The sequence below is a fragment of the Acanthochromis polyacanthus genome, chromosome 13 (assembly GCF_021347895.1).
Source record: "Acanthochromis polyacanthus isolate Apoly-LR-REF ecotype Palm Island chromosome 13, KAUST_Apoly_ChrSc, whole genome shotgun sequence".
NCBI classification, from domain to species: domain Eukaryota; kingdom Metazoa; phylum Chordata; class Actinopteri; family Pomacentridae; genus Acanthochromis; species Acanthochromis polyacanthus.
In genome coordinates this window covers 36,618,223-36,861,974 of record NC_067125.1, presented here as the reverse complement: position 1 = coordinate 36,861,974, position 243,752 = coordinate 36,618,223, and the positions used below count along the sequence as shown (strand labels likewise).

Sequence of the window (243,752 nt, the reverse complement as noted above, 5' to 3'; positions counted from 1 at the left end):
AGAAGCACATTTACTGTTATATTAATTTTCTCTGTTTTACGTAGTAGAAGGGTCAATTTAACAATTCAAAATAGCACAGTAATATCACAAAAGTATTTACAGCTGAACATAAAAATGCATTTTGTGTTGTAGAAACAAATTCAAAATGCAGCCTTTTAAGATTCAGGTTTGGTGCAATATGTGTTTCTCAGTGTTTTGATATTAGCTGAAACTCAGGAGAATGCTCACTCAGAGAGTCACTAGCCAAAATGTTTGCGCTTGTTGCTCCTCTGCATTTTAAAAAGTAATAAATATACAGAAAATTGCCTTCAAATGATAACTGTTTACCTTGTCCTCTGACCGCAAACCAGTTGGATACAGCTAGATGGTTTAACTGTAATTAACCATATTACATTAAAGCATTTTATCTGACAGACATAATGCAATTATTACTTAATATGTCACACAAATGAGCTACAAGCAAAGCATATGCTGTGAACTTGAATACAATATTTGATCTGTTACATCTAGTGGTTCAAACATTTACTCAAGAGAGATGTTGACAATGTAGCTAATCTAGCTAAGTGATGCAACACAGAGAAAGATATCTACTACAAAGCTGCAGCAATGGCACGTGTTAAATACACTCCATCCTGGTTGATAAATCATTCATGGTCAATCAGCCATTAAGCACATTAGTTACCAGGTCAGAGGAGCACACTGATCCTGGTTTGGGTGCGTTTGCTTTAATTGTTGGTCTCCCCAGTCTTCAGTCTTGTTCCACTGTGTTCACTTGGCTGTCATTGTCTAGTGCTTCCACATTTTGCTCTGTGCAGCCATATTTATCCGTATCTTTTAAATGTTCCAGACCCTCATTCTCTGATTGATCATCAGAGAATGAGGCTTTCGTAGCTCTTTGAGTCACGGGGTTTGAAAGCTGGGCAGGTCTGGGGATCAGACATATGTGCTGTTGGCAGGGGTTCACACAGACTGCCTCCATATGTCATCGGGATCAAGGAAATTTTGTCTCTGTGCTGCTTCTGAAAAGCTACAACAGAGGAAATGAGGTAGAAAGAGATCCATTTATAGCTTATGCATCTAACAATCAAACAACGGTCAATTATAAATCATGTTCACCCATTTAAAGGACACACTGGATGGATAATTACAAGAAATTATCAGACAGCAAACAGGTCTGGTCTGTGGATACCTGGCTGGTAGCTCCTCTGGCTATTCGTCTTTCTGTCACCGACTCCTGTGTTCCTTTCAAGAAAGTAAATGGTCATCCTGCCCTTCCCCTTCACCTCAATCTCTCCTTGCTTCTTGAAAACAAAGCATTTATTCTTCAGAGCCCTGAGAAATATGAATAGAAGATGTGACTAAAATGAAAATATAGTTTGAATGTCAGTGAGTATGGATGCATGTTTCTGTTGTGCATGAATGCTTGTTCCCTCACTGGTAGACAGCTGGATTCAGATGAATCTTATGGGGGAGGCCATGGCTCTCCATGAGGGATGTGGTGTTGACAGTGTCTCCAAACAGACAGTAGCGAGGCATCTTCTCCCCCTTAACTCTAACTGTATTTGTTTGAAAGCAGCAGAGAGCAATAACAATTTAAAAAAATTATATTTCTGCATGTTTCCGTTTCTCTGAACACAACATACAACTTCATCTCATTCCACCTGTTGTAGTTCAAAAGACAATTCACTTAATATAGTTTGTTGGTTGAACAAAATTTCATGAAATTTTTTATTATTTGTCTTGATGTCAAGTTTGTATTATCCTTTCATTCATAATAAGCTTTTGTTTGTCATCTCCTCCACATAATAGTTTATATTTAAACCTGACCAACATATCCGATTTCACATAACGAAATGCAACGCAAATACAAATCATACCTAAAAGCTTGGAGGTTTCTGCTAACAACTGTATGGCGATTTCATGTTCATAGACATATCAGGAAAGTATCCTGGCCTCCAGCTTCATACCTTCTTATTTTGGATTTATTGCTCTGGTGGGGATAACTATCAAATCTCGGTGGTTAAATGTACTGTAATTTTTTTTCATATTTCCAGAATTTACCCACTATCCATCTACACAGATTTTTGCTAATATTGTTATCAAGACAAATAAAATTAATTTCTTTTACCTGAGCTTCAGCCACATCTTCTCACCAAACTTTTCAACTACCGGCGATTTCAAGCAGGTATCAATAAATCCATACTGTCGAGGATACAAGGGAATCTTGTAATGACGGTATGAAATGTATTTCTGGTGAAACAAGTCACATCATTTACAAAGATGAAAATAAAGCTTTGTAAAAGCAGTGTACCATATCTCTGGTTGTTTTCCCATCAGTCACGTTGCTCTTCGTCTTTTTCCAGATACAAACCCTGACTCATCCTTAGGTCTAAACACATCCAGCTCCTCAGAGGAGAAACTCTGAGGTTTTGCTCTCCTGTCCATCCTGGGGCTGAAATCACCAACCACCTCTGCAGCTTCATTCAGCAGGAGAGTAGCTCAGGTTCTGTCTAATATCTGCATGAGCACTTAAAAAACAGCCCATTATTACAGTAGGATATACAGCAAAAACATGTCAGGATTGATATTTTCTCAAGTTTTGGGAAGCAGAGATCAAAAATTTTAGGTATTAAAACAAATTTTTCAATGAAATTATGATTTCTTAAAAAACTAAACAGAAAAAAAATATGCATGTACAATTAATTTTGAGATTAATTGTACATGCATTCACTGAAGTTTGATGTCTACTGTCATCGTGACACCAGCATCAAAGGTAGACGAGACAAAATCTGTCAAAGGAAACCAAACAGGAGCAGCTCAGACACAGCAGGAGATGAAGTACACAAACAAATACTTTATTTCCCAAAGTTTTCACTCAAATCTAGGTTGTCAAAAATAACTTACAGGATTTGTAGAAATAATTGGAATGTGTACAAATATCGTGATCATCACACATGCTCTTAGGAATGGTTTGGAATGTGACACATAGGACGGATTCAGTCATATTAACCAAAGACAGAAAGGGCATTTTTGGGTCCTTCAGCACAGCATTAGGTCAATAAAAGTACAGAAAAACAGAAGATTGTTGTCTTATCCCACACTGGCTTTGCTTGGCTGCACCAAATAAACTGGAAACTGATAGTTCATCTCTGCAGTTTCTTTACACTACCAATGACTGCTACATCCTCTTCATTAATGCTTACGAAATTTGATAATCAAATATAGCGAATCAGGAATCTTTTAGTACAAAGTGTTATTGACTTCTTTTTAAAAATGTCTTTCTCCTTTCCTTTGGGGAACAACTATATTGTAAATTGTTTACCCATGACTAGAAAACTACACTGAAAATTTAGATTCTACAGGTCTCGGTCGATGGATCAAAACACGATTTATACAGCACCTTTTACACAGATCTGTGCAGTTTGAAGTGTTTTACAAATGACTGGTAAGCCAATAATACAGAACAAGAGTAGACCACAGTAGGGTTAAAAAATTACTTGGCTAAACTTTTGTGCCCTCTGCTGGAAAGAAAAAAAAAGATTGTGCGTTGAGGCAAATATTTGAGTCAGTAAGTTTCATAAACAAAAAAAGGCCCCTTAATGGTAGTTATAAAGAATAACTTCAGCATAATGTGAAACCCTCTTTATCATTAAAATGTTTTGGATTCATTTTCATGAGACACTAAGATGACTAAAAGGACAAAAAAAAACACCATTTTGAAAAAACATCAATTTTGGGTGGATCACGAGAGAAAAACAAGGTCTGGTTCAAAACACACAGCATTTTTGGATGTTCCAGAAAATAAATAAATAGAAGAACAAAGGGCTCATGGGTCATATGGTCACAAATGTGTCAGCGGCTGTTGTAGTGTAACAATGGCCAGAGGTAGGCAGCACTAACAAGAGGAATCTATTGGGCTGATCTTAATGAGTTTCAGGTCCGTAATGAAGTCTGCAGAGCCTTCATGTCCCTCAGCAGCCTCAGATTCCTTTGGCTTCTCTCTCCTGGTTTTACTTTAGCTGCTCCTGCAGAGCGACCTCTAGTGGATGCTGTGGTACAAACTCTCACCTCATTCCTCCTGTTCTGCCTGGAATTTGCTTCCTTTCGTATTTTTTTTATCTAGAGAAAAGACGAGAAAAGAGAAAAGACAGGAGATGCAAAAAAAAAAAAAAAAAAAAAAAAGCTTCAGTTTTTCAATTTGGCTGTGTGTGAGACTATGTTTTTTCTTTGTTTGTGAACCCACCTGTGATTTGTGTTTGTACAGCTTACTGATCTGCTCTCCCTTCCTCTCCATTTTCATCAACAGCCTCTCCTGCTCCCTTTGAAGTTCTTTTCTTTTCTGTTCAGACACACTGTCCTCCAGCTGCCTCATCAACTCATCGTGCTCTCTGCAAAACGCACATACAGAATGCAACTCGACACGTTCTAAGTATGTGACTCCTGATTTGAAAGTACACTCACAAGCTCATGAGTCGCAGCTCCTCCTGCAGGGCTTGTAGCAGATCTGACAGTTCCTCCCCACTAGTGGAGGAGGAAGAAGAGGAGCTGTCTGAACGCCTTCGGCTGCTCGTCTCAGAGCCGTTTGTGTTGTGAGAGAGGACGCGGCTGTTGCACAGGTGCGGCTGGTGTTGCTTCAGGAGAGATAAAACTGACTGGACGTTGGCTCTGACTGAGTGGCTGCAGCCGACTGACTGAAACCAGGCAGGGAGGCAGAGAGTGAGGGAGGTGTTGCACTAAAAACAACATACTATTTTATTCCTGTGCAAAAACCACAAATGCATATATGCTCATAGTACCGTTCCAGCAACAAAAGGTACATCTCTGAGGCTCAGTCTATAGTGTGGCTGTGTGCAGGACAGCTGCTGTTGCGACGATTTCTGGAAAGACAAATTCAACAATAAGAATGGTAAGATCCACAGGACAATGCAAAATTGTGTATAAAGCATGAAGCAGATCTGCAGATAAAGATAAACAGAATTTATTGATTTGATGATTTACTGCACAAAATATTTAACATATTTTTTAAAAGTTGTATGCTTTATAAGAGATAAAAAATATGGACTCTGGATTGAATACACGCGCCTGGAAGAATTTATCTGTCTGTTATAAAGAATAAACTTGTTCTCGTTAACGTTAATACACTGTAGAGAAGCATCGGAAGCCATCTTGCCACAGTAGATAGCTTGACTTTTATTCAAACATTTACTCATAAAGAGGGTTGAAACTTCCTCAGTGACACCATGTGAATGTCTTCACCTTTAAATTCCTCTCTTTGGACGGTCTGTTGGACAGGCACGGTGACACTGACTTCAGCAAAATCCTGTTGGCCTCCAAACCTGTCTGTAGCTGAGGGTTGCAAAAAGAAGCGCAAGTGTGCTTACATGCAAAACAAGCTTCTTTTTTTCTGTTTTGTAGCTTTAACAAATATTATAAGCAGCCATGAGTGAGATAAAGGGAAGACAATCAGGTGTTGCTACCCGGTTAGCCTTCTCCTGGATGAGCTTTCTCTGGTGCTCCTCCTCCTGTAGTTTCATCTCCAGCTCATGAATCTTCATCTGATATATTCAGATAAACACAATCATTACTACTGAGTTAACAATGGTAAGGATCACGTAAATTCAACTTATTTTGCACTTGTTACTGCAGGCTGGACATTAAAACACAGGATAGTCTGAGCTATTATTCTTGCAATTAAGGTCATATCCTAATAATATTTTTGAGATAAAATTGTCAATTTTTTTGATGAATTATTTAAATGTTAGACTTCAGCTTTTAGATTTTCCAGACTCTATGATAACACCCAGGGTTGGGTTGTATACTCAGAATCTCTCTGAAGAACCAGTCGTTTCTTATTATTTGAGCTTATAGTGGACCTTTACAACGAATCGGTGTTTACTTGTGACCCCACATCAGATTATTTAAACAAAGGTCTTTTGTGTAAATACATATTTTTCTATTTTATGTGAAATTGAATTAATGAAACTCATTTTTTGCATATTGGACATATGCAAGTCATTTTGCAGACTGTATATTTTTTACAGTTGAGATTTCCTATATTTTACACAGCATATTTTTTAAACTGCATATTTTTATTACTTTGCCATCAGTCCTGCGTACATTTTAGTTCTTCAATTAATAGCTTCTCATGCCAGAAATGTTTCAGATAAATTTCAGAGGTCTGGACAAGTGGAAGTGTATGTCATAAGGAGAAGTGAAGAAAGTGACAGAAAGCAGTATTTTGTATCCCTCTTGCTTTATCTTATGGGGTTAACACATAAAAAATCATTGCTCATTCATGTTTGACTTGTAGGCTGTGGGTAAGTTTCTCTTCCTCATGACAAAGAGAACAGTATGGCATCTAGGCAGTTAGCTAGTTCATGTTAGTAGGTGTTCTTTCACAGTTTCTCTAAGTAACATACTGGTATGTTGTTATATTCACCTCAGCATTGGTCTGTGTGCGTGTCAGCCTGAGATACTCCTGTTCAAGTCGCTCCAGTTTGTCCAACTGGGCATGCTCAGACACTGTGTCAGGCTGGCGATCAGCTGATTGATCCATTGAAGCCTGAAAAGGCAGAGAGCAGTTAATGCAGTTCTATGAGTCTACTTACTCACACTTCACAGTTTTTTTTGTGGAGGCTGTGACTCTGGATTAACCTGCTGCTTGAGCAGGCTGGTTCTCTCTGTCCTGGCGTTGCGCAACATCCTCTTCATGTGATCCAGCTGTCGTTCCAGCTTCACGCAGCGAGACTCTGCAGCAGCAAGGTGGGTGATCAACACTACAAACAGAGAGAAGGTAAACCATGATGACCAATAGAGAGAGTAAAATAAGATGTAAAAAACTGACATAACAAAAGCACAGATGAAAGAGCTTTTAAATATCATCACATTACATATTACTGATATCCTCACCTCGGTTGCCATTCATCTTTCTTTCTGTGTCCGTCTGATTATTTGTGAATCTCTGGTTAACTTTTTCATTCTGCAGAAAAGTATGTGACACATCTTTTTCCACAGAACGCAGACTGAGCTCTGCATGTCCTTTCTCCAACTCCAACCTTCTGATCTTCTCCTGGAGATTCCTCAGGGCAGATAAGATCGCTGCACGGGCGAACAGATTATGTGGAAAAGATAAAAAGAGGCATATAGTGATATACTGATAGATTTCAAAAATATCTGGGATATAGTTACAGGCATAGTGTGATGAGATATTTTTTGACCTTTGAATGACAGAGGAAGTGAGGAGGATAGGAGCTTAGTGAGGAGGATGTGGAGGAATGAATAGACGTAGGTGCAACGGAGACATTCAAGTGGTGCAGTATCATGTTGCACATGTAGCCATGGAGCTCTGAAACACTACAATACATGAATGGAAACTTTGGATTGGGCAAACAAGAAACACATTAAATGTACCTGCGCTATTGGTCTCTGGGAAGGCTTTGCTGGGTGATGGCGAACGACTAAAGTGATGTGTGCGTGTTGGGGGTGTGTGATGCACAAGTGTGTTGATGAAGGGACGGTGAGCAGGATAATTTTTGTAAGATGGCAGGGACAGGCTCTCAGATACGACTCTGCTGGCTGGTGGTGGTGGTGGTGGTGGACAGGGCTCCTGCAGGGAAACAGGTTTAATTGTTAAACAGCAGCCACAATACTGCAGAAATCTTCTTCAGTAGTGACATCCCTACTATGTTAGTGGAGGAGCCAACTTACTCTGCCAAATAACCAGCAGATTAAACACAAAAACCCTAGATATATGCATCAACTATAATTAAAGTTATTATTATTTGTTTGTTCTAATAATACAAGACATTAATTGAAACTTCAGTATGCTTTCAGTTCTGCAGCATCAGCTGGTCTGAGTTGTAGCAACTGCTGCTAGGTAGCTTTCCGTACAGTTAAGCTAAATCAACAGAAAAGGCAGCAAAGAGCTTTTATTTTTACTTTAAGTTAAATCAAGCAAAATCTACAGCTACCTTGTCCCGCGTATCATCAGCTGAGGCTGTTTTTGACAGCGTCTCCATTGAATTGTAGCCAATCCAGTGCCTCGATTGTGCTGAAGCAGGGAGCAAAATATGCTAATGAAGCTAAAGTTAGTTTAAAATAAACTATAGCAAAGCCCTTTTCTATTTACGACTAGCAGCTTGCTAGCTAAGCGTAGTTTATTCAGCTGCCTGTGCTAACAAGGCTTGCGAAAAGAAAACATCACTGGCAAACCACACAGTCCAAGGTTTCTGAGGGGTATGAAGGATTTATATACCAGCCTACCACGTTAGACACCGCGCTCGCTGATTTTGACGTTACATTTGTGACACAGCAGAACCGGTGCTACAGGATATTTAAACAAGCGCACACAAATAGCTTACCGGAAATGTAGTCTTTTCTTCATGGAGGCTCAGCAATTATAATGTCAAAGCTTGAGAATAGAACTACAATAACTGTGAGTCATCTGTGAAGGGCGGGGAGAGGGTTTGCAAGAGTTGCCGGGAGTTTTATGCCACTTTTGTAGTTGGGAATCCTAAAAGGAGGTGGGTAGCATGTTGTGTGTTATGTTTTTTTTCACGTTGTGGCTGCTAGCGCAACAGTAAACAGTTGTGTAACATATCAAAGACGTAGGTTTGACTTGGCAAGTCCAGTTTGTGTTAGTAATCGCGTTCGTACCTTGCACACGTGTTTGTAGCACAAGTTAAAGCTAACACCATCTTCGCAGTAAATTACCATTCAGTTACATGTTGCTGTTAGCTTAAACTGCTACTTCACTCTTATATTATGAATTAGTTAGCCCTCACGCTGTCTACCATTGGATATTGTGCCGTAAAGTGTATTATTAGTATCGGTGAATCGGTGACATCGTTTTCTTTCAGCAAAACTACAAAACAAACCGGTTGTGATTGTGTTATACTCACTCTTGATTAGTTATTGCAGAATGTTTGTGACCTAATTGTAATATCTTTATTAATCTTTGCTGTTTTTATTGTCAACAATCGATTCATACAAGTAGTTTGTTTACAGAATGATGTTTTTCCTGTAATACTTAGTTTTAAATTTAGATGTTTGGAATAGATGTCAGAGTTATAATTGTGCATGTATTTTCTACAGGGAAAGACTTTTACTGACCATCTAACAGGAATAGTTTCCCATCTCATCATGTCTTCAGAAAACACCTTGTGAGTTTGTTTAAATCTTCACACTTGAAATCTCACAGTGAGCAATATAATATGTGTAACTCTCTACCCCAACACATCCGTGACTGCACTGACCTGGCCACTTTCAAATCACTCCTCAGAACCCACCTATTCAGAATTGCTTTTAACATATAATATTAACTTATTTTTATGATGTGTTTTATGACTTGTTTTATTCTTGTTTTATTTTTAGAATTTAATGTTTGATGATTTTTAATGTAAAGCATCTTTGAGTGTCTTGAAAAGCGCTATACAAATAAAATGTATTATTATTATATCCAGGCTATGTGCGGTTATACACTGGTTCAGAATAATCAAATGTGTGAACTTTATTTATTTGCATTGTGTGCTGTTTCCTTCTAGGGATGATGAGGATACCTTCAAAATCCTGATAGCTACGGATGTTCATCTCGGTTACCTCGAGAAGGATGCTATCCGTTGCAGTGACTCCTACAACACGCTAAATGAAATTTTGAAATGTGCCAAAACAAATCAGGTGCATGCAGGTTTACTTGGCAGATCTGGATTTATTCCGCATCAAGTCAGATACAAGTATATGTTTCTCTGCTTCAACTGCCATCCTTACATCTGTTGGCCTGTTTTAAATATCCTCTGTTTTTGTTTTGCATATCTGTTTGCCTGCAGGTGGATTTCATCCTGCTGGGGGGTGATTTGTTTCATGAGAACAAGCCGTCACGCCGATGCCTCCATCAGTGCATCTCCATGTTGAGACAGTACTGCATGGGAGACTCACCTGTGCGCTTCAACATCCTCAGTGACCAGACCGTCAACTTCAACACAACCCAGTCAGTTCCTCTGTCTTTGCACTCCTGTCCTACCAATACTATTTTTACGTTGAATGATTGTCGTTTCATATGTTTCCACGTGTTGTAGGTTCCCCTGGGTTAACTATCAGGATGAAAACCTGAACGTCTCTATACCTGTGTTCAGCATTCATGGCAACCACGATGACCCAACTGGAGTGAGTTGCTTCCAGGATAAGACAAATTATTATATCAGACACAGCACCTGCCCACTAATATGCAAGTATGTGCATTTCTGTGCGTTTTGTTCCTCTGTGTTTGTTGTAATAGCTTCTCTCTTTCCTCCAAGGCTGAAGGTTTGTGTGCATTGGATCTGCTAAGTGCTTCTGGTCTTGTCAATCACTTCGGTCACTCTCGTTCAGTGGAGAGGATAGAAATTAGTCCCATTCTCCTGCAGAAAGGCAGCACCAAGCTGGCCTTGTATGGTCTTGGTAAGTTTGTGTTTCATTGCAGACTGATAATGTCCATTCTTATGAGAGTAATCTTTGTATTATGCTGAGATGAATAAAATATGAATGCTTTGCTCTAAATTGTGTATGGATGTGTGTGAAGGTTCTATCCCAGATGAGCGTTTGTACAGGATGTTTGTTAACAACCAGGTAACCATGCTTCGCCCCAAAGAAGACCAAGACGAATGGTTCAACCTCTTCACCATCCACCAGAACAGGTGTGGTAGTACATGCATGTCTTGTTGAAAAGTCCAGTCCATTAGGTGAGCTTAGATGTAAATAATAGTTATATAATATGTAAATAAATGCTTTTAAGACCAGCTGTGCAGATTGTAGTTATGTTATTGACAACTAAGGCACATTCTTAGTGCATTTGTACTAGTAATCTTCATCACAGTATCTATTCTAAATTTTGTCCATTTATTAATTACTTGTATCTCTTCTATCTGTATGATCTGTCTAGGAGTAGGCATGGTCCCACAAACTACATTCCTGAGCAATTTCTGGATGATTTTCTTGACCTGGTGGTGTGGGGTCACGAACATGAGTGTTTGATAGCACCGGCCAGAAATGAGCAACAGCTCTTCTATGTGACACAGCCTGGGAGCTCTGTGGCCACCTCCCTGTCCCCTGGAGAGGCCACCAAGAAGTACAAACACACACTGAGACACAGTGGAGGATTGGTTTTACATTCATTTTTGAAGGACAGCAGCATTTAGACTGTTCTGTTTGTGTCTCTAAAGGCACATCGGACTGCTGAAGGTGAAAGGTCGCAAGATGAACCTGCAAAAGATCCCCCTAAAGACAGTGCGACAGTTCTTCATTCAAGATGTGGTGCTGGGTGACTACCAAGATCTCTTCACACCTGATACACCTCATGCCACAAAGAAGGTGGAGGAGTTCTGCTATGCAAAGGTAACGCTCAAAGTCGCCATCAGCTATTCAGCACCAGTCTAATGCTTATTGCTCAGTCATTTTACCCATTTTGCCCCTCATCTGTCCCCTTAAATTTGTCTCTCTTTCTTTTTTCACTATGTAGGTCACAGAGATGTTAGAAGAAGCTGAGAGGGAAAGACTTGGATGTCCGCTCACCCCAGAGAAGCCTCTAATTCGCCTAAGGGTGAGATGGACATACTTTCAAACCATTCATGCACCTTTATGTTGACACTAAAATGAAATTTATCCTCTCCATTAAATTCCCCAGGTGGACTACAGTGGAGGTTTTGAGACATTTAACACCGCCCGTTTCAGTCAGAGGTTTGTGGACCGTGTCGCCAACCCAAAAGACATCATTCACTTTCTCAGACGCCGTGAGCAAAAAGAGGACATCAAAGGTGTGACAGAGCTGTACGCTACTAACTGAACATTGCGTAAAACTAATTAAGTAAAAGATGTATTTCAACTATCCACTTGATGTGTTGGATGCTAAACCATAATATACCATAGTCCTGTTTGGATTGTATTCAGTGTGCTGAATTCTCAAAGGCAAAAATCACTATATTAAAATAACTTATTCCTGTATTGCATGGGTGTCTTCTTAGATGAGTTCAATGTTGACTATAACAAGCTGGTAAAAACCACTGCTGTTGAGGGGCTGAGAGCGGAGGACCTGGTCAAACGGTACTTTGAGGCAGCTGAACAGGTACGTTGTTATTCGAAACACCTGATGTATAGACGAGTAAAATATCAAGCCACTTGTCTGTGCATTTTTGTCCTAAATATTTTTGTGTGTGTCTTTGTAGAAGGTGCAGCTGTCCCTGCTGACTGAGCAGGGCATGGGGAAGGCTATTCAGGAGTTTGTGGATAAAGATGAGAAGGATGCCATCGAGGAGCTCAGCACCTACCAGCTGGAGAAGACGCAACGCCATCTTCAAGCCAGAGGAGTAAACACGGAGCAGGATATAGATACAGAGGTAGCAGAGTTCAGCATGCACTGGAAGTGGAGTTATGTTGATATTTTTTTGTCATTTTAACATCTTTTTTTTTTTTACACTTTTAGATTCGGTTGTTCAGAGACTCCAAGAAGAACACGACAGAGGAAGAGAATGACATCAGAGAAGTACGTAATGAATTTACTGTAGCTTGAAATGCTGTGTGGACAGTATGTTTATCATCTGTGTCTTTCTCAGGCCATGAACAGAGCCAAAGCTCACCGGTTGGAGCGCGGGGACGACGCTTTAGGTGCAGATATACTAGATGAGCTTGCAGAGCCCATGGATTCCGATGAAGGCTCAGCTCCATTTCCTGCCCCGACACGAGGCAGAGGGCGAGGAGGCCGAGGACGAGGTGGAAGGGGGAGAGGTGAGAGTTGTAAATGAATGTTCTAAAGGTTTATCGAAGAATGTAGGTGAGATAGAAGGCAATGACTCAGAGTAAATACACATAGGCAAATACATCACTGAGTGGCAGGTTAAATCAAATATTTATTTATGTATATTTAAGAAGTTTATAAAAGTTTGGATTCATCTTCTCATTCAGTGGTTTTCATTTGATTATTTTGTACGTTGTCGATCAGTACTCAAGATATCAAAACTATAAAAGAAAGAGATAAAGTCTCTCTTAAACGTACTCAACAATAGAAGGTCATACTGTGGGATTCAACACACATAATATTACATTTCTATGAATTTGTCACGTTTTACAGAATCTCCCAGAAGGAGTGTTAACAGCATAAATTACAGTATTAATACGATTCAGTTCCGCTATTTTCAAATATCAGCAGAGGGATGACACAACTTGTAGGCCCACACTTTTAGCCATGTACCTTTCCTGTTTAACCTGAACACTGTGAATGATAAACAATCTACTAGTAACAGCTCTACTCTCAGCTCTGATTCAGTTCCTATGTGCAGCTTCGTCACAGTAAACAAATATTAATTGAGGCTTTTATTGTAATGTACCACAAAAGAAGTGAAGAGTTACAGCCTTTAGTATAATTGTTTTTTCTTAATTGTTTGAGCCAAACTTGACAATGGGCCAAAATATATACTTTGTTGAAAAAAGCAAGACACACCAAATGTGCTGTCTGTGACTTGAGTCTGGATCAACAGACAAAATGGATAGAAATTGAAGTGAACTCAAATATAAGTTAAACAAATATCTACAGGTGTTTACACTTAGCTCAACTCCTTACCCTTCTTTATAAAGGAAAAACTAAAATATCTGAAAGATTCATGACACTAGCAGGACATGGTAAAGATTCTGTCTTAAGTGGCAGAGACTCAGTCTGATTGTTTTCATAGTTTCTCCTACTAACACTGATTAAATGATCCTATTTTTTCATATTAATGTACATGAAATGGTCGATAGATGGTATTTTCTATGCCTATATGATGAGATTTAATTGGTTTGAGGAGTGTTTTGATATTACATGAAGGGCAAACAGGATACCAGTATTTTTGTGCAGTTGTTCAATCATAAGTCCTTGTTTTACTTTTGTCTGTCCGTCCGTCTAGGTGCAGCTGCCTCTGAACCAAAGCCGGCTGGTCGGGGTCGTGCCCAGAAGTCCCAAGCAGCAACCCAAAGCAGAAGCATTATGCAGGGTAGGGGATTGTGAAATTATGTTTAGTGTAACACGTATAACAGGCTACTTTTACTCCACTTCACTCCTTTCTTTCCTCTACTTTACATTTACTTGCAGCATTTCAAGCTTCATCACAGAGATCTCCTTGGAAAGGAGCCACCACATCGCACACGGCAGATGCAGTAAGTTAACACACACAGAAACACCACGGCTCTTTTTCCATCTTTTGCAAACTGTACCTTCCTTTAACTTTGAATCTCATCTTTATCCGTGTACAGATTAGCATTGATGACTCTGATGAAGATACACCTGTAATGAAAACTAGCCGGCCCCCTCCAAAGTAAGTTTGTTTTTGCCAGAGCGTAGTAGTGCGGTGTTTTAGTGAGTGAAACGGATGCAGTGAGAAGAAGATGTACTGTGCATAGTAGGGGTGTAACGGTACGCTAAAATGTAATTTCGGTTCAGTTTCCTACAGTATTCGGTTCGTTTAATTTTTGGTACAAAAAAAGCAGAAAAAGAACGTGAATAAGAACGTAGTCCCGTGGCAATAAAAACTCCAATGCCATGTGTTATTGCTTTGGCCCGGTCAGAGTTGCATGTTAGAGGTTGTTTAAAAGCAGACGTTATCGGTGTTTGCACCAAGCCGGTTTTCTTTCTTGTTGTTGTAACATTTACTGTCGGGTGATGCCGTTTTAAGTGCGTTAACATATTAGACGTGTTTCCTGTAGCATACCCGATCTCCGTGGAACAGTGCCGACACAGGACACACAACTTTGGTTTTATCCACTTGTCTTTGTCCATTGGTAACTGTAAAAGGAAAACCAAAATGTTCCCAAACAGGAGAGCGTAGTGAGCTGGGAGGGTCTTCCAGCTCAGGTTTGATGCCATTTAACACGCCTGCTAGCAATGCCTCCACTTCTTCAAGAAGTGGAAGAAGTGGTGTCCGACACTCTAAAGCGTCCGTGTGAAAACACGTTAAGGACTTTAGTTCCCGACGGAGCGCTCAGATCACTCTAGTCATAAATTTGAAGAGAAAATAATATGAAATATGAACCGAAACGGTGCGCGAGTGGACCGAACCGAACATGCCGTACCGAAAAGATTGAATACAACCACGTGAACCGTTACACCCCTATTGCATAGTGTCTGTACATAGACACAGAGCATTCTTTCCTTCTCTTGTTCCCACTCTAACTTTACGTTTTTAAAACTGCTACTTTTCTTATCTGGATCTTGATCTTGCTTTGCCTCACACAGACCTGCATCGTCATCCTCATCCTTCACAAAGCACAGCTCTCAGAGCCAGAGCCTGTCTTCTAAAGGAGTGGCATTTGATGACAGTGACGATGATGAGGAGGTAAAAAGAGAGAGAACGATGTTTGCATGAATCTAGAGGATGCTGTTTTTTCCATTGGTAAAAAGTGACAAGACCTATAATGTGGGACTAAGCATATTGTTTTTGGAGGAAGTGAAACTGATCTGAGTTTGTGATTAACTTTCAGCTGTCATACAAAGGAACTTAGCTACAATGGATTATCTTTACTTTTTAGTTTTCCCTGACCAATGTTTGAATATTTTTTCTTCATCTTTTGTTTTTTTTCCCCTTTTTTTTAAAGGTTAACCCATTCAAAGGCCCCAGCCGTCGTTCCCGGAGATAGCTACAAGTGCTTCTGTCATGTTAATGTAGTTGATTTTCAACACATCTTCGCTAATGCTTATTAGCAGGTGAGCTTCTGCAGTGCTGTTCAGAAGGACTTTAGAGGCATTTCAGTGTTCTTTGCACTCAGTCTTCCTAGTAGCAACAGTAAATAATGAAGTTGGTCAGCTAGCGTTGCTTAGAATAAAACCCTCCGATCAATCAGCTTTCTTGTGAAAGGGCTAAGCTGAATGCTGCATGTGGGGAAGGTGGGGGAAAGACTTCCGTATATCTCAAGTTTTCACGGGCTCATTTGTTAACCACCACTAAAACCTATTAACCGAAGAAGTGTATCTGTTTCTGTGTTAGGTTTTATTTTTGACCTGTGTAGTTTAGAAAGTAATTCAGGAAATAATAAATGTTTTTTTCATATATAAAATCACCTGTGTTTTTGTTTTTGAGTGATAATCTTTGCGTTCCTCTGCAGCTGTGAATTCACACAAACACTCTTGGGCTGTGCAGTGAAGTAAAGGTGAAAAAATCTGAGAGTTTACGAAGCAAAATGTTAACAAATGAAATATTTTTTACTCACCGCTTTGGTGCTGTGCTCTAGTCTCTTACATTTTCTTACTAAATAACAAATTTGTTGAAATGGTCGCATTGTACACTTTAGTGGCCCAAGGATCAATGGATTTGAAGAGTCATACGTTTTTCCACTCTCCTGCTGCTCGATCGGATTCTGCAGCGTTTCATTTTATAAATGTGAAGTGCATTAGGTGAGTGGTAAAGGCAAGTACATCCCCTTAAGTACTGTGCTTCAGTACAAATATGATGCACGTGTGGTTGAGTGTCTCCCTTTTATGCAACTTTAACTCCATGCAGTTAAAGAGGTAAACATTGGACTTTTTATTCTTTTTCATTTGTCTGACAGCATTACTAGTTGCTTTTTACATGAGAATTTTTCTTCCTTTCTTGTCCTATGAAGACTTTGCATCTCAAAATGTGTGTTTTTGCATGTTTGTGGTAAAGTAAAACATTAGGTGTTCCTTTATAGGTTGAGAAGATCATCCAATGTCTGGAGTTAATTGAAATATTTATGTATCTTCTTGGATTAGCTAGAATTTATTTTTTTTAAAAAGCAGAAAGGAGTGCTGTTATTCTGAGCTCATGAAGTACTGATTTTTTTTTTTAAAGATGTGTGGCTTTAATTGGACAGCAAACATGAATATCTTACAGAATCTGATGCATGGCTGTGGAATAAGCACATAAAGTAGTTTGAATTGGCTTAACTATAAACATCTACAGCAGTTCAATGCAACATGCACATTAATGCAGCAACAATATTAATCTCAAAACATTAAACGTAGCAGTGAAAGTGTTGACCATTGTACTGCACAATGAGTATTTTCAACTTTAATAGTTTATATACATTTTGTTTCTAATACTTACCTACTTTTACTTAACTACTAGTGTAGTAGAGTATTTTCATAGTGTGGTATTACTATTTTTACCTCAGATTTGAATTTTATTTTTATTTTTTAACCAATTCTGGTCACACACAGAAAATGATATCATTCCACCACATGGGGGCGGTGTAATAAAGTCCCAGGGCACACGGTGACAATGGAATAATGTGCCTTAATCAAAATAAAGATCTGGTCAATATGCAACATAATATAAGATATTTGAGATGTCTTTTAAACTTATGCTTTATTTTTTTATCATGAAAGTCAGATAATCTGTTAACTTTCTTGCACACTTCTGTGCCATTTGAAATGTGAGACTGGCATCAGCTTTTGTTCCCAGTTTATATAAGGATTTACATAAACTCTCCCCCTCCGTTGCTCCTGTTGTTGACTTTGGGTCAGAAGGTGTTAACTGGAAGGAGGGTGACCCTGAATGGAATGAGGAGAGATTCAATTTCCAGTATGCTTAGAGAGAATAAAACAATTGTTCCAGTTAGAAGAATGTTTTTATTATATTTACACACTATTTACAGGTTTTCCTGATGACACAGAATCCACATGGGCATATTTACAAGTATATAAAAATCAACAAAACATACCATATATACAGTCACATGTTATCAGCCACCATGGCACTGTTTTTAAATGTGTACCTATTTTATGATTTACATTATAATACAATGTAAACCATTATTTGTCACTTTAGAAATGCCAATTTATCTGCATTTTTATTTTATTTATTTTGAAAGGTTTTGTAGATCAGAGTGTAATAAATAAGAAAATGCTGATTGATATGTTATTTTGTTTTGCTAAAATCGGAAGGATGACTTAAAATGAAGTAATTGCAGGACTGTTTGGCTGATTGCACAGATTTGATCAATTTATTTGCTTTAAATGTAACAAACATACTTTCTCACACATAAAATTTTGGAGAAATTACATTCGTCTCTCTCTCTTTTTAGTGGTAAAGGCAAAAACTCCACCACTATGAATATTTTGGCTGCTCTGTCAGTATTCTGAAGTCACACCCGATTTGCAATTGCACTTTGAACTCATAACGGTGTGTCAGGCATTTTTGTATTTAGTGCATTGTTTTTCAAGTTACTTGAATCACCTGCACATACAGTGAGGTCAAGTATTTCTCACTTTCCACCTAAAGTGCTTGTGTGAATTATTCTGCTACAGCCAGTAAACATACTGTCTGTGCTGCAAAAAAGTTGCATTTAAAATGTTTAGTTAAATTATATCAGCACGATACCGGTACATGTAATAATCTCCCAGACCTGGTGTTGCTTTTATAACATTGTTAATATTAACCTGAGGCGTCACGCTGACTCCTAATGACACCTTTCTTTACATAGCAGTGTACCATATGAATCCTCATAACGCTGCACACCTAAAAATCATAGTACATAGGAGTCAAGTACATGTTTGAGGTCTGGCAGTCTGGCAAAGTCTGAAATCTTCACTTAGCAGTTTTTATAGTAATTGGTGCCTTGTGACAGTGGATCAGAAAAAATGGGTAAAATATTCTGTTGATTCTGGTTTACAAAAAACAAAACAAAACCATGATCCACATCTTGTCCAGAAGTTAAAAACTTTTTTTTTTTGAGCATTTCGCTGTGAAGACCTCAGACTGGCCAATGACAGATAGCTACATAAATAATTATATTTGTCCCCTGAGAATCTGAAATGGCAAAAACAGCACCTGAAATATATTTGGTTACATTGAAGTGTGTGTGTGTGTGTGTGTGTGTGTGTGTGTTTGTTTATGTGCATATGGCTGTATTTGATGATCCAGCTGTTTTTGCTGCTTAGATACATCTTCAACTTCCCTTTTCTCTTGGTCCATTTCTCACTTTCCATCTTCAAGCAGCCCCATCGAAACAAAAAGCTTTCTTCTAGTTTCACAGCCTGTCTGAGGTGGACTGGTCTTGCAGTGCCTGTCCCACGTGCTGTCATCAAGGGTTTTTCTGAAGAGATGAAATGGAAGTTACGCAAGGGTTGATTTGTCTGTATAGTGGTTGTAATTTTCTTGTATATTTTTATAAAATCTAAACTATTTAAAGGAAGACATGTCCAGGGTGTCCCCTGCCTTTGCCCTACGTCAGCTGGAATAGACTCCATCCCCTCCCATGACCCTAATGAGGATTAATTGGTGTACAGATAATGGATGGATGGATGGATATTTAAGGGAAAGTTGGAAAACATAGACTTTATGTTAACAATGCCCTTCTTTCTAAGTAGGACTATAGCCACTGAATGGAAATATTGTGTTGCAATGTGATTTACTCTCAGAATTCACACTATAATTTCCATTTAAGTAGGGGCTTATTGACAGATTTTCCAGAGTTTACAGTCTTCCTCTTTTGTCAGCTAATTCTGTGCTATCCATCATCTTAAAAGACTGTGTGATGTTGATGACAGCAACTGGTAAACCTAGTAAGTGTAGTTTATTAACAAAGAAACATCACAATTTCTATATGCGGTACCTCGACGACTGTACGAATCCAGTTGAGCATCTCTTCCACATAACAGTAGACCCCCGGCCTACTCTCCCGAGCACAGCCGACTCCCCAGCTCACAACTCCTATTAATCTCCACTGAGACGAGGACAAGTGCACCAAAGGACCTCCACTGTCCCCCTGGAGTTCAACAAATTATGAAAAACAGAAATTTTAGTATGCAAATGATTTTTGGATTACATGTTTTTTCCCCCTGCATGGACTATAACGGGAATTAGAGGTGTATTACCTGGCAGGCATCCACTTTCCCCTCCAGGAAACCAGCACAGATCATATTTTGCGTTACAGAGCTACCATAGACTCGGGGGCTGGAACACACACTCCGATCTATCAGAGGGATTTGGGCCTTCTGCAGTGAGGGAGAAACTTTACCTGGTGGCATAACAAGAATACCTCAAAAATGAGAGAAATCTGTCTTTATGTTGTCACGGCAGCAGCTAGTAATGATCAAAGGTAGCATGTGGGTTTCTTACCATCTTCCTCCAGGTATCCCCAGCCTGTGACAGTCATCATGTCTCCGGCAGCAAGGCCAAAAGCTTTCGGGGGGAGACAAACTGGTTTGTGGCCCTCTGGAAGACAAACATTGATGATGATAAGGGTAGATATTATTTTCTTTTTGGCAGTAAAGAGATGGAGTTGAAGTTAAAAGCAGATTACATAAGCTTTTTATTTGGAATATGGACCACTAGAGGGCAGCAGAGTAAAGTTGACTGAACACATGCCTTTACTGACCCTATTAAATAGCCTAGCCGCACTAGACCCATGTTCTGTAGACGCAAGGGTCTAGGCACGCTCGACAGGGAGGGAGGTGGGCTAAAAGGTTGTCTATCAAATCACTCTGCAGCAATTGGGTAGGTATACAACCAATCAACGCAACGAATAGGCTCCTAGAGCGCCGGAAATCAGAGGATGCGGGAGTTCGGTGAAGCCTTATTTATACAGTCAATGGGTGAAGCTCAAGTATATTACAGACATGTTAACAGAAAGATTATTCAGAGTCGGTGCTAATGGATCTCAACGACTGTTGTCGTTTTTGTTGTCGACCCTGGCAGAGAATTAAATTCGTTGCCGTGGGTTGTCTACCGTGGCTAGGCTAGTTGTTTCCGGTTGTTTCTGTCAGAATCGTCGCACCTCTGTCGTCACTTAGTTACACCCGCCTTCTGACTCTACACTTCATGGTGATTGGTCCGGCCAGTTTTAGGAGCATCCAACCTCGAGCCTTATGGAGGGTAACTAGACCCACCCTGGCAGAGAATTAAATTCGTTGCCGTGGGTTGTCTATAGCGCGGCTAGGCTACCTATTAAACCCTTTCAGCTTTAAATTTGAGCTACACAGTCTACAATGTCGGTTAAACAATATACTAATCAGTCAGGTACAGTGTGTTTCAATGAGTGTTAAATCTCACCTCCCACTGTGATTGGGCTGCTCAGTCTCATCATTGCAATGTCGTAGTCGTTTTTTGCTGGATCGTAGTCTCCATTCACTATGATTCTGTCCACATGTGAACCTCCCAGTGTGCTCATGTGTGTCCGTCCTGACACCACTCTCCACCGACTCAGCTCCTTTTTACTGCTGCAGGGCCCCAAAAGAAGAGAGCAAGGGGGAAGTGGGAGCATGAGTTGATGTGGTAAAAGTTCATCACCAAGTAAACTTCATTGGAAATGGTATTCAGGATAAATGTACTCACTCAGTAAAGCAGTGGGCGGCAGTGACTACCCAGCGAGGCGACACCAGTGAGCCTCCACATGTGTGCTGTCCACCCTGCTGCAGACTGACCTGCCAGGGCCAATCTTCAATCAAAGCATCTGAACCCCCGACAATACGTTCCTGAGACCCACCATGTCCACAATCTGGCACAAAAAAGCATTTTCATCATTGTTTCACTGTGTAATTTCAAACTAACTTTTATTTTATATCTTTGCCGATCTTGAATCTTTTATTCAACAGCTTTATTTTGCTCCACAAATCTTGTTTTTGATTTGTTCTAAAGAATGAAGGAAGCTGCTTCATCACAGGCTGCTAAGAAAAGAGTTCTGCTGCTCACTGTGGACATGTTTGGGCCTGCCAGCGTGAAACTCATCACACAACCATGTTATGTTCTACTCAACACCCATGAACCCTAAACGGCCTTGTTACAGCTGTAAACAATGTTAGTGACGATGGTTGCTGTTCTAAAAATGAAACTCACCAGAACAGGACAATGATATCACAGATCCAGATCTGCATACGCTGCTGTTGGAGGTAGAAAAAGAAAGGTAATCATCAAATATTTGGAGCTACTCGTGTAAGTTGTCCAAACAGACAAAACACACAGTCAACTGTTGACTTCACTTTACCCTATTGATGACCTTTGTTTTAATTTGGATAAGAGTAAAGTACCTATTTGTTTTGGTCACTTTCATAAAGACAAAGAGGAAACAGAAACTGGGGATTTTTTGGTCTTTCTGGAATTGAAACTCTGAGAGCTGTCGTGTCAAAGTCATGCAGGAGGGGGAAGACAGCAGAGAGAAAGAGAGTAGAAGTAAAGATTCTCCATGCAGGCATAATTGATTGGAACAGATACAAATATAAATATGAATAGGAGGTTGAGAGAAGTGAATAATATATTGTCTTTTTCATTCAGTGTGGAAATAACTCTGTCAACTACTGCACATTGACAGGAAAAAGTTTGCATAAAAAGTGACACTGCAGGAGTTTCCTAAAAAGCACTTTTTAAATCATTTCTCATCTGTGCTGCAATGGCAAACAATCCGGTCGTGATCCTCACCGGTCGATTGTAGCCTGATGTATTGGTGTGCCTGTAGCTCCAGGCCTGACAGCTGTGAATGGTCCAGTTTTCAGGAACGATACTAAAGCGTCCACTCGGACATTTGTGCTCTGAGGTTGACTGTAAAGACAGACAGAGGGATGATTTTTAAACTTGATTTCGGGTCAGTGTCACATTTTCATTTCTCGTTGGCGTAAAGCTCACTTTGTGTATCCCAGTTGTTTACATGCTGTCTCTGTGTGCTGCGTTGTCCAGTCGTCACTACACACACTCCGCCACCCTGAGACTGGACTGTGCACTTGGAGGACATGCCGACTTGATGTGAGACGCACTGAAAGGAGGAACAGCATAGAGAGGAAGAGGAGTCATTTTTCAAACTTGTATTTTTGTTCTGGTGACAAAGCGAGAAAGAGTCAGGTGTTTGTTTTACCTGGAAATGTAGTGTTGACTGTAAAGCTTGACACACAAGTAATTTCATCTTCCCCCCCAGCACAGTCATCCTTCCCGTCACAGGCTTGGTCTATAGGAATGAACTTGACCGAACGTTTGCAGAAGAAGTATTTGCTGTCAATCAGCACCTTAACTAGAGAGGAAAAAGAGTGGCGCATGAGAAGAGTGGGGCAGAAAATGAGTTGGGCTTGATTGATTTGACATGTGATTGACACTGAATCATACTACTGCTGTGTCCTTGAAGGAAGAAACTACAGCTGAGAACTGTAACTCACTGAAGTATCCTGCAGTGACCAGTATGGCCAGTAACACCACAACTGTCAGGATAGTCAGCAGCACTTTCTTCCAATTGCAAGTCTTGGCTTTCGGAGTCTTTGGAGCCGTCATGGGCTTTCTGTGGCGGCCCGGCCGTGGAACTGCAGGGAACAAATAAGTGGGGAAAAAGAAGACAGAGCAGAATGGAGAAACATGAATAAGGCAGTGACAGGAAAATGAGACAACGGAATGGAAACCGCATAGCAAGAGAGGATAGAAGGATAGAGGAAATTAGTCACAAAGAAAAAACAGGTGTGTACTGAATGTGCTGCAAGTTCTCAGTACTGCCAAGCACCACGGTTTCCAAGTATTTCACTCAATTTACATATTAATCTCCCATCAGTGCAGTAATATATGTTCCCCTGAAACCAACACCAACTGATAGCTTACCTGCTGGCCTGGGATTTAAAGGTCGAGAGCTTTCTTCAGGCGTCTGAACAGTCGTCTGAGGGCAGAATAACAGAGGCAGAAGACAAGGTGAGCAGAGGTGTTGGTACAGCAGGGTGCATTGCATGGCTTCACAGAGGAAATACACAGCGTGTGTCTGGGAGGAGGTGTAGATTTGTGATTGTGTAATTTTGTGTGCGAGCAATACATGCAATTATCTGAGCTTATGGGATCTCTTTGCACGTGGCTTTCGTTGTGTTTGCTTCCAGGTGATTGTTTAAATATGTGTGAGCATAAATAGCAGCTATTTGTCCTGAAAAAATGCAAAATACAGCATCACGACTCAGCTCAAGGCTGGGCAAAGCGAGGGGAGACCACGCATGAGTTGTACCTAAAAATAAAGGTACGAACAAATCATAACCCAAACATGGTGGAAGCCAATTTTGCAAACACACAACAATACAAAATGCGAACCTATTACTGAGTAGATATTAACAGTCAAGGGAGTAGCAGCCACAGGCACCAAACCAGGTCTTGTACATAAATTAAATATCATCTTTCCAACATGATTAATTCCAATCTTGAATGAGCCCCCAATTTGTCACAACTCAAAGGAGGACAAAGAAATGGAAACCACAAATGAATTAAAACTAAAACTAAATCTATTTTACATAACTTAAAAGCAAATCAACCAAAGTGCAAACAAATCATAACAGAAACAAGATTCAAGGTGGAGCCAAACCGGGTGAGCTGAATCACCAAGATGATCCGACTCCACCCAGTAGACTCCTGCAACTCTGCCCAGAGGGTCGTCACAATAAAAAATGTGAGCCATGTGTAAAAAAGGTGTAAAATATAATGCATATCCAGGGGAGGAGCCACACTGGATTACCAACCATGCACACGTGGGACATAGTGTGCCATCCTGAGTTGTCACGTATTACTTTCGTGACTTTTTGCACTCCTCTGTTTTTTGTTTCTAAGAGCCCTGTAACGTTAAATTTCTCCTTTGTGAGATTAATAAAGTCTATCTTATCTTATCTTATCTTATCTTACACCCATGTGCTTCTCTGGATCTACCAGACCTTCCTTATTCTGCAGGCAGTTCCCATAATGTGTTATCTTACACTTCCTAAATCCACCATGAAACTGATGGTGTGCACTGATTGTGACCGTGGTGGTATACAATCCAGAGTGTGGTGGGGCGTAGTGTACTGGGATCCAGAGAGTCTTCCATTCAAATGCAACTGATATTGTAGAGACAGAACACACTAATATTTCAGGGTAGTATGGAGATTGGTGGCCATTCTTCAACTACAGGAGCCGGGCTAAAGCTCCGTGTGTCCTTAAGCAAGATATCAGCTGTATTGCAGTTACATAATAGCATACAGATTGTTCCAGTGTGTATTATGTGTGCAGGGAAAATGACACAATGACTATCAGCAGTTATGTCCCAATAAAGGAGCAGCATCATCCATAGTTGTGGTCATCAGTCATCCTCGTTTTCAGTCCTTTCAAACAAGTAGTTTTTGTAGGGAGGGTTTTTTTCAAAGGGAAAGCTAAACTTAAATAGTGTTCTGTGTGGGAGAAATGTTTTTTTTTCTTTTTTCTTGTCCCATTAATCATCTTGTCCCATTAATCATCTCTGCTCTCAGATTGGGAACTATGGCTGAATGACTCAACCCTCTATGGTGGGCAGCTGGCAAACTGTAGAAGGCTCAACATAGCAGCAGTTGATCACATTTTTCACTGTTTGTTCAAGTAATGTATATTACACAACTCACTGATGAGCACTTGAGCACATACAGCTTGTAAAGCATCCATAAAGGGCTTGAAAATTAAAAAAAAAAAAGAATTAAACCTGTACTATCAGTTTTAGAATTGCACATTTTAGTTTGGATTTCTGCAAAGTACGAATGTTGTGTAAATATGATAAATCTTGTACATCTAACAACACTGGCAGTCCATAAGCATCTAAAATGTAAGAAGGCTGCTTCTGAAATGCCTCTTCTTTCATAATTAAGGCTAACTATGTCATGTGTGAGTAAATGGAGGCTACAAACCTGTTTTAAGGTTGTTGTGCTGGTTACTTAAACCTGCAAGACTGATTATTTTGGTCAGCTGGGGTCAGAGAAAAGTTGTGCTTACAACATTAAAATATTCTTATTTTCAAATCTTCAATATGACAAGCTTGGTAATAACCACTTTCTTATTTGACTACATGTCTCTAACCACTGGGTTGGTATTATTCTAACATTTGCTCTTTTTGTAGCTCAGTATTTGGACTCCACTCACACCTGAGAACCACCCTTTGGGTGGTAACTACTCAAGGTTCACCAGGCTATGGCTAACTTAAACATTTGGTGCTGAGCAAGCGGTACACAATGGATTGGAGCTTTGTCACAAACTGCCTGCAGCTGCCAAAAACTTGCTAAGAAGTTTATTATGTTTTATATTTCATTGAACCTTTATTTTACCAGGTAAAAATGGTTGAGAACCAGTTCTCATTTGCAAACATGACCTCGCAATAAAGCTCAGTAAAGCTGAGTCATTTGCAGATTACGGTCATAACTGTTTGAAGGTTCATCACTATGAGGACTGACACGGACACATTATTCTTGATGCACTGCATGAAATATTTAATTATTGCTACTTTGACGTATGAGTCATGTAACATTAACACATTTTTCCAATTAGTACAGCATTAACCTTTTTTTTAAAAAAAATATTTTGTTTTTGCCTTTTTTTGGCTTTATTGTGACAGTAGCAGTGAAGAGTGACAGGAAACAGGAACAAGAGCAGGGGGGAAGACATGCAGCAAAGGGCCGCAGGCAGGAACCAAACCCAGGCTGCTGCGCTGGAGACCAGCCCCCGTACATGGGTCACCCGCTCAACCCGATGAGCTACACAGGTGCCCAGCATTAACCTTTTTAATGAGTCAGGTACACTGAGTACACTTCTGTTACACTTTCAGGTTTCTCAGGGTTTTCTGAACCAAAGAATCTAAGCCAAACAAATGGGAAAAAAAGCAACCAACAATGCTGAGAGTACAAATGTTTCCCAATGGCTGGACTTCATTTTGCATCTGGTTCTGGCTCAGCTTTGTTAAGCTCAATGGCCACCAGATCCCTTGATTAACCTGTTTGGTCTCTTTTCTCTTCTCCATCCGGCTCTACAGAATTCAGCAAAGAAGACTGACGTGCACAAAAGTCTTACGACTCAACAATGCTGTTTTCAACGTGGCAGACTGGCTTGAATGCTAACCAAACAAAGGTACTGCCTAAGTATGGATTACAAGCCCCCTTTTAATTTTTTAAAAATAAATCTAGCATTTAGCTCATTGAAATAAGAACTTTTGTCCTTTTAACTTGGCGAGTGTTTGGCCTCGGACATGTGTTCTTCTGTGACCCACAAAACTGTGCAACAATAAATTTGCCTTTAGGTAACATGAAGCATTAGATGTATTTAATTCATAATGGCTTAATGATAAGGTATTATGTTCCTCTGTGTTGTGTTTACTGTCTTCTGCAACTACAACACAAACAGTCAGTTAGAAGCAAACGTTGTCCCTCCAGGCTAAAGGAAAAATGAGTCAAAGCTGATGAATGAATATCACAGAGCTGTGAGAAAATATGCGGTGATAGCTTTCAGCACAATAGAAACTTATGGTTTAGGCTTTGTAGTTAACTGCTGTGGTTTCTGTTGGGCTCATGAGTGGGGGTATGTCCATAACTGACAATTAAAATGACTGATTTAATTAATATGTGTAGAAGAATTTAGATTGCTAACACAGATTTCCATTTCACTTGAAATTAATGTCTTCGCGGAACTGATTAAAAGTGAAGTGCAGTTATTCAGTTCAAAAACCTTAGTGCATAATCAACTGTCTTCTGAGCTGTAACACTTTCACTTCTTCTACATTACTTTCAGCACATCACCAGGAGCCGGCTGATAGTGTGCTGTTGTTCAGCAAAGGTCAGTACGGTTCGTCCTGCAGTGTTATAGCTCAAGTATCACATGAATGTGGCTGCTGACTGGCCTATTAGAAGATTTCAGCACATGGTATACAGTTACAGTTACAGTTTGAGAAGAACTTTCATCTGCCTGCTGTTCTTTCTTTGTCTTTTTGTTCATTTTGAGCTACACATGTACATAAAGTGTATGTGTCAAGTGGTAGTTTCTTTGATTAAGAGGACATCTAGTGCAGAATCTCTCATGACAAATGTGGAATTTCCACAACGGCAGCAACACTAAAACAAGCAAAATGAGAACAAGTTTGTTCTCTAATTTTCACTTCTGCTTACTTCCTGTCCTGAAGTAAGAGGTAAATCCCCTCAGTCACATATTCATTTGCCACCAGGCTTTCCCTGCCGTAGTTATGAAAGCGATAAAAGAAACTAAAGCAGGCGAAGCATGAAAATTCACCTCTGACTGCTTTTTGTCTGCAGTCAGACTGTCAGTCAAAGAAATGCAAGAAACCTGCAAAAGTGTAGAGAGAAGGGCAAAGAATGCTGTCGGGCAGGTTTTTGTTGTTTATTTTTTTTGGGAAAGGAGCTCACTATTCCGGTACAAAAAATGTCTTGCTGAGATGCTGTTATATAAGACAGCATTCATGTCACATTCCACTTAAACACAAAAGCTGTATACGTCAAAGAACCACACACCGTGTTCTTTAGCCTACATGCCAATGCGTTAAATCTTTCTCGGATTTCTTCTTACATTGAAACAGGCAGTGTTTCACTTTTGTGCATTAGGCCTTGCAGCATTTTTTGTTTGTAACACGAGAGTTGTACTTACTTTTGCTGGAAAAATGCTGTTTTGTGCATTTAGTTAGTTTATGGCCCTTTAGTTTTCCTTTTATGTAGGTTGTGAGGTGATTCTGAATTTCTCCAAAAGACTGAAAATTCACCCTTATTGCTGAAGTTAAATGTGTGCTGTATGTGAAGTCATGAGTTCTCCCCTCACATAGCATATGAAGTTGGGAATTATCAGAGCTTTTAAAAAGCGAAATGTCAAAAAAAAAAAATTTGAACAGCTATTGGTTTATACAATCTCTGTTGAAAGAAAATGGTTGCGAAAACCAGTGCATCACCACCTGTCAGCACAGAGAGTGGAAGAAGTTAGCAAGGACTAAAGACGGGATGAACAACAAAGCAAGTTGGTCTGACAACCTGGGAAACCAGAAAGATGGCTGTAGAAACTATGTTGCCAAGAGTGGACAAACACATTCCCGGAAATACAAGTTCTGCTTTGTCACACCATGATGACGGCTGTGTGTACCTGGAAACATAATCGTTGCCATTGGTATCATGATTAGTCATTTTGTGAGCCAGAACAATGTTTCAAAACAGACAGGTGGAATTGACATGCCAGAATAAAGTAAAGAGTTTTGACTTGCTTGTACAGTAACAGTTAACTTATTCTTGTTGAGTCATACTGGTCCATACAGTGGACTCCAGCCAGTTAGCCCAGTGTTAGTGGGATGGGAACTATTACAGGTGAGCAAGACATAACTGGGTCAGCCTTAGCAGATAAAGCCTTGACACGGTCAGTCCTTTTGTTCACACAAGGTATTCTCATTGCTGCTTCTCAGCTTTGTTGGATTATGTTGCTTTAAACCGAAACCTTAACAAAAGGGCTTTTGAGGAACTACGTGTGACATGTGGGATGAACCTTAATCAAGAGCAGAGATCTGGACTGCTACTGTGCACACATGTTTAAATATTTAGGGGCACTTACAAGAGCATCCAACGGGGCGTATGCTCCAGTAAGTCTTGTGTTTTTGCATGTTGCACTCACTAACACAAGAATGAACATATCAGGCACTGACTCAGTAATAGTGATAATGAATGAGCAATTTATGGTCATAGGAGGGTCAAAACAATAGAGAAAAACCTGTATCGCTGAAAACATCAAAATAAGCGAGGGACGAAGGTGATTTGAGATTGACTCCAATGTCCAAAGTTGGATAAACAGCAAAGTAATACACAATGAAAGATATGTGGGCAACTGGTGTAAATAACCATAATAATATAGAAAGAAAAAAAACTTTACTACCATGTGAAGATGTACCACCAAACCAAACAAAGCCTAAAGTCTTTGGCCCCAAACTACTAACAGCTTCAAAACAAGCCTCCCATAGTAACATCAGTTCAAACCTCATTAATAATTATTTGCATCTGTGTCTTCAATCATTACTGCTGTGTGATAGAAGCCAGTAAGAGAAATTAGTACGTTTTTGTTTCTTCTTTATCTATATTTCATGTGGAAAAGACAATACATAGCTCATTTATCTTTTTTTTTTTTTTTTTACCACAATTGCTACACCTATTGCCATGGTGCAATAGCCAATACATGTTGACCATTTTTGTGACGTTAATTTAATAACATTGTTGCTGTTACCATGTTGAAGCAATAAATGTTATACCATGTTAACTGCAGTGAGTGATGTCTTTAGTCTATTAATAAATTACAGTTAGAACCACAACAAAACAATGCTGGAATAACACAGACTCAATCCTAAATGTATTCTTGAAAACAGACAACTTATGTTTACATCCAGTGCACATTCCATGTATCTCTGAAGTCCAACAAATACAGTGATAGTTTTCTGTCTCAATAGTAACAATAAATGTGTACTGTAATAATTATCAATATCAATCAATATGGAGAAAAATCGACCTTATTAATGACTATTACTAAAACTATGACTGTACAAAGTTCCTGCGTCTGAAGCTGCTACTTACGGAGCCCCTCTCATGACCCTGCATAAGGAAACGTATTTTTGTTTAGTGTAAGTTTTCATTTCCAACACAGCTGTTGCTATGAGTCACTACACTGCAGAAACTGGTTGTGCAGATGTTAGGAAACAGAATACCTGTAGTAGTACAATGTGTCTTTCTACCAAGTGTGATAAGAAGCTCATTACCAGGATGTATACTCATGATGTTATTCAAATGGCTCATCCCATGCAAATCAGGAATCTGACTGCTGGTTTTCATGACGTTGATTCTACTTCCAGTTCCACTCACCCACATGATGTAGTTTTCTTTCCCAGTAAGGTCTAGATGCGCCTTGTCCGTCACGCTGCCCTCCCTCCCTGGAGGTGGGACTCCCCAAAAAACCTGCTGTCCTCTGTGTGTCCTTCGTCCACTTCCTCTCGCCCTCCTGCTCTACTGGCCAAAACTGCAAAACCTGGTTTGATTCAGTCTCTTTTTCTCTTCCCTGCTCCCTCCTCTTTTCTTTCTACAGCAGTGTAACTGAATCTGGTTTGAAGGGTGCCTGGCTCGCCCCTCTTTGAAACCCCTAAGGCTGTAATAAAAAGAGTGGTGGTGTGTAGCGTTGTGTTTCAACGCCACAGAGATTCAGAGAGAGCTGCTTCTAAATGACCAAACCCTGCTGACAAAGCAAAACTAAAGTATTCCAGGTAACCTGACACTTGAACCCTCCTCTCTTTATAGCTTTACAGTCTGTTTCTACCTGTGTGCCTTCCTCACTTTCTGTCCCTCCTCCCACACGTCCTCCCACACTCAACTTTTACAGTAAACCTTCTGGACATGAAACACAACAAGTCTTCTTTGCTCGATTTTTTTCTCCTTATTGTCTCTTTACCTGTCAAATTTTACCCAAACATACACCCATTCAGCAAAACATCTGCACTGATACAAACACAGCACAACGCAGACACAACGTGAAGGTAGCAGTGGTGATGTGTGCAGTAATACGCCCTGAGGCTGGGGCGTGGACTTTGTTTTGACAGTCAAAGTCAGTTGGTATCAGTCAGAAAACTTTCTGGTATCAAACTATGACACATGCAGTGCCACGTACCATAGTGCCAATAATGACATGGTGAGGTTTAGAAGGTATAAACATGTTCAACTTCCTTTTGTAGCCCATTAGCATGATAACAGCTGCTATTTATCCCTAAATACAAAGTACAGCAGTGAAATCTTACAAGCAATTTACAGCAATTTGATAATAAAGAATTGGAAAATTAAAAAAAAATGACATGATGATGGCACAAATTTGAAAGTCGGGAAGTCCAACAGGAGACACAAATATCGGCAATAAGTTTCACACATAAGTTCATCAGCTGTTCAAACATTTTCCAAAAATATAAAAATGTGGAACTCGTGGGGGCACCAGGAGAAGCAAAGGACCAATGTTATTGAGATTCAGTAAAATTCAATTGAAATCCATCCATATTGTTGAGATAATTCAGTTTGAACCAAAGTGAACAAACTGACAGACCACTGCTGTGTTAAAGGTTAGTTAAAAGCTGAATTATCTGTGTATCTGTCTATTAACTACTTTCTGCTTCTACTTACACTAACGTCACTGCTTCTGGTTGCATTGCGGCCAGAACCTCAACACACATAAATATTTCAAGAATTATAGACAAATACAGCAGAAGATGTCTGTCTATTTGTAGGTGTTAAATTACCCTTTAAAGATGCTCTCAGTGACCAACCTGACTGCCAGGTCAGCGCTTACAAAAATCAAGCCACTGTGAACGTTACAGGACACTGAGCATAGACAACCGAGGAGGAAAAAATGCTTGATTGGGAGTGTGAGAGGAGAACTGACAAGACTGACCGCAGAGAAAGAGCCATTGTTATAAACAGCAGCTGATTGTGTCCCTTGACCCTGATTATTAAAAGCAGTAAACCTCAATGTTCACTTCCAAGCTCTCCACACTGAGAATACTTAGATATATGGTATCAGCAGTTGTCTCATAATACACAATCTGAAAATGGATGGATCTATTAAACAATAAATGTAGGAAGGCTGATAAGGTAGACAGACGGAAAGGTGCATGCTTCGGTAACTGTCTGGGTGGATCAGTTTGATGACTATTCTGCTCACATGTTCTCTTTCAGTCAATACCTGCTGTCAGCTTTGTTGTATACACCACCAGTCAAAAGTTTGGACACACCTTCTCATTCAAAGCTTTTTATTTATTTGTATTATTTTCCACATCGTAAATGAATACTCAAGATCAACACTTTTTTGTTTACAACATAATTCCATATATATTATTTTGCAGTTTGATGTCTTCAGTATGAATCTACAATGTACAAAATAATCAAATAAAAACCATGGAATGAGAAGGTGTGTCCAAATTTTTGACTGGCAGTGTGAGTTGGCACAAAAACCGCCAAGACTGAGGGCAGATTTAGAGGATCTGCCCTGGCATAAAATGTAACCTCTTTCTGTGAAAGCAGTTTCTTTTAGGAACCGGTTAGGTGCAAAAAAAAGTATTCAAATTTGCATTTTATACTGCCATCCAAAGTTCTGTAAGCAAAGTAAATCAGCCATCATTTCCCCTCCTTTCTAATGCATTTCTCACAGAGCACACAATAAATCACATGATTACTGTGCAGTGATGGTGTTTACCCTCTCTGGCAGTCTGGCATGGTTGAACAAAGGTTGACAAGGTGTTTGCACACACAATAAAAGAGAAGATGAGAGCAGTTCAGAGATGTAATAAACCCATTGTACGCCCTTGTTTTATTCTAGGCTTCTCGTGCTCTGCTCGATCAGACTGCTTCATTGTGTTCATAATACCATTAGCTCCTACAACACAAGAGCCAAACACACAATCCGTATCAGTCAGACGAAATTAATTTGTTCATTATTCTTCATCTCTGTGTCAGTGAAACCACTTGCTGCTGCTGAGATCAGTGGTATTTTCATTTAAAAGTGGGTGTGTGTAAAGCTCAATGTTAATAAACGTCTGTTGACTTCTTGAATAGCATAGAGTTCAAACAGGTTACATATTAACAGATGCATTTTGGGCTGTTGCTAGGAGATGAAACTTGTAGTCACAATAAATATACACCACATTTAGAGAACCTGAGCTTAAACCATTATATATAACGTATTTTCAAGCATCTGTATGATTTATTGTCGACGAGCGTGTTGGAAAAATGTTTATTTCAAATTGCAAATAATAAAGCAGCAGATTTTAATAGTGAGCAAACATCTGAGATACCCACGCAGGAATTTTACATAGAAGGATTCATTTTAATTTGACTACAACATCAAATTTAAGCAAAGCAAAATCAACATGAACATGGAAAACATCTGTAGTTCTGAACTACAAATCTGATGTATTGCTTGCTAACGGCTACTAAAGCTGTACTTGGGTGACTTTACTTTAAATAACTGCATGAAACAGAATTTTCAATAAAGTTTTTGTTTTAAATTCTATTCAAGATCTTTAGAGGTTGATCATTTTGGATGAAAAGGCATGAAAAACAAACACCAAACTTAAAAATCTGCTGGATTACACTGATTTTAAATCCGAAACCTCCCTTTCAGGCCTTGTGTATTCTTATCAGTCATACTGATAAGCAGGGTTAACTGCAAAGAGATAGATCAAAGTTTATAAAACTCAAGGTTTATCACTTACACAGCATGCCATTCATGCTTCTGTTCTCCCTCACAATGATTTTGTGGGTGGAGAAAGGTGATACAAACACACAATTACACACAAGCAATCAAGGTGCCATGATGATTTGAAAAAAACAAAAACAAAGCAGAAGCAGTGAAAGAAACAGATCATAATTAACCAAACAGACATCATACCTCACACCAGTCAGCTCTTTCTCACCTGCAGAGTACCGATCACTCCGTCACTCCTTGTCAGTAAAGCATCTTTCAGGTCAGCGATCAAACCGGTGGAGAGACGTATCCCTGGTGGGTGAAACTGTGCATTTCTCTGAGGAGTTTCTCAGCCAACATTTATTGTTTCAGCAGGGAACATCCCACCTCTTTGCCCTCCACTTCCACAGAAAACAACCTCTCTCTCTCTCCCACCTCTCGTTGTCACGCACTAAAGCATATACTCACACAGGCACACACTCCCTCAGTTGACCATTAAAGCCATTACAGGTACCAAACCCTTCCTTTGTCCGCACAGGTGTGTAATTTGTGAAACTGGATATTGTGTTTTAGAAATGTGGAAGGAAGTGCAACTTGAAATCTGATTGGTTAATAATTAACATGCTCACATTTTATCGCCCCTGGACACTGAAGATAAAAGCATGTTGTCCCACTCTTATCTGTTTAACTCACATTGTTTGCCCATTTGTCAGAAGACTGTTTTGTTTTGCAAAAGGGATGAAATGTGAAAAGAGATAGTCAAAATTGTAAAGAAAAGTGCACAAAAGGGCCAGTTTTGTTCAAGTTATGTGCTATAACAGACTGATTTGGGCAATTATAGAAATTATTAATTATTCTATAATTAACAAAAATATTTCAAGTAGGATGAAAGATAAGATAAAACAAAATGAAATTCAAATTTCACCAAGAAAATTGCTGAACATGCACAATTTCTGTCAAAGAATATGCATTCAGGTAATTGTCAGTCTGGTCAGCTATGAGGTATATAACAAGTTGATCTGAGAATTTTCAGAAAATGAATTAGGAAAATGTTTCATGCAATGTGAAAAGACGTGATAAAACAGAAGGTTCAAATTTCATCAAAAATGTTTGTGAAAATCCACATTTTCTGTCAAAAAACATGAAATCTATGAAGAACAAACTGCATCATGGCCTTCAGATATGCCAGAAAGTCTATGATTCAAGTCCTCTGGCAAATCCTTTTGATATCCTTTTGCCATTGTGCAATTTGTCAGTAGTGTTAAATAAAATCATTTGCAGTATAAGGAAGTACTTGTGCTGTCTTCTCAGAAATGTGTATTATGCCACTTCATATGTAACCTAAGTAGGCTGTATGTCTGCAACAATCCGTGAGTCATGGTAACAGATGATATCATAAGAGAAGGAGGGCTTGCAGCCTGATAACCTATTATTGCCTTGATGGGTGCAAAGAGGATCAGTGACACTTCTTGGTGAGATGTGAAGGTCAGATGGCATTTTGTTCTAGGAAATTTGCTAATACAAAAGATTTCTTGATAATATCTTTCCTGTGATTACTGTTACCATTCACCCAACGAATGCAGGGACACACAGGAAAAGACTGAATTTGCAAATCAGGACATGCTGATAGAATTTGTGTGTTTCATATTGGGGCAAAACGGAAGCTAAAAAGGTCTTCTTATGACAAAAATCCAGGGGGAAACAGCTGGCCTGGGTCTGCCTAAAGACTGTAAGTCAGTATGTCAAGATAATGTCTGGCAAGCCACTTAAATCAATTAAACAAATGAACTTCAAAGTTTGAATCGAGCTTAAAATTGTAATTCCTCCTGGTTTCCTGCTAAGCCAAAATGAGATTGCTGTCTGTTGGCATCTCTTTTACATCTCTAATATAAAATCAATAAGCATAGTCTCTTTGTTGCCCAAAATATGCATAAGGGGGTGAACTAGAAAAGTACAAAAACATCCCACACAGTAAAAAATTAATAGACAACATGTGATATTGTTTAAAACACTGATATGAATGAATGCATCACTTTTTATACAATAAAATCTAGCTAACCTGCCATATTTGACTTGTTAATTAAAGGAAGTTTTTATTTCAGTAAATGGGACCAGTACATGATGTAACCATTTAAGATTTATATTTCTAAAGATTTTTTTCTTTGGTTCTGAAATTGTGCAACCTCCTAACTCTATTTACTGAAACAATGTAACCACCACACCTTATTAAACACCTAATCCAGTATGTATTGGCATTGTGTTGTTCAGATGAAAAGGCTTTAGAAAATGTTTTCCAATGTAGAACCTCACTTCGTTCTCATGAAACGAGTAACCAGATCTTTGAATTTAGAAGAGTTTATTATTATACATGCAGTACTGCTCCAGAGAGTGAAAGTGAACATGCTCAAATCCTCTTTATATACCCCCTCTAAGATCCATTTTTGCCAGTTGGAGCCTTCTAAACAAGACTAAGGCCTGGATTATATTCAGAACAGATATGATGTGCTTTAGAAACCAAGTTGGAAATGAGATGTAAGAGTTAATAGTTTACCCAGGAAGACATTTGTAATGCAGGACTGTGTAGTTCCCATGCAAAGAGCCAAAAATAGTTGTGTAGAAAGACAGAAGTTGAAACCCACCAGACTTTCCCACCGCATAACAGCTGGTCTGTCACAGTATGAAGTAAGAGTGAATGTCTTACAGTGACAACTCTAACATGGTGTTTTGCTGATAGGCCACATTAGCTGTATTAGCTTAGCATGCTAACATTTGGTAATTAGCACTAAACACAAAGTACAACTCTGGGTCACAGGAATGTCATTAGTTTTACAGGCCAGTAACCAACATATTGGACAAATTGCAAGTGTGATGAGATGATAGCATTATCAAAAAATCAGGGGGTTACCAGAGTCATTAGGAAGCATTGCCTGCCCTGCTGAAAAAACCAGCATAGACCAGCATGCATTTCATGCTGGTCTATGCTGGTTTATGCTGGTCTATGCTGGTTTGGTGTTGGTTTTATCTGGTGGACCAGCATTGCAATGCTCATCTACCAGCTAAACCAACACCAAATCATGCTGGTCTATGCTGGTTATGCTGGTCTATGCTGGTTTGGTGTTGGTTTTATCTGGTGGACCAGCATTGCAATGTTCATCTACCAGCTAAACCAACACCAAATCATGCTGGTCACCAGCATACCACGGTGGTCACCAACATGAAGACCAACATTTGTTGTGTTTTGAAGCTGGTCACCAGCATGCCATGCTGGTCACCAGCATACCAGCATGCCATGCTGGTGACCAGCTTCAAAACACAACAAATGTTGGTCTTCATGCTGGTGACCAGCATGCTGGTCCATACTGGTTTTTTCAGTAGGGTGTACACCAGGAATGTTAAGATGGGTGATAAGTTGAAGGGAAAACATGACCCTTTGAACCCTACAGTAAGGAGATCTGGTGGTTCTGGTATTCTGTGGGAAGCATTGCTGTGTTCACTTGTGCCATTAGAATAAAGACACATTTCTAATCAGCTTAAAGTTGTTCTAAGTGATCATCCTTATCTGAATGCTAAGTATGAAAATTATGTCAATCATACGTTGCATCCTTCACAGTCAACAGAACTCAGCCCAGCTGAACACCTGTGGGAGGTTTTGGATAAACTGTTGTGGTGGCACCTGGCGTCAAAACATGTCACTTAAACAGTTCATGTTGTTTTGTATGTAAATCCAGTCAGTAGTTGTTGAGATATTTCAGCTTCAACCATAGTGGGCAAGTACTGTTAGTGTGGCCAACAAGGTTCACTGTGACTTGACTGGCTTTCAGGAGACAGAATTCACAGGATATGTTTTTATTTGATAAGACCCCTAAATTTTCCTGCACTCATTTCATTCAAGAGAAAGCCTTTTAATTTGACTCATCCTTCACACTGTTAAGAGAAATTGCTCCTCTAGTAAACACCAGAATTCCATTTTTCAAATGTGCTTTAAAACAGTCAAATCTGTACCTGGGGTTTGAAAATAGGTCAGAAACAGAACTGATAAATATGTTGAATAAGGGCCTTCCCTGAAAAGGAATGCTGCTACATAAAGTGAACTTGAATTAATTCAAAGACCTTTTGCAAACATGAGCAACATGTAACACTCTAAGCATGTACTCATGCTCGTCAGTATAAGCAATGTGGATTCAGCTACACAGTCTGTTAGTACAGGCAAAGCGTGCAAGTCATTATGTACCCATGCAGACATTTTGTGGCTCATATTTTGTGGTTAGACTCGTGATGTCAGAGAGTGAATCACTCACACAGGCTAAATAACAGGAAATGTTCCACCACTAAGAAGCGATAAGATCTTGTAGATGTGGATGTTTTGCACAATTTTTTCTTAAATTGTGGTAAGTTTGTAGCGATTGATACCCTTGGCATGACACTCACGTGTGTATTGGACGCCCTCGCATTTATCTTTTTCCTTTCTGAAATGGCACAACATAACAATATGTCAGGCCACCTGCTGGGTTTGATACAACCTACGCATGTTCAACGAACAGTCAACATGTGAAAGAAATAAACTTTCAAAATGAATCCGAAACTTTTCACTTTTCAGATGAACTTCAGTGAATTTAAGTCTTTTAATTTTCATTCGGTTCTTGAACTGCTGAGTGACTGCAGTACATCCCCCAAGTGACTGTTCGTGGGTAATTCCACATGTTCAGTGATGTAGAATTGTGTGAGTGGGAGAAACTCAATAAAGAACATCTGTCAAACATGTGTAACAGCAGGGTAGTATCATCTTATGTACAAATATTTTATGAAGTTTCTTAAATGTGTGTGTGTGTGTGTGTGCATATGTGTGTGTGTGTGTGTGTGTGTGTGTGTGTGTGTGTGTGTGTGTGTGTGTGTGTGTGTGTGTGAGAGAGAGAGAGAGAGAGTGTGTGTGTGTGTGTGTGTGTGTGTGTGTGTGTGTGTGTGTGTGTGTGTGTGTGAGAGAGAGAGAGAGAGTGTGTGTGTGTGTGTGTGTGTGTGTGTGTGTGCATGTTTTTAACAATAGTTTGAAAACCTTTACTGTTTGTATGTTTTCTGTGAATTTTTGCTGGAAATTTGTGAGTCAGTGTAAAAAGTACCAACGCCTACTTTTTGACTTTCATGTTTTGGTATAGTTTCTCACCAGCTTCAAGTTGGTTTCATCTGATGTTTACACAATTGTTTGTAGTGAGTTTAACGAGGTGTGATATCGCAGTCATCCAGCAGGAGTCCCAATGCACCACCTGAATCAGGTGTTACTACCTAGATGAATGTTAATCATTTCTTAGAGAGAAAAAACAGAGGCGGTGGAGCTCTGATCGAAACCTGAAGGGGAAAAGGGGTTTTATCCTTAGTGAAAGTCACAGTACACAAGTTTCAAGGTGCAGTTTCAAGATAGTTGTCCAAAGGCTTAAAGGCATTAGAGGAGATTTAATTTCCTACGACTTTGAACGTAGCATGCGCATGCGCATGCGCATGCGCATGTACAACGACAAACACGTAAGTCCAAGGCGTACGTAATCTACGTAACTAGGCCTGAGCCGGAAGATTTTTGATCGACAGGAAAGGGAGCAAACCAAACGCCTCGGTCCGAGCGTGTTGATTGGCTGATGTTTTTCAGGTCCTGCCATGTCCACAGATATTTTTTTTATTTTTTTATTTTTTTAGAAACCATACATACAAGTCCACTAAAGGTCAGTATATTCATTTTATGTGAATCAGACAAATTAAACAAACAAAAAAAACATCCTCCATAATGCCTTTAACAAGAGCAGAATGTTATACTTCTATTGGTTGTCTCTGAATGTCTTTCTGGCATCAGTGTGACAGTCACACATATTGGTGAATAACCTTCCATTGCTCACACAGCTTTTGAAGAACAGTTTACTATGCATGACTGTCAGTGTGAGAACGACAGGCCATCAGATCCACTTTGTTCTGACGTTTTCCACTAAAGGGAGGGTTAAGACAGGCAGAGCAGGTAAAGAAGATGGACCGGTTCAAAAGAATGACTGGTATGGGGACGTGGACAGGCAGACGTAGGCAAAGAGAGAAGACGGGAGAGCACTCTGTTTTGGTTCTTCACCGTCCGAGACAAATCATTAAATAAAGACTGATGTGAGATCCACTAACAGACAGGGAGTAGAGGAGAAGAAAGACAAGTGATAACGACTCTCTCATCAGCTATGGGGAATGGTGGTAAGAGTCTTTCAGCTGAGTTGCTTAATTTCATCTTTGTTTACAGAAACTGTGACGCGCACACACTTCCAAAAGCTGCTCAGGGAAATGATTCATCTTTTATTTTCTACGCAAATGCTTTCCTTTCACACCAAAGCTCCTCAAATGTACTCTTCTTCTTTGGATTTGTTGTCGATTTCTTTGTTGTTGGGTTGCTGGTTCTGTTTGTTTCGTGTAGTTTAACTTACCAGCTGTGTCTAAAAGTTTTAAAGCAGTAAAACAGTGCTTCAAATCTGCAGAGACTGTCTCTAGTGTATGTATACATGCTGTCGACTGAAAGATGTTAAGAGTGAGTAAAATTCAGACAGATCACTATTAAAGAGTGCCTTCTCAGCTGCTTTTACAGAGAGAAAAAGCCTCTCTGAAACTCATATATTTCCCTCTTAAAGTCACTCAATACCCATCGTTTCAGCCTCTCTTCAAACACTAATAAATTCACGTTCAGCATCTTCCCTCGAGATTGATTTTGCAATCTAATTTCATCAGAGGGAATATTCATTCATAACAAACAGATATATATTGATCTAATTAGGCCGTGGGAACCGCATCGACTTTTTCATTTGGTAATAATTTATGACAGAAATACAATACTCTATGAATTTCAAATGGAAGGTTGTTTTTCATTTAGAGAGCTTGTATATTGTGCTTTACATGCTTGTCAGATCATTGGAAAATATGTTAATGCCAATGAAGTGATTATCTCCATATTCTGTATTTGCAGGAAGCAGAGTAAACCCAACAGCGGTCGGGATCGCTGTGGGTTTTGGAATCCTGGCCATCCTCTTCACCATTGCCATTGTGCAATTCTGCTGCAAGTACAAGTGCAAAAAGTGTAAAAAATGCTGCAAGAAAAAACGTGAGTATAGCTTCAATAAGTGAGTTAACCCAGATCACAAAATCATACTATTTTTTCCTCCTGTGGTATTGAGCCATGAAGGTTTTAAGATACAGTGCCTTGTGAAAGTATTCGGCCCCCTTGAACTTTTCAACCTTTCGCCACATTTCAGGCTTCAAACATAAAGATATAAAATTTTAATTTTTTGTCAAGAATCAACAACAATTGGGACACAATCGTGAAGTGGAATGAAATTTATTGGATATTTTAAACTTTTTTAACAAATAAAAACCTGAAAAGTGGGGCGTGCAATATTATTTGGCCCCCTTGCATTAATACTTTGTAGCGCCACCTTTTGCTGCAATTACAGCTGCAAGTCACTTGGGGTATGTCTATCAGTTTTGCACATCGAGAGACTGAAATTCTTGCCCATTCTTCCTTGCAAAACAGCTCGAGCTCAGTGAGGTTGGATGGAGAGCGTTTGTGAACAGCAGTTTTCAGCTCTGCCCACAGATTCTCGATTGGATTCAGGTCTGGACTTTGACTTGGCCATTCTAACACCTGGATACGTTTATTTGTGAACCATTCCATTGTAGATTTGGCTTTATGTTTTGGATCATTGTCCTGTTGGAAGATAAATCTCCATCCCAGTCTCAGGTCTTTTGCAGACTCCAACAGGTTTTCTTCCAGAATGCTCCTGTATTTGGCTCCATTCATCTTCCCATCAATTTTAACCATCTTCCCTGTCCCTGCTGAAGAAGAGCAGGCCCAAACCATGAGGCTGCCACCACCATGTTTGACAGTGGGGATGGTGTGTTCAGGGTGATGAGCTGTGTTGCTTTTACGCCAAACATATCGTTTTGCATTGTGGCCAAAAAGTTCGATTTTGGTTTCATCTGACCAGAGCACCTTCTTCCACATGTTTGGTGTGTCTCCCAGGTGGTTTGTGGCAAACTTCAAACCAGACTTTTTATGGATATCTTTTCTTCTTGCCACTCTTCCATAAAGGCCAGATTTGTGCAGTGTACGACTGATTGTTGTCCTATGGACAGACTCTCCCACCTCAGCTGTAGATCTCTGCAGTTCATCCAGAGTGATCATGGGCCTCTTGGCTGCATCTCTGATCAGTCTTGTCCTTGTTTGAGGGGAAAGTTTAGAGGGACGGCCGGGTCTTGGTAGATTTGCAGTGGTCTGATACTCTTTCCATTTCAATATGATTGCTTGCACAGTGCTCCTTGAGATGTTTAAAGCTTGGGAAATCTTTTTGTATCCAAATCCGGCTTTAAACTTCTCCGCAACAGTATCTCGGACCTGCCTGGTGTGTTCCTTGGTCTTCATGATGCTCTCTGCACTTTAAACAGAACCCTGAGACTATCACAGAGCAGGTGCATTTATACGGAGACTTGATTACACACAGGTGGATTCTATTTATCATCATCAGTCATTTAGGACAACATTGGATCATTCAGAGATCCTCACTGAACTTCTGGAGTGAGTTTGCTGCACTGAAAGTAAAGGGACCGAATAATATTGCACGCCCCACTTTTCAGTTTTTTATTTGTTAAAAAAGTATAAAATATCCAATAAATTTCATTCCACTTCACGATTGTGTCCCAATTGTTGTTGATTCTTGACAAAAAATTAAAATTTTATATCTTTATGTTTGAAGCCTGAAATGTGGCGAAAGGTTGAAAAGTTCAAGGGGGCCGAATACTTTCGCAAGGCACTGTATCTGTTTGTTCCCCAATACAGTAGAGATGAAAAAGATTCATGGTGCACACAGCTTAAAAAAATACATTCAAGAAGATCCAAAAGTATAAACATGTTAGCTGCTGTGAATAATCCAAATATCTCTGTGAATATGTTCACGCAATAGGAGCTACTTTCTGTCTAAGAAATAGCCATTATAATAACTGTTGAGAGAGAAGTCTGAAGGACACTGAGTCCACTCTACTCACTGATGTTTTTCAATGTATTTTTTTTTATCGGCATCGCTAATTCTGTTCACCTCATTGGTAGTGAAGTACAAATCTCAGAGACAGATATCTAAAACCTGCACAAATTTAAAATCAAAGCTACCAGCATGCTTTCCTCTTTTTGCACAAAACAACTCAAAATGCTGAAAAACTGGCATGCATCTGGTTAGATGGTAGACTGTGCACAACATGACCCAACCCAACAGCAGGACTATGACAAGATGAATCCTTCATGTTGTTTTCATTTAGAAACACATATCACTTATTACTTCTTTGATTTTGTAGAGCCGTCGTTGAAAGACAAGGTGCTTACGTAAGTAGATTTTCTTACACTGGCCTCAAAAATGCAGTTTTACAAATTTTATTTCCTCCTTTTACAAACACTTCATGGTCAGATGTATAACCGTCATGGGTTTGATTTTACACTTTACAGAAAGGTCGGCTTGAAGAAGTCCCCCCTCCATTTTCCATCAGCAGCATCATAAAGTAACAACTTGGTGGCAGTTGATTCCTGCAACCACCATGGTCTCAGGCACAGTCATCGTCTGTCACTTTCCTACACACCATTTGTCTCGATTTCATCTTGTATGTTATTTGTTTCATTTTTCAGCTGCTATTCACATTGATTTTTAAACCTGAATACTGATGTGGGACTTTAGCACATGATTTTCAGATGACCTTGAACTCTTCTATGAACTCATGCTTTGTAATCATTTTAATGCCCTCTGGTCAACTTTAATGTTTAGGTGTATCATTTAAACAAAATGCCTGCTCAGACACACATTTCACGCTGTTCTGTGGGTTGTTTTTTTGTTGTTGTTGCCATTTTAACGTTATTTTAAAAGTGATGAAAATACCTGTAAATAAATATTCTCACACAGTTTTTCTTTGCTAGTTTTGCTCTGTGTCATGAGAAACTGTCATCATGCTGCGGCATTCTTGTGATACGCACACGCCCTCACACCACAGAGAAACAAGCGATCCACTGCACTGCTGATGAGAAAAGCTTTTTGAGGTGGAGGCAGAACATCAGCAGCGCAGCCACAGCAACCAGCCGGATCACTTTTCTTGTAAGCTGCAGGTGACTTCCCTCCCCATAGATATCTCTACTACCTTTGTGATACTTACTATGGTTGTCGGAAATACAGTGTCTCATTGTTTTTCCCTTACTGAAACTAAGATGAGTTTGTGTGTGTGTCTGATGTTTTTTCTAAAATGAACTCTTCAGTGGGGTGAATAAAGGTCACCTTTTATATTCTGTGAAAAACACCTCAAGAAAAAAAACATTTTCACACCTGAAATGACTGTTTTTGATACGATCTTTTGCAGTGCAGAAACCTACATAGCAGATCTACCCATGTACCTCTCTTTTTGTCTGTTCCTTTGTTACATAAGAAGCAGCCTTGTATGCAAAAGCAAATTCAAAGCTAGTTAGTAAAAGACAAGAAGCAACACTTTCCTGTATCTCTTGTAATATTAGACATTTGCTGTAAATGCTGCTCAGCTGTGAAATTCCATAAAACTTACATTTTTTATTCTGGGGGGAATATATTACTACGTATTACTACAGAAAGTACTGTGCAGAAACTTTTTGATCCGATGTTAGCAGCTTTTTCAGATCCCTGCTGCCATTTTAATTTATGCAATGCACAACAGATGAATCGATTTTAGTAAAAATACCTGCAGCTGTGCCAGTTTGCCCCAAATATGTCACTGACCCCATACAGTCTGCATGAACTCATGTCAAGCTACCAGCAGCCACTGATCATTTGATATGCATGAATTACAACGCCGTGCTGCAGACTGAAATGAGCTGTCAAGCAAAGTGACAAAGAACTGTAAAATATTATGTATTTGTTGTCCTCAAAATAGCAGACAGAAATTACTACTAGCCTACTCGAATTTAAATGCAAGTCTCTACAATAAGAGTCTCTCTCAAAATCTAAATTCTGAAAGAGTTGTCATTTTATTTGTAGCAGGTTCAGATCAACCTCCAAAGGGCACCTAAGGACAAAACTTAACTCCAGACCTCCAATGAACCACTCCTTCATCTTACTTTCTGGATATTGCGTATGTTGTCTTTAGGTAACTGAATTAAAGAGCACTCGCCAGACTACACGAGGCAACATCATTTTATTATGACCTGTTCTCCAGAAACCATCAGTTAATTGTGCAGACATGTACCTTTTTAAAACCAGTCCTTGGAGCAACAGCTGCTTTATGGGAGGCTAACAATCAGCAAATTCGCACAAAGTACCTGAAAAGCTTTAGGGTCCCTGTAAGGTGTAACTTTATTTAATTAAGTTGGATTTAGCCTAGCAGTTAATGTCACTCACATTTTAACAACTCACTAAAACAACGGACAGGTGTATCATTTTAAAGTTTTTAAAGATTTAAAGATTTCCCTGCACTGGTTACCTGTTGCTTCTAGAATTGATTTTAAGATAATTTTTTATTAGTTTTGAAAACTCTTAATGGCCTTGGTCCTTTGTATTTATCAGATTTGCTTTTATCCTTTGAATCCTCTTGTCGTGGAAATTCATTGTATTAGAGAAAATGGAGAGGCATTGCTGTGTCACATGATAAAAGTGTAACAGTACTGGACTTGTATTTGAGTGGAAAAGCACTGAAGGTTGTGAAACTAAGTTCCTTTTTGAGTGAAACTGTAAGTATTGTCAGCGTGCCTCACTGAGCAGACTCTCGCTCTGATATCTTGTACGCCACAGTGACTGTCTCTTCTGCTGCAACAAAAGGTTTTGTGCACATTAAAGGAAAACCAAGGAACAACGATCCTGACTGCATGGTGTTTACTGATAGATTGAAACCACCACAACACCCTCAGGTTTTCTGACAGAGGCTTTTAATTAAACCTAAAGCCAGAACAACAACTTACGGTGAGGCAGCATTTTGTTATTATGGCCCACATCTCTGGAACAGTCTGCCAGAAGACCTGAGCGCAGCAGAGAGTGTTGATGTGTTTCAAGGCCAATTCTAGACCTGCCTTTTTAGTCAGGCTTACAATTGCTTTTATAGATTTTATATATTTGCACATTTTATTGGTTAATTTCTCTATTTATTGATGTATGTACTTGTTTTTGTGTATTTAATGTATAGTTTTTTTTATTTCATTTTTAAAATTTTCTTCTTTTTTTAAAAATATTTGATTTCTATTTCTATTGCTATTTCAGTGATAGATATTTTGGGTTGTTATCTGTCAAACACTTTGTGTTGCATTTCATTTGTATAAAAAGTAGTATATAAATAAAGCCTGATTGCTTACTTGATTGGTTGGTTGGTTAGTTGGTTGGCTGGCTGGCTGTTTGGCTGGCTGTTTGGTTGGCTGGTTTGATTGATTAATTGATTGACTGATCGGTAAATGGATTGTAACAATATTCCCCATCGTCACTTTTATGTTTCATGTCTTAATACTCAATGTGGGACTATTCTGTATCTACACTGTTCCATTCATTGTGATTGAAAGTGTTGGTTGTTGATGGCTTGCAGGAGAAGTGGCGCCACTATATTTAAACAGCTAAAAAAATAAGAGATGAAAACGGAAACTTTTCTCATTACACATCATGTTTATTTAGACTCTATCGGCAGCAGAAAACACAGCAGTCATTCACAGTTTCTGTGACCCTTACATGGCCTATGACAGCATAGTCCAGCATAACCACTGGACAAAGAAGTGTAAATCCAACATGAGCAGAAAAAAACAGCTTGTCACAATGTCAAGGTTTAATTCTCAGGCAAGTGGGCAGCTACCCCCGGGGCCCTAGACCTTCAGGTGCTCCAAATGGTCCAGCTTCTTTGCTCATTTGGTGAATAATCACAAATTTGAAGGGAGATCTGGAGATCTTGGAGCTCTGATCTATGTATCTATGTATGCATCTATGTATGCATCTATGTATGTATGTATGTATGTATGTATGTATGTATGTATCTATCTATCTATCTATCTATCTATCTATCTATCTATCTATCTATCTATCTATCTATCTATCTATCTACTTTATAGAGGAACAAGAATTAAATTCTAGGAACACTGAGTGTCTTGATTTACCTGAAATTATGTCTGTATTGTTCCAGCATGGAAGTACTGGTAGCATTGATGGGAGGATGTAGGTGACATGATGCATCAAAACTGCACAGAGAACAGGAGGTGGGTGTTTGGTAATCGAGAGACTCCTGATAAGTCGAGTGAGTCGTGCATATAGTGGTTCAAAGCTAACCACAAAAAGACAAGCTATGTTCTACGTACAGTGATCATCAGTAGACACGTGCTGCAAAAAATGCTTTGCAACTTGAAGGGATTTTTTTTAACCTTTCAGATTAGCCTAAATTAGTCTCACTTCCCCTCTACTTCATGCCATATACACAGCGAAATGGGTCACAGAATTTCCTACCAGTGTATGTGACATCTGAAATTTCAGCCCCACTCATGGTGTTTGTTCTATTTACTATCAGTGTGAAACCGGACTTTTTTTAAACTGAGTGGAAGCTTGACAGAGGATGTGTTTGTTTCCTTGTTGAGAAACTTCAAACCAATCGTCCTAGTTCCCGTACATAATTTGCATTTGGGGATCCTAAGTACAGCTACGTGACATGTAATGTTTATTTTTCAGTAGGTATCGTTTGCTTATTCAGGGTTTTCCTCGGGCTTGCTCATAGATATGGTTTCTAAAATCAATGACATGCCATTTGTTTCCTGGTTTGGTCTTTTTATATGTGTCCAAAAAGTCCAAATAGGCATATGTAAAAGAGCAAAGTCACATAAATTTACTCCAGTACACAATAAATAAACAGATTTCCTTCTCCACACAACATCTAATAAATAATTTTAACAGGTAAGTAGCAAAACACAGGTATGCAGTTTAGGCTGTTGTGAAATGAAAGTCACTCTGTGTCAGAAAACATAACAAAGAATCAGAAATCAAGTGCCCTGTACAATAATAAAAATGAGTAATGAAATGTTTGCTTATTAATTTTACCTTTCGCCATCACTTCCTTGTGGAATGACGATATGCTAAGATATGGTCTGAAAATACTGCTGATAAATGAGAAACTGACGGTGAGTAATTTACATTTCTTTGCATTTAAATATTGACAAGGGGGGAAAAAAACTTAACAGAAACTCTAAGAGTGGGTAATTGATGTCAGGTGTCGTAGTTGGCGGAGGAGAAATCGTGAAATGTCCAAAAGCACGTAACTGTCAAACTGTTTCTCCTCAGTGCTCCCCACACCAGTTTCACTTCCGGCATTTCAGTCAGTTGTAAATACACCCAGTGAAACAGGCTTAAATGAGGCCTATGAGGCGGTATGTTCTCTGTCACGACGAGCTTCTAAGGCTCCAACCGACAGTCACGGTCTAACCTCTGTTTCCTTCCCATGGTCAACAACAGCCTGCTTCTTGCTTTGTTTTCTCCTCAGAGTTTCTCCCCTTTTTCCTTACTGGAACATTTCACTCCATACTAGTGCAATAACTGAGTCATATAAGACAGAGGAATGTATTTTTCCAACAGCACAGACAGGCTGTGTCAGTATAAGTACTCAATAAATAGTGTTACATTCCCCTGAAGATCAGTCAGTTGTCAGCTGTACATCACAAAGGGAGAGAGAAACATTGTTCATATTAAAATCCTGTCCACTGTTGATTGTTGACAGCGGTGAGAGAGATGTAAGAAGGGGAAAAGTCTCCCCTATGTGTAGAAACTTTGTGTCCAAGTCATCTATCATGACAGTGTCAATTTGTGCCTTTTTAGCATAGCCTGCAAATGTAACCTCTCCGTTGTAAGAGTCTTCCAAGCTACATTTGCTTCCCAGCAGTCTGTTTTGGATGCACAAAGCTCTGTATTGTTTGATAACCTCGGATTCATTGTGAATTTGTTTATGGCACCAAGTGCACTGACCTGCTCCTGAACAGATACATGACTGAGGCCCAGCTCTGTATCCTGTGACCACTTCGGCCAAAACTGATTCTGGAAGTATCTGTTTAAATGTGTCCTCTTCATCGCAGATGTGGATTTGAACAGCTGAGGTGATCTGGCTGCGATAACTACCCCCAGGAACAGATTCTTTTAGAGGCCCACTGTCCTGTCCATCGAGGTTCATGGAGGAAGAGTGAAGCCGGCAGCCCATTCCCACCCCGCTGTCCTCCCTTTTCCGAACCGAATCAGTATCAGTTGGGTCGTCCTGCAGGGGGTAGTCTGTCTGACTGCTGCTGGAGCTCTCTGGTCCTCCCATGCTTCCACAGCCACTGTCCTCTTGTCTCGTGGGGGTTTTTCCGCCATTGTCTGTAGCAGAATTAGTCTCAGTGCTGACCCCACTGTCCATGCTGGTCCTCCTGTCTTCCTCCTCACTGTCCTCCATTACTGTAACATCCTCCGCTGGGGTTTTGACAAAGTTTTTCAGCTCTGTTCTATAACTGGACAGGAACCATCCTTTGTCTGTGACAACCTCCATAGTTCCTTCTCCAACTGAGAGTGGACGCCAGCCGCTTAGAGGGGATTTCTAGGACGAGTCAAGAGAAGATGAATAAGCACAATTATTCAAGACTTATTAACTATATTCTGCCAGGAAATAGAATATGATATAACCAGCCACTTTTTAACCTCCCTTTTGTCATTTATTTGTTTTTTGACATTTTTTGACTCAGGTTTCTATGTAGTTCACAGCACAAGTTTGCATAACTGCAGCTTTTCCTTTATTTATTTTATTTTTTATTTTTTAAATTTAAGATACTTACCAATGCAACTGGTGTTTTCTCTGGACGTTTCAGATAACACAGGAGGATGGCTGACATAATAGCAACGGCAACCAACACACCCATAACAGACAGTGATGACACAGCCATTATGAACCACTCTGTAAAGAGTACAAACACAAAATAATACAATAGATATAAGAATTTCTTTGAAGAAGAAAGAATTTTCCCACAATTATACAGCTAAACTTGTATGATAATCCAATAAATCCAAGTTCAAAACTCATTCCTATAAGTAAAATATGAAATTACTAACTTTGTTTCATTAACACCAAGATTGGGAAGACAAAAACTAAATAAAAAAAGCCTTGCTATGTTTTATATGTTATGTATTCAACATTTAGGAGTTGTGTGGTATGCTTTTCTGCAACAACTGGTTAAAAACAATAATTTATGTCAAGAGCCTGTCTCAAATTTCTCTGATTGTTGCGCAGTGCTGATATTTCTTGCCTGTGCATCATTGCACTTATGATTTGCTTACCTTGCTCTGGTAGCAGCAGACATCGTTTCTCAGACACTCTGCTGGGTCTGACAGCTCCAGCACCCTCGAACTTAATGCTGACACAGTATTCCTTCCCCCAGTGGAGAGAAGAGAAAACTTTTGTCCTCTGACCTTGTCCTCCAAAGTCATCTTTCATGTATGCTGTGGTATTCTGTGGGGTAAAAATAGAAAAAACAGAGATTAACTACATTTATCTGTAGTCTGTTTATTAAAAAGAGTGATGAAATAAATCCTAGCCTGTTGTTTTATGCTTTAGTTTGGGTGTTGTGGTGAATTATTTTACATATCGTGCGATAAAGCCTGATTCTTACCTTACTGTGTTCCCCTTTTTCCTCCAGGTAAATGGTGTAGGTGACCCAATATAGATAGAGTTTTTTCAGAATGGGTTTTTCATGAACATAAACTGTTAGAGAGCTGGAAGTAGCCTTCAAAGTGAATGAGGGAGGCAGCACTTCATCTGTTAACAGAGATAGAAAAGAAAACATGTGACTATTCTTTAACTTACCGAGGTAATCTTTTAACCAGGTTATACTGAATAATCAAGCTGACATTTACATTCACTGTCATTTGGGACAAATTTGTTGTGGGTCCATGACATGTCATCTCCTCCAACCAGCTGAACTCTGACTGTGTAGCCAGCACGATAGTCATGTATAAGACTCGTCAGGTCACAGAAGGTTCCTGTGATCCCCGTGCAGGTGTTTACCATGTAATATTCACCACCGTGCCTGAGGAGAGAATACACACTGGTCAGAAAATGAAAAAAGTTGAACAACACAAAATTTAATAAAATCTTACATTTTTATTAAAAATCAAGATTTACCAACTCTCACTTCAAAATGGTTAAAATTAGAAAAAAAATTAGAGACTGGAAGTTGGTGAACAGGACGTTGTAACTCCGGAGTTAAAACGTTAATATTGATATTTGTGAACTAAACTTACTTTTTCATTTCTACATTATACTTGGAGTTTGAAGGGGCGCCCTCAGGATGGTTCCAACGTGCTATTACTTCCCCATCTGAAATATTCACCATCAGTTTAGGATTAGGGATGTCCACTCTGAGCACTGAAATAAAACAGAGGAGTTACGTTAGTGTACATCCAGTATTACATTTTGTTTCTTTGGATATAAAGCACAATTTATGTTTCTAAGAGGAAACATTTGAGCAGTTTGGAATTCAAATTGTAATGTAAAATCATGCTCATACTAAAAAAGCTATCTTTAGATAATTTGCAAAGAATGTGGTGAAGAAAAGGAAGTCTGGTTGATGAAAAGAGATGGCAATATTGCAAATCACTTCTAGGATCTCTGTGACACTGTGGGTTTTTTTTGTAGAGGGAACAGTGCTTTACCCATTTCCACTGTGGCTGCAGGATTCATTTTTGAAAGTGGAAGAGAACAAATTACAATAAATGCTCCAGAAGCTTTTTTCCTCATCATACTTTTATGATGGAAACCATATTGCTAAAATAAGTCAGAAAAAGTGATTTTATCATAAAAGATAACTACTCCCCACAGTTTCTGTATGACCTGTAGTATTTGACAAAATGGACAATGAACACTTTCGTTATGACAGATTACAAAATACTGTTCAGAACAAGCTAAAACATATTTGCCTAATTTAAACATAAACACCTTTAACAGTTTAAAGATAAAGCATAACAGAAAAGTTGTTAATTACCTGACACACAGTTTATGCTGATAATTAGGAAGAAAAGAACTGACGTTTCCCTTTTAAAAGCCATTTCTGGTGTCTGGATGGATATCATCATTCAGTGAAAATCCACACAGAGGTCTTCATCAAAATCCAGTATTCCAAATATCAGTGTAGAAACATCTTCCCTCCACATCAGCTCCGAGTAGCTGTACAGAATTACATTAAAGTGTTGGTAAGTATCATCAGTGGGGAGGCAGTTGTTCTCTGGCTGACATGGTGGTGTTTGTTCATCTGCGGAAGGAATAAAAAGAAGCAGCCTGTAAATCGCATATGACTTTATTTACTTAGTTCTCCTCAAAAACCTTCCTCTCTCTCTCAGCTCCCCTCCCTCTCACATGATGCGTTTCCTGCTGTGACCACGCCAGTGACGCTGCTCCGAGTTTCATCTCTCTCTCTGCCTCGCTCTCTCTCCTCTCAGATATTTTCCTTCCTCTTTTGATTTTTCTTTTCCCCTTTCCACACTCTGAGAAGCTTCACAGTATACAGTAAACTGCTACTGAGAAACCAAACCAGCACTGTTAGACTCTATGTGGCTGAGAGACATGAAAAGGGAAGCTTGCAGAAATTCCCTGTTCACATTTATTTTAAAAAGCAGCCAGTTGTTACAGAAAATAGACATTTTGTTGCTTTTCATATCTGATTTTTAAAAATAGTTTCCATAATGAAAAATATACAAAAACAACAAGTTTGTGTGTTTGCCGCCTTTCTGACTACACTGTACGTATCTACCTTTTCCTGTGATTGTCTGTAAACCCTCAGTTGTGGCTGACTGCACTGCAGCTGCATTTTGCAAAGAGCAATGGCAGAAGTGAGACAACTAAAAATACATAGTCATTATAGCAATCACTTATTCTTCACTCCTATATGTCTCTCTGAACTAATTTCAACAGTTTCTACATCCAAACCATCAACATGTCTTTTAGATCCTATCCCAACTAGACTCTTCAAGGAGATTTTACCTTTAATTAATTCTTCAATGTTAGATCTGATTAATCTCTCTCTTGTAACAGGCTATGTACCACAGGCTTTTAAGGTTGCTGTCATCAAACCTTTGCTTAAAAAGCCCACTTTAGATCCAGATGTGTTAGCTAACTATAGACCAATATCCAACCTACCATTTCTCTCTAAAATTCTGGAAAGAACAGTTGCAAATCAATTATGTGAACACTTACAAAGGAATAATTTGTTTGAAATGTTTCAGTCAGGCTTCAGAGTGCATCATAGCACAGAAACAGCTCTAGTGAAAGTTACTAATGACCTTCTCATAGCATCAGATAACGGACTAGTCTCTATACTTGTTTTGTTGGATCTTAGTGCAGCGTTTGACACAATCGACCACAACATTTTATTACAGCGTCTAGAACATTCAATTGGCATTAAAGGGACAGCACTGGACTGGTTTAAATCCTACTTATCAGATAGGTTCCAGTTTGTGCATGTCAACAATAACTCTTCTGAGCATACGAAAGTTAATCATGGAGTTCCTCAGGGTTCTGTCTTAGGACCGATACTTTCCACATTATACATGCTTCCTTTAGGCAATATTATTAGGAAGCATTGCATTAACTTCCACTGTTATGCAGATGACACACAATTGTATTTATCTATGAAGCCAGTTGAAACTGATCAGTTAGCTAGACTGCAAGATTGTCTTAAGGACATTAAAACCTGGATGACTTTTAACTTCCTACTGCTAAATTCAGACAAAATTGAAGTCATTGTATTTGGCCCCAAACATCTTAGAAACTCGCTTTCAAAGCAAATAGTTACTCTGGATGGCATCACATTGGCCTCCAGTACTACTGTGAGGAATCTTGGAGTTATTTTTGACCAGGACATGTCCTTTAACTCACACATAAAGCAAGTCTGTAGGACTTCCTTTTTTCACCTGCGTAATATTGTAAAAATCAGGAACATTCTGTCTCAGAGTGATGCAGAAAAATTAGTTCATGCTTTTGTTACTTCCAGGCTTGACTATTGCAATTCCTTATTATCGGGTTGTCCAAATAGCTCTTAAACATCTACATTTGATCCAAAATGCTGCTGCGAGAGTACTGACAGGAGTTAGCAAAAGAGATCACATTTCCCCTATACTTGCTTCTCTTCACTGGCTTCCTGTTAAATCCAGAATAGAATTTAAAATCCTTCTTCTGACATATAAAGCTCTTAATAACCAATCTCCATCATATCTTAAAGATCTGATATTACTTTATTATCCTAGTAGAACTCTTCGCTCTCAAGCTGCAGGCTTACTTGTTGTTCCTAGAATTTCTAAAAGCAGAATGGGAGGCAGAGCCTTCAGTTATCAGGCGCCTCTCCTGTGGAACCTGCTCCCAGTTTGGGTTCGGGAGGCAGATGCCCTCTCTATTTTTAAGACCAGGCTTAACACGTTCCTTTTTGACAAATCTTATAGTTGGGGCTGACTGGGTGACCCACAGGGGCTCGGCTTGTGTCTTCATTGCACAGCTGACTCCTTCTTGGACGTCCCTTCGTTCTGCCCCTAGTCATGCTGCTATAGGCCTATAGGCTGCTGGGGGACTTTTCTTGACGCACTGAGCCCTTCTCTATCTACCTTTACATTTAATATGTATACCGTTATTGCAGTACATTCACTCTGTTTCCCCCTGTGCTATTTCTCCGAGTGTCCCTGGTCCCAGAGCTGGATGCTTCAGATCTGCGGTCGATGTTCCACCAACTGGTCCAGTCTCCATCATGTCCACTGTGGGATGCTGCCGCTGACCTTCCTCCAGCCCTCTGCTTCCAACTCCCCTTTTTCCACCCGTCAACTCTGCATCGCCTTCACTATACTTGTTATCCTAACTTACATACTGTTTGAATTTTACTGCTAGCTATATATGGAGTATGTTTAATGTCAGAGCCGTACATCATAAGAGTAAACTATGAGTCAGTTTTCAATGTTAGCTTATACTTTGTCTGTGTCACATATCCTGTCATACATGTATCCAAATGTGTGTTGTATTTTCCTTGCTTTCCCACCCCTCCCTCTTCTCCCATCCCTCCCCCTTGCCCTCCTCTGTCTCTCTCAACCCGCCCGGCCAGCAGGCAGATGGGTCCCCCTATATAGAGCCGGGTTCTGCTCGAGGTTTTTTCCCCGTTAAAAGGGTGTTTTCCTTGCCACTGTCACCTTTGGGCTTGCTTTGGGGGTCAGGCATATGGGTTCTGTAAAGTGTCTTGAGACGATTTAACTGTAATTGACGCTATATAAATAAAATTAAATTGAATTGAATTGAATTGAACTTGGATAAATATGTTTATTTTTCAGCATTAATGAGACAAACTAATATGAATGAAAGACATAAAATGTGAGCAATCATTTGATGATACATCTAAATCGTGAGTTTATATGGGCCACAAAATAGGACTTCATTAAACTCTATGTATTTTGTTGCTACAGTGTGTTAATGACATGCAGATTATGACATTTAATGATTTCCTGTTTTGTGTCGTGTCTTATAAAATGTCTTAAATGTATGTTAGAATGTAAGGGAGTCATGACCTTTCCAAACTTATCAACTAAAAGATTTTTCTTTATCTATGATCACAGCAAACCACATCAAAAGGCACACTCATGTTTGAACTTTATCTTCTTCACGTCACCAGAATAACAAGTTGACAGTTATCTGTTTTTCTCAGATTTCACAAGAAAATGCATGATATAATAGTTAATGTGGGTGGATGAGGCAGACATGGGGTTCTTATTTTGTATTTAGCTGGAAGTAGTTGACAGATAAAATAAAACTTGTGTCACTTGTCAGGAACTAACAGTCATTTGTTGAAAAGCATTCTAAAGTGCACTGTTATTTAACGGGCAACTTCGTTTTTTTCAACCTGGGGTCTATTTTCATATGTTATTTCATACATGTGAGTGATGGAGAAATAAATTTTCGACATAGCTCCAGTATTTAGCCAGGCAGGCAGCTTAACAGCTCAGCTAGCGAAAAGTATGGGGCAACTCGCCCCTCCGCGTCAAAGTCCGCCCTAACGTGCTTTTTTTCCCACACTGACCGGCTGGGATAGTCTCAACGAGTGTCCCACAATATAATAGAGATGAGAAGTGAACGAAAACCTCCACATTACTTGGCGATTGCTATTTGTTGTGGTATGTATCCAAATCTCGGGGCACTAGAAAGCAAATCTCGTTCCGAAATCGCACGGTAGCTCACACCAAAACACCGGTTTTGCCGCGAGCTATCGCGCGATTTCGGAACGAGATTTGAAAACAAAGTTCCCCTTTAATGTCTGTTTGGGTGCACATTACATGTCATGGCACCTTTCTGCTCCTGGATGCTGTTCTTACATAAATCTGGGATAAGAAAATAGAATTATAGCATATATACCCTTTAAGTAATGGGATGGTTATTCTTGGGCTGACCAAGCTGCCTAACTTGTTTCATCTGTTTACATTCAGCTCCAGCCTCCAGGTCTTTCTCATGACCTTGTTTAATAATTAAATACATTCATGGGAAATGTAATCAAGAAAGGACAAAACTCTCCAGGTGGTAATTAGCTTCAGTGAAACTGCTTCAGTAAGGTGATAGGCTACACGTTGCACACTGCTCAGTGGCTGAACTTTTACACTGAAGAAAAGTGCATCAGAAAATGGATTTATTTTAAGAGGGAACCTTATCTGTTTGGCTTTAGATGGAATGTCAACAAGAGTTTTCTTGTCTGTTTTAATTTGTTTACCATTGAACTCCTGTCATTTAGTCAACGTCAATTTAAAAAAAAAGGATCTCAATTCTAAGAAAGCACTCTTCTTTTAAATACAGTCCAATACTTAACCGTTAGTTTCTCACCTCCTCTCATGTGACTTTTTTAGTTTTAGTTCCTGGTAAATGCAAACAGGCTTCGTGCAAACTCAACCACATTGAGTTTGGTTTCTGTCTGGACAGAGAACTGCTGAGTAAATCTGTGGGAGGTCTGTTTAAAATGTCAGACATCATCTGCTGTTGTTCACAGGAGGGACTTTTCTCTCAACTCACTTTGTGTATGAGCTGTTCCGTGTAGCTCAGAGTATGTAGAAACACAATATATATAACATCACCCTCTAGTGGTGCTACGAGGTGCTAGATGTGCACTGAACACCTCATGATACTTCTCCTAAACTCAGTGTATTATTCAGTCTCTTGGTAATGATCACATTTAGACAGGCCCAAAAATTCTGACACAAACATTAGGTCTTGCAGTACGAGTCGGTATTTCAGTCTCTTCAGTCAGGTTCAAATCTGGGACAGTGCGGTTTCAGGATGTGGTATGTGTTTTGGACCACAAGCAACCATGAGCAGGTGTTTAGAAACACATCAACAGAGACACAGCAACAGACCTGTTACAAGGTGATACAGATGAGAAAAACATGACAAAAGTCAAAGATGCAAAAACTCTGAGCTAAGCTAAGTCACGTGTGATACAAATAAGAAACAATACAAAAGAAGAAGACTGTGGGATTCCCAGACTCAGATAAATGCTGATCATTTGGGCATTATACTAATGGGCAGGGAACAGATAGAAACACAAGGGATTGTTGTTGTAATCTCAAGAGAGAGCAAAAAGGGAAAAGAAAAACTGGAAAACCACGTTGGGCTGTAAGAGGAACTAAATTTACATTCACTTTCATGCATGCCGAAAGTGAATGTAAATGTGAACACTAAGGTGGTATGTGGAGAGTGGCTCCAAAAGTTACACAAATGTGTCTTTGAAGGAGAAAAAATCTTGGGTAGGAGCCTGAAATATTCCATTCACATGTGAGAGTGAACAAATTTAGCAAAATTTCCCATGTGTTAATAGTTGCCTATATTTCTGGGATTTGGTGGATTTTCCTGATACTGCCTAAGAGCATAGTGTGTTATGGAAGATGTGATTCTTTCTTAAAATCATAAAACCATTTTTTAAAATAAGAGTTCCTGTCGTTCACTGTAGAGAGGAGGCCATTTTGGTTCAGGGACCCCGATAGCTCAGCTGGTGTCATTCGAGCCATAATGGAGCTTCACACTGTGAAACAAGCTCTGAAAGTGTCTGGCTGCTACAATACCGGTTTGGCCGGTGGGGAAACTAGTGCACTGGTGCACACCCATTACTGTGAAGAGAAGAATGAAGGACTGAGAGGCTGATGGAGGCTGGAGGTGGGAGGTGTTAGGAAGGAAGGGGGAAGGTAAACCTGGCTGTTGCTGCTTGGAAGGTCAGTGACAAAGAAATAGTCGATTAGACAGGTGAGTAAAAGAACGGTGAGAGGAGGATAGAAGTGTTTAATGTGGTGCCACCATGTTCTATCCAATGCTCCGTGACTAAGTACATCTGGATGCAAAGAAACTCCACCCACCCACCATCACCTCCACATTCCGCTATTTGCTGCTCAGAGTCCAATGGCAAATTATGACCCGGTAGGTTCTTTTTTTTTTTATTCTTCTCTTTATTCTAACAGAAATTCCCTATTCTCGCTGCAGTGTGTCTCTTGGCTTTTTTTTTTAAACCTTCCTTTAAACCACAGTAAAACTTCCTGCTTCATCGATACTCACCTGTCACTCTGAATGAAATTTGTTTTTCTGGTCTGTTTGGGTTTCAGTGTGTTGTGGTGGTTGTGAAAATTTGTAGAATCCAGAAGTTAGAACAATCCAGCTCAGTGCAGAAACTACAGGCCGACAAAACAACTGATTCTTTTCAATATCCTCGATGGGCGGCCAGTATTGCTAAGTGTTTCTGTATTAGTTTCTATCTTTTCTTGAAACTCTTCTTTTGACTCTTCACATATCAAAAACTTCTTCTTTGTATGAGTTACGAAAGGTCGTCTTTCCGGCTTTGTGACATTTCGTTTTCCATATAAGTCAGCTTTTCATTTGTTTACTTATTTCTAAGAAGTAGGAGGATTTTCTGTATTGAACACCAACTGTTGCTTCTGTCTGTTAGTAACTAAAGCACCTATTTAAACACATACATGTAAAAAATTATCCAGCCTCTTCTGCTTTCTTATCCAAATCGAGGCGCTATTGATAGGAGGTTTGGTATGTTGGAAAGAATTTGTAATATTTGCGACAAATTCATAATTTTGGGTCACATAGACCATATACTTGATGTACACATACACTCACATACACTTGATGTTTTTACTGAATACATTGGATTTGATAACGATATTTGGTTGAACTTCCAGTTTTCAGTGGACTGAGTCTGTGTTCAGAGTTGGTGTGTTTGGAAGAATATTATGATAATGAACATAAAGGGAGACTTCAGTTTCCCATTTCATATCATTTATTTATGTAACTTTATATTGCAGTCTTATTGTCTGAGTGGAAGTTGGCATTTTGAGTATCATGTGAAACCCTAATCTTTAGATTTTTCTAGTATTTTTCCTTGATAATGGCCAACAGGCAAGCTGTGCAATATGATCATTGTGCTCACCTGGGAAATATAATGAAGCTACACGTCCACCTTGTTCTGAGCAGCCATCTGACTTCAATTAAGTAGGGGTGTATGCTGCCTATAGGCGAGTTTTGAAACTTGATGAGTCCGCAACACCTTACGTAACGTCTTTATTAGTGAGTCCACGAGCAGCTTTCACAGTGCTACCTTGACAGTTAAATGCTTTAGATTTTTTGACCAAGGAATTTTTTTTCCAGCCCCGTTTATGAAGGTGTGACCACAGTAAAGAAAGAAGAACGTTCAGAGCAGTTATGGAGAGACCATGGTCATTGACTGTTGGGAATTAAATCTAAACTTTTGGCTGCACATGGAGTACCGGTACTTGTAAACGTCAACTCATCAGGATTAATTTGTAGCGAAAAACAGTAACAGACGCAGACATTAACTGCATTTCTGAATCTTTGTAACCACATTAAAATTGTTTAGTGTTGGAACAATGGAATTTCTTCTTTGTAATGCCTGATGCCCATAACAAAATCTGATCACAGACTAAACTTCCTCCTGAATAACCAGAACAGTATCTACTCCATATGTAACCTCTTTCTGTTTTCTGGTTTTACAGATTAGATTTGCAAGACTATCAGAAGAGATAGTAGATGACTTTTCACAAACTTTTCCCTTCCTTGTATCATTTTCTGTGGCTGCATAGGTGAGACTGAGAACAGGTGACTGCGTTCAAACAAGTTTGTTCACCTAACATTCCAGATTTGTGAAGTTTCCGATCCCAAAGTTGCAATTCCACATGCCGTGACACAGCACTAAAACAAGCACCTGTAACAACTGCACACAAAGCTCATTGTTACTTAAAGAAACTGTTTGGGAACTTGGGGAGATGTGCTTATTTGCTTTTTCGCCAAGAGCTAGACAAGATGAATGATCCTACTCTCATGTTTGTGGGTCAAATATAATCTCTGATACCCTGTAACCTGGCTTAGTACAATGACAAGAAAAGGGGGCATCTGTCCAAAGGTAACAAAAGCAGTCTACACACATATGCCACCTCAAATATTTCAGATCAGATGTCATTCAAGATTGCAAAATTCTATTTTTATAATACATATAACATTACAGTCAGAGGCAGCCTTTTCAAATATGGGAGTTTCTGGGAAAGGCAAGTGAGTAATTTTCCGTTGAATAATACCAAATCGTGCTTTACTTCCTGCATTTCACCATTTCCCTTAGGTCAATAATATGTAAATTATATGAAATTTCAGTACACAATGTTGACTCACATGATAACAAAATGAAATTCATCAGCTTGTCCTATTATTAGTGCTTATAACATGCTTTCATATCCTAAAAACATGTTTTCATGTGTTTTCTGAGGTCATAAATACACTTAGAAAAGCAAACATTTGCAAAAAGGGACGTTGAAAACATGTAAACAAAATATGCCGACAGACTGTTCTGCACCCCAAAACACAGCTTTAATCACATTTAACTTGCTAGCTACTTGTGACATTACTATCTAATGAAATTAATTCAAATATCACTGCTTAGCAAGGAACTTTAGCTAGTTGTCTGGCTCACATTCTAACAACACACCTTGTCTAGGATATTTTATTTATTTACATATCATAAACCAACTACAACAACAATGCAGTATTTCATAGCTCTGTTTTGATGACAGTTTCAGTGGCCCTTTTATTTCAGCTGAGTCTGAATCTGTGTTTAATCAGTGTAACTTGACCTGTGGATGCATGTCTGTGTGTTTTCTCACCCACAGTAGTTTAACTAGGATTTTAAACTGTGCGTAGGTGTGAATGTGTGTGCTTGTTGGTCTCTATATGGTGTAGCCCTGTTATAGACTGGCAAACTGTCCAGGGTGCCCTCTGCCTTCGCCTTAAGTCACCTGGGATGGGCTCCAGCCTCCCCGCCACCCTCATCAAGATTAAGTGGTGTATAGATAACGGATGGATAGTTTAAATAGTATCGTTTTTACCTTGTGACTCTATGTATGTGTGTGTCATCATGGCAAAATGTGGTCATAGAGAGGTCTACTGTAGCGGAACTTTGGAGGAGTTTGACAGGTCTTTATATGTCTGGTTCTGTGTGGACAGCTTTTGTCAGTGCAATAGTGTCACAATCATGCCAAAGTTTAAGGGTGCGTAGCTGAGATCAAACTGAAGTTTGAAAACAGGTGTGGTCTGACTTATGAGTACGGATTACTCATGTACACTAAAAACATTTCACAATGAAAATCTGGCAAATGTCTGTAAAATATCAATATTTTTAGGTGATTTAAGTGCAGCAAAACAGTGTATGTTTGCGGCCACACATTGTAAAAGATCACATATACAGTGTTTTTCTTTATTTATTATTATTTACATTCAACATGTATATTTTATATATTTTTTTCTCTACTAGATATTACCTGTAGTTTAACAGAAAAAAAAGCAGTTTCCCAAAAATATTTACTATTTTCAGGCCTTTTGACATTTACGTTATTTTTCTTTTACATAATAGCAGGTTAATTGATTACTCTAAATTGTCCGTAGGTGTGAATGTGAGTGTGATTGTTTGTCTGTATATTTAGCCATGTGATAGACTGGTGACCTGTCCAGGGTGTCCCCTGTTGTCACCATGAGTCAGCGGTGATAGACTCCACCCCCCCTGCCACCCTAATGAGGATTAAGAAGTGTCTAGATAATGGATGGCTGGATAACAGCAAACATCTGTAAAAAAACAAAAAAAACCCAATATTTTTTACAGATTTAAATACAGTCCAAATAGAGTAATATCACAGTCATTTTTAATAATAATAACCATGTATGAAAATACAGATTTTTCTTGTAAATATCATTCTCAAACTTGGCCAGCTTTTAGTTCCTTTGTTTGGTTTGCAGTCAACATGAAAATGACCCTTTTTTGTTGTTGTTGTTGTTGTAATTTCACTACTTATCTGTAATGTAACAAAACTAATAATAATTCTGTAAAAATACTCATAAATTGTCCTCTAAATACTTTTTTCCCCAGTGTGTTTACATAAGGATGACTCATGAGTTTTCATGAGTTGGAATGGCAGCATGTTGATGGGCATCACAGCTGGTTTGACACCTTTGCAAGACAGTTTCTATTTTTATTTATTTTTTGCAGATTTTAATGTGGAGAGTGGGGGATACATTTGTGCAACATCTGCATCCTCCTCAGTTGCTATCCATGTTTACAGAAAATAATTAAATGATTTGATGCTAATAGCATATGGAAAAGCTTTTAGAGCTGTCTGTTACAGCCTGATTGATAATTTGCAGAACCGAAACATATGCAAGTAAATTTCTGAATTTTAACTTCTACATAGATGAAAATGTGTTCAGTCAAAACAACTAAATGCATGAATGCTTTGCAATTATTTTCCATTACGACATATTACTTTTCAGTAATTAAACTTCAACCATATTCAGGGAAGCAGGAAGTGAAGTTATTTTTGAAGAATGAAACAATGGGAAATAAACTTGTAAGGTGTGGTAGAAACAAGGACGGATGCCATTTCTTTCCCATTACGAGAGTCTGAGTATAACTAATAGTTTGCTTAACATTAGTCATTCTGTTTTAGCCAATTAGGTGAGAGTGCTGGTGCCAACCCTTCTTATTCAAACCTTAGTTTTATCTGCCTGCCTCCTCTCTGTCACCTGTCCCAAAAATCCAAACACTGATAAAGTTCTTTGTCTGATCTGGCTACAGGGAAATATCAATAAATAAAAAAAGAGCAGCAAAGATAACACAGTGAAACCTAATCTTTTAGACATGGTTGCCAGGATACGTCACTCATGTCTTTGTGCGTATGAGGCTGTTACCTTGGTGTGGACTCAAACACACACTTGATAATAATGTTAAGATTGCATGGAGGACAATGGGTTGCATGTTCAGTCCTGGAACTACAAACATGGGAGTGATTTGTCTTTCTATCGACTGTTCATATTGTGTTATTAATAAACCTATTACATAACGGTTGGTCATCTTGTTTCTGAGGATAAATGACATAATAATGGAAAAATCCTAAAAATCCCATTGTATTACAATAACTCATTCATCTTTTTCTTTCAGAACACACCCCCTCCTCCTTACTACTCTGTTGCTGTGCATGCCCAGCCCCCTCTCAAGCCTTATGAAGAGGTAGTGTATGGCTCAGACCCAAGCTTGAAGCCCCCCACCCAGCCGAAGTTCATCCCCCAGCATCCACCACCCGTGGTTGTTCCCCAAGTCACACAGCCCAACGCAAGTAAGTGACAACTGCCGAATGTCCAGGAGAATATAGTGAAAGTAGGTGCACGAGCAAAGCAAAGTCATATTTGCTTTGAGGATCGTTAATGTGTCATTCTGTTTGTTGTGTGTTTTCACAGCCCGGAGTAGGAGAAAGAGATGCTGCCAGGGTAATGCACAGTGGTACAGCTGGGCAGGAGTAGCCTTACTGGTGCTGGCTCTGCTGGCTCTAGCCATCTGGCTCGGAGGTATACTTTGTTTATTCATACAGATCACTGAACAATGTCATTAATATTCATGTACTTTTCTAATTTATTCAGGACTCTTGTAACTACATGCAGAGTATATGTTTGTCACATTTTTTCTTGTGCCCCTGTGGTGTTGATTACAACAGATTTTTTTTTTTTGCAGATTTTTTTAAACTTATGTATCAGTAATAAGCCACCAACAACAGCAACATCTTAGCTGACAGGTTCTGACAACAATTTTAAAAAGATTATTAGATATTGAGTGTTTTTTTTCTCTTTCTGATAAGCTGTGGCAGCTTTCACAGTAAGTTACAGTAAGTACTTAAGTAAGTTTTTAAAGAATATTTTCATTTAGCTTTTCCCCAGCTTGGACTACTGTATATGCATTCTTTTAGACATATTTCTGAAACTTGGATCACCTTGAAATGTACAAGCCGAATGAATTAAAAAGAACTGAAATATTTGCCGTAATTCATCAAGTGCAGGATAAAGAGGTGATGTTTTCATTTAAGCTGCATCTTGCTGCTCTTACTCATTTCTAGAATATTTTTTTGGTTAATTAAGACAATATTAACGCACTGTACCTCTACTTATCCACGCTCATTGCTGCCTACTCTGCCTCGACCACAGTTCGATATGGCACGAATTCGGGCTCAACAGTGACCTTCTATCACGGTTATGATAATACTGACAGCGACAGTGAGCCATTCGAGCCATTCGAAGAGTTTGACACCTGCCCCAACACTACTGTGCAATGTGATGGAATAAGAGACTGCCAACTGGGCACTGATGAAGCAAACTGTGGTGAGTTGGCATATGCGCGCGCGCGCACACACACACACACACACACACACACACACACACACACACACACACACACACACACACACTCACACACGCAATTATAATACACCAATGTGCATAAGGGCGTACTGGACAGTTACTCATTGATATATTACAGATGCAATATTTATTTCCTTCAACAGTCTGACAGAGGTTATAGATGGAGCAAGAAAGAGCAATAATAGTAATAATTATAACAATGCAGAATTGACACCAAGTGATTTTGGAAAACAACCACAATACCATTAAAGTCCAGCAATTCGTCTCTGCCATTAGATTTCTTCAAAAGTAAGCAGTTTACATGAGCACTGCTAGCAAGGTACTGTATGTTCTCGAACCCCACCTTCCCACCCCATAGTAATTGTACCACATGTTTTTATATTGTGACGCATAAAATAATGGAAGAGCATGGTGCAAATTAATCCTATTTTACACAGAAATACAAATTGAGACATCAGCTAGCTCCTTAAAAACACATCATACTGCTGTATTAGTCAAAAACTCGGTAATATGAGTTCAACACAACAGAATTTTTAAGCATCTGAACTGCTTATGACAAATGGATTTTTAGAAACTGCACAAGTAATCTGACATTTGTTTAAGGAAGGAAATATTTACTCACCAGAGCTACTGAAGGCATTGTATCACCTCAATCCATGTGTGATCTGTCTAGGTGTGGCTGCAGACCAAACGTCTACCACAAAGATTCTCCCTCTAACACGTACACACACGTTCAGAAAAAAGTAAAGATAATTCAAAGATCTGTTTTCTGTTGACCTCAGGGTGAGAAGCTAAAGCTAAAGAAGCGAGTGAAAGCATAAAACAGAGATTAGCTTCTCTGCTAAACCTTTAACTAACTAACCCACGTCTGACTGAATGGAACAGACTCAACTGTTGGAGTCACACTGACTCACATTGACTAGACTAGACTGATCCTGTGAAGGTGTTGACACCCAAAAGAATGCCCTCTAAATGAAATACACACAAGACACAAGAAGATTTTGAATTCTCTTGCATATGTTTGAGAATGGGAATATGGAAGGCTGATACAATTAGCTTCAGTTGTATTAACAATGATTTTATTTATGCACGGCTGTGGCACTATGTAATCTGATTAGAAGACTGACTAAAGATCTCACCGAGTAATAATTTTCTTCATAAAACCAGCAGGACACAAGCTAAAAACTCCCATTCAGTCCCGTTAGGCTAAACCTAATAAGTATATGAAGTTGTAGTCTTCTTTTCCGTCTCTCTCTCCATGTCTTCCCCAGTGCGGTTTGGTCTGGACAACAGTCTGCAGGTCAGGACGGCTAAAGATGGTCGTTTCCTACCAGTCTGTTACAGAAACTGGACTCAGAGCTCAGCCAACCAGGTCTGCACTCAGCTAGGATTCAAAGGGTAAAGAATCACCTCTTCAACTCACTTCATTTTGTCAAAGATGATTAAAAGTGTGCTTAACATAAAATTATTTTAGGGTAGTGTATAATGCTGAAACCCAGTTCGTATTAGCGTTGCATGGTCAAAATATTTCACACCACCCCCACCATGTCTTAAATCTAGCAGAGGATTCTTGAAAGAGTTATTGATCTAGTCATTTTTCCAAACACATTTTCAACAAGCAGCTACTGAACATGTGCATTTCTACCTCCAACCTGTAATTTACCCACTGAGTTCCATCTAATTTCTTCTCACCTGCTGCTGTGCATTTAGGGTTGAATTGATTCTCCACAGGCATCACTGAAGTGTCTCAGTGTGACAGAAGCAGAATGAGTTTCCAGACCCAATCAGGCATTGATGTGACAAAGTTGTCTCTGTATGAGCATGTTTACCTTCTTCAGCTTTCTGAACTGCTTCTTTCTATCTGCAGCTCCTATGCCACCAAAGCAATTCAGTCCCAGGAGTCTACTGGTTTAACACTGACCAGTGGATCGTCTTCCTCTATCCAGGGCCAGGTAGAAGTCAGGTATATATCTAATCAAGTGAAATATATCAATTAATAATGGCTAACTGCATACCGTCATCTTTACTGACATGTTTTCTTTTCATGGCAGTACTTCCTGTCCAAACAAGGAGACTGTCTCCCTGCAGTGTGTTGGTAAGGAGCCTCCATCTGTTCCCACAGTCATGTGTCACACATGCTTGTTTTCTCTCTCTCTCTCTCTTAGTTTGTCTCTCACACACAGTAACTGCAATTGCACTTACAGCCATTTGCCACCATAAGATCAACACGAGTGTTTGATTCAATATCACAATTACTGTGGTGTGTTTGTCTTCCTGAAATGTTCTGAAATCAGCTGTCTTCTTTAAATCATAATTCTGAATTCAATTTAGAGAACCTATCTCTACACAAGAGTTAGGCTATGATCACAATTTAAAAATGAGAGATATTTCTTATCACGATATGGTAAAGATGAAGAGTAGCCTGCAAGCTAGTCAAGGCATATTACACCAGAACACACCGCACACCATTTCAATTGACTCAGTCGGTCTTTTGCTGTCATGCCTACTGGCAAACCACTTGAAATGAAGTAAGCAAAGTTTAATGCAATAAGCAATGATCAAATAAAACAAGCACAAGATACAATTAATGTTGTTAATCAAAAATTCAAATAATAGAGAATCCCTGATGTGGAATACAGTTTTGTAAAGTAAGAACACAATATAATCATTCTGTCACTCTTGTTTCATTAAACTCACAAAATAAGTTTTGCTCAATCACCCTGCATAAAGAACTTTTTGTAGTTTTTTTTTTTAATACTATACAGTACCGTGCACTGTTTGTCATTCCCAGATTGTGGTCGGCAGCAGTCCACAGACCGGATCATTGGAGGCAGCGTAGCTAAGACTGGCCAGTGGCCTTGGCAGCTATCGCTCCAGTTCAGAGGATCCCATATCTGCGGAGGAGTCCTGATCTCTTCTGATTTTGTGGTCACCGCTGCCCACTGTTTCCCAGGGTGACTGACGCAGACAGTGCTTAAACATCTCTTTTTTTTAAACTTGAATATTTTTGTTTTGCTCTCTACCTCTATAAACTTTCTTTATCAGACTTTTCTCGCTTGTACTCCCCACTTTACTCTCTAGTCCTACTCTTGCCCCAAACTTCTGAATGTTAAATGAAATGGCTAAATCCCAAAAATATAAACAAGGGAAGGTTTCAGAATAAGAAATTATATTTCTCAGCTGCACAATCATGAACCAATACATCATCTGAGCCCCAGTGCTGAATTTACACTGATCAGCCACAACATTATGACCACTGACAGCTGATCGATCATCTGATGACCCCAGAACATCGATCATCTTCTTACAATGCAACGTTCTGCTGGGAAACCTTGAGTCCTGACATTCATGTGATGTTTGACATGTACCACCCTCCAAAGCATTGCAGGTCAAGCAACCCCCCAAACCCCTACATGACAACAGCAGTCCTTGATGCCAGTTGTCACCCTCAGCAGGACAATACACCCCAACACATGGAAAAAACTGCTCAGGTTTTAGCAGCATAAAGAGACTAACACAATATTAGGTGGGTGGTCATAATGCTATGCCTGATCGGTGTAGATTGTAAGTGCCAATGCTAAATCATCATGAGTCAATTGCTTTTCTCTGAACAATGTCTCTCTGTGTACTGGAAGCAGCCCTGCATACCTCTCTGCTAAGAACTGGAAGGTGTATGGTGGAGCAGTGTCTCTGAACGAACTACCTCAGCCTTACCTGGTGGAGAAGATCATACTCAGCGAAAACTACAACAACAGAACTAATGACCAAGATGTTGCTCTGCTCAAATTAACATCTGCTGTTCAATTTACTGGTCAGTCACATCTTTGATTTATTAAAACTCTGTTTATATTTGTCAGGCTTTCAAACCAGTGGCTGTGGTCAGCCTTTAATCCTCAGACACATTTCTAAATGCCTTGGTGGAAAGTAAACCTCCATGCTAAAGCAGAGAGTCAGGAAACAGTTTCAATGTGCTTGCCTTGATGATGCAACAAAAGTCGTTAATGCTGGGAGGCAGTATGTATTCAGACGCAGTATGTAGTGCTGTCAGGTGGGTGAGTGAATAGCTTGAAAGGCAGTCCTTCTGTCAGCTGACCTGGGTTTAAGAACACTGTGACAACAAATATTCACTCTACAGTTGAAAAATCCTTGAACAAATCATTAAATTTCTACAACCTTAAAAATGTCTGCTCTCTGCAGCTGCAGAAAATAACAGCCGAGTGGAGATCAATAATGTTTTACATTACCATTAAGAGTTACTTGTAATGGTAGCTCTTAATGATAATGTATAAGGTTATATACACACACAGGGCAGCGACTGCCATGGAAATGTTTTTCTCTTTGTGTTGAGTCTGAGCTTTTAAAGTCTGTGCTGAGTCCACCATCTGGTAATCTGATTTGCCCAGCCCAGTGTGTGTGTGTGTGCATCTGTCTCCACTACGATCCTTTTGGACTCACAAAGCTGCTGATCTGACGTGTTTGCAATAGTTAAATACATTGTTTTTTGTGTCACCCAGATAAAGTTCAGCCAGCCTGTTTGCCAGCTTTTAACCAGCGATTTCGCCATGGAACCAGCTGCTGGACCTCAGGTTTTGGTACCACTGTGCCAGGTTCAGGTAAGCTGCAATATGGAGCCCCTGAGCACAATGGAAATATAACAAATAACACAGGTGTATTCTTTACCATCACTGGAGCTAACAAACACATAATATGTTCTTTATGTACATCTGCACTTATTTCTTTAATGTTTATGTCCATGCTGATTTTCTAGTGCTCTTTTTTTGTTTGAGGGCTTTAGGTTTTGTCCTATGGATGACTAATTGTGATTGACCCAGAGTACTGTAATAAAACTACTGCTAACGATTCAAGTATTCCTGAATATATAGTTTAAATAAAGTTTTTAGAAAGTTCAGACTCCATAAAGGAAGATGGAGGAGCCATTAGAGACATACTATGGTCTAGTTTCTGTAACATAAAGTGAATAAGAGTGATAGTACTAGTACTGATTGATAGGCAGATGCAGAATGACACATCTCAAACAGCAGAGAATATAAGATTCACAGAGATTATTGAGAATGAGACCAAAAAGGGAAGAAATAAAGAACATGGATAAGCTGTTGAAATGGCAGTACGACTGAATATCAAGTTCAACATGTAGCTTATTCAAGTAATATTTTGACATGTTATCTCATTCTATGAGAGTAATTGTGAACCAATGACTGCTTTTTTGTTCTTTCCAAAAAAGCTACCGTCTCCAATGATCTGATGGAAGTGTCTGTCAACATCATTGACAGCCAAGTGTGTAACAGCCCAAGAGTGTATGGAGGCGCAGTGACCAGGAACATGATCTGTGCTGGGATCCTGGAGGGAGGCAAAGACTCCTGTCAGGTGAGCAGACCACATCCATAGTTTTACAGGAATCACACTGAACAGCCAGTCACCTTTAAAAACACAAAACTAAGGACAAACAATGTTTTCTCAGGGCGACAGTGGCGGACCTCTGGTGTGTCAGGAAGACAGCCGTTGGTTTCTGGTGGGGATCACCAGCTGGGGAGCCGGCTGTGGTGAGAGAAACAAGCCTGGTGTTTACACCAAAGTCACCAGTGTTCTGCCCTGGATCTATAGCAACATGCAGGTAAGAATGCCTAGAATGCATGCATAGCCTAACAAGACATTGTTAGCTAATGAGATGCTGTGTTGTCACCATGTTAACGCCCCCTGTGCCTCCTGCAGCGTCCATGAGAGGTTGTGATGTCCACTGGTTGCCTGGTCTACTTCTCCCCTTTCCCCAATGAACTACACACTATGAAGCCATATGAGCGAGATGAGCGGATTTATAGCATGACAAAATGCACAAGTTGAGCACAATCACTGTTCCTGCATGTGTATTCATCCTGTGTCACATGGTATGTTTCACAGTCCCAGAACCTGATACTGAAACAAACTAATCAATGCACTGACTTAAGTCTTGCATTCTTGATTTTATTTACTATCACATGGTGTCTCAGTTATACAGTACACTGGCAACATATTCAGGTTTACCTTTCTGTTAAGCGGGCTTTAAAAGCAGTTGAGCTGTCTCTCACTGCATCTGTTCTGTGCCAATGAAAAATGTCAACCATGATCTCTACACGGTTTGATGCCTTAAAAAATAATGATTATAGAGTTGTGTTTTTTTCATCAAGAGACACGTCTCGTTTTTTTTTTTTCAATGTTGACCATTGTTTACTATATTAAAATGAAGGAAAAAAAGACACTTTATGCATTCACTTTGTGAAGAAAGAAAGCAACGTGACTCCATACTGAGCTGGGACTCTGTGAACCTAAACCTTCCCTTGGACTCACACTGTGAATTCAGAAATTGTTTTTCTTGCAATATATGTCATTGTGAGTTTTCTCTGTTTCATATTTATGTATTTTCTGTGGGATCACTGAGGATTATAATAAAATAAAGATCAAAGAACATCTCTTATTGTGGAGTTGATTAATTGGCACAATACTGGAGAGTCTATGATGAGTGTATGAGAGAGGGGAGAGAGAGGGAGTCAAAGAGAGAGGGAGGGAGAGATGAAGCAACAGAATAAGCAGTCAGTCCAGGAGTCCCATTGTTATCCATCACATTTATTTTTCCAGGAGGAGTAGATGTGAACGGTGCCCACATATTGACAGATGAGAATACTTAGCCTTGTGAGACAAGCTGATTGATTTTTTTTTGTGGGTGGATATCAGTCAGTCCGCTGGAGAAACAAGAGGTAAGTTGATGAGCACATATTTGATGTCTTGGATTGTTTGTTGTACTATTTCTAGCAGGATTGGATTTATGGGTCACAATAGCCCCTGTATAGAGATGGATTGGATGGAAACATAAATCTAATTAATTTCCAGAGCTGGTTTCAAGCACACATGCCAGTACAAATAAACGGTGTAATTAGTGGAGCTGTCAGTGAATCACGCAAATATCTAATTGATCATGTTTCACGTCAAAATGTATCATGTCTGGAATATTTTTCGCTTCAGATCACTGACCATGGTCTCAACAACGAGCACAGACAGCATGTAAATCGCTATTTGTTATTTATCACGCTCTGATATACCACGAGGGTGTGTCTGTTGGCACTGATCACAACAACCTGCACTGGTTTGGCGGCAAAACATGCATGCAAATACGCACGAAAGCGCGATTAATCCACTTTCTTTGACGCCCCTTGTGACAGCTAAGTTGAAAACCAAACACCAGACATCGTGCTAGATGTCACTGCTGCGGTTATTTTGTTCACTGAAAGAGTGAAAAGCACAAGGCGGATGATGGTTTTTCTGGAACAGCAGATGATCCACAGGTTGACGGACGCCAAAGTGGATGAAGGCGCAGACGTCACGCATCGGATGTTGAGATCTACACTGTGGCAGCTGCTTGTAATCAGACTGTCAGTCCGCTGATATCTGGCTGAGCCATGTCGGCGTCTGGTTTACATTAGAATGGAGAGGTTATCAGCGCGCTAATGAGGTCGGTCAATGTCGTCGGCGCGCAACTTGGCCACATAACAGGATTTACAACCACCATCCCTCTATAGCCATTTAGGAATGTATACATGGATCAGTTTATCGTTAAATGAGCTGCATTTCTGCTGAACAACCCTGACTTTGCCGCCGTGTGCCACACCCCGTATTCCCGTGGGGACTCCGGCTGTCCTTGTGTTTTTCATGTGAGTCCGTCATCCTAACCTGTTTCTCCTTGGGCGCCAGAATTTTCAGTTGGAAACAGTTACCATGGTGATAACAGGACACGATGGAACAACGCACATTGTAGTCATGGTGATCTAACAACATTATGATGGCGGATATAAGGGGGGCAGGTCGTGGAGACCTGTGGAGTGACCCATTTAGCTGCCCTACATTTTTGATGAGGGAAATATGGGGCACTATCCTTTAATTTGACACCGGAACTGTTGTATTTATTGCATTTTAAGTGCTTAGGAGCCTCAGGGTCAGAGGTCAACACTGTGATGCTCTTATAAAAAGACACAGACAATGAAGCATTCACAGCAAGCCTGGGAGACTCTCTGTCATAATACCATTTGACATATTGCTTAATCTATGTGATGAATTGAGCACAAGATTGAACAGTGATGACACCAGGACACAAATGGAGATGTTGGTGGGGTGTGGTCTCCTATAAAAGTGCCTACAGTAGACACATACTGTCATTTAAATCTAATATTTATTTTATGACCTGTCTGTTTTCAATTCAATAGACTGTTATTTCAAGCATGGCTGAGACTCACACATTTGCAAACTAGTGTAATATCAGTGGTTAAGATCATACAATTTTTTCATGCCTCTGTGATATTGGACACTCTTCTGCCCTCATCTGCTTCACCGTCTCTCTGCTTCAATTGCTTTGACTTAATGTTGTCTCTCTGATCGCCTTCCTGTTTCTTCCGCTCGCTTATCAAATGTGCCTGACCAGATTCTCTGACCTTTCTGTTTAATGCTCTGCGCGTTTTATACTACAAATGTCACTATCATACCATTGACTGCCCTTCCACAGTCCTCTCCCCTCAGACGGTGTCTCCTCTGAATGCCCTTCACCTGTATTCCCCAAACAGACAGTGTTTGTCCCCGTCTGCTTGGCTCCCATCCTCACTGCCTTTCAGCCTGTCCTTTCTTTGCCCCCTCATTACAGAAAACAGCCTCCCCGTCTGTTATTTTGTTGTCCTTCCCAACAGATAGAGTCAGCCTGCCTGCCCTTTTCTTGTCTTCTCCTCTCAGACAAAAGGAAGCCTGGCTCTGGAACTCAGAATTGCTACACAACAGTGCAGATAAGAAAAGAGGCAACTGCTCAAGTGCCATGTATAATACCCAGGGAGTGAAAGCCTGGCACAGAACAGCAGCTTGATACATTACACAGACCAGTGTCATGCTGCCAAACACTCAACATGACACTGACCTGCTACCGGTTAAAAATACCGCACTTTGAAAGAGATATGCAGTCTAACAAAAATTCTATTCTTGCATGACCCAGTATTCATGTTGTTTGGGCAGAAATGGCATTAGCAGCAAGTGTAGGTTCAATTTATGGTCAGTCACACTCTGACTGCCGCTCATTTCCTGCTTTTCCCCACATTTACTGTCTGTGTCCACTGCCACTATCTAATAAAAGCAAAAAATATCCCCAAAAATCACACCAATTATTTTAAAACCTATTTGAGCTTCATAATACTGGCTAGAGAAGTGTGTTTTCTTCTTTTGCTTTTCATTTTTTACAAATATATAAAAATCTAAATTGATGCATTTCAGGTTCTTGGCAGCAATGTTTAGGGAATCACTGCTGCATAGAATTGAATTTAGCAAGCGTGTCAGAACACTGGCGTCTTCATTCTTCATTTTATAGTACCCCACTTTGTCATAAATATCAAACAAGGAGAACAAACTATTAAAAAATGTTTGCATATGTAACAAAACTATTTCCCGATATGAAATGAGTAGATCATTTTAAACTCTCAAACCTTTTTTAAAAACAAAAAAACTGGCCACTCAGTCTTAGAAAACCAAGCTTGCTGCAGGTGTCACGATACGCTTTGTTCTCCGGAAAGATGAGAATCTATTTCATTTTCTGTTTAGGACAATTGCCATTCTTACAGTGCTGCTTTTCTGCATATATGGTTTGGATTTCTCTGCAGTATGTCTAAATCTCAGGTGAATCTTTTGGACAAATATTAAAATGTAACTTAAGATGAAAGCTGCAACAGTTATGGTTTATATCTTGGGCAGAATTTATTTCAAGTTAATTTTGTGTTGTACAAAGGACTGCTTCCTCTGTCTTTACAAGGGAGAACTGGTGTGAATTGACATCTCGTATGTTGAGTCTGATTGATTGCTTTGCTTTTACCCTGAAGCATCTTCAATTGCTCCAGGAAGCGGTGGAGTTTGTCCAACTGGCTACTTAACCCTGATCACTTACTGACATACGTAATTAAGGGCATTAGTAAGAAGAGACAAAAAAAGAGCATCAAATTTCTTCCTATCATCCACCAGTGGCTCTACATTTCCTTCCAACTTTCTGCCTTCCATTGATGTAGTTTTACACTACTAGTGCAAGATAGCATCCAAATGAACACATTATTCCATATTGCTCTTGCTTAATATAGTGCACACTGTTTGGAGATAGTTATGTAAAAACATTTTGCAAACGTGTAGGTAGATCATTATGCAACATACATGACTTCAATTTAAAAGTCCCCTACAGAGGATTTGGCCTTAGTAATGCTGGGGAGCAGTTTTCAGTGGATGAGTTCCTGCTTTTTTGTTTTTTTCATTTTGGAAATCTATGTGACCACACATTTAGGTGACATGATGCACATTCCTACCAATATGTTCATATTATTCCTCTAATCTGCAGGTGGTGATAATTCACCAAGAAAAACTGCGTAGACATCAAAGAAGACAATAACAAACATAGAATAAAGGCTGGAAACAATACTGCATTTTACTTAAAAAAATATTTTGAAAATGTTTTATAAGGAAAAAAATGCACCAAGAGCTCAAGGATTCACACAATGCTTTTTGGTCATTAGCAGAGTATGTGCACAAAACATTTGTTGTTAAACAAGAAAGTTCCATTGGTCACCTTTAAATTTTACAGTACTAATACACACTGTAACTTCTGACTTTAATTTGCTACCAAAAACAATGATAGAAGGGTGAGTGTGATGGATTGCCAGTGGAGGGTTTACCCAGCAGTCCACATCTGGTCGAACATGATTTCATCTCCATCATCCTTTCTGTATTTATCCCAAATCCTCTCACATATACAGTGATTTTCACACCTGTGTGGCAGCATGTAATGATTGAAAGTCGGGGAGAGTAAGAGGGGTGAAAGGAGGCTTCTGTTGCTATTGAAAAGGGAGATGAAGGTGGCTCACGGTCAAATCAAATCCACCTCTGTCATACTGTATACCACTACTATGTCAGGCAGCTCTTCACTGTGTGAGATTTTATCCCCAGTCAAACTCTATTATCGTGAAAATGAACCCTTGAAGATCTAAATAAAGAAGCCGTTATTGTGTGAAATAAGGTGTCAGATATGGATGCAAAGCCCTCATAGGCAAAGCCTAGACAATATAAAACTAGATGTCTCAGCTACAGCTTTGCTGTTGTAAAAACTGTCATCTTCAATTCTAAGCAATTGTGCTGAAATGGAAATGTCACATTTGCAATGGCAGGGAAGGAGTTAATGTTTTGTTTTTTGGCTTGCAACCCTCTAAAGCAACTCATTCTAAATTGTGAGCAAAAAAAACCATGTAATCTGTGTTTGCTCAATTAAGTGAGCTGGGTGATAAAATAAACATGGATGACCTGCTTATTGACTGCTCGCCCCAGTTTTCCTGCCTGCTGTATGAGATCGGTGTTTATTAATATGTCTGAACTGAACGTTAGTGATGTACAGTTTGGGGCCAGCCATCAATCATCACCTCTGGTGTGAACAAAGATGTCTGTCTCAAGATGTACAAATGTGAAAGACATGCCTTCAAAGACCAGATTGTCACATTTAATCATTCACATCTACGTTTGGTTTTAACTAGACTGTAAAAATGCCACTTTGAATGCATCATAATCTTCTTAAACACAGTGATGGTTAGACAGACCTTGAGAAAAGGCTTCGGAGGGTTTTGTCTTGATTGTGTAGCCACCACTGTAGGGAAAATCCTCACTTAAACGAGAACATTTCTTTTGTGTCTAGAATTTAAAACCGGAAAGCAAAAGAGCTTTTGAATTATTCTGATTTGTTCTCATTGATTGTAAAATATATTTTAAAAAAGAACGCTCTGTGCACATCCACTCAAAAATAATCAAAGATTAAAAATGATAATGTTGAATTACAGCAAACTATGCTTGCATGAAACACTTCATTTAACTAAAAATGTTTTTTTTTTTCTGTCTAAGGTCACTTAGGGTTCAGATGCCATTAGTGTAATGGATGAAACAAATTCCTCTGCTTCTCAGTTGTCATCTTATGTCACATTATTTCAAATGTCGTAGTTATTACTGTGTAGCTTGAATCTATTTGAGGGCTTCACAAATCAAATGCATGACGGAGTCCCAACATACAGATTGCAACTGCTGCAGTCGAAGCCTCTGTTAATGAGTATAATGGACTCATTTAAGAGCACTATGTCCTGAACTGTCGATGCAGCTGAAGAAAGACAAACATCCAGATGGGTGGATGGACATAAATTAATCAAATCAATCACAGAACCAATCGCTGAGTTGGACAGAAAGAAATATAGGCACGCAGGCAGGCTGGTAGACGGTAAGGCTGCACTTTCAAGCAAATGTTATATTAGACATTTGGAGTCTTGAAGGCTCAGTTCAGATGCTTCTGTGGTTTGTGTACGGAGAGTAAAAACAGGTTGAACTGCAGATTTATCATGTTCTATTAATTCACCGTGCAGCTTGGACATGCTTCATCGATTGCACTGATGTCAAATCATGTTGGCTGTCTGTATTCAGAAACCCTGAAACATTAGACATTCTTTGATGATTCCTGAAGGTTCTGATCATTTGGTAATCTGATGGGGAATTGCACTACTCATAGGCATTGATTTCTGACTTTTTGTATGACTGTGTAGCAGATATTATCTTGTACAACTGCTGAGCTATTTATTTATTGAAAGAGAAAGAGAAAACTGAAAAAAAAAAACTTGACTTTGTAGGCGTGTAAAAATGTGGTTGGGAATGTAGTCTGTTCAGATGTCGCTTAAGAAAATAAAAGAAGAAATTTCAAATCAAATTAAGTGTGTAGATGTCAGATTGCATGTCATTCACTGAGTGCTTTAATTTGCCAAAACATAACCAGAAAATCAGACTTGTTACTACCAGATTTCCTGATATTATGGAAGGACAAAGAAAGAAAATGGTGAATATTAAGTAGATTGATTAAATGTGAACATTTTGTGTTGAGCTGTAAAGTTTTGCAGATAGGTTAGATATAAAAGGCTCAGTGTCATTCTGACTGAAACCAGACAGAGAATCTCCAATCATGATCCTGAAACCTTGTCAGAGTGGTGGTTTAAAGGAAATGCAAAAGTCTGAAATGACAACTTTAACTTCAGTTTAAAACACTGATACCTGCCTATGAAGTACTAAATGGTCCAAGGCTGAAATGCATGTCAGATTTTTTGGTATGTTGTAAAGCATCCAGACCTCTCAGGTCTTCTGGGACAGACTCCCTCAGTGTTAGGATTAGGATGAAATAGCTTTTAGTTTCTATGCTACCCACTTGTGGAAGAAGCTTCCTGAATATCTGAGCTCTGCTATAACTGTCAATTAAATCAGGTCTGAAATCATGATTGTTAAGACTTTCCAATAAAGTAGGTGCATAACCTCTTTTAAATATTTCATTATCTTCTTTATGTTCAGTTTTTTGTGTGTGTGCTTTTTTCACCTGTCTTTCAGATGCTGCTTTTTCATTTTTCAGGTTGTCCATGTGTATGTAAGTCCATTTGTCTGGGCAAAGATCTGTCTGGCAAATTCTTATAGATTCAATGTCTCTTGAACTCTTGAATGGGATTTTTTTTTCCAAATTTATCTTAATTGTTTCAGTACAAAGCAGCTGGACTTCATTCTGGTTCTTGAAGACAAGTCAGATGAGAAGAGAAATGTCCTTAAAATCAAAATGAGGCCCTTAAACTGAAGCACTTTAGACAAATTTGATAACGAAACTCCCTCCAGGTGTCCAAGAGATACTGAGTCCATTTGACATAAATGTTCACTTGGACTTTAAGGTGAATAGATAAGATTTTGGTGGTTTAAGATCAAAGGTCACTTTGATCCCAAATCTATCCCATTCTTGTGCACATGATAAATCAGGACTGTCTGCAGGGAATGTTATTGCACCTGTCACAGATTTCCACTTGGATTTAGGATGAACTGATTCGAATTTGGTGGTCAAAGGTCAATATCACTCTGACCTCACAAAACAGATTTTTGGTCATAATTTGGAAATTCATATGCTAATTATGACAGAATTTCTGAAAGGATAAAAAGATGAAGCGACAAAATTTAAAATTTCAAAAGTCATAGGTCAAGTCTAGACAGACATGGGTGTGAAGTGAAACTGAATATAAATAAACATGTATGTTCAATCTTACCCTTCCTGTTCGTATGCAACTAGTACAACTGAAAACTCATCTTAGCACCTTACAGTTCCCCCACAATGTATTAGATAATGGAAACCGGTTGATTATGAACACATTATGTACTAGACACAGTTGGTGAGTGTGCACTGAATAGCCTAGATGAAATTAGGCCAAGGTTGAGTGACGTCCACAGGGAGGAAGGAGCAATCTCTGCCAGGAAAAGAGAACATGTATGGCTCTGAACATGGATTGCTAAAAACTATATCCGCAGGCCTTTTACATGAGTGAAACTCAAAGGGGTTTGGATAGAGCCGGTGCTGTGTGATGTGGTTTCACTTTCCCCCACTTACTGGACATGTGCTTGAGTGGGTATAATCTGTGTAATGTACAAAAACTGAATGTGTGTTCACCGTTATTGTTTGTGTCCTAAATTGGAGACACATATGCTGGAGAAGTGTCGCTTACTAAAGTGCTCTCTCACTGGTTTCATTTCTTTCATTCTTGCTCACCCTCCCTCTTTATTACTCTGTGTCAACAGTTGCCATGGAAACTATTTTGCTCTTCCTCTCTTCCCTCCTGGTATGTGTGGCTGGTAAGTGCCTCCCTACTCATGAAACACGCATGCAGCCATGCATACAAACACACATGCATGCATGCACACTCACTTATTGTCCATGGGGAGGCAGTGTTGGGGTGGATATGTTTCCATGAAAAGACAGTCACTGGGTGTGGACAGAAGGAAAACAACAATTACTACTTTATGGCTTTGGAAGTGGGTTTCAGACTGGTTGTGTCACTGCATGTGTGAGGTCTCTTTATGCTGTGTGACTAAGTGTAAACACAAAAAAACAATGTGGCGATGTGATGTGACGTGATGACTGTTTCCGTGATACTTGGAGAGAAGTAGTTTTCACTCACTGTCTCCTATTTTCTTATTTTTCTCTCCTCTAACACTGACCACTTCCTGCCTCTCAGCTGGAGCAGGCCCCAGTGCACAGGGTAAGTACCCCTCATGAAGTCTTTAATGGGGTCAGACCTCAGCCTTAACAGCCCCAAAGATGGGTCTCTCAGTTTCCAGATCAGACCTTCAGGGATTGTGGCAGATGTATGGATAGAGCCCAAACATTCCCAGAGCCAACTAGAAAGAGATGTGACAGTGCTACAGAGATGAGCACTGGTAGATTGGTAGAGAAGAGCACTGAAAATGTTTCTGTGTGAATACATAACAAAATTTAGACAAATTCTAAGGCATAGAGAATGTTGTCCTTTATATTATATTAGTTTTCAAACCTTATTGCCTGAATTCAGTAAAACTACTGATTACTGTTTGGCAATGTTTTTAAAATTCTTGCCTTTGATAATATTGCACATGAAAAATACAGTAGCCGATGATTAAGATGAGAGAAATAAACTATGGTATTGCTTTTAAGGTTAAGATGGGAGGACAAAAAAAAGAGTTAAACAGATTAGGAAAGTATTGTGGTTGTGGTTAATGAAAGTATCTGTGTAAATTATGAGTTGGGAGGTGTTGCATAGAAATCTTGAGGTGCAGATTTTCTAAAATATGCTCACAGAAGAGGTTTTCCCATCATATTGTAATATTGGAAGAATTTGACAGTTTTAGACATCGGCATCATTGAGGGGCCGTCCAATAAAGAACAGACAGCAATGCATGCTGCTACACGTAGTACACCTGTGGATGGATGCTAATTGCCATGTTGTCTCTAACCCTAAACAAATATGATCCATGAAATGATTGGTTACTGTGACACTTATTTTAAGTACATCCTTGTTTTTTCTTCATTTGGTTTTGCTAAATCTAAAATTATGCCAAATCCCCCCAATCTGTGTAGTGCAATTGTACAAAAAATATAACATTTATGACAAACAATAGAACAGTTAAAACATTTTGATCAATTTCATTGTAAATGGCAATGACAATAAAGGTACTCTTTCAAAACTAAACATAACAGGTAAAATCATTTTTTGCTGAAATCAATTATAGAAAGCTTAAAGAATTACCCAATAAATTGAATACAGTAACAAATCTCAGCAAAGTGAATTGACCTTTTGTAGTTAAACTGAAACAAATTTCCAAGTACAAACAACCCGTTAAACTTCAGCGGCCCGTATTTGGGACGTCTTGAGATGTGCAAACGTATTTTGCTAAATTGACCGAAGCTGCAAACTCGATGACAGAAACATTATACTCCCATGAAAAGCTTAGATTCTCATGAATCTGCCGATATAAACCACTTTCAGATGTGATTACCACAGCGGGTAATATAAACACATTTGTCCAACAAACAACAAATAACATAAACAGCACAACTCAACTTTGAAGGCTCATAACTAGTCACAGATGAAACTAGATGAGCCCTCAGTAGAGTGCAGAACCACGCCCTCTGCTGGCGAAAAACCTGTCCTCCCTATACAACTGATGCAATATGTATCAATTTTGATCATCCTACGTATCTCCCTCCCTACTTGATCTGCTGACCTGTAACTCCACAACTGAGCAGGGGACCTTAGACTGATCTTCAGTGTCAAGTTTGATTATCCTGACTTCAGCGGTTGCAGACATATCGGACCGGACATAGCCACATACATACATACATACATACTTACCCAGCCAGATACTGCACCGAATGCAATAACCCCACCGACATACCCGCCGGGGCGTGGTTAAATATTCCACAAAAAACGGCCATAATCCAACCTTGGACATCCAGACAAAACAAGCCAGTAAAATATTTTGTCCAAAACATGTCTTGAAATCAGTAAACAATCCACAAATAGCTAGTTTTCGTGAACGGAAACAATGGATGGATGGATATTAGCAAACTTCAGTAGAAATTTCAGGCAGAATTGACTGCAGTATATAGGGCTATGTGGCTCAGTAAAGTAACAAGTCAACTGAAGTAAGACCAGAGTTTGCACAACAGACCATTTTATTTCAGCTAATTCATATGTTCAAGTTCAAGTAATGGCAAAAGAAATTGAATAAAATAACCAACTTAAATCATCTAAACTTAAGACCCGGCTTTACATAACATGTGACTTTCCATGAAGTTAACATTTGGCTGTGTTCAAAGAAGAAATTATGTTTTTTCACTTAATGTAACATATTAAAGCTGATTTTAGTAATTTTTGTGTGTTGAAACAAGTTATATATTGCAGTGCATGTGTCATTTTGCCAATATTCCAAAAGTATATATTAGCACACTCATTACAGTGCCTGAATTTAGCAATGGAGACCACAATTCATCACATGAAAACCTGGTTACTTGGTGTTTCTGAAGAGAAGATGACACTTTTGATGAAGAATCATCTATCATCTAAGACCATTTGGAGATTTTTTGGAGCCGGCATTTAAGGCAGTGTGGGAGTATTTTAAAATACTCCCACACTGCCTTCAGTCTAAAATTCTGGTAGTTGCTCCTTTGTATCATTCCATAATTTAACAAATTTAACCCAACACAACTGCTCCGAAGTTCAAAATGAGTCATCAACAATAATTTTTTGAATGATAAGATGATAGGGATAAACAGGGGTTTATTAGAAAATACTTAAAATATGTTTCTGACATATATTTAGCATGTAACACAAGACAACTGAATGATTATTAGATTTTGCAAATTAGTCAATGTATTTTCAATTTCTGGTGATTCTAAATGTGATTGGTTGTAATCTATGCTTCTAGACGGCAAAGAGAAAGAAGAAAATCCTTTCATTTATGGTAAGTTTAGAACATTTGTCTGAAAATATCCAGTCATCAGCACACCATTGAGACATAATGACAGTGTCAGTGACTAAAAAACTTTGTGCAACAAATGATGATGATTACATTTGTGTCCCCGTGCTGTGACTCTGTTCTGTAGACTATGAGAGTCTGAGGGTTGGAGGACTAGCACTTGCTGTGGTGCTGTTTGCGCTGGGCATCCTTCTTATCCTCAGTAAGTTAACTTCTCCCTATTTATGTCGTTTTATTTGGGCTACATGCACATTTAAGGTAAATTTAAAATAATTATTTATAAATTGATATAGTTATAACATGTCTGTATTACGTACAGTGTTTGTTGTATTTTTTGTTGTAGTTTTGTGTCAGGTAACACTGTTAATACCAATGACAAAGATGATTCTTGTAATTAATGAGGCCTGTGGGCATCAACTAATGCTCATTTTGTTTCTAGGTCGGAGATGCCGCTGCAGTATTAACCAGAAGCCCAGGTATGTCAGTGTCCCTGCGTGATTGAATAAAAGACTTGTGTTGTGTAAGTTTTTTTTTTAAATCTTTAAACATGATTTGGTAACCATGACAACCTGTGGATCCTTTCGTCAGGGCCCCCGGAGACGAGGAGGCACAGGAGGAGAACCTTATCGTCTCCAAGGGTAAGATGCACATTTTAACTCTCTGTCGGTTCCTCTCACCTCTGGCTCACCCCCTGACATACATCCATAATTGAGTTTCCCTTTGGGATTAACCAATAGCACAGAGGAGGAGGGGGACTATATGGACAGCATACAAGTTAGATATAGTTTGAATTACTGCTGACCTTTTTCCAAGGATAAACTTGATGTCATGTCTTCCATTCAGTCTGTTTGAGGTTTATATACACTTCAGTACTTCATAAAAATCAGATGAGAAAGACTTGCGGCAGTTTTAAGCAAAAGCTCCTTTTAAATGTCTCCCTGTTGTGGCATGTCAGGATGATCGGACAGATTTTACAGTTGCATTGCTTTCAACAACCAAGCAAATATATTATTATTTTAAGCACTTTAATGCATAGCTGTGTGCTTCAAGGCAGTAGTGGAAGGAGTATTCAGATCCTTTAGTCATGTAAAAGTTGCAATACCACAGTTAAAAAAGAAGATAAGATAGGATAAGTTAGGCTAAGATGAGATAAAATTTGATCAATATTAATTCTTGTGCCAGACATGATCAGAAAAATGATGTGACATAACATGAGAATTCAATGAAGTAAAAAAACAATAAGTTATATGTGCTGAAATTACTGAAGTGAACCAAAATATGACTAGATAAGACTAATAAGAATAGGAATAATATATTAAGAATAGAATAAAATTAATGCTGGTAATAATACGAGGTAATAATTAATATCACATATGATGATGAAAATAAACAAACAAAAAAAAAGATATCTGTATATATACACTACCGGTCAAAAGTTATTCATGTGCTAACATAACATACTTGCACAAGGGTTTTCTCATCATCAGTTAGCCTTTCAACACCATTAGCTAACACACTGTAGCATTAGAACACAGGAGTGATGGTTACTGGAAATGTTCCTGTGGACCCCTATGTAAATTGATCAAGTGCCATGCCATTCAGCGTAGCAGATCATTTGAGAAGCCCCTGACTGCAGCCCGCAGATCGGGGCGTGGCTCAACGTGGGCGGAGTTAAACGTTGAGCTCCGCCCACCTTGAGCTAAACGTGGGCAGAGTTAAACGTTGAGCTCCGCCCACATTGAGCTTGACTCATTTATTGTCACCATCTGGTGGCGGAGACTAAATAGCACATTCACAAACGTCAATACAGCTTCTAAATGCTGGCCTAGAAACCGAGCATCTTATGTGATTTACTGTCATGATTAATTTTATATCAGCATTACTATTTATATCAGGATCAGGTCTAGAGCCAAAAAGTAGTTCTTTGGGAAAACATTTTTCTTGTAGTATCAAATCCCACAAATACAACATATACAACCCCTGGCAAAAATTATGGAATCACCAGTCTGGGAGGACTTTCGTTCAGTTGTTTAATTTTTTTTAGAAAAAAAGCAGATAAACATGACAAAAAACTAAAGTCATTTTAATTTGCAACTTTCTGGCTGTAAGAAACACTAAAAGATATCAAGAGGAAAAATTGTGGTAGTCAGTAACAATCACTTTTTTAGACCAAGAGTGACTGGAAGTTGTTGCTGCAGCACACCAGTTTGCTGATTTCCAACCAAACCAGCTTGTTGCTCATGCAGACTGTGGATTTGGTTGTTGCTGCTGGGCCAAATAAACTTGGTTTTGATGCTGCTGCTGCAATTTTTCTCGTCCCACGTCAGTTTGATGATCATTTGCAGAACCAATCTGGGATATCTCCAACAATTCGTGATGATTGACCCTCTTTGAAAAGTCTGATAATCCTCCCCTTTGTTTCAGCTGACATCTCTCATGTAGGAGTCATGATTCATGTCAAGCCACTTGGTGCAACAGCTCTCCAAGGTGTGATCACTCCTTTTAAACTGCAGACTAACGAGCAGATTTAATCTGATATGGGAGCTAGTTTTGGGAATGAGAATTTATGGGGTGATTCCATCATTTTTTCCTCAGAATTGATTCCATAATTTTATCCCTGTGCTTGGTCTAAAAAAGTAATTGTTACTGACTACTACAACTTTTCCTCTTGATATCTTTTAGTGTTTCTTACAGCCAGAAAGTTGCAAAATAAAATGACTTTAGTTTTTTGTCATGTTTGTGATCTGCTTTTTTACTACAAATTAAAACAACTGAACGAGCGTCCTCCCAGACTGGTGATTCCATCATTTTTGCCAGGAGTTGTAATACTACAGCCGACACAACTTTTTACTTGGGTTCAACTTTCACCTAACTCAAACCCTGTCTAACTAGGGCTAGCTGGACTGAAACAGTGAAGTGAAATTTGTGATATACAGCATACATAGACACATTTGGATTTTTTTGTACACTGAATTATATCAGCTACATTAAGGAGATGAGAGACAGCAGCAATGTCTGTGCCACTGATACCTGACCATGCATGGTTATTCCTGGCTGATAACACAGATTTCCTAAACTTTGCACTAACGACTTTCTTAAAGTGTCACTAATCCACTCAAGGATATAAGACTGAACTGACAGTCAATGTTACATGTCTTTCCTCAAATCAAAGAGGGCTCTTAGCTTGGCCTTCATTCTACGTAACTGAAACAAAAACATCATTTCTGATCTCTGTATAGAGACTTTCTGTATATGATTATGCCAGACATAATATATCAGAGTCTGTACAACTCACGAGCCATGTACATTTGTAGGGGTCAGATGTAATGAATTAAGCTTCAGCACCGTTGAACACAACTTTATTCTTTTCTGTCAAAAGCACAAAACACCTTCATGTTTCTCCTGTCAATGATTTCTTGACAGAATGTCTCATAGTCTTCCTGCAGACTAAAAAGAAAAAGGAACGGTTCTCTGAGATCAGCGGTCTCCTCTTCTTCCTGGCCATCACAGACACACAGGAGTTCCCTGCCCTCACGCGTTGCTCCTTGGCCATGGTAACAACTTGGGGAAGGGAAATTTTTCCCTTGAAAGTTCTGGTCCCACACCACCGGGCTGCCGCCATTGCATCCCTGATCAAAGGATTCTCCTAAACAAAAATAAAGAAAACAGTTATTTAAGTAAAGGCTCGGAGATTGCAGAAAACACTGAAATTAGACTACCCATCTCAGGCAATATACCCCGTTTCCTGTTCCCAGTCCTGTTCTCAGCCTCATCTAGAAAGGAAACAGATTGTGGTGTCTACAGGCACAATGACAATGCAAGATTTAAGTGGTTGATTTTAAGTACACAGAGAAATAATGACTGCTCTGTGACATCGAACCTCAACAACCTTGATGGATATGTGTGAGACAACGCTGGCTGGAACAATACCTGATGCTTCAGTGGCAGATTCTGAAAGCCTAAACATTTTCAGGGGGACTTCAGCCACATACTGAAATAAGTGGTGGGGATCAGTCTTCGAGCAATAGTTTCACTATATACCAATTTATCACATGACCTCTCAACCTGTAGTTTTTTCTGCTCTTGTTGCCTTTTTCTTTGCTGCAATCTCTCTTCTTCAGATCTTGGTGATTTAATGTCAACAAACATTCACAATGAAAACATTCATGCAGGTCAGATGACAGTGAATACAGTAAAACGTGATTTAAAAGAATCTGGTTTAAAAGTGTGATACTGAGGGTGCTTACGGCATGGGGAAGTTCTGCAGGAGAACAAGACACCACCATCTTCTAATCTGCAGCATGTTTTCCTGTGAAGAAGGAAATGCAGAAGATTAAAATATGTTTCCAAAAATAATACCTTCATCGCTACAGTCAAGCATAACGTGTCACAATTTGCACAAAACCTCACTGAAATCACAACTGGCCCCCATTACAATGTACAGAGATACTGGTTAATATAATGTCATGCACATTCTGTCAGGATACAGTTTTTCAATACAAAGAGTGTGTTTTAAATGCAGAAAAAACATTTTATAGAGGTCATCGATATAACATACTGAGTAGTTCTTACCATCAAAACAAACACGCCACAGTTGGTGGAGCATCTTTGCAGTGTTTTAATAAAAGAATGGCAAGGAAATAGCAAATGTTAGCAAATGCAATGTAGTAATGTCTCACCTGAACATCATTCACACCAAGCTGCCTCCAAGGGCCAGGAGATGTGAGCAATGTGCCTGGTCAAAGAGTAAATAAAAGTACAATAAACCATTTTAAAGCAACACTTGGAACAAAGTTGGAAGAGGCTGGAACTTCAAATAAAACGTTTTTGTAATGGGCTTGAACAAACAAAACATATGGTTCTGTTTCCATCTGCGTAGAATAATGTAAAAATAAATAAGAATAATGTAACAATTACTTCTATCCCTCACAAACACTCACTTTTGTTGTTTGTTTTTGTTTGTTTGGAACATTTTAATGCATTCAAATAAAAACAGAAGCATTTATTAAACAAACAAAGGACAAGTGGTTTAAAACAGAACTACCACTGTCCAGGGAGGATCTTGGAAGGTGTCCTAAAAACCTGACTCGATGGACTCTACTCTCATCTCTCCAGCCGCTGCCACAGAGGGGATCTAGAAAGAAAATCTCTCTAGCCTGTGGCCTCAGTATCTGTTAAATGTGTTCAAATATAACCAAACACATAAAGTTATGGAATGTTACAGAAATACTAACAAAGCTGCCATGCATTTAATATACCAAAAAATGTAAATCAGCAATGAGCAACTTTGTTGTGTAAGGTCATAATAGAGGACAATATAAATGTATTTACAGAGTATCCAGTGTCCAGGTACAAATAGGAAGCAGAACCCACTGGAGACTGGCTGCATTGTCCTGTAAAAAGATATCAATAACTGAATATGAAATGCTCAAACTCCACTACAAAAGCAAAACTTTTTAACAAATTACCGGCAGGTGATCCATGGGGTTTGTGGATGATGGTGGAAACCATGTGGCAATGACGCGGCTGTTTGCAGCAAACACGTGCTCTATTCTCTGTAACAGAGATAGATAATTGAACTATACTATCCAATCCATTTGAATTAATAGTTTTGTAAACCTTTCATTTTAGCTGAAACTCTTCGATCACACATCACACCTGACACTTTTCTCCAGCCGTTCCAGCCTGCCTGTACACGCTTCTTCACCTCTTTTCCACACTCTCCATTGCTCTGGACTGTTGACCCTAAGTACTTAAAATCCTCCACCTTCTTGATCTCTTCTCCCTGTAACCTCACTCTTCCACTTGGGTCCCTCTCATTCACACACAGATACTCCGTCTTGCTGCGGCTAACCTTCATTCCTCTCCTTTCCAGGGCAAACCTCCACGCCTCTAGCTTCTCCTCCAATTCCAGTAGATTATTCTGAATATTTTGAATCAGTCTAATTCTAAAAGGAATGGCATCGTTTAAATGTTTTGTTAAACGTCACTTTTCTAATGGGCGTGCTACTTAGCACGTGACAAAATAAATAAGTCTGACGTAAGTCTGAAACTAATGCAAGGAGATAAAATAATATCACTTCCTTCCTTGTCTGTCACAAAATAGCAAAACAGCAACATTTAAACAAAAGATAAACGTGCTTACCTCCATTTTGGAAACTTCTTCTTCTTCTCTAATACATTCTTCTTCTTCTTCAACGGTTCAACTGCGCTATGCGGGCGGAGTTAAACGTTTAACTCCGCCCACGTTTAGTTCAAGGTGGGCGGAGCTCAACGTTTAACTCCGCCCACGTTGAGGCACGCCCCGATCTGCGGGCTGCAGTCAGGGTACTTGGATCATTTCTCTCCTTCTCATACAATCTTTTGCTTTCTAATTTGTGACTGTTGCCTGTTCCATGTGTAGCCATGATGTCAGTCCGTCCATCATTTTCATTCTCTTTCTGCCTCGTCCTCTCGTCCCATTAATTTTTCCAGTTGTGACAATATATTCCAGGGTCTTTTTCTTCATGCTGAATGCCAAAAAATGCTGATTGCTGTTTCCTAATATTGTTCAGTAGTGTATAATTTGTGCTTAGTAATTTTAAGACATCTTCATCTTCACCTGCGTAGATATTCTATCAAAAACCATCCGTTTCCAGCTAGAATAGTCATTCACTACATTAACAATGTCTAGACTGTGTTTCTGATTAATTTAACATTATCTTCATTGAAAATCATGCTCTTCTTTCAAAAATAAGGACATTTGTAAATGATAGATTGATAGATAGATATAGATAGATATTCATCTGAAAAATGAGGAAAAAAATGAAATATTGCACATACTGACTATGCTGTACATGAAAGCTAAATATTGCAGATGTAATCAAAATGCTGCAAATGAAATTGTTACACATGCAACTGAAATATTACACCTGAGAGACACCTTGAAACCTGAAATAGTGCACATGAAATGATCTAGAAAAAATATTACACTGATACCGATGCTATTGTTTAGATCTCAGTGCCCAATGTTTCCTGTAGAAATACATCCCATCAAGTAAAAGACTTGCTTTGAGATATTACTAAGTGTGAAGATTGGCATAAAATAAATATAAAAAATTGGTATCAAAAGTACATTTGTTGGTATTAGAAGTATCTACAGCATTCTTTACACTCCATTGGGATGTTTAATGCATAACAATGCATACTACTGTATATTAGCAGGTATTTATATTATTTGCGTATCCTGAAATGTCACTATGGCTGCTTAAAAATACACAGCAATAAAAGGAAAAATATTTTCCTCTTAAATGCAGTGAAACAGATTAGTAAGCAGCATACTGCTAGATGGTAGTAACATTTAGAAAGACGTCAGCAATTGAAAGTTCTCCACATTTTCTTATCAGCTCCCGGTGAGTAACAGAACTATGAACATAGTCCTTTGAGTGATTGCATGAGGGTGACTGAGTAAGTGCAGGAGAGACAGATTTGAAAAGAAATAGCTGCAGGGAAGTTTAATGTTTTGCACTCATGCTTCAACTAAATCACTTGTCCCTGACCTCTTTCAGCTGCAGCGGCTGCCAAAGAGACTCCAGCAGAGAACTGAGGCAACTCCACAGGACCTGACTGCCTTCTGAGACCATGATCAGTTTTCTTTGATATTTTAGCCACAATAACAGTTGATGATGATTCTAACTGGTTATACGACAGGGGAAGAGGGGAGGTATATGTAATATATTCATGAATCTTGTGCCAGTTGTTTTTCGTTGTGACCGTGCCAGTCCCTCAGTGCTCTCGTTTGATCCTGTGCCTTTCTGTGACAGTCTCTCACTCCAGTTTGTCGTCTTAGCCAGTAGCACCTTCGACACAGGATTGTCTTTAAAACCTTGGAAGAATTTTTAACGTTGTGTGGTCCGCTGTTCTTCATTTTGCACTTCTATCGCCTTTAGGTTTTTAGGATTTGTCAGTTTGTCGCTTGTTTAGTCGGCTGTCTTGGATAATGTCTGCCACATTTGGAACATAACATATATGCATATATACAGTATACATATATAAGTATAGATAGTTTACATATAAGATAAACAGTTAAATATCCTTCATTTATGTCTATGTTTGAATGGTTGGGTGTGTTTGTGTGCATATATGGATGTTGTTATATGCTGTATGTGCATGTTTATTCTGTATTTGTATGACTGTGTGCACATCATGAGTGTGTGTGTGTGTGTGTGTGTGCATATTTCTACACATAAATGTGATGAGCCTTATAAGAGACAATCTCCACTGCCACAGCTCTCTGACTTGAGCCCAGGGATGGTTTGCAGGTATCTGCATGGGCTTCTCCACGCCGGTGTTTTACCATCTATAGTGGAGGGACCTCGTGTATCAGCTGTCTCACTGCCTTCTTCTCCACAAATCCACTCCACCGTTCCGTCTCTGGCTCCGTCAGGATTAACTGGTCTCCAACAAGGCTATGATTAGTTTCTCTATACACACTCACTTGTGCCGCAAATCTGTGAAGCCAGGGTATCTTTTCTTTCCCTTTTCATGTTTGTTTATTGAATTGCTTAGCCATTCTCTCAAATGCCATAATGTTTTGAATGACTGCATATGTGGTAAACTACTGACAGAGAGACAAAGCTTAGGTGCTGAGTTTGACAGATGTGAAGTGGTATTATTCATGCTCCAGGCTACATTAATAGTAGCCTACTGTAAGCCAAATTATACAGAGGACATGATGTTGGGATCTCCTGTTGGTAAAGACTTGCACCAGTTTTAAGTGTGAGTTTGCCTGTTTTAAAGATGACCACTGTACAGTTAAACGCTATGTTCATTCAAAGCATGAGGCCTTGTCATGTAGCAACTTGTTGTGCTTTTGGCATTAAAAAATAAAAGTATATCGGAACACAGAATCGTGTAATTGATTTATTCAGGTAAACAAAAATTAAACTTCAGTGAGGAATTGGAGCATTTTCTTCCGAGAAAATTGTAAGTGCCCCCCCCAAGAAAATACTCACAAGCCCTCCTTTAATATCGCTTGACATCAGTTTGGTAATTTCCTGCCAAGGTCAGTCAAGGTTGTAATGCCGCTACTTGGGGCTGTGAAACCGCATTTCCGGAAATGGATTCCTCACCAGCACAGCTAGTAATATGCTGCGTTTTCTGATGTGATTCCAAAGGTTGTCAGATCTTCTCTTTGTGGGCACCAGAGTACCAGAGTGTGTGTGTGTGTGTGTGTGTGTGTGTGTGTGTGTGTGTGTGTGTGTGTGTGTGTGTGTGTGTGTGTGTGTGTGTGTGTGTGTGTGTGTGTGTTAGAGGGTGGATCCTTGTGGTGGGACTTTGGTCTTCACCCGCCCCTAGACAGAGCCACCCGCACACACACCTGGATAGAGGTGATACAAAGCCTTCAGCAGCTCAGGTGAGTAACTACTTTCCTACTTAAGCAACCTTAAACAGATTATACAGCTAGATCAAATGTCCATTTTCTTAAAATCTGTTTGTCGTATGCATCTCTGATACCTAAAAATTCAGATTTAATTAAGGAAAAATATCAGGCTTTTTACTAACGTAACATCACAATATGTTTTAGAGGAGTTAACTTGTGTGAATAAGGTGTATTTCTGTGTAAAATTGGTATTTTTGCAATGAAAATGTAAGTTTTCCAAACCACGCTCTTCCATTATTTAATGTGACACAATATAAAATCACACTTTGATCTAGTTAATGTGTTGTAAAAGTGTGTTCAGAGAACACACTGTAGATTGTTGGTTGTGTTCATGTTAACTGCTTATTTTTTGTAGAAATCTAACCGCAGTGATGCATTGCTGGACTTTAGGCGGTTTGTTTGCCAAAATCACTGGGTATCAATTGTGCATTATTAGGCTGCAGCTACTCTTTCTTGCTCCATCTATAACCTCTATCAGACTGTTCCAAGGTTCAAGGTTAATGAATATTGGAGCTGTAACATATTAATGAGTAACTGTCCTTTACACCCTTATGCTCAGCGGTGCGTTGAAAAAAGGCCCAGGCGCATAACGATGAAAGAAGTAAAGTTCACAATTCAAAGTGGCATGCTTGAAGAAAACGGAGACAGCAAGGGAAATTCTTAGTCTGTTAATCTGTGTAAGTTAACGATTAGAGGTCAGGAGATGTAGATCAAACGAGAAGCTTGTGTGTGTGTGTGTGTGTGTGTGTGTGTGTGTGTGTGTGTGTGAGGGATGCAGACAGAAGTGGTGGGGAAAGAGGATCAATATCACCATTAGCCTCTTAAAGTTCTCAGTGAAGATCAAGGCAATCAGGTTGCTATTAAGACCGCATAGGCAACCCAGCGAGGCAATTTGTCAGGACATATAGAGTTTCCAAGCCTTTCAACTACTTCTCATCTAAAGTGAATTGGCTGAGTTAAATGAGCCTTTATTATTCTCTAACTTTATTAAAAAAGGAGGAGTTCCTGAAATCAAATCCACACAACTTTTCACCTACAAACAAGTTTTCACATTACAGACCTGGAGGTGAATACATTTATTGCCACACAGGTCTCAGTTAAATTATTTAAAACAGCAGGTGTTGATGGGTCACCCAGCTGGCAGCTGCTGTTGTCGCTGAGCTTTTGCTAACTGTTGTTATCATGCCCCTCCAGGTTTGTCAGCTGAACACACAAACAGACAAGGCAACATGTCTTCCCCTAAAGGTAAGCGACACAGCAGCTCAACTGCTCGTTATCCACAGACACCAGTAACACTTTAACGTGACACCATTCGCGTGACATAATGTTTGCAAGATCGCAGCCATCTCTTGTTTTTCTGAGTCAGAACCACAAACAGCAATGTGTTAATTATGAACCAGCGTAATGTAAGGTTGGCTTAGTATTATTGCACATTTAGATTTAGCTTAACAATGGTCATACAAGGGGGGAGCTTGACAAAGAGGGAAAAATGTGGAGTCCTGCAGCCTCACAGTACCACATCTTCTTGTTTCATTTCAGCAATGTGCCACAGCCAATCACGCTCACAAAACCTGTACTGGTAATGGTGCTGCACATGTGGCTGTTTGGTAATAATGTGACACTGTAAGTTAGAGAACTGCCCAGAAAATGGACACCAATCAACACAGGCAGAGGCACAGTATAGAGGCAGACAAACAAGTTGCAATGTTGGAGGCTGATAACAGAATACACTGCCATTATTTGTGGCAGTATTTCCAAAGCCGATTACACTCAAGCCAAGAAAAGCAGATAGTCTGTGTAAAATTTTAGTGATGGGACCAGTGCAGAGTGTGATCTGTTTTCTTAACTTCGAGATAGTTAGGCAGGGAGTCAATCTTTTAACAAGGTGAAAATCAGTGCATCAGTAAACTGGATCAGTGTAAAAAAAAAAAAGAAAGAACATTTTCGGAATATTTCTCATAAACATCCAGCACTCTAGAATGATGCTTCGACTGGATTTCCACCTTTTTACATTCCCCGTCTCTCCTCAGGTGAGGAAATCGACCCTGACGCAGACTTTGTATATGGTAAGTGACTACATTTTTAAAAGTGTATCTGCTCAGACAGAACAGTGTAAATATTTAACCTAATCCAGTGCTCTAAAAAGAAAGAATGCAGTAATCATGCACAGGATGAAGTCGGTTTCTGCCAGGACACGTAGAATTGAGACGTTCAAATAAAGTGGGTGTAGAGGTAGAAGAAAAAATGGGAGGAATGACAGGAGCCAAGAAAAAAGTGAGTGAGAGAGTGGAAGAGGAAGTGGAGAGAAACAGAGGGAAGAGGTGAAAGGGTGTGAAGGAAAGTGTGAGCAGAAAATAGGGGTAAAAATGAGAGAGCGATAACACATTTCATACGTGTCACTGATGGTGTGGTGTGGATTTTTAGACTACGAAACACTGCGTGTTGGAGGTCTGGTCTTTGCCGGTGTCATTGTGTTCCTTTCCATCATTCTGTTGGCGGGTGAGTCCACAGCCACATCCATATGTTTTCCTGTGTGTGTTGTGTTTATGTGCTTGTACTGCTAAATAGGAAACAAAAGCATTGACAAACACATCAGCTAAAGTGCGATAGGTGTGTATGTGTGCCATCTCACAGCTTTCTGTCCATCATAATTGTATCAGAGCAGCTTTACTGAAAAAATACACAACAGTTATAAGCTTTAAGATGAACTAACTTCTCAGTGTGTCATTTTCAGGCAACAGAATCAAGAGCTGTGGCAAATCCCAGGTAAGCTCTCTAGCGTGCGACTGCAAAACTAACACGCAGACTTACAGTGACATCAGCTGGCCGTTATTAGATAATGCAAATATTTTTAAACCATCAACCGGGGTTAAACTTTTAACTTCTGCAGGCTAACTTCGACAAATTATTCTCAACACCTGAGCCCAAATGAAAAGTGTACTAATAGACATAATTTCCTGCTGAAACATAACATTTGTTTAACTGTGTGCAGCCAAAACGTGTTCCAGACGAAGAAGACTAAAGTGAGCAGAACCAGCCAGGAATCCGGGAGAAGGCTACAGTGTGCTACAATGCTGTCAGCTGTTGTTTGTGTGTGAGAATGTGAGGCTTTTGTATTCATAAAGTGTGTGTAATCATGCTGTGTTTGTGTGCTTGATATCAGTGTTGCTGTGGAAAACATACATTTTGAAATGTTTTGCAAATGAACGCAAGTAAATACATATACTGAAAAAATACGAAGACAGCTTGTAGCATTTTAGTAAATTCCATTCGTTTCTTTTAACCTAGGGGGATAAGTATTTCATGCTGCAACACACAGCCTCTTTACAACAGAATGGGAATCATGGAACAACCAAGCATGCCCTATGTTGGAAATAACAATAGGTAGATCGAGATCACAACAAGTCACACATCTACTACAGACAGGGTTAATGCGGTTGTGGAACAGGATGGTGTTGTCAGACACATTTATTTAAAGCATCATGTGACAAACTGCACACTGAGATGATTTCTCAGAAAACAAATGGGGGAATTGTGGACATTCAAAAGCCTGGCTACATCCCTGACTGACATGCAGCATCCAGCATGACAACAGCTTGTTCTCATCTTTCTCTGATCATCTGTGGCATCAAGACATTTGAAAAAAGCTGCAGTTTAAGGTGGCCACTTATAGTCTGTTGTCAAATGAGGTTTTTGTGTATTGATCAAACAATGTGTCCTTTAAAGCCACACCTGACCCTGTTGTCGATTAACTTGGTCAAGAATTTGTCACCAGGTGAGCAGTTCAACAACTTTTTGTGTACAACTGAAACCTTTTCTAAGCAATACAAAATATATGAGAACTTTAACTTTTTCTCTAAGTCAGAAAAGAAGATCTGACTTAGAGATCTTGTATGAGGAATTATATTCTGAAGCATTTTGGCTCTCTGATGAAGAGTCAAACATGGGAAGAGGAGAAGAGTGTCTCTAAACAGGAGCTACGCTCAGCCCTACTGAGAATGGAATGCAGTATGAAAGAAGAAAATAAAAATGACAGGAGCCACATTAGAGAGCTGGATATCAACATGCTGGGTTATATTTTTTCCAGTATAAATACAAAGGTAAGTAAACAAACAAATATTAGTCTCTGTAGTATTAAAAATAAAACGTCAACAATCCTACTCTTGTTAACTGTAAAACTGACAACAAAGTCACAGTTGCATCTGCAATCAAGGACTATTTCCTTTGCAGATATAAAAAGTTACATTATAACATATAAAGCATCAAATATAAGATAAAATATAAAAAATACTAAAATATACAATAAAGCAAATAAAGATGAATATATAATATGCAATAACTAACATTAAACTGTGCCGTGTACAATGTGCTTTAAGAAATTAAAGAAAATGGACAGTTAACCTACTAAATATAAAACAAGATTATTAATTGACTTTAGAAGCATCCAGTAAAAGAGTCATCTGACCTTACCTGTGGCAGAGAAAGTACAAAACAAGCGCACCTGTTCGGAGAGGACACGCCCCTGCCAGGTGTGTCTGCGTCACCTGACCGATAGGCCTCATAATCTCCCCCTTCCTTCAATTGTGTTTTGAGTTTGTTCCTGTGCTGAGTGTTCCCAGTAAGTTTGAGCCCGCGTGTGAAATGCGTTTTTCTTTGTTTGCAGCACACAATTGAGATGTGGCTTGTTCTCCCTTGCAGAGCTTAAACTGCGCACGAAAATAGCTGCCAACAGCAACTATAAGAAAATAAAAACGCTCTGCTCTGTCAGTCAGGCATCTTGACTCATGTGTGGATCTAAAACACACACTTCAGTCTGCCCACTCGAGGTTTACAGCTGTGCATTATGTAGCGAGTTTGTAATGGAAGTATTGTGGATGTGCGTAAAAGTGCAGGCTACACTTATGTGAAGTACTGCCATTTATTGCTGTTGGAGCCATTAATATTTATGTTATTGTGCTAGATCGCCCACTTACTTAGTTGCTTAACTGTAATAAATTCCAGTAAAGCATTCCTGTGAGCTTTCTGTGCTATATCCATTTAATAATATGATCCATCTGACCTGATGGAAAATGTATTTGCGACTTGCCAAACGTCTACGTCCACGCTTTCCACAAACGGAACGGACCACGCTTTCAAACTTTTACTTCCTTGTGTTTGCAGTAACAGAAAGGATCACTAGGTGGCGTCCTCGGACCAGCAGGACTGAAGCAAGAAGCGGCCTCAACCCGGCGCAGAAGTGAAAGCTGCTGACTGAAATCAGCTGACCCCAGACACTGTGGGAAAGTCCAAGTAAGTGGGAAAAATGGCTTTGGTAGTCACGAACACTAGACGGGTTGTCACAGATACCATCAGGAACAAGTCTGAGAAATGTTAATTCTGCAGATTATATCAGAGTTAAAGTAAAAACACACATAAATAGGTGCACCATAATTCACTAGTGCACCAAGACAAGAGAATAAAAAATGGGCCATTCTCAGAAACCTATCAGATGGGCAGGAGCAGAGCGCATTTGGGGACTCCAACATGAAAATCAGCGACGCAAGTTGGAGGTTTTGTCTCACGCAAGTCTTCACTGAGTTAGTTTAGACAGTATTTCCCACTTTTCCTGTTACTTCAGAGCCGGTTAAAGCCGAACAGTGGCATCACACACTACTGTATTTTCATGGCTGCAGCACAGATGACAAAGCACATTAATCATACCGCCAGAAAACTGCGCCTGATTAATTATCCCTGAATAAATAAGTCGTTACAGGGAGAGACAGGAGCTGTCAACTGGCTGAGTCCCAAGGACCCCCTGCTCTCTCTCTATCTCACTCTCTTTCCTTTCTCTTCCCATTCAGCCTCCGGAATTTGTGTGGGAGAAAAAAAATATGAAGGACCGAGCAGTAAAAGTTAACACAGCCTATACAGCCAAAGCGGTTTTACCGGTTGGATCCCCCCCACCCCTCAAGGGCTTGGGTCAGCTGCTTTCCATAACGGCTTCAGTTGAGGTAAGCATGAGAAGCCATTTATCACACGGTTCACTAGACCTGATAACATCACTGCACCAGGAGGAGGTTTGGAGAACAACACGCACAGACACACACATGCGTAATATGCTGGACAGGTGTGAGAGGCTGATCCTGTTCCCAGAAACATTTAGGCTGGATACTGTTAACTGCTGAGACCAAAGCCCTGAGGGTGGCTTCAAAAAACAAACAGACTGATGGTTCTGACACAATATTTTAAAGCAAAAGTGTTGACAAAGTAAGATTGAGTTGCAATGTGACTGCTCTTCTACTTGGTGCAATTTGCCTGAGTTGTCATAGGTTATTCAAGTGCTTTGCAAATTTTCTTTTTTAAGACTTTACCTGCAGTTTGGGTGCAGATGCTGACTCATTTCTCTAGATTTGTTGTCATTTTGCTTTGAAAACTCACCGACAAAAAGATGTGCGCCATAGCTCATAAAAAGCTGATAACTAGTTTGTAACCTGGATCTCCTGGACTGATCTGACTTCACTTGTGTAAAGTATCTCCTCTGCAGTGGCTAAGGTGAAGAAGCAGCATGCCAGTTAGTTCAAGAATATGGTACAGAAGAATAAGCTGTATCACAGTTATCACTTAAACAAGTTTTTTTCAATGACATTTGCTGACAATGTAGATCAGTATTTTATTTGGTTCATTGTTTTTGTTATTGTGAATGTTGCAGCCCGCTTTTTTAACTTGTCTTTGGCTACTGCACAGTTTAACACAGCACTTGTTGTAGTCAATGACCAACAAATCAGTTCCTTAAAGATAAATTGTGGTTTTATTTTTTTTTAAGTTTGGTTTGTTGTTCTTGTCGTACAGGAATTGCAAAACTTTTCAGTCTCTGGCCTCCCGGATAGTGATGGCAGAGACTCATGACTTCACACAAGTGGATGAAGCGCAGGAAAGTGGCAAAAAAGTATGCATACTCACGAATAGGCCTAGGCAAGCACAGGAATAACACCTACACAAAAGAACACAAGCAACTATAAAATACACTACTGCTCAAAAGTTTGGAGTCACTTAGAAATGTCCTTATTTTTGAAAGAAAAACATTTTTCAGTGATTATAACATTAAATTAATCAGAAATCCAGTCTAGACATTGTTATGTGGTAAATGACTATTCTAGCTGGAAACATGCTGATTTTTATTGGAATATCTCCATAGGGGTACAGAGGAACATTTCCAGCAACCATCACTCCTGTGTTCTAATCCTACATTGTGTTAGCTATTTGTGTTAATTGATGATTAGAAAACCCTTGTGCAATTATATTAACATGTGTGAGTTTTCATGTAAAACATGGAATTGCCTCGGTGACCTCAAACTTTTGAACAGTAGTATAAATACATATTTTTGCCATTTAATATAGACTACTGGCAGAATACATCAAGGATATCTCAGGTATGTTTTATCTTTGTCTAACTTTTACCACCAACATCTGCTATTTCTTTTAGTCTTTCAGTTTTATTTAATCTCTGGATGCAATCCCCACTTTGCTAAACAGTTTAAGGAGTGACGAATGTAAGGTTTAAATATGCTTTTTATCACTGTGCAGCAACACACGTTTTTACATTTAACAACATGTCCATTCATTTTCTTACTCGAACAGGTTGCATATAGGAAAGAGGTGCAGGAGAATTGAAGTGTGGGAAAGTCATAAAATGAAACGTCAAGGTGTCAAGATGGAAAATGTGCCCTCAGCTAAGTACTACAGAGTCCTCACACACCTGCCAGCCTGCTCTCTTCTGTTCTGGCTTTCCCTCTCGAATGCATCAGTTCATTGTTGACTTAATATGAAGTAACAGACCAGAACAGCAAAGATTTGAGTGTAAACAGTAGTTTATTTCTGTTTGTTCAGCCCGTATTTATACATAGTGCTCTTTGAGGCAGTTTGGGGCATGAAAAGTACACGTGCAATGGCATTATGAAGTTACCTCCAAAGACCATACAATTTAAGGTTCTAGTGTCCCCGTTTATGGAATAAACTATTATTACTGTGACTGTGAAACTGATATATGAGAGGATACATGGTGCAAGGAAGACATGATTTTGAAAGTGCATAGAATATTTTAGAATTGATTGGTTTTCTACTCTAATCTCACCCCAGAACATCCTCCACTCTGCTGCTTTAAAGTTTTCTTTATGTCCATGGCAACATCAGGATTTGTCAAGAGCTCAACATTTTTTTGTGTATTTGAGGTAATTTGATGAAACAGAACTTCATTTAGGAATAAGCGCCACATAAGTACCATAAATTGAAAAATTGAGAATGTGTTCATGCATCTTAATTTTGACACACATTGACTCACAATCACTGGTAAATTTGGTAATGAGACATTTTTGTCAGAGTACCATCTTTCACTTATATTTAAATCAGAACCATGCAAATATGTACAAACAGCCCAAAACCTACACTTGCAGTCTTTCCAATTGTTTGACTAACCAAATGTCGATGTACAAAGAAAGAATTGACCAGAGATTGATGTAGAAGCCACAACCTTGAATTGAAGACACCAACTAGCCTCTTCCACTGAAAATATGCCAATGACATCCCTTACAGGAAATGCAACAGTCACTACATGATGTTCTAATGATAACATCTTTAATTGTGACCACTGGGTGTCACTAGATATCTCTGATCAATATCTCTGCACGAGTTGACTTTCTGAAGTCTTTAATATATTCAAATGATTCGAATGACGATGTTAATCCTTTACTGAATTGTGCAAATTTCATTCTCCTCGGTATGCTTGAGGAACGCATTTGAAGTCAGAAAGTGTGTTTGTGTGTCACCAGCTATGGAGCGAGAGCAGCCGGTCCCTGGGTTGGTCCCACAGAGGACGCCTCCAGCGGCAGCCATCTTGGAAGTGGTGGTATCGCCCTGGCACGGTGTATTTTGTCTGAAGGCGTTCTGTCTGCTTCAGAATCGCATCCTTCCCCAATCTCGGATTTTTTTCTTTTCTCTTTTTAAATCTCATTGTCGTTCTCCCCCATCTCCCTTGTCTCCCTTGTCTCCCTCCTTCTAAGCCATGCAAATACACTCATTTGGAAACCTGAAAAAAGGCAAGTTGAACGGTGAAGAGGGGAGAGCGCAAAAATGGAGCGCTGAACCTCCATCCGAATAAGGTGTCCCCCCTACATCATGTACACCTCCTCTGCTCCTCACCCCTTCCTCTCGTTATCCTCCCCAGCTCATTTGAATAAATTAACACCCCTTGATGTCTTGTGTGTATGTGCGTACTCATGCAAAAAACACACATATGCAAGGATATCTGTACTCGGGCAAATGCATACAAATACACACCCCTCACTGTAGGGTAGAGGAGCAGCCAGAAACGTACGTCCTGCGCTTTGCCGTCATGCAGGCACATGCTCACAAACGCACGCATCCTCTGATGCGCAGATACACTTTCACACATCTGCTACAACAATCACGCATGCTTGGTTAAAGGCAAACCCACTCGATTGGTTGGCAGCTTCCTGTTAATGTACTGCAGCACGGTGGTGTGTGATTCATATTAGCCTAATGCAGGGGCTTGTTCATACAAAACGGCATGCAGAGCTAGCTTGGCTGCTTCACTGAGGTACAGCTTCTGCAGTACGCTGCTTCAGTTTGACTACAGTCAGGACTGAAACTGCAGCTTTTGTTTCTGAGTTCTATTTTCACTGCCTTGATGTGGTTTTAAAGCATCACAAGTCCTCCATTTGACCCACCATCAACTGATTTGCCTTTTTTTCTCTCCCCTTTAAACACAATTCACCACCATTACCCCTTTTACTGCATCTCTGTCCCCATTTCCATTTTGATCCCTGTGACCTTGCACAGAGCTAAGCAGCCTGTAGTACCCTGTGCTCTCTCCTCCTCCTAATTCTAACCTTGCTGAGGTTTCAATGGGCTGGGGGCTGTGCATTAATACTGGATGCATTAACGCTAATATGATCCTAGCATGTAGTCAGGGCCTGAGGGGGAACTCTGATTGTCTGAGCATTAACATTAACATCCACATTAACTCATCCGCCTCATCACTCTCTCTGTCCGCCTGTCGCCCATTCCTTGGCTTCCTCTGATTCTCATCTCTGTCCTGCTCACTCCTTTTGCTTCTTCAGTCAACAAACCCTCTTCCTCTCCTACTACCCTCGCTTCCTGACTCCTTCCTTATATCTCTGGGCAACAGTCTGGAAAAGTGATGGAGATGAGTCACATGCTGCTGTGTTTTTTAGTGGTTTGGTGGCAGCCTGTCCTGGGTCCTGTCCGCAGTGACAGTCACTGGAGCTGGCTGGGAGCTGCTTGCTTTTTCTCTGGCCTGGCTGGCCCAGCTCAGCCTGTCAGGCCTCATGATGATCACTGGCTGACATGCAGTATAACCTGCTTGGTGCTGTCAGCCTGACTCATGTCAGCCTCTTAACCAGCTTGCCACAGTGTTTTTTTTTTTCCATCGAAGTTGTGACAGAGACTTCATGTGTCACCATACAGGGCAGCTGGGTGGAGCATCTGTGTATAAAGAGCTTAGTTTAGTGTCACTGTGTTGGCTGCTCTTATATGACCAGTTTGTCACTGGGAGATGTGTACTGAGGTGCAGAAAATACAATACAGAGACAGATTATATTCCCTGTGGAATGTCAGATTTCTAAACAAGATGGCACATCTCAGTCACTGTGCACTATAGGCTACACTTTTGAACTTGGACTGTGTGTTGTGGCTGTAGTACACAAAGCTGAAATTGTGTCGATATATAAAGAACTTTAAAGTAGACATATGAATGTGCAGAATATCATATGAAAGTGCTCACATTACATGTATGTATATATATTTCCCCGTTGTGTGGTGTTTGTGTGTTCATGTTTCTGGGTCTATATGAGAGAGAGAGAGAGACAGGTTGCGTGGGTGTGTGTGCTTCCACCTGTTACATAATAGAGTGGAGGCAGAGTGTGCTTCCTTGCCTGCCACACTACAGCGGCTCTTCAGTGGGAGTGAGAGAGGCCACAGCTTGCCTCAGCTCAATTCCACAACTAGGGCTACTTTTGGTTACGACACTCTGAGCACCACATTACACCACTGAGAGAGACACAGAACAAGTGACAGCCGAGGTTAGAAGGGACATTCGTGTCAAGTAGAAGGTGGCTGATATCAGATAAGTAGTACAACCGAGTGGACAACAAGTGGAGTCTCTGTGGTGGGTCTGAAATGGATGAACAACAGCAGCAGTGCTTTTACAGTGTGTTGATCATTCAGGCGATGAACTAGATGGCAAGAGAAGAGGAGAGGATTGAATGAGGGCGCTTTGAACCAATGCAGGTTGAATCTCTGAGGCCATATAGCCCATTTTGTCCCTAATAATTATTTAAATGAAACATAATGACCTTAAATTATTTTGTCAGAAAATGTACAACCTTTTCAAACCCGAATAACGCTTTGCAGTTGACTTGGTTGATCTTTGTGGCTACAGCTGGAACACTGAGACCTACATTGATCCAGATTATAATGAGCTATTTGTATACTTATGTATGTAAACATGCATGCTTGAGGGAGATGAATGTTTAGATTGTGTCCTGCAGGTGCTGAGCTACAGTGTACATTCATGTAAATCAGGCTTGTGACTTCAGAACATAAAAGTGGTTTGCAAAAACTCAAACCATCTTTACAACTACTGTTTAAAGTAGTTTGGCGTCAATTTAGGTGACAGTATGTGGAAATATTTAGGTATTTATGACAGTGTGTATTTTAGTATTTTGATATGATAAAATAATTGGGATGAATGAAAAAGACACGTGTTGTCAGTAACCAACCCTGATCAGTGCGTCTGTAGGTGCACGTCCTCTGCGTAAGAGAGAGATTCACAGATCGATTTTAATGAACTTATTGACCATCTCAGTCGCAGTATTGGCCTCATTCACACCTTTTTAAATGAGATTGATTGTAGATAATTGCCTGCAGCTGTTTTAATATCAAAACTGTTTTGTGCGATTTGAGCGCCTCCAGTGTTGGTAGCCACACGCAGGTGCGCGGCGCAGGGTTCATTCCCACTTTCCACTGGAAGGAACCGGAGTCTGCAGCTTCTCTGCGCTCCCGAATTCGCACTCCTGCGTGCCAGTAGTCTTTTATGCCTCTTCAAAGACACTCTCTGTTGATGTGGATAAATTTACCTTCACTTTCTGCGAACACCGTTGCTAAGAAAATGAAAACCGGTTTATGGAAATTGCCAAGTTGATTTGCATGGAAAATACGCACAGGCGTCTCCCTGTCTCTTTTAACTTCCTTGCGTCAAAACAAAATCCAAATGACTTGTGTGACTGGATTTTTTGAAGTTTGCATTTGGAACTCCATCGGTCTACTGGATAAAAGCATCTTTTCAGTGCGCGTAATACAGAGGTTCCAGTCGTTCTCGTTTGGTCCCTCTATTATGGCTCACCTCTCCACCGCGGCGCATCATTAGGATACCGGGGGTGGAGCGACAGCAGCCTGTCCCGGTAAGGGGAGGAGAGAACAGGGCACAGAGGCGGTACTTTCTCCGCTGCTCGTTCTTCGGCGCTGGAGAGTGTGGGACCAGGGCTGGAGAGACCGCCGGAGAACAGCAGAACCAGTCCAGCACGGAGCCTCGCCTGGCCGACCGCTGCGCCGTGCACTCTTCTTGGGGACTGCACAATATTCCTGTGAAATATAACTGCTTTTAATGGCATGTGGCTTGTAACTTTACTTCTGCTGTATTCTTTGCAAGAAGGTAGGCTTGAATTGTCTCTTAAAAGTATTGCTTATCTGCATGTTGCCCCCCTCTCCAGTGGAATGCTGAAGTTGGCTGTGCATGCATTTTAGCGTGTCTGGCTGGTCAGTGTTGGAATAAATTAATTAATGCCACAAAGAAGGGCTAAAGATGTCCAATCAAACTCCAGAAACACATTTAGAGAAAGAGTGATAACTTTTTTTGGTTAATGTTTTGAGAGGATGCTTTCCTGATCAGCCATGATGTTCTTCCCTGAGCGAGAGCTCAGATTCCTCTTCCGCTCTCAGTGTCTCCCAGTGATTATCTGATAATATGATTAAAATGATAAAATGGGCTCATTACGAGCATCAAATCAACATGCACTCTACTTGGGTGATCGCAGACAAAACGCACAAAGATCTCCAAAGTGCACAGTCGGTCTGTTAGAGATGAAAAAGACAACGGCATTTGCATTTTGCATGATGAATATGTGGAGGTGTCGTGAATATGGAGGCTGTTGAATAGGAGGAGAGGCTGATAAGGATCTGCAGGCGCGCGCACGGATAAAAAGGGGCGACCTCGAGCGCTGATGCCGGCCACAGCTGTAGGCTGTTTACTCGCAAAAGTCCAAGAGGGCAGAAGAGTTTAATGCATTTGCAGACTTTTTCTGTCCTGTTGCAGCACAAATAAGATGTCAGTGCGTGTGTGTGTGTGCGTGTGGGAGACTGATGTGTGAGGGGAGGGGAGGAGGGTCCCGAGGGGTGAAAGCATCCATCAGTTATTAGTATTATTGGTATGAATGAAGATCATATATAGAGGTTGTGTGCTGACGTGCGTGTTGTGTGGTGTGTATGCGACTGTGAGGCAACAAGGGTCAATGCATTTTATGAGAGACGTGTGAACTGATGCTGGGGGTATTGAGCGCTGGCCTTTAATTTGCAGATAATGTGCCCCAGCTGTGTATTTAAAACACCAGGCCTTATATTACAGTTTGTTTATTTAAAAAAAAATCTTTTGATAAAAATGTAGGAGTGCCAGTGTGTGCAGTCTCAGTTGTTATCATCTCTGGTCTAATTATTCATCCACCATTTTCTGTGGCACCAGATTCTACTGATTGGCTTCGCTCTAAATACTGCAGAAGCGAGATAGTCCTTTATTTTGACTTTTAAATGTGAAATCTTACGTTCTTTGCATGGATTTCTGTCACTTCGTAACAACCCCACAGTGGGGAAAAAAATAACAAGAAGACTTAATTCTGCCCTTAATTATCATCCATTGTCTTTACGCACGGCTCTGTAACTCAGGATATGCGATTATAAAGCTTTCTACTTGATAAAATTGACGAAAGGTTTAAGCATTTGTTTATAGTTGTGCTTCTGTACGCCTGTTTCACGCTCCTGGTCGCCATCATTGGCCTTGGCAGTGCCCTCTGCCAGGCTGCAGCTGCGGCGGGGACTTCTGTGCTGTTTTTGTTGCATGTAATTGGATTACAGGGTCTATTTCGATTATACACACTGTACATCGCCCTGTCCCGTGACTGAACGAGATGTACTGTGTGTGTGTGGTAAGGGGAGGGGGGTTGGGGGGTTGGGGGGGGGGGGGGGGGGGGCTGCAAACAGCCACTGGAGCGGAAAGAGTGCTTGAGATGGGAGAGATGTAGATAACGCAGTGGAAAACAAACTTCCATTTTCCGTTGTTTTTCAACGCCCTGTTTCCCTCATTTTGCACGAATCAGCTGTGATCTATTGTTTCACATGCTTGCTGTGTCTTTTAGATGTGTTTAATTTTTCATAAACCGTTGTATTAAGGGGAAAAGGTAGGTCTATTATCATACATGCATATGCATTAGTACTGCGTATTTTCATGGCTCGGCCGCGCCTCCTAGAATGACACACAATTCTCTACTTTTTTTTGCATGAATATGAAGATTTGTCACATCACACTTATTTAGAATGATTTTCATTTTCTTTCTTCCCTTTTTCCGTCGTTAATTAGACATTCATTCAGTCATTACTGACCGTTTGTAGCTTTAGTTTGGCTGCATATCAGCACACCTGCACCCATGAGTGCGCAGAGGAGGGGGAGAGGAGAGGGATGGATAGATGGATGGATAGAGGCAGAGGAGGGGGGAGAGAGTACACTCATTCTTCTTTGTCATGATTTGGGAGGCTGCTTGTCATTTTATGGAAATAAAATTGAGACAAACTCAGCTGTGGTGCTGTGTGGGAATCTTCTTTCAGGCCCGACAGGCCAGAAAAGGGCCTGAGAAATTGGAAAAGGCTCAAATGGTGATTGCAATTAATACATTTTTTAAACCGTTTGGGGGAAAAGACGTTCGCTTTCGTGTAGAATTTAAGGAATTTCCATCAGTGATTGTACAAATTTCAGGGAAAAAGCTGAAATCATCATTTAGTGATGGAGTTGGAGTAAGAGCTCTTGCTAAAATTATTTCATCAATTAATGGGATTCCGGTTCTATCCAGTTTCGGTCGACAGGCCTCCTGCAACACATACTTGACATTAAACTGATTACTGTCTGCGCCCCAGTGTTGTTCCTGCGTATAAACAAAACACTTTCCTTCCATTTTGTGCCTGAACTTAAATTTATTTTTGCATTTGATGTGCCGGGCATCGTGTTTCCTCTTATTATGAACTGTTTAGACCCACAATGTGCTTCTACAGTCTGATAGAATTAAATGTGGTGGCATGTAATGTCAGTGTGTTCTTCTTGATTTAACAGCACACTGCAATTTAAGAAGCATTTCAATGCGCATGTTCTGCTTCACCTGAGTGGCGCAGTTTGGAACATACTTTGCAAAAAAGACCCCTGTATAATTTCGATACACCGCCTGAGCTGCTGATCTGTGGATTGTGCGTAAACTTGGATATAAAACAAATGCCGACTAGAGGAGAAGTGCGTAGAGGGGGAGCTCAGTAATTGCGGTATGAGTCAGACTGTGGTGGCTACTTGGCTACACCCGTAGGATGGATTTGGAGATGTTGCCTCTTCAGTGTGGCATGGAAGTATGACAACATCTCTGAAGTTGTATGTTTTTTTTTCTTCTATTTTTAAATAGCACGTCTTAAAATCCGGGTGAATGTGCTTTTATTTAGGAGAGGCGTGCCATATTTTCAGAATCACTGTTTTGGTATAACAAAAGTTAAAGTAGTTTGTACAGGAGAATAGCACAATGTAGGAATTCTTTTAAATTACGCATACGTGCCTTTGCGTAATTGTTTAACAATATCGTGTAAGTAAAGGTCAGCAAAAGCGTAGCCCTCCTCTTGTCTTTCTCCCTTCCTCCCTTCAGTTAACACTCACATCGAACTGAGCTTCAGAACTTGATTGTCCTACAGTCTCTTCACGACATGTCCCCAATTACGCACAGTTTAGACTTCTATGCATCTTATTTCTCCGGCTTTGCCCACGTAGCCTGCAAGTTTTCTTAGAGAGGCAGCGCCACAGCACACAGCCACATATCACTCTCAGGTTAACTTTCCTCCCTCGCTCTGCTCCGGTGAGAAAAGCCTGCTTTCATTGTTACGAATTGGCGCTTTGAATGGTGCGGTACAAACCATTTGAACAAGTCATTCGCTCTCATGTTAACGTTTTATTTTATTTTTTTGAAACGCTCGATTTCGTTCGCTAGTTGGTATGAAGTGATAGTCTCAGGTTATTGCGCTAAAAAATAATATGGGGATTTCCCCCCACCACTAGGGACAGTAAGATTGTATAAGTGAACAATGGCGCACGAAAGGATTTGGAAAGAGGGATTATCTTGGACTTAGCTTATTCAGTTACCACACATCAGTCAGAAAAGCAGCCTCAATGATCCCTGATGGCTCAAATGTCTGTTGATTGTTGCGCAGCTTTAGATCTCAGACCTTAGCAACATCATCGTCACCACACTGCAAGCTGTCACTCAGAGGTGGATTTTGACGCTAAACTCAACAGGTTTTTGTAGTGTCCAGTTGCTCCCTGGCCCCTCTGCCTTTTATTCACAGAGAAAGATGGACGATCACGTCGGAAATGATAAAACAAGCAAACAACAAACAAGCAACAAAACAATCATACTCACTATCAGCTCTCTTTCACTACGCCTCTCTTTCTCCCTCTCCTGTTCTGCTTACTATCAAACAATTTATGGCCCTGTCTCTGAGGGAGAATGGGGGAAAAAAACAAAACGCATCTCTACAATCCTGACACTCACTTCAACAGCGGAAATCATCTTTTTGAAGTGGGAGATGTGAATTTTCAAATGCTGAAATGGCTGCCTAATATTTTCCTGACACTGCATAAAGTGTGTATAGGGGTTGTTTACCACCTACCACCTCCTCCCCTGTATATGTGTGTGCATGTATAGTGTATTCCCTAATATCATATCATGCAGCTTTTCTTTTATGGCTCCAGTGTTCCACCTATTGAAAATGAAACCATATTAGAAATGATTTCTTTTCAGAGTGCACAAAGAAACCAGAGAGACACATTGTCACACAACCCTAATGCATATCTCAATCTGCTGTCTTTGTATAGTAAATGAGCAGCTCCCTCTTTCAAACATGATCGTATCTTTTGCCTTTTATGTTGTGCCATTTTTATGCAGCATCACCGCAAAGGCTGCATTTCCACTGACTTCAATGCTTCAGCTGTTATTTGGCCTTTGTGTTTTGTGTGCTGTTATCTGTAGTGCTACATGGCTCACCACATAGAAAATCTACTTGCTATTAATAACGTATAAGTGCAAGCTGAAATGTATTTACATGACTTTGTGTGTGTGTCTGTTTGAAGGAGAGAGAGAGTTACAGAGGGAGGGAGAGGAGGGATTTATAGCCCTGTTTTTCTATGCACGTGACGGTATGAATCTCTGTGTGTGTGTGTGTGTGTGTCTGAATGAATGTAGATGAGACAGAAAAAGCTGCATTATGCATAGCGGTTCACCATAGGCAATATCCTTGCTTCTCAAGCATACATATTCATACTCCATTTTCATATCCACTGCAAAAACAGGGGGAAAAGTGCAAATGTGTTTGAGTGTATAGCCAAAAAAAAAAAAAAAAAGATCTGTGTCAAAAGAGAACCAGAAAAGGACACACAGGCAAAAAAGAAAAGTGAATGTTTCAAAAGGGAGCAAATGTAGGGGGAAAAATGTGAAGGGTTCACCTGACAGGAAAGATGTTTCTGAGTGTTTCACCCAAAATCACTTTGACCTTCTTCATTGTAATCAGTGCACCCAGGCTTGAAGAAGCTAATCAAAATACAGTTCATGAATGAATGAGTGCTGCTCCTTTGCTCCTTATTTCTCTGCTGGGGAAAGGGTGGAAAGGGAGCCTGGGGCAATGAAGGACTCTGATAACATCTGAGGTTGGATGTTGCCCAAATAAACAGGAAAAACTAGGTTACTGTATTTCATGTTATCGTGTGTTTCATGTTACTTTGCATGAATCATTGTCGTCTGACTGTGAGATCTGACAAAAAGATTAGTTTCTTTTGGTTATTTGTGGTCATCCATACATTTCAGTCACATTTTATTAAAGTCTGGGTCAAATAATTCTTATATGCCCTCTGTTGTGCAGTTTAATTCAGCATATTACAATTTCACATGACAATAATGCCTTTAATTGCTGTCTCATAGGTGCACTTCAGCTGTCGGATATCCTAAAGAGGTCAAGGCTCCATTGAAAATAAGACTGCACAATTGTCCTGCAACATCTTAGAGCTCTTCTCTGTATCATAGCCCATGTGATCACTACCTGCAGCCTGGGAACCTCTTATGCTAAATGACATTTGATGGGTTTTAGGCTGATGGTTTAATTTCCTGATCACTTCTTCACAATCTCATCCTTCTTCATTTAATTTGGACATTTTCACCCCAAACTCTAAACCACTGCTGCCATAAAACACGTGGTAGCTGTCATTATGATGGTCTTTTCCGCTGGAGGCTGTAATCTGTGCAGTTTAGACCACGGTGGCTCACTTCTGTGTTTATGCACATGTGTCTTTGCGTGCATGAGTGTGTGTACTGTGTGTGAACTCAGTGACCTGAATTCATACTGTAGGACAAAGCGATTAGCCACCGCATCATAAGCTGTTGCTTTTTAAAGGTTTTGCCTCTGACTTTGAGTTGTTGTCGGATCTGTTTTAAAATTTTTGCTCGAGGCCATCTTTGATGACATCACAGGATGGTTAGAAGCTTGTTGATTTTCAACATTTTAGAGGATAAGCAACGGGTCTCAACCTGGGAGACGGGACTCTTGTAAAGGTTCAGATAGCAAATCTGTGAGGTTAAAAAAGTGTAAAAAAAAAAAGGTAATTTTTTAATAATTTTATTTCTGCAGGCCTTTGGAAATTATTCAGCTGAACAAGAAAAATAAATGCTATTAGTAGATGAGGGATATTTTTAGGGGGCAAAAGGTGGTGAATCATCAGTCAAATATGGATTAATTTTACCTGAGGGGTACTTCTGCACTTGGAAAGATTGTGCAGTTGCTCAGATGATAAAAAAAAAAAAAAAAGATCAGATTAGGATTTGACAAAATATATTTACGATATGTATACTGATATATCCACATACAGAATTACAAATTGGTGTGATTTTTGATTTTTCGAAACACAATGAGCTGACTTTTCCCCTCAGATTAACCTAAGTGATATGCAGCATCCGAACACAAATAGTTAGCAAGTGGGCATAAAGATCAAAGTGAATATATGGAAATATAGTATAGAGGGTTGAGACCTTCATTTGTCACCATGAGTGAAAACTTTTGACTGCACATGTTGTTGAAAAAGAACCAATGGCTAAACACTGACAATTCCTGAATAACTTGGTTTTGTATGCAGCTACAGATGCACCAAAGTTATCTCCGTGGTGTAATACTGTCATACAGTCACACAAAGTCCTCCCCATCCACACAGGTGTATAGTTAAGACATTTGAGCTCATCTTTTTTGTTTTTGGCTTTAAGATTTAAGAACCATCACTCTGAAGAATAGCATTTTGTGAGGATAATGACATTCTGAACATCAATTTTTGCACAGTGAAATAGTTTCTTTTGTGAATGCTTTCAAACCAAGGATACATTGTAGTTATGAGAATATTCAGCTTCAGAAAATAGAATTTGCCATCAAAGAGAAGCAGGTCACTGTCACCAATATCATCTGCTAATAGTTTCTTCCTTATTTACTCACTATGGAATCACTTGTGTGCGTGTTCCTCAGCTGGCAGCACATTGTGGTGCTCTCCATGGTGCTGAAAGTGCAGATCAGTCAGCCTAGCAGCCCGCCAGAGTGACTGACATGGATTCAAACGGCAGGATGGATTGAACTTGACCTAAATTCCGATTTTTTTGAACAGAGGATCTGCTCCAACAATGACTCTCTATCTCCTCCATCTTCATTGTGCTCGTACATTTACAATCTCATGTTCTGCACATGCACCCAGGCTGCGATCCCAGCTTTTTTCTCTCTCTCTCTGAACACCTCGCTGCTGGCTGAGCTTGACATCGAAAACTGAGGCAGTTATTTAACATTAACCTCTCTATCCTTTTGACCTTACCACACACAGATGCACACACTCACTCATTTGGTTGCACCCAAACACCTTTGCACCTGAGAACCTTTACCCTCAAGCAGCCACCCATGTCCTGTCGACAATATTGTTCCTGCCTGACTTCCTGATCTCTCCTTCCGCTCCACACCCACACACGCATGAAAAACAAGGAAGTCGGACATCGGCCTCCCACAGCAGTGTGATTGCGGAGTGGATAGACGATGTGTGTTAAATGTGAAAGGAGATTATGTGGGTTTAACTCTCTGCGTCTGGCATACAAATTTCAATCATAGAACATTGCCTGTCTCTAATGTGGCAGGAAAAGACAAGAGAAAGCGTGTTTGTGTCTTGGAGGGGTATCTGTGAAGGGTGAGTAAATGATAGGAAACAGCGAGACAAGAACGTGTAACTGAGATAAGACAGAGGGATGTAGATGGATGGATGAAGTGGCAGACAATAGAGGAGAGACTGAAAATCATCTCATGCCAGTTTTGTCCTTAATCCCCACATTTTAGTTTGAGCTCTTTCTCTTGTGATTTCATCCTATTCTTGTCATGTTATTAATGTCATTATGTCATTGCATGTTGCTATTTATACTGGACAGAACTGATGTAAAAATAGGCTTTTATATCAGCCGTTCACTCTTGTTCTTGCCTCATATTCAGATCTTAAATAGAGAGCCAGTCTTTCATTTTATAGCTGGCTACTAATGATATCCATTGATGTAGAGGATCTGTAAAAATTAGAGCCTGAATGACATCCGATAGCGTCTTTATATCTCCATTGATAGCCAACACCCTATTTTTCTCCCAGCACACGGAGAATTAAATAGATATGGCTAATCCAGGCATTGTTGACACAATCCAGGAAAAGGGATTAATTAAGTATCATTGTCTGAGAAGAAAATTCTCTTGCTCGGAGCACAGCATCTTCCCCTGGCCTCCAGCCAAGCTGAGCTCAGCACTTCTTTACTCTCCTCTATACACCCCCCACCCCCCCCAGCAAACACACTAGAAACACAGATCTTAGAGGATGCCTCAGTAGCCCACTATAAACAGGGTATGGGACATATTGAGAGAGAAGATATTTGGTGGTCTGTCTCCCTTAGGACAACTTATCTTGTAGCGGCTCTTCATCTGTGCCACAATAGAGTCGCTTTACAGCAAACGTGTGATATCCAGCTCCTCAGGCTTCTACAGCTACAGATATAGGCCTTCCCACGGTGATGTGATATGACTTGAGCTGGCCTGAGACATAGAACGCTTAACAAATACCCATGTGATTTCTATGTTTTGCTCCATAAGGGAGGATATCAGCAGAAAAGATAAAGGTGGTGGTTGAGGTCTAGTTATACGACCCATTTTCCCTCCAATTGAGAGGCAGATTTCCAAAGGACTCCCTGGATACATATATTAGATTAGAGATATTAGGATAATGCATATGGGATGAGATGGATGAGTGCAGTTTGGCACACAGGAAGAAAGTTGTTTGGGTTGAGGTGACCTGGATGCCTGTAGACCCTGCTTGTATACTGAATGTGGGGGATGTTTGCAATTGATCCATTTTGATAAATTAACATGAGCAGTAGTCTTTATCAATTTTAAGATCCCATTCAACTAATAAACTGACTCTCATAAAATATTGTAAATACATATCTATTGCACATCATGCTCATTAAATACCAGAAGAAAAGTACATATCCAATAAGGAAAGTGTCATTTTTTATGTTAAAGTACAGTTTACAGTTACAGTTCGTGCTTTCATATGGGAATTTACATGCTTGTCAGGAAATGTATTATTTATTAAATGCACAGTTCAATCAAAACTTTCCTGCTGTGGGATCACTATCTGATATTGCAGTCACACATCTCCAAACAATACTTCAGCAATGAGTATTACACTATAAGGAATCCACAGAATTGCCACACTTGTTAAGCAACACTCCTTTCAATAAACACTTACTGCATTTGTACACATGGTATGTTAACAAAATGTGTTGCAGCATCTTTGTAGATTGTTTTTGTCAGTAGTAAAGTGGTGTTATGTTCATATGTTAAGTGTAGTGGTGCAGTTTTATTCAGTATTCACTGATTAATCAGCAGTGTTTTTTGATTGTCATGCATGCTGTGATACATGAATGTTACCTCCATGTCTGACACATAGCAGCGAACTAACTCTATTTCCCTTTCTCTCATCCTAACAGTCAACAGTGAGGATGTTGTCTCTACGCGGCTGTACTTTGTGAACGCCTCCCTGCAGCGGGTGACCTTCTCCAGCTCGGTGGGGGTGTCCCTGCCCTGCCCTGCGGGCGGCGCCCCCCATGCCGTCCTGCGCTGGTACCTGGCCGCCGGAGACGACATTTACGACGTGCCCCACATCCGCCACGTGCATGCCAACGGCACCCTCCAGCTCTACCCTTTCTCTCCCTCTGCCTATAACAGCATTATCCACGACAACGAGTACTTCTGCACAGCTGAGAACCAAGCAGGCAAGATTCGAAGCCCCAGCATCCACATCAAAGCAGGTGAGCGGCGGAGCGACTCGATGGAAATCAAACCAGTGGTCAGGGGGATATTTTCATCTCCGGATAGTTTTACAGAGTCTTCTTCACCACACTTCAATGCCTTTAAGGTCTCTGTGTTTAATTTAAACTGTGACATTACGTTACTTTACCTCAGTTTACCTCAAGTTATATTATGGTGCACATACAGACGTATCCATCCCTTTGAGGAGTAATCAACTAAAGTGAGACTGGGGTGATGCCAGCAGCTCTATGCTAAGCTTGCTCAGTAGCACCTCAATTTGGCTAGCTAATGCTTTTAAGATTGACATGAAGAGAACGCACAAGTTGTGGGTGTACACATTTTATGCACACTGAAGTCAGGTTGGAGGAGTCAGCTGGTAGGGACTGTTTATTTAAGTTTCGATCCACGAAAAATTGCATTTACAGTTTTTAATTTACATAGTTGACATTAATTATGATTTTTTTTTTTCAGCCATGCTTGCTGCCCTCGCTGGGCACAAACAAGCAATGCTGTGGTTCACAGCTGGAGCTTAAGATTGAACAGCTAAGAACATATTATGTTTTGTGTAATTACAATTTTTTTTTGTCGTAACAATAATCTGGAGCAACATTGCTTTTTCTGAAATCCACACTTTTAATCCTCTGAACCCCAAAATCCACCAGGGGGCTTAAAAGGCATGTAATCTTTAAAAAGTCAACAAAATTGGACCATTTGTCAGAGCCAGAAATTCTTACAAAAAGAGAAAAAAAAGGGAAAAAAAAGAATCATCGGTTCTCAAGGTCATTCAATGTATGATGTGTGACGTTGGGAAAGTTGACCAGATCTAAGCTTAAACTCATAGTATTTCATCAAAATGGATTTATTCTACATGTGCAATTTGAAAATTCACTATACAGATCATTTGTGGTAACCAGATTTTATAAAAAACTGAAAAATATGCCTTTTGCAACTGAGAAGCCACTTGTGACTCAGCTGCAACCATCAGTTTCGTGGCATATAGAAGACGAAAATTTTAAAAATGTAATTACTTTTCATGATTTGTGGGATTAATACTTCATTACACTGCACAAAACACATTTCTCAGTCATGCTAATTTCTAGCTAAGACTGTGCTATTTTTTTTCCCCCGAAATGTGGAACTTTTAATTGCTACGAGTAAAAGTGTGGAAGGAGCAAGAAACACTCAAACTTCTTGAGGTTCAGAAGATTAAATTCATTCCTGGACAGACTTTAAAGGTGTATTCTAGCAATTCTGCTAGACTTGCATTACAAATTAACATTTTATTTAACATCACATCTACAGTTTTTAACTCATTTTGTTAAATATCATAAATAACAAAACATAGGTGACATGACAAGTAGGAAAAACTCCTTCTTGTGCTCCAAGAGTTCTGATATAAACTAAACTACATGACTAAACTACATACACTGTAAACTACATTCTAGGTTGAGTGGTCCGCCCCCACTCATCTTTATATGTTGCTTATGCATAGAATAATGTATTTCTATTCAGTCCCACATTTGACCTCACTTCATTGTAATAAAAATGTCTAAATATCAGGAAGCAGTTTACTTAGCATGTATTGTAATAGTCACAGCAACACAGCATCTGTAAATAGAATCAATCAAACGGCATTCTAAATCAACCACTTCTGTCTCAGTGGGGCTAAAATGTCTCAAAATGCCATGTTTTGACCCCGTGCATTCAAAATCCTTTGGTAGACAGACACACAGCCACATAGACAGTTGGTTTGGTGACCTGTCCACACTCCCTGCCAAGGTCAAAGCTGGAGAGAGGTGCTGAACACACTGAGGGAAGGTGTTACTTCTCTTTCTCACACTCACAAACACATAAAACCACAAACAGACGCACATGACCTCTTGCAATACACACTGGATGCACATGTACGCAACAGACACGCATGCGTGTGTCTTCACGTGCACGCTGTTACTCAAACACTCAGGCATCACACACACACTCACATACTTACATGCACACCAGCCTGTGCGAGGCTCATGCCAGCAAGCCTCCTGTCTCCCAGTCTCTCCATCTGTCCATGGACTGGAAAGTCCCCTAACTACACACACATACACACACACACATGTATACACACACACACACACACACACACATACATATACACGCGCACACACACAGCCATTTTTCTCAAGCTGGCTCATGGTGTTCAGTTGCCAGCTCTTTGTCAGGGTGTTTGGCAGGAATGCTTCTGGAGAGTGAGCTACAGACATGGAAAGATGTGAAAAGAATCAGAAAAAAGTGGATTTTCAGGTCACAGTAATAGCCAGGCAGACATTTTGACTGTGTTTATGAATCCTGCATGAAGAGACCGTCAGCAGTTCCCTTACCCCACACATGTGCACAGACAAAATCTCTCTCAAAAAAAATAAATAAATAAATAAAAATGCTGCCGGATTCTTTCCCTCATCACCACACACACCCATATGGCCTGCATGGTCCCCAGAGTAGGACAGTCCCTCCAGCGTGAGAGTGACCTTCTCGCCAGCCTCGGCGTTGGGATGACTTTCCCTTCCCAAATAATTACAACAATTAATCAATTAAATGCTGAGGCAACCACAACTCCACAGCTCCATAAGCAGGGCTCACGTGCATGCGTGTGCACCTCATTACCTCCAGAGTCCTGCGCAACACACACGCTCATTTACGGACTCGCACACATACAAAAAAAAAAATAATCTCTGTAGTTGCCATGGGCGACAGAGGCGTGAGCGCCAGGGTGTGGCATGCCCCGTCTCAGGTGGTGCAGGAGAATGATGACAGCTGACAACTCACAGTGTGACACCTCCCAAAAATCTGCCCCCCCCCCCCCCCCCCCCCCTTCTCTCTCTCCCTACTCTTCACATCTTGACGTCTCTCTATCCCTCCCCCTCTTTCTCACCCCCTCCCATGCATGCTGATTGTGGTCCAATAATAGCACTAGCACCTGTCTGGATAGCTCTACATTTATGAAAACCAATATGTGGGCTGCTTGTTTTCCTGTATAGGATTCCCCCCCTCATAGCGATAAATGTCATTTTCTATGTGATTTATTGATATTTATTTTTAACTTAAGCTCAACACTACTCTATTGATATATTTCTTATTTATCTTATGTGATTGAGGTTTGAGAGACAGCTCAATAGAGCCCAAAATGTTTGGAATATGTCCCCATATACTGACGTTTATATGGCAGTTGAAGTGCTTGCTACTAAATTCTACTGATTATTTCCACTGTCATTGTAGAAATTCACATTTTTGTGTTTCTTTTCTCAGTTTTTAGAGACCCATTGGTTTCAGTTCATTCATATATTGTGTAAAAAAAAAAAAAAAAAAAAGCAAAAACCTTGGAAACTTTTAAAATGTGCCTAAAATGTTTCTCATCGTAACTGCATTAAATTTCCAGCTGAGTTCCATGAGTTTTAAATGATGATTCAACAGAAGTTCAGATTGATTTGAAAAGGGCTGCGTCATGTTATCTCAAATCTGATAAAACTCAGAGCATACTTGATATTCATTGTCATTCATTGTAGAGTTTTAGTAAATTGTAGTAATAACTGAATTCAGTGGATGTTTGGAAGCAGAAAAACTGCAATGAAAAATGTAAAAACCCTTCTCTTCTGCTTACACCTCCATCTTATACTGATATATGAACACGATTATATAGCTTAATCCTTTGAAGAATAACATCTATCATGTAACAAAAAAAAACAATATAAAAAAGAATTCTTACCTAAACAGAAACCCAGTTTGATTTCTAATATGGAAATTTTTATTTATTTATTTTTTTGTGAGAAGACAAGATTTACATGTGTGGAAATTAAAAACTGATACATCAGAAGATGTGACATTAAGAATTTCTAATATGTAATTGCTATTACAGAATAGCATGTTTTTGTTATTTAAGGTCTCTAATAAATATGATTTTATTCAATTGTAGCTGTTTTGTTCTCATATAATTTCTTCATTTTTAGCCTCAAAACAGATATTATTTCAATAATACATTTAAAATAAGCATTCTAATAGATTATATGTCAGTTTATTTCAGCCTGTTTTAAATGTGCTGGTCTTTCAGCCCATTTCAGTTTTGAAATTTTGCGAGTTTTAACAGAGCATCTTTTTTTTTCCAGAAGAGTAAAATAAAGCAATTGGTTAAGTTTCCAGGGCAAATCTGTCAGCTGTCACTTCTAGTATTATCAAAGGAGTGTAGCAGAGAAAATGTATTTCACATCAACTAAAGATTGACTATCAAGCCTTTTTGTGAGTTGGACACTAACCCCAAAAGGATTTTTTTTTTTATGTAACACACCTTGCAGTTTGACAGCATATAGCTTCAAGGACTCCTCTCACATTTGAGCATTTCATCTCAGTGGATTTTGTGCTTTTTCCTCACTTTCCTTTCTTTAGGAAGCACATCTCATTTTCATTTTTCGGTAACAAGTTACAGGACCCAAAGGACAGTTAAAGGACAGGTGTGTGAGTTTGCTCTTAAAATGAAAGCACACCTTTGGTACATACAGTTAGTTGTTGCAGTTGTTTGTGCTGGGATAATATTCAGGCTTAGTCCGAGGGTTTCATGTTTTGTGCACCTAACAGCTCCGTAGACAAACTTAATAAGATGAAATGGGGACACCTGTTCAGTGAGCCCCACCTCAGCTCCCCTTTGTTCTAACTAAAACATACAAACCTACATAGGCTCGGGCCAACACAGCAGGTGTTTAGATCTCTTCCCTCCATCTGCCCCCCTCATCTCTTCTCTGGCTGACATTTTCTTACTAATACAGTAAATAGGGTCCCTGAACCTGACACACCCTTTTTATTTTCTCCTCCATTCTTTTTCATTCAGTAATGAAACCTGCATCTGTTCATTTCTCCTCTATTTCATTACATTTCTCAGCCTCTATCTTTCTCCTTCTCTGTGTTTTTACTGCTTGCTTTATGAATAAGTAAATGCAGTATTTGGTTTCCCCATCGTTAATTATTGAAGCGACAGTGATACAGGACTTGCCTCCCAGTGCGCCCAGTCGCCCAGACCCATGTTTTAGCTCGTTCCTAGGCAACCAGGCTGCATATAGTCAGGCATCAGTAACATCCTAATGATTCTGCTGCGCATGCGATGAGGGGGAGTGCAATTTACACACAAATCAGTTGGGCTACCATTTGCATCATGTCACCAGGCTTAAGAGGATGAATATGTAATGTTTTTTTTTTTTTCCCCCTCTCTGTCTTTCATATCTTTCAAAGACAAACGTGTGATAAATGACAGTGCTATCACAACAGCTGCCTCTTATTGGGGGTTGGTTACACGGTTGTGTACAAGGGCATGTTGCCATAGAAGGCTTATTTGACAGATTTTAATAGGGAGAGGAGTGGTTAAACAACACTTTTCTTAAAGGGTATCAAGTGTAGGACAAGGTGGGATCACAGACATGGGAGCACAATCCTGAGGTGACCTTGACTGGATTTGAACCGAATTGAAATGTGATGACTGTCATCCTCGCGCCAAACATTTACAAGCTGTCAAGCTGATTTTAAACACTCTGTGAGAGGCTCAGTGGACGTTGGGGATTTTACTTGCTATTGACAAGAGGCAGCAGAGTCTGTCAGAGAGTAAATAAATGATTGAAAGAATTGGCCCGGCCACAACAGCCGAGGCTGCGCTGTCAATCCCAGCTATTGATCTGCAGGTAGATGGCATCAATGAAAAGCAGGAGCTGTTTAAATGAAAAATTGAAATGAGGACCTGATTGGAATTAATTATCTTTGAGCTTTGATTTGTTGGCGAATTAAGCTTCAGATCACATTAGCGGGTTGTGTGTCAGGTGACCAGAGTGAGATGTGATATGCTGTCCAAGTGCAAGTGAGGTGGAAAACCACACTTGCTCTTTTTTCAAGGCCCAAAATCAAACATTTTACACCTCATCTGTCTTTTGGCAAGGTCACATATACGACAAGATGGAAAGTTTTAACAATTTTAACAGACTCTAGTCCAGTCTTAACTCAACAACTTAACAAGTCAGGAAAGAAGAAAGACAGGGTTCAAGGTTCAGGTGATTATGAATAAAGTAGAGGTGTGTAAAAGCAATGGGCGGAATCAAACAAAGACTTGGGAGATTAAACCTCGAACTTTAAGGTGAAAGTCTCCCCACCATTTGGACAAGGACATTGGCTTTGGTTCCACTGGGTTCCAGTGACAGTGGCGGCTGGCATAAAGCATTATTAATGACCAAGGAAACTGGCCTTCAGGCTAGGCGTTAATTATATCACTGGAGAGCTGGGGGAGAGAGAGTGAACACACGGGAGGGCGGGGCCACTCCCTGTGTTGTGTGTGTGTGTGTATGTGTGTTTTACATTGTTAAGCCATTACTGTCCCCGTTTCTAAAAGGAGCCCAGTTGATAGATTGCTAGAAACACTCCCCAATATCAGTGGGAGACCCTATCTCATTTCTGTAATTGTGTTCACGTCAAATAGCTCCCTTTTTGTCTATGTCAAAGTTCCAGGAAGAAAAATTTAGTAACATCCCTTTAAACAAATGTGATCAAGATGGCAGGTAAGACCATACAGTTGAACTGAGTTCAATTTCGAAAGCAGCTTCCTTTTCATTCAGTTGAGCTAACATGCCCTTGAACCACCAGTTTGTTCCTGCTCACCAAAATACTACATTAATTTAATTTCACTTTACTTAATTTATTTAATGAGAATGTATACTCTGATTCAGCATTCCCATTTCTCACTAATCTAAATATGACAGAGTTAACTGGAGAGATAATTTGGTTAGCTACAGGCTACTGTTTTCATCATTAAGCCTGTCTTAATCACCACCATCCTTTCTGTACACTGGCACAGATTCACAGTCTAGTGCACTGCATGCCATGTGCAGAGGGTGTGTTTTTGATGCCTGGCGCCTGCATGTGACGGTTCCATTGGCTGTGAGCGGCGCTCCACTCCTCGCTGTCTCATAGCATCTGCGACGTTGTGCTTTAAAAGGCCATGGGCCGCTCACTGTGTATCCCCTTCAACACAGCTCCAAGTCAACTCTCCTTACAATCATACTACAACTTTCAATCTGGGGCTAAACTGTGAAACACTGGCCTAATGTGGCTGAACAGGACACCAGACAAGTTTGTTTACTGGGTGTCCTTCTGCTTTTACTGTGAGCAGTACAGGACAGCCTGGTGTCAGCTGTACAGAGCCAACATGCAAACTTATGTAGAGAAAGATTTGTTGATTGAAGAAATGTGTCAAGAAAAAAATGCTGTTTTTTTTTTTTTTTTTTTTACCACCTTTGAAGTTGCAATGCTATGATTCTTTTCTCTATTTTAGATCATGACAGTATCACAACCTTCTGTTTTTGGACTCTTGGTTCAAATCATCAATATGAAATATCACCTCAGATGTACATCAAAATAATATCGAATAAGTTCTCAGGGCGATATCCCATAGAAACATTTTCTTCAAGCACTAAGTTGTATGGTAATATCACAACCATCTGTCAATAGTTTTGTCTCCTCAAGACTCAAAATACAAAATCCTTTCTGGTCCAGCTTTGTGAGTGTAACTGTTTGATGCTTTGCCTTTCTGTCTTGTATATCAATAATTCAATATCTTGTGTTTTTAAACTGTTGATCAGACAAAACAATAAATTTGAGGCCATGATTTTACTGTCTGGGAAACACTGATGGATAATTCTAAGTATTTTCTAGTAACTAAATAATCAAAATATTTGCTACTCAGCCCGACTTCTATCACAAAACCAACAAAAGTGTCAATAATTTTCACTTTTGCCACTTTTGCATTGTTTAAAACTACCAATCAAGGTTTGTTGAGTTGAGACATTTGCCATCACCAGCAACCAATGTCCCTCCATTAACTAACACCAGCTCTTTTCTTCGCACACCAGTGTTCAGGGAGCCCTACACAGTCCGAGTGGCCGACCAGCGCTCCATGCGGGGTAATGTTGCCGTGTTCAAGTGCCTCATCCCCTCAGCCGTCCAGGAGTATGTCAGCGTGGTGTCCTGGGAGAAAGACACCGTCTCCATCGTCCCCGGTAGGAAATGATAGCCGTCACCAGAAACGCAAACTTGCTCTGCAGAAAAGTTCACTATGAATGCGTGTTTGCTGTGTTTGATTAGTTGGAAGGTACTAATGGAAACTAAATGTTCGTCCAACACATTAGTGGAGAATACTTGCCTTTAGAGAAATGAGAAACCTCTTTTTTTTTTTTTTTTAATGAATCATGATTTGGTTCACTTCAAAGGTGTGATTTTACTTCAGTTTTTGTTGTCATCAAGGTTTCCTCCTTGTTTGCCATTTTTGTGGTTGTTCATAGCCCTTAATCGATACAAATCACTTTATCTGCGCTGTTGGCAACAGTGCTGGTGAGAGAAGATGGAGGACGGTTGACAGAATGCTTCAGTCATTCAAAAATAAGTCTGATGAAATGGCCTTTGCCTGGCACATTCCTGGCTCCTCACTCACTAACTGACACCGCTGTGGTTAATAGCTGTGGTACAGGGATAAATCAGGCATTAGTAGACATGTGCTGTTTGTGCGAGGAGTGTGTGTGTGGACTGGAGGGATCTAATTTGATGAGTGATAGATCTGTTTAGCTGCTCATCACAGTCGCCCAAAAGAGAGCAGCCACACCTTTAGGGCTCTGCTGTGTCTGGAGCTGTTCTCCCTGCTTCATCTGATCCTCCATTCAAATGGCTCCGTGTTTAATTATAATATCGGTTTGAGAAGGAGCCTCCTACATGCTGCTCTATGCCTGTGCATTGGCATTTCTGTGTGTGTATACATGCATTCGGGGCTTGTGTGGTGCAGTGTTAACATTTGCTCCATGGAGCAATAGCAAATTGCAGGGTGTCAGATGAGACTGTTTAGGTCAGATGATACGTATTGCTCCCTCTGCCCCTTATCTGGCTCTCTGATACCGAGCACCCGTTTCATCTCTCCACAGTGTGTGCGGTGGTGTGTGCATAAAGGTGTGTGTGTGTTTGTGCGCCTCTTTGTATGGCTCTGTCCTTCACACAGGAGCACTCATTGATCCAGCACAACTGTAGTGTGTGTGTGTGTGTGTGTGTGTGTGTGTGTGTGTGTGTGTGTGTGTGTGTGTGTGTGTGTGTGTGTGTGTGTGTGTGTGGCCTGAGGGGGGTTTCCAGTCTGGATCGATAAAGCTTGCTGCTGGATTCCCCTCTCTCTTGTCACGGATCCCTCAGTGTGAGAGTGGTGAGATCAGGCCAGTCTGTTTGACTCATAGCTCTGTGTGTGCGAGTGCACGTCTGTGTGCGTGTGTGTGTGTGTTAAAGCCACTGTATCATGCCTGTGTGGTAAGAGCTCAGTGGGAGTATGTTATTGATCAGCTGATGGACACATTGGGTAAAACATGCACGTATGAACAAGCAAAAGCATGCAGGAACATGTACAAACACACACACACACGATTACATGAGCAGCTTTCTGAGATTATTCTGGTCAGTGCACATTATCCATAATCTTTAATGAAAAGGCTGCACTGTAATTCTCTTTCAGAACGTATAATACAACGGAGTGTATTTAGTGGATATTCTCATCAGTACTTTGATGTATGAATTCAGTGATTTAAATTCATTGTATATGCAGTGAAATGTTGTAAAATACAGTGTGTTTTTGAATTGATAAAGAATATGAAATATTTTTGTAATATTGTAAACCCAGTGTTTTGAGGTTACAGATTTTTGATGTGATGCCACAGTCAGCTTTAGGGGACTATATTGAGCGATTTAAAAAAAAAAATTCACTATTTTCTGAGATAAATCAATTAACTGATTAATTGTAAGGTTTTTGCTAATAACAGTAATCATCCTGAACAGTCTGAATTTACATTTGAAAAGACTCAAGAGACTTTTGTTTTGTTTTCCACTTTTCTCCCTCACTCCTCTCTCTCCACAGGGCTGATGAATAGGTCTTATTAGTAACACAGTGCTCCTCTTCTTCTTTCCGTCCATCTTTGGCTCGAAGCCTCATCTCTTTCCCTCCCTGGTACAGACTGGTGGCCTGTGTCAGCATCATGGACACACAGACACACTCTGACACACTGAGTGCATGCAAGCACCCCTCCCATCCCACTACACTCCACCACACACCTCATCTATCCATCCATCCATCCATCCATCCATCCATCCATCCATCCATCCATCCATCCATCCATCTATCAGTTCCTCGTGGCATGTACAGCTTTCAGTCTTTCAATAGCACTCGAGATGCTCTAGTGGTTCGCCATTTATTAGGGACAGTGTATGCCAAGGTATTGGCTTGACAGGATGACACATGTCACACAGACGGGCGTGTTGGTCAATAAAGCTGAGTTTGAATGGGCTTTGATGAAGAGGCAGGAGGGTGTTTGCTGACAGCTGGCGTCACTGTGAGACGACCCTGCCTGGGTGTCGTGTCACTATTTGACAGCCAAATCTGTTTGCGTTGTGGCCCGTTCGTGGAGCGATGTCGAGGGGGGAGTAGACAGATAGATAGACAAGGCAGACAGTCAAACAGAAAAGGGCTTTGTGTGTTGACTGGCTATTGCCGTTTCTACTCCCCTGTCATACCTCCCCTTCTCTGCACTACTTTTCTATCCAGCCATATCTCTTCCTTTAATTGATGGTTTGCTGCTGCTGCTGCTGTCGGTTAGAAAATTAGCATTTGTTTGCTTGTCAGTTAGGGAACTGAAAGAGTATGCTGTGACGGATGTGTATGAAGGAACTTCATCTGTGCGTGTGTGTGTCACTTTGTTAGTATCCATCTCCTCCTCCAGTTGGAGTTTAAAACAGTGTGAGTTTTATCTGGTCACCATGGTAACGGGTGCGATCCGGCGGGTGGAAAGAGGAAGGTGTGAGGATGCATTGCTGCCTGATTTTTATTAGTGCATCACCACGGCTCGGCTCCGCCATACTCATGCATACACACACACACACAGACATGCGTACACAGACAACAGACACGGAAGACATAACTGCATATGTATGTTTTCTTTCCTTCTGTCTTTCTGTCTGTCTTTCTTTCTTTTGCACATTCCTTTATTCATTACAAGTTGTACATTTAGTTATTCATGCCCCTGAATATGATAGTGGCACTGCATGTGTTATATCATCACACTGTTGCAGATATCAATATCTGCATGTGTTTTAGCTGATAAATAACAAGATATTGCATTTAGCCAGAGCATCATAGCTGCATAGTTTAAGCTGCAAAGTTATGTTTACTACACATATGAGCATCACTATTATTGATATTATATAGTAGCGTGCAAACATTTGAATCTATTTTGACTTGCAAATTTTTATCCATTACACAGAAGCATCAGATTGTTTCACAGTTTCTTTGCACCATTAGAGTAATCAAACAGTCATGAATTATCTTTAGTTACAAGCAGAACAAGGAGTTTTGCAACAGGTGGTTTGGCGCCAAGCAAGAGCTGATATTAACATTGAGGAATTACATGGAAACACAGAATGCATACATGCACCCTAAATCCAGTAAGAACTGTAGCAAGTTTTCCAAGATACCTGGAACAACTTCTCTGCCAAGTACCTTTATTTTACTTTTAGTGCTTAAACGTTTTGCACAGCACTGCAGATTTTGAACTGTCAAATATCAGTGATTGTGTCAAAATTTTTAGTTGGGCTGTCATATACACATCATCTTCAGGATTCTGTTTTTTAAGACCTACTTCACATGTTATCTTTGCTTGACAAATTCCTCGTTAAATGCTGGTACTATAAAATAAATGCTAAAATAGAAATGTAGGAGTATGTCAGGAAATATGCAAAGGCCTGTGTATAACCTTGTGCCATAAATGCGTATGTAGTTGGTTCAGTCTCTTGGGATTTTTGTCTTAACTAGAATTGAAAGAAGGAATTTGACCAGTCGTATAAAGTTTCACAGACTGTGACATTAGACATAATATCTCACCTTCCCAAGATAGAAAAAATAATGCTGGTGAGAATCACATTACTTATTGTGGTTGAATAAATTGTTCTGGGGACACCTGAGTAGCAAACTTCATTAAATGTTGATGGAAACATTGACAGTGTAAGTCATATGACAGTATCAAGTCAGGCTAAAGAATGTGTGTTTTTACCTATCTGACTAAGCCAAATGTTAGATAATGTGGGACATTTTAAAATGCAGCGTCCATTTTGGGAAAAGTTCACATAGAATATCACAGCACTGTTAACCATAACTTCTTTAAAAGTTTATACTGTATTTTAACAGATCGTACAGAACTCCCACATTTTACATGTAAAAAGGCAAAGTGACAACAACACACTATAGGAAATAGACGAAGTGATAGACATGTACAGATAGATTTGTTGATTTTTCTGTTTGAGTCACTGATTAGCTGATACAGCGGGAGGGAAAGCTAGAAAGAGAAAGTATCGAGGATGAAGAGGGTGTGGAAAAGTGTGACGTCTGTGTTTTTGCATTCATTGATTGAGGCTGTTTAATCCCCCTTCTCTTTCACAGACACTGCCTCTCTCTCTCTCTGTGAAGTGTAGCGTCACCACAGCTGCTGCAGCTTCTGTCCCAGTCTCCATTTTGTGACCACTCTGCAGAGGCCCTGTGCTCTCGCTACACCCCTCCGCCTATCCACTCTTAACTTCATCCCTCTCTTGCCCCTTTTCCCTTCCTTTTCTAGAGGCACTTATTAGGATGGTGAAGTGACAAAGCGTCGTCTATTCCTTCCACTCCATCAGGCCCGAAAGTGGACAACAGATAGGCGCAGAGAAAAATTTGCAGAATAGGCAAAAAACCGAAAGACAAAGTGGCACGAAAGCATGACATGCTAAATTATGCAGATGGCAAAGTGGGCATAGGATGGAGGGATGATGGAATGAGGTAGGTAGGTATATGAATACATATGAGAGGATGGGCAGATGGACAAAGAAAGAGGTGTGTGTCTGGTTTTCTTGCTGTCCCCAGCACCCAAGGGAGAAGGAGAAGGCCAGGGGCTCTAAAGCCACTGTGTCCTGCCATTAAAGATGCATCTGACAAGTGCTTAATGCCCCCCAACCTACCCTCTCTCCACCGTTTCTCCTTTAGACTTTCTTTACTTATCCCTGTTAGCATCTGACCATTAACTATTACACACATCGTGCGCCCGAATGTGTGTTTGTCTTTAGGACGGTAGCAGTTCGTACCTCGTGTGAAGATGAGGGGGGGGGGGGGGGGGAGCTGGGGGTAACCGTGGAGGGGAAATGGGTGGTGTTTACTTATTGATGTGTGTTTATGGGCTGTGGTGTGTGTGCGTGTGTGAACCTGGCAGTGATGCGTGTTAGGTTGGGTTATTTATTCAGCACTCGTGTTTGGATGTTTTACAGAGAGAACAGGTGCAGAGCGACTCTGAGCTCGCTCTGTTTGAGCCGACTCTGTGTGTGTTAGTGAGACAGACAGACAGAGAGAGAGAGAGAGAGTCAGACACTAGGGCATTCACTGCTGTCCAGCCACTGATAGGGCTGCAGTGTTTATCTTTATGCATAACATGATTTGAATGTTGAAAGGAAAAGACGATGTGTGGATTTGGAGATTCGCTGAGACCTAAATGTCCATATTATTTATAGATAGATAGATAGATAGATAGATTGTACATGCTCAGGAACATGGATGTTCTGTGTAGAGATTGAAATGGCGGGAGAGATGGAGGGAGATTGAAGGAGGGAGGGAGGGAGGTAGGAAGTGAGAGAGGGCTGTGCACGAGGAGAATTTCAATGGCACTCCAATCATGCAGGCAGTCTCGTTAGCCCAGGGAACATTTGCATAGCGCTTCGGCGAATTCATTTGGCCTTACTCAGAGAAGATGGCTCCCTTTCCTCTCTGCTGGTTAGTTATTCATTAACCACAAGGTGTGCGTGGGTGCATTAGTGCCAGTTTGTCTGTGCATTTTGTTTGTGACCCGCCAACTGACGCACCTTTCATTTTGTACTGTATAGCCCTTTTTTGCGGGACTTGTCACCGCTTGCTACGTTTGCAGAATGGCAGCAGGTCTGCATCTTTCCAATGGATACATTGCCTCAACGCATCCTTCCGCATATGTACTTACAATAGTGGGTCTTTACATGCCAGCAGACGGAATCGCTGTCAGATATTTTGCCAAATGCAGAGCCGACGTCACAGCATTACTCATCACCCAACCGTGATCTCCTCGCTAACACCCTCTTCCTCAAATGATGATGCTGTGCCTCAACTTTGTGTTGCACTGGTGCCTTCCTCCTCATCCTCCATCCCAAGGAGCTAATTAGGGGGAAAAAAAACACCACAATTGACGTTCAGACAATTAGATCTATACTTGAGGCCGTCACTAATGGGGAGCATGACTTGCCTCAAAAAAGCAAGTCAGTTGTAGGATGGGGTAAGATTGTGTGTCTGTGTGTGTTTGGGGTGGGGGCAGGTGAGGTGTCAGCGAGGAAACACAGCCAGTAAGTGAAGATGACACACATAATGAAGAATGCAGTGGATGTGTTATTCTAATTATCCCACTGACACCTCCTCGCGATCTAATGTTGTTTGACAGTGCACAACAACCATGGTGGAGAAGCACACTTGTATGCACGTTTGTATATGTGTGTGTGTGTGTGTGTGTGTGCATGTAGCTATGAAATTGCAACCAGACATTTGGTCGAGGCTGACCGTGTTTGTCACATGTGCTTGAGCTGAAATGTGAATTTTACTTTGTGTGACCTTTCCTTAGGTTGGTCAGTTAAAAGAATTCCATCACTATCCAGTACTCCACACTGACCTTATATGTATTGTGTGATAATAGCTAATTGTTGTTGGTTGTTGATAAAGATCTGGGGGTACAAAAATATTTATGGCAAATAAGACACCTAAATAACTGGGTCCCTCAGTTTTATGTTGGGGATTATTTAGGAAATATGACTTCTCAGAGAAATGAAGTGGAAGAATATGTATTGTGTGCCTGAAAATGCATATCTGATGGTTCTCTCTATTTTTAGCTATGAAACTCTCAAGATACCCATAATTAGTCAGGTTATCATATCGATGTGAACGTGGCATAGTTTTGTATTCTATTTTTAGGAGCCTGAGAGGAAGCCTCTGGCCTTGTGTAGAAATTATTCCAGAAATATAACCATATTGTAGCCATTATAGCACAAATCAGAAGACCTTTAAAATGAGTGACAACTCTATATCAATCTTGAAATTTTTGAGCGACATATCAAGTGATACATGGGCTCTTTACCTTAAATTGGAGAAACTGATGTAGTGTATCAAAGCTGGGTAATTAATTTTAAAAAAAATCAGCAACTCTTCTGAAAATTGGTTCAAGATTTCTGTAATTTTTGAGGGGAAAAAAGCATTTTTGTTACAGTTTTTAAGCCTGAAAATGTGATGTTTTTCTTTGTCATATCTTTGTATCATTTGGACTTTTTGTTGAACAAAAACACATCACCTTAAACTTAGGGAAGTTGTGACATTTTTACATCTATCTTAATCTTAAATTCTAGTGATTAACCAATCATGAAATAATCTGTATCTGCTGTTTAAGTGCTGCATAGAACACTGTAAATGCTCCATTCAGTGCGAATGAAATGATGAATTTGAGGACATTGATCTTATCAGTTAATGAGTAAGTTGACCAACAGGTCACAAACATGTCTAGTCTTTCACTGTGTGTAAAAGAAAGACTCATAAACAGAGGAAAAGAAAGAGAACTGAACATTTATATGTGCATGTGTGATTTCAGACATGCATGTGTTTATGCGTATTTGTGTTTTAGTAGCGCAGTGGGGGCAGGGCAATATGAGAGATATCCTGTTCCAACACGTTCCCGCTGGAGCCGACTTAATGACCCGTGACCTGAAGATGTACATGCTAGGGAAAGAGAGAAGGAGGGAGGCAGGGAGGGAAGCTGAAGAGGGACAGAAAGGGAGGAGGAGGAGAGCAGTGGGGTGAGGAACCAGGAACAAAATGGATGAAAACTGCAGCAAATAAAGCAGAAGAGATGCAAATGTGTCCTCCTGGATGCATCTATCTCCCCGTCTCTTCCTTTGTGTCTCCCTGTCCCTGCCATGTGTCTTGATCTGACCACAGTCATATCCATCAGCTGCAGGAGCTCCTCCTCCTTTCCTCTCTTTGTCCATCTTTGGAGCTTTCATTCACTCTTTTCTTATTCGTTTCTTTCATCGGGCCCATAGATCACAGCTAATCAAAGACAGGATGGAGACGGCCAACAGTGTGCTGACATGCAGCCCACAGTGGACACAAGCAGAGGCAGTGAGAGGAAGATAGAGAGCTTCTAAGTGAGAGAAGGGCGATGAGTTAGAGGTAGAGTGACTCGCTGGGGGGGTAGGCAGAAGGCAGGTGAAATAGATTCACACAATTTACCTGCACTGCCTTTTTTCTCTTAGTCCTACTCAATTATCTTTCCCTTTTGACACTTTGTATTTTATTTAATTCCTGATGTTTCTTACGCTTTTCCCCAACCTCACATATCCTTTGTTATATCTATTAAATTCAACTGTGCATGTCTCTGTGGATATCTGTGGCCTCCCCTGTCACCAAACACATCTCTGTGCTTTATTAATAGCTAATCAATGAGCTCTCGGGGATGTATGAGATGGCCTGAGGACTCCCACAAGACATATACCGGCGTATCGACACACACGTCAATAGTGCATAGAAGTCAGTCGGGTATAACACGTTTAGAGATTTTATCTTTATTGTTTTACACGTTTACTTAAAGTTTTCAGTATGTTTTTATTTAGTCACTGCAACAAAATCATGCAAGCAACTCTGATCCATTATAGACCGTTTCAGATTCGTCCTTCGTGTCTCCTTATTTGGTTTGTTTGTATCATAAATGCACTCTCTCCTTCTCACTTTCTCTTTTACCTCTGCCTCCTAGGGTTCTCTTACTGCTTGACTTGACATTTATTCCTCTCAAGCGCTTATCAGGCCCACTTGATCGCCTCTTGTTTTGCATCATTATTTTTCTTCCCATTCTGCTATTTTCAGCGTGCCTGCCCTCTTCCTATTCTTCCCTCACCTACTTATTTTCTCCGCTCTCACTTTCTGTACCTTAGCTCTTGGTATTTTGAAAGAGCAGTCTGTTTTTTGTTTTTTTTTGCCTGTTTTGTTCATGTGCATAGCCATTGTTTTACAATGCCCAGGGCAATGCAAGTTTTCTGTTCCTCTCACTCTGTCTCACCAGAGACAACAGCAATGTGAGTTTCAAACGTGTCTTAGGAGAAATCCTCTGAGTTTTTCTTTTTATGTTCCCTTTCTCCTCTCCTTCTTGGTCAACCCTTACTGAGCTAATGACTCATTCATTAATCACTTCCTTAACTTTACATTCGTGATATGTCACATGAATAGCCCTCCTTGCCGCACTATAAATTACAGTCCAGCAAAATGACATCTTACGATTTGTTTGATGTCATGTGTTGGCAAACTGAATTAAAGCATTCGCATTCCATGAAACGACTCAATCCAGTGAAATATTATTTTCTCTCTTTCCCAGCTTTTCTATGACTCTCACGCCCAAACCATTTGTTTTTACTACAGATGCACATCTTTAAAAGATAAACACAGATCTATACTACATGGAATCTAAGTAAATTCCCGAAGCAGCTTCAGTTTTTAGGAGCAGTTTCTCAAACAAAATCCAGTGAAGATGTTTGTGAGAGCCACAAATTTTAATGCAATATTGAGCACCATGATAAAGTTTTGTTGCTGTTTTTAAGATAGCGTGATACTGCCACTACCTCTTTTTGCCAGGTTTAGTCTGGTGTCAGAGGCTGCAGAATATTCACAGCAAAGACAGGATACAGCACAAAAAGCCCATATTGATAACACAAATTCATTAAACCTCCTGGAGACCCCAGAATGGAAAAGCCCCCCAGAGGACGACATTATGGATGCGAGCAGCCACCCTACAACTCAGCAACATATAGTAAAGCGCCGCTGTAATTAAGGCCATCTGGCAACACCTTTGAATAGCAACACCATACACTGTCAAAGCTCAGTGCAAACACACAGAAATCAATGACAGTGCACACTAGTTAAAGTCTGTATTTAAATTGACAGAAATCAATAATGACTACTCTAAACTGTAGGCAAGTCTGTGCCATTTCCAGCAATAGGTGGTGTAAAGGCCACTACTGTCGCCTCTCATAGAGTTTCTCATCTATTTTAATCTAATTGACATGGACCAAAGCTCCAACAGGGTAACTGGAGATATTAGCTTTCCCTCCCTGGTCTGGTGACAGGACCAGATCATTGATCTATCTGTGTCCATTTTTATTCAACGCCACCAGCTGATCTTGACCGCCATCAGAGTTGCCCAGGGTTAATTATTGTGTTTGCGGACTGGATCTCACAGCGTAGCTCGGGCAAGAAGAGCGTCCAGTTTTCAAACATCAGAATTTTTTGTGGTTGTGTTGGCTTCATCAGATCTTCAACATGGACTAAAGCAGTTTGCAGTCCAGCCGTAAATGGCTGGGATGAGGCGCGATGCCTCCAAGTCTGAGGCTATGGGTCGAGGTCCCAGCAGGTTGGGCTGCTGCCCTGAGTGATGGGGTTAAATCGGTTGTTCCACATGGTCATAAGCTTCAGATAGTGATGGAAATGATGAGATTCAGATGCAAATGGAAGAAATGAGTTTCCGCTTTGAAGGCTGGGCTCACCTTGATTGTACGTCCTGACTTGTGTGTGCAGAGGGACAGCTTGTGACACTCATGGATGCACAGTTGTTGCTGTTAGACTGTTTTTCCAATCTGTTTGAGTTTACTTAGAAGACTCTGTTCCAGTTGCATGTATGTAGTTGCAGCAGAGACTGTCTGGCTGCATGCAGATGTATGCAAAGGAGTTCTATACATATATATATATATCAAGCTTGAGGAGATGCCATTTATGCCACATGAACCCTAGCAGACCCTTGTGAGAAATTGTGTACTTGTACATCTTGAAAATATAACACTGACCCTCGAGACAGTTTGAGGAGTTTAGACATTCGAAGAAAGCTCATGGTAGAGGTTTCTCTCTTTGATGTTACGAGGAGCCAATTTCTATGGTTTTGGCATCTTATTAGGATGCCTATTAGATTTGGCACATTCAGCTGGAGACCAAGGGCAAGATCCAGACCAACCTTAAAGCAACAAAACTAAGTGTACTGTTCATTAAAACAATTTAATATTTTGAATGTGTGCTGTTATTTTTAATGAAAGAGTCAGTTCTATTGGATGTGTATGATACTAGTCTCCTATGAAATTGTTGAAGAGATGTTCTGTTCTTCACAACATTCTGTTCAGACTTGATTGTGATTGTTGTTTCAAATCATTTACATGTTGGGAAATTCCTCTCCTGCAATCATTCTTCAGACCGTGAGTCATCTTTTCTTTCAGTATTTTCAGTAAACACACTTGAATTCATAGTGCCATCTATAAATGTCATCTCCTCTATACCTTCTGGCCTCATGCAGCCCCATATCAGTATGTTCTCACCAAACATGGTGGACCCCATCTAATCCAAACAAATTTATTTTGGTATCATCTGATCAAAGAATGTTCTGCCAATGTTCATCAGGCTTCTTTTCATGTTCTTTGGCAAAGTTTAATCCTGCAGTTTTGTGCCATTTTGTGAGTAATGGTTTTCATCTTGGACACTATCTAAGCAGTCACTAAAACACAGATAATCCATATGCCAAGTGAGAAGCACATACCCGTCTGTTTTTCCAATGCAAAATCTCTTAAATAGCGAATTGTACATAGTCATTTTCTGAAGATGGGTAATGTGCCATTTGCTACATCAGATGCAACCCAGTCCACAGCTGAGAAAGCTGTGATGTTTATAGGTTCTTTTATAACCTTGCTCATGAGTTTATACTTTTATTTTTAGAAGTTTCACATGTAATCACCTTTGATGCAGTGATCACAGGAGTACTCACCAGAGTTGCATTGTGATTGTACTTTGGGGCTTACATTTTCATTGAGGTCAATGTACTTGTTTTTTTTTTGTTTGTTTGCTTTGTTTTCCTCACAGACAAGCTCAGTTACCATTAATTTCAACTTGATTGTGATAGCAACGCTCCAGGGCTACTAGAAAAGAAGAATATCCTGGCAAAACTTTGTCAATAGCTTACATGGTGCTTGATGCAAGTCATGCATGCATAAGCACAAATAGTTGCAGTAAAATGTTGTAAAATGGATACCAATGGGTTAGAACGCTTCAGAGTTCAACTCAACAATACACTGAATTAAAAAATGTAGCACTGAAACAGAGCAGACTACTTACTGTATTGATTTTGTGTACATATACTTGTGTTTCTGTGATTTATGCAAGTTGCCACTACATCACCCAGCTTATGCAAAGCTTTATCATATTACGAATAAAGACAGAGGTAATTAGTTTTGGTTCATCCAATATTCCTGCTGTTCTTGGTCTACTTACAGTGAATGTCCGCAAATTGTGAGAAGGTGATCCATGCTTTTAGAAATGTTTCCGCTTGTGCATGCGTGACTTACATTGATATAGTTACACACCGCTTTGTAAAACCACAACTTGTTAGCCTAGCCGCGCTAGACAACCCACGGCAACGAATTTAATTCTCTGCCAGGGTGGGTCTAGTTACCCTCCATAAGGCTCGAGGCTGGATTCTCCTAAAACTGGCCGACGAATCACCATGAAGTGTAGAGTCAGAAGGCGGGCGTAACTAAGTGACGACAGAGGCGCGACGATTCTGACAGAAACAACCGGAAACAACTAGCCTAGCCGCGCTAGACAACCCACGGCAATGAATTTAATTCTCTGCCAGGGTCGACAACAAAAACGACAACAGTCGTTGAGCTCCATTAGCACCGACTCTGAATAATCTTTTTGTTAACATGTCTGTAATATACTTGAGCTTCACCCACTGACTGTATAAATAAGGCTTCACCGAACTCCCGCATCCTCTGATTTCTGGCGCTCTAGGAGCCTATTCGTTGCATTGATTGGTTGTATACCTATCCAATTGCTGCAGAGTGATTTGATAGACAAACTTTTAGCCCGCCTCCCTCCCTGTCGAGCGTGCCTAGACCCTTGTGTCTTCAGAACATGGGTGTAGCACGGCTAGGCTAACAACTTGTAGGCCTGCAGATGGAAATTAGCTCTGTGCTAAATCTGGTGCAGGCATCTTTTTAATGTTACTGCACATTGTCCTTTTAAATAAACTAAGCTAAACTAAACTAATTTATGCCACCACTGGACACAACCAAAATGGCACATTTCCAATCTTAATGCCAAATTTAACTCACTGGCTGATAGGTTCATATCGAATACACAGATGTAAGACTGGAGCCAGTCTTTCCATCTAACTCTTGTCAAGAAAGTGAAAAAATATGGAAATTAGGAAAACAGGCTGCCAATACTGCAGGTCACAGTTGACAGGAGGCTTCATCTGCATATCTAGTGGCAAAAGAGAAACCGGACTTTACCTTTTTGTTTCTCCACTATTCATACCTACATCCGACTGCCCTTTGACAAAGAATGTGTTTGTGTTTTTGTGTATGTATGTGTGTGTGAGAGAGAGAAAGACAGAGGGTGAAGAAAATCTTTTTACATCTGAGCTTAGCTGACTAAGGCTCCCAGAAGACAGAAGGAAGGGGGAGAGAAGTGCAGGAAGGGAGAGTATAAAGGAAAAAAGAGAATGTAATTTGAATCTCATATACATTTCGGTTGAAAGTCATTCTAGCCTTGATAAATTCTCTCTCTGGAGTCGGACCCACACACAAACACACATACATACACTCCCTCCCCTCCGCCCACTCGTGTGGACAAAGCTCTTGTGTATGAGCACAGATTGACAGTTGAGTGCTCGCACTACAGCTCATTCATCCTTGTTGACTACATCTCTGCAGCCAAGTTGAAAATACATGGTGTGTCAGATGCAGCCTCTCTACAAAACACAATACATTGTTGTAGCTACACCTTCTTGCACGATTACTTATCACGAATACAGCATTTAAAAACTCTAGAGTAGAAGGAAAGGGAAGAAAATACAACCTGTAGGCACTAAACTGATTTGTCTCGTTTTGCTTTCTGCCTCTAAATCAGTTTTTTCTTTTGTCCAGGGATGCACTTTTTTTTAACCATGGAAACACAGATGTTTAAAAACTGTATTAGATCTACTAGTAACATCATCTGGTCTCAACTAATCCACACTATTTACTGCTTTGGCTTTATCTCTTACATGGCCAGAAGAAAAGCATGTATTTGCTTGTAACATTGTAAATCAAGTGGATGCGATACTTATGTTTGCAAGTCATCTTAAACTCAAAGCCCCATAAAGAAAAGGCTACATATCAGGTGCTTCTGACAGTGTCAAGACTTGACTCATATTTTGACTTAAGCACTCTCAATTGTCAACAGCACCCATCTCCAGATTTGCCATTTGTGCATGTGCATCTGTGTGAGTGAGTCTCTTTTCGTCTGCATCGACAGCGTGCCCTTCTCCTGCAGGCTGACAAGTGAACGCCTTGTTTATTTGTGTTGAGGGGAAAACAGATGGGTATTTTTTTCAATCGCTCTCTTACCTCTGCATTCTTTCTCCTGCTCTCATCCCCCTTCTCTCTTGACGTCTTCACACAAATGTGAACCTATAGCAGAGCATCATACAGTAATGAATTAATATTCCATCCAGGTGAGGCGGTTGAGTTGAGGACAGATGAGGATAAATGACCTTCAGAGAGTTTTTTGCAGTTTTGTATTGGCATGTAGCTACTTCATGAGGTAGCACCTTACATTGATTGTACACATGGGACACTATGGAATAGGAAGAACAAATGTGTATTTGTCCAACATGGTGCATTCAGTGATCTCCATCTCTCTGACTTATACCTGGTTACCTTCTACATCAGTGGCTTCAATGGTTTTGACACATTTCTTACATTTTTTTTTGTATTTCTTTCATAATCTCTGACTCATTTTTATCAACCTAAAGAACTGAAGTAGGAGAGGAACTTAACACCAACACCACACATGTCATGTTTACAAATTGCAGGACAAGGTCAGATTGAAAGTTTAAACATTCTTTTTTTAGTTTAATCTATCAACCTACACGTTGATTGTCCCATAAACTGTACTTCTTCAACAGTGCCAGATAGTTAAACTTACATCTACTGTGTTTATGCTGTTATGTAGTCATGGTACAGTCAATTCTTAAATGAAACATTTGCAATTTCCAATCATGAGCTGACTAATTTGTAATTGACAACACTATCACTGCTGCTCTGATGTCTGACGTTCAAACATCAGATAATATCTGTTGCTATGGAAACAGCATAAACTATCATAGGACTTACTGCCTCCAGCTGAAGCTGATTCTTCGTACTTTTAAAGACTTTTTTCTTTAAACTTATTTTTAGTTCAAATTATCTGCATGTGTATTAAGCTTTTATGTAACTGTATTAGCGTGTCCTTAGATTGGGAAAAAATAAATAAATAAACTTTACATTGAAGAGAACCAGAGCCCACATTTATTCAGTGAGCTGAGCAGTAAAAGAACACAACCCGGTCACTCTGGTATACACAATCAAAAGTGGTACAAAACCAATGCCCGCAGCTCAGGTGGTTCATCATTTAAGAACTGAAACACAGCAAATGTATTTGGTCACATAAAAGTCCAGGAAGGTGGTGTTTGATGCTGTATTGTTTGCTGCTGTTGTACATTTCTTATCAAAAGAGCTGAAGTATAGCTGCAAGTGGTCGATAAACGAAATTGGTTTCTAGCAAGATTCTAATACTGTATATTAGATATTTTCCATTTAGGACTTGGTAAATAAAATCATGACTTTAAAGGTGTCAAATATTGCACTTGTATCAGGTGGCCACTAAACTGATTTCTGCAGGATGTTTATGTAGCTCAGTATCTGCTTCTAGGTGAAATTTTTGCAAACAGATTAGCTGTTGGTTCTTTGTTGTCTGCTTTTTAAAAAGTGCGTTGCAAAACTAGCTGCTAAACTGCACAACCAATCTGTGCCAAAGCTTCCTTCTAATTAATAAGATTTATCATTATTTTTGTTAGTATTATTATCATGAACCTTTTGCACATCATGAATAGGTTCATCGGGACATATTTTGTTTCTAAGTGCCGATAACTTTGTCAGAGGATCATGGTTACTTGCACTGCTTGGTGAACATGGTTTGTTCTCTCGGTTGTGATAATTTCCAGTATCGTCACTCATTTTATGTGTTTCTTCATTCCATCTGCCACTACATATGTATATAGATGTATTGCAAATGCACAAGTGTCCTCTATGTTATCTGTGTTTTTCTATTTTTATTATTTGCAAGTTGGGAAATGTTGATGCTTCAGTCCGTCTTTCATCAAATGCCTCGCCCTGTGCATATTGTAATGCTTTTTTTTCCTCAGTGTATAGCACAATGTCTCATAGACCTCTTCACACTGGTGTAGAGAATTGTTGTTTGAATGGATGGGTGAATTCTTCTACTATATGCAATTGGTTGTATTGAAAAAGACTGGAATTAATGATGGTGAACTGTTGCTGTGTTGTGGTGCTGGGAAATAAATTGAGATATGTGGTAGAGGTACTAAAGAGATCAAATTGTGCAGAAGTAGCCCGGAAAATCTTTTGTGAAAGAGCAACCGTAGATTTTAGGTTGACCTCCCAAGAGGCACTTGGTCTTTGATTGCTTCGGAAAGCTCGAATTTCCATTTTTGACCTTTTTCTTCTAACATGAAGTGACCCAATTTTTCAATTACATTGTGATGATTACAGTGTCACATATGGAAGTTGTCTACCTATTACACACACGATGCACACACGAGTGAAGGGCCAAGTGCCGGTGGAGGGGTGGGTAATTGCGGCATCAGTTGATAACCAGTGGACATGACTGTATGTTTTCCTCTCCAGAAGTCAACAGCGCGTTGCAGCGTTCCACTAATAGGGAGAGTGGCTCTGCATATACGCAATGTGTTGCTGTGCAGGAGAGAACCATTCTGCCACTGTCAGTGCGTGTGTGTGTGTGTGTGTGTGTCCTAACTCTGCCTGTGTACATGAATTTGTACGTTTAAGTATGCATATGCAAGGCTGTGCGTCTGCTTACATATGCGTTCGTGTATTCCGTCATGCATGCTTGCACATCCAGTGTGTACACATTTGTATGTGTGACAATAATATTGGGCTTTCGGTGACAGGTAGAAGATGAGAAAGAGAGAGACGGACTGAGAGAGAAACAGGAAGAAAGGAGGAAGGAGTGCAAGATGAAGTGATGAGAGAGAGATGCAGCATGAAGAAAGAGAGCAGTTGCCAAGGAGGGAGTAATAGAGAGAATGAAAGACAGAGAAGTACTCTCCAGAGAGATGCACATGGGGACCAAAGACACATTCTGCCACCATAAGCATGTTTAAATTTTGAACAGGCACTTAAGAGGGACAGCACAGAAATGCATATTTCTCAAAGAGGTTCAGAGCAGGCACTTGTGGGTAAAGCAGTGATTTTTGTGTGTATGAGAGACAAAGAGGTGTTTAAAATAAGGGAGTGAGCAGAAAAGAGGAGAGAAGAGTTAGAGTGGGAGAAAAGAGGGGAAGAGAGATGCAGGCTTTCTTAATGGAGGTGTTTTTGCTTCACTAATTTTAGGGCCCATTTAACAGAGTGTGCTGCTTTCTCCTCTCCCACTGTCTCTCCTGCCTCCCTCTCTCCTCGTCCTTCTATCTCACCCTCTCCTCTCCTTCCCTACATCTCCAGTTAATTTAATGAAGGGTTGCCCGATTGCTTTTAGCATTAATATTCCAATACCAAGTGATGTAAATAATGAATGCAACCTTCCTCTGTTCTCTCTCTCCATCTCTTTCACTCTCTGGATGATGTTGAGCCCCATCTGTCGTCTCCGCGGTGGCACAGAGCACTCCCCATGGGAAAAGTGGGATAAGAGGGCAGGAGAGAGAGAGGGGAGGGTGAAGGGTGAGGGAAGGTGTGTCTAGATGGATAACATGAGCATGTCTTCCGTTTAGTGTCAACACTGAGATTTTGTGGTTGTGGTTTTGCTTCTGTCTGAGTGGGAGATTTAATTTTACACCTTTTGATTTAGTATAAAAATGGATTACAACACTGTGGGCTTCAAGGGTTTCACATTACTGACCTGGATACTGAATGCAAAAAAAAAAAAATCCTTCTTTTTCACGTGCAGCCTACAAATATTAATGTTCCTTTTCCCAGTTGGATTTTATTTTAGAATAATTGCTGCATTTTTTAAGCAATGCTGCAGAATTTAAGCATCAAATCTGGGTATTTATTACCAAAGGTAACATTCAGCAACCTGCAGCTTACTGTGCAGTTTGTCATAAATCCTGTTTGATTTTTTTCTGTGGATCAGCTGACCCTGAAAATGTCTGTTTCTGAACCTAACAAAAAGGTTTAACTGGAGCACAGACAAATTCAAAAGAGGTGGACGAGTGAGCTCAATGAAGCTTCAGCCTAAGTTCTCAAGAAATACAATTGTAAGTGGCTCTTCTGCAGAGTGGTTCAGCAGGTAAAACGGAATGGAGTGGGAAGAGTTACTCATTTTTCTGCAATGTATATAACAGCAATTTATGTGAGATTTATTTGGCCCTAATGATATGTATGTCAGTGGTCTATGTTAATTTATCCAAAATAGTCACTGTTCTAACTGTACGGACGTTACCATTTACATACTGACTGAAGGTGTATTTGTGTTCGGTTCAACCTTTTCAACCCACATCTCAGTGCTCACCAGGAACTACAGCTCTCTCTGATGCATCCCACCCTCTTTTTTCCCCTCTGATCTCTGTACATCTACAAAGTAGGTTCATAATGCCTCAGCATATGTCGAAAGCATCGACACAGCAAATTCGCATCATTTGACTTGTGCTCTTTCAATGTACACTTAAAGCTCTCAGGTAAAGTCTTTATTTAGAGGCAAAAAGTGATTGATTTTGCCTATGTGGGAGTTTTGGCGTTGCATCGCCAGTTAGATGACAACAGTAAACAAGTTGGGCTTTCAGGGTGGGATCTAAGCGCGGAAGGTTTTCAGTCAGAGGAGGGGTTGAAGAAAAGATTGTAAGAAATGGAAGTTGGAGAGCTGGTGTCTGGTTTAGACTGCAGGCCTCTTGCAAACTAGTAATGAGTGGAGCTAATTAATTTAGACTCTGCCAACAGATGGCTAAAGCCACATGGCAGCCGCTAAGGGAGGTACTCCTCTTTCCTCTCACTCTCTCTTTCTCTTTTCCTTTAACTGTCTCCGTCCATCTCTCCAGCAGCACTCACTGTTAGACCCTGTGTGTGTGTATATGTGTGTGTGTATGTGCGTGTGTGTGTCTTCGTAGTTGTCACTGGCAGCCACAGTATTTGATCGATCTTCAGCGAGCAAAGGCCTCTGGAGAAGACATGGGAGCTCTCAGGCTATTAAACAATTACACACTCTCAAGGTGGTCACCTCCACCTTTAGCACTAAAGAGAGACACAGTGAGAGAGTGTGTGTCTTTTCCAGGTATGTGTTTGTTGCTGCAGCCAGAGGAGACTGGATAGAGGGATGAGTAAAGGTAAATGGAGAAATGGCGGAAAAAGGATTTTGGTATTAATGGCTACATTTGTCTGCAGCTTCACTCGCTCGTGTAAACACCACTCCAGCATCATATTGTGGCCTCAATCCCCTAACACATCTTCACACACACACACACACACACACACACACACACACACACACACACACACACACACACACACACACACACACACACACACACACACACACATTCATACACAGGCACTAACCACTTAAATCTCCTCCTTCTTATAATACCACCACACGCACACGCACACACACGCACACGCACACATTCAGAAGCCACACTGCAACCACTCTGGTGTTTCTGCAACCAAAGCCATTTCTGAGGAGTTTCCCTGAGTACTTGAGCGGGAAAACACATTAAAGTTTAACTGGTGGAGGAAAGAAAGGCAGAGGGAATGAAAGAAAGGGGACAGTGGTGTCGCACACGCTATTCTCCCCCGGTACCCTCTCAATCTCAGTTCTGTGTTTTTCGTCCTCCTGGTTGGATGGGAGGATGCTTGAGATATAAAAGGAAGATGATCAGATATTGGAAAGACTATTGATATTCATTAACAAGTCTGTCACACTACTAATGCATTGTTCTATTGCATATTTCACACCACTGAGTAAGATGTTAACAACTGTATCAGCGCGTTTCGCCACATAAATAGAATCAACCACCCACTGTATAGCACTAAATAAATGTAAGCAGTAAGAATTACATGCCTTTATTCACCCAGTTTCTCTCCCTCTGTAATGGATTTCCCCCTTTCCTGCCAAATCGTGGATGTCGCAGGGTGCAGAAACAAAAACAGAAAAAAAAATTGGAAAGAGGGAATTAAAAGAGGAAAAGGAGGAGTGAGTAGGGGACAGATGGGGTAGCTGGCAAGCACGTGGCACACTTTGCATGGGAGTGTGTGTGCATGTGTGTGACACACAATAGTGGTAATTATCTTAGCCGTTGAGTGCACAGAGGGCTTGGCAGTATAGGGTCTGATGGGGGGGATGGAGGGAGAGTGGGACAGGCAGTCAAACAGTAATATAATCATAGTCCTTTGTGTGAGCGAGAGCAGAGGGCAGCTCAGTGTCAGCTGTTATTGAGTGCTTATCCCCTAACGGCCTCCCCTACGCACAAACACACGTACACACAATGTACAGCCATGCCGATAAAATTGCGCTATTCATACATTCATGCTCAGCCACTTTCACACGTCAGTTCCCCGCAAATCCATCAGTCACAGCCGAACAATGTGCATTATTTAAACCAAACATTATCCTTAATCTGACATGCAGTGAAGGGTTCCTAGTGGTTGCGACAGGTGACAGTTTGATCTGCTAGTCCAAAGCCTACGGTAATCACTATGGAAACCAATGTTAATGTTGGAGTTGTCTTAACTACCAGCAACACAGGCTTTGTTCATTCATCAGCTGTTCATCTGTTACCTACTGTACATGAAAGCTGAAATTGCTGTTTGTGTAGAGGCCACCATCTCCAAAACTCCAATGTGTGTGTACTGGTATTGATTTGATTTTGGTGATATTCACCTCACTGTTACATTATGAGGACAATAAGCTGGTCCCAAATTCTACTGGTATTATGTCAATGTTAGGATTGTACAAAGGTGCATAGTGGTCATGCTTTAAGTTATGATGGTAGTCAACATAGATCTATGCTACACCCATGCAATTAAAATGGTGTTATGCAAAATTATTCCATGGAACGTTTTGTAGGTTCATTGAAATGCATTAGATGCCAACCGGCATGAAAAACACAATGAAAATTGAGCACTTCACTTCCATGAACGTTGTACCTTGATAATGGAGCCCTATGGCTTATGTGCAGGTCTCCCCAAGGCATGATAATCCATGACCACTCAGGCCTCTCATCTGCCCGCAGACCTCCTCTATTGGAGGCTACAGTCAGTGAGGAACATCAGTTGCACTGGAAAGACAGCTTCGTGATTGGAAAACACTCCCAAACCTTTGTACCCACCACTTCCATCTAAACAGTGTGAATAAGAAGCTGAAACTCTGCACAATTCTTGCTATTTTATTCCCCCAGTTTGTACCTTTGAATAAAATAACAAACAACTACCAATATGGAGAATAAAATTACATCATTACAATGGAAAAGACCTTATTCAACATGGTGGGAGAGAACTCACTCTTCTGTACCACAAAGAAGTACAAATCATTGAACACAAACTCTTTTGCTATTACCTCGCTGTAAATAGGTTGCAAGAAGAAACGCTAAGTCCATCTTTCAAAGACACAAACTTTTTAGGGGTGTAAACATATCTTCTCTGGTTGGCCTCAAACCTTAACCAATTTGATCCTTTAGGTAGCTCTTCCATAATTAAGCTTACATATAATGTACAAACAGATAATGAAAGGTATACCAAGAGCTTGTGACTGATTTAACTTTCACAACCCTGGCTGCTCTTGGTGCACATTGATATTTTATTTACTTTGTTTATTTAATTTGTATCATGATGGCGTGAGTCCTTTATATTGTTTTACTTATGTGTGTGTTTGTGTTTTTCATTGTTGTGTTAGCAAAATGATTAGCTGTATGCCTTGATAAATAGGTTTAAGTGGCACTTAAGTCATTTTTCTCCTCCTGGTTTTAAAAATAGGCCCTAGTTTAGGGTTAATATGGTAGTAAATCTAAGTGTATTCAGTGCCCTCCAAAGTGTGATCATGGGTGTTCCTACTGGTAGTACATATTTACGTGGTGTTCAGTGTGTTTTTTAAAGTTATTTTTAGTCTTTGCTATAATATGACAAGCAATTTAGTGCATCAATCAAAAATGCAAACTGTTTGCTACATTAGACTATTTAAATCTGAATTTTTTTCCCTTGCCTTATTTGAATTTGACTGCTGGAGTGTTTTGTAGTACATGTTTATTCGTCCCACAAAGCCCATTCACTCAGAATTGCTTTTGCCTGAATTTGCACTACATGCCTAAAGTGAGTCAGGGTCCTTTCATACTGACTTGTATCTTTTCAATTGCCTTTGTGCAATTATGCTACCTCTAAAATTCACTTTGTGTTCAGACTTAACCCACCTTTAGGACTTTTGTTTATTTTGTATACTTGTTAATGGAACATCTTTTGCTGTTTGGATTGTTGGTTTTGACTAAACAGGCAATTTTGAGTTGTCTCCTCGGGCTCTGGGAGATGTGAGGGGCACTCATCTTCACAAGATTTGTGATTGAATAGCCTGGATGTTGGATCAAATAAAGGGAAAAATAGACTAACTCATGAAGAAGGCTTTTGCGTGCATTTATATTTTTTTACTACAAAAATCAAGACAGAAAGACAAGGGTAGTGTGTGTGACTACAGTTAAGGGATAGACTTGAGCCTGGAACATCAAAGTTGGTGTGCCAAGGGGTTAAGCACAAAGTGTAGTATGGAAGCCTGTTTAGGAGTCATAAATAATTCTCTGGCCTCGTCTTGATCCTTCAGCCCTGAGGAAATCCCACAGCAGACCAGAGCAAATGCACAGGACACATCTCAGACTTGACCTTCTACTGTATCCACACACAAAACGCACTGAAGCCTCCTAAGACATCTCTCTTTCAACATGGCCTCTTTCTGTCTCTTGACCCTCACTTACTCTCTTTTTCTCTCTCTCCTCCAGCTCTGCAGGGATCGGCTAAGCTTCTACACATCCTCGATGATAAATAAATGTTTCGCTTTGTCTCCTCATCAATAATGCAGACTTACTTTAAGTGCTGCTGTGGGGGCTTACATTCTTTGTCTTTTTGCTCCGTTGTTCCCTCTCCCTCATTTCTTTCCTCACCTCCATCTGATAGAGCAGCACAGGCAGAGAGGGGAAACTTAGGAAAGCACTTAGAATCTCGTCCAGTCACTGGAAACCTACCTGTGGCTTTGTGAGAGGAAAGCAGGGCTTTATCAGAGCAACAGGAGACAACAAAAACAGCAAAGAAACAAATAGCAGGAAATTTCAACAAATTTAGTTGCAGATTTTATAAATATAATTGGTACTGATTACATAGAGGGAATAAAAAAAATCTTGTCATTCGTGCTTAGAGCTGTTCATCGGAAAGATTAGCTCTGCAGTGTCAAATCTGATGAAAATGGGCCTTATTCAGAGGTTTGTAGTTTCAATAAATGTTTTAATAAGTCAACTCATGGCTTTACATTTAAGCCACTGCGTTGTTATTGTGTGAAGTGGCTTACCCTTCAAGTTTAAATATTTAATTTCTATGTAAATGCATCCCTCTGTCACCCGAGTCAGCTGGGATAGGCTCCAGCACCCCCCGCGACCCTAGTGAGGATAAAGCAGTGGATAGAGGATGGATGGATGGATGCATCCCTCTGCACAATTAAACTAGGTTTAAACATGGTTTTATCTCACATTACTTATATCTATCATACAAATTCTTATGCACAAGCAAAATCACAAAAGTTGCATTGCTGTTCTGAGTTATCCAGCATTTGTCCTGAAGAACATTACACAAATTTGCAGAACAGGCACAGTTGGTACTGTGTTCTATGTCCACTTCCACTCTTCTACACCAGCACAAGATATGTTCATCTTTTCATTCTTGCATCAGATCAAAATTTCTAAATCCTTTCTTCTGCAGACTGCAAACAACTATTCGGTACATGATGCTTTTGCTCCCAAGAACCTCACTGACTGCAAGCATTATGTAACACTCACCTTGAATTTCCAGTGAAATGAGTGGAATGTTGTCAATATTTAGAGATGTCTCTGTACTGAAGCTTTTTCAACTGTTTTGCTGTAGCTTATTATATTCAAAAGCATCAGCTCCATGTCTAAAAAAAATGACTGCAATTGATTTAGTTTACACACAAGAAGTTAGATGGTACACTGTTGCACTTTCTTCTTGTGTGTAAATTGAAAAGGAAAGAAGAGAATGAACTCTTTTGCTGCATGCATGAATTCCCTCAATGCTACAGTTACACATATCTGTCTAATAGGCCTCATCAAACACATGCAAATTTGTTGCATGCTTGTTTATTCATATGTGTGCGCCTTTCACAATTGAGTACAAAAACTGGTTGCTGTACAATGCAAGAGTGGTGAGGTTATGTTTTTTGTAAGCTAGAGCAAAATTATATTATATAATATTCACATAAAATATTGAGCCAGTAATAACAATTCTGCCATTTATTTAGTTTTTGTTGGTCAGTTCCCATTGCAGTTGCTGTGAGTTCCTATAATCGTTGTGGATTTAGGGTATATAGATAGTACAGTATAGATAGACCTACTATAATGAACTGCTAATGATGCAACAGGGATATGATCCCTCAAAAGAGCCTCACTTATTGAGGCTGCCAGTTGCTTTCAACGATCCAAACCAAAAAACTCTTCTGCTCAGAATTGAACCTTGATATGTGCTTTTTCGCTGTGCCGCCCAGGCATCGTAAATCAATACCCTACCTCAACTGACTTTAGTAAGAGTTAGTTCAGGCTGTCTTGGTACAAATTTAAACTATAAACTACACTGCATCCATTATATGCCTGTTTTAGAAGCATATCTATGAAAACAGCTATTTCTGCTTAGAATTGGAGTTTGAAGTTTGAAACCCAGAAAAACTTAACAAGAAGGAGAAGTGCATGAAAGTTTGAGATTTGTTGCCCTTTATGCTTAGTGAACAACTGGAAATCCGGAGTGTAAATATTACTAAATAATACAAAACCAACCTTGAAGAGGGTACTGTCTGTCATGCTGTTTGTAATAGTTTAAGACAAAAGTCATATATGCTGTATTTCTGGGATTCTTGCATTTATTGCTCAAAGATCTGCAGCAGGTTTCTTTTCAAGGTCAGAAGTATGAAACAATTGATAACAAGAGAAGTACTCAGAGAGCACAGTACTCTGCCAGGTCTGTTCAGTTATATGATTTCCAGCGGATGAAATCTTTAAATAATTCGGGGTCCACAGCGGTGGATTTGTAGTAGGACTGCAGCAGGCAACTAATGTAGTTTTCACTTGTAATCATAGTTACAATGACACCGTGTCGTTATCTCGCAATGATACAGAAATCCTTAACAAATCCGTGGATCCAGACTATAAGCTACATCACTGCCAAAATCTAATTACTCGGTCCTTGTGTCATTTCTGACCTTCCCTGAAAATATCATCCAAATTGGTTAGTCCGTATTTGAGTTATGTTGGGAAACGGACAGGCAGACAAACCAACGGCACTCATATAATTCTGCTGTGTTTCTTGGTGGAGTACTAAAAAATTAACCTAACTCACCCTACTTGTACATTTTAAGCAACATAAATTCAAGTTTGAAATAGTCAAGATCATCCATACAAATCATTCCAGCATGTCAGTGAATTGCATTATTTGTCTGCAAGCAGATTCTTCAGTGTAACCTCAAACTCTAATCATTTCTTCACACTCTTACGTTTACCTTAGCTGTCAGATAAAAGTTGTAGAGAAAACATGACACATTATGTATTTGCGATTAAGGAACTGACAGCAAACTCTCTGGTATAACAATATTGTGTGAACAACAAACAACTATATGCAGCAGTTAACAATGTCAACAATAAGGAAACAAGCCACATTAATGTGGGAACAGGATTGGTGTAAAGTATCTTCAGCTACGCTGTGTTTTCAATGTCACAAATAATTTCTTAATTGATAAAAAATTTTCTTTCAAAATAGAAATTGTAACTGCAAGCAATTTACTGATACTTCACAGATTTCTTCCTGTTTTGTTAAATTAGAGATAATTACTCGTAAACTCACAAAAAAAATTCATTTACACGTTAACCATTAAAAAAACAGTCAAACTGTAAATAATGTCCACATCAAAAATCTCTACAAATCGTATTTCATATTTTTACCATGCAATACAGTATAATAACTTTATTAATCCCCGAAGGGAAATTCAGTTGTCTGGGGTCTCATCTGTTTACTTAGATTTAAATAATCTAATTGCTGATGGTAAGAAAGATTTTCTGAATCCTTCTGTCCTGCAGCACAGCGACAGACGCTATCCACCACTGATGTTTCGTTGCTCATTGACGCAGATATGAAGGGGATGATCCATTTTTACAGTATTTTATGTATGTTAATATGTTTTTAATGTCAAACTGTAAAAGTAACTCTTTCTCCTGTATTCATATGTGCAAAACAATATAAAAATGTATAGATATTTGCCAATATTCGGAATAAAAGCTATATATTAAGGACTGAAAAATGGTATATAATTTTTCATTACCTGCTAACTGTAGCAGATTTCCCTTTTGTTAAATCACTGATAACTAGTTAAATCACTGGAAAGAAAGTAGTAACTTACATTTTGACAGTAAGAACAAAATAACAAATGGGCCAAGACTGCATGTGACGTCCACTCGAATGAACAACTACAAGGAAATTTGTGTTTTCGACAACACCATCTAGTAAATTAGAAAAGCTGCTAAATCAAAGTATCTTGTCAAATAACGCACACTCGAGCAGAACAGAACCGTCGTCAATATTATTAGCTTGACCTGTGATTTTCTTTCATGCCAAAACAATTTACTGTGGAAAAAGTTCGGTATAACTATGGAGCAGCCCTGTTCACTGATTTAACATATTTTCCCAATTACTTCATACCACCATATATGTCAAAGGAACATTCATTGGTATAAATGATATAGATAAGTCTGTACCGGTTGATAATTGTATATAATGTCATTGCATACATTGTCCAAACCTGCATGTAGGTGCAACCATTTTACTGGATCTCCTCTCAGAATACTGCAGGACAATACTGTACATAGATGTGTGCATCTAGTAAATGTAACCTGACAGTATAAAATGCCTAGAAGAGTGTGTCAGCATTTGGTAAAGCAAGCAATGCTATCTGTGTGTCATTGTGCTCCATGAGTTTCAGGGAAAGGAGCTGCTGTATATCTGATGTGATTTGCAGTGTATGCTGCATGTCACAGCCAAACAGCTGTTGGTGCATAGAGCCGTCGGGCACCTGTGTGTGCGCGTGTTGTTGTGTGTTGTTGTATGTGTGTGAATGCGTGGGGTGGGGGGCAGACTGCCTTGTATCACTGTCACTCACAGAGACAGGGAAAGACACTGATGTTGTTTCACTCTGACACTTATCTGACTCCACTGTCCTTAACTCTTACCCTGCTCCAGGCGCATGTATGCGTTCTTGTGTGTCGTACAGTCATATCACATCAAACCATGGCACCCAAACTCTGGCCTAAAGCCCGTTCCTCTGTTCCACAATCATTTTTAAGGTCTCTCGCTCCATTTGACCTGTTTTTTCTCTCTTTTCCCTAATCTTTGAACAGCACAATGCATCCTCAAAATGTTAATGCTGTTTGTTGTGAGCCAAATCATGTTTAGTTTGTAATTGTTGGATGATTGATAATGGTGGACAATTATGAAATCAACTGGCAATTGTCTCTGTTATAGATTAATTGTAATTTTTTGAGCAAAAAAAAAATCTGATTTCATCTTCTTTAAAATTTCTGCTTTTTTTCAATCCTTTATGACAGTAAACGGTCTTTGGCGTGTGGATGAGTCATCTGAACTTTGGAAAACACTGATCACCATTTTTCTCCGTGTTCTGACATCTGATAGCTCAAACATTAATTGATCAAAAACCTAATCAACTGAATACACGACAATGGCAAAGACTGAGTTCCAGCTCTATTCAATAACTTTTCAATGAAATGTGACATTCAGACTGGTCTATTTATTCAAAAACTATTTTGGTCCTGTAAGTCTATCAATAAGGAATTAGCAGTATGGATTCCAAAATGGAAGCAACATTTGGAAACAAACTCTAGTGTGTGAACACTAGAGATTTTAGTGGATGTGTTCAAACACACACTCAGTATTAGCCCAGATTTGATGGGTGCCATATTGCTGCCACATTGTTGCCATGTATGTGTCCTTGTAGCGGCACAAAAACTGTAACCCTCAGCAGAAATGTGCGGGTCACAGTCTTGCGTGCAGCTCGCTTTAGTTGTGATAAGAATGTGTAATTGTGTTTTTATGGCACCATTAATGTCATGAAAGTGAATTCAAAGCAACTCTGATCTATTATGAAAGAGACAATTATAAGAAATAATGACTCTGAGCTAAACAGAGGGCCAATTGTCTGCCCTCCAAGTCAACCTCCTGGCTGTTGTTATGAACTGAGTCACACGAAGGGTTTGATGTTTACCTGGAGTGAGCGGAGCTGCAGAGGAATATTCTTTATTTTCTGCTCTAGTTCTGTTACAAAAATACTGTCTGTGATGTTGTTATGCTCTGCATTCATGGGGTTAGGTCATGGCACACACACACACACACACACACACACACACACACACACACACACACACACACACACACACACACACACACAAATGTGTGCGCGTACACACGGAGTCAGCAGTCATGTTCTGCCAGCACTTCTTGTAATCCCTCAGACAAATTACGTCTTCTCCTCCTCCTCCTTTCTGCTCCTCCACCTCCCTCATTCTACTCTCTCCTTCCAGCTGCAATTGGATTTGGATAAAGATGGCTTTGCCTTTTCTTCTCTATTCTTCCCTGCTTTGGCTAAAGAGGGATTTGCCCGGGGAGATTACGCACAAACGCAGACACACGTACGTGCACGCTCGCAGACTGCAGCGCAAGAGATGATGCGTTTGAGGAAAAACATCTTTACTAACAAACAGCACCGCCCTCCTCCTCCTCCTCCCTCATCCACAGCCCCTCGCATCCCCCTCTGCCTGCACTATAGTGACGAGCTTCATAGCCAGAGGTCAACAACTTCTGTTGCCTTCGCTGTCTTTCGCTGTGTTGCTTCTCCTCCTCTCCCACGCAGTCGCTCTCTCCAACTTTAACTCTTTTGCACAACTTTCTCTGGCTTTCCCCTGTGTCCTTTTGGCACTTTCGTCTCGTTCCCCTCCCTACCTCCCGCTTCATCCTTCACCTTCATCTCATTGTCATCCTCGGTGCTCTTGTTCGGGCCGACGAGTTGGTCTTACCACAGTACGATGTTAACTCCGAGCCCCCCACAGAGCGCTGCTTTCTCAGAGATCACGGGTTGACCTCCTGTGAGCCGCTAAGCTAATGGACAGTTTGTATTTATGCTCTGTCTGTGGAGTCATATGATGGAGAATCCATCTGAATGACAGTAGTGGATAACGCAGCCATTTTGCATAGTACAGTGTAGTATGCATAGTATTAGGCTCTTATGACACACTGGAAAAAGAAATGTGCCTCCAGGGACTAATTTGTGTGTGGTGTGGAGTGGAGGGGGTTGGTGGTGCTGTGACTGAATAATTGAAGGGTGGAGGCAGCAGCTGGTCTTTAACCCTGAACCCCAGACAAGACAACAATCAATATTTAAGCAGAAAAGGAATGATACATTGCACACATGCTCACGCAGAGGCACATGTGTACTGTGTACAAACTGTTACTGTACTTATGAGACACAGTACATGGCTGTCAGTGGTTATGATGTATAGAGTTTGTTTTCCTGCCCACCAGGGGAATTCACATTGTGTATGGTGGTGAAGGTTTAGAGAGGAAAAAAAAAACTTTGTGTGTGCTTTTTGCAGGTAATTTTTGTTATTTTAGATTGTCGCGGTTGTTTCTGCATAATTGTGGCCACCATTCAAAAACTGTTTCCTTCTACGACATGATGATATGTCAGCCTGCGCAGAAGGGGGACACACATCATGTGTTTTGAGTTGTACAGACGGTTGGTAAGAGCCACAGTGTTTCCCATTTCTCCCCCCTTTTCTCTCCCTCTCTGTCTCCCTCCCTGGGCCACCAGTAGTGGTAATGGGGAGGGACCTGTCAGCTCACTTAATGCAGCTAATGTTTGCCTGCGCCTGGGGACACGAGCACAGAGACACACACAGTCCTGACACACACAGCGCTCCGCTCTCTCTCTCTGTCACCACTCTGTCACATTCCCTCTCTTCTGCCTCCCTCCCCCTTCTCCTTCCCCCTCACTCCCTCTCTCCCACTCTCCTTCCCCTCGTTCTTCTTCCCAGCCTCCTCCCTCCTCCTCTCCTCACAGTGCTGCACCCAGTCTCTTACTGTTTTTTTCAGCTTTGCCTTTTCTCCCAGCGTGACGCTTTTTGGGTCATGTTTATTATAATCATCTTCACCTTCCACATTACTTACTGTACAGTGTGCGCTGTTGTTGTTCCAAATGTCCACTGCATTTCAATAGCACTGAAGAGGTCTAATTCAAATGAAATACTTTCATTTTGCATTAAAGCCAACAACTGATATTCTTATTGAGCAGACAAATAAGCACACAATTCATTAGTTCGTCTCTCAATACTCTGACTAACTGGGATAGTTTAAACAGGAGTAATTATGCATTTATTAGGCAAGATTTTCAGCTGCAAATGAATACATTATACATTTGACTGGACAATGTGGGACTGTCTTAAAATAAACTGCAGCAGTCGTGTTCATCATAATGATACATGTCACCTGCTGCAGTAGTGCGATTCATTTATGTATAATCATGTGTGGAGCTAAATCAGTGTCACAGTAAAAGAAAAAAAATCTGAAAGTTTGTCTTAAAATTTAATTTAACCATCAATACAATTTTGGTTGGGTAAATTCTGATTGCATCTTCTCCCACTTCCTCTTCTGTTTTGCTCCACTGTAGTCAAACTACCACAAATCAAGACTTCTTGACTGCACTGCTTGGCTTTATGCTTATAAATGTCACTATAGGCATGCCCCTGTAACTGAACATAAACAAATACAAGCCAGTGGAGAGTGCAGGAAACGGCTACAAGGACAGGCAGGGAAGCTTAATAAAAACAAATGGCTTATAGAAACAAAAAATACTTGTGTTTTCTTTCTCGCTTTTCTCTCCTCCCTCGTTGCTGCCTCACTCCATCTATTCCTCCACTTATGCTCTGTCGCTCTGATGAATATCACCCAAGCAAATCAGAGATGCAGAGGAATCTCTCTCTCCCATTTCCCCTCCTCTTATCTCCCCCTTTTCTCCCCACTCCCCCTCTCTGCGTTTCTGTGTTTCCCCCTTTTTTCCCCCTCTCCCTTCACGATTTCCTTACCTACCTTCCTTTTTCCTCCCCCTTGCATATGTGGACCTCATTCTCTCTCATTATGATGATTTGAGGTTCAGCTTCAGTTGCCGGCCCATTAAAAAAACAAGCAGCAGCAGCAGTAAGCCTTGCCTTTCCCTATTTTGCAGGGAGCCTCATAAGATGGCCTCTACTCTGCATACTGCATTATGAACTGAAATACAAAAATGGCCCATGTCTGCACCACTTTCCCCATGTTCAAATGTAATATGGTAAAATTCTGTCATGCAACAGAGATAGTTGTACGTGCAGACATTCTGAATGACCTTGGCAAATGCCACCTCTAGCCAAACCCTCTCATCTCAGTGCCAGCCCTTGATGAGACCTCCTGCTCTTTAGAGAGGGCTGCACAGGAATGGGACATTAGACAGAGGTGAGGGAAGAGGAGGGGTTTCTGTTGTAAAACCTAGATGTGGGTAAGCGGTAGAAGTAGGGACAGGGACCGAGAGATTGCCAAGGCTCTTTCACGCTATCCTGCCCTGTTCTACATGGCTGGGCCCATATGTATGAGCACCCAGAGAGTTCATCCACTGGTGCATATGGGCTATCATTTGCAGGAGACATCCCCAACTGCCCCAGCAGCGTGACGAGGACACCCCAAATTCTCAAACATAAACAGTTGTGATGTGAGTGAGATAATGAGATGAGAGGAAAGGCAACACAAGGTCAGCGATGTATTCAGAGTGTGTTTGTGTCATTGTGCTCCGAGCTGGATTGAGAAATGACATTTTGACGATGTGAAAGCATCTGTTAAAGTGGTCTCAAGTGACATTAGATGGTCTGTGGATGGGTGTGAGGTGAGGTGCTGGGGTTTGAACTGCAGCTGTTTGAGCTGAAAGGTACATGAGCATGTAGGACAGGGTGGATTGGTGGAACTGAGGATGAAAGGAGGATGGATGAGGGCGAGACAGATGCAGTTACGTGTTGATGGTTGTGGTTTGAATTCATGGTGATCATGTTCTCTCCAACTTAATCCTTTTGAACTCCAAACATTTTCTCTGCATTTTTTTTATCCTGTTACATTTTTCCTCATTGTGGGCTCTTTTTCTGCCATAAAAAAGTCCTGCAACTCAATAGAAACAGCACAACCAAGGTTAGAAGTAGAAGGAAGTCAAAAATGTCTTCTGTGCAGTAGGAGAAAGATATGTCATAAATGATTTAAAGAGCAAAAAAAAGTAACATTTTTGATTTACTTATGATAAAAAACAAAGGTGATGGGATACACTAGAGAATTTTAACTGTTTACTTTTAAAAAGCGAGTCTTCTGTCTACTGTGTGTAAACACTGCCTGCAGTTCAGCCCAGTTCTACTAAACATGTATTTTTCTCACAAGTGTTGCTCGCAGCAATTCTTTTTACTTCAGTTTTCTTTTTCATTTAATCTGGTTAGCGCATGCTTTTTTCCAAGCATTTTTTTCAGTGAGACATAGAATAGATAGAATATAGTGCTTTTGATGATCACAAATTTAAACTTACAGTAGGTACATTTTCCTCATGGAGTGGTGCATCACTGATGAGCAGTTCGAGGACTGTCGGAAAGTTGAAGATGAGACAACTCTCTCTGCTTTTATAGTTTGTGGCTCAGTTAAATGGTGGAATTTTGGCTTTTTTTTTTTCAAATATAACTTGCCTTTTAAACCTTCCAGTAGGGTTTAGGGTTCAGAGAGTTAAAACAGGGAAATTACCATAAATCGGGGAAAAAAAAGTTTTACTTTTACATTTTTTAAATAATTTGCTTTTTAATTGCTATAATAAATTTTATTCTGTAAGACTGAAATCCTATACACTGATTGCCTTTGGGTGAAAAGTCTTTGATTTGCTGCCATCTCAGAGCTCTTGCCTGAAAAATCTGCACAAGTGGCATTTTCTTTGGTGATGTACAGTAACATGGTTTAAATGCTCATTGGTTAGCCAAACTGATATAAACAGAGCAGATGGTTAACAAGATGAAATACAATATTGATAATAGAAGGATAATAGTTTTCTAGTTTGATATAGTTCTTAAAATTTCATCAGGAGAGTGAATTTGCCATTGTTGGAGTAGCATTTGATGTACATTTCTCACATGTTGAACTGATCTGTGTGCTTAGGGTGGACTCCAGTGATGTGTGGATTTGTATCTACCACCTCTACATCTCAGAGTGTGCATGTAGCCATGTAGGACTTTTTGTTTGTCTGCTATGCGATTCAAGCCACACCTCAAGCTGCACCTTCTAGGTTGTTAGTAGCAACTGTGTAAACATACTCTGGCCACATTCACAGTGAACTTTAAACCAGATCTGATTTTATTTGTTTGTCCCAGTGGATCATATGTGCATGTTTTGTTGTAAATAGTAAATGCTGGCAGCCTGTGTGTTGTTGTGGTGCTGTGTCTGTGAAACTGGTAGAGAGGACTGCAGAGATTTGTAATATGACTGTGGGTTACTGTGTTGCAGTCACATTTTCCTATGTTCTGGTTTGTAATAGAGTAGCTGTGCCCTGCATGCATATGTGCAAAATTACTTCAAAACTCATTAAGGTGTCTGGATGTTTGTCCTTTTTGCTAGATTTTCTTATTTAAATATGGGCCAAACACTTAATTGCCATGAAGAGTAATTAGTTTGATTTCTGATTAAAACATTCGGATCTAAATTATCTTCAGAGATCAATTAATTTGATATATTCTGCATGCTCTTACAATCTTTTCATTTGTTTTTGGGTTACGGTTAATCTTTTACTTTGTTTTGACCCAAATAAATGTTAGAATTTATTTTGCAGAATGCATTCAGAACTATATCCGGTTTCAACAGTGTGTCTGTGCCAAAGGACCAATGCCCGTTTCATGTGTTCTTAGAGTTGCTAATATTGTTTCTTTTAAGATGGGATTTTCACAGCCCAATTCTTTGCGCAAAGTTACAGGAAGGTAGCAGTATAAGATGTACTAACCTAGTTTGGAAGGCTTGTGATTAACCTGATCTTTTGGAAAATCTAAACCTATGGGAATTGTTTGTAAAAGGCAAGATCATTACCGTCAGATCTGACGAAGAAAAAGAGACCACAGTACATTAATCATGACAAATCTGTTTTACACAGCAATCCCCAAACCCGTACTTCTGAACAGTTCTAGGTTCTGTTTCAGACAGCAGAGAACTTGAAGGGTATTTTTTCCAACTGTGTGAGAATGCCTGTTCAAAATTAACTAATATGCTTCCTCTTCCTTATTCTTTGCCTAGCTATAGAGGGATAATGGTAAATTTAGGACTGCCAGAAGCAATGCTGCAACTGATTTCACATGGTTCTGTACATCTGCTATCTAACAGTCACAGTAACTATGCTCTCTTAATCCCTTTAAGTGGAACTAAACTTATTGTAAACCTTAACTTTCTGAACTTGTAGCAGTTTTTGAGCTTTTTATTTTGGCTTCTGTCAAATTTTTACTTGCTGTGTGATCATTTTTCACTGCAACATAAAATCCTGCTCCTCTATGGAAACGGCACAAACATGACTGGTAGAGAGAACTCAGAAATGTCTCTTGTGCTGTATGACACAGTTATAATGCTGTTAACTAGAAGATAAGACAAAACAAAAGTTGAATTTGTTTGATTATTTATCAGGCAACATTGAAACAAAACAGAATCAACATGTCCATTGTCCATGTTCTCATGGGTGTTGCCTACTAAGGTGTCACTGAGTAACTGCTCGCTTCTCAGTTACACTGAAGAGTGCAGAATTTTTCACTCCTTTCTAAATCTGGTTTAAGAAAATGGTACTCTGATGGAACCATAGGTCACAGATGACTGGATCTGATTCTTCTAGTTTTTTTTTTTTTTAATCACAGTTTCTGGCTCTGATAAATGGTAAAATTTTAGCATTTTTTTTTAACGATAACATGCTTTTCAGACTTTTTGGTGGGTTTTGAGGTTGAGTACTATTTTCACTGTGAATTCAAATATTTTTAAAAGAACTTATGTGGCTAATTGACAGACTGAAGTGATGCCATTTGAGTCTCAGTCAGTTGGGACTAAATGTTACAAATATGAATAAGAGAGACATTTGAAAGAAGTGAACTTTGCAGAACTTTTCAGCCTTATCCTCATCAGTCTTTGGTGCTATTGGCTTGACCAACCTGTTATGGTCAAATTGCATTGTGAGTAATGTAGGCACAGGGTTTTTGATAAATTTTTGTCATAGTCCATTGTTAATCTGACAATGCTATAAGTGTAAAATTGTAAATCGGAGGAGTACTCCTTTCATAAGGTGTTTTTTCCCACTGCTTCCACTATCACATTTATTTTCTTTATCGTAGTTATGTGCTTCAGTGTAAAGGCCAGAGCTGTTTTGTGTGTCTCCAGCGGGTTGCAGCTACTGTATCCGTAATGGTAAATGGGATGTGGGACAGTTAATAAATTTAACAGCATCAGAGCCCAGCAAAGTCAAAGAAACATGGTGTTTATTGAACCGTTTGCCCACAGTGGCTTTGGATTGTTGTTCTGTTAAGCATGCTTATCTCCAAGAATCACACATCACCACAAAGCATGCCTGACTAGCCAGCCTTTGTGTGTGTGCAGGCATGTGCAAGACTGCACCACACATGTGTGTATTTGCAATGGGGACTATGTCCATGACTGCTTGCTCCATATGCTGAATGTAGTACGTTTGTGTTACAAGGAGACAAAAGAATTCCCTGACAAGGGATTGCGAAAGAGGAAAAATCTGGACACTTAAAAGCATGTGATGGAATCTTCCAGCTGGACTCCCCCATCTCTCATCTTCATCCTCTGTGGGGTCTTCTTTCCATCTTCATCTTCCCGATCTCACTCTGCCTTTCCTCCCTCTCTTCCTCTGAGTTTCTCTTTACTTTTCTCCTTTTTCTCTCTCCTCTCCATCTCTTTTTTTATGTCCCCTCCCCCTTGCTCTGGCAGTGACATTGGGCTAAAGTGGGACAGAGTGTAGGAGGGCAGTGAGGCAGAAGAGACAGAGAGACAGTCATACATGGAGGGAGGCAGGCGGGGAGAGACGCTGCTTTGCTGTAATGTCCCTCCTCCTCCCCACCTCCTGCCTTCTTCCCAAGTACGTACCTCAGGCACTCCTGGCCCCTCAGGCCTCCCCACGACGTCTGGGGGACCCGCTTTTAGCATGTCACCGCTACTCCACTCCAATCTGCAACATCTGTCTCTGCAGCTCTTTTGCTTCCCATCATCCCTCATTTTCATCCTGCCGCTTTGGCTCCTCCTTCTTCATCCTCTTTTGGGTCTCTGTCGCCAAGATGCCCAGCAACAGTGGTGAGGGTGCATCATCACGGTGGCACAGGCAAACGAGGGGAGCCGGGGAAGGAATGCGTAGGAGAATGGCAGACCTTCTCCCTCCCTCCCTGCCTCCCCTCAATCCTTACATCTGCCTGCCATGCAAGGTGCACTCATCCGCACACGGGCCTTGCTCCCCGGTGACCCTCTGCTCCCTGAGATTCCCTTCGTGTCACTGTGATGCTGCTTACATGCTGTGGCACTGTAGTACTCCCACTGAGGACAACATGGCTTTACAAAGGGCAAGGCTCTATTGATTTGTGTGAGAGTTTATCGCAATGTGTGTCGGCACACTCTCTGTCTCTCCCCTTCTCGTATATACGCAGGGAGCACTGCGTGTACAGACACCTGTATGCATACAGTACGGTAGTGTTCAACCTACACATGTGCACAGTGCAGTCGAGTTTAAAAGCCAAACACAACTTACAGAAGATCCGCAATCAGTCTTTTCCCTGTTTGCCATGTCTTCCTCTTCATAATGGATGAAAAACAAACCTGTGTGTGAAATCAGACCATTCAGTTGTTTTTGTGTTTCCCACAGTAGAAATAAGGTCACGCTTTAGCAGAGTTCACTTTTGTGTGTGTGCGTTTATAATGCATTAGATAGGTCCCGTTAGCCTTCTCATCACTGGTGAGCATGTCTCTATCTATTATCTATGAGGCTAAATAATTAAAAGCAAAAGTGACACAATGCACCACATGTTGACAAGTCTGGAGTATGTGTTTGTGTGTCACTGTCAATGAGCAAATGGAATCACAGATGAATGTAGTTGAAGGCTTTTTTTTTTTTTTTTAGTTGTTGTTGTCCGTTTGCATCCTGACATGCAGAATATCGTTTTAAGAGGAAGGAAAACAGTCTGAGGGCAGGAAGACGGTTTTGTTAGTTTAGCTGCTCTTGCTAAAGTGTCTTTTTCTTCTTTTTTTTTATTTAATATGCCACTTTCTCTTCATCCAGACATACATCACTGCTTCCATCTTGCTGCTTGAATATTTATGGCCATTCCAATTAAGGTTTCTTAAGTGTGTTAGAGGCCTTTAACCATCACAGAGGGGAAGTCTGAGATGAAGACGAAAGGGCTGGGCTGGTGATAAAACAGATTCCCCTTTTCTATTTGTTTTGGTTTGGATGAATGCATATATTCATTTCCTTTATTTGTGATTTTTTTTATCCCTTCTTCTTCTTCCTCTCCCATTTCCTACCACTCTACTCCCAAGCACGAGTTGTTCAGAGAGGTTGAGGGGTGTGTGGGTGTATGGGGTGTCACCTTCTAACAACAGATATAGAAAAAGAAGCAGAGAGACAGCAGTAGGAAGAGAGAGGTACAGAGAAACCAAGGAAACGGATACTGAGAGAGGGAAAGACAAAGAAAACAGGAGACCTGGTGGTGGTGGTGGTGTTGGGGAGGGCAGCAGCTGGCATTTGACGGTGAAGCATGCCTTTTTAATGAGTGCATTAGTCCTCTGCATACCTATCCTCAGATCACTGCATCACACCGAACCTGGAAAACAGACGGAACAAAGAAGGAGAGGAGGATGAGAAGGTCAAGGGTTGGGGCTGGAAAAACCGGAACACTTGTAGAGAGATAAGAATAGAGCGGGTGTTGTTTCTGCGTTCAATTATCCTACCGCTGGTAGCTGCGTGTGTCCTGCACTCAGAAAGGGAGAAAGAGACAGTCTATAAAATTTACACAACTCTTCTTTATTAACCTTCTTCTGTCGTTTTGGCGTGACCTCTTCCAGTTCTTCTTTCAAGTCCCTGTCTCTGATTGAGTCAAAGAAAGTGGCAATAATATACCGTCCTTGTGGCTCTTTCTATGTCTGGCTTGTTCTCAGTAGCACTTAACATCACAACTACTTTGAATGTGAATAGAGAGGAAATAGGAGCAAGCATCATTCATTTCATACCAGAGAGCGAGAGACGGGGAGAGAGAAAGGGGGGAGCTCAGATAGGGAGAGAGCCTATTGTCGCTAGGTGTAGATTTCCCTTTGTCAAACACATGCCAATTCTTCAGACCCAACAGAGGAGAGGAGAATAGGAAAATGATAACAGCGGAGAGAAAAGATGAAGGGAGAGAGGGCGGGTCGGAAGGCGGGAGAGGAACAGAGGGGAGGGGAGCAGTATTGATTTGACACTCGGGGAATCACACCACAGCTCTGTTCATTTTCATTCATCTGCCCTTGTAATGGGTGTGTTAATATGGCAGGTAGGGGAAGAGGGCAGGAGGGGGATTTAGGAGGATGAGAACATTTTATTAGAATCCAATCTTTATTATCCGTCACCCCTGCTTGCCAGGAACTACACACACACACACACACACACACACACACACACACACACACACACACACACACACACACACACACACACACACACACACACACACACACACACACACACACACTCTAAAGCCTGCACTCATGCACTGCTGCACATGCATGTACTGCATGCTTTGGACACTCATACCTCTAAATGTGAGTGAAGGTGGGGTGAGGGTAATAATTACATGCTGGGCCTGAATGGGCTGATAGTTATACAAGTCATGTTTTTTACAGTGCACGTGTCTGGTTTACTTGTATGTCTATATTTGTGGGGACCATTTAGCGTATTAGACCTTGGTATTGAGGACATTTTGGTCAGCTATTATTTTCTGAAACACCTTCAAAAGGGTGTGTGAGGATTAAGACTTGGTTCTAGTGTGAGGTTTAGATTCGGGTAAGAGGCAAGATGTTAGTGACGGTTCTCACAAAAGAAGTACAAATGTGTCTGCGTGCATTTGCATGATGCGAGGAGGGAGCTTAGATACAGTATGAGCCGCTCAAATGAAATAGCTTTTAGTAGGCCTTCCCAGTGCCTCCTTGAAATCAGCTATAATGGGCCCTTGGTAATTATCAAATAAATTAGCCAGGGGAAGGAGTGGAAGTGGAGGAGGAGGAGGAGGGAGTGATCAGGGCTGACTCCTTTCGTTCTTTTTCATTCTGAAAACCATCTTTACCTGTTTACCATTTTGCACCGAAAGAACAAATGCTTTACCTAAATCTGATACCATTTTCAGACAGGTATTTTGACATGATGGCTGTGACACAAAGCAGTGTTAATTGTAGTGTCGTGCTTTTTTCATGTCCGTAAAAGAATTGATCAATTTAGGACTACCATTCCTGCAACAGCACCAAACCCCTGATTCCCAGTCCATGTACCTCCAGGCCTATAAAACATAACATCAGTGAAGAGCTGCTGCAGATCAAACTGGTTTTAATCTGCATAAATTGAACTATTGGTATTATTCCAGTAATTAGCTGTGGTAAATAGCTGGTTGCTTTGGTAACACAATTCAAAGCAAAATCATAGGCAGTAAAAGAAATATTGTTGTATCCATGACAGACTATATTTTCCACAAATGGGCCGAGGTAAGACTAATACAAAAAAATAACAGAAGCAAGAACCCAATAATATTCTTAAGAAAAAAATCAATAAAACCCTGACATACTACATTTTCCTTGGTGTTATTTTTGACTGGATATCTGTGATACAATTCTCAGACAGGTCAAAAAATTCCAAAATACAGTGGATACAATTTATGACGGAATCTCATGTTCGCCTCTTGAAGCATCATAATATGCCTGAAAATGCTTCACCACAGCATCAATTTTGTGATTATTGTTTACCAAAGCCATTTATTACGACATTCACCTTGTTTACCAGGATTAGATGTTTTTTTGCTGACTGTTGTACACAGTTGACTGGCTGTGGCAGTGGGCCATATGCCACATGATTATTTTATTGCTCTGCCACAGTAACCACCATCGCTAACATTCTCCAAGAAACACACACAGAGTTTAGTTGTGCCACTCATTGCCCTGCAGAGACCTGATTGTTGAGACTTTATACTAGAAACCTTTCCTATTTTGTGCTTCAGCAACGGAGCTGTCCATGGTGCTATTCAGCCAGTATTCCAGAGTTTTTGTGAAAGGCTGTGGTGGTGCTAATCTCCTGTAGTCCTTGAACATTTCCTCTAGACTGAACCACTTATGTCCTGATTTGTGCATAGGTATGTGCTTCTGCAGATTGTCATAATGGAAGGTTTTGTAGCTTGTTGCAACATTCCTGCGCACAGCTCTGTTTGCTCACTGAGCAATACAGAAATATGATGTACTATAACTTTAATGGTAACCTTTACCATAACCTTTTCCATCATCCTTTCCCACTATTCCATTGTAGTAAAAATAGTATTTGTCCAGATACAGATGTGCATTAGGTGCAAAGGACAGCTGAAGTTTTTGCACACAGGTGAAGCCCTGGTTTTTGCATGCTTTTACACTTCTATATTGCTAACATATAAAGACATTTAGTTGTGCAATGTGTGTGTATTTGTTTGGGAATTAGTTTTAAAAAACATCTTTAGTAAGTTTTAAGGGCACTTGCTAGTAAAGGGCAGTGGACAAACACTATGGACAGTCTCTGAACAGGAGTTTTCTGTTATAAAACGTCATTGGCTGAATAACATCCTCTGAACCCTTAAGTATTTTCTGGACATTTTTCTGGCCTCAGTCGCATTTTTACTGAATGTGGGCTCATTTTCACTGTAGTATGAAATCCTGCAGCTCTATGGAAACAGCACATGTTAGAAGCAGGGGTACCCAAACATGTCTCCTGATGAGTATGGCACAGTTGTAATGCCATAAACTATTATAAAAGAAGAAAAAAATGGTTGGGTATATGGATTTTATTAATGTATTAAATTTCCAATTACTGATAAACCCTGCAATCAACATGCACAACATTTTTGTGCCCACAGGTCTTCCCAATATTTGAAAAAGAAACAGAGACTTTGCATAGTGTATGTATTTTACTGCTTACATTTTTAATTTGCTTCCAGACTTGTCCCCTGTCTCCACTGTATAAATACAGTCTGCAATTCAGCTCAGTTTAGCTGAGAAATACCACAATTCTTTAAATGTGACACTTGATCGCAGCTGAGTCACTAATGGCTTCACGGTTGCACAGAGGGGTGCAGGAATCTTTGTTTTTACAGAATCTTGTTGGGACAAATTGTGTATTTTTGGTAAATTTTTAAATAAAACATGTCAAGTAAAATAAATTTCACAAAATTTAAATTGTATGGTTAAATTAGGGTTTATTTTTTCCAAAGGAATAGGATTTTATGTTTGTAGAGTTTCTGTCTGATAAATTGTGTAATTCCTGGCAAAGGAGGGATTTGTTTCACTGCAGACGTGATGTCTCTTTATATGCTTAAACATGTGGACAGTTTATGTGACACAAACTAACATACACACACACAGGTAATGCATCTGTCTGCTGTTTCATTGCATGTTGTTCTTCCGCACAATCATCCTATAACACACTTAGACATTCAATGCTAACTCGTACACTTAAAGGCAGGAGTCTGTTCTTGTCACTGCAGAATGTGGGGCAACTTATGTAAGTTTGAGAAAGGTTAATCAGTAAAAATAGCATAGTAATGATGGAGGGTGGATGGAAACGCAGTGAATGTGAAGAGTGGAAGAGAGAAAAGTGGACAAGAAGAAGAAGGAAGAAAAAAGATATAAATGAAGAGGTAAATCAGGACGAGGAGAATAAATAAGGAATGTGTAGGTGTACTCCACTGTCTGCTCATTGCTGTGGCATCCTGTAGTGAGGATGCTCAGCATACACACACACAGTTTGTTGAGTGCACTCTGCAAATGTGGATTGTGAGACAGTGGGAGTATGGATGTGTAGCTTGTGAGACAGATTGTGAGTGTGTGTGTGTGTGTGTGTATCTGCGAGCACAAGCATTTGCGAGAAGTCCATTTGTGCAACTACTGGCCTGTATTATACTGAGCCCGTGGTCCATTTAGCCTTAAAATCTGAAAGGCAAACCTTGACAATAACAGCCGTGGAAATCTTCAGCGTGTGTTTTTGTTAAAAAGCATGGAGTGAAAACTAAAGTGACATGATGCACAGAGAGATGTGGCGAGTTCCTCTGTGGCCTATAGCCCAGGCTTGTGAATCAATTACAGATCCATTCAGCAGTTCCTCTCCTCTCCTCTGATCTCCATCGCCATCATTTAAATGGCTGATTCCGTTTTTACCTCTAATGAAGGGTACTCACACACACACACACACACACACACACACACACACACACACACACACACACACACACACGTGCGCGCAAAAACACACGTGAAAAACACACACTCGCACATGTCGCTGTGTGCCACCGCAGCGCCCCCTACCCAGCTGTTGTCACGTGAGTGCACGGGCCCTAGCAACAGCGAGCGAGAGAGCGAACAAAAAAGAGAGATCCTGGCGAGAGCAGGGGAGAGGGGAATGGGTAAAGAGAGGGAGAGAGAAAGAGATGGGAGGGAGGGGGGAGCCGTGGAGCATTAATAAGTGATGAGTCCAACAGTGTGAATTGCTGTTAGTTAGCATTGCTGCAGCGCCGCTTTCATTTGCATGGCAGCACCGAGAACAAACCCCCTTACTTACGCCATTTCCTCTCTTGCTCTGTTTCTCTTCAAATGACTTTATTTCCTGCTTTCACTTAGTGTTTTATCTATTTCTGTCTTTTCCTTATCTCTCAAAATATGTATATCTTTTCTTAGTGACTTTCTTTCCTGTCTGATCTGTCCCTCGTCTCCCAGCCTCCCTTGTGGCCACAGCATTCCTACATTATCATTATTGTCCATTTCTTTATGAATTATCATGTTGATCTTCCGTCCCCATCTATTTGACAGTAATTTGAGGGAAATGGCAGCCATGGACTACTGAAATAAATTTAGCTGCACCTTCTCTACATCCCTTCATCATCTGCCTCCATCTTTACCTCCTCCTCTATCTTTTCCTCCGCTTTCCACTCAATCTCGGAGAAGAGGGGTGTCCGCTCTCGGGGGGGGAACTTTGGGGAAGACAAGTGATGCTCCAGGGCTCCCTAATCCTTTTGCACTCTGTATCTCCCTCTCCCCTTCCTGTCTCTCTGACTCGTTATTTGCATGTATGTGTCTGTCTGTGGAATTTCTGGCATACGTGCACACACACTCACACTGGGATCCAGCAGCAGCTTCTGCACTTGGCTTGACTTCCTGCCTCGGGCTGATCAGCTGAACTGATTCCATTACTTACAGACCCCCCTGAAAGAGAAGGAAGAGGAGCACAGACTAAGAGGAGAAAAAACAAGGCAGAGAAAGAAAGAGGTGGAGGGCAAAGGGGATGCTGGAGGAAGAGAGAAAGACGGGAAATGGAGTATAGATGTCATGCCACAGAGCAAAAAAAAAAAAAAGGCAGGAAGAGGTCGGGAAATAAGGAGGAAGTGAGAGGGATTTTGCACCTCCCATGGGTGTGGGATAGACCTCAAAATTCTCATCCTGCCTCCTACAGCAAAAAAGGGAAAAAAAAAACAGACACAGAAGCACATACAAAGACACACTCAACAACAACAACAACAAACTCCTGGAGGCGTAGGCAGACTAGACGAGAATTGATCTCCTCTCCCACAAGGAGAGGCTTGCAAGGAGAGAGAGAGGGAGATGGAGGAAGACGTAGAAGAATTGTTTTTACCCATGTACGGCTCTCAGGCCTGTAGGCCCCTCATCCCTCTCACTCTCACTCCCTCCTCTGTCACTCCCAACGGCATGTTTCTCTTTATCTCCCTATCTCTCCCTCCATCAATCTCCATCTGCCATCCTCCTCCCTGTAGGGCCAAACCCTTCCTCTACTCTGCTGCCTCCCTCCATCGCCGCCTGCACCCTCTCCTCTGTTTTAGGTGTGTCACATCTCCACAGACCGCAGGAGAGCAGGCAGTGACTAAAAATTAAATATCAGCAGTGAAAAGAGGAGGAAATGGTAGAAAGCTGAATTCAGAGCTGTCAAAGGGAAAGAGAGTATCATGATTTTATTAAAATGAATGTTTAGATTTATAACCCACACTGGATAAACACTGTTATTGGCTGATTAGTCAGTCATCAGAAGAGAAATTTATTCATCACAGCCTGTTTGTTTTTTTTGGTCATTGCTCATTTCATTAACAAGCTTTATACATGTTTTACTTAGACATGTATTAGTATTTTAAAGACAATTAGGCTTCAGAGTCGTGTCATCATTTGTCCTGAATATGATGCTGTACATGTTCTTGGATAGCTTTTATAAGTGAATGAAATTTAATGTCATTTTTTTCAGGTTTGCGGAGCAAATACGTATATAGTAACCAACAGATGGTGAGAAAGAAAGCATAGATAGTGTGAAATGGAATTCTGTGTTTTGTTTCCCTGATTTGTTTTTAGGATAGATATTTCTGGGATTGCTGTACTGCATTTCCCATCATGCTTTCTCACTATAGAGTCTTTGAATCATCAGTAGTAATTCAATATTTCCCTATATTTCTATGGAATAAATTCAGTAAAAAAACATATCTGCACCTTACCTAAAAGAAGGTGACACATGTTAGTTGCAGTCTTTAAGCAGTCTGAACCAGTGAGAGTGCAAGGCAAAAAACAATATAATATTAAAATAGGGAAAAGATATGAAGTAAGTTTCCCTAACAATCAGCTTTTGTCAAGCTCGTTTTCATTAACATCCTCCTGCACTACTTTCTCTTTCTCCATTCTTAACCATCTCTGAATTTCTTACTCTGCTGCCCCCACCGTATCCCTCTCTTCACCCCCTTCTGGTCTGTCTTTCTCTCTCCAGGCATGTTGTGACAGGGTGTAGCAGTGTGTTATGCAGGGTTCTACTCGCCAAGTGCATATTATCCTGTAAGGCTTAATACCCAGGTTGGAACAAAAGGGCAGGCTTGGAAATTACAGCGTACGTCGCTTAGCACTCAGCACAACAGACTGACTCACATGAAAACACGTGTGTGTGAACTTTCACATAAGCATACAGATGCAGCGGCTGGAATTCAACATGTGTGGTGGTGAAAATCTAACAGAATAGTTACACAAACACACACAGAGATGTCACATTGTCTCTTACAGAATAAAATGTATGAAAACATGCAGTTATTAACTGGATGCTTGATCTGCGCACAGTGAATTCACAGCGATTTTGGTTATCGGTATCTGTCCAAACACTTAAACAACCAACATGAAGGTGATTTACTTGAGAAATTGTGATCGCAGTTATCAGATTACATATTTTTATAGACTAATTGAAAAAATCTGAAGAATAACTACTAATAATAATAATTAAAATGAGTTATTAATGAAAAGTCTTTATGCACATTTCGTTTTCAGTTTAAACTTGTGAACTTTCGCACAACTACCCCATTTACACTTCATATTATGCAATGTGTGTCCAGATGAGTCATCTGGACAAAGGAAAGTGCGTCATAGTGGACGGTATAAAGTATACAGAACACACTGGAATCAGAATGTGAGTGATCTGTCTTTGTGTCAGATGTTAATCAATCAAAAACAAATATGGAGAGCGTGTTGAAAGGTCACCTAACTGCCTCTTCTTGCTCCCTAAAGCAAATGAAATATTTGTTGACAGGTCAGCCAGTGCTGCGTAACTAAGTTTTTAAATTGCAGCCACAACCGAGATAACAAGAAGGCATTTTATTACACGTGTAAACACAAAGACCTATGGATTGGATATCATTACGGCATGTTAATAAAAGGTGTAAACAGGATAAAGAAGTAAAGCCTCCTTCATATCTCAGTCTTGTTAGTGTGCATGTGTGTGGCAAAGAGCCAGGTCAGCCCTCTGTGTTTTAATAAATCTCCTTTGGATGGAGCTGCGCAGCCATAAAATGCATTGATTGTTGTTGCTCACATTGTGGCAGGAGGCACACACACACACACACACACACACACACACACACACACAGAACTTGGTTATTGATACTTACTGCACACTGAACATCTACATATGGTCACACACATTCTGCCTTTCAAAACACCACAAAAAGAGCTGAGAAAATCTGATTATTCACTGTCAGTACTGAGTCGAAAACTCTATTCAAGTATAAAATGAAAACCGACCAGTTATGTAGCTTTAGGTGTGATTTTTTTCACACTACAATAGCTGCTTTTCATCAACAATTGAACACATCTAACAGCTAGCACCCTAAGTGTTTCAGAATAAATTTGCTGTGCTGTGACTAGGTGCTGACCTATTGCTTGGAGCTGTGTGTGTGTGTGTGTGTGTGTGTGTGTGTGTGTGTGTGTGTGTGTGTGTGTGTGTGTGTGTGTGTGTGTGTGTGTGTGTGTGTGTGTGTGTGTGTGTGTGTGTGTGTGTGTGTGTGTGTGTGTGTGTGTGTGTGTGTGTGTGTGTGTGTGTGTGTGTTCTTGTACTTGCTACATTGTGAGAACCATTTTCTGCATTTAACTATCAAAGTGAGGACATTTTTACAAAGTGAGGACATTTTGGCCGGTCCTCACTTTGAAACAGCCATGTTTGAGGGTGAAGACTTGTTTTTAGAGAACAGGTATGAATTGAGGTTTGGTTAGGGTTAGGGTAAGGATTAGGGTTAGGCGATCAGTTGTGATGGTTAGGGTAAGGCTCTAGGAAATGCATTACGCCTATGGATGTCCTCACTAAGATAGAAGTACAAACATGTGTGTGTGTGTGTGTGTGTGTGTGTGTGTGTGTGTGTGTGTGTGTGTGTGTGTGGCACATATTTCCAGTGTTCAACTATTCAATGCACCTGCGTTTTACTCGAGCTCTCTCTTGTCAACATTGCGGAGAGACGTTGAAACATCGTGTACAGCAAACAGCATGTTCACACACACATATACACGTACACACTGCAATAGCATTCACATTACCAAACAATCTGCAATCTTCTACAAACTCTGAAGTGCACACTGTCTAAAATAACCCTTTGGGGGAACAGAATACAAAAAGACTCAGAGAAGCGGAAAGAATCAAACACTGAAATACACTCTCCTCATCTCTTTTCGTTCCATCCCCCCCCCCTCACATGTGCACATGCTGTCTCTATTGGCATGTAGATAAATCAGAGGCAGACCAAGAAGTCAGTGATGTGAAATGAAAATGACGCTAATCTGCTGTTACCATAACACACAGAGACACATGAATTATTAACACCTACAATAACTCCCCTCTCTCTTCGCTCTTTCTTCTCATCTGTCTTTCTCTATTGTGTATATCTCACTAGATGGATGGGACAGTATCTGTTAAAAGCTCCCATGTGTTCACCTAAGTGCTGTGGTTGGCTCTTTTGAAGACACGTATATCCAAGTGCCTCTTTTTGCTTCTGAAATTAGTGATTTCTTTTCTGGAATCTGTGGTCCAGAGTAGTTCAGCATCATGTATTTTAACAGACCTACGCTTCATTCAACAGCGTCTTTTTTGTACTTTGTTTACTTCAATGGCTGCAGCTATATGGAAATTAAAAATGACAAATACATGAATACAACAATTCAAGATCAGCCACCGATATGTCTTACAACTTCAAAAATAATGAATTGAATGTCATAAGTCATACAAGCATCAGCTGCTGGGTACTTTCCAGAGTGTGCACATTGTGTTGCATGATTGATGTAAGGTTTAATTAAAATATGTTTGAAGTAAGACTGTTTAACTTATCTAAACAGTGGCTACCAATCAGACGCCTTCACCTGAAAGACATCTTTAGAGTAGATATGATAATATTTTGCCAAGGAAGAAAGCTGACAGGACGTAATTTAATAAAAAACAAACAGAAAGGAAAGTCAAATTGCCAGATCACAATTCACAACTCATAAAATTGCACAAAATTGAGTGAGTCCAGTGCAAAAATGTTAGCTCAGAGGCAAAGTGTGATATGCAAATAATATTTTTTTGTTTATAATCACTAGTTTACAACTCAGACATGTTGACTGACGTATCATTTTCTCCTTTTCTACCTCTCTTCCACAGGTAACCGTTTCTTCCTGACCTCATTCGGTGCTCTGTATATCTCAGAAGTGCAGAAGGAAGATGCTCTGTCCACCTACCGCTGCATCACAAAGCACAAGTACAGTGGAGAGACTCGCCAGAGCAATGGAGCCAGGCTCTCTGTTATGGGTAGGCAACAAGCTTCATATACATGAACACACTTGTCAGTGTGTGCCAACTACCGGGGTATCACACTTCTCAGCCTCCCCGGGAAAGTTTACTCTAGGGTGCTGGAAGGGAGGATCCGACCGGTAGTCGAACCTCTGATTCAGGAGGAGCCTGAATCCTGAAGCCCGGTAGTAGAGCAGCGGACCAGCTCTTTACCCTTGTGGAGCTGCTGAGGGGGTCATGGGAGTATGACCTGCCAGTCTACATGTGTTTTGTAGATCTGGACAAGGCCTATGACCGTGTCCCCCGATGGGCTTTGTGGGGGGCACTGCGGGAGTATGGGGTCCCGGGCTCGTTGCTACGAGTGAGAGCTGTGAGAGCTGTGTCCACATACTCGGCACTAAGTCAGACACATTTCCGGTGGGTGTTGGACTCTGCCAGGGCTGCCCCTTGTCTCCAATCCTGTTTGTGGTTTTCATGGACAGGATTTCAAGGCGCATTCGTGGTGGGGAGGGTTTTCGGTTTGGGAGCCTCAGGATCGCATCTCTGCTTTTTGCGGATGATCTTGTTGGCGTCCTCAGACCGTGACCTCCAGCACGCACTGGAGCGGTTTGCAGCGGAGTGTGAAGCGGTAGGGATGCGGATCAGCACCTCCAAATCCGAGGCCATAGTTCTCTGCCGGAAACCGGTGGATTGCTCCCGACGGGTGGGCGGGGGGGGGGTTTCTTCCCCAAGCGAAGGAGGTCAAGTATCTTGGGATCTTGTTCACGAGTGATGGGAAAATGGAGCGAGAGATGGACAGGCGGATTGGTGCGGCATCAGCAGTAATGCAGGCATTGTACTGAACCATCGTGGTGAAGAGGGAGCTGAGCCGTAAAGCGAAGCTCTCGATTTACCAGTCCATCTACGTTCCAACCCTCACCTATGGTCATGAGCTTTGGGTAGTGACTGAAAGAACAAGATCACGGATACAAGCGGCCGAAATGAGCTTCCTCCGTAGGGTGGCTGGACTCAGCCTTAGAGATAGGGTGAGGAGTTCAGACATCCGGAGGGAACTCGTAGCAGAGCCGCTGCTTCTTCACATCGAAAGGTGCTGGAAAGCGTTGCTGGGAGGAGGGACGTCTGGAACGACCTGCTTCGCCTGCTGCCTCCGCGACCCAGCCCCGGATAAGCAGAAGAAAATGGATTGATGGATGGATGGACTTGACAGTTAGAGACAGAATTTTAGGCTGTAGTCTTAACCCTCTGAAACCTAAGCAGCTTCTGAGTGTTTTGTATTTTTTTCTTACGTCACTTTTCCTCACTGCTGACTCATTTTTCTCTGCAATCTAAAGTTTTCAAGTGCCTCGAGGTGTTTCATTTGTCACATGGTTACTGGTCTCAGCTGAGTCACTTGATGGTTACAGGAAAAAGCAAAGAATCCTTAGTTTTTCATCAAATCTGATTAATGCAAAGTCTTTATTTTGAGGTGAATTTTTAATGAAATGTGTACAATAAAGACTTTTCAAAGAAATTTCATGATTTTAAGCTTAGATTTGGCCGATTTTTCTAGTTAAACCATATATCACATGATGATTAGTTGAGGGACTCCTGCAAAGGTGAAAATACAAGATCAATGGTGCAATATTTGTATATTTTTTTTTAAAGATAACATGCCTATTAAACCCACCAAATAATTTGGGGATTCAGAGGGTTAAGTGTCTAAAAATCGCATGAGGTACTGAGGATTTTGAATCGATGAAACCTCTCTGTGACTTACAGACCCTACGGAGTCCACCCCGTCAGTGCTGGACAGTTTCCAGTCCGGTGAGGTGCAGGTTGGGCACAGTGTGGAGCTGCCCTGCATCGCCTCTGGATATCCAAACCCCACCATTCGATGGCTAAAGGATGGGCGGCCGTTACCTGCAGACTCCCGCTGGACACGGCGCATCACTGGCCTCACCGTTTCTGACTTGAGACTGGAGGACAGTGGCAATTACATCTGTGAGGTCACCAACAGCTTCGGCTCCAAAGAGGTGACGGGTCACCTCAACGTCATAGGTAAGTCACTGATCAGGTTATCTGCCTCTATTCACCTCCACTGTTGTACACCGACAGCTACAGAGTGAGGAAGGGGGACGGACAGAAGTAATAAATGTGATCTCAGGACACAAACAGGGGCGATAGAGACATCATTTAAGGTCTCTTGGCTGTACCTTGGCCATCCTTGTCTTGTACAAGCATGAGCCAGATTTCCAAGGATGGCTTGTTTCCCCCACTGTGCTCTCAAACCTCAGTGAAGCGTCACTGCAGTGACAGAGAAGAACAGTGGTCATGCAGGCCTGTCACTTCGTTTACTGAGGATGTGTGAGAGAGAGAGAGAAGGAGGGAAAGCTGGTGTATCTTGTAATGTTATCATGTTATGTGCGTTAATGGAAGAGATGTGAGGAGGTGACACACACAGAGAGGATAGAGGATGAGGAGGGATGTGGAGGAGGCAGTGAGAGAGGAGCTGGAATTTGAGGGTGGTTGGGGAAAGAGTGAAGTTAGTGGACACGGGGCAGACTGGCCACAGGGCACATCACCACACAACCCACAAACCTCCGATGACAGGGCATGCAAGGTGGGACACACACACACAGATTTGGACACACACATACAGTACAGGCACTCATTGCTCATGAAGAAAGTCTTGCACATGCACTGTCACATAGACACACACATTCAGCAGCCTCCAGCACTTAACACCAGCTGCTTTATTGCTCACTGACATTTTCTCCCCTTTCTGTCTCTCTGTCTCGGTTTTCCTCGCTGCTTAGCACACACACACACACACACACACACACACACACACACACACACACACACACACACACACACACACACACACACACACACACACAGGCGATGACTGAAAAGCTGACACACAGACAAGAAATACACAATCTCACCACACCAAAATATGATTTGTATTACCTGACCAGCACAGCATAGCTCAATAAAAATTCCTTTCGTTCAGCAATGCAGATAATACCCATGTAGTGCCTGAGGGACGCTGACATACACCAAGTGTTGTACTTTCAATATTTTGGTAGTAGCTTGCTTCTGTGTACATTATTCTCCTCTCTTCTTTTGTCGTTTTTGTTAACTCTGCTCTTTCTGGTCCTCCTTTCTCTAGAGCCTCTGCGGGTCACCTTGTCTCCCAAGAACCTGAAGACGGGGATCAGCAGTACAGTCATCCTCTCCTGTGCCGTTCAAGGGTCCCCACACTTTACGGTGTCCTGGTACCGTAACACAGAACCCGTCCTGCCCGATCAGCACTTTTCCATCCAGGGGGCTCACAACGAGACGCTGTTCATCTCTGCTGCACAAAAGAGACACTCGGGAGCTTACCAGTGCTTTGCAACACGGAAGGGCCAGACCGCCCAGGACTTCTCCATCATACTGCTAGAAGGTGACGGGATTATTATCATGCTGGTGTACCGTTCTGAATGTATGTGCAGCTAGAAATGTGCAGGTCTTTTATACTGCGGTTTGGATAAGAATCATAGATTGTTTGTTTCTTTTTATGCTAAATGACACAATAGTCACACAGTGCATGTTTACAGCCAGCAAGAATGCCACAGAGTGAGTTCTGTTGTGTTTCTGCTTGTGCACTTGTGTGTCTGTTACTATGGAATACAAAATGCAAAGCTAGTCGGTTTTGACGATTGAAAATGATAATAAAACATCTTAATATGTTGAAAAGATGTGCCATAATGTCTTTCAGGTTTATTCTTCTACGTATAATAAGTAACTTACTTTCCATTATGGGCTTTGTAATAAACTATAATATATATACTATTCACTATATCGCCTACTATATAGTTTTATAAGTTCAAAAGCAGATTGTAGGGATTTAGCCACTTATCATTTAAGGTTCAGCCTCTCGTTTGGATCCATCTTCATTCACACTGTAATGCTGATATGAATATAATGTGACACAGTCTTCCTTTTTATCTCTAAATTCACACCTTGCATCTCTTGCCTTGTGATTGTTTCCCAGACGGTACGCCCCGTATCGTTGCCTCCTTCAGTGAGCGGGTAGTGGTCCCCGGTGAACCCTTCTCCCTGATGTGTGCAGCCAAAGGAGCCCCTCCGCCCACCATCACCTGGACCCTGGATGACGAACCCGTGGCCCGGGACTTATCGCGAGTCAGAGCCAGCCAGTATACACTGTCCGATGGCAGCACCGTGAGCCACGTCAACGTCAGCAGCCCGCAGATTCGCGACGGAGGAGTGTATCGGTGCGCCGCACGAAACTCGGCCGGTAGTGCTGAGTACCAAGCGCGCATAAACGTAAGAGGTGCCTGTCTACTTTTCAATATCAGTCATACAGAGGCTTCTCATAGCCTGACCCCTTCCCCACCCCAACCAATATCCTCTCCTGTCCCCTTCTATTTCTCTACCTCTATCTCTGTATATGTGTTTTTGTTTTTACATTTTCTCCTCTGTTCGTCCATCATCATGCCTCCAAGTTACTTATCTGTTGCAGTCTGTGTTTTGTTGCCCATTTATGTTGTCCCTCATTCTGTCTGTCTTTCTGTGTAGACCTCAAGCTTACTGTCCTGTTGTCTGACTTACTGTAGCTCTACACCTGTGCTAGTGCAAACACACACATTCGTAAGAGCACATAAAGAAGACGAATGCACCTACGTATTTCCTTACTCTACCTGTCTTTATGCACACAGACAAAATGTTCAAGCAGAGAGAGTGTAGCTTGACACATGTAGAGACAGAGTGCCAAAATGAGATAAATGGAAAGTAATGGAACTTAAAATGCAAAAAAGAACCAGATGACCAGAGATGGAGGCGACAGAAGCACTGGTGTCTTTTGAAGAACTGATAGTAAACTCTGGTGACAGGACTGGTGATGTCACTGTCGTCTGAAATGACAAGGATGAGGAGTGACACCGATGGACAGGGCTGTATCGCTGTCTCCATGTCTGTCTCTCTGTCTCTCTCTCTCTCTTTTCTCTGTCCTTTTGTGAGATGTGTCGTTGTGACATGTGAGTCCGCTCTGAGCAGACATGCCAGGATGATCATTGGAGTGAGAATGAACCCCATTGCCAGTGAGTTTCAGCCCCACATGCGACGCAAACTGACACAAATACAGTCGATGCACACGCTTACATGGGTGCACACATTCACAACCGCACATGAAAAAACAGAAACGCCTATCCACTCGCTGAGATGTGATACGTTCAACTTATCTCATTCAGTTAGGTACACTGAGCCACACTGACATAGTTGAGCACACACGTGTATACCGCGTCTGTGCTTGTGTGTGTTGGCGAGTGTGTGTCAGCGTGTGTGTGCGACGGTGCTGCTGAATAATACATCTTTGACTCGTCAGAGCTGCGACTTCAAAGCTCAGCACACCCCGAGAAGGGGAGGAGAGAGAAAGAGGCCAAGGGAAGTGGGGGTAGGAGGGCTGGAAGGAGAGACAAAAACAAAGATATGATATGAACAATGGTGAGAAGGTCAGAGAAGAACTGACAGATGATTGAGTGATGGCACCCAGTGTCTTCCAGTAATGTTAAATGCATTTTGTCTCCATCTGACTGTCTGTCTGCCTGCCTACCTGCAGCTTTCAGTCTCTGTCTTTTGGCATGGCCAACATATTGATGGCTTCAAGCTTCATTTTAGTATTTTTATGGCATACTTCAGCTTAATTTGATCCAAATCTACACTACCAGTCAAAAGTTTGGTATGCACTTTCTTATTCAGTGTTTTTTCCTCTTTTTTTTTCATACGTTGTAGATTAATACTAAAGAGATCAAAACTATAAAAGACATGGAATTATATTGTAAACAATAAGTGTTAATCTCCAGTATTAATCTACAATGTAGAAATAATACAAATATATAAATAAAACACTGAATGAGAAGGTGTATCCAAACGTTTGACTGGTAGTGCACCTATTTACGTATTGTGACCTCTATCGCTTCATTACACTGTTTCGGATCACCTTCACAGAGTAGCAGGTGACAGAGTGTATGTTTAGTTGGAATGCAAAGAAAGCAGTATGTTTTTTACACTATGTAACTGCAGAAAATGCAAAGCACTTCATGTATGCTCAGAGTAAAGAACAAGTGCATTGCAAACATAGGGACAGAAACAAACCATGATGCGGCTGTTAAACCCGATGACTTCATCATGACACGGTTGGGAGCAGTTGGTCAGCATGAATGAAAACACTCTTATTATCGAGCTTACATGTAAATGCACAACCTTTCAATAAACTGAAAATTCTCTGAAAGAAGTAGCGAATTGTCAGGTCAAATGTCAGTTTAGTTTTCTCATCTGCTTCACCCACTCACTTCCCCCTCTCTCTTTTCAGACTAGTCATACAGTCGGTTACATTGAATGCTTGTTTGTTTAAATGTCAGTAATATTAAATAAAATTGACATCTCTAGTCCAATCTGACCTGTACACACTTACACTATCACTGCCGTGCTGAAATCTAACATTGGTGTATTGCTTCACCTAGTTTGTTTCTGCTACTTGGGGAAACGGTGTGAACTCTGAGAGAGGTGAGAGTATGGAGCTTGACGTTTTTGTCTATTTTATACTTTGTCTTAATATGAAATACTTAAAAATCTTAAGGCCTATTTTTAACTTTCATCACAATAAGCTAGTTAGGATGAGCAGATTTTCCATAGAAAATGGTTACGGGTGGGTGGGCTGCAGTAGAATGGCGAATTGGGCAGTTTTGGGTAGAAATGCTGCAGTTCCTTCAGTTCAACTCTAGAGTCAAAACTTTTTTTTAGCATTCAGGCAGGATATTCTAAACTCTCTTTCTCTCTCTCTCTCTCTCTACACTCCTACAAGCTTTTTCTCTTTTCCTCCTCTGTCCACTCCCTCTCCCCAACTCCCTTCCCCATCACCCTTCCCCTTTATTCCTAAAATTCCATGACCTGCTTCTGACACCATCAACTAATGAGCTTCTTCTCCCCTCCTTTCTTCCTCTGATCAATCCATCTTCCTTTCTTTCCATTTCTCTCTCGCTCTTTGTCTCTCTCTCTTTTTCACTCCATCAGGTCCTCCGAGGATTCGCCCTATGAAGAATATCACTGCAGTGGCAGGAAGAAACACTTTCATAAACTGCCGTGTGATTGGTTACCCGTATTATTCAATTAACTGGTACAAGGAAGGACTTCTGCTGCCTGACAACCATCGCCAGGTGGAGTTTGCTTTCTGCTACTCAAAGACTACAAAAATATGAATTTATCCTTCAAACAGTATTTATGTACATACATATACATAGATTCTTTTAAAGGCTTTTGTACAGTTTTCGGTACCAGTATATACATTTATAAATGTAAAAGCTATATAAATAAAATGTTACATTTCCTTTCACATCTGACACCTTCACATACACTAGGTGACATTTATGTCCTCATACAGGAAGCTCAAGAAAACATTTCAGCAAAAAGATTTCACTGCCAGACACATTAGAATAATGACTGAGAGTCTTTGTGGGTCGCTTTTTTATTCTTTTAAATTATATACCATTGCACAGGATTATACAGAATGTATCTTACCGAATAGATTATTTAAGATTTTACATGACAGAATCATTTATTAAAATGTCTTCACAGAAATCTTTCCAAGATTGACAGCTCAATTGAGCACAAGTATCTGTTTATTTCTGTGCACATTCTCCATTTTGACACATATTTGTCCCTTGTGTCAGTTTGTGCAGAAAAAGAAACAGATTTACTCTGATTTATTTGGATAGCATACAAGAATTCTCCTGTATTGAACATAAAAAAAAAAACCTTCCAAATCGAAACAAATGATATGTGGGACTCCTTTCAGCCATGTTTTGATCTAATTTTCATTTCATGAAAATGGCCAGCTTTGTGTATAAATAAGAAGCTTTTGTCATCTCTGTATATACTGTATGTCCAGGTGGTGTATGAGAATGGGACTCTCAAGCTCAGCGATGTTCAGAAGGGGATGGACGAAGGGGCCTATGTGTGCAGTGTGCTGATCCAACCACAGCTGTTCATCACGCAGACTGTTTATGTCACTGTCAAAGGTTAGTCGCAGAGGTGCCATTTTTGGAGATAAGTGTTGGACAGTATCGAAGGTTTTTATTTATGACTAGGTTCAGTTTTCCAACCATTGAAAATGACATAGATGGTTGCATCCGTAGCAGGTTTCAATAAGTTTAGCTTTGTTTTACTGTGTCATGAAATGGAAAAAAAATATGAATGCATAAGTGAGTGATTTCAAGGTGGAGTTGAAGTGAGTAACACTGGTTTGGAGCTGGATGGTATGACTGAAACAGAGGGAGAGGAAAGAAAGCTGTATGCATTGCCTCTAATAACCCCTGATTAAGGGGCGGAGTGGCCTAGTGTGAGCTCTCAACCACTCTGCAATTACATAGAGCAGGAGTGCCATTGTGTAAGATTTGTCTGTGTGCATGCCATATGCATATATATATGTGTGTTGTATATATTCTGCATGTCACCTTGTATGTTATTTCGCTCTTTTCTCAGAAGCGGCAGAATGACATGTTTGTTTTAGGAAGTTGCCAAGTGTGAGTGCAAGTTGTGTGTGTTTTGGCTTGACATTATCGCGATGGGTGAGATTTGTGGTCTTCGTGGCATTCCTCTGCGCGTGCATGCATGCGTGAATACACAACCGTGCGGGCGTATGCACACATGTGCTGCATGTGGGTGTAGGTATGCGCTTGTATGAATGTGTGCTCGTCATGTCTCTGATTTAATTAGATGAATTTTAACGAGGCCCAGATTAAATCCCCCAGATGTCTCAGCTGTAACCCCCCCACCACCAACCTCCCCTCATCCCCACTCCAAACCACCACCATCACCTCCACCGGTATCCATGGCAACACCAGTCTTCCCCCTGTGGATAGGGCTCTAATTAGAGCAGCTATTATGGGCTGGCTTTAGCAGGGCAGGGTGCAGTGGAGTGGAGGGGTTGGTAGGGGGCACAGGCGGTTGCAGAGTGGGTAGTGGGCTAGTAGGCCAGGCTGCAGTGGTGGAGAAAGCTCTGAGAGTCTGAGCCGAGATGACAGACTCGAGAAATCCAATTTCTGATCCCCTGTAGTCAAACAGACAGATGGACCACCAGTTTATCTATCAGACTGTCAGGTGAAAATGACAGAGACTGAACCGCATCCTCTCAAAAATAATCTAACACTGTCTTTTTCTCCCTTTGCTGTTTTTTCCCCTCACTCCACCTCTTTCTACCACTCTCCCACCCCTTGTCCTCTCGATGCCCCTGAATCTTCAAAACTATATGTCTGCCCATATTTTCCCATGCTTCATATCCGAATTTCTCTTTTCTCTGTCCTTCACTTATTCATATCTGCCTCAAATCTCTGTTTTCACCTTTTACTCACCCCGCTCATTTAAACAACCCTCTAACTGTTTTCATTCATCTTTCTTTCCATTCCCTCTTTGCCGTATTCTGTCTTCTCTCTGTCTACCCCTTATTTCACCCTGTTGCCTGTCCTTGCCTTTTCTCTCTCTTGCTCGCCTATTATCGTTTATTTTCTCAACTTGATACACTTATTCTATCTCTTTTGCTTGTTTTCTTATATCTCATTTCACTATTTTCCCCATTATTTTGTCTCTGTAACATTTCTATTTTCTTTCTCTTCCTCTCTGCATGTCATACCCAATAACACTCTCCTTCCTTTGCCACTCTTTTCCTCTTTTTCCTCATTTCTTTCTCCACCTCTCTCAGTTCCTCCACTGATCCAGCCATTTGACTTTCCCCCAACTTCCATTGGCAAATTGATGTACATCGCCTGCGTGGTGTCGTCTGGAGACATGCCCATACGCATCACGTGGCGCAAGGACGGCCAGGAGATCGTGCCCTCCTCGGGCATCACCATTGACACAAAGGAATTCATGAGCTCACTCCAGATATCCAAGGTGTCACTCAAACACAATGGCAACTACACCTGCATTGCCAGCAATGATGCTGCCACTGTCAGCACAGAGAGACAGCTCACAGTTACAGGTAAAAAACAAGGATTTAAAAATGTTGAGACTATAAGTGATATTTAGAAAGGAGTGAAGGAGAAAGAATGGGGGTATTGTACAAAAATACTGCAGAGAGAGTGTATTACATTGAAATAAAGTTGGAGGAACAGGAAGATAAAAATAAAAAGGATAAAAATTGAAGCAGTTGGCTGCACTCAATCCTTCACTTCTCACTTTACAACTCAATAGCATCTTTCACTAGACTCTCCTTGCCTAGTAAATACTCACATTTTGCCTCTGCCTACTGTTTGTAAGACAAACTTTCAGACTGGGGTGTTAAGATAAGGAAATTAATGGTGCTTAAACATTGGAGGAAAGGCCATTTTTTAATGTATGGGTCTTTGACTTGTCACCTTTTACAACAGCAAGTCTTTTTAGCACCATTTGTCAAATAGTTCATCGCTAAACTTACTGACATCACTTTAAGGCCTAGAAAATAGGCCAATGCTACCACACTGAGTATGAAATATGATTAACTACTACAACATGCGGCAACATTAATGCCACATGTGCAACAGAAGTAAAAATCTATTCATTTAATATAGTTTTTGTCATTTTATTCAGTTTTCTTCTGATCTCCCTGCAGTGCCTCCTCGGTTTGTGGTGCAGCCCAACAACCAGGATGGGATCTATGGAAAGGCAGGGATCCTCAACTGTTCTGTTGATGGATACCCTCCTCCTAAGGTCATGTGGAAGCATGCCAAAGGTACACTAGGTACATGACCCATCGTTCATTCTTTATCTATGTGCTATAATGTTGTCTCTGTCTGCGTTTCTTTGCCCATTGTCACATTCATGGGTCCATACTGTCCAAAGTAAGTTATCTTGAAATGCAGATTTTGCCAGTTTAGGATATCATAATCACATATCTCATCACTGGTTCCCTCTCTTTCTGTCCAGCGGGTATTGGGAACCCACAGCAGTACCACCCTGTGCCTCTGACGGGTCGTATTCAGATCATGAATAACGGCTCTCTGCTCATCCGACATGTCCTGGAAGAGGATCGTGGCTTCTACCTCTGTCAGGCCTCTAACGGGGTGGGCTCAGACATCAGCAAGAGCATGGTCCTTACTGTTAAAAGTGAGTATCCAAACCACATACAGGCTGTTAATGTGGTGGGGCGTGAATTTTTCACGGCATAGATGACTGCAGTGAGGCCATCTAGGATGCTCCAGTGCTCCGGCTTTATCGGTCTTCATGCACGCACGCTCACTAACTGTGTCAAACCAATGAGCCAGCTCGCAATACTCTCCCTGTGGGCATGAACAATACACACACATGCATACGCCGTGATGGATTGGTGGAGCAAAGGTGACCATGGACATAAGAGCACAGCCATAAAGAACACTGAGAGAGAGAGAAGATGTTTGTGTGTGTGTGTGTGTGTGTGTGTGTGTGTGTGTGTGTGTGTGTGTGTGTGTGTGTGTGTGTGTGTGTGTGTGTGTGTGTGTGTGTGTGTGTGTGTGTGTGAGAGGCAGAGAGAAAGCGAGCTGCTGAGCGATTGATCTTTTGACCCTTGGGGTCCGTCTCCAGACAATCAAAAAGACTTTGAGCTTAATCATTATCTGCTATCAGTCTCTCCATCCTGCCCTCGCCGTCAGTAACACCCTGTGCAGTACAATATGAAAATGCATAAGGAAAATGTATGAGGGCAGTGTGTTTTGTAGCGTGCAGTTCAGCAATCTGACAAAACAGCCGTGATCACAAGAGAGATGTTAAGGCTCGATTCCAGGCACTTTTTGACACTTGTACACAAAGACACATAAAACAAGGTGCAAATAAATGTATCTACTAGTTTCGCTGTGTTTTCCTATCACAGGGCAGCCCCTCTCCGGCACTCTCCCCCCTCTCCTTCTGGTGTTAGTGTTATTGATTGAACCGTTCCTCTCCTCTGCCTCCCTCAATTCTGTCTGTTTCGCTCAGCAGAGGAGGAGGAAAAGAGGAAAAGAGGGAGGGTGAGATGAATAAGTGATGAAAACAAAACAGCAGAACCTTCCTTGGATCGATATTGTGTGTGTGCAAATGAGCGTGTGTGTGTGTGTGTTGGACAAAGGAGATTGAGTGTGTGTGAGGGACTTTGTGTACAGAGTGTACACGAAAGGTAGAGTGTATCATTTTTGCCTCTTCATTCACCTAGACCCCACTGTTGGAGAATGAGAAAGGAGGTTTATTGACTTTACCTCATTGACCACAGCTCTTCATTACTCTACTGCAATGGAACTTGGCTACTCTGAACTCCACCTTTTTAACTGCCAGTTATCCTACCCTTCTCCTCTCCGCTCTTTCACTCCTTTCTCCCTTTCCACTTAAACCCTGCTTATTATCCACTTACTTTCTTTTCCTCCCTCCTCCTCCCCTACTCTTTTTATCTGCCTCTGTCATCTAACATCCTCCTCATCAATCTGTTTACTGTTGCCATTTCTTACTCTCTTTCTCTTCATCTCACACTCCATTTCCCTTCTGCTTCCAGTCCCAGCAATGATAACCAGTCACCCCAACACCACCATGGCCAAGAAGGGTCATGTGAAGGAGCTGAACTGCACGGCCAGGGGAGAATGGCCCATCATCATCCGCTGGGAAAGAGGCGACACGGTCATTGACCCTGACCGCAACCCCCGATATTCCATTACCACCAGCCCCAATGAAAAGACAGACGAGGTGTTGTCTACGCTCAAGGTAAAAAACACATATATAGTGGAGCGCGTGGTTGATGAAATCAGACAGTAATGTCTTTGTGACTCTTACTGCGCTGACAAATTGCTTTCAGTTTTCTCAGTTGTTTGAAGTTTTTTATTTTCATTGATCGAAGTGTGTAGAAAACGAGAGAGATTAGGAAGAAGCTGTCATATAAGCTGCAGTGTGAGGAGCTGTTAAAGGCTAGTACCAGCCATGGCAAGTCACATCAGCTCCTCTAATTGTTGGATATATGGGTTCTTGCCACCAAAGCAAAGATTATGTCTCCTTTTATATGGAATTATATTTCTGGATGGTATCGTTGTCACTATTTCTGGAGGACCTATAATGATGATTTTGCTCTGGCTGTGATGACCAGGCGAGCCATAGGGTTACCTCTACTGTATTTATAAGCGAGATGCTATTTTTGCTAAAATCACAGATGGAAAAGGTCCACATAAAGCTGTGAACAAAAGCTTACCTACATTTGTAACGACCATGTTTTGGCAGTATGCTTATTTGTTACCAAAAACGATCATGCATTATAATTCTTTCATAGATTCGTTATAGGTCCTCTAGAAATTGACAATGTCTGCCGGGTCTAAAATATACATACAGCAGCTTGAATTATCTGCTTTGGTGATGTGGAAAGTTTTGTTAATCAAATTTTCTTAGTTACGTGACCTCTTAAAACAAGCTATCACCAGCTGCTGAGAAACAATTTATCTAAATGGTCAAGAGTCCACCAGGAATCCTCAAAAACAGGCAGTGAATTAGAAGTTGCTGCAACACAGATGTTGGTGGCCACAGACAAGCGTGTTCTACATCATCACAGACGGAGAGGCTACAATGCAAGAAGAAAGCTTTTCCTCTGGAAGTAGCACCTATAGCCTCGACTGATGTTTGCTGAGCAAATGGACAAAGAAAAGGCTTTCTTGAGGAAAATTCTGTGGTCAGATAAAACAAAAACGGAGCTTTTTAGCCGCAATGACCGGAAATACATGTGGAAGAGAGAAGGTGAGGCTCTTAACCCCAAGAACACCAAACCTACTGTCAAGCATGGTAGTGGTATTATTGTGCTTTGGGGCTGTTTTGGTTCCAGTGGAACTGTTGTTTCACAAAGAAAATTCAATAATGAAGAAGGAAGATTACCTCCAGATGCTTCAGGAAAACGTAAAATCATCAGCGAGAAGGTTAGTCTTAGATACAGCTGGGTGTTCCAACAAGGAAATGGCCCCAAACAAAAGTGGTAGAGAAATCGGGCTATAGCTAAGGTTTAAGACTGGTCTTTCCTCAAAGTCCTAACTTAAACCCTATCAAGAATCTGTGGACTGTGATGAGGAACATATATGTGGTCTTTAGAAGTAGAAGCTTTTGTCAGCGGTAGTGTCTACGGATACGGGTCCGTATCCGTAGCCTGTGCTACGGATACGGCACTTTCCATTTGCCAGACAGATACGGACCCGTACGCGAGTCTCGCGAGTCAAGAAGCTGCTAACCACTGCAAACTGTTGAAAGGTAAGCAAAGGTTAAGGTTAGGGTTAGTGTTAGGGTCAGGTTTAGGGTCCGTACCTGTCGTACCGATGCTACGGGTCCGTACCGCTAGCGTCTACCGGGAGTCATGTGACCAGATCTCGCGTATCTGATTGGCAAATGGCAAGTGCCGTATCCGTAGTCCACAGGCTATGGGTCCGTACCTCTAGCAACAACCTTTGTCAGCCTGGATATAAGGTGCTTGGGATGTTACCAAACGGTACTGAAGGAGCTTGCCGATGTAAAAAGGAGAAAAATCTGCTTTTTAGGTGTAGATGCCATTTTATCACTTATAACTAGCTGCTTAGCGTTGTATCAGAGCACTGAAGTGAATTCTCTGCATTTTACACATGATTTAGTCAAAGTAACTTCAGTGGGTTTGGCGTCCGCAACCATGCTTTGACATGAGCCCAACTCACGTTTGAAGCTTCAGATGGAACACATGCCTATCAGCTTCAAGATTTGTAATGTTGGTTATCCATCTGAAAAGAAAAGCATCCGTGACTGCTAGAATGTTGCTCTTTACTGCTGGTATTATTGCCACAATCAGAAAAAAACTCTTTGTGGGGCATTCTCTTGTGTCTCAATTTGTAATTTAAGAATATCTGTCTTGAAATTACAAGCAAAAACTGTTTGAGTGAGATTTGTGTGATTTTTTTGCAAAGGTCTATGAGGATACACTTTCACCTGCTAAAGTAACAAAAGTAGTGTCGGGCAAAACACAATGCTTGACATTTTTCAAAAAGGTGGGTGGCAAATCTTAGTACAAAAATTGCAGAGTACCACTTGATTGGTGACTCTTTGCCTATTGCACCTCTCCTTGCAATGCAGTGCACAGAGAGTCACCTAAACACCAAACAGGCAGGATAAAAGGGAAAAAACTCTCACCAAGGCACTTCTCCATCACAAAGCTGTGCTCTACACAATTTGCCTACACAAAGATAGAGCTGTTTGTCTCTTTGACATTTCTCTTTCTCCTTTTTCTCACTTCAGCTAAAGCCAGCAGAGCGTGAGGATTCAGTCTTTTTCTCCTGTCATGCCATCAACTCTTACGGAGAAGGACGAGGCCTTATCCAGCTCACTGTGCAAGGTAACCATTCATGTGCAAATGCATGTACTGACTGTAGCGTCTCCTTTTTTAAATTGATAAAAGCTAGAAAAACCTGCTCTTCCCTCCTCACATCTAAAATTGTCTCTCTTTTAGTGCTACCTTCTTCTCCTTTTTCTTACCTCCCTTTGTTCACTCACTTAAATCCTCAGAGCCTCCAGATCCCCCGGAGTTGGAGGTGCGAGAAGTGAAAGATCGGAGTATGAATCTCAGGTGGACACAGAGATTTGATGGAAACAGCGTCATTACCTCATATGATATTGAATATAAGAACAAAACCGGTGAGTAAAAGTAGCACAATATATATTCCTCACTGTATGTGAAATGAAGGTAGTTGAATAATACGCTAGGGTGTGTGTGCAACTCTTCTTTATTTGAGCTACTAAAACGCTGGTTTAAATTGACTGTCAACGTCAAAATGTAAAATGCCCCAATTTAAAAAAAAAAAAAAAAAAAGATGGCTAAGAGTAGGAATATATAAATTCTCAAATACATCAATGGTGGCTATTGAAGTGTAAAAATGATGGCAACAAAAACAGCACTTTATTCTCCTCCGCTTGTTCAGATTCCTGGGAGCTGAAACACGCCACTCGAAACATCTCCCCCACCAACAATCAAGCCAATATAGTAGACCTTCACCCTGCCTCTGTCTACAGCATCCGCATGTACTCCTACAATGCTATAGGCAAGAGCGAGGCCAGTAAGGAACTCACCATCAGCACGGAGGAAGCACGTAAGTCTCTAAACGACGCCGCTTTCTGCTCTTAGGAATGTCTGCAGAGATTTTACTTTTGCTTGTTGTATTAACAGTCAGCACCTGTGTTGGCATCTGTCCTTGAAAAGAATTTTATATTGAATGTCTCTCTCAATAAAACCGAGAATTTTTTATTTTTTTTGTTGCTGACCTGAATATTTTAGTAAATTGAGTGTTAATGCGGACATGGAAGCGGCAGAATGTTAGTCTGACATCAGTTAAATTCCTCTCTCTGCAGAGCCTGACGGTCCTCCCATGGATGTGATTCTGCAGCCTGTGACCTCTCAGAGTATCAGAGTCACCTGGAAGGTAAAGCATCACAAGCATTTGTCTTCTGAACAGCTATGGAATTCCTCCAGGATTATTTGTAGTGCTACCCTTGCCCCTATGTCACTTTATTATGCTTTTCTATTTGCCGTCATGTATTAACCCTCTTGACCTCAAGCAGTTTTTGACCGAGATCTGCTCCTGTCACATTTCTACTCACTGTGGCCTCATTTGTCACTGCAATAAAAAGTCATGCACCTCTGGAAACAGTACGACTATGGCTAGAAGTAGAGAGAATTCAAAAATCTTTTCTGCAGTATTACACAGTTATATTACCTCCAGTCATAACAATAGGGAAAAAAAATATTGGATTTCTTTGATGCCTTATTTTTTAAAATATCTGAAATTCCCTGCAATCAATAAGAACAGCAATTCTTCCAAGTGCTCACAGGTGTTGCCAAGACACAGAAAATCTTTCTATATATACTACAGATGCTTTACAACTTAGTACGTCTGATTTGTTTCAATACTTGTCTCTGACCTGTTCTGTGTAAACAAAGCTTGCAGTTCACCCAGAAAGTCCCTAAATTTTTGTCACTGCTGAGTCGCTAATGGCTTCCCAGTTGTAATAGATGCCTTGGGTTTTTTGTTTTGTTTTAATGGAAACTGTTAACTTTCAGCAAATTTTGAAATGGGGCAGGTAGAATGAAGTGATTTTGATGAAGTATCCTAATTTTAAACTTGGGTTGGGTTTATTTCCTCGACCAAATGGCACGTCATAGATGATACTCATCCAAAAATTCAAAATCACTTCTGTTTTTATATTTTCTTGTTCAATTAAATGGTGTAATTTGGCCAAAGGATGCTATTGTTTCCTTGCTTTCAAACCCACTGACAGATTTTGGGGTTCAAGTCTGAATCTGACACCTTCTATGAATATGGATCTAATGTATCGTTTTTCTTATGCCATCCTTTAGGCTCCGAGGAAGGAGCTGCAGAATGGGGTGATTCGTGGCTACCAGATCGGTTACAGAGAGAACGGACCAGGCAGTAACGGCCAGTACAGCATTGTTGAGATGAAGGCCACTGGGGACAGTGAGGTCTACACCCTGGACAACCTGAAGAAGTTTGCCCAGTATGGTGTCGTTGTCCAGGCCTTCAACAGAGCTGGCACAGGGCCCTCAAGCTCAGAGATTAATGCTACGACACTGGAAGACGGTGAGGACCTCAGTGTAGAACACATAGAACATGTCTGAACATGTACAGAATGAAAACAAGATTGTGTTGCCCCTTGGTTTGCTCATACTGTTAAGCTACTTTAGTGACCGGCAATAGCAAATTAAACAGCACGATGCATTATTTACAGTGGAACAGTAAACTGTCCGATCAAATATCAGCCTCCGTCTGCTTTCGCTCTGATCCACAGTTAAAGCACCACTTTTCTCTTGCCATTGTTCTTTTTGCTTCCTCTGTGTCTGATCTCTGTCAAATCATGCCATGCTTTGTAACCTGAAATTACTACATTCTCTGTGTTCTCTCAACAAGAATGAATGTTGGCTGCTGGAATCCAAACGCTTCTTACAAATAACAAGGACACACATAGTCTCATAGACACAGCATCCATTCAGCAGCACTGAATTGAATGATCCTTGTATAGTGAGACATTTGGAGATACTGCCATGCATCCTGATTGTTACGAGGTGTGATGGGAGAATGCTGAGAGGTGAAAAGATGAATGAATGAATAAACGGCCAAAATACTTGGGGAGTAAATAAAAAAACAAACTCTTCTTAGGCTGCACAATATTTAGAATTTCTTGTAACTGCATTTCATATGTGAAATGCACAAGGTGAGCGATTCCAACAATCTATAGGTAATCTTATGGGAGGAAATAACGCTTTTCCTGGATGCACACAAATAAATTTTGTGTTTTTCAAAGTTAATTTTTTACCAAATTTATTGGACATCTGTGAAAACATGAGATATCTTGTGAACTAAAATGCATTCAAATTGTGCCACTAAAACTCACCAACTTCTTTGAAGATGCCACATTCTGCATTCATATTTTCATAAAAATAACCAGACATAGAAAATGTCAGCTGAATTTAGTAATTTTGGAGAGCTGGAAAAGGCTCGTATAAAGCACTGGGACAATGAACTACTGGATTTAATTTAGTCTATACATGGATCAGACTTGTTTTCCGAAGGTCATTATTTACTCGACCATGGACCTTTTCCTTTTTATTCATTTTTTAAGCAAGCTACATTCATCATCTTTTGGTCATTAAGGAGCTCAAGAAATTGAAAACAAATTGACAGCTTTTAACATTAAAACCAATGAAAACATCTTCAAAGATAAAAGAAAAAATTTTATTTTTATGCTTTTTTTTTGAAGATGACCTCTAGTTCCACATTTTTTAATGTGTAGTGTTGGGCATTTAATTTGTATGCTACGTGCAGACAGGCATTAATTAAATATGTTCAATTTCTCAAAATTTCTATCATAGGTCATCCCACTAACATATTCACACACATGCATCACATGCATCCTTGTCCACCCAGTAAACAGTTGGCTGAGCCCCATTGGTCCAGAGGAGACAGAACCCTCCAGTTCTTTCCTGTGGCTGTCACCGTGGCGACAGTGATATTGATGGCCATTATGATAATAGTGATAACAACAAGCATACTAAAAATAATTATAATTAGCTTGTCTCTCTGTCTATCTCTCTCTCTTTCCCTCCGCGAGCTTCCTGCTGTAATTATCCACAGCTGAGCGCATTGTCTCTCTGCTCCCTCTTTTCATCTTTTTCTGCCCTTCCCTTGCTCCCCTTGCTTTTAACTCTCTTCATCCCTTCCTCTGTCCCTCACCCCCGTCTCGTCCTCCCTCTAGCCCGAGTCCAAAACTGCCTCTCATTATAATCCTATATTTTCTCCTCAAAATCTGTACAGCTCTTTGTATAGGGTGCTTTTTAAAAAAAAATAAAACTATTCTGTTTAACCTACAGAAGTCCTTTTACAGACAATTTGGAGGCACTCTAACCCACTCACCTGTTTACTCTCATCCTTGTTTTGCTTCTGCTGAAAGTGAAAAGAAAGAATCTGCACTATATTTTGCTGCCTTGCCATTATTTAGTCTTGGCACCTAAGGTTTATTTATGCAAAACCCCTGTTTTTAGTTTTCTAATCCTTCTTTCTCCTTCCCCTCCCTTCCTCCATCCTCCTCCCCACCTCCTCTCTCCTCACCAGCTGCAGAGAAATTCCCTGGTGGACTTGGCCCAGTCTTTCTCTTTCATTGCACTGTCTTTCAGTCAGCTCTCTTCCTCTCTTCCTGCCCTTCCTTCTCTCACAAGTTGACTTCTGTTTATCCCCAACAGTGGGCGTTATTCAAAGGCTGAATGACTAGTGGTCAGTGGTAGCCAACAGAGAAGACACCTGGACTGGTGGGGACAGAGAGAGGCTTGTACAGAGAGGGAGAGATGGTTCTATACATCAGGCTAGACACATGTCATGGGCTTTTTATCTATCGCTAAGCTGTTCACTCACTTCAGGTTTGATATGGTAATGTCTTTAAGGGTTTCAGAAATGTCTGTCACTTTATTTATCCACTATCCAATGGAGTCCTAATTTTAAAGAGATGGTGTTAACCTTTGCATTAGCATGGAAAAAATAACTTAATGATTGTCCTCAGGCTAGGGGCCAATGCAGATTCATACTGTGTAGCTATGATTTGTTAAAGCCCACAGACGTTTACTCCTAGTAGAAATCCCATTTTTTTATTCTCACATCAGCAAATGTGTAAAAACAAAAAATAACCCAAAAGACAGCCTATTTCTACCTAATGCATTGGATGATGCAGTTCTTAATAAACAGATCATGGAGCCTTGAGTTTGAATATCTCACTCATACAGCTTTAACAAAGACTTTCAACAAGTTCATACAGAAAATATAATAATATCAGGCAGTTATGATACTATTATAATATGTTTCCAACCTATACATTTAAACAAAAACTACTGAAACCCCTTACACATCTCTGAATGGTTGAAGGGTCCGATCACAGCGTGGAATAAAGGCATTTTACAGTCATCCATTAAACTAAACCGCAGAACACCAAGCAGTTTCCCTGCGTTTTATTTACTTTTGGCACCTTTTTGCTCACTGTGGGCTAATTTTTCACTACAATATGAAGTCCTGTACCTCTGTGGAAACAGCACAACCCCAACAACCAACTCTCTACACGTCTTCAGTGCAGTATCACTCACTTAAATGGTAAATAGTCCACTATTATGTAGCGTTTACTGTGGCTTTGTTTTACGAAGCACCACACAATGACATTCACATTTATGCATTCACACGTACACTTGAACGGCAATAGTGGCTAAGCTGATACGCAAGATCCTCACCTACTATTTCAAGCAACTTGGGCTTCAAGTCTTTGCCCAGGACGCTTTGGCATGTGAAGGGGCTGTTGATTGAACCGTCACAATGTAATATAAAAATATACTGACATAAATCTTTTTTTTTAAAATGTGACTCTACATGCTATTGATATTATCCTAGTTATATTTTTAATTTCTTCCCATGCTTGTCTCCGATCTGCTATGTGTAATCACAGCCTCCAGTCCAGCCCAATTCAGCCAAAATGTCTCGGAATTTTTGTCACATGACTCTTGGACAAATTCTAGATAATTTATTTTTTGCTAATTTTGGAGTGAGTTTTGTATAGAAAGGTGATTTCAATAAAATAGAATGATTTTAAGCTTATATTGTGTTATTTTCCCCAATGGTATGAGCTTTGGAAAGTGAAAAGTTTTAGGATTGTTTCTGTTTTTACCATTTCTGTCTCTGATAAGTGATACCAATTTGGCAATTTTGCAAAGAAGACAACATGCTTTGTCAAACCTGCTGGTTGGGGTTGGGTTTCAGAGGGTTAAGGCGTTAAAAAAAATTCCTTGATTTTCTCTGGTTTATCCGTGCGTTTAGCTCAGCCATCAAACAAGTTGTGATTGTTTTTCACCCATCAATGAACAGACCTTTCTTATTAAATTAAACTGTGAAATACATACCGAGGGTACATGGTTTTGATAACTTATCTGACCTTTTCTCTTCTCTCTCTCATCTTCAGTGCCCAGTCAGCCTCCTCAGAACGTGCGAGCCATCTCTGTAACATCTGATGAGGCCGTGATCACATGGGCTGAGCCTCCCAGAATGACGTTGCATGGCGTGTTGAAGGGATATCGAGTCGTGTTTTGGGCCGTCTTTCCCGATGGAGGTGTGTTGAGTGTGTCCATCATCCCAGTTCCAATTGATTAAATTAAATGACTCAATCTTTTCTCTGACCTTATCGATTTCTTGACGTCTCTCAGAGTGGGGTGAAATGCAAAACATCACAACCACCAAGGAGCAGGTGGAGCTCAGAGGTTTGGAGAAGTTCACCAACTACAGCATCCAGGTGCTGGCTTACACCCAGGCTGGGGATGGTGTCCGGAGCAACGTCCTGTATATCCAAACCCGTGAAGACTGTGAGTCTTTTTTTTATTTAATTCTTTTTAAGCTCTTTCTATACAGATAATCCAAGTAATGAAGTGACCTACAATAATATGTAATTTGCTTTTATCACATCTTTGGCAGGTTTCAGAGTTTTTCTCCTTGGTTTAGGCAGCAGTGTGGGAGGCAGAGAGCCAGCGGGGGTAGAGAGGGTCTTTGTAAGGCTGAGGTTGCTGATTAAAACCTCTTTGTGCTCTGATGTGCCATTACCAGTGCTAATGAGAATTAAGAAGCCAAAAAGTGTGTGTGGTTAAGGACCCTAAGGGTTGTGCATGTGAATATGTGGAAGTGTGTGTTGTGGGGGTTAAGTGTGTGTTTGCATGTGTACATGTCTTTGCATTGGTTTTGCGTGCACGAGTGTCCATGTGTGTATAGGCGCTATTGTTTATGTGCAAGTCTAGCTCAGCACCCAGCACAAGGAGAGGGATTAATTCTTTGTGGCTTAGAGAATTAATTTTGTGCTTACACTGGCGGGCTGTGGATTACATCCGTATCCGCCTCTCCTCTCCCTCCCTGGGGCCAAGCAGAGGAGGAGGCAGGCGTCTGGAGATGGAAAAAATGAAGGGAAAGAGGGAGCGCAGGAGAGAGAAGTGGGGGGAGTAGAGATTCTAAGAAGTGTCATTTCAGAAAAGGCCTTTATTCTCTTTTCCTCACCATATCTCCATTTTATGAGCTGGCCTCTCTGCAATAGCTCTTCAAATATGTGTATTATGTTAGTCTTTTGAGTGTGTGTGCATGAGTGTGAGTGTGTGCGTTTATCACGGGAAAACTGAGTGTGTCTTTTTTTTCTCTCTCCCTGATGCGGGTTGACACTGTGTCTAGGGGCAACCTCTTCACAAACGTTCTCTATCTCGCTCGGTCTCACCCTTCCTTTTGCCCTCGGTTCTGTCTGTAGCGCACAGAAAAGTGTTTGCAGTGGAATTGTGCAAACAGCCAATTCTCAGCCTGCCGTTCTCTGCTTCCGTCTCAGAGATGCACAAAAACAGTAGACGGTAAGCGTAAGAATGATGAAGATGGAGATCTTTTTCTTGATTTTACTGAGGGCCCTCACCCCGGGGGCCTACAGCACTTGATTCCATGTGTGTTGATTTGTGGATTCTATGTTCATCATAATACATTTCTGGAAAATTTCTGTCTAATTCCTTTAGGATGTTCAACCCTCCTTCTGTAAATGTGTTTATAGTCATCATTATTTTGTTGATCTTAAAGAAATGATTTTCTTACTAATGATAACACTGTAAAGTAGAAATAAAAATAATCCATGAATAACTTACCTTTTGAATCATACATGAAATCTTTGTGGGTTTCATAATTTTAATTTGCCTGATTTTCAGGCCGAACAGCCATGATTAGAAGTTAGCATACCAATAGTATAAATTATTTGCAGTTAGACTGAATTAACTTACTCTAAAAGCAGTTAAAAACAGTCAGTAATTAGAATGTATCTTGTGCAACAATGTCTTTGGTAAAATACCTGATAGAAAATGCGTTATACATATTGAAAAATTCTGAATCAACATAGGAGATTGGTGGTGCATGGCGAAAGAAGGATACAAAGAAAACAGTTTATTAAGTAGGTGTTGCAGCCAAAACACATTTATAATACAGTCTGCTAATCATCATCTTGACTCATGATGTTTGGAGTATAAAATATGAGATAAGCATGAAATATTTCTTTTGCGATTTTACCTGAACCAGCCTTTTCTGCTCGCTTGCTCGCAAACCAGGAGTCCAAGCCACAAAAATATCCAATTTTCTTCAAAGAATAAATATATCAGGGAATATCATAAGGTGCCTAATTATGTTTATGGTAAATACACCAAAAAAATCAAAAATAACTGGCTGACATTTTACTCCGCCCTCCATTTCTTTCCCTTTATGATTCAGACCCCGGACCCCCAGCTGGCATCAAAGCTGTGCCCTCCTCCGCCAGCAGTGTCGTAGTGTCGTGGTTACCCCCTCACAAGCCAAATGGAATCATCCGCAAATACACCATCTACTGCTCCAGCCCCGGGTCAGGCCAACCGGTGAGTTGCAAGAGGGGTGCAGAGAGTTTCAGGATTGACAATGAATGAAAGGGGGTGAGGGGGGGAGGGGGGTTGAAACCAACCCCAAACATGCCAGGGTGAAGAAGAGGACAAGATCCTTTCTTTTATGCCAGAAATTTGCTTCTGTTATACATTTTATACGTTGCTAAGATAAAAGTGACTTAATTATAGCGTTTTTCTGCATTTGTGTGTTTGCGTATGTGTGTGGTCTAGTACTGCAGTCTCAGCGAGATGTGTGTGTGAAATGAGCCCTCCTCATACTGCAGTGTGTGTGCGTGCAAACTCACCCTCCAGCCTCATTTGCATATCTGCGTCTCATCAGGTTGCCAGGACAACCTCATCTGTTCATCAACAAGGGCAGAAAACAAGCTGAGAGAAAACGCACACTCTCACTTACACGCACACACAAATAGAAATACACTCATTAATGTATCACACCAGCTATACAGAGCCACATACATATATGGAACTCAGGTTTTTATGACGGTGTGAATTTAAAAGCAAGAAATAGCTTGCATACTTGCACACATGCACCATATAAATGTACCATTTGAGAAATATACATGCATCTTGTTCTTCTTAGTCTCCCTCATTCACAAATCACTCTTTCTCTCTACCTATCTATCTGTCTATCTCTCTCTTTCAGTCTCTCTTTCTCTCTCTGAAGCCCCCATGCAGAGTTCGGGATGATTACTATGTAAATGAGTGCGACTGGAGAGAAGGAAGGAGGGATGGGGGGGTCAGACACACCGCGCGGGGAGTACTTTTGTTCCTCTTTTCATTATCTCGCTCTATCGTTCCCCGGATCACCGCTATCTCCACGCCGGAGGAATATTTTAATATCCGTTACAGCAACACACACTCTGTCACTCCTCCCTCCCCTTCCTTCCTTCCTCCCAACATCTACCCACCCACCCATCCATCCATCCATCCATCCATCCATCCATCCCTCCATCTATACCTCTGCTTGCAGTGGAGAGTATGGAGACAAATGTGCAGGAGAAGATATACGGGAAAGTCAGGGGGAGGAATGCAGAGACAATGTAAAACAGAAGGGGGTACTGGTGGATGGATGCAGGGGAAAAAGAGAGGAGTGGGCCTCGCAGATGACAGGCAAATGTGGAGACAGGGAAATGAAGAGATGGATGAACCATGATGGCAGGAGGAGAAACGGAAAGAATGGTGCAGTGGGGGTAAGGAATAAAGAGAAAAACAGAGAGAGGACAGAGACAAGAGGAATGGATGATGAACAGGGAACACAGTGAAAGTAATAAAAAGCCCAGTGGATTTCTCCATGACGACCTGCTCATAAATGTGAAAAACAACATGAATACTGGAATCTATTTGCCCAGAATAAACCGTTCCTGCAGAAAACAGCCCAGCAGGCTAGGACAGAGCTCAGCAAACCACTGCAGTGTCTTCACAGGTTTTACTGGTCTGGCACATTTTACTTGACTCTTCAACCCGTTTGACACTTGTATCGCAGTCTTCATTTCATCCGTGCACGTTTGCCTGTCAGTCAGAAATGTGTCAAACTGGTGGGGTGCATTAAACAAGATTTAGGGAGTTGAATGTTACCTTACAGTATGTGTGTTAAGTTTTCAGTTGTGCTTATATTCCTTTTTTTCATTATTATTCTATTTATAATCGAAACCAGCAGCACAGCAACAGACAGAGCTGCTGAGAGAGAGAGTGTGCAGATGTGTGTGTGTTACCTGGATGCTGGGATACCTGAGGAGTAGGAGTAGAGGGAATACAGGTATAATTGGTGGGTAGGTGAATGGTGACTGGCAGGCAGTAAAAAAAGAGAAGCTGTGTGTGTGTGTGTTGAGGGGACAGTGATGCGTATATGTCTAGACAGCAGACACATGGCTGGGTTAAACACACTGCAATTACACGTCCACCTCCAGGTCATGCATGTCATCGTGTGGGTCTGTGTGTAGATCCATGCATGTCTATTGTAGCATGTAACCACTCCTCTGTATCTGTCAGTTTGTGACTCCTCTCCTCTCCTCTCCTCTCCTCTCCTCTCCTCTCCTCTCCTCTCCTCTCCTCTCCTCTCCTCTCCTCTCCTCTCCTCTCCTCTCCTCTCCTCTCCTCTCCTCTCCTCCTCCTCCTCCTCCTCCTCTCCATCATCACTGATGCCTGCAGTAGATAGGCCTCATTAGTGTATGACTGTTCATGATATCTCTGACTGACTCATTTGTCTGTCCCCCATTGTCTTCCTCTCTCATATCTCTGTTTGCCCTCCCAGAGGAGAACAGAAGAAGAGAGGGAGTGGGCTTTATGTCCCCCAATCCAACCCTCTTGCCTCACCCTCCCTCCAGTCTCGTCTTTCCAAACAGTTTTGCCTTATATATCCTAAAATCCGTCTACCTCCCATCCCTTCCTGATCTCTACTCCACTGAATGAGGCCTCTCTGGAAAAGTGATCTTATCTTTGGCCTCCTGAAGATTTTGCTTTATACTGAGTATTCCGTGTGATCTAATGTAAAAAAAATTTTTTGAGAGACAAAAAAATGTGTACTTTAATGTACTTTTTAAAAATTAAATATCCTTAACTCAAGCAGGTTCTGGGTATTTTTTGCTCCCATCACATTTTTTCCACCACATTATAAAGCCCTGCACCTCTGTGGTAACAGCACAATAGGAAGGAATAGAAAGAACTCCAAAATGTATTTTGTGCAGTATAACAAAGTCGTAATGCAATAAGCATATGTCAGTTCAAGTGAATGATTCTATTGGCGCATAGCCTTTGGTTGCAGCAAAGTCACTCACAGCTTCACAGTTGCACCAAAGTCTGTGTAACTTTAGTTTTTTGCAGAATATGGTTGTTACAAGTGCTTTGTTTTTGGCAAATGCTTAAATCAAACATGTAGAATAAAGGGATTTTGATGAACTCAAGCTTAGATTTGGGGAATTGTGCTGACAAAATGGCATATCACAGATAAATAGTTCATGACTGACTATCAAAGGTGAAAACTGTTTCTTTCTCTGGTGAAGGATGTAATGTTGGCAGCTTTTTTACAGATAATATGCCTTTTCAAACCCATTAGCAGGGCCATAGAGTTACAGGAAATTTGCAGTTTCAAACCAGTTTGTTGTGAGAATATTTTTTTTAATTGGCAATGCTCTTTTTTTGTAGGTATGTGTCTTATATGTATTTATGCTTGTTTTTATTAAATGATACAAGTAAGCACCAAACCCAAGTGAAAGGATTTTAGCACAGTCTAAGATTTGTCTTCCCAGATTAACACCTTCCTTCCCCTCATTCATGCTTTTTCCCAGCTGCCAAGCGAGTATGAAGCCAATCCGGAGCTGCTCTTTTACCGAATCACCCACCTCAACCACCGGCAGCAGTACCTGATCTGGGCTGCGGCTGTCACCACTGCAGGTCGGGGTAACTACAGTGATAAGGTCACTGTGGAGCCAGCGGCCAAGGGTGAGTTTCTGAATATAAAGGGAGAGGCATGAATAGGACATCCAGCATTACAGTGCATTAAACCTTTCATTATATGTACACACAAAAGTGAGTCTTTCAAACAATTTATACTACTTGAATTGCTATTTGGATGCATTTACAAAAGTTCTCGTATTGAAATACAGTTGAAGCTTTATATAGATTTCGAAAAAAATATTGATGTCTAAATGATTGAGGACAGACTTTCACTTAAAGACCTGAAGGTTTTTCTGACCTACACATTGTTAAATCAGCTGTTTGGTGAATGGGACAACAGTGTATTTCCCCAAAAACTTCAGTGAAAGGCAATTGGACTTCTCTTTTTGGTTTTTGAAGACATTTCAGTTGTCAGCTGTTTAAGTTCGGTATTTGTTGGTTTTGATAGCATTCTTTCAGAACAAATTGTATACCAAGCACTATACTTCAGAGCAATTGGTGACTGTCATTCACCAAATTGTTATTGAGAAAAATCCTGCGAAGTGGTAGCTGAAAATCTTTCTCAAATTCTTAAAAAAAGATTGAACACTGATTGATTTTTGACCATATCACACTCGTAAATATGAATGAATGTTAATACTATCATTCAAAGGGCTTCTTCAGTTTAACCTGAAGCCTGTATCCCGTGTCTTCTGGCTTCTCTTTCTGTTTTTGACTTTACAGAGGTGTGCTATTGATTTCAGAGTTCAGAGGGCAGCAGATAAACTGCCCTTGAACAGAGAAATGACAAGAGGGAGAGCAAAAGGAGTACAGCAGTTGTTGGAAAAAAAGAAGAGGGAACAGGAGGAGAGCTAACTAACATGCAGGACAATAGAGATGCAGAGTGTTTAAGAAAATGAAGATGGCAGTTAAATCAATAGGCTTTGGATTAAAAGACGGGAAGAATAAGGGGGTAAGAATGAAAAGAGTGCACTTCCACCACGTTATCCTTTCCTTTATCTGCCCATTCCTTTGACTCCTGGGTGCAAAGGTTTGTTAGTGCGTGCTCCTATGAGTGTGTGCGTCAGCTGATCGGCAGCTGTAAAAGGCAGTGTCCTCCAGGCTCTCCCACTCAATATTTCATTCAACCTTAACGTAAGTGCACTAGCATTAAGACAGCAAGCTTGAGGAAGAAAGAGCGACAGTGAGGGGGTGACGGAGAATAGGAGGGTTATGTGCCTGAATGGATGGATGTTTTATCATGCCCTCTCTGTTCATTCTTTGTCCTGTCTTATATTCGTATTCATGCTCTATTCTTTGCTGGACAATGTCACATTTAACACGGATTCCTTTTCAAGTGTAATTCACAGAAAATACAATGAGTCTTTTCTTGTCATTAATCCTGCTTATTGAAAGACAACAAATCAATTGATGCATGGATTTCATATTAACCATATCAATGTATTGCTTCAAAACATGTGGGATGTTTGGTTTGAAAATAGCTACTATGACAATGATAAGATTAGCTGATTGGTATATTGATGACTTTATTGCTTATCATATCGTATGATCTGATTAAGTCCTAACACTGTGAGCGCTAATGCTCTTTTTGTTCAATTTCTCTGCCTTTATACACATTAGATTTTTATATTTCTTCCTTCCACCAGCTCCAGCTAAAATCCTGTCATTCGGGGGCACAGTTACCACCCCTTGGATGAAAGAGGTGCGACTGCCCTGTAGCTCAGTAGGAGAGCCTACACCAACCATAAAATGGACCAAAGACAGGTGAGAATTCCACTGAGAAGTGTTATAGGGAGCTGAGTGTGTCCTGCTGGGATTCCCCTCAGAATAATTATTGTTAAAGTGTCTGGTTGGTTCAGCAACAGAATGATGTCATAAATGTAGTGCATCTTTAGAAAACAAAACTCTGCACTTGCAAACACAAACCCAGATCTCTATCCACCTAACACATTGCATTGCTAGCTTCAGCTTCAGCTATCTATGTGTTGCCGTTTTTTAAATGTCCTTCACGACAGGAATTGGCAACGTCCAGATGGGCAAGATGCCACAAAGAAAATGTCAGTTTTATCAAGGATTTGAATTGCTAGTGTTTTTTTAGTGAATTAACAGCAATAATGACAGTGCTTGCCTTCCTGTGTGCAAATGTTCCACCAAAACTGTTTCTCCATCACTATTTCGAGGGGACACAGTGGCTACATCCTTCACTTGGCTCCCTCCAATATAATTGTAAATGGTATAAAGAAGTACAAACAAGTCACAGCAGAATGATAATAGTCAGATAATTCTATGCTGCAGAATTATCTGACAATGCTGCCTAACACTTAAAAGAATTTGAGCATAATACGCAGTGAGGATGCCCTGTCGTGATTCTTTTTCCTTCCTTTTCTGTTAGCGAGGACACAGCCATCCCAGTATCTCTAGATGGACAGCGTCTCATTCTGGCCAATGGGACACTGGTGCTGCGCTCTGTCAAAGCTGAAGATTCTGGTTACTACACTTGTACAGCCACCAACACCCTGGGCTTTGACACTATTATAGTGAACCTTTTGGTACAAGGTAGGAAAATAAAACTACTGAAACACTTCTCTGTGTCAAAAAGAATTTATTACAAATATAATACAAAGTCTATGGTACTGTAAATACAGGTGCAGATGTACAGTTAACTCTTTGTTTCTCTTCCTCAGTTCCTCCAGACCAGCCTCGTCTAACCGTCTCCACAACCTCTACCTCCTCCATCACTCTGGCCTGGATACCAGGAGACAACGGAGGTAGCTCCATTAGAGGTATGTGGCCCTACTGAAGAAAACCATATTTCCCTCCATCCTCCTGTATACTCGTATCACTCTGTGCAGTCATCTCTGCCATATCTTCATTTACCCCCACTGTTCGTATTTGTTTTGTCTTTTACTTGTCACATAGTCAGTGTGCATACTATTAGGTAATTGAATGATGCCCTGGATTTGCATTTCCCTGTTAACTCTATGTCTGTTTGGTTATCTGATTATTGGTGATCTGTGTGAAAGGCTGGCCATGGTGTGTTTGCCTGAGTGGGCCCTGAATGCAAATGTAATTTCAGTATGAGGGTGTTGCAGGGTCATCGGTCTGACTCCTTCCTGCTCTTTATATCTTTATAACACTATCAAATACCAGACGTGTATCGATTTTGCTTTAATGGCTTAAGACATAACTGCACCCAGGAAGACTTTTTGTACCTAATGTGATTACAAAAGAAATGGCAGCAAAAATTTGAAGAAAACTTCATGAGCTCACATTCAATCGCAGTTCTTTTTAACCATTACATGAAGTACATTTTAAAATCTCCAAAAGCAAGAGTATTTTTCTGTGGTTCGTGTGGACAGGGAAAATGTGAAGTAATATAAACTTTCGTGCAAACTGTGAACGTTGGATGTGCAGCCTTGCACAATAATAGTGCACCGCCAACAATTTGCAGACGTCATGCAGTGTCTCATATCCATGAAACCTATGTGTGTATCTTGTATGTATACCAGCATGCCTGCCTGTCTGTGAAGCCATCTGCACAATTCTCCAACAAGCATCTCTTACATTTTCACTGCAGTGGCATCTGTAGAGTTTAGATAAAGCATGATAGTGTGTTTTTTTATCTTTAAAAAAAAGTCTCAGCTCATTATGTGACATTCTTGAAGCTTTTGTGAAGATAAAATAAAAAATAAGCTGATGAACAAATACTGTAGGCTGGTAATCTTGCACTAAGAATTGATGTTATATTCTAATCTGCTCCACCATAGCCTCTTATTGTGTTGTTCTAGTCCGTTATTGTACTGTTCTGTACTGTTCTCTCTGCTATCTTCTGTTATGTTCTGCTGTGTCCTCTTCTGTTCCGTGACAGACAGAGGGTGACTATAAAACTTACAAACACTGCTCGAGCTGCACATGTTAACCCTTTTAATGTTTTGGACTCTATCGCACCATCTGTCAGAGAGAGTGAGTGAAAAAAAGACAGTACAAAGAAACACAGAGAGAGAGATATCCATATATGCATAATTATATACAGACAGAAGGAAAGGCAGACAGAGGATTAGATGGAAAGTGTCTCAGAGCAGGAGGGAGTTGGCTCTCCGAGGCAGCTGATTATAAAAACAGTCACCATATTGCCTACTCTCATTTGCATAGATGCTCAGTCAGCGCCATCCCAGTCTTGGGGTTTGTAGGTAACTAATGGCGGCATAGACAGAGCTGCTAGACTGTCTTCCAACTGGGGCTTTACTGGGCAAGAGTGTTGTAGTCATATAGTGCCATCTAGTGGACAGTAGAGGTACAGATGTCAGAAAGCTAAGAGAAACGTACTACGCAGATGTACAAGTATTAAATTTACAGTGTCTTTTTTGTATGCAGGTTTTGTGCTGCAGTACTCAGTAGACAACACAGAGGAATGGAAAGATGTTTTCATCAGTTCCAGTGAGCGCTCTTTCAAACTGGACAACCTGCGCTGTGGGACCTGGTATAAAGTCAAGCTGGCCGCAAAGAACAGTGTTGGAGCCGGACGCATCAGTGAGATCATAGAGGCAAAAACCCATGGACGAGGTGAGGAGGTGGAATAGAGAATGAAAGAAATGACTGTGTCCATGTATGTATACATATATATATAAATGAAAAGTATGCATTAAATGCATGTTTTCACAAAGCAGAAGGAGACCTAATCTGTCAGAAAACGGAATGTTGAATAGAAAGCTAAAAAAAAACCTCATCAGAAGACTGGCCACATGTGAGAGGTCTCTGTGATGCAGTTGGTGTATTCAATATGGAGCTTTAGATATATAGCATTCATCAAACACTTTCAAGGGCATTAGAACCAATGAAAAACCTGCAATATATATGCCTTCATCCATTCATCAGTGTAGATTCGAAGTCAAGGTATCAAACTTTGCCTTCTGGATTTTTGGCCTTAATATAGTCAGTGGTTTTCTCTTGAACTTTGGCTCAAAATAAAAATGCTAATTAATTATTTTATAGTTGGTCCTTGTTAAAGGTTGAGGTGTCTTTATTAGTTTCCCGTTGGACAAGTTTGTCTTGAACTGAGGGATCTGTTACACAGACAACACATACAACAATAAAATAGCAAACATCCAGACTAAAAACTAAATAAGTGAAATAAAATATAATGCATTATTACATTGCTTAAGACCAAAAGTGCAATGTGCAAATTCAGCATTGTGTATAAAAAGTAATACAGAACAAATCAGCAGTTTAAGAACATTCATCCAATTTAAGTCAGAAAATTAGAAAACACCATGTCTTGTGTCACAGGTAAGTTATTTTCTTTTACCTGTGACTGAATCTGATTTCATTTTAAAAAATCTATACTGATGATTGCCATTAAAGAATCTTTATTAAAATTTCTATATTTTTGACACCACCTCTGCGTATGTTTCTAGCACTTTTACAGAAGCACGTTGTTCTGTTTCCTTTGCTGTTGCAAAATTGTGTAGGCCTCACAACATTTTAGTAGATCTGAATCATGATTTTGCTGCTTTTATAGAGCCCCAGTTCAACAAAGATCAGCCTGTTTTCACCCACATCAACTCTAGCCACGCCCGCCTCAATCTGCAGGGCTGGGCCAGTGGAGGTTGTCCAATCAGCGCCGTCACACTCGAATTTAGACCAAAAGGTGAGTCACTCCTCTTTCAGTTTTGAGGAATCATGAGTGTTTTTGCTGTTTTTTGCATCGAATAGAGAAATGAAAACCCTAAATTAAATGAATTAGATGCAAGAGGAGACCTTTGGTAATGGAAAGAGACTTAGCATTACTGTGTTCTTCTGCAGGTACATGGACATGGCAGAATGTGCGTACCAATGCCACCACAGATGTGTTCCTGGCAGAACTGCGTGAAGCCACCTGGTATGAGCTGAAGATGAAAGCGTGCAACAGCGCTGGCTGTGGCAACCAGAGCTCCCAGTTTGCAACGCTGGACTATAATGGCAGTGAGTAGAAGATGCTGTTAGTTTGGTATTCTATTTTGATAAACGGTATTGTCTACTGTCGTAACATTGTCATGAAAGAACAATAACTAATCTCCTCCTCTCCTTGGTGTTTACAGGCACAATTCCTCCAATTAAATCCCCCCTGGAAAAGAATGACGATGTCAAGAAGCTGTTTTCTATCGGCTGTCCCGTAATCTTGGTCACTCTTGGTGTTGCACTGCTCTTCATCATTCGCAAGAAACGCAAGGAAAAGAGGCTGAAGAGACTAAGAGGTGAGAGGAGAGAGGAGGAGACAAATGTTAGGAAAGAACTGGAAAGAAGAGCGAAGCTGTGTTCAGAGAGATTCCTGAAGCAGAGGCAGGCTTCAGAGAGAATGTTGAATTAAGTCTCTGGAGTTGCCTTTATTTTCAAAGACTGGTTTGTTTGTCAGGAAAATAGAAATAATTGTTTATATCCTCTGTTCTCTCTAGATGCCAAAAGCTTGGCAGAGATGTTAATCAGGTAAGACAAAATCAGTCAGAAATATTAGTAAGCATAACTTAAAATCCACTTCACGACTGAACATTTTGCTTCTTTTTTTTAAATGGTGAATGATGTGTGCTTGTCTTGCATCTCTGGATTAGTAAAAACAACCGCAGCTTTGACACCCCAGTTAAAGGACCTCCTCAGGGCCCGCGGTTACACATCGACATCCCCAGAGTGCAGCTGCTAATTGAGGACAAAGAAGGCATCAAGCAGATTGGTGAGAGGGACAGAGAAACAGAGAGATGTTGTGTGTTCACATTTCTGCACAGTGCACGAGGTTAACATGTCACTGCATGAAACGTATTAACAACAGAGGTGTTAGATATTTGTTCATTTACTGACCTACAGTCATTCTTCATCTACCAGGTGAGGACAAGGCCACTATCCCTGTGACAGACACAGAGTTCAACCAAACTGGGAATCCTCAGAGCTTCTGCACTGGTGTGTCTGTTCATCATCCTGCCCTCATCCAGAACACCGGCCCTTTGATCGATATGTCCGACATCAGACCAGGAACCAGTATGTGCTCTCATTTCACTGTTAATTTCATCAGTAAATGTTATTAACTGAGTAGAGTGTAGTGCAATTGCCTTATTCCTAGTAGATGCAGTATGTGGTGAAAAATTCCATCTGTATTCATGCTCTGATTTTAAGTAAATGTTATCTTATTAGTAGATATATAAGATGTTTGTCATCACATATACATTATTTTCTGGACTGCTGGAATCCTGTGGATCAGAAAGGTTTAGGGTTAAGATGGATCTGTTTATTACAAGTGCTTGTTCTTTTTCTGCCCTTGTGCCCGTCCTTCTGATTTTTTTGTCCATTTACCACCAGACCCAGTGTCACGGAAGAGTGTTAAGTCAGCTCACAGCATCAGGAACCGTTACTCCAGTCAGTGGACTCTGACCAAGTGCCAGGCGTCTACGCCAGCCCGAACTCTCACCTCAGACTGGCGCACAGTTGGCTCCCAGCATGGCATCACTGTCACAGAGAGTGACAGTTACAGTGCCAGCCTCTCACAGGACACAGGTTGGTACACAGGCGTCAACTCAGCCCTTAACACATACATATAATGGGCATCTTTCAAAATTAGATGAGAATGTGAGGCTACATATCAATATAAACCTGCATAAAATGTGCTTCATTTCTTCTTCTTTCTCTTCAACAGATAAGGGACGCAACAGCATGGTGTCGACAGAGAGTGCCTCCTCCACCTACGAGGAGCTGGCAAGAGCATACGAGCATGCCAAGCTGGAAGAGCATCTGCAACATGCCAAATTTGAGATTACAGAGTGCTTTATCTCTGACAGCTCATCTGATCAGATGACCACAGGTACCAATGACAATGCAGACAGCATGACATCCATGAGCACACCGTCAGAACCCGGTATCTGCCGTTTCACTGCCTCGCCACCCAAACCCCAGGACTATGACCGTGGCAAGAATGTAGCTGTGCCCATTCCACACCGCGCCAAGAGTGAGTGGTTGCTGCAAAGCACAATGTTTTATTTTATTATTTCCTTGGCATATGAAATTGAACAGGAAAGGTTCAAATTGTGTTATGACTACCACGGTGTCAGACTTTTAGTTATGTGACTGTGTTCTACAGATAACAAAAATGTACTAAAACTATGGTAGATGCCTATAATAATTATACAGTAATATGCATACTAACTGCTTTTACAGGGGATTTGTGTGAAACCTGTAATGTTGCCAGATGTATTCAGTAGTAAGCACCTCTACAAATAGTATCAATTATAGCCTTTGACTTTTGCAGGACATTGCATTTGCATTACACTTTCTCCTTTCTCCTCCAGGTGACTACTGCAACCTACCCCTCTACATGAAGTCTGATCCTTTTTTCCGAAAGCAGTCAGAGCATCATGACCCATGTCCAGTGGTTCCACCACGTGAAGCCTCTATTCGTGGCCTGGCCCAACGGGCATACCACACCCAGGGCCGTCATGTGACTATGGACTCGGCAAAACAGCAGGCCCTAACTATGGGCCACTCTGGCCTGTCCAACCTCACTTCCTCCGGGGCTTCCTCTGGAGGAGCGACGGGGGGTGGTGGAGGTAGTGGAAGTGGAGGGGCGTCTGCTAGCTCTAGCAGCTCCACACTTCCCCAGAGGACTCTCACCATGCCTGGCTCCTCTGCCTCGGTGGCCCAGAGTGCAGCGGCAGCTGCTGCTGCTACTGCTGCAGCTGCTGGGGCATCATCATCCTCCAGTGGAGGTGGGGCAGTAGGGGCCACAGGAGGGACCCCTGGAGGTGCCTCCTCATCTTCCTCCAAGATGGGAGGATCCAGAGACTCTCTCCTGGAGAGCAGCTCCTCGGGCTTAGGCAGACTGCAGAAGCAGAGGGATGGAGGGGCGGGGGCCTACTCCAAGTCCTACACGCTGGTGTAGTCTGCCATCACTGCGGCCTGTCACTGTAACTCTTAATAGAATGCTGGTCAAGCCAGCGCTTGCCTGGAGCCTCTATGGAAAATTGGGGTGAGGAACATACACATGCACAGCTTACCCGTCAGTGCCTGCGCTGTGCCAGGCTGCAGGGGGCTGGTTGGGTTCCCATTGACACTACTGTATGAAGGGGTCAGAGTTGGGTCTCCACAGCACAGGGGTTTGCCTTTCTTTCTGCCTGAATGCTTTCTGTTATTATTGTGTCATTTTTCTCTCTTATTTCATCACCCTGGAAATCACTTGCCAAAAGATAAATGATTTTTCTGTTCACTCCATACTTTCATTTTCTGGCAAGGACATAGTACAGTACTTATGCACAAAATGCTTTCCACGTGCACTGTCTTGCTTTCTGCATCAAGACAGTCATAGAATGAACCAGGTTGCTTGAGTTTCACACAGATGTGTGTTTAAGGTATTTAGGTTTTTAAATGTTTCTTTTCTGGCCTCTGATGGAAAAGGAGCTCATATCACAGCATTGTGCCATGGCAAGATGCTTTTACTGTATGCATTAACCACCAACCTTGGTGTTACACTGGCTCCGAGAGGTTACTTCATCGTGGATCCGTACATTAGAGGCAGTGGAAGGACTTTGGTCTCAATATCAGATTTGAGACAAGAGGAATTTTCTTATACATGCAATGGATGACAGCATAGGGGTCTTAATTGATGCTTTTCTGAACAGACTCAAAGCAGAGAAGATAAAAAATGTCAAGCATCACTAAGTGAGAGATGAATCCAAACCCTTTTTTTGTTTCATCGGTTTTCTGTTTATTTTTCAGATGATGGAAATATAATCTCATGTGCACTAAGAAAAACTTAGAATGGATCCAAGTAACAGAAAACTTCACAAGCCTGCGTGTGTGTGTGTGGATGTGGGTGTACATGTGTAAATATATATGTATACATGTGGCAGGCACACACCAACAATGGACCTTTTTAAAAATCAATCTGTATGCTGACCTCTCGGGCAGACGTCTGTGTCAAAACTGAACCCCTCCCCCCCATTGTTCATTTTGTACCTGTGAAAGGGGAAATGGGACAGTGATGATGATGACAGTGTAACACTATGATCCTAATTTGGTCCAACATTTCCAACTTTGTTTTGTTAACTGTGATCAAAAACGTGGCTTTGGAAGTGGAAAAATACCGAAGCAGAAGTGGGTTCAAAAGAGAGCAATTGCAGATGATTTGAAACAGGTTCCTCCTTTTTCTCTCGACTTCCTCAAAGGAAAGAAGGAAGAGACCCTTTTATGATTCATCATGGTGCCACAATACCATTATTCTTCTGTCTTAATTCATTTTACCTATTCCACCTCTATCCCTTTCTGTCCTTTCCCCACCTTCACGTCGCCTCACCCAGTCCCTCATCATATCCATACAGTGTCACTGTGACCTATTGCTAGCGTAGCAGCTAGTCAAAAAGACAGACAGACTGAGAGAAGAGGTCTAATATGCACAGACAGGCAGAAATGCTATGTGACGTTCAATGACAACTTGAATGGAGAAACAACATACAGCAAATTTATAGAGATGTATAAAAATATCGTATTTGTATGATCTTGAATTTATGAACGGACAGTGACTTTGAGATTATAGTCAGAGCGATCAAGTGCTAGGAATATGAGTAGCAGAGAGACAAGAAATAAGTGGTCTTCAAAACTAAAAAGAGTCTTTTCAAGTCCCTCCACCTCACTGAAATTGATTTTTAGCTTTATGCATGGTACTGTATCTTTTTTAAATTATTTCTTCTCCCAAAGGTTAATCCCATAACAAAGATTGTTCCAAAAAAAAAAAGAAGAGTTGCTCCAAATGTTTTGCAATGATAAAACGTTAACATCAGGGCTCTCGCAATAGAAAAAAGAAAAAGATATGATATATGTTTGTTTTCAAAAGTATGTACATATATATTTCTATTCAAATATATAGCAAATATATGAATATTGAAAAAAGCAGAGAAATATAAAAGCCGTTCTAATTGAAAATATATATAAAAGATCACAAGACAATCGCTCAGAATGAAAAACTACAAGAAGGAAAGAAGAAGAAGAAAAGAAGAGGGAAGTTTTAAACGGGTAGCACAACCATGGACGGAAGATCTTGGAGAGAAAGGAAGTGGTGTGAAAGAAAATTAAAATGGTGAAATTGAGGCTTGAGGAATGATAACGACGACGCCCTTGTGATTTTGTAAATGTTCCGGCTGCAGCGCCTGCACAGCAGGTAGCAGCTGAAAGGACAAGCACAGTGAAGTCAAAATATAGTGTGAGATTGTGTCGCTGGTTAACTGTGGTCTATGGCTCAGTGCAGAAAGTGTGGTGTTGAAAAAGAAAACAGTAAAACAAGGACAGCCTATACATTAAGTGAGCCTCTTGTATTATGTTGTATTGTACCTTCCACAGGTGTGTTCACAAACTCAATGCCATTACCGAACTTATAATTCATGACGACAAACAGACCAACAAGTATTTCTGTTTCTTATCTGTGTCATAGCGAGTCCTCCCCAAAGTCCAGGACTGCAGGCCAATGAACATACCACACAGTAAGATTATATCTGCTGATAAATGTATTCATGCTCCCCTTTATTTTCAAACCAGACAGGAGAGACATGTATTTTGCTTTCCTGCTAATGGTTAAGATGCCTTTCATTCTGGCCTTTATTTCAAGTTATGCAAGTACTTGTCTTTAGAAAACATGAGTTTGGGAATGAGGCAGGCATGTTTTCACTACAGAAACATTGGCCTCCTTACTCCGGTTGTATGGATATCGGTTGGAGTGATGAAATAAACTTCTGTCCAACCTGCTTCCCCCAGTTCTTAGTGAAGTTGCTTCTACTGTGTAACACTGATCTTCTGTCAGTTTGCTCAAAGTAAATGTCATGTCTGTTTTTAAAGAAAATTCCACCTTCTGATAAATTTACTTGGGTTCTGTGTAAATTATCAATCAGAAATGTTTCCAGATTATTCATGGGAGTTATATTTCATTATGATGTGTAATTTATGTTTCATTATTTCCAGTTTTAACTTAACTCTAGTACAAAAGTACCGCATATGCACTTTGGTGAATGATATGCTATGTTTTTGGTCCTCTCAGGCTTAGCATATTATTTGGCACAGATAATGGTTATTAAGGCTTTGCTACTACATGAAAAGCTAGCAGTTATTTGTAGTTTTCAAGGAAAAGTGCAATGAACTAACTCGGCATATTACAGTTTACATTTTGGTGTTAATTGGCTTGATGAAGAAAACCTAAATTATGCTTAGTAAATATGTCGATTTTAGCAAGTAATTATTTGAATATATAATGATTCAGTGTTTAGTATTTAACACATACTTGCACAACTTTCTAAAGAGCATAATAGGGCAAAAGGGGTCAAGAGTTGCATACATTTTTTTGCCATTAACAAAAAATAATTAGAAACTAAAAGTCTAAAAATATATGGATTGTAACACTTGAAACTATTATTTATTTTTATTGATCTCTTAGGGCTAGCTGCTCTATTATTATTGAGCCAGTTTTCCACAATGCATAAATGATTTCCAGTGTCTAAGTGTTCTTGGGTGGATTTTTCCTTAAAATACAACAACATACTTTCAAACTGACGTTTCCTGTGTTTGTAAGGCCAACTTCACGTTCCACTTTCCCAACCTTTTCCACATCCGCTAACCAATCAGAACCCCCACCCCCACCCACTCCCACTGTACCCTTTTGCCCACCTATACGACATAATTTCTCCATAATAGAAGACTTGTGTACATAGGAAAGTGTTTTGTATAAATGAGTACTATTTTCGACATCTTCACTAAAAACCAGGGCACAATGTAAACTTTGAACTGAAGTTATTGTAATGAACAGAAGAGGACTTAATGAAAAACTATAGAATTATACAGACACTGCTTTATCTTGATTTTATGGACCAGTTAAAACATGTCAGAGTGGACCATGCATAGTTAACAATATTGGTTCCTTCCTTTACAGGGCATTTGGTTACGTTCTCTCCTTTTTATTTATTTTTATTTTTTTGTTTGGTTTTTACTTTTTCACAGGTTGCTTGATTTAGAGTTTGCTTTTGTTTTTGTTTTTTTTTTTTTTTTTTTTAGTATTCCACTTTTGGGGGGAGGGGCAGCAGCATTGCATGTTCTGAAAATTTTGCTGGTTATTACAGAAAAAAGGGAAATGGTGAATTGAACAATTTAAAAAGGGGGTTAATGAAAACATTTTAAAAATCCAGAGGTTATTCCTTAAACTTTTATGGGGAAATGTTGCTTCAATTTGCAATTGCTTGTGTTTAACTCTACATTTTCTTTTCTATGAAAACAAACAAAAACGGAAAAAAGAGTACTCAACACCTTGTGCAATAAAGCTATCTTTTTATAAACTGTGAGGATATTGTTCGTCTTTTTAGAATCGTGTAGCTTTTGAGATTAATTGTATTGAAGCCTTTCAGTTTTTACTGTAATGTCAACAAGGTAAGGGCTACATTGACAATTTCATAAAGGAGTTTGTCACCCTGATGTGTTTAAAATCCTCAAAGATCACTATGAGCATTCCTAATGGGAACTGTTTGTTCTGGAAGAGGTTCAGATGAAAAGTGGTAACAACGATGACTGTGAAATTCAGAGTAATGCGGACGGAGGTTGAGGAAAGGCAAACATCAAATATTTAGATATTTGAAATTGAATACTCTGAGGACCACAAATGAACTTCCGTTTGTGTCTCTTGCATGCTCGAAGAAGTGAAAATGATGAGGTTAAGTCTAAAACTGTGCAAACTAATAAAAGGCTATCTGCACGCAAGTGGTAAAGTGTGAACCAACCCTTTGATACTCATGATCTTTAATTTCATGTTAAACCACTGAATTCTAAATGTAACTGAAGGTCATCTGCATGAATGGCCTTCAGTTTTATCCTCAGTGCATGGTTTAAAATAAACAAAATATTAATTTATTGGGTTACAAAAAGACTGGAATCTATTTCAGCTGGCATAAAGCGAGAGAGAGAGAGATGCAAAGCATGCTAAACTCAGTTTAGAATGACCAATTTTACATGTCTGTAGTTAGAAGTGAACATGCAAACGTCATACAGAAACACAGATTCAAACCCAGGACTGTTTTTCTGCAAAGAAGCAGAACCACCGACACACAACAAAATACAACAAATTTGCTGCTTGGGAGCTTACAATAGCATTTAAACATTGACTGTTTAAGTTGTCTTCAACTTTTCCAGCCCCTTTTGAAAATCCAAAGTGTTTAAGTTAAGTGAAACGTAATTATTTGATTAAATATTGAGAAAGTGTAGACTGAAACCATGAAATGAGAAAATTGTAACACTGTCATTTTGTTTAAAAATCAACCAGTAAAATAATCTTGCTTCTCCACTAATGGCAGATTTAATTTTAAGCGGTGTTTTTAGCTCAGCTCCAGTTTTACTTCATAATGCTGCTTTTCATCAAATCTTTTCAAGACAAATACAGCAAGGTTATTTGATTGGCTGCTGCTTTGCTCTGAATGAGAGGACTGCCGCTTATAATTCTGTAAAATTGTGGTTATAATGATTCTAGTAATGAACATCTAATTTAATTCAGTCCCTCTATAAAGCCACTTCAAAATGAATGTATTCTTTAAAAAGAACAGCAACAACCTGAATGTGGAGTTTTGAGGCTGCGAGTATACTGCTCACACAAAATGAGATTCAGAAACTAGTCAAAACACTAGAGGGCAACATGCTGCTATGAAACAACACATGCTGACAGATGAGTTTATTGAAATGTTTGAACCAAATGTAGTTTGTGAAAAAACAGAAATGTTGACAAATGATTTTATTTTTCCACTTTTACACACTCAAAACAGTGATGATATATAAATTACAGCACGCTCACAGTCGCACACATCCTCACGGTCGCTCTGTCTTCACAACACATCGAAACTATTCATTCAGATGTACAGTATATTCACATTTCTGTTCACATAGAATTTTAAATAGTGCATTATAAGCAGTGTTTCAAATGTCAACTAAGCTACTGTTTATTCTGAGTCAGGTAAATTTGAATGTATGTACATTTGCATATGAGCATACATATGCATTTGTGTATGTCATCACAGAGTCCATCTATTTTTTGGTGAATACACACAGGCCAGACTTCCTTCTTGCCGTCTCTCAGACTTGTTCCATCAGCGCCACCCTCCCTCCTTATCCGTCTACTTGCCGTTCTTCTGTTTCTTCTGTTGAAACTTCCTGAAATGGGTCTGAATGGTAGCGGCGGCCTTCTCAGCTTCAACAGGGCTGAGTGGAGGAGCAGGAGGTGCAGTACAATTCCCATTGCTGGCATTGGAGTCTGAGCACGATAGGACACAGGGGATAGCCAGAGAGGTAGAGGCAATAGCCATGGAGATATAGTCTGCAGTAATGGTTGAGTTCAAACACACGGTTTACATATTAGCCTTTATTGAAGCAGGCTATTTTTCTGATTTAAGTTTTTATTTAGTGTAATTTGACAGTTATTCAAATCAAAGTTTTGGTAAGTTTGTCATTCCAGTCATCACAGCAGAAAAATAGCCAGCATTTAAACAGACTAACACTATTACTTACTCTTTCTATACACGCCTATGCTGTTTCTCCTGAGGCCATCAAACTGCAAATGAAACAGAGCAGCTGAGTGTTAGAAGCCACAGTAAATCTGATACTCAAACTGGCACAGACAGGAAGAAGAAGAGAGTATCGGTCGTGCAGGCATACGTGAGATGCATCAGATTGCGGTCGGGTATGAAATTTATCAGCGTTAGAATCTTATCTGGAACTGAGCTGAAACATTGTTCACATGCCTCTGACGGTGCAAAAATCAAACACAATGCAAAGAGATAGTTACACGTGATATGTGAAGTTCTTCTACTGAACTGTACAAAATGTGCTGCACTTGGGGAACAATTGTGTGTTGTGTATGTGTGACTGCACATTGTGTGTGTCTGTGTGTGTCTCCTGTATATCTAGAGTTAGAATAATGACCTCAAACACAAATCCCCTTGATTGGGATTACAGCTCAAGCAGAGTAGCGGCAGGGAAGCCAGAGGCTGAGGACTGGACCAGCTTAGCATGCTTACCTGCCAGTTTGGCGCTCTGCCTGTGATCAGTCCTACACACCGGCTTCACGACCTTGTCGGAGAGGTCTACTGTTTCCTTCTTTCCCAGAAAAGTTATTAGGAATTAACACTGTGGCCATTTTAAGAGATGATTAGCATTTCTCTACTTTATCTGTTTTATCTCCCTGCTTACCAACATACTGCCGATGTGTTTTGTGCCTTTCTAGTCTCAGTGCTTGTCTGATCAGTTAACCACCAGCAGTTCACTTTCTGCTTTAGCTGATCTTTTTTTTTCATCTTTCTTGGGCAGAAGTAACCTTCAAACCTGTTGCGCAAAAACTGACAAAACGGCACAGCAAATCTACAGAAAAATGAAGCACAAATATTCATGCTCAGGGCATCAGATATGTTCACTGGACTGGAAATGTGCTTCTTTACTCAGGAATCCATAGTGAAAGCCTGATCTGTGTACAAGTTCAAGTTATTGATTCACTGATACTGATTCACTGAAGGCAAAAAGGCCTGAACTCAACATTAATTCACTTTTATTATTAGGTTTAACTGATATTCTTTGAATGCAGTGGCACCAAAGGTCACGTCTCTTGTAAATCGCATTCTCTCCATGTGCAGCCCTCCAAGGAGACAAACGTGGAACATGTGACCAGCTAATATGCTCACATGCTGAGTCAAGATTGACTGCTGAACTTTCCACTTGCTCTGTCTCCCCAGCAGATAACGGAGGATTAAAAAAGCGAATTTAAGAGTAAAACGTGCAGCTACAAATTGCAGGAAGATGTCACTTCTCAACCACCAACCACCAGCCCTGTGTAACGTGAGTCACTCAGTGCCAACAAGAAAGAAAGGATGTGGTTATAGGTCGGAACTCAGTCGCGCTTAAAATGAAGTTATATAAGAAATCAATTGCCTACGTATGTCAACATGAATTTGTGTGTTACAGCAACAATACTGAGGTACACATCTGGTTCCAACTAACCTCTTCTGCTTTACTGCTCCTCCGGCTGTGTGACACAGAGTGAACCTGCCAAGGCAGCGGCTGTGACACCATATAAGGCAAAGGTTCCTGTTGCCGTGCAAATCGCACGCCTATCTGTAAGTGAAAATGAGGTTAGATTAGAGGTGGCAATATGTGCGTCAAAGTGGAAAAGATAAACCGCCTCATTAGTCATCTCTATTCTCTTTTTAGTTTATTTATATGGTGCCTATTGACAGCACAAGTCATCTGAGGGTACTTCACACAGGAAGGTCAGGACCTTTCAATGTGATGAGAGCTCACATTATACACACTCTAGGTGTGAAGGTCTGTTTTTCTTTGGGTGGTAATAGATTTTTTGCAATAAACTTTTAACACTTTATAGAAACCTGACCATTAGAAAATAAAAAGATATTAAGATATTCAGCTTTTAACATAAACCAAATTGACACTTGACAGCCTGTTTTAGCATCATCCTTTTCACCTTCTGTTGCCATCTACGTAAGCGTGATTTATCTTTGACGCTAACAACCCATTGTGTGAGTTTGTGATGTGATGGTTACAGCAAAAACAGCCCACGGGAAATCACATCAAAATGCAATTCAGCTCCAAACACACATCATTAAAAGAAAATTGGACATTTGATAAACATACTAGACTTTTGTGTACTAGCTAAATGAAATAACAATCAACATATTTTTAAGCCATCTCTGATCGTAATCGTCTTACCGTTTCTACCACTCTGACCATCATGTACATGGCTGTTAGCATGGTGATCAACATCTTGGCCAGTACTCCTCTGGTGTCTTTATTAATCCTGAATGTTGTCCTCGGTTTGCGGTTGTTTTCCTCAGTTCTGCTGAAGGAAAGTTAAATCCACACAGGAACAGGTCCGAGCAATCGGGGATGCACTGCAGCAGGGGCTGCTCAGGGGAAGGACAATTGAACACAGTGTTGAGTCTGTCCACTCACACAAGCATCGCAGGTACGCACAAACACCCACGCTTCATTCTCACAGCCTTTGGCACACGAGGGTAAGACTGCTAAAGAGCTTTGCAGGACAGAAATAGAGAGGCAGTAATCTTTTTCTCTGCACAACACTTATCCCTCAGGTGTGCTCACGTCGTTTCAGCATAAGCTTCTCTTCAGACATGTAGGATTCAAAAAAAGAAACCTTACTGATAATCGACTGTGCATGTCATTTTATTTTACTTTTACTTCAAATATATTTCATGCTGATGATACAAGCCCAGGTGTTGTGTTAGTGGGAATCAGGAATAAGCTCCCAAACAGAATAATACTGTGACACATCGACACAATCTCTTAGTTAGACACTCTTTTAGAAAAGTTTATAAGTTGCCACTAATATATTTTATAGCAGTTAAGAAGTCATTAACTTAATTTACACATCATGTCTCTTCAACAAGTTTGGTGTGGCCTATTTGTGAAAAATCTCTTTCCTGGCATTAATCCTCTTTACTTGGTGGTAAAGTGCTTCGAAATGTTGGTAATACATTAAGAAATCCGTAGAAGATTGATAATAAAATAGATTTTTTAATGGAGCCTGGGAGATTTTTCAAAACTTAACAAGCCAAAAGTTGCTCTTAATGGTTTTGAGCTTTGATGAGGGATTTATTAACCATCATCATAACTTACAACTCACATACCTAGAAAGTACCATCAACATACAAAAGCATTAAGTTGGCTGGTGATGCATTTAGATTTTAAAAAGTGCAACTCTGAATAGATTAATGTAATAATATTCATGATATTTATTTAAAATTCAAGTGCATAATAAAAATCCCATCCTGGCTGCGTGTTTTATGCTCACATTGATGCTGGAAAAATGTTACTTCTTGCTGGAAAAAAGTTACTTGAATACTTGAATTTCTCTTTCTGGAACAAATGTGCTCTAAAATGATGGCAAATGTACAAATACCTTTTAAGTTCAGAGTAAAAATTGTACTTTTCTACAACAAACACGAGGCTCGAGGGAATAAATTATAGCAAAGAGAGTAGACTCTCTATGAAAAAAAGAGAACTAGTATGCCAGTTATTTCCTAATCATAATCAGACAGACCTATATCTGTGAGATCACACATGACTAAGGCTTTTTGTGCGTCATTGTCTGGAGCCTCGCCTCTGTCCCCAGCAGACCAATGATAATCCTTCTGGCAAGTGAAGTGAATACACTTAATCAGCCTGTGCACTATGAAAGACTCACACTCACCACTTTTATCAAGATTGAATGTCATGTAAAGAATTCTTCACATAATCACGAATGTCATGTGTTTGCTCTTGCTTGTGTGCGACCTGATTTGAACCTCTGTGCGTATGTGTGATGTTCATTTAGGATTAGATAGATGTGCAGGTATGTGTTTCATCACTGAACAGACAGATATAAGAGCTCTCCTGACAGAGAGACACTGGTGACTGGCGACACATTTGAGGGATTTCTTTTGCAGAGGAAATATATAAGACAAATTAGGTAAGAAGATTCTGATTTTAATGAAACAAAAAATCCACAAAGATATAAAAATGCTTGCGTTTATAAGTTATACATTTGTCTTTGAGAGATTATGCATGAAACAGAATGCTTATTGCTCGAAAAGAAATATATATTGTGTAGAAAACTATTTAAAACTGAATTTACAATGTGACAGAGTTTGAAGAGCTAAAAGCAAAGACTTTACCCAAACTAGATTTCAGTGCCTGAAGTATTTGTTATTATTTCCACAAGAAAATGTCTTGATTCAAAAGCAAAATAGTTACAAAGGAGGAGTGAGTCAGTAACTAATGAACAGCTAGCACCTTTCTGATAAGCTACTAACAAACTGACGGATGTGAAATCATCTGCAATAACTCGTCTCTGCACTTTTTTTTTTTTTACTGAATCGATTCATTTTTCTTTTACCTGGCTAATTACTAGTTACCAACTCAGTGTTAACAGGTTACATTTTACTGCACAACTACTGCTTTTTATTTAAGTACACTCTACTACCCCTGTGTTTCACTTAAGAAAACTCTTATTTTGTCATAAGTTTCATTAGCTTACAAACTGTAGATATTGTATTCTCGCTTATTTTTACCACTTCATACCAGTTGCTTGAAGTAATATTCTTGCTTTTCAACAATATATGTTCAAAGATAGTAACTGAACTCAAAACTAGGCATCAACTGAGAAACTGTGAGTTTCAAGCTGTGAAATGGTGAAACTAAAAGTGTGGTCACCTCAGTGTTGATCTATCAGCGGTGTGCTTTATCTTGCTGACAGTCTGCTGATCTATCTGAGAGGAGACCATTATGTCAGCATATCGCGCTCAGTTTGGATCAGGTTTTATTGTAGTGAAGAGCAAAATGAAAAAGGGAGGACAGTTTTGCTTCAGTGAAGCCTTTCAGGAAGATAAGTCGAGAAAAACCAGCCTTCCCCGTACTTTCCACGCTGAGCAGCCCTTTGAGAGAGCACGCATTCTCTGTCTGTGTAAGTAGGACAACAGAGGTTTTCACATTTGCAGATAAATGTTGTATTAGTGGCTTTGGGCCAAAGAAGAATTGATAGTGCTGTGTTTCTATTGCCTGTTGTATGCTAGTAATGTTTTATTAATATTACTTGTCTTAAATTACAGGATTCCAGTCAACACTCTACATTTCTGGTGAAGTGGCTGACCAGGGAAGAAAAAGTCATTTTACACAGAGAGTAGAGGCACTCTGCAGGATTCATCATGTCAGTCAGGCTTCCCAAGAGACTGAGCGGCAGGAAGAAAAGTACGTTTCTTTATTTATTTTGTGATTTGACTTTGAAAGACCTTTCATTTCAGTTTACCTGAATATGCTGTAGGTAATACATTGACATTTTGAAAATGAGTGAAGAACTGTTGTGTGTACAGACACTGTTGTAGTCTCAATGCCATTTACTCTACAAGACTTTGTTCCTCATCTACATTATCTTGTGTTTTAATATGCTGACCTATTATGAAATAATCATAGACCTTCTTCTTTATGTCCAAAGGATTTGTGGAATAAATAAGCAGTGATCACCTTTGTAGAACAAAGATCAAGGTTTAATGAGAACCTATACCTCTAATTAAAATTATGAAGGGAGATCCACATGCAGATATAAATGGTGCCAAGAAATAATTTCTTGCTCTTAAGCTTGTGGCAGTAGTACCATTTGGAGGGCTCAGATCTTATTAACCTGAGCTGAAATGATAGGGTGAGTATGACTGTCGGGTTTTTCCTCTGTTTTAATGATCATGTTAGTTGTCCAAACAAATCAATGGCCAACACAGACTCTATAGACCTACAGATGTCTGTGTTTCCCATAAACCTCAGCTGTCAAAGTAAATGGAATGACTAATAATGGTAATTGTGCTCACAACAAACAAGATAAGAGAAAAAAAAATGGTAATGTGTCAAGGTTTATCTCGGGGGTTCTGCTCATTCCATTAAGGAAGACAGAAATTAATTTGCACTGACCACTACAGAGGCCTTCTGTGACTGTTCCGGCTTTGGGAACAAAATGAGCTGAAACTTGCCAGGCAGGAGGCATGAAAACACAGCAGTACTGAATGTTTTAATGTGTTTCCTCATTAATGATAATTGGGGTGGTGGCAAAGCAAATTTTGACATCCAAGGCATTAAGGGATGGTCTGTTTAAGGGAAAATCCTGCTGCTTTGAGTTCAGGTGTAGGAAGGCCCTGAGGTCAAATGTAATACACTGTTAGCTTCAGGGATAACGTGCCTTTTTTGTTAATAAAAGGTTAATCACTTAATGATCTGTTACATACATCGATAAGTATTGTGTACTTCCCTCCTCCTGCTGCCAAAATTTAGGTGGATGATACTTATCACAATAACATCCACATAAATGCCAGGACCCAAATGATCAATGTTTATCACTCCATCTGTTTTATCATTGTTGCCAAACGATGCATAACTGCAGATTATATATAACAATAACAACACGAATTTCTACTTCTTTTTTTTTTTTTTAAAGAAAGGCCTCTTGTAACTCCTGATTAAAATCAGACAACATTTGAAAATTAAATAGAAAACAAATTCACTAAGTGATCTGCCTGCATTCTCACTGAGATCTGAGATTGGTTTGTTGCCTGTTATGTTCCCCTGAGATGCTTCTCGACTTACATTATCTGTGTGGTTGATGCATTTGTAGTCTTTGTGGTGTTTGCCATTTCAATTGCACTTGAAGGAGAGTCTTTCAGTGGGGAAATAGTAGTTGTATTTGACTTAGAGATGTATTTTTAGGGCTGTAGTGTTTGCAGTCGGTAAATTTTTGAACATCTTTTTAATTAATATTTTAGTTTAGAGAGTATAAATAATCACTGCCGCTGAATAATCGTTTGTTTGCAGTTCATCAACATAGGCTTTTATGAAGTGTGACCGGATTTTTTTAGAACCGCATGCCAAATAAAAGAAATTGGTTCTGTTTTTTTTTTTTGCACAGTAATACAAAATTGTATTTTACCCCTGAGTAGAACTACAAGTTAAGAAATGTAGCTAATACACGGACTAATGATTGCTGTGTTTTCTCAAACCAGAACCTCCAAAGGACAATGCCCAGACTGACATTCTCCATAAGCTCGGCCTGGAGGCCTGCAGGACTACACCACTGGACCCAGTGTCTATGTTAGACATTAGTACTTGGGCTCTGGAAAACCATACTCCTCTAGAGCCAAAAGATCTACCAAATGCTTTCCTCCGACGCCTTTGGCTGCTTAGCCGAGATGCCCGGAGTCCTTGTTGTCAGCATCTAAATGATGCTCTAAACAATAGCAAATCACCTGAGGAGATGCTAGGTGGTTCTGAAGGAGAAAACCAGGGTGTCATCAACCCCCTTGATCTAGTAACAGCTGTCTTTATGTCTGCCAACACTTTCCTTCAGCAGGAGATAACTATGCGAATGGCACAATGCCAGTTTGCTGTCCCTCTGGTCCTTCCAAACATAGATCCAGAAGAAGCCAGTCACTTCCTACTTTGGCCTTTACGAGCAGTCATGAGCCAATGGAAGTCTCACACTCAGGATAACAACAGCAGAGTCCAAGAAGGAGATTTGGCCAGAACATGCATGGCAGTAGTTTCTTGCGTGAAACTTGGTCATTGCAGTGTCTCTAAGTCACAGGTGCTAAACCATGTCCTAAGTGGACTCAGATCTGACAGTGAAACATTTCTCCACAGAGGGATGGATGGAGGGCAGCTGCCTCGAAGACTGTCCAATGGCCTGGTAGAGGTTGGATGGTCTCTACCCACCGACGATATTGTCAGGGATGTTTTTCCTGTCCCTGTAGCCATCGCCAATCTACGAGGCGATGCCAGTACACATGAAAAATGTCTCAGCCTTTTATGTCAAGCATCTTCAGCTGTAGTAGTTTTCTGTGGGGATCTTAGAGAGAAAGACAGACAACTTCTTGCTTTCTGCAAAGATACTGCAAGCAAACTGATACTGGTTGATCTTGCAGACGCTAAGAGAAATGAAAACAGAGCTGTGGGGTTTGTTGATGAGAACCTTGAAGAGGACATGAAGCTTTCCAAAGGGCTTGCACTTCCAGGAAGAGGTTTGAGTGAGGAGGAACTGGCTAATAAGCTTCGTGACACCCTGAAAAACATGCTACCAGATGAATTGAAACTTGTTACACTAGAGGCAGCAGCAAAGTTAGCAGTGGAGGTTGGCCTAAATGTGGATGAAGGCTCAGTCTGTAAAAAAGCAATGGCCGCAGTGGAGGAAATGTTGAACGGTTTAGATGAGGGATCTGATGAATTTAGGCAGAAACGGCTTCCTTTGCAGGGGCATTTGTGGACCAAACTGGCAGAACTGGAGAAAGAGGAGAGTAAACAGAGAAAAGAATGTAAAGATCTTGACCCCAAAATAAAAAAGGCCAAGAAAGATATTTTGGCTGAGTTGAGCAGCTACAAAATGACCCCAACTATGAAGATTTTCACTGATTCTCTATTCACCACAGACAAAGTAGAGAGGACTTATTTTCTCACTTGGATCAAACTGAGACTTCAGCTGATGCAAACCAAAAAACAAAACAGTCCACAAGATCTGCTCACAGATCTGCCGAAAGAAAAGACAAATGGCATGCCTGAACATTCGGATGATCTTGAACATGGAGACAGTGACCTCATGGACAGCGATAGTTTCTGCACGGATTCATCATTTGAAGAGGAAACTGAAATGCAGAATGAAGATGCTGGATTGCAAGTTTCGCAGCAACAGTGTGAAATAGAGGAAGAGTTACAGAATGTTTTGCAGTCCACAAAAAAGACCATAGAATCACCTTCACAACAGGAACATCATCTTGAGTCCCTACATGGGCCAGTGCCGGAGTTAAATGTGGCATCAAATGAAACAGAGAGTCAAGGTGAAGAAATTACTCAAAGCGAAGACTGTCTGGAAGAACAAATTTTCCATCCAAATTCTGAGGACCAAAGTTTTCATTTAGAGTCTGGAGAAAATGGCACTTTGACCTGCCAAGACAATCAGCCACATGAACTAGAGATGACAGCTGCTGAGTCAGTTTCGTCTTCTTCTGCCAAACAGCAAACATCCCTCAATGTTTCCTTTGAAAATCACATAGCCTCATGGTCACAATCTTTTGAACCCAATCCATCCTCATTGGGGCTTGAGCACTTCCTGCGTGAGATGGGTCTCATTTTTGAGCTAACCCACATCAGTCCCGGCAGTGGGAGCCACAATGTGTTGCGTCTCCCTAGCTTAGCAGCAGACCTTCTTCTCTACGGTATTCCACTTGAACTAATGGATGGAGATGCCTCAAATATCCCCATCCACTGGCTGAGCTCTGTCTTTGCAGAGCTTAAACATCGCCTACCTCAGGAGCAGTGTAGGACCAGAGTGCTGACAAACCTTGGCATTCATCATGCCAGGAATGCTGAAGTTCTTTCTGCATTGTTTGGGGTGAAATTCCCAGAAGGACGGAAAAGATCCACTTGTGGGGTGTACATGGTTGCCCTGTGTCTCCCTGACAATCTTAGAAGTGAAATGGAGTGTGATTTTCTGTTGCTGATTGATGTAGAAGGACTCTGCTCGGTCTCACTAGACAGCAAAAGAAATGCACTGACCCACAACAATGAGATGGCCACTGTTGCAGCAGGATTGAGTGATGTTTTATTACAGAACATTTCATCACATGCCAGCTGTGAGTTTGAAACACACTTCACCATCATAGTTAATGCTCTCCTGCGCATCAAAGAATCTGGCTCCATGCCCATTTGTCAACTTCTGCTCCAGGATGAAGGAATTAAGAGCCTATTACAAGCCTCACAGTTGCGCCATGTTTCTGAAATGCTTCAGATTGAGACTGAGGACAGCGAGACCAGCAGTGTTGATAAATATTCTGCAAACATGGCAACATGCTCCACCTGTATCAAAGGGCCTTGGTCCAATATGTCTCTCTCTGAACCAGTTGATACACAGTACAGTAACGCTGTGTTAAAGCTCAAGAAAAACCTCTTTGAGGCATTGAAGGACTGTGCAACAAAGTCTAAAGCCTCAAGCTTGCCTGAATTTACCAGACGTTTATGTGCCGTTTGGGATTCAGTGAAAACAGAATCCTTCACTATTGGTTTGCAAAATACAGAGATAGCTTTAGCATTTTCTTTGTTATGCACAGAGTTTTCCATGTGGGTGGATGGCTTTCTGGAAAACATTGAGAGCTGGCTAATGTTGGCAGCAAAGAAAATCTTTGACACAAAGGCAAAAGCATTGGACGCTGCAGTCCAAAATGAACTTCTGAGTGAACTGAAGAATGAAGCCAGAGAGGAAATCAAAACAGAGATTGATAAAGTCAGGTCACGAGTTGATGCCTACTTGATGCAAGATGACCTCAAAATGAGTTCCGAAACATTCAGGCCAGCCCTAATGAGCAATATCGCTAACCTCCAGAACCGAGTAACTGAAGAGACCATACAAAAGTTGGAGACAGTCAATGAGAGTCACTGTTCTTCTACACAGCTGAAAAATTTTGAGACCTTACTGGAAAAAGAACAGGAGTCCAAGCTACAAGCTCTGGTAGAAAAAAGCAGGTCTACAAAAATTCTCCTACAAGACACGGAGATAGAAGAGGAGTTTGAGGGTGTGTGGAGTAAGACTTTATCCAACTTTGACTTCAGACCTTCAGAAAAAGGCAATATTACTGCAAGAGTGGCAGAAATTCTGAAACAGAATCTTATCAGCCGTGGCCTCCAGAAACACATGAAAAAGCTTGAAATCACAGGCCAAAGTCAGACCGACAGCTTCCAAGTTTATAATGAGCATTTTGGATACCGCAGCAGATTAAGACATATGTTTGAAGACAACAACCGGCTCCAGAGGTTAGGAGCTCAAGAGGTAGCTTGCAATATCATAGAGGAATACAATCAGTTTGTGGCAAATAAATGTAGCTTAACAGCAGATTTCTCTGACAGCTACATTACAGAAATGTTAGAAAATGTTGAAAAAGCTTTGAAGGAAAAATCCATGGATATCAGATCAGCTTTTGAAGTGGATCTTAAAGTTCATCTGTGTAACGCTGCATGCCAGGACTTTCAGAAACTGCATGACCGCTATGCAAAGGACAGAGAACTTTTGACAGTCATCACAGCAAACAAGGGAATGTACTTGGCAAAATTTATCTACCGCTTCAGGAAGAGAGACGAGTGCCAGAGGGTGGCCAGTGCTTTTAGCTCCATGGTCATCAAACCCACAGTGTTGGACTACATCAATAGACCACTGGGGATGCAGGTTGCAGAAGAAATTCAAGCTAAAGCCCAGCAGTTTAAGTCCCCACAAGCTTTCCATCAAAGCTTGCTGGAAGAATTGATTAAAGAAGACCGCTTTGAAAAATTCCTTCAATACTTGCTTTCCTATGACGACTTCAGACGACAGAAGATCCAGGAGACAGTGGTTGCTCATCTCTCCGAATCAACCAACTTAAATAAACAGAGGCAACAGAGGCTTGGAGATATTGTAGGAAAGATTGCAGCAGCAATAAGCCAAACAGCAGAAGGTACCAATGGAGTACTGAGTGATACAAAGCCACTGCTGGAGAGAGCGTGTCTCATTTTGGAGAAAGATGGGGATGTGGATGTCAACAGGGATTCTCTGATTGGACCTGCATTCAGTATCACCACAGAATGGGATTGTTTTGTTAAATGTTTAATGGAATTACTGGCTACAATGCGATTGGATTTGGCCCAGGAGTTCTCCCAAAATGTGGACGTACCCCAGCTTCCGCACAGCCTTCCAGTTCAACCCCAAGACTCCCTTTTCAACAGAGTGAGAGGCTGTGACAAACAGTGTCCTCACTGCAGAGCTCCCTGTGAGGAGGACGGGGTAGGACATGAAGTTCACAAAGCTTTGTTCCATTGGCCCAAAGGCATGCTGCCTGATGGCTCCTGTTCTATGTCCTGTATCAGTTTCCTTGAAAACATGGGCAAGAGCAAACTAGAAAAGAACCAGGACACACAAGTTACATCCAAGGACCTCCAATCTCTGGGCCCAAACTGGACCATCTCCCTCGATGACCCAAACAGCCAAAAAGCCAGTAATTACTGGAGGTACTGTGTAATTTATTAATATTTGAATATAGCTCTGCCAAATGTTAGCATATGTATACATTTGTTCACATGTTGTCCTAAATGCAATGAACAAAATATTCTTTATTTTACAGGTATGTGCTGACGAGGTTCAATGAAAAGTTTGCAGAAGAATTCAAACAGGAGCCAGCACAGATTCCTGATGAGTGGAAGACGATCACTCAGCAGGAGGCCTTAGACAGTCTCAAGGAAATGTTTCTCACCAGACAGGGTTGCTAAAATGCTGCATGCAATTCAACTCAAAATTCACATTTTTCATTTTTGAAAAAGTACAATGTAATTGTCCGGCAGCAGAATCTACACAGAAAGGTCAGCCATGTTAATCATAAATATTTGACGTGATTCATCAAACACCTCAAGCTTAAAACCTCTGACTTAAATTGGATGCTGCATGAGGACCGTTCAGTGCTACGTGCCGTCTTTATTATTCTCTATGTAACATTTTCTAATCAGGATCATAATGAGGGAGAAAACTGGCTGGTGCTGATTATGTTAACAGATCATTTTTGTGTTATTTTCTTTTATTCATTATTATTTCCCTAATAATAAATATATTTTCTGTAAATCAGTTTTATAATTTTAATATTAGATGTGTTAGCTCCTTATTATCCAAATTTTTTCTACTATTTCTCACCATGAAACAATGAAGAAAATGTATTATCACGGATTTAAAACTAACCAATGTCAAGAACATCATAGTGTAATAAAAATAGTTCAACTTTTAAACATTTGTATTTAAAAAAATAATTGAAGTTTATGTACATTTATAGAACAGCAGAAATATAATCTGCTCCAGAATAAGATTTTATATTTATAAAGTGATTTTTTTAAATAAACAAACAATGGTTAGATTTTTTAAATTCTATATTCAGATACATAGGTTAGGATGCCACACTTTAACCTGAAGATGTTATCAAGTTTAAATGAAACTAATTCTAAACATGTAAGTGGAAATATTAAAATGTCAAATAAAAAAGGAGGGGAAAAAGTGTATTTCTTTGCTAAATTTGAATTCACTGCAAAAATTTGGTCCATGTGTCTTACCTTATTTTCTTTAGTTTTTGGATGTAGCTATGTTAAAGATTTTCCTTTGGAATACTATTAATTTAAACGAGTTTGATTTGGGTTTTTTTTTTTTTTTTTTTTGAGTAAATTCTCAAAGGGCACACTGCAGGATAATGTGCATCCCAAATATTTAGAGACAGTTTCTGGCATACAAATTTCAGATAGCAATGCCATTTGCTAGCAAAGTGAGCATGCATACGTGATTTGTCTTTTGATCTTGCCAGGTTAGGGTTACATATTAAAACTCTCATTCTGGTTGCGGTGACAGTATCCGCTAACATGATTCATGAACCGCTTTCCATTGTGGAACTACGGAAGGAAGTTTGCATGTCCCAGTTTAGCTGATCAAAGGAAACATTGCCTTTCATTGTATCAGATGGACGCTTCAGTGACCACTATCATCCATCCATCCATCCTCTATACACCGCTTTATCCTCATTAGGGTCGCGGGGGGTGCTGGAGCCTATCCCAGCTGACTCGGGCGAAGGCAGGGGACACCCAGGACAGGTCGCCAGTCTGTCACAGGGCTACATACACAGACGAACAATCACACTCGCATTCACACCTACGGACAATTTAGAGTAATCAATTAACCTCAGCATGTTTTTGGACTGTGGGAGGAAGCCGGAGTGCCCGGAGAAAACCCACGCATGCTCAGGGAGAACATGCAAACTCCATGCAGAAAGATCCCAGGCCCACCCCAGGATTCGAACCAGGGATCTTCTTGCTGCAAGGCGAAAGTGCTAACCACTACGCCACTGAGCAGCCCTGACCACTATCAGCATCTGTGAAATGAGCAGGATGAATGTACGAAGTATAGAGGGAAAATCAATGGTGAAATCCACAAGAGGGCAATGTAGGATGGATGAATTCTAGACTGCTCATTCACATGGAAGAACAGGATCCAGTGGTAATCTGCTATTCCTTACTCAATCAATAAATTCATTATTTGTCTAAAAGGTCCCTCAATCCTACTTGGACAAGATATTTTAGGAAGATTTATTGCTTTCACAGCTGTGGCTTACTCTGTAAAGCCAAGCAGCTGAGAGCAATTTGCAGCGGATCTTTGTTCACTTTATAAGATCTAAAAGTCCTGAAATCTGTTTCATTAGTCAGTTTACGTGCCCACCTTCCCTTCCCCTCAGCACTTTGATGAGGGGATGCTGCTTTTCCTCCCAAAGGTCAGAGATGCCTCCATTTAACCTACATTTTAGCTGTGCAGTTCAGTAATTTACATGTTTCCATGTGCTCTCTGCTTTTTTCCTCCACTTCTTTGATGTCATAGTGGTTTCATCCTCTACATGAATGCAAACACAACTGCTGTTTATTACTATTCAGCTGAAAAGATTTCTTCCAGTTGCTTTTTAAGAGACAAAGGCAGATTACAGTTCAAAGTGAAATGCTTTTCAGAGTAAGTAAACAAAAACTATGCAGGCGAAACGACAAGTGACAACCTAATATGCTGACTTCTATCCTTAAATAAAAGAACAGCAGAGTGCCATGGGAACAAACAGAGTAACCTCCAACTAATTATCCAGGTACAGAGCTTTAATTAAAGATAAATGTTTGATAATCTAAGAAAAACAGGTGGGAATGTTGTTGGTTTGACTGTATTTTCTCGTATATCATAGATTTACACAAAATGAAAGATGAAAATCCAATAACAGATAACTGATTGAAAAATTACTGTATAGCTTGTCAGAGTGTGATCTGTGAATGCATGTACAGACTGTTCTGGCAACCCATCCATCTGTGGAGACATTTCAATCAAATCCACAAACATGAACCTGTGGTGATTTTGGATGAAAAGTCAGAAGATCACCAGAGTCATTAGGATTCATGGTCTGAACACATTGACTCTGCAGGTTTTTGCCATTCCATCAGTAAATGTTGAGACACAAAAAGTGAAAGCTCTGACCTGCTGGTGACCCTGTGTAGAGAAGAGGTTGGAGATCACCAAAGGCAATTGGATTTCTCCTCAGGGGACCATAACTGTCTGTGCTACAATTAATCTGAAAGACTGAACTGGCGGCCAACCAGAAGACTAGCATGTTTTAGTAAACCGGAGCAGATAAAATACTGTCTACAAAGAGATAGTGTTTTTAAAGTAAAGTTGTAGAAAATGCTCATTTTAAACTTATGGGAAATCTTTCAAATCCTAATGTACAATCAGACTGAGAGAAATAAGTGGCAGCTCTGCAGACAAGAAGGAACTTATGGGAAAGATGGTCATTCTGATACAGGATCTGCAAAGCTGTACAATAAATGCCAACAGAGCTAAAAGCTATTGCAAATCTCTACAGCAGCAGTATCAGTTGTCCACAGAGAAAATGCAATAAGCAGTTCTTCTTATATAGCGGCGTCTATCCTTATCCTCCACCTTCTTGAGACATGGCAAATATTTGTCTATCACTTAGATTTAACTGCTGCTACCCTTTGGAACAACAGCAACATAGTAGCAATTTCAGCAAACCCTTTTCATCTGTGGCTTGACATCAAACAATCAAACATGTTGTCCAGTGGCGAGAACAAACCTTTGGGACAAGGTATATTGTAATGCAAGGAATTAATGTATTATTATTTTTCGTCCAAAACAACTGCATTTTTGAGAGTCAAAACATACGCAAAGCTCAGAAAAATTTGCTCACACATCAGAACTGGTGAAAAGTTTTATATTTTAAATCCAAGCATACAGCAGTGTTTAAAGTTCCGCACGTTCCTTTTTTTTTTTTAGTTGTCACTTCGGCTGTATGTGAGGAAAATCCTCTTATGCAGGTATTAATCTTCTTTCAAGCAAATACTGATAAGTATGCCTTGCTGGCAGCCCGCTTGACTCATTCCACTATTTTATTAGTACACACACACACAAACAAACCGACAACAGAGGTGGCGCAGAGTGTACACTATAGACCACAAAGCAAATCATTTCCATCTGCTGATCTAATCTGTGTTACATTTGCAGGCATGATTTGTGAACATTTACCAAAACGCTAAACTGTAGTTATTTATATATTTGTGTATATATATATATATATAAAACATGGTTAAAATGATTTCTGTAGCTTTGTTTCATTTTAACACAATCAGTCTTATACTATTCCTGTTGGAGTATAAATAAGAACTCTGAGTGTCCAGTTATCAGGAGCTCTGCTTGTGAATGATACTGTCCCCTTAGTCAATATTTCGAAAAGATTTGATGTCGAACTAAAACTGCTGCAGTCTGTCACTCTGACATCTCAAATCGATTCCAATGCAACATCAATATCAGGCCCAATTCCTTTTAAAGTGTTTGTGGCGCTGACAGTTTTTCACCCGGACTCTGTCAAGTAGCCAGCCAGCAGCTGTAACAGTATACTTGCCTGTGATGCACAGCTTTAACCTTTTTAGCAGGGGGAGTGGGAGTGAACAGACTGACTGATTACACAAGTGTCTATCAATGTGAGAATAGCAGGATATAAGTACCTGCCAGTTGATTTTCATGTCAAACTGACATGAATGAAAATATGCTGTAAAATACGGAAATCAATTCTCCTTCATGACCATGTGTCGCTGGAGAACTGTCAGCAGCAATGTAAAGCATGTACAATTATTGTAGTGAAAGAGGAAAAGCTGAAACGCGAGTGTGATTCTGCACATTTTAACAAGACATGGCGCTATTTTTCAGAATAGATGATTCATCTGTGACAAAACCTGTACATCATCAATACACATTCCACAGTTTCTGCCAGCAAGATATGTTAAAAAGGTCAAAATATCTGCATTATTTTATGTAATTTGAGAAATGTCAGGGAAATGTCTCAAGGCAGTGCCAGCGTCTTTTAGCATGACTTGTATTATTTTTGTCAGAGGCCATGTGTCCTGTAAATCAGAGATCTCCCAGCCAGATGCTGCCACCCCAGACAAAAGTAAACAGCAAATAGTGCCTGAGCTAACACAAGCATTTGAGGCCACAGTAGTTCTCAAACACAGTCTAACTATGTTCTGCTCATTTTGTCTGGCAGGTCACAGCTCATTCTGTCCCCAGCAGGCTGCAACACTGACTTGTTAGACAAAAAAAACAAAGAAAAAAGAAGCAGCAGGCAGCAGCAGCTTTAATTTATAGTCGATAAGCTATCAGTGAACATAATGATGGGCAAACAAATTCAGACAACAGGGCGCACAGGAGTTATCTGTGAAAATTGGCTGACAATTATTCACAGATGTGTTTGTCAGGAAAATGTATGCATCATAAGAACTGATAATGGGGCCTGGAGGAAATCTTTTTGCACTTTTGAGAGAAAATCTGCAATAATTCATAGAAACCGGGATTGAAGGGTAAAAATGCTCATTTGCCGTGTTTACAGGCACCTTCAAAATATTTACCAGAATTTTGAGTTTGAACCAAGCATTACAACCTGAAAACGGCATGCTATTTCACTGAGAAATATACTCCTGCAGTGTGTCTACTATCTAGATTAAATCAAATGCAGTCCGTATTGACAAAATTGCTTTGCCGCAGTACTTGTGAAGAGATGAAGTGTAAACAAAACAGCCATTTGGGGTCAGCTTTGTGGGTTTTTTGAGGAAGAAGACATTTGAAGCAAAACAGAAATTAGTGTGAAATTTTCTTTTAGAGGACAAAGAAGGACATGAAAGATGTGGATTTTCACATCACTAGAGCGCCTTAAAGATGAAGGCGGCATCCATGCGTGAAATGAAGATAAATTGACAAAGAACATTGCTTTCTGGTAAAGCATGCTTCTAACATCCATCTTATTTATTGTCCTTGCAATCTCTTGTCTTCCAGTTCACAAAAACATTAACTTTTTAAATGTCTACATTTTCAACAAAGTCTTACTTTAACTTAAAGAGCAGCTTGCTTTAATCAATAGTGTGTTTCTCTGTGTCCACTCTGTCCATCTCTCTGTTTTCTGCTTCAACCGCTAATCCTCTTACTATGCTCATCTCAGTTCTCTTTCTGCCTTTTCTCCTTCAGACTTTGCAGCGCTGCTTACCTAGAGGGAGGCTCCTGTACATACAGATGTGGAGGTCAGAGCCACGGCGGGATGTACAGCCAATCTAATTCGCCATGACTCTCCGTTACTAACGGTAACCTTAAGGGGCAGTGAATCAAAATTAGACAGCCCGTGACATTTGAGTGAGGCATCCATGCTGCGCTGCTACACCCTCCAAACATCACAGTTCACTCGAAATGAAAATCAAAAATTCCAGATGCTGTGGAACGACATTATTTTGCAGTGCGTCTGCAAATGTAAAAAGCAGCCCGTCTCACACATCCATTCTTCCGTTAAGTGCTGTTTCATACTGCTATTCCACTGCTATTCATTTTGCACATTTCTCCAAATCTTTTCAGCTTAAAATATTTCACTCACGCAACACATTGCTACAGATTAAAATTGTGTTTGTGAACCTTTTTGGCTTGTGACAAAAAGCAGTGTCTAACTGAGGATCATTGTCACATTCCAAATGTGAGCACATCCATCAAAGAGAGATTTTTCCTGTAATTTTCAAAACAAGAAAGAAAGAAAGCAAAAAGCTTTAATTACATAATTATTAAAAGCCCAAACAAGCACAATTTTCATTTGTTTCATAGGGACAGGAAGCTCCAATTTTCCGTATTGTTTTTCCTCTTTTTCTCCCAACTTAATTGCTCATAATTCCTCAGATTAGGTAATAATGAAAAGATTAGGAACCACTGAGCTAAATATTTAACCCAATGCTTTAAATGACTTAAAGGAGGAAACAGTAAATCCACACTGGCTTGCAACAAAAGTCACATGTTGCTAATGCACTGATCAGTATTAACAATTTTGTAAGATATCACTGCACTTTAATGTTGAAAATACACTCGATTCTAATGCTTAATCTTATTTATCATGATAAATGTTACTTATCATTAGATAAATAAAATGTATCTCATGAAATTGATGAATGTGATGATTAAAAGAGGAAAATATTGAATACAAGGACCTCCGACTCCCAAACAAAGAAATACATTGCAACACCTATAATGATCATTTTTTTAAAAACTACTGCTACAATGACGACATAGAAGCACACTAAAACTACACATGCAAAGGCAATAATGGAGGAAATTAATACAGGATTGAAGTTTTGTGATGCAATTATGCAACAGGTAAATAAGCTGAAGTATGCGGCTGTTACCATCACAGTGAGATTTAGAGATTTAGAATCACTTTGGAACCGAGAAGTCATTTGTAATTTCTAAATTGACCCATTTAGGGTGTGCTTGTCATTTGCCAAATTTGGTTTGGCGAACGCAGAGGCGGCATGGGTACCTTTGGCCAGTAAGAAAACCAACAAAAGAACTGAAGTTGCATTCCAGTGATGTTCGTTAGGGGAACATTTTGAAGCAAAACCCAGATCGGAATCTAAATAATCATGATGTGCTCGTCTCCAGGTATGGTGGTGCTGTTCATCCTCTTCCCTCTAGACACACAATCCATGAGAGGTCAAGGATTAAATACCTTTAAAACTGATTTTAAATTGTTTCGTAAATACGTGCAGTGAATACAGTGATTAAAAATCATAGTAAAAATGGTATTAGCATGCATATAAATTGTGAAATTAAATTATTCGTGATACAAAACTACTAATATACTGAGAATACAAATGTGCACCTTCAAACAGTAAGAAAACTATATGGTTGTGAATGTGAAACAGAAGAAGAAGAGTTACTCTGTCTCTTGTGAGTGATCCTTACAGATCCTAAGCATTTGATTAATGCTGGTCCTGAGTGTCACGGAGTATTCAGTCCAGATTTGGGGTCATCACCTCACTGATGTCAGATTTATTTATTTTGGGTTTAAAGCCTGCAGTTCATTCAGATGTATAAAGTTGTAAGTGTTAGCAGGAGAGGGTTTGGGAGGTAAATTGCAGGTCAGCAGGCAATTCCTCTGTTCCTGGGAGATCTGTGGATTCTTAGAACTGACAATCTGAGCCATTATCACTTCTTTCAATAGGCTGTAGATGTCCTTTAGTCTCCAAGAGGGCATTAAATTGCCTTTTGTGAGTAAAGATCGATACGGTTTGCTACCTGGTGCAATGTGTAGATGGTCAGATAAATATAAGCCTTTGTAAAGTGGCATAAATGGCAGCAAAGTTACATCTGTGCTTAAGAGTCTTGGTGATTGTTCAGTTGTTCATCACGGATGCATCATCAAGCGGGATAAGTTTTCATAATGGTGGTCCACGTCTTACTGAGGTACATCACCATGGCAACTTATGCTGAACACCTGACCTGCTCTGGAGCAAGTTGTGTTCAAGCTAACAGATCGACATGTACTTAAACATCACCTACTGAACAATCAGTTGTCTTTTGGAAAAATAGCTTCACTATTCCTCGAAGATCCTGCAGAGATCAGGGAACAAATATTGAGAGAAAGGAAAGAGTTGTGTGAGCAGTTTCAAACTCACTTCATTGTTCCATTTACCTTTGTAGAGTGAAATCATCTGAAGCAGACATTTGTTGACCTCATAAAATTTGCAGCAACTCTACTTATTTCTTGGAATGATCCTTTTTGTGTTTGTTCTTGACTTCCTCCCAAAGCCAATTAACATCACCACAGTTGCAGCTGAAAGAATTCAAGTGTTTTACACACAATAAGAATGAGACTGAATGTGAGATGACTGAATTCATCCTCCACGTCGCCATGAAAATTGCTTTATTTTTATTGCTTCATTATTCATTATCTAATTTGTCTCTTTGCTACTACCATAAAGAGATTTCATCTGTAATTTTGTTATACACTCTTGTGATGCATGAAGCCAATGCAACTGAATCTTGAATAGAAGCCTACATCTAGCAGCTTCTAATTCGATAGTAACAATGATTACCCTATTAATTATGCATTCACGCATGTGTACCAGCTTTTCCATCTCCAGCTCACACGGTTATGAACCTCAAAGAAAAGTCCAGTTGCTTTTTACCGAACCTCCCAAAATTGCATGACCTGGATGACTGAGAACATATAATTTCAGTGTAATCTCCACAAGTGCAGGTCTGAGTTCGTTTGAAAAATGTGAAACAGTAATTTAATAGGAAGCAAAACAATTACGAGCTGGAAGTTGCTATTTATGCGAAAATATTACAAGGGTTTTAAATTACCATGAACGTGGCACAAGAAGCAGGATGTATAAAGTGAAAAGTGAGGTGCAAGCTCAGGGTTACAAAAAACAGGCAGACAAAGCACAGCAAGCAGGCTGAAGAGAGGATGGAAAGTACAGGCAAAGGTTCAAAAAATGAGCAAAAAATATTCAAAAGCAGAACAGTAGAAAGCTGAGGCACAGAGACCATCTGGCAGGTGTGTTAATAATGAGCAGAAGGATTATGTGATGTGTTGCAACAGGTGAACAGAAGGGCAGAGAAGATCAGATGAAGCAACAGGTGGGGAAGCAGAAACAAGAGAGTCTAGAGCAGAAACACAGCAATCAGACTGAATGAAGAAGAAGAATTAATGATAAAAACTGTGTCAATTTATAATAATATAAATTCAAGGTGAGCTGCAAGCAACCTGTTCCACACTGATATTTTAAGTATTTAAATATCAGTTATAGCCAATTTTAAGGAAAAGACCTTAATACTCACAACACTACAGTAGTTTTAAATGAATCTGAACAGCTGTTATAATTGGTGTTAAGGACAGCTGTTTCTGCTTTTCAAGTTTTTTTTATCTACAAAGCTATAAACATTTCCAGAATAAGAAGGATCTTGACGTTACAAAGCTAAAGTCACTATCATGTATCTGTAATACGCGTGCGCGTGCACACACACACACACACACACACACACACACACACACACACACACACACACACACACACACACACACACACACACTGTGTATTCCATTGACTCCCATTCATATCTAACCCCTAACCCTAACCCTAACCCTAACCCCCAGACCAAAACAATGCCTAACCCTAAAGAAACGTTTTTGCATTTTTACTTTTTTCAGTAACAACAACATGGCCAAGAAAACACTGTTTCCCCTCATGGGGACCCAAATGAGGTTCCCACGAATGACATTTCATTTGGTTTTCCTATAGTTGTGGGGACATTAGGTCCCCACAACCCATATAATTACCTGCCCACACCTACACACACACACACACACACACACACACACACACACACACACACACACACACACACACACACACACACCTACACACACACACACACACACACACACACACACACACACACACCTACACACACACACACACACACACACCTAAATACTTACATGTGTATGTGCATGCCAACACATCAATATGCCTTCACAAAAATGACTTGCAGTAATTTCACATGTCAATTAGTCAATTACACAGATGACTGTGACACACTGATAACAAGGTTAAATAAATGCCATCCTATGCCTCAGTGCCTGAATGTTAAAAGCATACTCATAAATCAGCCGAGAACAGAAGAGACTATAATTATTAGACAGTCTAAGAAGCACAACGTCACTTCATCACATAATGCACCAACTCAAACTAAACAAAGACAAAAATTGCAGTCAGCTAAAGAATAAAACTGTTTGACATTTGATGCTCACCACACAACCAAACTTGTATTTATGTACTTCTGATAATGTGTATATTTTCTCTTTTCATGTTCAAGACCTGCAGATGAAAATCCCCTTCCTTTTCTGCCCTCACATCCTTGCGAGCTTTGCACAGCGGACACGAAAACCAATCGAACATTCAGACGTCTTTCAGGCGACTGCAAAACGACCTGCTGCACAGAATTCCTCTCAAATATGGCAATCCATATCTACCGCTCCACTTTATCTCTCCGCTTTTTTCCCCCCTCAGGTCATCTTTCTCTACTGAGTTGAGTGGTCTAGCTTGTATTGAGTCAGTCCCCTCAGTTGATTTATTGAGAAATTTCAGAAAGAACCTGTGGAGCACATTTCTGAGCCAAGTGTCAGATCCTCATCACACATTGAACAGTCGTGATAAGGAGCTGTCTTTACCCAGAAGAGAGCAAGAGAAAGGGAGAGGAAGGAATAACTGAAAGGAAGGAAAAAAGAAGCCTGTCATTATTTGATGCTGCTTTCATGGCAGCGGTGGTCGATGTGTCAGCAGGGGTTTCTCTGGGAGGGCATTACATTACAAAGGGCAAATCAAAGACAACTTGATAGAGGACATGACATTACAAGCAGCCTGGTGTCGACAGACACAGATTCACGAGTTTCTGTGATCATTTTGTGTTTCAGGTTGAGTTGGTGTAAATAAAGTGATTAGAAGTAGCTGCAATTAGGTAAATTATGCCAAGGCAACGAGAGAATTTGAGTTCTGATCATCCTCTGGTGCTTATTGAGGTATGCATCTGAATTTTTCTAAATTTTGCTGCAATAACTGGTCATTTTGTCTCCTTTCTTACCCTGGAGACCCAGGAGTCAATATGATTGTTCTTTTTTTCTCACAGTTGCTCATTTTTTCCCTCATTCTTCTGTCTGCAGCAAATCAAGGCTTTCTTACAGCAAATAAGGCAAAAATAATAGGTTGCCCTCTCCCCTGAGAGCAGATAATGGGTTGCAGCACAACTGCAAGAGTGTGAAACGTGTGTGAAAAATATGTGCTTTTGTGTGTGTGCATGCACATGTGAAATGTGTAGATGCAGACACAATAAAAGAGGAGATGTGGGAGGGGGAACATTTTTATGAGAAACTGAGGGAGATAGGTTATGCAGGTCCCTTTTCTCTCTCCCTCCTTCTGTCACTCTCACTCAGTGCTGAGTGAGAAACACCACCTCCCTGCCTGACTCCTCATATCACTGTGGGCTTCTAAGCTGCATGAAAACATCTGTAACTACAAAAGACAAGGAGTGAAGAAAGGCAACAGAAGAAAGAAGAAGCACATAACCCAATTTGCTAAACTGAAGAGGCACCACACAGGGATTTTCTTAGTACCTCTAGTTTGCACAGGTAAGGTACTCTTATCTCCATCCACTGATTCACTGCATGCACTGACATTTACAGGAATACACACAAGCAAGGACACATACAAAAATACGTTTTTTAGCATCTTGCGCAAATGCTTTCATATTTGACATATGGTGTAATTTGCATAACTACATAATTGTAATTTTTATTTGTTATTAATTATCATTTCAGATTTCTCACAAGTATCATCTTACAGCAGCATTTAATAATCAATATATAGCAGCGGGATAAAATAAAGTAACATCTGGAAAGGGGCTGAATGCTGTAATAACTTAACTGCAATTAGAAACACCCAATTTAGACAAATGCCAATTAGCAGCAACAGTCAGCTTTGAACAAGGTCTGGCAATCAGCACTTCGGTATCTGAGTCAAGCAGCACACAGGCAGAAGCATATGTGACCAGTTGCATCAACCCTTTTCATTCCTGATAGACGTACATCGAAAGGAGTAGCATATGTTGTATAATCTGCAATTATTTTCTTTGTGTGTAAATTTGCAATACTGCTTGCACAGAAGAATTACGGGCATGTACATGTACATTTTATGTTGTGCTCTGCAGGCTGTGTGTGGTTTTTCATGTGTGTTGCAATTTCAAGTGTGTGCAGTGTGCATATACTATATGTACATGGCAGAAATGCGGCACTGCCGCACAAACACAGGCTCAGACAGAAATGCTGTAGCTTTATATTTTATAACATGCTACGTTTTTGTGTGAATAATTAATATTTAGCATCTTGCACAATGCATAACAGTAGAAAACAATCCCACATGGATGCAACATGGGCACACACAGTGCAGATACTGCTTGTTCAATGAAAGTGCATCACCTCTTAACGTTGCAACAGTTGCCCAAATAGTCTCAATGTATGTCAATATTTTCTACAGATTACATCAGATATGACTGACGCATTCAAGTGATGATATAACAATGCATCATCTGTGACTTTCAGCTAGATAATCATGCAGCCATTCCTTGTTTTTGTCAGGATGGCGTCTAGTGAACTTTTCATTTCGTTTTCTGAAGCAACTTGAGTGCTTCAAATAACGTCTCAGCTGTAAATGTGATGTTTACCAGAACTGTTGTTTAAGGCAGGCAAAGTGCTCATTTAGGATTTTTTTTGTATTAATATTAGTTTACTTTTCTTTGAGTATTGATAAATATCTTATCTATTTGTGATGCTAGTGGTCAGTGTTATCCACTTCTTTGACAAATTTTAAGATGAAAAAAATAATATTTGCGTGTATGTCAGTATCATCTTCATAAGAGAAAAGCTTCCAAAAAACAAACAAATTAAAAGCCTTGTTTAAATACAGTATGTTTTTGTGTATTTACTACAAGGGAAGTAATTTCAATTCAAAATCAAAGGGGAAAATTTTACCATTTTTATGGTTCTGCATGGCATCTGTGGCACAAAATATCTATGTGATGAAGACCAGAGATAAAGAAGTGCACTGTCATAATCTAAAAAACTGAACATCCCTGCATTTGTAAGATCTGTTGTTGGAAAATCACACCCTGAACAAAAGCAGGAGCACAGACACCAAGAAAAGGATGCAACTGCTGAAGCTTCTTGCACAAATATGGCAATAGTCTAGCACATAGGAAAGTATTTTATCCTGTTCATTACGCAACGTATGAATGCCCGTTCCTACCCTGCAGCAGCAGCAACCATAACTTTTTTTTTCCTTGACAGCGCCAATGTTATTAGAAGGACTTTGACCTCTATATGGCAAAAATAGAGATTGTCCTCCTTGAAAAAACGAGCACATAGGTCGTCTGTACACGCCCTTATTACGACCGAGTGTTACATTTTGAAGTTAAGCGACCTCTAGCGGTTGAGTAAATATCGACACTCCGGTGTCTCAGCTGAAACGTCACCATGAACAAACTTTGACCTAACCATAACCATAACCCTAAACCCGTCTTGCGAAAGTGAGGGAAAAGCCATTTCGCAAATTAAATCCCGTAATGCCTTCCTGTCTCCCGTAGGGGCGCTAACCTTAATACGCTCTCATGGGTCGTATTCAGGGGCACGTTACATACGACCTGTGTGGTCGTATGAGTTTGAGGGCTTGTTGCAAAAATACTACAGCTTAAAAATGTAAAGATTATAACTAATAAGTATCAACATTAAATTTCCCAGGTTGATTAGTCTTATCTTAATCTTTTGTTGTATTACAAGTTTCCTGAAATGTTATGCTTATATATACTTATTTTCCTTAATTAATAAAAGACAAAATGTAGCAAAATAAACACCTAAATGTGTATTTTGGATGTGTCTTTCCTGGTCTGACAGAAGAGACCTTATGGAAGAAATCTCAGAATTGGCCAGTGCGTGTAGAACAAATGTTTTGTCTGCCACGTCTCGATTTAATGAAAGGGTCAGTGGGAGATAATAACATTTGGCCAGCAGCTGATCATTAGCCCTGCAGAGACTAGGAAAGACTGCCACGCTGCAGTGTGAAATTTCAGTGTACTGGCTTCAAAACACCTAAAGTGAGAATCTGTTTGAGATTTTCATAACAGCATTTCAAACAAACATCTCAGTTACAGAGATGGCACTGTGGAGTAGCAACAATGCGTTATCCAAAGTTGCAGACACAACAAGCAGCCACTGAACTGTCTGCACTGAAATCATCACACATTTTGAATGTAATAATGCAGAGTCTGCCGGAGAAGGCCTCCTACGTTTCCGATCCAAATAATGAGGTACACCATTAAGTCACCCGCAACCAAGTTGCACATAATTGTTTCTGACATCATTTGTGTTTCACATTTGTCTGACCTCTGCCTCTGCGGATGCCTCAGCAGCCTCAGGATGAAGGAAATACAACATTTCTGTGAACTGTTCGTGTAGTGAAATGTCAGTGGAGTCAGACAGTGCAAATAAAGTGAATATAGGAAATGATGGGAAGCAAACAAAACAGGGCGAGAGAGCATCTATGGGAGTCGTCTATCCTGTTTTGCATTTTGAGGGTTCTCAATTCTCATCACGCCTCACAAATTAGCTGCAGGGTCTGGATGATTTCCACAAAGGCCATGGCAACAGTGTTACTAGGCAAGGGTGGGTTTCTTCCAGGCTATCAGATAAGGTAGACGGTATGAGTCCAGATGGGATCAGAAAACATATTCCTGCTGTCGATTATCGACACTTGTATAACAACTTACAAACAGAAGACAGTGCAGTCTGCCAGTGTGTCTAGCTAGCTCTAAATTGGAGAGTGCTGCTGAGCAAGTAATGGTTGCTAACAGGTTTTGAATTGGACATGAAAAATCTTCTATCATGCCCTCCAAACTGATTGCGCTGATGTGCTACACATATTGAATCACTGGAGTGGATCCATCTGCTAAAGATTTTATCAGCCATCTGTATCAGTCTTGCCCTGCGACAGACTGGCGACCTGTCCAGGGTGTCCCCTGCCTTCGCCTGAGTCAGCTGGGATAGGCTCCAGCACCCCTCGTGACCCTAGTGAGGATAAAACGGTGTATAGAGGATGGATGTATCAGTCTTGCTGTGATGAGATGGAGAATCTCAGCTGCACCGCCACCTTTCTCACACCAATTTATCAAAATATTCACTGTTTATTGGTCTTTGCATTTGTGCATAGAACAACTTAAGCGGCAGCTTCGGTCTTGAGATTCTTCGCCTTCTGCAGCAGCTTCTTAGAGGGTTTAAATGAGTCTAGCTGCATTCTGTGTTTAGAGAAAAAACATTGATGAATTGTCAGACATAATTGTATACCATTGGTTAAAAAAAAGACCATGCTTTCTTTTGACTATGTTGATGACTTACTTACTTGGGTTACTGCACAGTAGAAGGAGGAAACTGTGCAAAATGTGTAAAGTTGGTACATTTGGGGAAAAAAATCCTTGAAAGCTCAATTATGTCAGACTTCAAATCTCCCACTAATGTTCATTTGATTTGACACTTGGTGGCTGGAAAGGCCACACAATGTGGTCTACACCAGTTTTATACCCATTCAAACAGTGGTTAAGCCATCCTTTCCTGCAAGAATCTTCAGTTTTGCCCTTTCATTTGTTCATTTTAGCCATATTTGCAGGAACCTGGGAAAGACAATGCTACTGGCCTGAATGCCATGAATGTTTGCACATGAATCTTGTCCTGTCTTCTCCTTTGAATTTGGGTGATCAACGATTAAATGGATTGTTGTGAAACTTGACATTAATGTTTCTCTGAGGAACTCACACCTAATTGTGTCTTTCCAACAACTTTGTACGAACTCTCACACCTCTAAAATCAGCTTCCGTTAGCCTTATTAGAAAGGAAAGCAAACACACCAAACACTTTCTGTACCCTTATGGTACTGTTGAAATGGGAGCTCTGGTGCCAGTAATAACATTTAGAACTAGAAAAGCACTCGGAGAGCGCAGACCTCCGCCAGGCCATCTGTTTGTCTGTCTGTTTGTCTGTTTGTTAACAGCATAACTCAAAAAGTCATGGACGGATTTTCACCAAATTTTTACAGAATGTCCGGAAGAGCAAAAGTAACAATCGATTAGATTTTGGAGGTGATTCGGATCACCGTCTGGATCCAGGATTTTTTTGAAGGACTATGTACAATTGAGAGATGGCCGCCATCTCTCAATTATGCTGAGTTATGCTGTTAGACAAACAGACAAACAAACTCCGATGATTACATAACCTCCTAGAGGAGGTAAATATTGAAAAATACTTTAGTCATATAGTTTCAAACCCAATTGCAATCAGCTGCCACATGGTTAACTTCTGTCTGGATTCTCCGGTCACCCATTCTGAAAACAAACAAAATCATTCAAGTTGTTCCACTCACCTTATATACCCAGAAAGCTGATTGACGCATAGATGTTTGGGCTGCTGATGCTGAATATTAGTGAAGGACACAGAATAAAACAAGCCACGTGTGCCCCTCTGGGTGTTTCCTCATTGAAAACGCTGAAGGAGGCTCATGCTCTGTTTTTGTATAAACACTGTGCCCTGCGTTACATGCATGGTCTCCTGGAGGACATGGTGTCCTCAG

At 40.4% G+C, this 243,752-nt stretch overlaps 10 protein-coding genes and 2 long non-coding RNA genes across 21 annotated transcripts in view; 7 read left to right on the top strand and 5 right to left on the bottom strand.

The window, feature by feature from the left end:
- Positions 1-2,834: 2,834 nt before the first annotated feature.
- cep57 (centrosomal protein 57) lies at positions 2,835-8,253 on the bottom strand. The gene is made up of 11 exons (XM_022196124.2): positions 7,971-8,253; positions 7,411-7,606; positions 6,910-7,098; positions 6,655-6,776; positions 6,440-6,562; positions 5,478-5,555; positions 5,257-5,346; positions 4,797-4,877; positions 4,462-4,691; positions 4,244-4,388; positions 2,835-4,119 (listed from the first exon to the last, which is right to left on the bottom strand). Exons 1-11 carry the CDS (start codon positions 8,016-8,018, stop codon positions 3,934-3,936), a joined length of 1,488 nt encoding a protein of 495 aa, XP_022051816.1. The 5' UTR covers positions 8,019-8,253; the 3' UTR covers positions 2,835-3,933.
- Positions 8,254-8,443: 190 nt separating this feature from the next.
- mre11a (MRE11 homolog A, double strand break repair nuclease) lies at positions 8,444-16,053 on the top strand. Its single transcript, XM_051957494.1, has 20 exons — positions 8,444-8,522; positions 9,094-9,161; positions 9,543-9,675; positions 9,825-9,985; positions 10,074-10,161; positions 10,293-10,434; positions 10,556-10,670; positions 10,916-11,101; positions 11,196-11,367; positions 11,492-11,572; positions 11,657-11,786; positions 11,994-12,094; positions 12,195-12,365; positions 12,452-12,511; positions 12,582-12,753; positions 13,908-13,994; positions 14,093-14,157; positions 14,254-14,315; positions 15,233-15,332; positions 15,592-16,053. The coding sequence occupies exons 2-20, from the start codon at positions 9,142-9,144 to the stop codon at positions 15,631-15,633; spliced, it is 2,088 nt and encodes a 695-aa protein (XP_051813454.1). The 5' UTR covers positions 8,444-8,522; positions 9,094-9,141; the 3' UTR covers positions 15,634-16,053.
- A 1,891-nt stretch (positions 16,054-17,944) lies between these two features.
- tmprss4a (transmembrane serine protease 4a) lies at positions 17,945-34,286 on the bottom strand. Of its 2 annotated transcripts, none has more exons than XM_022196130.2 (13): positions 34,138-34,286; positions 23,526-23,580; positions 23,096-23,236; positions 22,801-22,953; positions 22,575-22,701; positions 22,371-22,490; positions 21,792-21,835; positions 21,291-21,453; positions 21,009-21,175; positions 20,076-20,171; positions 19,832-19,974; positions 19,570-19,722; positions 17,945-19,050 (listed from the first exon to the last, which is right to left on the bottom strand). In XM_022196130.2, exons 3-13 carry the CDS (start codon positions 23,205-23,207, stop codon positions 19,039-19,041), a joined length of 1,290 nt encoding a protein of 429 aa, XP_022051822.1. In that variant the 5' UTR covers positions 23,208-23,236; positions 23,526-23,580; positions 34,138-34,286; the 3' UTR covers positions 17,945-19,038. The 2 variants fall into 2 exon arrangements, with proteins under 2 accessions (XP_022051822.1, XP_022051820.1); XM_022196128.2 differs by lacking the exon at positions 34,138-34,286 and adding an exon at positions 30,554-30,992.
- Positions 34,287-39,972: 5,686 nt separating this feature from the next.
- On the top strand, positions 39,973-44,095 carry LOC110952527 (uncharacterized). Its single transcript, XR_002595810.2, has 4 exons — positions 39,973-40,121; positions 40,882-41,016; positions 43,257-43,284; positions 43,405-44,095. It is a non-coding gene; the product is annotated as an uncharacterized LOC110952527 (long non-coding RNA).
- Positions 44,096-47,727: 3,632 nt separating this feature from the next.
- Positions 47,728-66,706, bottom strand: il10ra (interleukin 10 receptor, alpha). Of its 2 annotated transcripts, XM_051958079.1 has the most exons (8): positions 66,509-66,706; positions 51,919-52,100; positions 51,179-51,302; positions 50,792-50,964; positions 50,548-50,693; positions 50,216-50,387; positions 49,717-49,835; positions 47,728-49,481 (listed from the first exon to the last, which is right to left on the bottom strand). In XM_051958079.1, the coding sequence occupies exons 2-8, from the start codon at positions 52,007-52,009 to the stop codon at positions 48,552-48,554; spliced, it is 1,755 nt and encodes a 584-aa protein (XP_051814039.1). In that variant the 5' UTR covers positions 52,010-52,100; positions 66,509-66,706; the 3' UTR covers positions 47,728-48,551. The 2 variants fall into 2 exon arrangements, with proteins under 2 accessions (XP_051814039.1, XP_022051823.2); XM_022196131.2 differs by lacking the exon at positions 66,509-66,706 and having other exon boundaries at positions 51,919-52,688.
- tmprss13a (transmembrane serine protease 13a) lies at positions 57,189-71,148 on the top strand. The gene is made up of 13 exons (XM_022196133.2): positions 57,189-58,352; positions 63,433-63,607; positions 63,729-63,836; positions 64,467-64,640; positions 65,951-66,077; positions 66,547-66,642; positions 66,731-66,774; positions 67,471-67,633; positions 68,318-68,490; positions 69,194-69,292; positions 69,922-70,064; positions 70,159-70,311; positions 70,410-71,148. Exons 1-13 carry the CDS (start codon positions 58,335-58,337, stop codon positions 70,416-70,418), a joined length of 1,482 nt encoding a protein of 493 aa, XP_022051825.2. The 5' UTR covers positions 57,189-58,334; the 3' UTR covers positions 70,419-71,148.
- Positions 71,149-71,204: 56 nt separating this feature from the next.
- fxyd6 (FXYD domain containing ion transport regulator 6) lies at positions 71,205-91,456 on the top strand. The gene is made up of 8 exons (XM_022196134.2): positions 71,205-71,428; positions 79,353-79,406; positions 79,790-79,813; positions 82,518-82,553; positions 82,696-82,770; positions 83,008-83,044; positions 83,157-83,206; positions 90,116-91,456. The coding sequence occupies exons 2-8, from the start codon at positions 79,358-79,360 to the stop codon at positions 90,151-90,153; spliced, it is 309 nt and encodes a 102-aa protein (XP_022051826.1). The 5' UTR covers positions 71,205-71,428; positions 79,353-79,357; the 3' UTR covers positions 90,154-91,456.
- LOC127536652 (uncharacterized) lies at positions 85,911-88,889 on the bottom strand. Of its 6 annotated transcripts, XR_007945724.1 has the most exons (8): positions 88,714-88,889; positions 87,900-88,123; positions 87,248-87,303; positions 86,816-86,877; positions 86,634-86,691; positions 86,499-86,559; positions 86,306-86,341; positions 85,911-86,214 (listed from the first exon to the last, which is right to left on the bottom strand). It is a non-coding gene; the product is annotated as an uncharacterized LOC127536652 (long non-coding RNA). The 6 variants fall into 6 exon arrangements; XR_007945721.1 differs by having other exon boundaries at positions 86,499-86,691; XR_007945722.1 differs by lacking the exon at positions 86,499-86,559.
- Positions 91,457-104,010: 12,554 nt separating the features above from the next.
- On the top strand, positions 104,011-212,398 carry LOC110952546 (cell adhesion molecule DSCAML1). 3 transcript variants are annotated; one of them, XM_022196136.2, is made up of 35 exons: positions 104,015-104,716; positions 114,444-114,764; positions 122,682-122,828; positions 171,572-171,718; positions 173,459-173,737; positions 174,855-175,130; positions 175,722-176,021; positions 178,760-178,902; positions 179,634-179,763; positions 181,443-181,721; positions 182,331-182,450; positions 182,645-182,824; positions 184,215-184,420; positions 186,944-187,040; positions 187,211-187,339; positions 187,624-187,791; positions 188,051-188,121; positions 189,057-189,297; positions 193,205-193,351; positions 193,446-193,601; positions 195,514-195,653; positions 198,962-199,115; positions 200,717-200,834; positions 201,463-201,626; positions 201,755-201,853; positions 203,445-203,633; positions 204,589-204,717; positions 204,873-205,031; positions 205,148-205,303; positions 205,502-205,532; positions 205,655-205,773; positions 205,923-206,075; positions 206,394-206,588; positions 206,728-207,036; positions 207,377-212,398. In XM_022196136.2, the coding sequence occupies exons 1-35, from the start codon at positions 104,674-104,676 to the stop codon at positions 207,964-207,966; spliced, it is 6,285 nt and encodes a 2,094-aa protein (XP_022051828.1). In that variant the 5' UTR covers positions 104,015-104,673; the 3' UTR covers positions 207,967-212,398. The 3 variants fall into 3 exon arrangements, 2 of the variants coding, with proteins under 2 accessions (XP_022051828.1, XP_022051827.1); XM_022196135.2 differs by having other exon boundaries at positions 182,331-182,459; XR_007945719.1 differs by lacking the exons at positions 181,443-181,721; positions 182,331-182,450; positions 182,645-182,824; ... (21 more) ...; positions 206,728-207,036; positions 207,377-212,398 and having other exon boundaries at positions 104,011-104,716; positions 175,722-176,014; positions 179,634-179,757.
- Positions 212,399-213,816: 1,418 nt separating this feature from the next.
- LOC127536872 (uncharacterized) lies at positions 213,817-217,109 on the bottom strand. The gene is made up of 4 exons (XM_051958251.1): positions 216,810-217,109; positions 216,084-216,197; positions 214,602-214,644; positions 213,817-214,347 (listed from the first exon to the last, which is right to left on the bottom strand). The coding sequence occupies exons 1-4, from the start codon at positions 216,861-216,863 to the stop codon at positions 214,211-214,213; spliced, it is 348 nt and encodes a 115-aa protein (XP_051814211.1). The 5' UTR covers positions 216,864-217,109; the 3' UTR covers positions 213,817-214,210.
- Positions 217,110-223,599: 6,490 nt separating this feature from the next.
- si:dkey-202l22.6 (interferon-induced very large GTPase 1) lies at positions 223,600-227,182 on the top strand. The gene is made up of 2 exons (XM_022196105.2): positions 223,600-226,655; positions 226,769-227,182. Exons 1-2 carry the CDS (start codon positions 223,600-223,602, stop codon positions 226,911-226,913), a joined length of 3,201 nt encoding a protein of 1,066 aa, XP_022051797.2. The 3' UTR covers positions 226,914-227,182.
- Positions 227,183-238,447: 11,265 nt separating this feature from the next.
- si:dkey-202l22.3 (7 transmembrane receptor domain-containing protein) overlaps positions 238,448-243,752 on the top strand; it is a 17,966-nt gene continuing 12,661 nt past the window's right edge. Inside the window, exon 1 of the mRNA XM_022196137.2 lies at positions 238,448-238,714. The gene's annotated coding sequence lies outside the window, so the exon portion shown is untranslated. The remainder of the gene's footprint in view (positions 238,715-243,752) is intronic.

Excerpts from the sequence above, each read along its gene's own strand:
- cep57 (XM_022196124.2), bottom strand. The coding sequence starts at position 8,018 with ATGGAGACGCTGTCAAAAACAGCCTCAGCTGATGATACGCGGGACAAG. Across the intron at positions 7,607-7,970 it reads CTGATGATACGCGGGACAAG|GAGCCCTGTCCACCACCACC; the intron begins GTAGCTGTAGAT and ends GTTTCCCTGCAG. Across the intron at positions 5,347-5,477 it reads TCCAGGAGAAGGCTAACCGG|CTACAGACAGGTTTGGAGGC; the intron begins GTAGCAACACCT and ends TGCAACCCTCAG.
- mre11a (XM_051957494.1), top strand. The coding sequence starts at position 9,142 with ATGTCTTCAGAAAACACCTT. Across the intron at positions 11,368-11,491 it reads AGGAGTTCTGCTATGCAAAG|GTCACAGAGATGTTAGAAGA; the intron begins GTAACGCTCAAA and ends TTCACTATGTAG. Across the intron at positions 12,512-12,581 it reads AAGAGAATGACATCAGAGAA|GCCATGAACAGAGCCAAAGC; the intron begins GTACGTAATGAA and ends TGTCTTTCTCAG.
- tmprss4a (XM_022196128.2), bottom strand. Across the intron at positions 21,836-22,370 it reads CATCAGGCTACAATCGACCG|CAGCGTATGCAGATCTGGAT; the intron begins GTGAGGATCACG and ends TACCTCCAACAG. Across the intron at positions 20,172-21,008 it reads CAGCCCAATCACAGTGGGAG|AGGGCCACAAACCAGTTTGT; the intron begins GTGAGATTTAAC and ends TTTGTCTTCCAG.
- il10ra (XM_051958079.1), bottom strand. The coding sequence starts at position 52,009 with ATGATGATATCCATCCAGACACCAGAAATGGCTTTTAAAAGGGAAACG. Across the intron at positions 50,694-50,791 it reads TGTCCCAAATGACAGTGAAT|ATGAAGTGCTGCCTCCCTCA; the intron begins GTAAATGTCAGC and ends CTCTGTTAACAG. Across the intron at positions 49,836-50,215 it reads TCTGCTGCTACCAGAGCAAG|AGTGGTTCATAATGGCTGTG; the intron begins GTAAGCAAATCA and ends TACTCTTTACAG.
- tmprss13a (XM_022196133.2), top strand. Across the intron at positions 63,608-63,728 it reads AGTCACACAGCCCAACGCAA|CCCGGAGTAGGAGAAAGAGA; the intron begins GTAAGTGACAAC and ends GTGTTTTCACAG. Across the intron at positions 67,634-68,317 it reads GCTGCCCACTGTTTCCCAGG|CCCTGCATACCTCTCTGCTA; the intron begins GTGACTGACGCA and ends TACTGGAAGCAG.
- fxyd6 (XM_022196134.2), top strand. The coding sequence starts at position 79,358 with ATGGAAACTATTTTGCTCTTCCTCTCTTCCCTCCTGGTATGTGTGGCT. Across the intron at positions 79,814-82,517 it reads AGCAGGCCCCAGTGCACAGG|ACGGCAAAGAGAAAGAAGAA; the intron begins GTAAGTACCCCT and ends CTATGCTTCTAG. Across the intron at positions 83,045-83,156 it reads AGTATTAACCAGAAGCCCAG|GGCCCCCGGAGACGAGGAGG; the intron begins GTATGTCAGTGT and ends TCCTTTCGTCAG.
- LOC110952546 (XM_022196135.2), top strand. The coding sequence starts at position 104,674 with ATGTGGCTTGTAACTTTACTTCTGCTGTATTCTTTGCAAGAAG. Across the intron at positions 178,903-179,633 it reads TGCCTGACAACCATCGCCAG|GTGGTGTATGAGAATGGGAC; the intron begins GTGGAGTTTGCT and ends CTGTATGTCCAG. Across the intron at positions 193,352-193,445 it reads GGCCGTCTTTCCCGATGGAG|AGTGGGGTGAAATGCAAAAC; the intron begins GTGTGTTGAGTG and ends GACGTCTCTCAG.
- LOC127536872 (XM_051958251.1), bottom strand. The coding sequence starts at position 216,863 with ATGTTGATCACCATGCTAACAGCCATGTACATGATGGTCAGAGTGGTA. Across the intron at positions 216,198-216,809 it reads TGGTCAGAGTGGTAGAAACG|ATAGGCGTGCGATTTGCACG; the intron begins GTAAGACGATTA and ends TTTCACTTACAG. Across the intron at positions 214,645-216,083 it reads GGAGCAGTAAAGCAGAAGAG|TTTGATGGCCTCAGGAGAAA; the intron begins GTTAGTTGGAAC and ends TTTCATTTGCAG.
- si:dkey-202l22.6 (XM_022196105.2), top strand. The coding sequence starts at position 223,600 with ATGACAGCTGCTGAGTCAGTTTCGTCTTCTTCTGCCAAACAGCAAACA. Across the intron at positions 226,656-226,768 it reads AAAGCCAGTAATTACTGGAG|GTATGTGCTGACGAGGTTCA; the intron begins GTACTGTGTAAT and ends TTTATTTTACAG.